We start from the raw sequence: 214,105 nt of genomic DNA, 5'->3' as shown, positions 1-214,105 counted from the left end.
GCAGCCTTCACCTCCCTGCGGGGGGGCTGCAAAGAGGATGGAGCTGGGCTGGTCTCAGTGGGGGCAGATACAGGACAAGGAGCAATGGGCGCAAGCTGCAGCAAGGGAAGTTGAGGTCGGATATTAGGAAAAACTTTTTTACAAGCACTGGACCAGGCTCCCCAGAGAGGTGGTGGGGTCCCCATCCTTGTAGGTTTTGAAGCCCCGGGTAGACAAAGCCTTGTCTGGGATGATGGATTTGGGGCTGGTCCTGCTTGGAGCAGGGCGTTGGACTAGATGTGACCTCCTGAGGTCCTTTCAGCCCTCATCGTCTATAAGTCTATAAAAGCTGCCGACAGGATGCAGTACAGAATGATCTCCGCATAAAAGGAGAACTGGAAATCAGGGGATCTTTCTAGCAGCCTGGGGCAGCCTGCGTGGTCTTGTGCCGCCCACCTTGTCACCTATACCAATGCCTTAGCCCCTGCTCTGATGTACTAGCGAGGCCAAAACGTGTCGGGACTCTGCTTGTAGACGACACACCTGGCCTCGCACAAAATTAGCGCTAGGATCTCCTGGCTGTGACCTTGTCGACGCCGTCCTGAGAGTTGGATGCCGATGACACCTCGGCGATCTGAGGACAGCAGCAACGATAGCACACGTGATGGGGGACTAACGAGGGCAGGCCTTGAAGGGGGACACAAGAAGGGTTTACAACATATTAAATGGTGAGAAAGCCACTATGGATTTATTATTGACTGTCTGCCCCAGACAAGGATGCTCCCAGATGCAATTTTCCTCCATGAATCACATGTAAAAGCAGCTTTTCCAAGCCCATCACACCCTGGCCCACCCATCTTAGCATCTTGCAAAGGGGCTACATGAGAAGACAAGGACCCTGCTTCCCCTGGCCGAGCCCCCTTCCTTGTCCACGGCACAACCCTCTCCCCCAGCCCTGCAAGCTGGAGAAAATAACCCGTTGTCCCAGAGAGCAAGCAAAAACTGTATGCCTCTTTCCCACCTCTCTGCAACCTTTGCTAGGGAAGGAAAATAAATTGTTTTCTTTATTTAGCCTCCTTTCACCCTGGGCATGCGGAAAACCTAGGAAACCTGCTGTTTTGGGGCTGGGGTTCCCAAATCAGATGTCTAATAGGTCTCAGGGCAGCCAGAAGGAACATGCATGTGCAGCCCCAGATGGGGAAATGCAACCTGGCTGGTGTCGGTGTCACAGAACAACCCCCCCAGCCCCTCCTCTAATTACAAACCGCTGTGACCACCGCCCCGTCACAAGCCACAGGCTTGTTAAAACTGAGCAAAGCAGCCGCAAGTTTTGTGCAAGTAGAAACTCTGTCAAGGGGAAAAGATGTTGAGAAAGCGTGCTCGGAAAAGTCTGCCAGCCTGCCTGTGCCTGGACACAGAGGGTTGAGAAAAATACCCAGTCGTGGACACCGAATTGTGCAAATACAGCAACAATGGTAGTATTTGCACTACCATTATGTTTATATATGATAAAAATATTTTTACCATATTTTTAATGGTAAAAAAATAATGAATGTGCCAGTAATGTGAGGACAAAGGGTCATTGGATTGCGAGACTGTTGGGCTACTGGACTGTGCCCTTCCCGTCCCAGCGAGACCCCGGACTGTCTGATCTACAGGCTAGGGAGCAAGATGTGCGTGCAAAGTACCTAGTGCAAACCACTAATGACAGGGGTTTGAAATGAGGAACATTTGCTTTCTGCTGAACGAAATTACAGCAGTGGAAGGGGAACTCCTGCCTCTGGAGCGTCTTTTCTCTCAACCACCCACTGCTTCCTGATCCAAGGGTCTAGGGTTGGCACGATGGCATTGTTGGAGCCCTACGCTAGGTGCTGCACGGATGCAGCGGGTGATGCAGTGCCCTGCAAGCTGGCTCAGCCCCCCAGGAGCTGCCTAGCACCCTTCCTGGGCACATCGGCCTGGGGACACTGGCACAGCTCGGGCATTGCTGCAAGCCCCGTGCCTATGGGAGAGGGCAGGGATGCTCTGCGGGCATCATGCTAGATCTGTGCCAGAACCAGGGAACAATCGCAACCCCGACCGCGAGGCCCTGATTCCCATCGACACGTAGCACGTCCGGTCTTTTGCTGGAGCCGTTTCAGTGGCCAGCACATTATTTCCCACTCGCAAACCTTGGCTGGCTCCGGCTGCCTGGGGCTGGCTGCTGCCGGGATCTCCCACGTCTCTCATGTTCTCTCCTTCCTGGCTGCGCTGCAGCCGGTGTCTCAGTTGTTCCTTGCATTGGAGGAGGAATGGACGAGCCTGGCCGACAGCCTGGCAGGGGGGTCAGCACCCTGGGGGTCCCCTGGGTCTCATGCAAGAAGTGCCTTCCACCGTTACTAGGTTTTGGAGGGGAAAGGGGCTTGCACGGAGGCACCGGGATGTTGGCTGCAACTGAGGCTGGGGGGGGGTTGAGGGTATTTGGGGAGATCAGTGCATTCACTCTCTGCTGCTCCATAGGATAACTAATAATGCTTTGGTACCCGCTCCCCTGCAGCCATCCACGGAAAGTCCTTCAGGGCTGGAAGGCACCACGAGGAGGAGGAATATAGTCGGTATTAGGCTGCAAAAAGCTTGAATGGGGTGGAGAGACAGGGGCATGGAGTAGCAGGGGGGGTTTCGAGCTTTCCCCATCGGCAGCACCTGACTCGAGCACCTGTGCCTGGAGACCGCAGCTGTTCCTGGCGGGGTGGATGCAGCCCTGCCATCTTGCAGACACGTGTCCTTCTTCCTGGCCTTGAGTTTCCCCATCATCTCATCCCCCACTCCCCGTCCCAGTCAGCCCGAGGACACAGGCACCTCGATTCAGAAAGAGCCGTAACTTGCTTTATACCCATTACCAAAGTCGTTCCAGGTAGGATGCCCTGAAGCAGCTAGGATGGGATATGAAAGCCAGGATGGGAGGGACCGGAGAGATTTGGTGCACCCACGGGCACTGACTGCCTCCCGAGCCCTGCTGGGATACTGGTTTCGGGTCTGGACGTGTTAACACCAAGGTAACCTGGGTTAGTTTTGGACTCCATGTGAGTTACACAGGTAACGGGGGTGGACGAGATCTGGGATAGAAGCAGACACAGGATCCCTACACTGGGATAACTTACACCAGCGGGGTTTTGCCCCTGATCTTTCCAGGGTAGCTTAGTTTTGGATTGCAGGAAGCGCCCCCAGCATGAGCCCGCTTGCTGTGTGTCTGCTCCTAGCTCACATCAAAGCAAAGGTCAGCCACGGTAAGTGTGTTGGGTGTTCATGTCAAGGGATGGGACATCAAGAAGACATCACCCATCTCCTCCATGCACTGAGGCAGACCGAATCTGCCTAGGCAATGAAGTCTGACACAACCACAGCCCAGGGGGGGCCGTGCGTCACAGGCAGCGCTTGCAGAACTGTCCAGGGGCTTGGGGTGGTGACTGCATTTGTCATCTTCTTCCCAGAAACACGGTGATGTTGGGTAATATCCTTTTTGGCCCCACCAAGTAGCTGGGAGAGCATCCTCTCAGGTCAGCATCTTCCCACAACAGCAATCCCGCCCCCGGGACAGCCACAATGTTGATTTAACGAAGTGACAAAGCACATGAAACCCAAGTAGCAGCTGTTCAGCAATGGGACGGCTTGGTAAATCCTCCCACTCAGGCAGGCTGAGGGCTGCCAGCTCTCTCAGGCAGGGAAGAGCCCAACTGTGCCACAAACCATGCATGCAAGGTCAGGCTCCCTGAGAGAAGCAGGTCAGACCCCAGCACCCCAAGCCTGGTGTCGAGGGAGCCTGTTCCATCCCACAGCTCAGGGCCAAATAACCCCCATCCCCTGCCCTCTTGGTGACAAGCACGCCTGATCCAAACCATCCAGGTCCCATCGGTCAAACCTCCCTCCCCACACACCCCCCTCCCGGTGAAAAGGATGCACTCCCTCAACCCCCAGTGCAAGGTCAAAGTCAACACCTCCACAGCCATCCCTCCCCCTTTCCCCCCGCTGTCAGCAGGTGAATACGCAGACAGCAAACCAAGGAGCTGAGCACTGTCAGCAACCACGTACAGCCCCTCTCCAGGTCCGCAGGGGACACTTGGGCCCAAGAAATGCTTCTTTGATGAAAATGGTTCATAGGTAAAGCAAGGATCTCTGCTGGACTTGAAGAGAGGCTTCTTAAAAGGGTCCGTAAACCCCCCTCCTCACTCCCCCAGAGCTCAAAGATGCCATAGTGTTGACAATAATTGCAGTTTATTAGAAGGGAGGGTTAGGGTTAGGGTCAGAGAGTTAAGGTTAGGGATAGCGATAGCGATAGAGTTAGAGTTAGGATTAGAGATAGGGATAGAGTAGAGTTAGAGTTAGGGTTAGGGTTAGGGATAGAGTAGAGTTAGAGTTAGAGTTAGGGTTAGGGATAGGGATAGAGATAGCGATAGAGTTAGGGTAGAGTTAGAGTTAGGGTTGGGGATAGGTATAGTGTTAGAGTTAGGGTTAGGTATAGCGATAGAGTTAGGTATAGAGTTACAGTAGAGTTAGAGTTAGGGTTGTGGATAGGGATAGTGTTAGAGTTAGGGTTAGGTATAGGGAGAGAGTTAGGGATAGAGACAGGGTAGAGTTAGCGTTAGGGCTGGGGATAGGGATAGTGTTGGAGTTAGGGTTAGGGATATGGATCGAGTTAGTGTAGAGTTAGTGTTTGGGTTGGGATAGGGATAGTGTTAGAGTTAGGGTTAGGGATAGGGATAGAGATAGGGTCAGGGTCAGGGTCAGGGTTAGGCATCAGAAGACGAACTGCTTTCGAGCTGCAGGAGCTTTCATCGGAGACAGTCTTCTTGGTGAGATGCTGCAAAGCAGGTTGTTGCCTATGGAAGTGCCTACTTCTTTCAGCCTATTTCTAACACTAAAACACCAGACCCCTTTGATTGACTTCCATCAAAATAGCAGCTGACACATCTCACTTGATTGTCAATTACCTTGAATTAGATGAAGGAGGAAGAGTCCTCTCCAGACACTGTCATACAGGTGAGGTGGAGCTGCCCCTCCATGCTCCTGGGAGAACCGTTGCACAGTAGCTGGCTTGTGGTTTCACCTGAAATTTTCCTTCTCGGGCTATTTCCCAAGCGTCCAGCTCTGGATTACCATTCTATTCATGAGAGCTGAGCTGAGATTTCTATTCATCCATCTCAGCTCAGCATCTGTCAGTGTAACTGCCAGAGCCTGGAAGTGGGCAACGCTGCCTAAAGAGGGAGAGTGGATGGGGAGCATACCTACCCTGCAAAAGCTATCTGCTGTGCTAGAGGGCATCTATGAGGATTTTTGTACCTCTGTCCTGGTTGCCTTGCTGCCACTATCTAAGAGGAGAACAACCCCCCCCCACGGTTACACTGCAATGTGGAGCTAAGGCCATCCAAAACTGAGAAGCCAGCACGAAACACAGTCCTGTCTTTCTTCCGAGCGAAACCTACTGGATGGGAGCCAAGGAAAGTCACGGACCATCACAGTTTGTGCCCCTAAAAGTGGTTTTTATTACATTGATCTTCACATACATGTTTTTATTCTGGTTATGTGGGTGTGTTAATAATAGATCTATTAGATTATTTCCCCCCTTAAATAAATGCTCTATTTCTTTTTTTTACCTTCTGCTTTCTGAGTTTATAGGCCACATTTTTAAGCTTTTTTTTTTTTTTTCCTCCTGCAACCACAAGAGCTGGAAACTAGACTTTAGGAGTGGGGAGCGGGAATCCCCCTTTTTTTCCCTCACATCATCACAGGAGTCCAGGAGCTGAAGCTTTGCAGAAAACCCTACTAGGAGGCTCACCATGACATTGCACGGAGGCGGTTTGCTGTAGTCTGGCAGAAGGCAGGACAGGGCAACACCTTTTTAGGCTAAAATCGGGATTTCCCCCCAAACAAAGCCTGCTATTCTGGGATCCTGCCGACCTAGGAGCCTGTTGTCCCATCTTAAGAAGCATCTTTCTCTACTTTCCCTGCTACTCCCAACCATACTTAATCCCAGTCATTACATTTTTTGTAAGAGCTCAGGAGAAGGACTGTACTCCATTTATTAGCCCATTTTACTTTAAAGCTGGTAGTATCTTTTGCTAAAGGAGGTGTTCCTTGCAACAGGAGCATGTCTATATCTTGATCTCTTAGCCAATTTAGCATACTTTATCCTTCTCAAAGGAGCAGTCATACCTTTAAAGCAGCTATTCTCAACCAGGGTGCCTTCAAGGGGCTGCATTGCTAGCCCTGTGAGATGTGCAATCACGAGTGATTCTTCCCCTCTACTTGTTACCGGTGGTGAGGCCACATCTGGAGTCCTGTGTCCAGCTGTGGGCCCTCACTGCAGAAAGGATGTGGACACGTTGGAGAGAGTCCAGTGGAGGGCAACGAAAATGGTTGTGGGCTGGGGGACAGGACTGGTGAGGAGAGGCTGAGGGACCTGGGCTGATTGAATTTGAAGGGGATTGAATAGCAGCCTTCACCTCCCTGCTGGGGGGCTGCAAAGAGGATGGAGCTGGGCTGTTCTCAGTGGGGGCAGATGACAGGATAAGGAGCAATGGGCTCATGTTGCAGCAAGGGAAGTTGAGGTTGGATATTAGGAAAATCTTTCTCACTAGGAGGGCAGTGAAGCAGTGGACCAGGCTCCCCAGAGAGGTGGTGCAGTCTCCATCCTTGGAGGCTTTGAAGAATCAAATAAACAAAGCCTTGGCTGGGATGATGTAGTTGGGGCTGGTATTGCTTGGAGCAGGGGTTTGGACTAGATGTGACCTCCTGATCTCCCTCCCTAACCTCATTTTCTATTATTCTGAGTCACAAAATAAACCCAAAAAATTCAAATAGGAATCTGGAGTCTTAAAAACATGTTAATTCTGCCCTGTTGTGGAGTTGCTGAGCTGAGGTCTTTGCAACAGGAGAATGGCTCAAGACTTTTTCTGTGGTCAAAAAGAAGTGAAAACTAAGAGCTGGCCTTTTGGGGAGGGGAAGTGATGGGGGGAGGGGAGGAGGGGGCTGCATATATCCAGGAGTGCCTCCAGTCTAAAAAGGATGAGAGCCACAGCATTATAGAGAAACTTTTTAGACTAGCCCTGGTTTTCCTTTTTAGACTAGCCCTGGTTTTCCTTTATTTCAGCCAGCTTTATATCACCACTGTTGCTTTTATACTTCAATATGCCACATCTGCAAGATGTTGTAATGGAGGAACCTCACCCTTTATCTGAGCATTTAAGGATGCCCATCACTGTACAGCCCATTCAAAACTGGTGATTTCATGGTCCACTAATCAAGCTAGCCTTTCTTCTGCAAGTCTGCTGTCTCCTGGTAGTGTAGCACCAAGGCAATTTCACAGCCCTGCAGACTATTTTTAACTCTAGCTAAAATCATTAACCTGGGTGTGGAGAAGTGCGAAGCTTTGGATGCGCTGTCAAGATGAACAAGAAAGCTTGACTTGATGAGTGTGAAAAAAAGATGTACATTGACTGCAGGACTAAAGAAACAGCTCTTGATGATTTTTTGCCAAATTTGTTGTGTTTCTAATATATAATGGCTGATATAATAAACGAATGCTCACATTTATGTCTGTTTTTGCTGTGATCTGGGATTTCTCCCAGTGTTAAGCCTGAATTGGTCTTCCTGGAGTGTGTGGCCATTACTTCTGGTTTTCCCCTCGGGTGTCCTGGTGAACAGTTGCTCACTGAGCCCTTGATGTACTCCTCTGATGTAGGGGTAAGCTGCTACCAGGTCCTCTCTCAGCCTTTTCTTTTTCAGGTTGAAGAGTCCCAGGTCCCTCAGCCTTTCCTCATATGGCTTGCCATGCAAGTCTGGCCTCTCTCATAGATTTCATAGATTTCATAGACATTAGGGCTGGAAGGGACCGCGGAAGATCATCGAGTCCAGCCCCCCGCCCAAAGGGCAGGACGTCAGCTGGGGTCATAGGATCCCAGCAAGATGAGCATCCAGTTTCCTCTTGAAGGTGTTCAATGAAGGCGCTTGAACCACCTCCGGTGGCAGGCTGTTCCAGACCTTGGGGGCTCGGACAGTAAAGAAATTCTTCCTTATGTCCAGCCTGAAACGAAAACGATCTTGTAGCAGTTTGTGACCATTCGACCTCGTCATCCCTTGGGGCGCTCTGGTGAACAAACGTTCCCCCAGATACTGGTGGTCACCCCTGATAAACTTGTAGGTGGCCATCAGATCACCCCTGAGCCTGCGCTTTTCCAGGCTAAAGAGCCCCAGGGCTCTCAGCCTGTCATCGTAGGGTCTGCTTCCCTGACCTCTGATCATGCGCGTGGCTCTTCTCTGGACTCTCTCAAGCTTCTCCACATCCTTTTTGAATTGTGGAGCCCAAAACTGGACGCAGTACTCCAGCTGCGGCCTCACCAAGGCCGAGTACAGGGGGAGAATGACGTCCCGGGATTTGCTTGAGAAGCATCTATGGATGCAAGCCAGCGTTTTGGTCGCTTGCCCACTCAAGCTTGCCCACGTCCTTGTTAAAATGCGGTGCCCAGAGCTGGACGCAGTCCTCCAGCTGCGGTCTCACCAGTGCGGAGCAGAGCGGGGGAATCACCTCCTTGGCTTTGCTGGAGATGCATCGACTGATGCACACCAGGGTATTACTTGCCTTACTGGCTACAGCATTGCACTGCCAGCTCATGTCCATACTGTGATCTATTATTACCTCCAGGTCCCTTTCCTTCGTGGTGCTGGTCAGTTTGGTGCTGTCAAGCCTGTAGGTGTGTTGGGGGTTGCTCGTCCCGAGGTGGAGCACTTTACCCACAATCCTCCAATTTTCTTGCAAGGACATCGTGGGATACTAGCTCAAAGGCCTTTTGGAAGACCGGGTATACAATGTCAGCCTGCTCTCTAGTGTCCACTTAATAAGAGCACCCTCAACCCTGACACGACACAAGACATCACACCCGAACCTGCCACGGGGGAAGCAGGGGGACCACAGCTGCCAGCATCCTGCTGCTGGAAAAGGGTCTTAAGATACATGGGAGAGATCCCAAAGGTACCCCCCACCCTCTCACCCTGACCATACCAAACTGACCAGGGAGAAAATCCCTTCCTGACCCTAAATGCAGCATCAGTCTGACCCTGAGCAGGGGGGAAAGACCGCCCAGCCAGGACCCTGCGGGGTTGGGGCCAGCAGGAGCATTGGCACAGCCCAGCCAACACCCCTGGGGGAGGCTTAAACCCCCCCCGACACATGGAGCAGCAACTGATGGGGAGGAATTCCCTCCTGGCCCCCCAAATCCTGGGACCAACCCATAGCAGAGCACAGACATTGCTGTGTCTACATCATCCCCACCAGTGTCTGTCCATCCTCTCCTTGGACACCTCCAGGGATGGGGAGTCCGCCGCTTCCCTGGTGTCTCTCCCACCGCCTCCCTGCTCTGCCAGTGCAGACGTGTTTCCTGAGATCCAACCTAACCCTACTTGCTGCCACTTGGTCTGCATCCTCCTCTCTGCAGCGAGAGAGAAAGGGTGCTTTCCCTCTTCACTTTAGCAGCCCTTCAGGTATTTGCAGACTGCTGTCCTGTCCCCTCTTCAGCATCTTTTCTGCCAGCTAAACATGCTCAGCTCCTTCAGCATCTCCTTGATCATCCTGGTGGTCTCCCTCTGGACCCTCGCTAGCTTCAGGATGCACCCCACCACCTGCACCCCTTTACAAAACGCAAGGTCTGCCCACGGTGGCAGGGAAGGGCCGGCCTGCCCCGGATCTGAGCCGGATGCATGCAGCCGGCCACGGCAAAAGTTTGCCAGCCGCTGTTCTGGGCTGCAGGGCCTCAGCCTTGCCCTTAACAGACACATCCACCTCCGAGACTTCATCGAGAGACTCACTCTGTGCAGCTGGAAAGCTTTTAAAGTCTCTTGTTCCTGACATCAAAGCCTCCCGTCCTCTTTCCCTTGCGGGCTCATCTCCATGTGGTGTCAGGAGCTGAGCTCCTCGGCGTTGTGCAGCTGGATGGCGACGGACATCCTCCACCATAGCGCTGGACTCGTTGGGACCGCTCTTCTGCGTCTTGCCTCCAGTAAAGACCGGGATGGGGGGAAACGTGCAGGCTTAGCACAGTTAATCAGGGTGCACGAAGCAGGATTTGGAGGACCATAGTGCAGATGTGCCCGCTACTTAAGTGTGCCCATGGGTGCCCCTCTAAACCCCCTCTGCTTTTACAAGCAATCTCATGCTTTGGGAAGCAGCGAGCTGGGGAGAAAGGGAGATGCCTCCTGGCTGTTTCCCCCTGACCCGGGCTGTCTGCACTGCACACCTGGTGTCTTTTCCCTGTAGGGATCTGCCATCACGGGCAAAGCCCAAACCTGCAGGCTTCACAGGGCTGGGAGCATCCTCTCATTGACGTTTAGCCACTGCAGACAGCTGGGACACATCTGGGGGCTGGAGAGAGACTAACTTCTGTTTAGAAAAGAGGTGCTGGAGGGTTTACAACGTACTAGATGGAGAAGAGAAAGTCAACAGGGATTTATTATTGACCGTCTCTCACCAGGCAAGAACGAGGGGTCGCAACATGAAACGAGCAGGTTGTCGGCTTCAAATGAACACCGGCAAGTTCTTTTTTTTGTCATTAAAGTGGAGGATTGCGGGCATCGGATGGGGTAGGAGCTGAGAGCTCAGCCAGATCCACCAAGGGACTGGACACGGGCTTGGAGGAAAGGGGCATCGGTCGCTATTGAGCAGAGAGCGAGGGGCATGGCCTCTGCATCCCACCTGCCGGGACCCTCGATGCTGGAGGCTGCAAGGGAGAGAGGGACAGGGGGAAATCCCTGCTCAGACCCTGTTCACTCTCCGCTCCAGCTGCCGTATGACACGAGACTGGGCACGATGGACCTGGGGCCTGACCCAGCAAATGGCTCTGCGGCTCAGACCGGTGGGTGCTGCCCTGCCCGAGAGCAAACCAGCCTCAGTTTCCGCTGTTGCTTGTGCCCTTTGCACTGCACAGCCAGCGGGACAGCCCTCGTGCCTAGCCTCCTCCAAGAAGGAGACGGGCAGGTGCGTGTGCCTGGGTTTGGAGAGGGAGCTGAAGCCCGGCGGATGGCAAGGAGCGCACCTCACAGTCTCTTGCCTTTCCTTTGCTGCGTGTCCTGCTGAGACGCGTGCCCAGCGCTGTCAGGACGAAGCAGACTGTGTAAGACCCAGCCCTGAAATGGAGACCGGGGCATCTCTTGGCCAACATAGGCTCCATCCCAATGGCTGCCCATCGAAACGAACAGGAGAGCAGAGGGAGTCTGCAGGGAAGTACCCCCAAAGGCAGCCGAGTATCTTCTCAAGCACCCACCTCTCCATCCCCTTGCGTCCGCGCAGGCAGGGAACATCCCCTGTGCTAGGAGAGGACGACGCTGGAGACATCTGCCCAGCAAAGTCCCCTTCCACCCAACGTCGCTTGCTCCAGACCACACAGAGAGACTGGCAGAGCGGGGATTAGAACTGGCCTCAGGCTAGTGCTCTAACCACTCAACACCCCCACTGCTGACATCACTCATGTAACTTAAAAAAGGCCCCCGGGGAAAGACACGCTTGCACCGATCAGAGCCAGGCCTTGTCCTGCAAAGCATCCGTGTGCCATCCCAGCCCCAAGCCCCAGGGTGGGACTGTTTCTCAGTCCTGGGCTATGAAAGTTGTTTAAAACTCAAATAAACCAGCACATGGGCGACTCCTGGGAATCAAGCAAACAGCCCTGCTTACAGAAACACTTGCTATTACTAACTTAAAACAAAAAAAATGCTAAATAAAATGTTCCTTTCAGTAAGCCAGGGGTGGGCTACTGAGGGTCGTCCCAGGCTGCTGGCGGAGCTGCTCCTAGCAGCATGCGACTACCCTTGGCTAAGGCCATGGGGATTTGGGCTAACCACTCATGCATAGTGGGGCTGGGGGGGAGCTGCAGAGGTCACAGCCCCTGCCCGAGGCAGCATCAGCCCTGTCCACACTACCCCAGACCAACCCACTGCCTGACCTCTGAGCAAACCTGCAATCACCCCTGACACAGCACCAGGCATCGCGCCTGAATCTGCCCCAGGTAAAGCAAGGGGACCGCAGTGGTCAATGCCCTACTCCTATGCAAGGTTGTTAATATTCCCTGCAGAGATCCCAAGCAGAGGCCGTGCCCCCACGACAGAGGAAGGCAAAACCCCCCAGTCTGTACCAGTCTGACCAGGGGAAGGAATCCCTTCCTGACCCCAAATGCAGCATCGGTCTGAACCTGAGCAGAGAGGCAAGACCCTGTAGCCAGGACCCTGCGGGATTTTGTCCTCCCTCGAGTACTGATCTGCCGCTGCAGAGAGGAGGACGTGGACCAGCGGTTTGAAGTTGCAGCAAAGCAGGTTTAGATCGGATCTCAGAAAACATTTCTGCGCTGGCAGAGCAGAGAGGCGGGGAGAGACGCCGGGGAAGTGGGGGACGCTGCATCACCGGAGGTGTCAAGGAGAGGGGGGACAGACACGGGTGGGGATGATCTGGGTGCAGCGATGTCTGTACTCTGCTATGGGATCTCCCTGACTTCTGGGCATTGCTAGTTACGTCCTCCCCTCCTTTCTGCTCCATGTGTCAGGGGCTTTAAACCTCCTCTGGTGCAAGGGTGGACAAAAGATTTATTTTTTTTTTTTTTAGTCTTAATCTTGACCCTCTTGGCTGTGCCTGTTGGAGAGCTTTTAAATATAAGTTTCCCCATTTAAACACATAAGCATCATGCTCTGTGTGTCAGCTGGTCGCTCACCCAGCTCCCTCATCCAAACTCAGAGTTCAGGTTTCCAGTTAGCTTATTTTACCTGGGGCGACCCTGTCTCCGCTGCATACAAAAGCAAATAGCAGACGAAGCCAAAAGCTGTGGTCTTTCTTCAGGCCTAAAGAGCCCCTCAACATGCCAGCTTCCTCTCTCTGCCCCTGGAGCAATTAACTCTCTCTGCAGCTCCGGTTTCATTTGCTGGCCATCAGGCACAGCTGGTCCCAGGCGGGCTTTCACTGTCTCAGCCCAGTGCAAGCCCAGCACCTCCTTACAGTGTGCCTCACCCTGGTGCTTAAGAGCTGATCAAATGAGCCTTGCTCTGTTTTCAATCCGGAGAAAGAGTTGCATGACTTTTTTTAACACTTGCTGAAAACTTCCCTGCATCCGATGGAGTACCTGCTAGTCTCTGGACCTGCCTTCCACCCGAGAAGTCACACAATACATCTATGTGAATGTGCATGCACGTCCCTCCGTGGCTGGGGGGAGAAGCAGTGCTGCGCTCCAGGGGTTTGCTATGCTATGGGCTGTCTGCTGTGAATTGTGCTTGAATAACAGGACAGGGCACAAGGGAGAGCTGCAGATGGGGCTGGAGAAGGGCCGTGCAGCGAGAGACGAAGGGAGCTCAGGCAGGCTCCTCTCAAGGAGCAATCACAGCCTGGAAGACCCTACCTGGGGAGCAAAGCCTGAGGACAGCCGGGCTCCCTTGGAGCAGGAGAAGGGAGATCCCCATAAGCAGAGCACAGGCATCGCTGCACCTAGGTCATCCCCACCGGTGTCTGACCCCCTTCTTGATATCTCCAGTGATGCAGAGTCCCCCCTTCCCTGCCGTCTCTCCCACCGCCTCCCTGCTCTGCTAGGGAAGAAGCTGGGACAGGGGCACCAACATCATGCCAAGGGACCCCGATATTGAGACGGGGAGGGAGAAAGTGCTACAAGGGCTCCTTTTCTGCACTGAGCTCTTTGCCATTGCAGGGTCACTGAGCTGCGAGGGGTCATGCAAGCGTTAACCCCCCCAAAGAGCCAGTGTCCTCTCTCAGTCATCCCGGGGCTCCCTTGAGCGCTGCTTGGAGCTGCGTCTCTGTCCTGTACGTCTCCAGCAGCAGGGGCACATAAGGAACTAGGGACCCCCCATCCCACAATATGGAGATTTTGCAGAAGGAAACAGGCAGCATGAGGCCTCACCAAAATCTGGGAGCTCCTAAAACTACAGGCCCCGGGTTGTGCATGGCACGATGTGATCCCAGGCCAGGGCTCTGGGAAGGAAGGCACTTGTTGGAGGTGCACTAGACTACACTACCCTCACTGATAGTACGTGGGTGTCTGAAGTGGCTTTTAGTGTCCTCACCTGGACCAACCTTAGCATTGGCAATAGCCCCAGACTGAGCTCCAGCTCAGGCATGAAGAGCCCTTGCTGGCTCTTGCCCTGGTGCCTTTATGCGGGGAGCTGTGAATCCTAAAGTCAAAGAGCAAGAACAGCTGTGGCTGGGCTGAATGAACCACAGATCTGTGCTCAGGGACACAAAATCATAGACAAGGAGGGTTGAAGGGAGCTCGGGAGGTCACATCTAGTCCAACCCCCTGCTCCAAGCAGGACCAGCCCCAACTACATCATCCCAGACAAGGCTTTGTCTACCTGGGGCTTCAAAACCTCCAAGGATGGAGACTGAACCACCTCTCTGTGTGACCTGTTCCAGTGCTTCACCACCCTCCTCGTGGGAAAGTTTTTCTCAACATCCAACCTCAACTTTGCTTGCTGCAGCTTGAGCCCATTGCTCCTTGTCCTTTCATCTGCCCCCACTGAGACCAGTTCAGCTCCATCCTCTTTGGACCCCCTGCAGGGAGGTGAAGGCTGCTATTCAATCCCCCTCGGTCTTCTCTTCTGCAGACTAAATCAGCCCATTTCCCTCAGCCTCTCCTCCCCAGTCCTGTCCCCCAGCCCACAACCATTTTCATTGCCCTCCGCTGGACTCTCTCCAATGTGTCCACATCCCTTCTGTAGTGGGGTCCCACAGCTGGACACAGGACTCCAGATGTTGTCTCCCCAGTGCTGGATAGAGGGCAAGAACCACTGCCCTAAATCTGCTGGCAACGCTTCTACCAGTGCAGCCCAGGATGCCGTTGGCCGTCTTGGCACCAAGGGCACACTGCTGGCTCCTGTTCAGCTTCTTGTCCTTTGTCCCCCCAGGTCCTTTTCTGCAGAGCTGCTGCCCAGCCCGTCACCCCCAGCCTGCACCGGTGCAGGGGATTGCTCCCTCCTACTTGCAGGACTTTGCACTTGTCCTTGTTGATGCTCGTGCGATTTATTTTGGCCCAATCCTCCCATCTGTCTAGGTCACGAATCCTAGCCCAACCCTCCAGCGCAGGTAATGGTGGAAAGGACAACGACTACCAGCCTCTCTAACAGCTCTTGGCCTGTTTTCTACAATCAGCGCCCAGCAGCTCCCAACCCTACTCGCCTGAACCACTGCCAGTTACTGCCACGCCGGTAACTACAGAGTAAAAAAGAGACATTTATTTCTCTAATAAAAAATGGTGGTGGAAGCGCAGGCTGCGGCTGGCTAAGCTGAATGGTAGGACACGTCCATTTTGGGCCAGCTGATAATTGGTCTTTGCCGGATGCAAAGTCTGTGAGAGCCGTGGCGCTGGTTTGCAAGCCAAGTCCCGTGAGCTTGGGGTGTCAGCTCCTTGCTGAGATACCCACATACGTTACAGGCCGGTAGGCAAGGGGAAGGGGGTGCATGGCGATACATGGCTGTGCATCCTTAACTTTGGTCTAGAAGCTAGTGAGAAAGGCAACGCGAGGCGGGTCCCGCGTGGTGGAAGGCAGCCCGTCCCCCTCCTCTCGCTGCAGAGCACTCGAAGGGGATTGGGAAGGAAACAGAGTCTATGGCAAGCCCTGCAAGGAAGGCTGGAGGTGCAGTCCTAGAGCAGGCGGCTGGGGAAGTGACAAATGGGTCCCCCCCGGCCACGTCCCTTCCTCTCGGCACCGTCCCCTCCCGGCTGGAAGCTCCAGTCTCGCGGCGGCCACGCGGTCCGTCCCGTCACGGCGTGAGGCACCGCACGCCGGCGTCCTCGGCGTGGCCGCAGTTCGTCTTCCCCCAGCTGGAGAAGCTGCAGTGGAAGAGGCTGTCCTCGGTGCCCTTGCAGGCGACGTCGTCCATCCAGATCCGCCCCAAGCCTGCGAACACGTGGGGACAGAGGCGTGAGCGGCGAGACCAGGCAGAAACGGAGCAAGACATTTGCACGTGGCAGCAGCATCCCGGCACGCGTGGGCAGTGCCCCGCTTCCCAGCCCCCCACGCCCTGCAGGGCTCACGGCACGACAGCCCCTCAAAGACTTCCCAGAAGAGGGGAAAGCGTGGGTTGTTGTGGGCATTGCTCTCACCCCACAGACACGGACTCCCCTGGGCCTTTCTGCTACACGCCCCTTGCTTAGTCTCCTGCCCCTGGGCCGTAGCAAGAGTCTAGTCCTCCCAGCAGGGCTAAAGACCATATTTCCTCGCCTACAACACACCCCAAAATATCATCCACACCTTGGTTTTGAAAGGCAGAATGAAGAGAAAAGGTGAGGACTTGCATTACAGCAGCCAGCGTGTTGTTCTGCTGCCTATGGATCCCTGCAGAGTTTACATTTGGTTTCACTTGGTAAGTGCCTGAGCCTGTCTTCACTGTATTTCTCACATACAACACACACTCCAGTGTTCAGGAGCTTTCAGGAGCATGCTTATATGAGAAAAGAGGGCACTTCTCCACACCTAGGCACCCCCATGCCTACTCCTTTTGGTTTGGGCAGCAGGGCCAGCTGGTAGCCCTGGCTCTAGAAATGGGGGCTGAGCTAGTGCCAAGGCACGGGCGGACGGTGCAGAGCAGAGAGTGAGCTAAGCACCTGGAGACCAGCATGGTGCCATGCAGCCTCACCCCTGCTCAGGGCAGACCAAGCCCCCTGTGCTAGGTGCTGCACATGTGCGTGGGCAGAAATAGCCCCGTCCGGGCATGCATAGCAGCTAAGCACCTGAGGCAAAGTGCCTTTTCCACCAGCTGAACATGCCCGGCTCCTTCAGTCTCTCCCCACGTGGCCTGTCTGCCGAGCCCTCCACCGTTTCGTGGGCGCGCGGCTGTGCGGGTGCCGGGCCGTGCAGGGGAGACATGGGCTGTGTTGGGGGTCGGGGCCGCTGTTAGGGGGTCGGAGCGATTGTGCACGTGCTGTTGTGTTTGTGTGTGTCAGGGATGTTTGAGTGAGCAAGGGGCTGCGTGTGAAGGGGCCATGGGGTGGAGGCTGGTCTCTGGGGAAAGAAGGGGCAGGAAAAGCTTAGAGCCAAGGCCCTGAAGGATCCGGCTTCAGGTCCCTGCTGTGGCACTGACTTCCCAGGGGCACGTGCATGTGTAAACGGGACCAGGTCTCTCATTCCTGTCCTTCCCGTCCCCCACCTGGGTGGCAGGACAGAGGCCCCCTCTCAGCATCTCCCTGGGGCGTGTCGGCTTTTGCTCCACCCCACAAAACACAGCAAAGAGCTGGCCTGGTGATGCTCATCTGCTTTGCTCCTTGTGCTGAACTGCGGGAGAAGCTGGGGCCTGGCTGGGACGTTGCAATTCTCAATGGACAAACCACCCTCCAGGTGCTACCTGTCTCGGTCTGGAGCATGGCTTGAGGTGGAGCTGCCAATGCATCTCTGTCCTGGCTTGTGCCCCGGGCACATGCATAGGTTTTATGGCCTGGAGGATGATGCTGGGCCCTCCTGGAAGGGGCAGGTGCCCATGAACAGGGGCCCTATGCAGCCAGGCAGGAGATGGCTGAGATTGCGCAGTGGCTAAGGGAATGGGGCACACGACATGCATTGGGAATCAGGCACCCAACAGCACTACGACCCCCCTTGTAAATGGCTCTCATGAGCCCTGGCATCAGAGAGGGCTGCTCGCCCCACCACCCTGCTCTGCAGAGACACCCAAGACCCAAGTGACCTGGCTCCAAATCCAGGGATCCCAAAGGAAACCGAGTCCGAGACACAGACGTCCCGGGACTACGACAGAGCCAGCAGCCGTGGACAGCTGGAGACAGACTCGCCTTTCCAGAGGGTTTGTCTGGGGGGATTAAGGGCTGAGCAGGATCCATCGCCTCGTGCTGCTGCTTTAGGTCAGTGATTTCCAACCAGGGTGCCACAGCACCCGCGGGTGCCTTGAAATCCTTTCACTGGTCCCCGTAACGTAAGCACTGTTACATGGGCTAATATGATTCGCAAGACAAGGCCCCCCAAATTGAAGGATGTTTTGAAACGCAAAGTCTTTCCCAATCGAAACCCCACCAGAGCTTCGTCTCAGAACAGCCGGCACCTTCCGGTGCCGACGAATCGTCTCCTGCCTCCAAACCAGAAAGTTTTGAGAAACTTTTTTTCCAACATGGAAGGAAAAGGCACGTTCTAGGAGCTCAATACAAGCAGGGGTGTGTTGCAGGTAGTGCGCTTTGTGCTATGGAGAGGTCTGGGGGGAGAAAGGTGAAGCAACTTCCATATAGTGATGGAGAAACACGAAGGTCATAAATATTGCCCGAGGAAATAAAGGAACCGTGGGAGATGGAAAGGAAAAGGAGACCGCAGCGACCCGGGGGAAGGCAGCACTGCCAAGGGAAGGCAGGGATCTGGTTCGACGTGCGTGAGGGGCTTGGCTGCATTTGTCAGTGTTCAACGGGGGACGCAATGAGCTGGATTTACGAATAAATTAAGTTAAAAAGAAGCAGCCCAACTTGGTCGAGCTCTTCCCGCTCCCTTTGCTGGGGCTGCGAACGCCCCCCTGAAGCACAGAGACGGGGGCCAAACAGTCCATGGGCCCCAAAGGTGCATTGGTTGGTGGAGGGAACTTGCACCCCGAAAACGCTGCTGCAAGGATCAGCGCCCGCCAGCTCTGCTCCGGCCTCCTGGAGCTCGGACCATCCCCGGTGCCGGGACCCTCGACAGCTTCTCCAGCACAGAGCCTTTCAAGGGGTGGGAGGCACACGTGTGTGTGTGTGTGTGTGTGTGCGTGAGGGTGTGTGTTTGTGTGAAGGCATGTAAGGGTCTGTGGGGGGCACGTGTGTGTGTATGCGCATGCACGTGATGATGTATGTTTGTATGTGTGTGTGTGTGTAAGTGTGCATGAGGACCGTGTGTGTCTGTGAGGGTGAGGGTGTGTGTTTGTGTGAAGGCATGTAAGGGTCTGTCTGTGTGCATTTGTGTGAGAGAGTGTGGGTGTGCAGGTGTATGAAGGTCTGCGTGTGTGTGAGGGTGTGTGTTTGTGTGAAGGCGTGTAAGGGTCTGTGTGTGTGGGAGGTGTGTGTTTGTGTGTATGTGTGTGCATGTGATCGTATGTGTTTGTATGTGTGTGTGTAAGTGTGCATGAGGACTGTGTGTGTCTGTGAGGGTGCGTACGTGTGAGGGTGTGTGTTTGTGTGAAGGCATGTAAGGGTCTGTGTGTGTGCATTTGTGTGAGAGAGTATGTGTGTGCAGGTGTATGAAGGTCTGCGTGTGTGTGAGGGTGTGTGTATATGTGTGAGGGTGTGCATGTATGTGTGTGTATGTGAATGTGTCAGAGGCTGTGTCTGTGTGCATGTGAGGGGGGGTGTTTCGGTGTGTGTGGATGCACGAGGGTGTGTGTTTCTGCATCTGTCTGTGTGTGCATGTGTGTGTGTAGGGGTCTGTGTTTGTGTATGCGTGTGAGGAGGTGTGTGTGTGTGTGTGTGTATGCACAGTGCGTGAGTCTAAGAGATGCAGCGGAGCAAAGCAAGAAGCCGGGGCAGGGCAGGGCAGGGCAGGGCTGGAGAGAGGCCAGGGATCTGCTTGCACACAATCCTTCAGGCGCGTCACAATATTTGCTGACACCCACGCTGGAGGGTGACGAGAGCCAGCCCCGAATTGCAGCCCTTTGAGCATCCTTTGCCCTCTCCCCGAGAGGCTCCGCAGCCCTGGGTGGAGATGAGGCAAATTTATTTCCCCCTCTCCCCTCCCCGGCTGGAGGTCCCGAGGGCAGGTTGCTGGTGGGGAGGCAAAGGAAACCAGCCTGGGGGGGATGAATGGCTCCCACGGGGAAGGAGTCACAGAGCATACGGCGTGCTTAAACTCAGCAAGGCGGGATCACAGAAACCCAGAGCCGCGGGGCTGGAAGGGAGCTCCTGAGGTCACATCTCTCCAAGCCCTGCCCGAGGCAGGATCAGCCCTGTGCAAACCAGCCCAGACAAACCCACTGTCCGATCTCGGAGCAAAACTACCGTCACCCCTGACCCAGCACCCAACCCTGCCCCAGGGAAAGCAGGGGGACCACAATCCCCACTGTCCTGCTGCTGCAAAGGGGGTTAATATATGCTCAAGAAATCCCCGGCAGAGGCCATGCCCCTGGTGCAGAGGGAGGCAAACCCCCCCAGTCTGTGCCAGTCTGACCACAGGGGAAAAATTCCTTCCTGACCCCAAATGCAGCATTGGGCTGAGCCTGAGCGCAGGGGCAAGACCGTCTAGCCAGGACCCTGCGGGGTTGATGCCAGCAGGAGCATTGGCACAGCCCCATCCTCATCCCTAGCCTGGGCTGCACCCAGCGCTTTTAAGGGAGGCTTAACGCCCCCCTGAGACATGGAGCAGAAAGGAGGGGAGGGGGCAACCAGCAAAGCCCAGAAGCCTGCAAAATCCCCACAGCAGCACACAAACATCGCTATGCCTAAATCATCCCCCACCAGTGTCTGTCCACCCTCTCCAGGGATGCAGAGTCCCCCCTGCCCTGGCATCTCTCCCACCACCTCCCTGCTCTGCCAGTGCAGACGTGTTTCCTGAGATCCAACCTGACCCTGCTTTGCTGAAACTTCAAGCCGTCGGTCCCCATCCTGCTGTCTGCAGCAGGAGAGAACCGGTGGGAGGGAGAGAAAGGAAGGCACCAGGACACGGAGTTTGCCCTGACAAGGCCCCAAGAGATGGGGGTGAGGGCAGTGGGACACAGCCAGGACTTGGGGGGCAGGGGGCTGTCAATGCAATCACTTACCTTGGCCAAAGCGGGCCATGCGGTGGACCTCCTCTGCGCCCCGGAAACCCAGCATCCGGCACACCACGTCACCATCCTTCTTGTCCCAGCTGTCGTCACACACGGTGCCCCAGCGCCGGTCGTAGAGCACCTCCACCCGCCCCTCGTGGGGGCCGGAGCCATTCACCAGCCGGACCGGTGGCTCCTCTGCAGCTGCTGCAAGGCAGGGAGACAGAGAAAGAGAGGGGCAGTGTGAGCACCTACTCCAGGGCACCCTCCTCCATCACCCAGTCCGTTCCCCCCAAACCTGGTTCTTCACCATCCTTCTGGCTAAAAAGGGCAGGGCTGCCGCATCTCTCTGCAGCTCAGAGGGCCGCAGGATCCAGTGGGGCCTCTGACCCACGCTCCGGTGGGGGACAAGAGCTTTCCCTGTACGAGTGAGCCCGCTTCCATTCAAGTCAATGATATGGGGCACATCTACACTCGATGCTTTAATGTGCATTAGCTTAAGTTAATGCACATTAAGGATGCACATCTACATGTGCGCATTCTTAATGCATGCTAAAATGGCAAATTTAGGCTATTTGCGCCTAAATCTGATACCTGCAAATGCAGGTATCATATTCAGGCACGAATACTTAAAGCGCATTAATGCATATGTAGACGCGTTAAAGTGCATTTAGCCCCACACAGTGTTAATGCAATTTAATGCCTGTATGTGTAGACTCCTGCCTAAACCCACTAAATGTGCATTAAATTTAGGCACACTTAAATGTACGTGCCCATAGAGTCCTAGAGGCGCTGGGCTAGAAGGGACCTGCAGAGGTCACATCTAGTCCAACCCCTGCCTGAAGCAGGATCAGCCTTGTCCAAACCTGCCCAGACAAATTCATAATCCCAGAAATCATTGAAAAGCTGAAGAAATGGGGCTGGCAGGGAGCTCCAGGGGGTCACTTCTTGTCCAACCCCTGCCTGAGGCAGGATCAGCCCTGTCCAAACCAGCCCAGACCAAAAACAGTGTCCAACCACTTCGTAAACGCAACCTTGACGCAACACAAGACATCACACCTGAACCTGCCGGGACATCAGGGAGACTGCAGCAGCCAACATCCTGCTACTGCAAGGGTTATTAATGTACACTTGACTGATCCCAGGTAGATGGCCATAACATTATGAGACCATGGGCAGATCTAGGATTTGGAAAATTGAGGTGGAGATAGTGGGGTGCATCATTCCATACAACGCAACACACATTTTTCTCCAGGAAAAAGTGAAATGAAAGCTTTACTAATATGGTAAGGGCCTGTATTATTCAGGTCACGGTCGAAGCAAAAACAAATATAACTTTATTGGAAAGTGCATTAATTCGCTGTATCATCTATCACATATAAAAAAACAATCAACTAGGCAAAAATAATCAACAGATGTTGTTTTAGGCCTGTGATCATTAGAATTAGAACGGGCATCTCTTTCTGATTCACGAAACACAGTCAAGCCTTCTCGCACATCTTGACAGCACACCCAACGCTTCACTAAAAGTTATTTCCACAACTGAGCCAACTATCACCAGAGTTAATCTTTTGGCCCCTGAATTATTGTTTTAGAGTTAAAAACAACCAGCAGGGGTGTGAAACAGGAGCTGAAGTGAGAGGGGCAGTGAACAGACAGCAGAATGGCAGGAGAAAGGGTAGCCTGAATAGAGGAATATGGAGACTATTAAAAAAGGACAGAGAGTCGTTAACACTTGCGGAGTGAAGAGTTTAGAAGGAATTAGGGAGATGATAATGAGCCATGAAGTCTAGTGACTGCCTCGCTGCTGCTTATCTATAAGTGCTGCTGCCATGGCCAGGCAGTTGATTTTAAATTTTGGGTGCAGCAGGAATCAAAGGTGGGGTGCAACTACACCACTGCACCCCCTGGATTCGCCCCGGTGTGGGACACAAAGTGCACAGCCTACTATTGAGGTTGCCCGATAGTTGCTATCCCAAGCCACTGTTTTCAGATGCCTAATATCTAACTGATGGGAAGAAATGTCCTGGATGTATGTTCCAGACAGAGGACTGGTTTTTTGGGGGGGATGGGGTGTATAATAATCAATTTAATGAAATTCTGGAGACAGTAATGAAACAGCCACCTCCAGCCAAGACAGAGAAACAAACACGACCCTTAATGTGCCGGCGGAGACGGGGGAGCACTAATGCCATGGTACAAGATGCTGGTGAGATCCCATGCATATGGCTCTGGTTACCCATGATCGAGAAAGATGAGCCCATGCTGGAAGGGGTGCCAAGAAGGCCTGGAGGGAGTTCAAGGGAAAGAACAGCTTGTTCAATGAGAGGATGCTAAATGACCAGGGCTTGCTTAGTGGAGAAAATGGGGGGAGACAAAGCACTGGGGAAGGAGAAGAGCTAGTGAAGCTAAGGACAATGTTGGCACCAGGATAAAATGGGTAAAACTGGCTGGGAATGAATTCAAGCTGGAAATGAGTACAAAGCTCCCCCTAAATCCCCTGTGCCTCGTGGAGGGTCTGGGGAGTTAACACCCCATTGAGAGGCATGTTGCAGTTCCTCCCTCTGGGATCACGCATCCTTATGACTTTACTGGGGTCTGGGTTTCACCCCCGCAGGCCTTTCCCCTTCTCTGTCCTCCCTGTTCCTCCCCTCTCCTCTCTTCCCCTCTCCCTCCCTGGGGTGGTACACAATCTTCCTTCTTTTTCCGGCATGGAGCAATTGTGATTTATGTGGCAGGGGAAGGAGTGAAGAAGGCACGCAGAAAAATCCGACCATGGAGGAGATTCTTCTTCCACTGCACCAGCCAAGGCCTCCGTCTGTGCCAAGGAAACAAGTTGCAATGAATGTCCCACAAAACCCATTATCTGGGATTATAAATGCATTGGCTTCCAGGGCAGATGGCAGTTTCTATCCAGCTGGGCTCACTCCGTGACTCACCCGCTGCTGAAGTCAACTCTAAGGATACATGCTGGGCTCCCCCAGAAGAAGAAAAAGGAGATTTTTATCAGAGCTAGCTGGAGTTTTTCATTCAACACTGTGTGTGTGTGTGTGGGGGGGGGGAATGATGAAAAACCAGCTTTTTTCATAGATCTTTTCATGAGGAACATGTAGACATGGCAGCATGGGGGGGAATCGGTGACATGACACAAACATCGCTGTTTTTTGGAATTCACAAAGGGATTTCTGATGCTCAGATGAAAAGGGTTAGTCCCATCAAAGAGTTTGGCCTGGGGGGCTGATGCACGTTGGGTGGCAAAAAGAAAAGAAAAATAAATTGAACCATGCCAGTTCTCTTGGGGGGAAAAACAACCCTTCAGGGTTGGAAATTTGATGACTGCCCCCGCCAAAAGCATTGTAGAAGACATGAGATGAAATTCGGGGGGGCTCTTGTTGACAACAGTCAAGCACTGGTGGCATTTCCACACTCACGCACTCTACAACCGCTCAACGTCTTGTCGGATGCCCGCCGGACCACAGAGAAGTTAATGATTTTGTTATCGGCTTTGTACCAACACAGGCTCTTCTAGCTCAGGTGTAAGCAGCTTGCCCTTTATATCCAGGTTTGATCCCCAGAACAGCTGCACTTATTCAGGGTCTTGCATTAAAACTGCATTAGGTGAAATATGCCCATTAAACATGAAAGGGAATAGCCAACCAGCTGGTGCCCCGCATCGTAAGTGACTGTTTTAAAGGTAGCCCCGATGTTTCCAGTGCAAATCGCTCATCATCATCAGTAATGATTTGGACGATGGGATTGAGCGCGCAGTTAGCAAATTTGGGGACGACACCAAGTTGGGTGGAGGTGCAGAAGCTCTGGAGCGTGGGGCTATGATGCAGAACGACCGGGATTGACTGGAGAAATGCTCTGCAATCAGACGAGATTCACCAAGGACAAGTGCAAAGCCCTGCACTTGGGATGGAATAATTGCATGCACAGATACAGCCTGGGGAATGACGGGCTGGGCTGCAGTACTGCAGGGAAGGACCTGGGGTGATGGTGGACCAGGAGCTGAACAGGATCCAGTAATGTGCTCTTGTTGCAAAAAAGCCAACAGCCTCCTGGGCTGTATGAGCAGGAGGGTCACCTGCAAATTATGGGCAGTGATTTGCATGCTCTGTTCAGGACAGGGGAGACCTCCCCTCAAGTCCTGTGTCCAGTTTTGGGCCCTGCACTTCAAGAAGGGCGTGGACAGATTTGGAAAGAGTCCAGAGCAGAGCCACAAAAATGATGAGAGGCTTGGGAGACACGAGTGAGGAGGAAAGGCTGAAAGAGCGAGGGGCGGTGAGTCTGGAGAAGAGAAGGCTGAGCGGGGAATTTGATAACAGTCTGCAAATACCTGCAGGGCAATTACAGAGAGGATGGAGACGGGCTTTTCTCTGTGGCTGCGGGAGACAGGGCTAGGAGTAAGGACCTCGAGCTACAGCAGGGGAAATGTAGGGTGGAGATGAAGAGGGACTTTGTGACTCTGAGGATGGTCAAGCAAGGGAACAGGCTGCCCAGGGAAGTTGAGGGATCTCCACCCTTGGAAACTTCCAAGAGCCGGTTGAACAGACACTAGGCTGGGATGGTTCAGCCAGAGACAATCCTGCCTTGAGCAGGGAGCTGGGCTCGATGAACCGTGAGGTCTCTTCCAGACTGACTTTCCTCTGATCCTATGAAATTTGCTTGTCATGCAGCTAAAGACCCATTTGGCTGAATGAAGTCTCCAACTTCCTGCTGGTCCTTGGAGCGGTTGCTGCGCTGTTAGCACCCTTGCAAGGGGCTCAAATGGAGGAACCTGGTGAGGACGTAGCATGAAGGCAAGGTCTCTGAACCCAGGACGTAGGAGGCCAGCTGGGGCACGTATGGACATCTGCAGTCATTCTGATGTCCGGGCTTTGCACCCCCATGAACTCATTGAACCCCCAAGATGGGCTTTGCTTCGATGCAAGCACCCCGATCGCCTCCAAAGCCTGCTCAAAGCCCGAATCAGAGCAGCTTCGAAACACGGAGAACTCGTGGAAAGATCTGGGCTGAGCTCCAGGTTGGCAATGAGCCTCGGGCCTGGACATGCCTCAGCTCAAGCCTGGCTCCATCTCAAGCCTGGACATGCCGGAGGACCCCGGCTTCGACCGCTTGCCGTTGGGGCAGGTCCCTGAGCAGCCCAGCTTGCAATGCAAAGGCCGTGCCACGCGCCGCAAAGGTTTCGTTGGCCGGCGCTCATCAAGGCTCGGGAACGGAGATGCCACGAGGGAATAACAGATCCTGGTCGCATCCACCGCAGGCGGGTCGCACCCTTTTGCAAGTCTGGGTGTGCTTCTCCCTCCCTTCCTGTTGTACAGCTGTGCTGAGAGCGACAAACAGCTGGTGCCTCTCCTCCCCGAGACAGCGGCCCGTCGGTGCTGGGTGAAGCGGCTTCTCAGCGCTCGCCCTGTTGTTGTGGCCGCGGCGCCACGCTATTGCAAGGGCTCCACCTCGGGCCAATGCAAACGTGTTCCCAATCCCACGCTGCTGTCCCCTGCTAGCAACGCGTGCCAGCTCCTCCGCTCCCTGGTCCAAGCGGCCTCGCCTTCTCAGCTCACACCCGCGGTCCCTGCCAGAGAAACTGGAGAGCTGCATGTTTTCTTAACACTTCTCTTTGGCCAAAACCTCCGCGGTTCAGGTTGAACTCCAAAAAGCCGCATGCCAAGAACTCCCTGATGCCGGGGGAAGAGTCTCTTTTGGGGTCTGCAACCCCCGGCCCCGGCAGGTTGGGCTTGGTGAAGGCCGGGCATATTGCAGAACAGCACCGTGGGCTCGTGACATCTTGACGCTGGTCTCATTTCTGCACTGCTCTGGGAGGTACCGGCTCCCTTCCATCCAGGGCTGGGAGATAACCTCACGTCCTGGTCCTAGAGAAGCAGCTTGTGGCCAGGAAACAGCATCTTTCATCTGGAGCTGCTGTTGCTATTGAAGACCAATAGCAAAGCAGGCCCATGCTTTACCTGCTTCTCCCAGCGACCCAGCCACCGACATTTCCAGCCTTCAGGGTTGCAAAGAGCTTCAAATGCGATACCTGGAACCAAAGCAATGTCTTCGGAAAGCCTGAAGGAACAGCTCTGAGAAGATGCAACTCAATGGGGCATTGACTTCCACGCTGTGCTGCAAGGGACCCACTTCTGTTATCTCTCCTCATAGGACAGGCTCTCCCTCCCCCTTGATCCCCTTTGCAACCCTCTGCCCCCATCTGAGTGCACCATTGTGGGACACGGTGGGCCAGACACACGTGCAGAGCTGCAGACAAAGCCTCACCAATGCCACGGACAACGGCATTGACACTTCCCCGCTCCAGGGCTCCTGGCAGCCCCAGTCACTGGAAGGTTTTGCATCTGGAAGGAGAAGAGGACCATGCCCCACTGCCCCTAGCAGATCCACTCCAGATGCCAGGCGGACCCATTGGGGAGAAGATGTCGTGCCACCTTGGCTCTTTGAAAGGTGCAGGGAGGGGGTTTTGCTGCTGCTGAAGGGGGGAAGCCAGCTCCTAATCCAGGATCTCATGCCACAGCCTTTCTGACAGCTCTGTCCCTCCCGGGGTCCAGAAGTTACCCCGGTGTCTGGTGTAGACGGAGAAGCCACTCTTCCCGAGTGGCCGTGGTGACATAGCCATAGTTATGCCTGTGCTCTACTATGGGGAACCCTCTGCCACTTGCACGCAGGGGCACACGTGTCAGGGGCACACATTTTTAAGCCTCCTCCAGAGACACTGGGTATGGGCTGCAGCCCGGGATGGGGATGGGACTGGGCTGTGCCAATGCTCCTGCTGGCACCAACCCCGCAGGGTCCTGGCCGGAGGGTCTTGCCCCTGCGCTCAGGGTCTGACTGATGCTGCATTTGGGATAAGGAAGGGATTTTCCTCCCTTGTCAAATCAGTATGGACTGGGGGGTTTTGCCTTCCTCTGTAGCAGAGGCATGAGCTCTACCTGGGATCTCTTGAGTGTATATTAACACCCTTTGCAGCAGCAGGATGTTTGTTGTTGTGATCCCCCTGCTTTCCCTGGGGCAGAGTTGGGTGTGATGCTTGGTGCTGTGTCGGGGCTGATGGTGTTTTGCTCAGAGGTTGGACTTTGAGTTTGTCCGGGCTGGTTTGCACAGGGCTGATCCTGCCTCAGGCAGGGGTTGGACTAACGGGACCTCTGCAGCTCCCTCCCAGCCCACGGCTCTGGGATTTCTATGATGCTACGAGGTGGCTATTGCAACCCCTCATCGCCAGATGGCAGGGAGTAGGCACAAGCCTTAAGCAAATGGACGTGCACAGATGATATGTGCACTTACCCCGGTGTAGTCCTACCCCTGGTCCTCCCTGGGATAATTTTACACCAGCAGGTGTGCAGCTACAACAATACCAGGGGCTATGTCCTCAGCCCACTCCTCCTTTACTCTAGCCTTCTGCCTGTCCAGCCCCGGTGTGAGATGCCAAGCTGGGCGGCCGGCTTTTGTTTCCCAAGGGGGGTTCAATCCTGCTCCGTGCTGTGCACAGGTGAGTGGCAAGGACCCTGCGTCTGCCCCGGGGCCAGAGACCATCATGGCTGGGGACAGCACTCTTGCTAAGCAGACCCCCAACCCTCATCCTCCTGGTAGCAAGATCAGCCACAGCCTTATAGGGCCAGTAAAACCCAGCCCAAAGTCCCCTGTGTGTCCTTCACCAAACTGGTGCCAGCGACCAAGACCTGCCACACTATCCTATCACCTCCAAGCAGTATGTGCAACCCAGCCCACGTGAGCTACCCTATAAAACCAGCCCGCACATGCCCCAGACCTCCTGTCTGCCTGTGCCTTCCCTGCCAGGCTGTCTCCACGACTGCATGCAAAGTGCTAGGGGCTGTACAAACAGCTGGGGAAGCACGGACCCCATGCAGAAGAGGTGGTAAACGTGCCAGCTGCTCTAAAACCTCTGCCCTTGTCTCCTTGGGGCTCCCTGGGCATAGGCTGCCCGGGAAGGGGAAGCGTGGAGATAGCTGCCATCCAACGGGCAGCTGTTGGCAGGCGCTGGAGAATCAGCTCCTAGCACGGCCGGTCATTTCAGTCCTCTGCCCCTCATTTCCCCAGCTCAAAGGGCCTCCCTTTATCTTCCCCAGAGACTCAGGACAGGAACGGACTCTCCTCCTGAGTCTGTGCAGCGCCTGGCACGCTGATCTCAGCTGGGGCCTCTGCGGGCTACTGTAAGCCACGGGCGATGTGACCCGTAGCTCTGCTCACCGCTCCCCCGCATGGCTTGGCGCAATGCCTGAGCGCAGGGGGTGCGCCCTCCTCCCCTTTGCATCATCCCAATAAAACCCTGAGAGCTCCGGTTCTTTGCCGTGTTTGTTTTTACAGTGCCAGCACCCCCCCGCCCCCCAACCCCGGCTCCCCTCCAGCCCCCGGACGAAGAGCAAAACAAGAGAGGAACGGCTCCAGCGCGCAAAGACACCCGAGTGGCTGGGAAAACAAGGGCCTGATTCTCTGCAGCTGCGGCTTGCTAGCATCGCCGCCCTGCTAATGGAGACCATCTGCCTGCGAGGAAGTGGAGTCCTCCCTCCCTCCTTCCCTCCCTGCTCCGGCTATCTTCATGGAGGAAGGCTTTGCAGGACCATGCTTAAGTCTCCCCTGGTTCTTGCTCCAAGGGCACTGGGTGCTCTTTGGGCTGCAGCTCTTAAGATGCGCGTTAACAGTGCCGGCTGGCGGCGTCGGGACAGGATTCCCGTGCTCGCAGTTACTCCAGTGGCCTTTGCTGTATTGGGCTGCCGAATACCTGGATGAGAGACTCAGGTGGCAGCCAAGAGTCAGTGGTTAGTGCTCTTGCTATGCCAGCCTTTGCAGCAGATGCATGGCTGGCTTCTTCCCCGGGAGAAGCAATATTATAGCCTGGATGTTTTCTGTTCCCCTACCCAGGACGGAGGGATTCAGCCCCATTTGCACAAAATCCTGGGCTTGGAAAATCTGAGAAAAGCCTGTGGGAGCTGAGAGTGTCTGGAAGTCTCTTGGCCCTTGGCGTAAGGGGACGTGGCCTGCATGCCCTTGCTTCGTCCCTCTCCCAGCCATGCATATGACCAGCCCTGAGCCCGGACTCCCCCAGGAACGAATTCTCCACGGGGTCTGACGGCAACAGCAAAGACAACCCGCACGGTTCAGACAGAGCCGGCAGCACAGGAGGAGGGTTCGTTCACTCCAGGCACTGCTGGCGCTGCAAAGTGCCGGCAAGATAAAGCCCTTAGTACATGACCTCCCTCTAAGCAGATCAAAGGCCTCTGTGGTTTAATTTATGGGAGGCTTTTCTCCTCCTTGCAGTAGCTGCTCAGCTCCTCTGCTCTAACCAGGCCAAAGGAGAATAGGACAAAAGAGAGAAATCAATGAATGGACGCTGACCCCCAACACCAGGGATTCATTTCTGACATAAGCAGAGGCAGTTGCTCATGAAGTCATTTGTGGGGGGGTTGAAGCTGCTAACCTCAAGGGATAGATTTATTCCCCATGTCTCCTGCCCGCAGGCATCTCCTTCCAGCTGCATCAGATCCAGATGCAAGCTGCCATGAATCTATGCCGACGCGTGGCTGGTATCATGCTATGGTTTGCTACCGTGTCTGGACAGGGGCTGCAATGCAAGGACTTCAGCTCCAAACACCCACGTGAGATGAAGGAACATCTCTCCCAGGTGCCAGGAGGAAAAGGTCTCTCAGTCCCGGTACAGGGCAGGCCCTAGAAGGCGGCATACACAGGGGCACGGGTTCAGGGGTCTTTCACTTAGGCACAGGGAGTCTGTGAAGGGGACCAGAGGCAACGCCCCTTCTCTCCCTAACCCAGCCATCAGCCGTCCACCCCCTTGCTGCCCACTTTCATCACAGGGGCAAGACCCTGGCACAGGTAACAGGCACCGACGCAGCTGCTCAGCAAAGGGCTATAGCTTGTTCCACCCACAAGCCCCGCACACTGCGTCCAGACAGAAAGGATGTGGACAAGTTGGAGAGAGTGCATCGGAGGGCAATGGAAACAGTTTGGGGGGACATGACTGGTGAGGAGACGACGTGGGAACTGGGCTGATTTAATCTGCAGAAGGGAAGACCGAGGGGGATTGAATAGCAGCCTTCACCTCCCTGCAGGGGGGCTGCAAAGAGGATGGAGCTGGGCTGCTCTCAATGGGGGCAGATGACAGGACAAGGAGCAATGGGCTCAAGCTGCAGCAAGGCAAGTTGAGGTTGCATATTAGGAAAATTATTGTACATGCTGATGCTATCCTAATTTTCAAGAGTAGGTTGAATCTCCATCCTTACTTCTCAGTGACCTACCATTCACAGACCTCAGCCTGAATCACTAGATGCTGCCTCGGCCTTTTGCAGAAGCCCCCTGGCTGCACTGTTCGGACCCCATCTGAGCCCACACACCAGCCAGATCCATGTGGAAACCACGTGTCCCTGGGACTCAACACAAATCACACCAGCCAGGCCTCCGAGCTGACAGGCCGGAGCATTTGAGGACCAAGCCCCTTCGACACATGGGTGACACACGGCCTTGGTGGTCTGTCACGAGGATCTGGGGACAGGAAAGCCCCAAGAGTCAACTCCCCCTCTCCTGGGGTGGAGACTGGTGTTGCCGAAAGAGGGCGTGTGCCAGGCAGATTTCAGACCCAGCTCCTCTTGCTGCATCCCGTCATGCCGAATAACCAACTTCCAAACTATCCCCTCTGTTCAAGTAACACCTACCGGCGCCGCTACGTCGGGCACTGCCTGTACACATTACAAGAGACAGTGACTGCATCCAAGGGGCAGACGTGAGGCAGTGCAATTATCCCCATTGTACAGACGAGAAACTGAGGCCCCCAGGCACAGAACTAGAGAAGGGCAGCAAGGATGACGAGTGATATGGAGGGGTTTCCATAGGGGGAAAACCCTGCTCAGACCCCGTGCACTCTCCCTTCCAGCCTCCGTGTGACACAGGAGACCGGGCACGACGGACCTAGGGTCTGATCCAGTTTGTGGCAGTGCTTATGAGTGGCACAGGCCACTGCTCCCCCATCACATTTCCGACCCAGAAACACACAGCTCCACGGGCTGGATCGGGCCTCGGGCACCACTGCCTTAGGATCAATGTCCGAAAGCCCCAGGCGTGTGGGACCCGTCCCAGAGGCGCCGGGTAAGCCTGCCGTCCTAGTGAAAGAAAGCCCCGACGGGGCTGTCTGGAGATCATTACCAGCAAACACAAGCTGTTTTGCAGGAAGGAACAAGGTCATCACGCTGGAACCGTCCAGCCCATTTGGAGGCGACCGGCTTCATTTGCCAATAGAAAAAGGAAAGAGCTTGTAAGGCCGAGTGAATTCTGTTTTGAACTGGATCCCGTTCGTTTCCAGGCAGAGAGGAAGAGGCAGAGAGAGACGGTGTCAGCTGCAGGTACTGGCATTGTGATGCTGATTAGCGCTGACGGAGCCCGCAGCCTCCTGCCAAAAGGCCTTGCAGCTGCTCGCGCTCGGCCCTGGTCTCGGCGCCGGCTGTCAGAGTCAAGGTGATGCTATGCAGGGGTGCAAGGCTGACCCGGGACCGCAGGACGCTGGTAGCTCCTGATTCGAGTCCAGACCGCTGCTCAGCAGCTGGGAGATGCAGCCATCGCATTATCCCCTGGGAGGTTTCCCAGCACTGGACGCCCATGGTGTTGCCGCTACATGTGGCTTCACAATGCCCTTCTCCGCTGACCTGATCCCGATGGGCCCAGGTCATCGTGTCCCCCACAAAATGCCTCTGTCTTTATCCTGATCATTATCAAGCACCTGCCCTACTGCAAAGCTGGTGGACTTTCCATCTTTGGAGGTGTTGCAGACCCCAGTAGACAAAGGCTTGGCTGGGATGATGTGGTTGGGGCTGGTCCTGCTTGGAGCAGGGGGTTGGACTAGATGTGACCCTCATTTTCTATGACTTAGTCTCATGGGGCCTTATGTTGGAACATTTCCCTGTGCACGAACTGAGGCACAGCACAGTAAAGGGACTTGACAAACATCATCCAGTATGTCGGTGGCAGAGCTTAGAAGAGACCTCGGTCTTTTGAGTGCCCAGCCCCGGGGCTGCCCAGAGCAGGATGGTGGAGGGACTGCAAGAGCACAGCCTTTGACCACGAATGTGACCGTTCGCTCTGCTCAATTTGCAGCCCAGAGAGGGGCTGTGCTACAGCGACGCGCGTGTCCATGACGGCTGCAGGCCCGGCCCAGCGAAGAAAAGGAAGGGACAATCCCATCTGAGGCTTCGGTCTGGGTGAGAGTCAAGCACCAAGCCACGGACCAGCCAGCAAGCCACCCCACTGATGATGGGCAAGCCCCAGGGAAATCCCCCACGCTGGAGGGGAGAGCCTTGAGCACAACAAAGAGCAGCACTTACCCGTCTCACCGCCTCTGTCTCCCTTCTCTCCTTTCTGGCCTCGCTCGCCTGGCAAGAGAACGAAAGGGAAGGTTAGAGGCTGACGGGCTAAGCTCACCAGCGTGCGGCAGGGCCGATAACCTTGCAGGTCTCTGATGCAGAGACTTGCTGGCTATAACGCCAGAAAGCTCCAGGGGGGGAAATGTCCGGGACCTCATAACTCCACCAGCTATTTCCTGTGCATCAATCTAGGCCAAGGGGATCAAATCAGGGGCCTTATTTATAGCATTTCACACACACACACACACACAAACATGCACGCACACACACACGCCCAAATGCACATACATTCACAAAAAATGTGCGGAGCTCGCTCCCGCAGGATATAATGGAAGCCGATGCATCCCAGAGTCAAAGGGAACTGGCATTTGATGTAAAGGACAGCAAAGAAGAAAGAGGACAGCAGAAAATATCACCCAGGCCAAACCCAGCGGGGAGGGAGAAGCTTTTTCTCCCCAGTACAGTGCAAATGGGGGCCCAAATAAGAGCAGGCATGCCAAAAATTAGCCTGTTCTTCCCTGAGTGCCGCTCCGATCCCTTTCCCGCCTGATCGGTTGCACTGGTTTCTGCTCCCTCCCCGATCAGCTGCTCTGCTTTCTGCTCCCTGCCCAATCTGCTGCTCTGCTTTCTGCTCTCTGCCTGATCAACCCCCGTGGTCCCATTCGCCATGGGTGACCCTGCCTGGAGCGTGAGATTGCAGGAGACGTAGCTCTGAGGATCTCTGGGAAGCAAAAGCCTCTGCACCACTACAAGGTCTTGATCCATGGAGAGGCCGCGCACCAGTGGCACTTGAACCCGTGCCCGATGGAGCATTTTGCAGCAGCTTCTGCCACCCAAGACAGAGGTGAATCCTTCAGCCTTGGCAGCGCTTGCATTCCCACTGCCTTACACTGATCTTCCAGCAGCCTGACCCGACATCAAGATACGTGCTCCCCCCCTCAACACAACCCTCCATAGAGAGCTCATGTGCAGGACAGTCTGCCACGCAACTTTATGGCTGCAAACATTTCAACGGGACCGAGGTCTTTCATCACAGCATCTGCCTGGGGGTAGCCCAGCCAAGCAGCCTGGCCCACAGCAGAGCAGGGGTACCAAAGACACCCAGCCCACACCTCCCCGGAGACACAGCAACACCCTGCTGAATCCAGAGAGATTTGTCCCGGGGTCGTCTGCTTTTTTGAAGCCACTTTGCACGGGAGAAGACATTCACCCAACCAGGGTGGCTCAAGACATGTTGGCACCATCATCTGTAGCCAAGGGTGGCTCTAACCATGGCTGTGAGTCCACATCCACCGTGGAAACTACAAGGTTTGTAGCCCTGGTCGCCAGGAGGGTGCTGTCGCTGCCAGCGGGTGTAGAGACCCAGCTCGGACACACGTGGGGTGAGCGGGTGGATGCATCAGCACAGCTAAGACCCGGCCACGTGGGGAGGACGGGAGGCTACGTGCCACATGCACATCAGGCTGTGCCACGTGCATGTGTGTGTGTGTGGGGGGGGTGTTTCCTCTGAAGTAACAGTTCTTAGCTCCTGGCAGGGGCCTGAGAGTGACCGGACAGGACTGACCTGGATGGGCAGGGGACAGTAAGTCTCAGGTGGTGCTGGGTGGCCACTGAGCCGATGCCGTGGCCCCTGGGGTGCATCTCACGGAGCCTGGGCACAGATGTCAGCTGTGCCCCTCTCTGGTGCAAGGCATGTGCACAGACTGGATTGCAGCATCCGCTACGAGAACCCAGCCTGCCTCACCCTGGCTGCTTCACCCAGGTCACCGATGGGGAGTCAGAAGAGAGAGAAGAGACCCCCACGCTCCCGCTGCAAACCCTGGGCCCATCTACCTGGTTGCAACAAGCTGGGCACTGACACCACCCCCGATTTTCTATGTGCAATAACAACTAACACCCGCCTGCATGCACACACTCACACACGCACACACACACAGAGGCATGCACGCAGTGCTAATGAAAAAACCGGGCAGGAAATTCTTGCCCTTGCACTTGGAGGCTCTGGGAAGAAGATTGCTCCCGGGGGTCACCTCAGCTGTGTCAGATGGAGCCGGCGCTGCTGATGAGAAACAGCTGAGCGCGGAGCGGGCGGGGATGCCGCAATACACGCCGGGATGCGTGTTCGCAGGACATGGGACCCTCTCTACGGGCTCCCTGCATGGCCTCCATCAGGGTGGTGGGCTGGGCTGCACCATGCAGACCACTCCCGGCTCCTCTTCCTGCCTGGCCCCGCGCTCCGGCCCGGGCCGCCTTCCTCGGCCGCCCGCTGATTCCCAAAAATGACCTCACCTTGCTGCAGCACCTTCCACCCTCCATGAGCTCATGGAGCTTCACACAATATTTACCGAGGGCAAACACTCGCTGGCTGGTCCCCCCCCCGACCCTTTTCTCTTACAAAAAAAGTGACATTTTGTTCAAACCGCGGTGGGTTCATTTGAAATTTCCATCCCCCCCCCCAAAAACATCTTCATTTTTTTCTCCCCACAATGGAGATTTTTAAAAAAGAGACAGTGCAAGGGTTTCTTTTGACTTCTCTTCCCTTCTGCTGGCCGGAGCCGGCAGGGACATCACCCCGCAAGGGTGTGAGGCCCCCCGAGGAAAGAGCCCAGCAGCTGCTAAACAGCCCATAAAAACATAATGCAACACTGATTAGCATCCGGCTGCTAATCATCGAATCCTAGAGAAATGGGGCTGGCAGGGACCTGCAGAGGTCACATCTCGTCCAACCCCCTGCCTACGGCAGGATCAGCCCTGTCCGAACTAGCCCAGATATCATCGAAACTCTATACAAGTCCACCACCGACCCTGACACAACACAGACCTAACACTCGAGGTCTCAACTGATTTTAAAAATCAGGGGAACAATTCTGCCTGCTACAATTGCCAGGCACAACAGCCTAAAACACCCAGCACACCTGCCCTGCCCCTGGCCGAGCAGGGGGATGAGGGCTGGCAGCGTCCTGCCAAGGAAGCTGTGCGTTTAAATCCCCTCGAGAGCGTCACGGCCGATGGCTCTGCACCCTGCGACAGGGGAAGGCAAATGATAATTAGGAGAAGGTTGTTAGAAAGAGGACAACAGTCGGTCATCCTCTGCACCCAGCAGACGAATGAGCAGAAGTGATGCCACTGAGATCCTGGGAAAGCCTTTTTTTTGGCTGGGATAGTTTAATTCAGGACCTGGGTGGATCTAGGATTGTGAAAAGGGGGTGCACTTGGGGTGGTGCCTTATTCCACCTGACACCTAGTTTACTCCCATTACAAAGAAACCAGCTAGGGGCCTGGGCTGTATTAGATTATGGGGGATGTGCATTCATTTACTCTATCACCAATTATGCACAAAAGGTGCATAAGGGTCCTTGCATAGAAAAACCCAACACATTAACTCTGCAGGCTTTAGAATGAAAGATAAATCTCGTTTTTTCCCCTCCAGATTTTGTGAGCCTCTTGACACTGCATCTAATGCTTCACTGAGTTAGTTATTCGCACACCTGAGTGAATTAATGTTCACCTGAATTAAAGCTTCCACGCCGGAGTGAACGTTTTTTAGCAAGGCTGCAGGGCTGTGAAACAGGAGCTTCCTTACCAGGAGGATTGCAGCTAGGTTGATTAGTGGAACATCAAGGCCATTAAAAAGGACAGGGGGTCGTTAACACCTACGGAGGGAAGAGTTAAGGAGGAATGGCTGAGCGGGATTCCTATCTAAGCTGGCACAGAGCAAGGGAGTAGACTCAGTAACCCCTGCATGGCCTGGCCTGCCCTTCTCCCCCATTGCTTTGGTTTACCAGGGTGCCTGGAAAAGGAAGCAATGGGGGGAAACCCCTGGCAGCATCCCTTCTGCAGAGGGAAGACCCGAGACAAGGAAAAGGACTGAAACCAGACCAGACATAGCTCTGGTGAAGAGACCACAGAGGTAAGGCTGCTCTGGGGGTGTGGAGGATGCAGGCAGCACCCTCTTGGCCCTTTCTAACCATGCAGCCCTTACCAATTGCTTCAACCTGTTACCATGGCCCCATAGGACCAGCCCAGAGACATCCAGCTTCAAAGGGTGGTTTGAGCACTAGCTGATTAACCTTGGCATTGCCCTGATGTGGCGCACGGAGGCTCTGGGACCTCCTTCTCCCCTGAAGATTTGATTCAGTTTGATATTTTTGATGCCTTGCCCAAAACAGCTGGGGAAGGGCTCTTGGGCACTGTTAGCAGCTGCCGCCTTCCACCCCAGAGGCAGCTGCATTTCAGCACGGAGAGAAGACTCGTGCTGTTTCGCATGGTGAAACAGCGGCTATGGCCCAGGGCAGAGCTAGTGCATTGCGGTCAAGTGATGCTTCTGCCCATCGGACTTGCAAGCATGTCGGCACCTTGGATCTCAAGGTGCTTCAGGGACTTTAGTCACGGTCTCTCAGCGTGGGGCTGTGCTGGCTACGGCAGATCAACCACAGCTGCAGTCCCTGCGCTGCCTGAGAGAGATGCAGGCTGTTTCTCTCTCCCCACCACTCCCACCCCAGCCCCCTTTTGCCCAATGCAGCATCTCGTGTCCTGCTGCCCAGAGGCCGGTGCGTCCAAGGTTAGCTCCATGCTACGGTGCAGCACGGCCGGGGTCCAGCTCCGGGAGCTCTCTGCAGGCACGGTCTGGGTGCTACCCGGATGACTCCTCTCCGTGGCCTGCTTTCCTGTCCAGGGCTTTCCAGGCAGGTATAATTCACCTTCCTGCTTCCAGTGCCGGCACCAGAGGGTCTGGGGCCCCCGGGGGAGCCCTGCCCTGTTGCGGAGAGGGGCAGGACACCACAGGGAGATGCAGGGCAGGTGTGTTTGATGCAAAATCTGCACCCGCCAGGGACCTGCCCGTGGCTTCCTCCCCCCACCAAGAAGAGGCCTCTTGTTGCTCTGGGGTGGGAACGCACCCCACGGCTTCCCACATTGGAAGAGCCCCGTCCACACTGCCCCAGCACCCCTGGCCAGAGATCACAGCGCCCCGCAGACCCTCCGCCCCCGCGCCCGGCTCGGCGAGTGCAGCCCTGTCTGGCAGCTGCAGGGGCGGTTGGCTTGGCTTATTTATTTTCGGATTTATCTTGGCCGTCCCCCGCTGCCCCTCACTGTTTGCCTTGGCATTTCCCACGCAGCCTGCGGGGCCCTTGCATTTCCTCCGCTTCCTGTCAGCTTGATCTCCCCTCCTGCAGAAGAGAGCGCGCGGATCCCCTCCATCGGATCCTACCCCCATCTAACTTCTTCCTCCGTGTCTGTTCGCTCACGGACCTGATCAAGGGCACGGGTTTCCCAGAGAAACACGAAGGCCACTCCACCTTCAAACCCAGGCAGGATGGAGAGGTGACAGGCAGCCCCAAGTCCCAGCAGGCGCATTGGCACAGCCGTCCCCAGCCCCTGCCCTGAAGGAGCTGCAACGTGTTGCAAGAAGCACGTTTATGCTGAGGACTTAGCCCACATAAAAATCTGGGGGAATACTATATCCTGGCCCCTTTGGTAGCATGGCCGCAGATGTCAAAGCCTCGTCGGTCAGCTCCCCAGTGGAAGAGAAATCACTGCATCGGGGTCAGGGTGCATTTGCAGTGCAACTTGACTGCCACGGTCTCCTTGAGCAGAGGCGGTCGCAAACAGCATGCAAGGCATGACCCTCGTCTTCCAGGAATCTCCACTCGCATCATTGCCCCTATCCCTTGGCGCAACCTTGACCCCTCAACTCCACCCTTGTTACAGAGACGAAGGCAAGGAGCAAACCTGGCCCCTGCTTGCAACAGCTCCAGCCCCACGACCTACATCGCAACCCACCGCTCTTCAGAGACGCCACACCAAGAAAACAGCTCTGAAGCTGGAGTGTTACCATGCACCAGGCGGTTTCTGCTACAACACGACTGCCTTCCTCTGTGCTGAAATTCCTAAGTTAATAAATCCACGTTAGCTCCAGTAACAGCTGCCAAACCCTGAGTTGGTTAGAGTCCTCTGTGCCTCCCTGCAGTGCTTGCCAGGTAGATAAGCTGATTTCTGGGCAATCTTTGAAGTGAGCGTGGTGTGTTTTATATGCATGAAACCTTACAGCCAAGGCTGTGTCTGTTGTGAACAATCATGAACGGTCCTGTCGTGCTGCGACTGGCAGCGGCAATGTGCCGTAGCTAAAAATCTTCCCGCCTAAAAGCAGCTATGCAGCATCTGGAGCAGAGCACTGCATGCACTGTGCTCCATGTGCAGCAGGAGTTTCAGCCCATGCGTCAGGCCAGCTCTGCACACATCGGTCTGAGACCCACGAGCCAGATGCTACAGCCCGCGGGCCGTATCTTTGACACCCCTGATCTGGAACTTGCATTGCTGGCTATGCTTCACCCCAGAAGTGGCTGCCGGCAGGCAGAGACAGTGCTCCCGTAGAGCAAAAAAGTCTGACCCAGAAGTGGGATCAGTGCTGCCCAGGCACTGCAGACGTGCCTGAGCTATTGCTCCCTGCGTCTGTTTTCTATAAGTTACAGAAATTCCTATAAATCACAGCAATGTGGCAGCTGCTGCCAGAAGAGATTGCTTTTTTGGCAATAGGCTTGAACCAAGCCCCTCACTCTGAACACTCCTTAGCTCGGGGGGTTTCAGGGTCAGAGCTAAGTTTGGAGGCTGGGGCATGCTTGATACGATGCTTCTGCCCTGGGACAATCTTGCCATGGTGATGCCCCTGGGAACCGAGCTAGAGATCCAGCAATGGATGGATGCAGTGTTTTTAACACGGCAACATTTCCTCGGAGTCTATTTCAGGGGTCAGCCCGGGGCGGCACTCGTGAGAAGCAATGGGTCCGGCTTGACCTCAGGATGCTTGTCACTAGGATAACCAGGTGCATGGGGTTTAATTCCTAGGGCCCCACTGGAAACAGGAGCAAAAGTAGGGTTTTATGGGCCCACAGCCACTCCACCATGGACACCAGCTGGCTGCTGGTGCTGCTGGGTACGTCGGCTGGACCTGGCAGGGGAAAGCAGTTTCCATCCACAGCTCGACGTCTGGGAAACCAGGTCCTCAGACACTGCCACGACGGTCCTACAAGATCCTGGATGGATGGGCGCTGATGGACAGTGGAAGCAGCACAGGACTTGTCCAAAAACAGCTACAGACGCAGCAGACAACGGGACCTTCCTGGCCCCAGACCCAGCCTGGCCATGGGTCTGCAAAGCCAACACGAGCGAGTGATCCCCCCACTTCAGTTGGGGTCCTCAGCCTTGCTTTAGAGGCCGGCTGTGCTTTGAAGGTTTCATAGTTTCATAGTAGGTAAGGTCAGAAGGGACCTGAGCAGATCATCAAGTCCGACCCCCTGCCATGGTGCTTGGGAGTTGCAGCTCAGGGCATGAACGACAACCCCGTAACCACTGGCTGCAGCTGGGTGCAAAAGGACCCGACAGCGCTGGTTTCCAGGAGGCGAATGCCACTTTTCTGGGTCGACAAGCACTGAAGGAGGCTGGAGACTAGTGGCAGGAGCCCCTCAACCATCTCCCCGAGTGCTGGGAAAGCTCTTTCAGCCCCGAGGAGAGACAAATCTGCCGGGCTTGGCGCTGTTCCCAGACCCCAGGCTGCAGTTCCCAGCCTCCTGTTTCCTGACAGGCCCTCGCTGTTGTCATTAAGTCGTACACGGGAGAGTTGGATGCATTTATTTTATAGGCGCTGGGCCTAGCGGCGACTCTCTTAGCATCCTTCATCCCGAGCTGGCTGCTGTTGCAGGATGATCTTATAGAAAAATAGAAAATGAGGGTTGGGACAGACCAAAGGGGGTTGCATTGAGTCCAAGCCCTGCTTCAAGCAGGACCAGCCCCGACTACATCATCCCAGCCAAGGCTTGGTCTACCTAGATCTTGAAAAACTCCAAGGATGGAGACTCCACCACCTCTGTGGGTAATCTGTTATGTGTTTTATTGCCCTGCTAGTGAAAAAGTTCTACCTAATATTTAACCTAAATGTCCCTTGCTGCAGCTTGAGCCCATTGCTCCTTGTACATCATCTGCCCCCACTGAGACCAGTCCAGCTCCATCCTCTTTGCAGCCATCCTGCAGGGAGGTGAAGGCTGCTATCAAATCCCCCTCGGTCTTCCCTTCTGCAGACTCAATCAGCCCATTTCCCTCCTCCTCTCCTCACCAGTCCTGTCCCCCAGCCCCACAACCATTTTTACTGCCCTCCACTGGACTCTCTCCAATTTGTCCACATCCTTTCTGCAGTGGGGGGCCCACAGCTGGACACAGGACTCCAGATGTGGCCTCCCCAGTGCTGGATAGAGAGGAATCACGTCCCTCGATCTGCTGGCAGCGCTCCTCCCAATGCAGCCCAGGATGCCGGTAGCCTAGTTGGCACCAAGGACACACTGCTGGCTTCTGTCCAGCTTCTTGTCCCCTGTCCCCCCCAGGCCCTTTCCTGCAGAGCTGCTGCCCAGCCCGTCAGTCCTCAGCCTGTTGAAGAGCAAAGCAGCTCCTTCACGTAGCCTGGCAAAGGGGACTGAACACAGGACCCGGCCACATCCACGTTTAATCAGGGTGGACAAACACTTCAAGGCTGAGCTCTCCAATACTCCCTGATACACGCCGGCAGGAAAAAAAATGTTGTGTTTAATAACATACCTCCGGGCTGGGGTTGGGGGTGCTTGGCAGGGACAGGAGTAGAGCATAATCTGACCTCTCATCTCCATGCAATTTGCTCGTCAAACTATTGTTTGGCACCAGCCCAGGAGAAAAACCGACCTTCCCTGTCCTCCGAGAAAGGAAAGGAAACCACAGACCATAGCAAAGCTGCGGCTCTGGTTGGTGAATATCAAAACACACCCGGCGTCTGATTGCCTTCCAGGAACATCAGAACCGCGGGCTATTCTCCGTGTCGCCGTCTCCTTTGCATTGTCCAGGCTCCTTCCCACCCCCAAGAGTCATTATCGCTCTTGCAAAAGATGTGGGACTGCTCTGATTATCTTGCCCCGTCAAACCAGGCCAGGGAATGTTATCCGGTGGTTGGAGTAACGTCCGAGCCCAGCCTGCAGCTGGAAAGCCCACGCAAGACTTGGCATAGCTGGTGCTCTCCAGGACGATGCTGGTCTCCAAATGATGGCTGGCTCTTAATCAAGGGGGAACAAGCAGGGCACCCTGCGAGCGTGACTGTTAGGCTGCCTTTCCCCTCCCACCTCCCCTTGTCTTTGCAAAGCGGCTTTCAGCTGCAATGCATCCACCCCAGGGCTGTGCCCGTGCTCAGCTGTCTGCATCGAGTCCCCGCTCCTCTGAGAAGGGAGCCGGATGGGGCCAATCTGTTCGAAGCCCGAAGCTGGCTCGGGGCCTGGCTCTGCGCTGATCCGCCAGGGTTTATGGAGGCTTTGTCTTCTGGGAAGAGAAGGAGCCATGCACCAAGAACTCGGCCTCAAGTGCTTTCCAAGGGCTGAGCAACTGTACAAATATTATCTAATCCCCCCAGGAGAGCCGAAAAGCCGGCGCAGCCCTAAGCAAACACATGGCCTTTGGAGGCAGGGCAGTGCTGGGAGCAGGGCAGCTGGGGGCTAATGCGATGGAGAGATCCTGCCTCGCAGGGAGCCCCAGAAATCTCTTCCGTCCTGGCTTGAAGTTGCAACCTAATAGGTTTAGGATGGATCTCAGGAAAACCTTCTTCCATCAGAGCAGGGAGGCAGTGGGAGAGGTGCCAGGGATGTGGGGGACTCCCCATCCCTGGAGGTGTCGAGGAGAGGGCGGACAGACGCAGGAGGGGGATGATCGAGGGGAGGTGGTTTTCAGCTTTTTCATTTGCAGATCCCTTTGGGGATTTCGAACGGAGATGCGGATCCCTCTGGATTGCAAGTGTGGGTATTCACATACTTCTCAGTGATCACAGTCATCTTTCTCAGACCCCTTAGGCATAGTTTGAGGGGTTCATGGACCACGGGTTAAAAACCACTGTTCTAGGTGGAGCAAGGCCTGTGCTCTGCTATGGGGATCTCCCCGGCTTCTGGGCTTTGCTGGCTGCCTCCTCCCCTCCTTCCTGCTCCATGTCTCAGGGGGTTTTAAGCCTTCCCCAGAGGTACTGGGTGCTGCAGCCCGGGCTGGGGATGGGGATTGGGCTGTGGCAATGCTCCTGCTGGCACCAATCCCGCAGGGTCCAGGCTAGAGGGTCTTGCCCCTCTGCTCAGGGTCAGACAGATGCTGCATTTGGGGCCAGGAAGGGATTTTCCTCCCTGGTCAGACTGGTACGGACTGGGGGATTTTGCCTTCCTCTGTAGCAGGGGCACGGCCTCTGCCTGGGCTCTCTGCAGTGCATATTAACAACATTTACCGAAGTAGTGCGTTGGCTGCTGTGGTCCCCCTGGCAGGGTCAGGGGTGACAGTAGTTTTACTAAGAGGTCAGACATGGGGTTACATCTGGGATGGTTTGGACAGGGTCAGGCAGGGCTTGGACTAGATGTGACCCCTGGAGCTCCCTCCCTCTAGGACTCAAAGATTATCACAGCAACAGGGATGCAGGCGTGTCCCCCATCCCATTTCTTATGGGACTGTCTGAGAGATTAATGAGTGGGACATTGATGGGACACGGGTGGGACTGTGGTAATGCCGCTGGGTTGCAACAACGCGAGGTGACGGTGCCTTCAACCGAGTGACTGGGGTTGCCCGCAAGGCTGGGGAAGTAGAAGGCCATGCTTTTGCTCCGGTATCAGCTGCTGAGGACACTACATCCTCTGGCTGGCCTTACCTGGGGGTTTCACCCGAAAGTTGCTTTAGCCTACAGCAATACCGTATCTTCTTGCATACAACATGCACCTTCCCTCCCCCAAATCAGCCCCTCCACAAATGACGGGGCATGTGTTTAAGCAGGGAATCTGTTGTTTCGGCTGGAAAAGGAGCACGCCCGGAGACACAGTGCTTGCGTCTGCTCAGCAAACTGAAGGGGCAGCATCCTGTGTTGACCATCTCGCAGCCGTAGCTATCGGCTGAGCCCTGTAACCGGGCCTGCAGCAGCAAGTGAGCTGCTGGTAGCATCTGGATGAGGCTTGTGATGTGGAAACAGGAATTTATGTCACGAACTACTTACAGTAAGGAACTAGCACTCGTGCTGCTGCCCTTGCAAGGGCCCAGGGCCTCACCTTGTGTGCCAGAGAGTAAGTCCGCCTGGAAACACAATGACCACGAAGTGTGGCATTGCAAGAGACACCAAGAAGTTCCTGATGCCATCCTCCCCAGACACTCGTGTTGCTCTCTGTCACCCAGCTGGCCATGACTCTGTAGAAATCTTTCATTTTTCTACAGTCTGCTTTCCAAAAACAAGGTGTGTGTTTTATCAGAGGGCATGTTATATGCCAGACAATACGGTACCGGTGCTTATTATATCCTCTCTGGGCCACTGGGGTGCCACCAATTTCTCACAATTAACCCTTGACTGGCTGCTGAACGTTAAAGCTGGCTTACAAAGCAGCGACACCTTTACCGAGCTGCCCCAAGCAATGGAAAATCATTGTGACGGTGCTGGTGGCTGGTCCTGACTCGCTCCAAATACCCGGGGCTGCACAGTACACCAAGGAAATGGCACACACAGCTCATCCCCTGCTTGTGTTTTCATTGCTCAGGAGCTTTTGCACCACGGGGCCGCTTCCAAGACAGCTGTGTGTTTGTAGGGATGGACCCAAAGCCGTTCCCTTCCCCGCTGTCTAGCTGTACAACAACCAGTTCTGGGACTGGCTCCTTGCTCCTCTTTGGAGAGCCATGGAGAAGCGAGTAGGGCCTGTGCCTATGTGGGGTTGTCTGCAGATTGCATTGCCCAGACCTGCATACGCAAGACCCCTGCTTGGCTTGGGTTGCTGCATCAAGACCTTTCTTTTGCTGCCTCAGTGCTTTGCCAGGTCACCAAGAAATCTCTGCTCCCCTTTAGGCCTAGATCTTGCAGGGTCTATGCCATGAGTCTAAGGGAGGGCTGGACCTGGAGGAAGAGCTCTGTTTGCAGTGGCAGCATGAGACGAAGGGCAGGAGGAGAAAGTGATCCTTTCAGTGAGGCCGGGGATATTTTCTATGATAGCAGGTTCTGGGCAGACCGATGGAGAAAACAAGGAACATAAGGATGGTAGGGTTGGACCCCAGATCCAGCCCGTCCTCCTGTCTCCAAAGGTGTCTAACAAGAAAAGCAAGGGAGTCGTATTCTCCGGGACATCTCATCCCCTGGCGTCAGGAGGGTGTTTGCATGGGTGAGTGGCGTACTGAAAGGAGACACTTTCTTCTTGCTTTCACGAGCAATTAACCTGCAGAACTCATTGCTGCAGGTTATAACCACGGTCAAGTGCTCAGGAGCACGCAGGAAAGCTTAGACCCGTGTGTGGATATCGGCTGCTGTCACGGGTGCATAAGGGAGAACACCCCTCGCGTTTCGTGGCACGGGACCTGGTGTCCTGAAGACACCTCCCCTAAGGGTGGGCTTTTCTACCCACATTTAGCAGGGCCCCCTCCTGCTCCCTGATACACGAGACTACCTGGGCCTGAATGGAAGTTATAGGGTCACAGAGCAGTGGGGTGGAAGGGACCTGTAATGGTCACATCTGAAGTAGGATCTTGCCTACCCAAACCATCCTCTATTTCTGTGGGTGTGACCCACTACATCAGTGCTCTCAAGCCTTTCAGAGAGACTAAAGGCCCCCTTGGAAAATGTCAGCTCTAAGCTTTCACTTCCTTTCCGACTCTGGAAAAATGCTAGATCAAGTCTTCCCGATGCAAAGAACTCAGCCAGCCCCCAGCAGGCTTGGACGTGGTGTACTCCTGTTGGCAATCCCTGGGTGTCTGTTGTGAATCACAGATAGTTTTGCACACTTCACTGTGCTAATAGGGTTGTAGCACCCTTGCAGGGGTCTCACAGCACCCTGGTTGAGAATCACGGCACTAACGAGGCGTGCTTTGCATGCCTGTAACCTTATGTGATCCCCTGCCCACACACAGGAACCCCTGGATCTTATGAAATCTGGAAATAGGTTTCTTATGAAACTAGGTTTCTTATGCAATCAGGAAATAAGTTTTCTGCAGTCTCCATAGCCCGAAACCACTTCCCCACCTACGTTCCTAAGCCACGTGCTGGCAGGAGACAGCACCCGTGTTGGTTTGGGGTCCCCGCAGCCTGTGGCAAAGGCATCGCGCACACGGCTCTCTCCTAAGGGAGACGTGCTCTGAACGACCGCACGGCAATGTCTCGTGGAGATGCACCACCCATTTCCCATGTTAGAATAACAGGCATTTGAGGCAGAAACAGCACATTTGGAAGATAGGACGGTTTCCAGCTGGGTTTTGCAGCTGATGGCTGGAGACTTGTTGTTTTTCAAGTCTCCATCCTTATTTTATTCTGCTAAAATAGATGCACGTGCTCTGGAGCTACCTTGTTATCCAAGCAGCGGCTTCCGCCTCGTGAGACCGCACCTGCTTCTAACCTGGGATGGAGCGAGCCCCGAAACCACAGGAAACCAAAGGGAAGTGACAGGAATAAATAAACTGCAGGCTAAACACAGAGCCGGTGGGTGTTATGACTTGCCTCTCATCCTGAGCTATGCATTTAAACTCCAGCGCCCTTACAGCCGGGGGTCCGGCTCCAACACCCTTGCAGCCGGGCATCCGGCTCCAACCAGAGAAAACAATCTGTGCGTGCCCAGCGCGGATATGAGCCAGGCCTCTGGCTGCTGTGAAAACCCTGGCTGATGTAGCAGGGAAGGGACTGCGAGCGAGCGATCAGAGTAGGGCTGGAGGAGGATTCACGGCCAGGGCTTAGGGAGGGAAAGTCTTCCAAACAGCCCAGCCCACGCCAGCTGCCGCAACCTCAGCCCCCAAAGCAAACAGCCGCCCTCTGCTTTCTTATATTCCTTCCCTGTTGGATGCTGCAATGGTCCCCGGCAGGGCCGGCTCCCTCCAGCCCCCGCGGCGAGGGCACCACTTGCAAGCAATCCCCTTTGCAGGCAATCAGATTTGATCCTCTGCCCACCTCACTCCATCTGCCCGTTCAGTTTCGGGCTCAGCCCCGCTGGGTAATTTGGGGGAGGATGACCAGTGCCACTGCTGAATGGGCACAGCCTGACACCAGGATCCTGCCCCTTTCACCGGGTGGCAATTTGCAGCAAACCTAGATGGCTGCAACCCTGAGCTTCAGACCAGCACAGAGCCTGCCCCGATGTCCACCCCGTTCTCCTGACATCAGGCAGGGTACAAACCTGCCCAGAGCCTGCTTGTGGCCAGCTGCACCCTCCGACCACCCCTGCCCACAGACACCAGGGGCAGCACGGCCCAGAGGACGGTCCTGGCATCTCCAGGGGGGCAGTGATGGGGAGGGAGCAGATGATGGAGACGGAGGGATGCAGCTGTGCTGGAGGAGAGAGGGGGGGCACATCCGTACCTTTGAGTCCCCGCATCCCGGTGAGGCCGGGTGGGCCGAGGTCACCTTGGTCGCCTTTGAGGCCACGTGGTCCTGAAGGCCCTCTCTCCCCGGGCAACCCTGGAAGGGGAAGCAATGACAGGAGCTGAGTCCATGCAGCATGAACCACATGCTGGCAGCAGGACCGGGGCTGCCCCGCTCTTTCCTCCCCAAGCTGAGCCATTTGGTGGCCGTGGACCTCAGCCAGCCGGCTCGGGGCTGGGGGGAAGCCTCCTTTGCAGGCACGGGTAGTGCCCAAGCCAGGGGGGTCTCCCCTCTGCCCAGCAAGCCGTGCTGACCCAGAAGCCCGAGGAGCTCTGCCATTGCCGCTGAGGCATACGGACCCCCCTGTGCTGCATCCCTCGAGCACGACCACCCTCACCTCCTCCACGAGACCCGGAGACAGCAGTGTGGGGTGTTGGAAAGCAGCTGCTGGGGCAAAGCCTCTGCACCCAAGCCATCTGGTTTGCAGCCAAGCTCATTTCCTACGTCAACCTGCGCCGGGGGGCATTTGGGGAAAGGCTGCCCAGTTGGCTCCAGTACAAACGCTCCCCTGGGAAAGGAAGGAGGCTTGGGAGAGGGGAAGAAGTTGAAGCCAAGGACCGGGAGAGAGGGGGCAGACACCCACCCTCCCTTTGCTGCTGAGCATGGGGCAGGAGGCAGGGGCTGCGATGGATCTCCGGGGTTGCTGGGTCCAGCCCCTGCGCTCACAAACAACCCCGCCTGATCTATCTCCCAAACAGGAGGGCGATAAGGAGGATGAGGTCTCCAACCCCACTGCTCTGGCTTGCAAGAGTCAGCACAGAGCTGGGGGTGCTCCTAAGCGTGTGCACCTCGGGTCCAAGATGCCCGAGGAGCTTGGGGTGCAGGGGAACGGTCCCCGAGCCCTGGGAGAGGAGCTGCCTGGGGTAGGATGAGCAGACGAAGCCATGGGTCCTTGTGTGTGTCGGAGCTGGGACAGATGACCCCAAGGCTCCCCTCAGCCAGGACAAAGACCCCAGCTGCTTGACCTCTGAGCCTGGGGCCTAGGCTACATGGCCTCTAAACACGACGTGGCTCCAGCCAAGCCATGCACACTTGATGTATGGGCCAGCTGAAGGGAAGGAGCAGAGGCTTTGCTGCTGGACTAACGTAACCCTAGCTTGGACATGCACTGGGGAAGCAGCAAGGGAAGGGCCCCACAGTCCCCCCCTGCCTTGCTCCTGTTCCCAAGGCTTTGCAGATGCCAGCAGCAGGCTCCTGGCCTGAGCCAAAGCCCAGGGGAGTCTTTCCCTTGGTTGCACCAGGCTCATGTACGGCTCCGCACCTCGCACACGGCCCCTTACCTCTCAGTCCAGGCAAGCCAGGAACACCGGGCTCACCCTCCATCCCTTCATTGCCTTGGTCTCCTTTTGGTCCTGGAGGCCCTGGAAGAAAAGAGGGGGTACACAGGGGTTTAGTGGCCTCCTTCCTTCAGAGCAGAGCCAACCTTCATAGTGGGAGCATCAAAAATTAGCCCCCCACCTTCCCATAGTGCCACTATGATCCCCTTCCCCTGCCCGATCTGCTGTTCTGCTTTCCGTTCCCTGCCTGTGCTCTCTTGTCGCTCTGCTGCTCTGCTTTCTGCTCCCAGCCCTGCCTGCCGTTGCACTGCTTGTCCCCTCTCTGATCAGCCGTGTGCCGCACATAGAAGCGGCCTGTGCCATTTGTAGCACGCGTGCCATGGGTTGCCACCCCGACCTATAGGAACCGGTGGGCAAACACCTGAGCATCCCAGACTAGAAAAATCTCACCAGGACCCTGGCACGGAAACCCACAAGGATCGGACAGCAGATCCTGTCCGGTGGGAAACGTCAATGTTTCAACATTTCTTGTTGGCCCACATCTGAGTGGAAAGCCAAGGTTTTGAAAGGTTGTTATGGAAACCTCCAAGTGACCTCCAAATAAAGTCCAAACCAGTCATATTCACTTGGCCCTTCAGAAGGTCCAATTTCACAAAACTGAGAGCAATTATGAGCTCAATTGGTTGGCAGACAGCATCAAACTGGATGACTAGGGATGATAAAAACGTTGTACCAGAAGTCTCAAAATCCACAGCTTCACAATTACGAACAAGGCTGCAGTGCATACACACCAGCCTGGCTTGAAGGTGAAGTGGTATCAGATGATGATAATTCTCCATCCTTGGAGATTTTAAAGCCCTGGCTAGACAAAGCCCTGGCTGGGATGATATAGTTGGGGCTGGTCCTGCTTGGAGCAGGGGGGTTGGACTAGATGTGACCTCCTGGGGTCCCTTCAACCCTCATTTTTGAAGATAAAAGTACTGGAAGAAAGGGGAAGTTACTAGTAATTCATATAAACTGGAAGCAGGGAACTGTAGAAAACTGATAAGGGAAGCAAAAGAACACAAGGAAACTCTATGGCCAGAACAGGTAACAGCACTGAGAAGTTTTAAAAACTATATCTGGGCAAAAATGCAGGTATTTGTTATTTCTAGACTAAAATAAGTATTAATCATGCAGAAAAGCAGTAAGTATTCAATAGCTATTTCTATCCTCTAGTTGGGAAAAAGCCAGATGATGTGTTCCTGGATGATGCCGATAAAACAGAATACTTTCCATTCTTGCACTGACGACGCAGGGCGTTATGCAATTGCTACTAAAGCTGGACCTTTCAAATCAGCTGCTCTGCATCATTTTCATCCAAGAGCTGATGCTAGTTTTCAATCAGTCTAGAAACGCTGGCGGAGGTCCAGAAGCTTGGAAGAAAATCAAAGTGGCGCCAACCTTTATGAACGGTAACGAGCTGCCCTGCGTCCTTGGAGGCTGTCGTCCTGACAGCCAAAATCAGGGAATGGCCAACGCAGGACCGCAGATGGAAAGGAGGGTGATCTCATGTCAATCAGCCTGGGTTTGGGGAAGACAAGCCTTTGCAAACTAACTGTGTTTTTTAAAGAGATCCCAACTTGGTTGGTAAAGGCGCAGAATCGATGATTCCTGCATTCGACTTGGGGGTCACTTGTCTGGGGATGCAGATTGGGCTGTGCCGGGTCTTGGCTCGAGGTCAGACCGATGATGCATTTGGGGTCAGGAAGGGATGTTGCCCCTGGTCAGACTTGTAGACTGGGGGGAGTGGGGGCGGGGTGTTGCCTTCCTATGTAGCAGGGGCACAGCCTCTGCCTGGGATCTCTTGCACATACATTAACAACCTTTTATAGAAGGAGGACGTTGGCTGCAGTGGCGCCAGTGCTTTCCCTGGGGAAGGGTCCGGTGGGATGCCTGCTGCTGCGTCGGGGGCAACTGTGTCGTGTTGCTCAGAAGTCGGACACTGGGTTTGTCTGGGCTGGTTTGCACAGGGCTGATCCAGCCCCAGGCAGGGGCTGGGCGAGATGTGACCCCCACAGCTCCCTGCCAGCCCCACGGCTCTGTGTTTTCCATGAAAGCCTGTCACCGTGAACGACGGTGAGGACTGAATAATGCTCCAATCAAGATGGGAGCTGCTAGCTCGGGAGAGGACAGACTGACTCCTACAGACACCAGCCCAAAGGGGGATAAAGGGGTTATACCAGGGCAGGAATAGTGGAGGGAGGTTGCAGGCTGGGGGTCCTGGGCAGGGAGGTGTATGGAGGGTCCCGGGCAGAACTGTGTTGGGTCTGGGACCAGCACAGCAGAGGGACCCTGTGCAAAGAGCAGGCTTGAGCTAACCTAGGAAACCCCTAGGCCAGCTTCGCCCCTGGACCAGTGCATCGCCTCTGAAGGATGGGACTGACCCTCCTGTCTAGAGTGGCAGCAGCCAGCATCTGGGTCCCGCTGCGGTAGGCGCCGTACAAAGAAAACCCCAGCGAGGACCTGAGTGTTGAAGCCCACAGATGTAGCCAGCTGGGATGGAGCAAGCCTGACCTCCAGCCCAGCCCCAGGATTTCCACCCCACAAGCCCTGCACCGCTGCGCGAGCCAGAGCAGATCAGCCGCCGACGCTGAGTGCTCTCATTCATCACTCCGTTATTATTTAAGGCCAGTTAATTAACCTCCTGCTCTGCTGCCGGCTGGCTGGGGGTGGACCTGCTCTGTGCAAGGTGCTTGGGATTAGCTGGAACATCCTCCCTCCACCTCCCCGTGTACAGAGGGCCATGCTGGCTTCCTTCCCCTCCTTGCTGCCCTGATGCCCTGTGGCCCTGGCTCTCTGAGCAGTGCAAAGTCCCTCTCAAAGCAGCTAGAAACCCCCTACGGATGGCTGGGAACGCACAGAGCAGGACGAAGCCCGCAGGGGCACGGGACTCATAAATCAATTGGCTCACGGCCGGCCCCGTCAACAGGGCGTGGGGAAAGGGAGAGACAGAGACGGAGCCTGCCAAGAGCACACTCACGCTGCAGCTATCCATCGGCACGAGGCCTCTCCGGGGAGGGCCAGCTGTGCTTTCCAGCTGTTCTCACCGGAGCAGTGGGGCACGCGTGGGCAGGACCTGCACCCTGCCCAAGATGGTTTTGCTGGAGAGCTCGATGGAGGGTGTCCACCCCTGGCATCTCTCGTCGGGGCGTTGTGCACAGCACATGCCTTGGGGTGGCTTGGACAGGCCTCTTGGGGCTCTGCAGCCTCAGCTTTGTTCTCATTAGTGGAGGGAAGAAAAAGCCTGAACACAGGACACGGGGGAAGTGGAGCGGGCAACTCACACTGATGGGAGCCCTAGTGTAGACAGCGCTCTGCCCCTATTCCTGCCTCTTGGCATGCCCACCTCCTTTGGCCTGGGGGTGCCGGGGGGATTCAGAGCTCCCACCCTGCCCTGCAAAGCTCTGGCTGGGAGGATTTGGCTCTGGACACACTCCTCACCAATGCTCCTGGGCTGTTTTGCATCCCCCCGCCATCCTGCCAGCAACCAAGGGTGAGGCAGAGGTGTTGAATCCTGAATGCCGCACGCCCTGCCTTACGGATAACCCAGCCCATGCCCCTCTCCTATGGGGGCAGCCCCCTCCTGAGGGTGACGATCTCGGGGACTGCAAGGCCTGGAGGCCTCAGAAGAGCCTCAGGAGCTGGCCCTGCTTTTCCCGGCAGCACACCCTTCATACGGAGGCAGATGCAGGCCACGGTGGGCAAATCTGGTGATGCATGGGCTGCAGAGGCAATGGGGCGTCCGGGCAGGTGAACAGGGCATGGCCGGAGCTTCCCACTGTGCAGCTTTGACCACTCGAGCCAGACGCTGTAGCCTATCTCCCTTGTTCGACATCTCCTGATGGCCCTCGGTCCAATCCCCACTAGGACGCAGGTAAGCTACCAGCCACCGCCACGCCCTGTGGCAGGGAGTGCCACGGGTGAATGACATGCTGGGTGATACAGAACAGCCTCTGGGGAGCTTTAAACCTGCTCCCTTGTAGTTTCATGGTACATCTCTGCATTTTGGTATTGTGAGGTGGAGAACAGCACCAATTTACTCAGAGGAGGCTGGGACGGGGGGAGGTTTGATAACAGTCAGAGTCACAGCATCCCAGAGCCGTGGGGCTGGCAGGGAGCTGCAGAGGTCCCATCTAATCCAACCCCTGCCTGGGGCAGGGTCAGCCCTGTGCAAACCAGCCCAGACAAATCCAGTGGCTGGCCTCTGAGCAAAACTATAGTCACCCTTGCAACAGCACCAGGCATCGAACCCGAACCTGCCCCGGGGAAAGCAGGGGGACCACGACACCAATGTCCTGCTGCTGCAAAGGTTGTTACTAGATGCTCAAGAGATCGCAGGCGGTGCCCCTACTACAGAGTAATGCAAAACCCCACCATGTCTGCACAGTCTGACCAGGGAGGGAAATTTCTTCCTGACCCCTAATGCAGCATCGGTCTGACCCTGAGCGCAGGAGCAAGACCCTCCAGCCAGGACCCTGTGGGGTTGGTGCCAGCAGGAGCATTGGCACAGCCCCGTCCCCATCCCCAGCCTGGGCTGCAGTCAACACCTAGGAGGGAGGCTTCAAATACTTGAGAGGTGATGACAGAGAGGATGGAGCTGGGTTTTCCTCTGCGGCTGTAGCAGGCAGGACTTGGAGCAATGGGCTCAAGCTGCAGCAGGGGAAACTGAGGCTGGAGATGAGGAGGGACTTTGTGGCTCTGACATGGGAACAGGCTGCCCAGAGACACGGTGCACATTGAATGTTTCCAAGAACACTTTTGGGCAGACACGTGGCTGGCATGGTTTAGTCAGGGCTGATCCTGCCTGAGGCAAGGGGCCAGACTAGGTGACCCTGTGAGGTCCCTTCCAGCCTGACTTTCCTGTGACCCTGCGCTATTTAATATTTTGGACACCTCCAGCACCTTCCCCCACCAAGCAGTCCTGGCTGGTCCAGTCCCTGGATGATATCCCCACACCAAGCCCAGCTTCCTGCCACCAGCTCGAGTTGCCGGCCTCAGGGATCTGCTGTATCCCCTAGCCTCCCCCTCTTAGCCCTGCTACCACACGCCCTTACCCCGAAGGATGGAGATGTTCCTGAGGGCGAGGGAGTGCTCCCAGTCCTTGAGCCGCAGGTCCTCGGTGATGTTGTTGAGGATGGCCAGCTCGTGCTTCAGCTGCCGCTCCATGGCGATGTGCACGAGGCGCATGTGCCGGGCGTCCTCGGTGGCGTTGCTGATCAGCACCTGCAGGTCCTGGATGCGGGTGTGGTGGATGCCCACGTCGTAGGAGAAGGTGCGGTTGAGGGTGCCCACCTCCTGGGTCACCTCGCTCAGCTGCCCGCTCAGGCTCTCCACCTGCGCGGCCAGGTGCGTCAGGAGCCTGCCGTGGTGCTGCAACAGCAACCGGCTGCTGTTGCCTTCCACCAACAGCTTGTACATCTCCAGCTGGGCCGCGTCGCTCTGCTGGTTCAGGCTGTCCTGGAGGCCGGACACAGCCTGGTCCGTCTGGCTGGCCTGGCTCTGCAAGCTCCACAGCAGCCCCTCCAGCTTCTGCAAGGAGCCCGTCATCAGGAAGAGGGAGTCCGAGTGGTTCTGCAGCACGTCCTGCAGCCGCCAGATGTGGTCCAGGAGGTCGCCCTTGAGCGGCATCTGCAGCAGTTTGAACTGCAGGTCCCGGAAGCTCTCGTTCAGGCGGTTCACGTTGCCCAGGAGCGCCTTCAGGTCCTCGGGGGAGCTCTGCGGCCGGGACACTGCAGGGGAGACAGAGGAGTCAGACCATACAGGGGTCCCAGGAGCACCCCCAGCTTCCCTCCCTGCTGGACCCCAGCGCTGGGGCCTGAGCATCCCGAACATCAGCAGGGTCACATTGGGTCAGAGCGATGGTCTGTGTAGCCCAGCAGCCTGTCTGGCACTGGTAGGAAGGGATGTTCTAGACTGGGACAGCATGGCACCGGATACCTCAATAGTGATCTATCCCCCATTCAACACCCTCTTTGGCACCTGCCATGCTTGGTTTAGAGATGCCAGAGGAAACGCCTCCAGATGTTTTGTTCAGCAGCCATTAATAGGAAGTATAGAAATCCCTGAGCAGCAGGGCTGGAAGGGTCCAACGGCGTCGCATGTAGTCCTGAGGCAGGATCAGCCCTGCCCAAACCAGCCCAGACAAACCCATTGTCCAACCTTTTAGTAAAATTTGTGTTATCCCTGACACCACACCAGACATCACACCCGACCGTGCCCTGGGGAAAGCAGGGGGACCACGGTGGGCAATGTCCTGCTGTTGGAAACGTGGTTAATAGATGCTCAAGGGCCATGCCCCTGCTGCAGAGGAAGATAAAACCTCCCCAACCTGTACTAATCTGAGCAGGGATGAAAATCCCCTTCTGACCCCAAATATGGTGTCGGTCTAACCCCTATCCTACCCCCCATAACCGTCTCTTTTCTAAACGGACGAGCCTTTTCTGTCTCTCCTGGTCTGACCATGGCTCCAGGCCCCTGATCTTTTTGCCGGCCCTCCTATGCAAGTGCTAGCACCGTCTGCCGGACCCATGCATGGCTCTCGCACATCTGTATATTCCAGACTCGGGACCCTTGTGTCTAGGCCAGGGGATCTCAACTTTCTCAGGTAAAAGGCACTACTTCCTCATCGTTTCCGAATTTCGTGGCTCCCCCGTTGAGAACCACTGACCTAACACCACAAGCATTTAACCAGCGAATGGTGCGTTTAGGACTTCGGCCATTTGTTGCCACTGATGCAGAGCTGATAGAAGGAGAGAGAAGCTAAAAGCTACTGGCAGGGCTGATACCACATCCCAGGAAGCCTCCCTAATCTTGAACCACGGGGGAATGGGGCATTTCAACCTAGCACCCATGCTGCATCACCCTGGTTGAGGATCACCGGTCTACAGCCATGGGTCTTTGGTACGGCCTGCTTTCTGCAGGCCCTTCAGGGGCTGGGATGAGCACAGGGCTGGGAGGGCAGCAGAGGGTCCTCACCAGCTTGGCCGGCCTTGCCAGAGGAAGGTAGCAACATGCAGCTCTGCCAGGGGGGTCCAGATCCCTCCAGGCCTTGGCTGGGAGGGTTTGGTTGCTTGCAAAGCCGTGATGCATGGCACTGTCCTTGGGCATGGATGGATGTTTCCCTCTACCACGCGGGGCTAAGAGCAAGGAGAGACAGGCCATGTCCTAGCTGGACGCCCGCTTGGGTGCTGGCTGCCAGTGGGTTTAACCGGCTGTAGGGTGCTGCTGGGGACCGGGCGTCACTGGGGGTCAGGTGAGCTGTAGGGGCTGAGCAGATGTGTGTGAACACCTGGCCAGGGACTGCCCCTCCCTATGGCTGCAACCGAGCACCCAGCTGCTGGGTGCCACCTCTGAGGGCGCCTTCCCCACCGTGGCTGAGGGCACGAGCCAGGTTGTGCTCGGCCTCCCTGAAAACCAGGCCGTGGTGTGCCCGAGGCAGCCCTGGCACGGAGACATCCGAACAAGCAGAGTAGCTGTAGTGCCAAGATCCAAGGTCCCAACATACATACACACGCATAGGTGTATACCTTTGCAGACACATGTTCACGCCCATGCACACTCATGCTATCATGTACACATACACATGTACACACAATCCTATGTATGCACACACACATCCCTGAACACACTCCCATATATGCACACGCACTCCCCATGCACACGCGCATACAAGCACCCCCCTGCACACACACCCATGTATGTGCATACACACACACCCCTGAACATGCTCCCATGTATGCACGTACAACCCCCCCCTTCCGTGTATGCACACACATGCAGGTGCACCCCTGAAGACACTCCCATGTACACACACACCCCTTTGCACACACTCTCCCATGTACACATATGCCCACATATGTGCAGACCTACATGCACACCCCTGAACATGCTCCTATGTATGTGCACACACACACACGACTGTACAGAGTCCCATGTACACACACTCCCTGCACATATACTCCCATATATGTGCACACACATGCACACCCCTGCACGCACTCCCATGTATGCATGCACCCCTCCTTGCACACAGATGGCTATGTACACACACTCACACACCCATGCACACACACACAAACGCCCCCACACACCATTGCATGCGCGCGCGCGCAGACACACACACATACACACACATTTTTGTCTCTCCCTGCCCCGAATGCTCAGACACATGGGGGGCACTTTCACGAGGACGGGGGCAGCAAAGCTTTGCTCTGCATCCGGGCTCCGAGCTCTCTTCTCTGCCTGGGGCTGCATCTCCAGCCCCTTTCCCAAGCAGCCTGGGGCCAGGACAGGGCAGAGCCAAACCCAGCCATGGAGCAGCTCAGCCTCACACGTCCTGGCTGTGTCAGGCCTGCCCTGGCCCGAAGCGCCTGTTCAGATGGCTCCGAAGTGCAGCGAGGCCGCTTGGCTCCAGCGAGGAGTGGGGACCATGCAGAAGGACCCGGCCGGCTTCTGGCTTCCATCCCCGGCAGGATGACCTGCCATGGAGCGGAGGGAGGCCGCGGGGATGCTAGTACCCCCGTGTTTACAGCTCGGCGCAGGGAGCTTGTTGCCACAACAGACAGGAGTCACGTATCTTGCTGGGCTGCAAAGACGGCCTCTCGCTGGGCTGCGACAGGACCGATTCGATCATCCTCCCCGCGCTGCCTGGGGTGGCCGCACTCCTCTTTGGGGGCTGCCAGGATGTTGCTCAGCCCTGCTGACTTCTCCTCCCTCTCCGTGGGGTGCCAGACCGCAGCCTGTTCCCCCTGCACTTTCCTTGCAGGGAAGCAAGGCACAAACCTTGCCGAGATCAGGCCGTGCTGTGCACAGCCTCTCCCCCTCCTCCTTGCTGCATGCCCCCGGAGCCAGCGGGCAGAGAGCACCCTGCCCCGGGACCTGGTGTAGACAGACCCAGCGACGCGCCAAAGGCTCCCCAGGGAACGTAGGATGGGTCAATAGCTGCACCGTGCACCTGAGCCAACTCAGCTCCTCCAAGAGCCCCAGGATCCAGCCTCGTGGTGGGTTTATTACCCCCAGCTCAGTCCAGGGATCAACACGACATGAGCCTTGCGGTGGAAGGAGAAGCCAGGAAAGGCCGGCTCCTTCCCCACGGGACGGTGGTTTGGGCTGGGGCGGAGCGGCCAGCTGCTGTGCCCCAAGGGCCGTCTCTGCCTCCATCCATCAGCGTTCCCAGCTCTGTGCCGGCTCATCCATCATCCCTCCAGCTCCATCGCAGCATCGCCTCAGCCCCGAAGCCAGGGCCGCGACGGACCAGGGGGCTCCGAGCCAGGCGCTCCTGGAGCCAGGCTGGGCTGAGAGACAGGAGGGAGCTGCCGAGAAACCAGAACACGGTGGGGTTTGGGTTTGTTTTTTTCCCCTCCCTCACAACAACGCTGCTATCTCCAGAACGCCTCGTCCCATCTGCCTCAGACTTTCTGCAAATCGCAGCCCCTGGCAGGGGACCATGCCGGAGAAACCGCAGATGGCTTGATTTAGGGCTGGCTGGGGGGGAAGCTGGGCAAACGGAGTGAGATAACTTGCTGGGCTGGCCCGTGAAAGGATAACAGCTTACGACTGCCAGATGGCGGGGCGACTCCTTTAGCGGTCGCCCGGGAGGTCTGTGCTGCGAGGCTGGAGAGCTTTGCTGATGGGATAGCGTGGAGGATTATCACGTGGGGCTAAACACGCGGCACGTTGACACCGGAGTCACTGATCCTGGGACACAGGATGGACAGGTGACCAGCTCCCCTGGGATAGCCGCTGCCATCAGTGCCTGTTCCCACCAGACAGCAGGCACCTGCTGCCCTTGCTCCCCATGTAGCTTCACTCCCGATTCGATCTGGTAGCTCACGTGGGCCGCTGGAGACCGGCTGCACAGGGAACCCCTGCTCACAGGGGCGTGCAGGTGGGAGCTGCTGTTTGTTCCCAAGCTCATGTGCCATCAGCACTACACTGGCCCATAAATTGATTGAGCCGTCGGTGCCCGGGAATCACTGAAGCCCGGGGGAGCAGTTTGATGCAATGGGATCCATGCACCCTAGGGATACAGCTGTCCCGGAGGGTGGGAAACACCTTGTGCATCACTCAGGCTGAGACCTTCAGCCAAGAGGGGGACAAGCCCCCAGGGCTGCAGCTCTGATAACGAGCCTTGGTCCACACCCTTCATGATTTCATGAAGGGGCTGCTCTGTTCGCTCCCTCCTGCATGAAATACAGCAGCACAGGAAGGGCAGGGCTTACCCAGGGGCTTTGCTGCAGTCCCAGGAAGCCCCTGAACCATTCGCACTCCTCCGTATGGACACACGCGTGCGTGCTTGTACTGATGGCTGCATGAACAATCACGCACAGCCATGCTCTCAGGCATGTTTTCCTGCCCCTATGTGTACATGCAACTGCACATACAGCCCTGCAAACCCACAGAGCCACATGCATGTACAAGCAGGGGCAGAGGTGTTCGCGTGCACACACATGCACTCATGCATGCCCCCCCCCCCCACATGCACACCGTTGGGCACAAATGCATGCCCAAACATCCCTCCCGTGTGTGTGCATGAGGCATGGACACACTGCGAAGTGAGCGCATCTGCAAACACACGCCAGGTGTGCAGCCCGGGGCTCCAGCTTTGCAGGCAGTTCTGAGAGCCCGATGCTCCCCACTGCCACAAGCCACCCTCCTCCTCTGGGTGTAAAGGGCCTGAGGAGACTGAGGGAGCCCCAGGGGCATAGGAAGCTTTTTGGGAAGCAATCAGGGGCCGTATGAAACAACAGCATCACAAGGCATCACACACGGCCTCCTACTCCAGTCAGGGTTGCTACAGCATGTGCCAGTGGGATAGCGTCCAGAGGAGCCAGCCGCCTCCATCGCTTGTCCTGGAGAGGTCCCAAGTGGAGCTGGCGACTGCCAGCAGAAGACATGGGGCAGCCGCTCTTCATTAAAGGCTCTACAGGACAGCTTCCCTTGGGACATCATGATGCCAAATTTTGTTGGACCCGAGCAGGCACACCACTTAATTGGCCACCCTGTTAATCAGGCGCGTGCCAATTTTTTCCATCGTGAGCCTGTTATGTTAACCAATGGGAAAACATTTAACACGACATGCCCGTTTCTGATCTGCATCATCACCTGTGGACTCAAGGCAAAATGTTGCTAAACTCACCAAAAACCCCTTCCTGTCTCCTTTGTATTAGCAGCAATGTGCATGAAACAACACCTGGCCACACAGCCGAAGGGCACATGGAAATGCTCAGTGCCAAGTCTTACATAAAGGTTGTTTTTAAGGCTTTCGTCATGGGTCACGGTTGGTTGGGGAAGGGTTTTTCCTCCGTTGGGCACAGATGAGTGGTGTGTCCTGGTGGCAGATTTCTGTTTGGCACAGCTGGCAGCGGGGGTGATTCGTGACTCTGGTGTTTTTATGCTTCTGCTTGGAAGAGGAGGGTCAGCCGAAGGCTGCAGCACTAGAAGCTGCAAACAAATGAGGTAGAAACACAGCGGCGAGACTACATGCTGAGCTTGCTACCTATCGAGGGCTGCAGTGTGCTGAGGACTATGAACGCAGCCTGTATGTCAGGGTGGACACAGCCCGTGGGCCGCATATGGCCCACTGAGGTCCATTATCCAGCCTCTGGCACTACCGTTGGGTCCATAGTTGGCCTGCACAACACCTGCCCCAGCCAGTCTGGGACCCACACTGCTCCACACCGCTCGTCCAGCCTGTGGGACCAGATAAGTTTGACACCCTTGCTTTATGTCGCTGATGGCTGTGGTCCTAATCAATAAATGTATTGGGCCTAATTGGTTCTTCCAGGGGTTTTTTCATATTAGAAACAGCCAACAGGCAACCGCGTGGCACGAGCTCCCTGGGGCTTGGCTTCTCTGTGCCACGTGGAGGTACCTCTAGTGTCACAGGTGTGAGCCCAGATGTGCTCTTGCACTTCTATGTGTTCTTGTGCAACTGACTGTCTCCGTCTTGGGGCAGAAGCAGTTCCTGGTTCTGTATTGATTCTTTCCTCTCCTTAGTCTGTGATTTTGTAGGTGTTAATCCTTGTTAATTAATTCATTATCCTTGCTAGCTACTGTGTATTGAGCTGGTCCCTCAGTGAATCATGACTGATTGGTAATACGGTAGCTAGCTAACACAAGCACCCATGGCACGAGTTTTGCCTGTCAGCAGCTAGAGGTGCAGTTTTCCCCAAACCCCTGCACTGATCTTCTTGAAACTTGGCAGGCTTTGTGGCCTTTGTAGCATGAATGCAGTTTTCACCCCACTGTGGCTTAACACATACACGTGACATGAGTTTTGCTTTCAAAACTTTGGGGTGCAGTTTCCTCGAACTCCCTGCACCTATCTCTTTGAAACTTGGCACACATCATGCCCTTAGAAGGGGCTACCATTTCTGCAAAGTGCATCCAAATCAAGCCAGAAGTGACAAACTTACAGGCTGTTTTGTCCTTCCCCACTATATCCTACGGGCAAAATGTCAAAACAGAGATCTCTATATGCATCTCTATAATGGACATATATACAGGTCTAGATATACATATATAGAGACCTGCTGAGAATAACTATATATATACACATACATACACATACACATATATATATATACATACACATACATACACACACACACACACACACACACTCTATATATATATGTGTGTGTGTGTATATTTATATATAGTTTTTCTTGACAGGTTTCTCTTCTGACAGGTGGGGGCCCGAAAGAGCTTGTCAGAGCTCATAAACCACAACTCCCTTTAAATAGGGATTGTTTGACTTGACAGGAGGCTTCGGTGTTTTGGTGCTGCCTATTTTGAGACCGCACGTTTTCCTGAGCTTGGTCTTAAATCAAGAAGAATGACCCAGGCTTAGCTAGAGCTGCTCTGCGGAGGAGAAAACCGAGTCTCATGTTCAATCCAAAGTACATTCAAGGGAGCGGTGGCAACAGGTTTGAAAGGAGCGGCGAGACCCCTGAGCTCTGATGCCACCCTTTGAAGACAAGCTCCGTGATGCACAATTCCCATCAGTCCCCGACTCTGCTTTGAGGTTAGCCGAGGCCAAAAGGCACATGGTAACCCAAGAGCCACGGCTGGCACCCACGTCTGCACAGACGCTGGGGCGGTTTGCTTTTCCACATCTAAACACAATCCTGGGGGTGCGACTCGCCGGGGCAGGCCTGCGGACAGGGAAGAGGGACTAAAGGCATGCCCGGGCCTCGTGCTCTGTCTGTGCCCGCAGCTTTGGGGCTGCAATTAGTGGTGAAACTCAAATACAGTCACTGGCCGCAGAATCCTCTAGCTGCCATCCCTGGAGGGAGGGGGGCAGGGACTCCAGTTTGGGGTTGAGGATGGTAACAAAAAAAACCTTACAGCCAAAGCGGAGGATAAAACAGCTAGTGAAACTTTTGCAAACTAAGCACCGGTGTCAGGGCTTTTTTTCAGGAGGTTAAGCCTCCCCCAGAGGTGCTGCTGCAGCCCAGGCTGGGGATGGGACTGGGCTGTGTTACGCCTCAGCTCTGTATTCTTGGGCAACCCTGGCACAGGATGCAGTCTGTCTGACTCACAAGGACTCACCCCCCCCCCCCTCCTCTACATAAATGAAACTGATTAAGATGCAGTGAGAGACACACCTAAAACTCTCCAGATAAGGGTGATAAGAGTGAACAACTGCCCTAGGTCTCATTTGCATCCGAGATGGAACCAGATGACCATTCATTGACATGAGAGATGGGAAACAGAAAGCCTGAAGCAGAGACTGCAGTGAATTCTGGGACCAGAGAAGCAGGAGAGCGCTGCATGATGGGGAATCTGTGCTTCCAATGTTAATCAACCCATGTTCACACACACCCAGCTCAGCATTTATCAGACCAGTTCTAATCTGGATTTGCTAAGGACTTTTCCCCCCCCTCCAGACACACACACACCCCTCTAAGTTTAATAGGCATCTCGGGCCGTACATTCCCCGGTCCCACTATGGGAGGCCTATTTAAACTTGATTGACTAAAACTCTGTTGCCGGGTTAGGGAATGCTGAGGCAAGAGACCGAGTCCGAGGGGGTACGGGCAACATTTGAACAATGGTTAAGGGTTTATCACAGCATCCAGCCTGCTGGAGCCCTAATCCCAGGTGTTGTCGTATCTTTCCCGAGACGACTGGTGGAAGTCCTCTCCACAAAAGGTTATGAGCTCCCCAATAATTGCTTTAAGTCTGTTAAAAGACTATAGTAAAATCTGGAAAAGTCATGCTAAGCTGAGGCTTGTGCACAACAAGTAAAAATCCAAAATCCTGATGCTGCAAGCTATCTATTGTTCCTGAAGAAACCATGAGATATCCCATCAGGATATCTGCCATCCATAGGAATCTCAAGCTGGCTCCCAAGTATTTGGGTTACTCCCTAATCTTAAGTGTTTCCTGATTATCAATCAGTTTCCTGAGATGGTCCAAACCAGATAACCCCTTGTCAATAGAAAAGACAATGATTTACACTACTGAGGGTGCTTCAAAGCAGCTGAACTGAGGGTATAAAAATCTGTAAGTGTGTGTGCTTAAAAAAAGAAGAAAGAGAAAGAAAAAGAAGAAGCAGGAGGAAAGAGGGAGAAAAGGAAAGAAGAAGAAAACTCCTGTGCTGACACCATCCCCTGTCATTCTTGGGACGCTGGAAGAACAGATTATCTCTCTCTCCAAGGATTGTGCTACGGACTGTGCCTGTCAGCTTTGCAGCCTGGGTACCGTGGACTCGGTGAGATTCCCAGCGTTCTCTCTTCTTTCTAGGCATAAACTTCTGAACCTGCACTGTATTAGTTAAGCTTGAGCTAAGTTTCCCCAAATACTTAGTGAAACCAGGGTAGTATTGTCATTGTCATTGTTTGTGTTTGTTTTTCTTTTGCATGGCTATTACTACTAGTACTATTATATATTTCATATGCTTAGCAATAAATAACTTTTATAGTCAGACTGGTAGTAATTGGGTATATTTTTCCTTCTCTGCTTCTTTTTCCTCCCATGCTCTGCAGCAACGCTTCTTTTACCTATGCTAAAGATCCCTGTGAAACCTAAATTATTGTGGGGTCTGCTCATCAAGAAGCCAAAGATTGGGACGTGCTGAGTTTGAAACACATAAGGGGATCAGCTTGTACAGGCTGATTGACCCAGTTTGACTCAGACGTGCCCTTATGAACTGAATGCTGGCCCATGAGGGTGTCAGCTGGACACCCAGCCGGATTCAGAGGGATTCTGTTCACCTGTGTGCTTGTGTCTGACTGCAGCTTATTGTTGCTCTTATGAACTGATTCTTGGCATATGAGGGTGTCAGCCTGTCCATGCTGATCAGCCCGGCCAGGTCAGGCGTGTCACGTTAATTTGTGTGTGTTTGTGTGTATGACTGATTTGGTGACTGGAGGAACCCAGTCCCATTGAGATTGAGTCCTGCAAGATAGCTCCACTGGGGGTGAGGGCTTGCAGAAGGGAGAGATACAGCTCCGTATAGTAACACAAGCAGCACATTGACAGAATCACCAAGACCCTAGAAACTATCCCTAATAAATGAGCACACCCCAAAGTAATGGGCAAATTTGGTAACAGCTGTGCCAATGCTCCTGCTGGCACCAACCCCGCAGGGTCCTGGCTGGAGGGTCTTGCCCCTGCGCTCAGGCTCAGACTGATGCTGCATTTGGCGTTAGGAAGGGATTTTGCCCCCTGGTCATATTGGTATGGACTGGAGGGGTTTGCCTTCCTCTGCAGCAGGGCACGGCCTCTGCCTGGGGTCTCTCAAGTGTCTATTAACCCCCTTTGCAGCAGCAGGACATTGGTGCTGTGGTCCCCCAGCTGGGGCAGGGTCGGGTGTGATGCCTGGGGCCATCAGGGGCGGCTGTGTCATGTTGCTCAGAGGTTGCACACCGGGTTTGTCTGGGCTGGTTTGCACAGGGCTGCTCCTGCCTCAGGCAGGGGTTGGACTAGATGTGACTCCTGGAGCTCCCTGCCAGCCAGACTCTTCTATAATTCTACAAAATCCTTTAAAAACACCGGATCCACACATGCTCTGTGATCCGAAACACTCCTTTTCTTCAATTCCTGGTTCGTCAGCAATTTCACTTAGCAAAATTATTTGAGGAGAGCTGGAAACAAATATGTCCGCCCCCCCCCCCCCCCCCCAATGTCTCAAAACTGCCAGTGGGCTGGGGAAAAAATCCTCCACTTCTTTGCATAAAGTCTAGAGCCTTTACCAGGACAGCTCCTGCCCTGCAGGAAACAGGAACAAGCTACATCAGGACAAGGCTCCTTCCCCCGCAAGATCGTTCCACCCAGGGCTCGGGCACACAAGCCTGTTAGCCCAAAGCAAAGAAAGACGAGGTCTGAATTGAGCAGCAGCTGCTCCTCGGTAAGTGCTTGTGTGTCTGCACTTACACCCGTGGTAAATGCAAATTACCCCTCAGTAACTGAGCCCTCAAGGGAAGGACTAATCTACCACAGGGTGAGAGTGTGCACACAGATGAACACCCAGCTATGCTGCCAACGGGGAGCAGCGCGCACACCCATTCATGCTGACATCCACGCCGTTACGCTGACGCAGGCAGGCGGACCTCCAGTCTCATGTAGGCAGGTTGGTGCCCATGCATGTACAAATGCACGCACACATGCACATGCGGGCAGCTTGTGTCCACAAGTGATGAACACCAATCACAGAGCGGCGGACACCAGCGACCCTGGGTCCGGAGGAGGAGAACGGGGCCCAGCTGCTTCCAGTCCAGCTGTGCTTGCTGTATCCCCAAAGCCCAGGGCCTCAAGGCCCTCTGCTCTGTAACAGCAGAGTGAAGGCCAAATGGGTCCCAGGTCCCCTTCCTGAAGCTCCTTCACCCATGCCAGGGTCAGCCTGGACCAGGACTGGGGGAAGACCGACCTGGGAGGGGCTCAGACTCCTTCCCACTACTCCCCATGGCTGTGGGAGCCCATCACCCAGGACTAGTCCAACCCCTGCCTGAGGCAGGATCAGCCCTGTCCAAACCAGCCCAGACACAGCCATAATCGTAGAAATAATTGACATCACACCTGACCCTGCCACAGGGAAAGCAGGGGCACCGCAGCAGCCGGCGTCCTGCTGCTGCTGCAAAGGATGTTCATATACGCCATGCAGAGTCCATGGAACAAAAAACCCCCAGTCTGTATCAATGTGACCGGGTGTGGAAATCCTTCCTGACCCCAAATGCAGCGTCAGCCTGACCCTGAGTGGAGGGGGCAGACCCTCCAGCCAGGACCCTCCAGGGTTGAGTCCCAGCAGGAGCATTGGCACAGCCCAATCCCCTTCCCCAGCCTGGGCTGCAGCAACACCCAGCACCTCTGCGGGAGGCTAAAAAATCCCAAACCCCTGACCCATCACATCCCACAAGCCATGAGGAGGGGCAGACAGGATGCCAGAGGGCTCTTCCATCAGGCAGGTACAGGGAAAACAAGCCCCAGCAGCTGGAAATGGGAAACTGGAAGGAGTGGGAGTGGGAAGGGGGTGTCAGTGCTAGCAGAGAGCACGTTAGCACCACAGCCACTCAGGCCGAGAGGCTCTCATGCAACCACAGGTTGTGGCAGGGCTGGTGTAGGCACCACCGTGGGACACACTCTGGCCCGTGTCCTGCAGGATATCAGAGATGAGACCTTAGGCATCGCTTCTGGCCCTAAAACAGTGACTCTTACTCTACTGCTTCAGCCATCTCCTTCTCCGCTTGACAGGACGACGCTTCCCTTCCCTTCCCAATCAATCCAGGTTGCATCAGACAGAAGGCTGCTGTCCTCCGGAGGGTGTCGACATGCATTGGCCAAAGGCACCGGACCCACCTCCCGGGTCTTGCAAAAGAGCAGATTAAAAGCAGGCGAGATTTCAACCACCATCCATCTCCGGCCTGAAACATCCTGTTTGTGCAGAGCTCCAAGGTAATTCAAGATATTTTTAGCGGTTTGCTTATTTCTCCGCCGCTGGCCACAGAGCGTCACGAGACGCCCGCTGAAGCCAAGCGAGGAAGACAACCTGTCCATGGGAGACCTGCAGTCTCCTTGGGAAAGCCAGATCTGACACCCAGCCACCCAGTACGCTCCCCTGCTCCCTGTTCTGGGCACAGCCGGGCACCAATGCTTCTGTTATGGACAGCTCTTGCTGGGGAAATCGTTCCTGGCCGGCAACTCGGCAGGACTGAGGCTTTATGTCCGCACTGGCCTTGAGGCCTTGGCTGGGATTTTCCAAGGGAGGAGACCTGGGCCAAGGCTCAGCACCAACTTTTGCCTTGGACGTCAACACGGCCCTGGAGGGAGATGACTCCTGGTCTGGGCTAAACCGGTGCCAGGAGGCCAGAGAGTAAGCCAGGGAGTCTGGGAGCTGGTCTGAGACCCCTCTCCACCCTCTGTGCCAGGGTGTGTTGGGGACTGTGGTGGAAAGGAGGGTGCCAGCAGCCTCCTGGGGGCAAGTGAGACCCCCTGGGGTAATTTGGAGCAGCCCCAAGGAAGTATCGGGGTGTGGAGTCACAGCCACGTCCCCTGCACAGCAGAGAGCTGAGCCCCTCTCGTAGATGGGACAGCCCCTCGTCTTTGGGAGCTCCCGGCCTCGTGGAGCTCAGCCCTGCCTTCCTCCAGTACAAGCCGGGTGCATTCCCCGATGCAGGGACCTGGAGCAATCTCCGCTTAGAGGTAGGCAAGCTTTTCCCACAGAGATGCGGGCAATGCAGTGTCCCATGGTGGTCCCAGTGGAGCGCACTGCATGGGGGTGGCACTTCCCGCAGGTGTCCTGAGTGACCGGCCGGGGAAGGATGGACCTGTCTGGTCCTGCCATGATGAGCTCCGCATATCAAACACTGCGTAAAGGAATCCTTCGGGTGCACAAAGACCTGCAGGCTCGTGGATAAAGACCACAGTGCCTCATCCCGGGATGTCTGCTTTGATCTGGACACGCTCCGGCCTCTCCAGAATTGCCACAGCCGTCATGGGATCGCTGCGTTATCCAGCCACGTTTCAGCTTCGCTGGTAAACGAGCGAGACGAAGCAGGAGCTGAAGCCGCGTGGGAGCCTGCATGCCTCTGTAGCTTACAGGTGCTGAATAAATGCTTCTTGCTGAAGATGGTGTATAATTACATGCAGCATAACCACGACTTAGATGATTTTCTTAAACTGGTATTTTAAAATCTATTTAAAACAAATCATTCTGGGTGTTTTAGCCTCTCCTTCCTCTGCTTCCGTTCTCTCCTTCTGCCGGTCACACCCTCTCCTCAGCTTTCCTCTGTATCCTTTAAATACCTGAATATGCTGCCTTTGACTTTGGCTGCTTTTTATGCTCATTCCAGGTGCAATCCACCTCTAGGCAGATGGGAGCACAGGGCTCAAGCGCTGGACTAGCCCCCGCATGGCTTTAGCATCCAATTCAATTCTCTGTGTCGGGGGCCCTGTACCCATGAACTCAGCACCTTTCTGACACAGTCCAGAGCTACAACCGTGGCCACAGGAAACCAGGACTCCCACCTCCAGTTTCTGTCTCTGCTGGTCAGCTGCTGTTTCATGGAGGGCTGGAGACCGTCTTCCAAACAACGCGCTCTTAGGAAAGGTTGAATGTATCACAGCTTGCCAAGACTCGCACACGCCAGGTCCTGATCGAGGGCTTTGCCCTGGAGAGCACGGACACAGCATAGCCACCTCCGAGCCCACTGGCTCCTAACACCCACATGCTCAGCTCAAAAACAGTGGGATGCTTGATGCTAAACCATCCATGTGAGGTTTTGTGCCGGTCGCCGTGCAAGGCAGGTCACACACTCATGTGCTCTGCAAGCAGAGGGGCTGGACATTCAACCAGCAGTTGCAATTCAGACAGGATCCCTTGACTCCAGGAGATGAGGCCTTAAAGAGAAACAAGAGCTGGCCCAACGCAGGGGATGTAACCGTGAGAGCCGTGTCCGACCGGCTCTCTGCTGTTGTAATGGGGCTGTTGGGTGGAGCAGCTCCTCGTCGGCCAAGAGCACCCCGCCAGCTCAGTGTCCTCGGGACACCCAGACCTCTCTCTCACAATGCAAGACAAAGCAATACTTTCTCTCAATGCAAGAACTTGGGGGCACGACATGAAACGAGCAGGTCGCTGGTTTAAAATGCACACAAAGAAGTCTTTTTCCACCTAGCGTGGCACTAAAATTTGTGGCTTGTGACCATCAGATCTGATAGGAGCTGAGAGCTCAGCCAGATCCATCCAGAGACTGGACGTGGGCTTGGAGGAAAGGGGGCATCGGTCACTATTGAGCAGGGAGTGAGGGGCACGGCCTCTGCATTAGACCCGCCTGGACCTTCAGTGCTGGAGGCTGCAAGTGGGAGAGGAAAAGGGTGGGGAAAAAAACACCTGGTGAGACCCAGGTCACTCCCCCTCCAGCCTCTGCTCTCTGCTTTTGCACGAGACTGGACAAGACAGACCCAGTCTGACCCAGTACACGGCCATTCTTACGTTCCCAAGGCCGACGTGAACGCTGAAAACAACCCGACAGCCTGAAGGACTCCAGCTGCCGTCTCAAGGCACACGAGACCTGCCGATGGCACGGCGCCTGGGTGCCCTCATGAGCCTTGGGGTCCACGGAGGAGGTGGCCAAAAGTGCTGTGCGCTCCCCGTTGGCTGGCAGTACCACAAGCCTCCAAGACAGAGCCGGTTCCTGCTCCACGAGCCTCCCCCAGCATCCTCCGGGCTCAGCCGATAACACGGCTGGACCCCACGAGACGATTCCTGGCAGCTTGGGGGTACGGCAGGGAAGATGGGTCCCTGATGATGGCAGAGGCCTGGGCTCGGGCCTTGGGGGGCAAGCCGTTTGGAGCCACAACCCAGAGAAGGATGATCTGATGCTCGATCCCTGCCCTGCCTGGGTGGGGTGAGGGTTCGGTGTTTTCCTAGCCAGCTCTGAGCCCCGGAGGCAGGTCTGTGCGTGCGTTGCACGGGCTGGGGCTCTCGACCCGCCCATCACACAGAGGCTTAAAACGAGATAAAGTCAACAAGCAGCTGGCACCAGACAGCCCCGGAGCCCCAGACATCCCCCCTGGCGAGAGAAGTCAGGCGAGGGACCAAGCACGATCTAAGCCCTGCTGCTCTCCGGACCAGGCAAGCCAGAGGGAAGCAATGCCAATGCGGAGAGGTCTTTGCAAACCAGATGGGGAGCACTCACAGGTTTCCACCGGCGGTTTCCAGCCCAGGCAAGGGGAAGACTGTGCCCTGCCTGACCCCGGAAACCATGAAAGGGCATTGCTTTCCCTGCTTTCTCTTCTGCGGGGCTTGGGGGCTGGTGCATGGTGAGAGGCCTCTCAAAACGAAGCCCAACAGGCGAGCTGTGTCTTCCCATCCGGCCGTACCCCCAGCCTAGCAGCGTTCGGCCGCCTGGCATGGGGGTGCGGTGGGGGCCGGGACGGGGCTTGCAAACAAACAGGCTGCGGTCGCAGGCGCCCGGCTCCGTCCCAGAGCCAGCGCAGGAGGCTGGGGTGGTGCCAGGGGCCTCGTTAATCCTCCACTTGTTTTTTGCCTTGGATGGCTTTGCAGGGATGCTCCCAGGCCAAGCATGACTCACGCCGCGCCTGCTTTATCCTGGCGAGGTTACACCCAAGATCCTAAGAGGCGTTGTAAACACTGTCTCGGGGAAGGGGGGCGGCAGCGAGGCAGGCTGAGGGCGAGACCCTGCAGCGCTGGGTTCCCAGGACCGTTGCTGCACGGGTCTCAGCAGAGAGGGTTTTTAGATGGGTCCCTCTGTTGCACTGGGCCTTTCCCTGCTGCTGACCACCTTGAAACCCCTTTAGTACACCAACAGCAACCCCGGGGGGCCAATACAGCCATCCCCTCCCTGTGCAAAGGCATGGGGAGATCTGCTGTGTAAAGGACTTGCTCGAGGTGATACAGGAAGTCAGTGGCAGGGGCAGGAACAGTCGCAGACCCCAAAAGGACACAAGATAGATAAGGACCCCTGATCCACTGAGTCCAGCCCCCTGTGCTCACTGGGACCCCCCTAAATCCTATCTGACCCTCCCATGCAGATACGAGGCACAGATTTGGTGATCCCCAAGCCACCCTGTGACGTGCCGGAGGTAAGAGCTGGGGGCCAGGGGCACTGCCAATGCCCTGCTGCAGCAAAGCTGGGGAAGGAGCTGGTTCACAGATGTTCAGAGGATTCAAGGAAGAGGACCCTGTCCCAGGCAACACAGGAAGGCAACTTCCCCCCATTCCCACACAGCCCAGGCTGGTCTGACCCGAAGAGTTCAGATGATGGATGTGTCCGGGCTGGTTTGCACAGGGCTGATCCTGCCTCAGGCAGGGGTTGAAATAGATGTGACCTCTGCAGCTCCCTGCCAGCCCTGTGGCTCTGGGATTGTCTATAATTTTGCAGAAACTTTCCTTCCTGACCCCAAATGCAGCCTCGGTCTGACCCTGAGCACAGGGGTAAGACCCTCAAGGCAGGTACCTCCGGAGTTGGTGCCAGCAGGAGCATTTACACAGCCCTGTCCCCTTCCCCAGCCTGGGCTGCAACCAACATCCCGGAGGAAAGTAACACACCAGAAGCCAAACCATGAGGGCATAAAATCCCTTCCTCAGCTTAGCAGGTGACCAGCCAAAGTCCCGAGGTATCCGATCGCTGGACACTTTCCACAATGCACAAGCCGGAGGTACAGATCCACCATCCCACACGTTGCACCCCCCCCAAATCATCGAGCCACCCACCCCTGCTCTCCCACCCTCCCTCCCATAAACCAAACCATCTTCACACCATGCTGGGTCTGAGCACAGCTCAGCCTGGCAAGCTGTCTCAAACCTTCACTCCTCCCAGACTTACAAGTCTTCCTCTAATTGCTCCAAGCCCCGTTGTCACCGCGGGACCTTGCAAAAGTATTTATTTTCTATATATAAATAAGAAAAAAAATACACACACACGCATATATATATATGTGCCGGGAGAGGACAGGCGGTGCTGCGGGGGGAGCGTGGAGAGGGAGGGTGGACGCGCCGTTACCTGCCAGGATGAAGACTCCGACGAGGATCAGGAACACCAGCAGGTACAGCCCGACCACGGCGTACTTCAGTGCTGCCAGGGAGCCCAGCCGCCCGCAGCGCTGGGCCGCCTTCATCCTGCCACCGGCACCTGCTGGGCACAAAGGGAGCGTTAGGCTGGCACCGGACAGGCACTCTCCTCTGCTTGGCGCCCACTGCGGTGCCAGGTCAGCCCCCCCACTCCTCCTCCCCTTGCCTTGGTCACCGATACAGAGCTGCATCTTCAAGCCAGACCCTCTTCTGTCTGCCACGGGTCGACGGTGACACGGCCCCCAGCCCTGCAGTCACCCTGCTCCCAGCTCCCACACCCTAAGGAGGGATATACCGGGTTGCAGCAACTGGTGGGGCACCCGAGGGGAGTGTACCCCATCGCACAGCCTGGACCCTTGCACGGGGCAGACCATCAGCCTCACCTCCCAGCCACCCTGATCAGCTGCAGGGGACAGCAGCATGAGGCAGTGCAAGGGGCAGAGGTCTGCCTGTCTCTTCCCCTCTCCCAGGGCAGCCCCAGCCCCATGCACTGATCCAGCTCAGGTTACTGTGACTTCATTCCCGGTGCCCTGCCAGCCCCCATAGGGCTCCAGCACAGAGGAGCTTTGTGCCAGGGCTGGTTGGGAGGCTTGGGAGCACAGCAGCGGGCACAGGCTGGTGCAGAGACCAGCACCCCGTGGGCTGGGCGTTGCAGTGCCTGGAGCTTAGCGCTTCCCCCAGCCTGGCCCTGACCTTGGGGCTGCGACTAGCGTCTCCCTTCCCAAGCAGAGGGCAGCTCTTCTGGGCAGGAGGCCATGCTAGGAAAGTAGCGGGCTGGGATCCAGGGTTCCCTGTTCAGCTGCTTTGCCTGGGTCAGTCTCCCTGCCTCATTTTCCCTGATGTCCTCTGAGCGAGGCTTTGCAATCTCCCAGCACCAGATGCCGAGGGCCCTGCCGACCAAACCCACCAGTGCTACCCAACTGTCTGCCCAAATCAGGGCAGAGGCTCAGTCAGCTTCTCCCCCAGCGCTCAGGGGGAAACTGAGGCAGCGATGACCAAGATGCGTGTTGTCCGCAGGCAGCCTCTGGCCTCAGACACTTCACTGAGAAGCTCTGGTCCATTCAGGGGAGCAGCAGAGCACCGGCCCCCAGGGCAAGGCAGGCCAGAAGCCCAGCCCAAGTCAAAGGCTGTGGGTGGGAAGCTGATCTGTGCCTCAGTTTCCCCATCTCTTCTATAAGCTGAGGGGCTGGTGCAGTGTTGGGCAGCCGGTGTGCAACCTTGAACTTGGGGATAGCAAACTCGTGCGCAAAAGCCTCCTGCCTTCCGAGGGCTAAGCTGGGGGCTGACCTAAGAGCAGAGATTTGGGACAAGAGGGGGGATGCTGAGGGGCCAGGGTCACCAGCATGAACTCTCCCAGCTGCCCCCGGCCTCCCCAGGAAGCCCCTGGGGTGGCGGTGCTGGAGGCGTGAGATGGCCACTATGTCCCCGACCCCATGCAACTCGTTACCAGCCCACGGGTCCGACAGGGCTGGCAGGTGCGTCCCAAGAAGGGCTGCCACGTTTCTGCAACGCTCGAACTTGGGTCAGTCCCATGGGGACCTGGAGGGGCAGGTTCTGGGAGCAAAAGGTGTGTCCCCAGCGCCACTGAGGCTTGGGCTGGTGGAGTCAGTGGAATCTGCCGATTTGCACCAGGGCTCTGTCTACACTAGTACCAGGGCTGCAATGGCTTTCATGGTCCCGCAGCTGCCTGCTACCCACATGATGACCCCGATGCTCAGCCCCCCGTGGCGGGTCCGGCCTGACCCCAGCAGCTTGGCTTTGCATGCCTCACACTGACACACCCCAAGGTCAGCCAGCAGGAGCCCCACAATTCCCTCTTTTGAGCTTCCAGCCCTTCCACCCCCCATTTCCCATCTCTACTGCCCTAAGTAGGGTCCAGGCCAGCAGGAGACACAAGTAGGGGTCAGACCAGTTCTTACAAGGGCTCTGCAGTGCGGGGGGAACATGCAGCATGTCGCAGGCTCTGGCATAGCTAGAGGCAGGGTGGGTGGGTTGAGATGGACTCTGCCCTGGGTGATTTATGCCTGCCCAGCACGGTGCCATGCAGCCAGGGGTACCCTGCCCCCAGGAAAACCCTGCATGCTAGCTCATTGTAACACTTTTACAATAAATCTGTTCTCACATCTGGGGAAGGAGCAGCAAGAAGCAGAGGAGCCCAGTGGTTAGAGCAAGAGGCTGGGAGCCAGGACTTCTCTTCCTAGCTGTGTCATTGACTCACGATGTGACTTCAGGCTGGGCATAGCCACCAAGCAGCTTGGTTTAGCAGAGCTGCTGGCATAGCCATGTAGGGCTGGGTACCCTGAATGCCAGCAAGAGCTGATCTCCAACAGGGCACGAGCCCCACAGCCCTATTCATCAGGCAGCCACCCCTCTCGCCGCCTTTCAACCCACACGTGTGCTGGGCTATAAGGTACTTGGAGCAGGGACTTTCCTTCGTGCCCACCTAGCACCCTGCACACATGCCAGCGTCCCTGTGAGAAGATGGATGGAGCTGCCCAACCTTCCCCAGAGCGTGGGCCTGGAGCTGGGACCCCCTTACCACGCCACTACGGGTATCACCAGCCTGTCTCCTCCACCTGGGGCCAGGCTCCACTGGGAACCGTGCATCCCTGAGCCATTGCAAGGACTGCAGCTGGAAGGGGCAGAGCCAGGACCCCCCACCCCGGTTATGATCCCACCTGTGCTGCCTGCTCTGGGCATGTCCCTTTGGAAGCTGCACCTCTGTTCCCCCCACGGGGGACGGGAGGACGTGGCCCCTCCAGGCTGACCACACCTGCCCCCATCTAATTTTGGCAGCTTAGCAGGCTAGGCCTGGCTTGTCCCAGGATGGTACAAGGAGGTGGGACTAAGAGCAGTGACCTCAAGCTGCAGCAGGGGAAACTGAGGCTGGAAATGAGGAGTGACTTTCTGGCTCTGAGGAGGACCAGGGGTCTCCATCCCTGGAAATTTCCAAAAGTAGGTGGGACAGACATGTGGCTGGGCTGATTTGGTCAGGGCTGATCCTGCCTTGAGCAGGGGGCTGGGTTGGATGACCTGCGAGGTCCCTTCCAGCCTGACTTTCCTATGATCCCATGGGAGTGATTCTTGACCTATTTAGGGTCAGACCGCGCAGGTGGGGGAAGGCTTCAATGTCCCCCCATGTGCGTGTCGCTTGGAGAAAGCGAGGTTAAAAAGCATGGGGTCATCTTCTGGTACTCTTCCTCAAACTGTGAGAAGTGAAGGAAACTGAGGCTGGTCCATGCCTGCCTCAGCTGAGAGGAGAGTCAGGGTTTGAGGTCGAGGAGCTGGCTGCAGTTCAGCTCCCCCCATCCCCTCCACTGCATCGCCCAGGGGTCTCTGCTCCCAGCCCAGCAGCAGGGAGCAGAAGGGGGAAGTACTTCTTGTGTCCAGGGAATTATTCCTGGGGGATACCCGGAGAACCCGTTATCACGCAAAGAAGGGCCAGCATTAGGCACTGCACACATGGAGAGACAGCCTTTGCCCCAATGGGCTCATAAACCTACACAGCAAATGAGACAGAGGTAGGGGGGAGAAGAAATGGGGAAGTGACCGACCGGGGGTCATGCAGCTGAGGTGGGAGGAGAACCCAGGTGTCCTGGCCGGCGGAGGAGCACTTCCACCCTTTAGACGACAGCTGCCTGCTGTAGGCAGCAGAGACGGGGACGCGTGAAATGCTCCAGCCACGGTCATTCCCCTGACACAGCAGTGTTGGTGGCAGTGGGGACGGTGGGTGCAGAGGTGGGAGCACATCTGTCCGTGTCACGCATGCCCAAGCTCTACCGAGGGCAGTGCCAGGGCCCTGCTAGCTGGTGCTGCAGGTGGGACTCCAAGGGCTGCAGCAAACAGCTCAAAGCTGGCTCTGACCTCGGGACCTGGCTGGAGCCACCAGCAGCTGCACCCCCGGGCGAGGTGGGCGGACAGGGCCTCCCACGCAGTCCAGCCTGGCCACACGCACCAGCTGCAGGACATGTGCTTCAGCTGGAGGGGCCAGGGGACCCTCCCCCCGCCCTGCTGGCAACGCTCCCCTCCAGCCTCTCCTGCTCCACCCTCTCCCAGCAGCGGGCCCTTGCTCCAGCTGGGCTGGCTCATATGACCCCAGCTGAACCTGGGGATGGAGGGTGTTCGAGAGCTGCTCCCCCAGGTGCCTGCACCCCTGACCCAGCTGGGGGCATCCAGCCTGACTCCGAGCTCCTTTGGGCTGCATTGAAGCACCCGGCCGGGCACCAGCTCAGCATGGGGTGATTGCAAAGCAGGTGGGAGAGGAGGGCAGAGACCCAGCCCCATTTCCCACAGGGCAGGAAGACCCCGAGGGCCGGGATGGGGGGTCCTGGACTCACCGTCCTCACAGAGGTTGAGCTTGGACAGGTTCTGGCCCTCGAAGGGCTCCTCGAAGACGGAGCCGTTCTCCCGCTCGCCGAAGGTGTGCAGGTACATGGCCTTGTTCTCCATCCTCGCGGCTGCTGGGGATAGAGTGGGCAGGTCAGGGAAGCTGAGAGAAGCTAATTCGGGAGCTGAGACATGGCCCCTGGCTGGGGACAACCACAGCTGGATGGTGAAAGCCTGCTCGTCAGGTGGGAAGTACATGCCCTCCTCTGCCCCGCTCTCCCTCAGTGCCTTGCCTCTGACCTGCTTCAAGCCCAGGTGCCAGTTCACCTGGACCCGGTGCCTGGGCAGATGTCACGAGCTGTACCCATCACTCAGGGTATCCTGGTTAAGGCTTCATGGATAACTAGGTGCTTGCCCTCCCAGCCCCGTCTGGGACCCGATCCTGCCGTCCAGCAGGAATCAGGGTGATTCACGCCCCCAGGCAGATCCATCTCTGGGTCACCGCTGCACACAGCAGGTGTAAACAGAGATGGCCCAGAAGGGAGTGCAGTGGGGTGGAGGGGGTTAAAACTCATGCTCAGCCCCTCCTGCCCCATACAGCTCCATTGCATTGCATGACCTGCCCAAGCCCCCCGGTCCCTGCCTGCCGTGGGAGAGGGCTCTGCTTCGTTCTTGTTCAGAGGCTCCCGGCTGCGTGGGCTTGGAGCAAGCAGCAGGCTCTTTATCCAGTCCCTGCAACCCTGCAGCCTAGCACTGGTGCAGATGCACAGGACACGTTGGGGCAGGGCAGGGCAGGGCAGGGCAGGGCAGGGAGGCACCCCAGACCCTGAGAACAGGGTGCTGCTAGCCCAGCCACAGCTCGGGACAGGAGCAGCCCGGGGTGCCCCAGCCCAGCCACGGCTCTGTCCGACCTGCTCTTTGCAGCTGGGGATGGACGCTCCACTGCCTCTGGGTGCCAGCTACAGGTCCTGCCCCCCGAGGACACCACGAGGACCCTCGCAAACACCTCCAGGGGCTTGCTGCCGCAAGACCCCGGGAGCTGTCAGCAAGTGGCTCCGTGTCTCTGGCAGGGTCTCCGGCTAGTTTCCCCCCCTTACTGGTCCCACGTACTCAGTCCTACTGGTCCCAGTTCCTTTCCTTACTGGTCCTATTTACCCAGTCATACTGGTCCCAGTTCCTCTCTGCTTACTGGTCCAAGTTCCTCCCTGCCTGAGTGGCCCCAGTTACCTGGTCATACTGGTCCAAGTGCACCCCCACTGCACTTACTGGACCCAGTTTTACCCCGCTTCACTGGTCCCAGTTACCTGGTCATACTGGTCCCCATTCCCCCCTGCCTTACTGGTGCCAGTTTACTCAGTCATACTGTTCCCAGTCCCTCCTCTTTACTAATCCCAGTTCCCCCCCTCCCCCTTACTGAACCCATTTACATGGTCATACTGGTCCCAGTCCTCCACAATACTGTTCCCATTCACCAAGTCATACTGTCCCTAGTTCCCCCTATACTGGTCCCATTTACCTGATCATACTGGTGCCAGTTGCCTCCCCATACTGGTCCCATTTACCCAATCATACTACTCCCTAGTCGCCTCCCCATACTGGTCCCATTTACCCAATCATACTGGTCCCTACCCCCCCCCGCCCATATTGGTCCCATTTACCCACCTTCATACTTGTCCCAGTAAGTCCCATACTCGTCCCAGTCACCTCCCCATACTGGTCATACTTATCCCACTACCCTGCATACTGATCCCAGATCCGCGGTCACACTGGCCCCGTCCCTCTCCCATCCTGGTCCCATTACCCCCATCATACTGGTCCCAGTTCCTCCCATACGGGTCCCAGTCGCCTGCTCATACTCATCCCACTACCCCGCATACTGGTCCTAGTTCCCCGGTCTCACTCGTCCCCGCTGCCATCCCCCTACTGGTCCCAGTTCCCCGCGATACTGGCCCGGCGCGCGCCCCACTCACGGCGGCTCCGCTGCGCTGCGCTGCGCTCCCCGGGCCGGCCGGCCGGCGCTACATGCCCGCGGGCGGCGGTCGGGCGCGGGGCGCGGGGCGCGGGGCGCGGGACGGGCTGGGCTGCGCTGCGCTCCGCGCTCCGCCCGCGGCTTTTGTGCGGCCGCGGAGGGCTCCGGGCGCCCCCGCGTGGCCACGGAGCGGGGCCGGGCCAGCCCCCCGCCTGGGGCCGGGCGGGGAAACTGAGGCAGGGCAGGGCACCGGCCCTCCCGCCTCGTCAGAGGCTGCCAGGTCCGAGGAGGGGTTTCCCTGGTACGTCTGCCTGCACCCAGAGATGGACCTCGCCTGCCTGTGCTTCTTGCAGGGGTGAATCACCCCGATTCCCGATGCACAGGCAGCACCCTCTCACTACTCTGCTCAATAGCGACCGATGCCCCTTCCCTCCAAGGACGTGTCCAGTCCGGTTGTGAATCTGGCCAAACTCTCAGCTCCCACCGCATCTATGAATCTGGTAACCACGGGCCCCCACTTTAATGCCACACTGAGTGGAAAAGAAGTGGTTTTAGACCGACGACCTGCTCGGTTCATGCCGCGCCCCCCGTTCTTGCATGGTGAGAGACAGGCAATAATCTATCCCTAGTGACTTGCTCTTCACCGCTTAATATTTACACACATCCCCCCCCTCCTTAAAACTCCCCTGTACCCTGATGCCTACAGGGCTCAAGCTGCAGGGGTGCTGGGATCCCTGCCTGCTAGTAATACAAGACCTCCCTGCACCCACCCCTTGGCTCTCTTCCTAGGTGAGGAACATCAGGACTGCCGAGCTGCTCCATGTTTGCACAGTGCCTTGCACACTGCAGTCCTGCTTTGGGATGAGGCCTCTGGGGGTACCACAACACTCAGGAACAGCCACACCAGTAACCCTAAGGCTGCTGCCCCACCATAGGATCCCCCCCTCCCCACAGCTGGCAATGGCCAAGGAGGTACAGAGAACTGCCTCTCACTCTGCACATGAAATGCTGCCCATGTAACCAAGCTGGGGAAAGGGCAACGTCAGCATTTGAACCCAAGACCTTGGCTTATTGCTTCAGTGCAAGGAGCATAAGGAGGTTGCGATCTCCTAGTGAACCGCATGCTCTGTGCCAGTGCCTTGGCCCCTTTCTTTGCAGATGGTAGCTGCTCAGAGGCCCACGGTCCGTGCCCCATGGGCAGGAAGGGTCCCTCTGCAGCTGCCCTGGCTACGAGGTGCTCCTGGGGGATCTCAGATCCTAGCTCTGCTGGGCAGTGTGTGGCAGTGGGGTTACTCCAGCAACACCACCCACATTTCCACCAGCATGGCTGGCTGTTTCCAAGCTCGAGGGCAAATCCCTGCACCCTGCCCTGGCGTGGGGGCAGGGGGTCTGCTGTCCCCACGGAGCAGGGCATGAGCTGGGTTTCCCCTTCCTGCATCTGGGGCCTCAAGAGAGCGGGGCATCACGGAGAACTGGCATTGCAGTGTGGAGTGCTACGCTGTGCCCCGGATGGGGGCTGGGTAGGTGAACCCCTCTCCTCCATCCTCAGTGCTGGCACTTTGGCCCTGTCCCTCTGCATAGTGGCTGAGCTTCACTTTTCCAGGCTGGACCCAGTGCTGTCCCCCTACGTGAGGGTCTCTTCCAGTGCCAGGGCATTTGGAACATGAGCAGATGGTAAAGCCTTCCTGAGGGTCCAGCCCATGGCCAACAGACTAAGGATGTGCACTCCCAGACCCTTGTCCTGTGGTCCAGGGTGTCCCCAGGCTCCTGCAGAGCATGGAGCAGGCGCATGGGCTGCCCTCCCCAAACAGCCCTGATTCCCGGAGTCTGGACTGTCTGCTCCTCACAGACCTGCTTGCTCAAAGCACTGGAAATGCTCTTGCTAGAGACTCTGCAGCTGCAGCGAGGACAGCTGTGTTTAGCTCAGCTGGTGGTGCAGCAGGCTGGGCCCTGCGCCCTTCCCAGGGGATGGGAGAGAGAGGCCTGCCTGTTTATTTTAGTTCCCTCCTTGTCCCAAGAGCCCATGAGGATAATTGCAATAATATGAAGGATAACAGCAGGGCAATGTGGGAAAGTGCAAGACACCCCGGGATCTCTAGGGATCTGTCCCTGTCCCCCGAGTGAGATCGGAACAGGAGGCTTGGATGGCAGACTGCTGCCTGCCTGCGTCCTAGCCCTGTGCAGCTAGTGGCAGCTCAAGCTACAGTTCCCTGCCACAGTTAGAGCAGTCTCAGGGCTGCTCCGATTTACATGCTGTTGTCCCTGGCTTGCTCTAACTTCCATGCAACTTAGAGCAAGACAAGGCATGGGATTGAGAGCAATGAGCCCACCTGAGAACACTCCCAGCTCCTCCCCATCCCCAATCCTTGGCCTTCCCAAATGCATCCTGCTCCGTCATGTACAAGGGACACCACAAACACAGCACCCCGGGAACCTAGCTGTCCTGGGTGACCCGGCAAAGCTGTGATGCCTGCCTAGTGCAGCCCAGGCTGGGGTGCAGATCCCATTGCAACCACAGCCAGCTGGGCCAACGTGGGGAAAGAGAGGGGGCAGTGAAAATGTGGCCAGAAGCCAGCCTATCCATACCCCAAATCAGCTGCACAAGGCATCACCCGCCAACCTGCAGGCAGCAGGTTTAAGTGGGGCCCAGAGGATTCCCAGATGTGGCGCTCAGTCACTGGGGTTGCCTGGCATTGGGGGCTGCAGAAAGCAGTGCACAGCTGTATGCATTGGACTGGGGAACACCAGGCCTCAGGAGCTGCCTCATCGCTCAGGACTATGGGAAAAGTTTCCAAGGGACTCCACAAGCAGGTAGCAGCAGGAGGTTGTTATCCACCATAGGTGGGCACAGGAGGGCACAACATGCTAACACTCGTGTGTTAGACTAGTGGAATTTTTCTTAGGCGGGTTTTGGGAAAGTCTCCAAATCTCCATACTCCAAACCTCCTTAGGGTCACAGACACCAGGGTCCTGAAGGGCTATGCCCCAGGGACTCCAATCCCTGCTATTTGCCCTTCACCTGCCCCCCACTTTGAGTCCCAAAGGTGCTGCTATTTGGCCTGGAGGGGCAGCTTGGGGCTGTCGAGCCTGGTCCCTGCTCTCACATCCATCCGCATCCAACATCCCCTTCTATAGCCAAGCCCTGTTGTAAACCCAGTCCAGGTTTCTTGACACTGTAACTGCTCTCAAGGGGCTGCTCCAGAAAAAAAACTCCCGGCTGTTGGAAACCCCCTCCTTTTTTCCAGCCCAGTGTGGCTGTGCAGGCTGGAACGAGCCCCTGGAGACACTGGAAGGGCATGCTCACGGCCCAGTCCCAGCCACAGAAGGAAGCTCAGGGACTAGGACTGGAGGCCAGCTTCCCACCACCTGCCCCCAGGAGAAGGGAAAGTCTGCAAGACATTTCTCACCTGGTCTCCAGCTGAACCCGCTCCGAGCAGCCACCACTGGGGCTCTCGCCTCCTCCCTCTCTGAACCAGAGACGTCTCATAGCAGCTGGAGGCAGCAGGACAGAGCAACATTTCCATTGGGAGGATGCTGATGAGGGCCAGCTGGCCCCCACCTCTGATCATATTTACCATCAGACATAATTAACATGGGGGGCTGCCCCAGAGCCTTTTCTTTGCATCTATCCAGGGGGTATTTATACAGCTATTTCTGTGCCTGAAGTTAAGATGGGCATCAAATACCCAATCCCACAGCCCCTGCCCTGAAGCATTTTGGTAACAAAGGGGCAGGCTGGCTAGGGGTACCCCAGAGACGGGGTGCAGTGTTCACAGTATCCCCCAAGGAAGGGGGGTGAATGTACTGCATTGGCTGATCTGGCTGGGTGTGTAGAGCTGGCTCCCTCATGTCCCCAGAGCAGCTCTGGGCCCCCTGGTGATTTGCAGACAGTTGGGAAAAGGCTGGGAGCTGCAGGTAAGCTCACGGCAGGTTCAATAAGGCTCCAGCAAGCACCTCTCCTGAGCAGAGCCGGGGCTCAGCACTGACATCGCTGAAAATAATAAGCCCTTCCTCAGCTCGGATCCAGCTACCTCCAGCTGCCAAGGGAACCGGCCCAAGGAGAGCTGTCTCCCCTGCCTGCTGCAGGGCTGGCAGTGCTCTCCAGGCTGGTCACCATCACTCCCCTCAGGCCATGAACAAGCTCACAGCCCCCAAGACAAGGGAGGGCTACTATGCCCAATTTCACAGAGTGGGAGAGTGAGGTGGCAAGACTGGGTACATCTTCAGTGCCCAGGTAATCCAGGTGTCTGACACAGACCAGTTATGCATCCCCCTAGCAAACCCCATCCACGTTATTATATCTGTACTACTGCTGTGCGATGCTCTGACTGCACTAGTCTTTGCTGCCCCCACATGGCACTAGACAGGGCTGTACTGAGACTGAAACTTAACTAGTAGATTATTATGTGGCTTCCGAGAGTGCCTGTAAGCTTTTCCAAGAGGTCCTCCAGGCACGAATCCCCTCCAAACCCAGCTGAGATTCTTGTCTGTGTGTAACACCCACACGTGCTTGGGGCTGTGCATGGTAAAGTGTGTTCTGGTTTCATGTTTCCATGTATCTTGTTTGTGCTGTACTTTGTGCCTTTTCTGGGACTGGAAGAGGATCACCTTCCCTCCCCCTCATTGTGTCCAGACCATTGTCTTAGGCTAGGGACAGATATTCAAAAAGCTAGAGCTGGAATTGATTCAACCTATGCAGGTTAATTTACCTTGCCTAGGTTGAACCAGTTTGCAAAAGTAAAGACATTCCCTCTGGACTGAGGCAATGTGGGCACATGCTTCTGCCCTATGCTGGATCTCTGGCTCCAGCTCCTGGACACCTTGGAAGGTGAAGGCGGCCAGGTGGAAGGTGTCTAGGGGCTGCAGCCAGGGCCGCACGCACAAGGCAGAAGCCACTGGGCTGAAGCTCCCCCCAGTCCCCCAGCCACCTCCCAGAGGGGCTCAGGAGTGGCAGGAATGAGAGGAGGAGTAATTGCTGGAAGCAAGGAGAAGCTGGCTTGGCCCAGCAGGGCTGTTTTTCTCCCCTTGAGTCCAGCTGCAGCTCCTGCCACACTGCACAGCCCTGCTTGGGCTGGGGAAACTTCCTTCAGCCCGGGGAATTGGTTGAGATTGGTTGTCCAGAGCTGTCTGGAGATTAGATCCTATCACCCCATAGGGAGGACAGTTACTAATAGAAAATGAGCTTTGGGCCTTAAAGGAACAGGGCTCTAATTACAGGAACCCCATTAGGGAGCATCTCCACCCCATAGAAGGTGTGGGTCTAATGATGGGTCAGCTTAGGAAGTTTTTCATGGCAGGAACCCATATAAAGAGCAGCTCCAGCTTGCAAACCTTTGGGAGAGCTGGTCTGAGGGACCTGGTGAGATACCTGCAGGCACCAAAACCCGGTTTCAAACACCTTTGAATCAAAACTATGGCTTCAAACACCAGTGGCTGAGTCACCCTTCAGGAGATGGGGCAGGCTCAAAGGGCATCCCCAGTGATAACCACAGGCTCTCTGAACTCCTCCCAGCTGTGCTTGCCATCCCTGTGGGACCCTGTTCATCCCCAGCTATGCCTGCCCCTCTGCATCCATTGCTGTGGTGCTTGCTCAACCTTCAGGGAGGCGTCACCAGTGTTTTCCCAGGCACTTTCCCATTCAGCCTGGGACAAAGCCCATGTCCAGGCCTGTCTGTGTTGTGGTGAGGAGGCACTGGAGGATTTTTCCAGCTATTTCACCACGTAAGCAAAACTACCCTCAGACTGATGGAGGGTGGAGACATCGCTGTTGTTAACCTCTGTCCCTGGCAGACAGGCTGGGTCTGTTTGGAGTGTGGCATGGTGCTGGTGCCTAATGAGGAGGTGATGAGGAGGTTTGTAAGGAGCAAAAACCTCTTCTAGGGATAAGATTTGCTCATGGGTCTTCCAACTTGGGGGGGCTACCGGTATATTTGTGTGTTGAGCACAAGGCTCAAGCTCAGTTCTTAATGAAGAAGAAGGACCTGTTGTGAAGACTGTGGAGAACAACCTCCCTGCGAAACAGCAGTGCTCCTGTCATGGGCATTGTGAAGGACTGAACCAGGACCTCCAGCGTGAAGAAAATGCATCTCTGAGCTTGGTTGGAAGCGCTGAGACTTAATGATGTCAGACCCAGACATCACACACACAACACTGGGTTACAGCTATGTCCAGGGCTTTGGTTGGGTCTGACTCTAGCCCCTAGTCCATTTAGGAGCAAGCACATTTAGAGCAGGGGTGTCCATCTTTTTTGAATGTGGGTCCAGATCATGAACATTTTATCAACCAGTGGGCCAGCGAGCCATATTCAAAGACCTCACAGGAAGTGACATGACATCAGGAAGTGATGCCACGTGACCTTTGACACCAATGAAGTTGCAAGAAGTGAAAATGAAACTTACCCCGGGAACTTACCTCGTGCCTCCGTCTGCCCCTGCCAAGCCCCAAGGCACCCCCAGCTCTGCACGGGAACTTACCCCATGCCTCCGTTTGCCCCGACCCGGCCCCGAGGCTCCCCCAGCTCCGCACGGGAACTTACCCTGTGCCTCCGTCTGCCCCGACCCGGCCCCGAGGCACCCCCAGCTCCGCACAGGAACTTACCCAGTGCCTCCATCTGCCCCGACCCGGCCCCGAGGCACCCCCAGCTCCGCATGGGAACTTACCCCGTGCCTCCGTCTGCCCCGACCCGGCCCCGAGGCACCTCCAGCTCCGCACAGGAACTTACCCTGTGCCTCCATCTGCCCCGACTGGCCCTGAGGCTCCCCCAGCTCCATGCAGGAACTTACCTCATGCCTCCGTCCACCATGCATGCGGGCAGGGTGCAGGCCATGCTGCAGCTCCCCCAGCCATGCGCCGGGGGCAAGGGGCAGAGCCCGTCCCCAGCTCCTCCAATCAGGGGCTGCTGGGGCAGCCCCGCTCCACTCAGCCCTCGGGGCAGCTGTGGCAGGACCCGGCTCACTGATCATTGAATCATAGCAGTTGGGTGGGAAGGGACCTTGTAGATCTTCAAGTCCGACCCCCTGCCTGGGCAGGAAGAAAACTGGGCTCAAGTGACCCCAGCCAGTAGGCATCGAGCTGCTTCTTAAAGACCCCCAGGGTAGGAGCCAGCACCACTTCCCTTGGAAGTCGGTTCCAGATCCTAGCCGCCCTAACTGTGAAGTAGTTCCTACGGATGTCTAATCTGAACCCACTCTCCAACAACTTGTGGCCGTTATTCCTTGTTATCCCGGGGAGTGCTAGGGGAAACAAGGTCTCCCCCAAACCCTTCTGGGCCCCACTAGTGAGTTTATAGATGGTCACCAGGTCCCCCCTCAGCCTTCTCTTGTGAGGGCTGAACAGGTTCAGGTCCCATAGCCTCTCCTCGTAGGGCCTGCCCTTCTGTCCCCGGATCATGTGGGTGGCCTCCTCTGGACCCTCTCCATGTTGTCCACATCCCCCTTGAAGTGTGGTGTCCAGAACTGGACACAGTACTCCAGCTGTGGCCTGACCAGTGTCGCATAGAGGGGGAGGATCACCTCCTTGGCCCTACTTAAGATGCACCTGTGGATGCACAATAAGGTCCGGTTAGCCCTGCCGACCGTGACCTCGCATTGTCGGCCCATGTTCATCTTGGAGTCAATGATGACTCCAAGATCCCTTTCTGCCTCCATGCTCTCAAGAAGGGAGTTTCCCATCTTATAAGTGTGCTACTGGTCACTACTGCCCAAGTGCAGCACCCTGCACTTGTCCATATTGAAACGCATCCTGTCTTTGTTAGCCCACCCCTGCAACCTATCCAGGTCTTGCTGCAGTCTTTCCCTCCCTTCTAGCATGCCCACCTCACCCCAAATTTTGGTATCATCAGCAAATTTGAACAGGTTGCTTTTCACCCCATCGTCCAAATCGCTGATAAAGAAATTGAACAGTGCGGGCCCAAGGACCAAGCCCTGGGGAACTCCTCTGCCCACTTCCCCCCAGGTCGAATATGACCCGTCCAGCACCACCCTCTGAGTATGACCCTTCAGCCACTTTGCAATCTGTCTGACTGTGTAGGCATCGATGCCACAGTCGCCTAGTTTTTTAACAAGGATGGGGTGGGAGACAGTGTCAAAGGCCTTGCTGAAGTCCAGAAAGACTACGTCCACGGTGACACCTGCATTCAATACTTTTGTGACCTGATCGTAAAAGGCAATCAGGTTGGTCTGACAGGACCTCCCCTAATGAAACCATGCTGGTTGCCCCTGAGCATCATCCCCGATGCCGGCCCATCACAGATGTGCTCCTTGATGATCTTCTCAAAGAGTTTCCCCAGGATTGAGGTAAGACTGATGGGCCTATAGTTGCCTGGGTCCTCCCTCCTCCCTTTTTTAAAGATGGGGCTGATGAGCCAGGCCCCACGGGGGTAAGCAGCTCCCCTTCCCTCACTGCCGGCTGGGGCCTGCGGGCCAGCCCTGCCCGCCTTGCTGCTGCCCCACTGCCACGGATCCGCACTCTGCCGCCACGGCTCCACTGGTGCTGCTGCTGCCACCGTGGCTCCACACACCACCACCACAGCTCTGCTGGCGTTGTCACCGCCGTGGTGGCTCTGTGCTCCGCCGCTGCCGTGGATCTGCGCTCCACTGTCATGGCTTTGCGCTCCGCTGCCATGGCTCAGCGCTCTGCCACTGCCGCAGATCCGTGCTCCGTCGCCGTGGCTCTGCCAGCGCTGCCACCGTGGCTCTGCGCTGTGCCGCTGCCGGCTCCACGCTCCGCACCACTGCGGCTCTGCACTCCGCTAGCACTGCTGCCACGGGCAAGATAAAATGTCTTGGCAGGCCGCATGGCGGCTCGCTGGCCGTATGTTGGACAAGCCTGATTTAGAGTATTTAGGCGCTCTGTCTTATGGGTCAAATCCAGCACCAGTGCCTAACCAATTAAGCAATAGTTGCTTTTGCCAACTCTTGTGATTTTACCACAGGCCTCATGATCTTTGCTCCTGAAATCCAAGCCTCTACAGTTATGTGTGGTATGAACATATTGTTAATGAAATATGAGAGCAGCCTGCAATCTAACAGCTCCAGAATGAGTAAGCAAATAGCCAAATCTTGTTTTAAAACCTAGCCCCATGATCTTTCGGACGCTTGACTTGCCAGGGCTTGTAGGAAGTGAGGAGGAGGAGCCTGGCATGGCATCAATTATTGATGTAGGTTAAGTTTCATTTCTGCTGCTTCAGAAAAAGGAGGAAGCAGCCGTTGTCCAGAGGCTGCTCGTGTCAGAGAGTGGAATAATTTAGGTATGAGTTTATTGTTATTTTGGAGGAAGAGGCTGTAAGTTACCCTCTTCTTGCTTGGTATAAGAGGATCGGGGCTAAGCAAGGCATTCTTTGCTCACTAGGAGGGTGGTAAATCACTGGAACAGGATTTTTAAGGCCTGGCTCAGCAAAGCCCTGGCTGGAACGATCTATTTAGTCCTGCTTTGAGCCAGGATTTGGACTAGATGTAACCTCCAGAGATCTCCTCCAACCATCATTTCCTATGATTTGTCTATGATTTCTAAGAAATAGAGGGGATTTCTTGCTGGAATATGTGTAGAGTCCGGAATGATTCGAGGAGGATGTTGCTGAGAGAAACTGCTTATTATCTAACCTGGTTGTTCTCAACCCTTAGGCTCAGGACAGACATTACTCATAAACTGGTTTAAGTGATCAGAAACTGGTTTAAACCTGTAACAGAGCAGACATTCCATGTGCATAAACCAGTTTCAAAATGCCGAAACCAGTTTGAGATAAACCTGGTTGAATGTAGTATCCGACTTAACTGATTTAGGATGCTGGGGGACTCTGGTTTAAGTTAAACCAGGAAGGGGTCTGGGACCAGACATGGCATAAATTGGTTTGAGCCAAATCAGTTTTGGCCATTTTGAAACTGGTTATGTGCTCTGAATATCTGTTTTGGTATGGGTTTAAAACAATTTCTAATCACTTAAACCGGTTTATGTGTAATGTCTGTCCCAAGCCTAAAGGTTCCCTTCAAGGGACCTGTGGAACCAGTTTGGTGACTCTGGCCACTTGACCAGGAGTGGTGACCACCTTTAAATTTGCTGGTCTGCATTAGGAGTGTTCAGATACTGCTGCTTCTGGTTGGGACCAGGTGATGATGTCAGAGAAGTGATTTAAGGTGTAGGCCCCCTGGGCAGGGTCTTTTTTCTGCTCCTGGGGCTGCTGAAAGCTGAATTGGGAGCCAGAAAGCCTGCTCCCTGAAGGGGTGGGGCGGGGCAGGGCAGTCCTCCCCACTAGGAAAGCAAACTGAAGCTATGTAAAGGGAAAGCCTCAGGTACAGGGTGAGAAAGTCTGTCTCAGAGCTTGAGACCCCAGTTCTCTCTTCTTTCCCCTTTTGTTTTTTTCTGGGTTTTGAGTGGCATGATGCTGTGGGGGGCATCAATCCATGCAGCAAACCAGCCAAGGTTGGAGCCTGGCATGTTTTTGCTGCTGTTGCAACTTATTTTGGGTTTGGCATAGCTGTGTTGCTGAGCCCCAGCTATGTGTCCAGCTGGCAGTTTTGGCCACGCAGGCCTCAAATGGGGTGATGCCATGAGGATACTAATCCCTAGTGCAGGCTGCCCAGGAATGGGGTCCTGGATTGTAGTGTCTCAGCGGGGTGGTATAGCTGAGACTGGATGTCCAAGCTGCCGCCCTAAGCCTGGGCCCTTCTTGCTGTTTCACAGCTGCTGCATTTCAGCCCACTAGTGCGGAGCTGAACCCCAGCCATATGTTGGCTGGCAGATTTGGGCCATGGTGAAGCCCTAACACTTCTTGTTGTTTGTCCAGACCTTGGTGCTGTATAGGTCTGGCCAGCGTTTTGCCACCCTGTCCAGCCCCAGCCAAAACAGGCCTGCCCTCTCCCCCCGCTGCCTTTGTTCCTTCATACCTGTTAGGTCTCTGCCTAGCAGTGTAGCTGAGACTAAGCATCCAGTCTGCAGGCAAACAGGCCTGGTGCTCTTTTGTTGTATGTTCAGTTCTGGGTGCAGAACAGGCCTGGGTTCCCCTTTTATTGTTTTACAGCTGCTGTTATTGCTGATCTCTGCTGTATGTTTGCTGCATGTTTGGGCCTGGCACCTTTTGGGCCTGGCACATGTTGCTTTTGTAGCTCTGTGTCCTGGCCAAGCAAGGGTGGCCAGGTTGGTGCTGGTTGCTGGTCAGGCTCTTTTGCTGTCTGAGGTCTCTTGCAGTTTCTTGCCCCAGCAGAGCTGGGATTAGGACTAGAAATTTTGGGGTGCTGACAATATGCTGACAAAAACTGCAGTTAACCCCTCAAATCTGCCATGTGGATGTGGAGACTAGTGCTACAGCTCTACAGGGAGCAACGATGCAGAAGGACCTGTACTCCCTAGCAGCACCCTGTGGCACTGTGGACCCATGGAGCTGCTTATAGGACTCTCCGGTGTGGCCCCCCCTCTTCAGCCCATTGTCAAAGGGCAGGAATAGGGGTGCAGGACCCCAGATCTACCCATTAGGGATCCCCAAGTCGCAGACTGCCTGGGTATGGGTAAAGCCTCCCCAAGGGGGTGCCACCCATAGACCTTGTTTTGTAGTTGATAGTATTTCAAAATTACAGTTAGTATTTAGTTTTGTTTTTTCTTTATTCTTTGTAATAGCTTTGGATTTTGTGTTTGCATTGCTTGTGAGGGAAGGATTGTTGGTTTTATTGGACACCTTAGTGATTCATTTGGTGTTTCCCAGGTGGGGACTGAGCCAAGGTGAAATATATTTAGTGTCCCCAAACCTGAACCCTGCTCTTGTTGCTGTGGACAGGTGCTCAGCAGGAGGTTTATATAAAAATATATCTTTCCAAAAAAAAAGGCCTTGGCTGCTCACAATTGTTCTATCATCTCATGCCTGTGCACACGCGTGTGCATGTATATACCAATTCAGCCTCACTGGGCTTCTGCAGCTCACCATCAGGATGCTGGTGGGTGTGAGCAGTGCTGAGGCTCTCCAGTCTGGCTCAAACTTGCTGGCTCGGCTGGGCTGTGACTTCCTGGATCTGGAAGTCAATCACAGACAAGGCATAAGTGCCGCCGGGGTGGGGCTGGCACAACTCTGCGTCGCTGCCCCCGCCCCTGCTGCAGACAATAGACCGTAACTAAGGCATCGGCTGTGAAAGGCTTCTGCTTCTCCCCCTTCATCTCCTGTCTGTTTTGTCCCAGGTCAACCTCCTCCTGGCCCTGGCCATCTCTAAGACCAGGAAGGAGGCTCTGCCTGGATGAATGTGGGGCTGCTTCCTTGGTTCCCCCGCTCATGTACCTGGACAGTTTCACTGGTCAGCGTCCCAGCACCGCGAACCCCGCCATGTCAAAAATCATGAGATTTGGAATGTAAATCATGAGATGCTATTTTTGAACTCTGTGTGTGTGGGGGGGTGTTATTTGTGAAGGTGTGGGGGGCTGTCGGTACGTGTATAGTGTTTGGAGCTGAGGGGGGGTCGGTCCCCACACACCCTGGCAGGATGCGGGGTCCTGTGGGTCAGGAGTGAGGGGCCTGCCCTACTCCTGTCCTCCCTGGGTGGGGAGGTGTCTTGATTGCCCCTCCCCTGCACCCCTGCCATCTCCCTCTGCCCCTTCCCCTCCACAGACTTACCTGCTTGGCGCTTTCTACACGTGCCAGAAGAAAAAAAATCCCAAGATTTGATCTCTCTATCAGGAGACCAAGAGTCAGAGTTAATTTGACTCAGAAATCAGAAGTCTTGTGATTTTTTTTTCATGAGTGTTGGCATTACTGGCATCTGCAGGCTCTCTTGACTCCTTCGGGAGGCAGTGGGTGCTGGCCAGTGCGCACTGTTCAGTGTCCCCTTCTGATGTCCTAGTTATTAACCTGTGACCCCCACTCCCATTCCTGTTTTCTTTTTTGTTGTCCCAAGCAATTAGTTGGTACATCTCCAGTGGCCTCCCTTCATAAGGAATGGACTGAGCCCATGACACCAGGGTGCATCAAATCGGCCTGTCTGTTTTGTCAGCAATGCTAGGCAAGACGTGGGCTGCTTCCTTCCAGTTGCAGGGAAGCAGACTAACTTGCAGCTGTCAGGCTGCAGCCATATGCCCTGTGCCACACTGTTGGCACAGAAACCTGAGGGAGGGTGGGGTGCCTTCGCCTTCCTGCCGCATTGCCTGTGATGGTTTATTGATGTAGACTAACTTTCACTTCTGATACTTCAGAAAAAGGAAGAGAGACCAGCAGTCGTTCAGCAGCTGATCATTTCCAAGACAGTGGAATAATTTGGGTTTGATTTTACTGTCATTTTGGTGGGGAGGAGGCTCTACATAGGGCCTGGTTTAAATCACGATTTCACATTTTTTTTGTGAAAATCATGAAATTAAGCGATTTTCACGAAAAAGGCATGCTGCAATGAAATGTGACAATATGGCTGCTTGCAGCTAGTCCCAGAACAGGGGAGGGAGGATGGGGACCTGCAGATATAGTGGCCACTCTGGCTAAGTACAGACATTTGGGAGTGTTAGGGGAGGTTAAATCAATTCAAAAAGGCTGCCTGATATCAGGTAAGTCAGGGTTGGGGACTAGTGCAGGGGGCAAGGCTAGGGGGGGGTCTGTTGGAAGATGGGGGGAGACGCGACCTATGGGTGGGTTGGGGAGGGAGGCGCGACCCAGGGGTGGGGGGTGTACCCCTCAGGCAGGGTAGATTTGATTTAAATCATGGTTTAAAACACAATTTAAATCACTGGTCAGGAAGCCTCAATTTAACCATTGCTTTCTACAAAAAGTGAATTCTTGTTGGATATCCTTTATTAGTTGAACTTCTTGAAACTTTGCACTTTTAGAGAGAGGTTAAAAAAAATTGTGTGAATGATTAGCATGAACAACGATTAATTGCATTAATTGTGCATGTTAACCGTGATTAATTGACAGTCTTATCTTTATATACGTTTATTTTTTTTAAAAGCCTCTTATAAAAACAAAACCAAAAACGATTAAATAGAAAAAAGCTGTTTTAAATTAAGAAAAAATCCAATTAAAAAGAAAATAATCTGATTTTTATCTACCCTTCCCCAGGGAGCCTGCACTCCTATCCCTTCTCCCCCCCTGTTTTTTTTTCTTAAACTGGGTTCTGCAGTTTTAGACCAGTTTGTGTGCATGGAACTTCTGTACAGTCACAGGTTTAGACTGGTTGCCAGTCACTGGGACTGGGTTTCATAGAGTTCATAGACATTAGGGCTGGAAGGGACCTCAGAAGATCATCAGGTCCAGTCCCCTGCCCCAGGGGCAGAAAGTCAGCTAGGGTCAAAGGATCCAAGCACGATATGCATCCAAACATTTCTTAAAAGAGTCCAGAGTAGGTGCCTGCACCACTTCTGGCGGCAGTCTGTTCCGGGCCTTGGGGGCTCGGACAATAAAGGCGTTTCCCCTTATGTCCAGCCTAAAATGGTCTTGGAGGAGTTTGTGACCATTGGACCTTGTCATCCCTTGGGGCAGTCTGGTGAACAGGAGTTCCCCCAGATCCTGATGCACACCCCTGATGTAAGTGTAAGCTCAGCGCTGGGATGAGCTAAGTTTAAATCGGGCAGCCATGAACCCTTTTTAACCTCCCCAAATGTCTGTACTTACTACTTGGCCTCTGGCTCCACATCATTTTCAAACCAGAGCTAGGAGAAGCATAGATCAGCATGCGCCAAGTCTTTAAAGGCATTACTGCTGATTAACTCAAGTGCAAAGGGAAAGGTTTAGGACTTGAGGGCTTGAACTAAATACATTTTGCTTTCTGAGCATTAGGCTGGCTTGTTTCTGGAGAGAGCCTCTTAGACCTATACTACAAGCTTTTTCCCCATACCTGTGCTGGCAGGGGCCTAAGGATGCCAGCTCTGTCCATGAGAGACACCAGAGCAGACCCAGTTAGGCCTGCATTGAATGGCATTGCTCATTGCTCTCACAGGGGCTGCAATGTGCTGCGTTGGGGAAGAGCATGGTTTTGCCTGGATAGGCTGCCTCTGTGCTAGCTTTGTAGTTTCCTTCCCAGGATAGTGATCCTGGCAAAGTGCTCCTTGTCCAGACCTGACTTCTCTTTTCAGCCTCTGCTTGGTTAGTTCATTGGTTGCTGCAGCAAAGAAGATTGTACTTGGCTTCCTTCCCCTTTCTTTTCCACCCCTGTGCAAGCCTCCCTGCTTCCTGGGAGATGCTACCTCTCAAAGACATCAGGATTCTGCCATGGGGCATGGAGGGAGAACCTCCTGGCAGGTCTGTGAAGGCTTGTACTCAGGGATTCAGCGTGGCTTTCTCCTTGTTGCACAAGCTGTCGAAGCAGCTGGGGACCTCCATGGTCTCCTTGGGACTGACCTCCTGTGTTATCCAGGCTGTAGAACTGCATGCAGTGATCCCTGCTATGGCAGTCCCTGATACTGCAGGTGTTTCTACACATGCTTGCCATTAACTCGCGCAAACAGTCCTGGTGGCTGGGCAGTTCAGGCCTCTATTCCACTGCTTCTTGGTGTGAAGCTACAGGGCACTACAGGTCTGCATTCTCGGTCAGCCATCTGGCCAGCTTTTGCTAGCTAGGGGCTTACATGAATTCCCTAAGGCCAGGGGTCCCTTGACAGCTTCTCCTTAGCTGAGAGATCTCTTAAGTACCGTATCTTTCTATTCAAATCTCAGGGAGCATGTGTAGTGTGCAGATGACTTCCTTCCTCCTCAATGCTGTAGCAAGTGGGGGAAAGTGGGGTGACCGCCCCGGGTGCTGAAGAGAAGGGAACGCCAACAGGTGCTGCCCAGTTGGGTTGGGGTGCAGGACAGAGCCGTGAGTGGCTCATGGGGGGGGGGGGGAGGGGTAGGAAGGGTGGCTTCTTCTCCTGTGTACACTCCTAGCAAGCATCAGGGTGGGGGGGCATGTGCCCCCTGGGCGAGGGCAGGCTGCTGCTGCTGCAGGCTTTGGTGCCAAACTTTGGTGCTTTGACACTGTTCCTCCTGATAGGGAGCTGTTTGTCAGATCAGGTCTCCTTCCTGATTCAATGGGGGGGACCCTTCCTTGTTTGGATTTGGGGACCACGATCTTCCACAAGGTATTGACCGTGTCATAGCCTTCAGAGTTTGCGTGGTGCTGGGCTTGTCCTGATTCAGCTGCCAGGGGAGCCACCACAAGAGACATCTCTGGTGTGAACAGGATAAATTGTCCTGAGCTGTGGCTTTTGCCAGTGCAGGTCACCTGGGGTCCAAACAGGGGGGCAGCTCCACAGGTACAAGGAAGAGCTTTCCTTGCATGCACAAAAGGGTTTGCACTGATGCAGCCATGCTGTAGCCTGGAGTGGTGAAGCCCCCCATGCAGATAGGACCATAGCGTGGCCAGGCTCCAAGCATCCCACGTAACAAGGGAAGTGCTGGGCAGGGTGAGAACAGCACCAGCCAGGGCCTGGTGGGTTAAACACAAAGCAGAGGGGCTGAAGAAGGCAATGGCAACCTGTTCTTTCCCTCAGAAACTCTGATATCCTGTTGGGTCACTCTCACCACGTTCCAGTCTGAATACTTCCTGGCCTCAAAGGGCAGGAACAGCCCAGTGTGAACCAGCACCCCCTGCCCATTTTGGAGATCATTTGGTAGGATGGCAAGCAACGCACTTGAATCCCCAGGTAAGAACGTGCCCTGTATGGTGGTCACAGTAGCACACAGAGGGAGAGAGCTGCCCAGCTGCCCGCACTGATTTATGTGAACTAGTTTGCATCCAGTTCCATTGCTAACCCTTCCCTCTCCCTTGCTCATCATAACATTCAGTAATGGGAAACTGTGCACACTTGGTCTGAGACCAGAGGGAAGGGCTCGAGGTACAAGAACAAGCCATTTTGCCCAGGGGTGGCCAACCTGCAGCATGATGCCACAAGTCACAGGAGCACCCTCTGTGCATGGCATGTAGTAGCTCAGTTGGGTGCAGGCAGCACAGCAGTAGACAGGGCAGAAAGTCAAGATGCAGAATGGAGAGAGAGCACAGGGGAAGAAGCAGAACAGATGGGGAGCACAGCTGGGAGCAGAAAGCAGAGCAGCAGATCAGACAGCGGTGGGCACTTCAGAAGGGTATGGGACTAATTAGGCCCCACTGGTTTATTCCCTCTCAGCCATCTTGGCCTGAATCCCTTGGTGCTTTGGCCCTCACTGTACAAAGGAGCGGAGGACATGTTCTGTGCCCTGCTCTTTGCCTGTCTCATCCTTGCAGGGTGCAAGTTCTTAGCACCTGTGAGTATAGCATGTAGTACAGGGCCTCGATCTTGGCCTACAAGTGCTGGTGTGTGTAAGAAACCACTATGGGCTTGGGCGCAGAAACAGACTGGTGTCCCCTGATGCCTTCTGTGATGAGCAGGCATCCTGGTTTTTACTGATAAAAAAAAAAAAGAATTCCATATTCTCTGATTAAAAAACAAACAAACGCCAAATCCACACTTTTCCATGATTAGTGGTGCCTCATTTTAATCACACAAAAATGTGGATTTGGGGTTATTTTTTAAATCAGAATATGGGATTTTGTTTTTTTAAATCAGAGAAAACTAGGATCCCTGGTAACAAGCTGCCTAGTATCTTACTCAGCCTTGTTCCCCAAGCCATCTGTAGACAAGTCACGCTCACACAGGGATGGGCAAAATACCACCTGCCAAGCACTTTCATCCAGGCTGCAGGGCCCCCCAACAAATTGTGCCCTGCTCAGCCCTTGTGCCCACGTGTACACACAGCCCCAAAAACATACCCTATCACCTGGCTCCTACTCTCATGGGTGGAAAGGCCTGGCCGGCCAGCGTGCAACTTCTGTGCTGGGCTGCTGCTGCCACTGCTGTAGCCCCCGGGGACCTGCTCCACTTCCCTGGTCTCCTGCTTGCTCCAGGCAGCAGGTAGGGAAGCAGCAGAGGTGGGGCTGCAGCGGGGTGGGAGTGAGAAGCCCATGCCCAAGTGGACAGGGGAAGGTGGCAGCATGGAGCTGGGGTGGGCAGCGTGTGGGTGTGAGGACCCCTCTGCGCATCCCCAGCAGGCGGTGGCAGCAGCAGCAGAAGATGCAGGTGGGGTGCTCAGGGCACAGGCACTTGGTGGGGTGTGGCTGTGACCAGGGCTGCACATTGCGGCGAGAGGCACAGCCTCTGTGTGAGCTGCCTGTATCACTGGCACTCCCTGCCACGCACTTGCACAGCACAGGAGGGAGGCCCCACATGCTGGAGCTAGCTGCCTTCCATGCCAGGGCTGTGCTGCAGGGGAGGGAAGCCCCCTGCCTTCCCCTGTGGGGCAGGAAAAGCAGTCAGCTCCAGTGCCTGGGGCTTCTCTCTTGTGCCGTGCAGCCCCGGCAGGGAAGGCAGCCAGCTCTAACACGTGGGCTTCCCTCCCTGCTGTACAAGTGCAGGGGCTGTGCATGAGTGACAGGGAGCGCCAGCGATATCGGTGGCCTGGAGGAGGCTGCGCCCCTCGCTGTGATGCACAGCACTGGCTGGAGCCATGTCCTGCCAGGCATTAGTGCCCTGAACACCCTGAGTGCCCTGCCTGCTGCTGCTGTGCCAGGGGGAGCGTGTGTAGGGGGGTCCTCACAGCCCCCCATCCTCCCACACATCCACACCCTGCCCCCACAACCCTCCACTATCTTGCCACATGCACATACCTCCCACACTCCACCATACACACCCTCACATACCATGCACATACATACCACGTACACACATGCCCACACCCTACTATACACCCCCCCACAATATACAAAACTAAGAATTTGTTTTTTGAATTATCATGCAATCATCTCTATATACACTGTGCGAGCACAAATGACAAAAATATTTTCTGTAATAAAATTAAACTTCGTTATAGTCAGTGTTTGACTTTTAGTGTATAATTTGGATTTTTTCTGGTTCTAAAATGGCAACCCCCCCATGGAGTACTCCCGGGGGCAAGGGGAGGGACTTCTGGTGGCAAAGTTTGGGAATTAGGGGGTAGGACTTCCAATCCCAAGATGATGACAAGGGGGTGGGCAACTGTCAAAGGGCGGAGCTACCCATGTGGCCCTTGATAGCTCACCAAAATTTGTTAAGCAGTCCTCCGCTCAAAATAATGGCCCGCCCCTGCACTAACAGGGCACTCTTGCTCTTTCACCTGCCAAGGTGCCCACTGGGGAGACGCAGTAGAAATACCTGCAAAGAAAAAGAGAAGGACTTTCAAGTACAAAAGCTTTTTGGTGGAGGAGAAAGAGCTCCTGATGCAGTGTGAGTATGGAAACCTGCCAGGCCCTGCTGACCTTAGGGGACCTTAGGGGTGCCAGGGTCACACCTGAAAGATGCAGGGGTGGCAGAGGACAAATCTGGACCCCCCCCCCCTCCATGTGTTGGGAAGGACAGAAGCCACTCTCCATCCTCGGGTTGGGGTGTAGGACTGCACTTGCTCATCTCCATGTGGCTGCACTGCTCTGTGCCACAGACAGGGTCATCTCAGAGCCCCAGAACAGACTAGCTCTGCCCATGCATAGGTGCCCCATCCAAAGGAGCCTCCATGATGAGTGTTGGCTGGGGAAGGCAGCATCTCTCCTTTGGGCTTGTCCCACTGCTTGGCATCCAGCAGAAGCACCAGTTGGAGTTTGGCCACAACTAATACAGTACCTTACTTTTAAATGTCCTCTGAATGAGGCTGCATCAGCACAGCCAACCCTGGGAGCACATTGGGGCTCGAAGGGCAGTCAAGAGCTTCTGTTGATTGGCACCAAGTATTTGCTTAAACTTCACTTAAAAGCTTGACAGATTCTGCAGCCTCTCTCCGGACTCTGTTCCAATGGCGATGCACAGTGAGCTCAGCCTAAATCGCCCTGTTTTACTTTAGTCCATGTTGAACTGGGAAGTCTCCCATCCTCACACTGAGCTGTTGAACTGGTGTGATCCAGCCACATCCCAGATGGACGGGGGCAGCTGTAGGTCTGACAACGGGATGATATTCTCTTTTGCAGATGAAAAGCTGGAATCCAGGACGAGGAAAATCCTGAAAGACTCAACTATGGACAAATTCTTTTCAAACTTGCGTTGCATGCCAGAGGCCTCTTATATCCTGTGAGTCTGCAGCCCAGTGTCTTCCCCATCACTTGAGGGATTTGGACACTAGTCAGTAGTCACACAGGTTTCACTGCCCTGCCCTGGGGGAAGATCCATGTCATAGCAGGCAGATCTACCGCTGAACTCCTGCTGTGGACTTGAACTCTCACTCCATGTCTGGCACCTGACACCTGCCGTATCAGCTGCCCTTTTAGAGGACGTGCAAGACCCTGTGGTTACAGGCCATCCCTGCTGCAGAGAGGCTCCATTCCTCTGCCTGCTGGCCCTGTGCATCTGCTAGAAGAGGGGATGCAGTCCTGCAATGTGTCCCCTTCTCACCATCATGCTCCCCCAGGGTCCAGGAGGTGACTGAAGCCTGCAGCCAGGGGTGAGCAAAGGGTAGGCAATGGTACAGGGCATGACTGCCTGCAGCTGTGGCCTTACTTAACTCCCTGGTGAGACTCCCAGACAGGAATCAGGCTGCACAGCCTTTTCCAAATTCAGTGAACAGTTTTGTCTTCCCCACTGTATCCCATTACAGGGCCAAACCTTGCCCTGAACTTCAGGGGCAGCAGGTCTGATCCAGTGTCAGTGGGAAAGGGTCAATCATTGACTCCAGGGGGAGGGGTTTGCATTAGGCACAGAGCAGACTAGGCCTCTGACAGTCTCCACTTAATGGATCTTTTTGAATATATTATCAATGGGAGCATTTCTATTGGTGAAGGGGAAATCTGCCTGGCTCTTCCCATGTATGTGGAGCTTCTTCAGTCATCCAACCCCTTTTCTGTTTCCTCTGTGCCCCCAGGGACCGCTTCTTCAAGCTGATGGAAAAGACCTCCTTGGACCCCATTTACATTGGGCTCTTTGGCAGCACTGGGGCTGGGAAGACTTCGCTGCTCAACACCATCTTGGAGAAGCGGTTCTTCTTGCCGGTGTCAGGGAGTACTGTGTGCACCTCATGCGTGGTGGAAATCCACACCAGCCGGGCTGAGTCCTATGAGGCAAAAATTCACCTCTTCTCAGACGAGGTAAGCCATGGGTTGATTTTTAGCCACCCCCCACTTAAAGGAAGGTCTGCCTTCTGCAAGGGAATCAGGGGATTGGGGTTGCCTGGCAAGGCAGGTTTCTGCACGGTGACTTCCTTTCCCTAAACATAGAGATAAGAATGCTACCTGAGCCCCTTGTCTCCTTCTCCCTTGTGCCCAGAGCCTGGCTGTCATTTTTGATCTGCTCAGGTTTGCTCCTGACATGATTATTGCCCACATGGATGAGTAGAGGTTGTAGCCAGAGGAACAAATGATCTTGGGCAGTATTTCCATAACATCTTGAATTCAGGTTTCTGGCAGAGAGTAGAGCTTCTGAGAATAGAGCTCTGGTTGGCAGACAGGAATCACCCACCATTGCCACCACCCCACTTTGCTTTCTCTCGGTGGCTGTAGCCTTGTTACCAGATTTGCCGATTACTTTGGGGTGTGCTCATTTATTAGGGATAGTTTCTAGGGTCTTGGTGATTCTGTCAATGTGCTGCTTGTGTTACTATACGGAGCTGTATCTTTCCCTTCTGCAAGCCCTCACCCGCAATGGAGCTATCTTGCAGGACTCAATCTCAATGGGGCTGGGTTCCTCCAGTCACCAAATCAGTCATACACACAAACACACACAAATTAACATGACACGCCTGACCCGGCCAGGTTGATCAGCATGGACAGGTTGACACCCTCATATGCCAAGAATCAGTTCATCAGAGCAACAATAAAATGCAGTCAGACACAAGCACACAGGTAACCAGAATCCCTCTGAATCCGGCTGGGTGTCCAGCTGACACCCTCGTGGGCCAGCATTCAGTTCATAAGGGCACGTCTGAGTCAAACTGAGTCAATCAGCCTGTACAAGCTGATCCCCTTATGTGTTTCAAACTCAGCACGTCCCAATCTTTGGCCTCTTGATAAGCAGACCCCACAATATTTTTGGGCTTCACAGGGATCTTTAGCTTAGGTAAAAGAAGCATTGCTGCAGAGCATGAGAGGAAAGGGAAGCAGAGAAGGAAAAATATACCCAGTTACTACCAGTTTGACTATAAAAGTTATTTATTGCTAGGCATATGAAATATATAATGGTACTAGTAGTAATAGACATGCAAAAGAAAAACAACCTCAAACAATTGCAGTACTACCCTGGTTACACTAAGTATTTGGGGAAACTTAGCTCAAGCTTAACTAATATAGTTCAGGTTCAGAAGTTTATGCCTAGAGAGAAGAGAGAGATAGAGAGCGAGCGTTGGGATCTCACCAGTCCAAGGTACTCAGGCTACAGAGCTGACAGGCAAAGTCCATAGCACAGTTCTTGAAGAGAGACAATCTGTTCTTCCAGCGTCCCAAAAACGACAGGGGATGGTGTCAGCACAGGAGTTTTCTTCTTCTTTCTTCTTCTTTCTTCTTCTTTTTCTTGAAGCACACACTTTTTACAGATTTTTATACCCTCTGTTCAGCTGCTTCAAAGCATCCTTAATTGTGTAAATCATTGTCTTTTTTATTGACAAGGGGTTATCTGGTTTGGAACATCTCAAAAAACTGATTGATAATCAGGAAACGCGTAAGATTAGGGAGTAACCAAATACTTGGGAGCCAGCTTGAAATTCCCATGGATGGCAGATATACTGATGGGATATCTTATGGTTTCTTTTGGATTTTTACTTGTTGTGCACAAGCCTCAGCTTAGCATGACTTTTCCAGATCTTACTATAGTCTTTTAACAGACTTAAAGCAATTATTGGGGTATTCATAACCTTTTGTGGAGAGGACTCCCACCAGTCGTCTCGGGAAAGATACGACAACACCTGTGATTAGGGCTCCAACGGGCTGGACACTATGATGAACCCTTAACCATTGTTCAAATGTTGCCCATACCCCCTCGGACTCGGTCTCTTGCCTCAGCATTCCCTAACCCGGCAACCGAGTTTTAGTCAATTAAGTTTAAATAGGCCTCCCATAGTGGGACCGGGGAATGTATGGCCCGAGATGCCTATTAAACTTAGAGCTGTGTGTGTGGGTCTGGGGGGCGGAAAGTCCTTAGTAAATCCAGATTAGAACTGGTCTGATAAATGCTGAGCTGGGTGTGTGTGAACATGAGTTGATTAACATTTGGAGCACAGATTCCCCATCATGCAGTCCTCCCCTGCTTATCTGGTCCCAGAATTCATTGCAATCTCTGCTTCAGGCTTTCTGTTCTCTATCTCTCATATAAATGAATGGTCATCTGGTTCCATCTCAGATGAAAATGAGAACTAGTGCAGTTGTTTCACTCTTGTCACCATTATCTGGACGGTCTTAGGTGTGTCTCTCACTGCATCTTAATCAGTTTCATTTATGTAGAGGAAGGGAGGGAGGGGGGTGAGTCCATGTGAGTCAGACAGACTGCATCCTGTGCCAGGGTTGCCCAAGAGCACACAGCTGAGACGTAACAGCCTTGATACTGGCCCACTAGGGGGAATGCCATACTGGATCTGGTACTGGCAATGGGGGATGACATGGTAGGGGACCTACAGATCGGTGGCCATCTGGGGGACAGTGATCACCTAATAATAGAATTCACCATAAGACGTCGAGTGGGTAAGGTAACTAGTAGGGTGAAAGTGCTAGACTTTAGGAAAGCAGATTTCAATGAACTCAGGCGATTAGTCAAGGATGCACTGCAGAGTAGGAGTTTTGAAGAGATGGGAGCCCAAGAAGGGTGGCTGTGCCTTAAGGAAACGATCCTTCGGGCACAAAGCGAGACGATCCCGATGCAAGGAAAAAGAGGGAAATGGGCCAGGAGACTTCCTTGGCTGACCAGAGAAATCCAGGGCAGCCTAAGGGCCAAAAGGGGAGCACATAAAAAGTAGAAACAGGGAGAAATCACCAAAGACAAATATACCTCCTCTGCTCGCGCTTGTAGGGAGGCAGTTAGGCGGGCCAAAGCTACCATGGAGCTGAGGATGGCAACCCAAGTAAAAGACAACAAGAAATTGTTTTTTAGATATATAGGGAGTAAAAGGAAGGCCCAGGGAGGAATAGGACCCCTGCTAAATGGGCAGAAACAATTGGTGACGGACGGGGGGACAAGGCTGAACTCCTCAACGAGTTCTTTGCCTCAGTGTTCCTAAGCGAGGGGCACGACAAGTCTCTCACTGGGGTTGTAGAGAGGCAGCAGCAAGGCGCCAGACTGCCATGCGTAGACCCTGAGATGGTGCAGAGTCACTTGGAAGAACTGGATGCCTTTAAGTCAGCAGGCCCGGATGGGCTGCACCCGAGGGTGCTGAAGGCACTGGCCAACATCATTGCAGAGCCACTGGCGGGAATATTTGAACACTGGTGGTGCACAGGCTAAATCCCAGAGGAGTGGAAAAGGGCCAATGTGGTCCCCATTTTCAAGAAGGGGAGGAAGGAGGACCCGGGCAACTATAGGCCAGTCAGTCTCACCTCCATCCTTGGCAAAATCTTTGAAAAAATTATCAAGGCTCACATTTGTGAGAGCCCGGCAGGACAAATCATGCTGAGGGGAAACCAGCACAGGTTCGTAGCAGGCAGATCGAGCCTGACCAATCTAGTCTCTTTTTATGACCGCGTTACGAAACGCCTAGACACTGGAGGAGGGGTGGATGTCGTATACTTAGACTTCAGGAAGGCCTTCGATACGGTATCCCACCCCATACTGGTGAACATGTTAAGAGGCTGTGATGTGGATGACTGCACAGTCCGGTAGGTGGCGAATTGGCTGGAGGGTCGCACCCAGAGAGTCGTGGTGGATGGGTCGGTCTCGACCTGGAAGGGTGTGGGCAGTGGGGTCCTGCAGGGCTCGGTCCTGGGACCGATACTCTTTAATGTCTTCATCAGCGACTTGGACGTGGGAGTGAAATGTACTCTGTCCAAGTTTGCAGATGACACAAAGCTATGGGGAGAAGTGGACATGCCGGAGGGCAGGGAACAGCTGCAGGCAGACCTGGACAGGTTGGACAAGTGGGCAGAAAACAACAGGATGCAGTTCAACAAGGAGAAACGCAAAGTGCTGCACCTAGGGAGGAAAAATGTCCAGCACACCTACAGCCTAGGGAATGACCTGCTGGGTGGCACGGAAGTGGAAAGGGATGTTGGAGTCCTAGTGGACTCCAAGATGAACATGAGCCGGCAGTGTGACGAAGCCATCAGAAAAGCCAATGGCACTTTATTGTGCATCAGCAGATGCATGACGAATAGGTCCAAGGAGGTGATACTTCCCCTCTATCGGGCGCTGGTCAGACCGCAGTTGGAGTACTGCGTCCAGTTCTGGGCGCCCCACTTCAAGAATGATGCGGATAACCTGGAGAGGGTCCAGAGAAGGACAACTCGTATGGTCAAGGGCCTGCAGACCAAGCCCTACGAGGAGAGACTAGAGAAACTGGACCTTTTCAGCCTCTGCAAGAGAAGGTTGAGAGGCGACCTTGTGGCTGCCTATAAGCTCATCACGGGGGCACAGAAGGGAATTGGTGAGGTTTTATTCACCAAGGCGCCCCCGGGGGTTACAAGAAATAATGGCCACAAGCTAGCAGAGAGCAGATTTAGATTGGACATTAGGAAGAACTTCTTCCCAGTTCGAGTGGCCAAGGTCTGGAACGGGCTCCCAAGGAAGGTGGTGCTCTCCCCTGCCCTGGGGGTCTTCAAGAGGAGGTTAGACGAGTATCTAGCTGGGGTCATCTAGACCCAGCACTCTTTCCTGCCTATGCAGGGGGTTGGACTTGATGATCTATTGACGTCCCTTCTGACCCTAACATCTATGAATCTATATATCTATGAATCCTCCCAGTCTTTGGAGTGCATGGCTTCATCTAGTCTCCTAGTGGATGCTGCTCCTTCTCCTCTGATGCCCAGGGTTTGTACCTGTTTTTCACTTAAAATATTGGGGCCTCAGAAGTGCATCACTGGCGGGCTCATTCCAGAGGTGACCAGCTGCCAGCTTCCATTCTTCTGAGCATCCAGTTTCTGTTCATCCCCTGATGCTTCCCCTTACTGATATCACCCCTCTGCTCAGCATGACAGTAATTCTTTAACTATTTTGACTTGAACCTCATTAAAGTATTAGATACCAATCCCTCCCACTCAAATGCTAGACACCCCTAAACTAAACTTGCTGCCACCATACTTATAACCCTAATCAAACCCAGTTGTAATGGCTGAATGATTGTGTGACAATTGTATCTAGGTCCAGACACTCAAGGGGAATAACAGTCTGTTCACCCTGATCTGCTCTGGCAGGAATGGAGGGTGGAAATGGAGAAGCTGGTGAAGCTTGCACAGAAATGTGGGGATGATGCTGATAATGGTGATGATGATGATGATGATGATGATGACGACGAGGGAAAGGAAGCCATTCGAAAGCTCCGGGCCATATATGGTAATAATGCCGAAACCAAAAGTTATGAAGAGTTGCTAAAGGCAAAGCCAGTGACAGATAAAAGATACATTCTTCACCAAGGAAATGAGGTGAGCGTGTTCCCAGACTTGAAGGCCAGGAGGGAGGTTTTTTTTTTACAGTTAGCCTGACGTATGAAACCCAGACTGGAGAACCTCACGCAGAGATCCCTGCTTTGAGTCTGATAACTTGCAGACATCTTTGGAGCTTACATGTCTCTGTTAGAAAGATGACTGGCCTCAGACATCTGTTAGAAAGACATCTACTCCAACCCTTGGAAACTGGTAAAGTCCCCTTTCTGCATATCCATCTATTTGTTTGCTCTTTTTTACAAGGATCAAAGTTCAATAGGTGCTGGTTTCAGCTTTCACTGAAATAGTCTGGCTTCTCTCAGTGTGGATGTGTGATGGGTTTTTCCAGAGAACCTGGGATAGGCCAAACTCAGGGCAAAGTGTTTCCTTTCTTTGTGAATCCATTGTGGAATCCCTGTGGTGATTAGTTCAATCTGTCCCATTGAGGGAAAGAGACTCTCTTGTCCCCTTCATCCCTAGCAGAAGAGCAGCCTCAGCTACACCATCCAACCCAAGTATTTTCCCTCTAGAAAATATGATTTAATTGAAATGAAAAGATCTTGCAGGCAAAAATCAGTTTGGGAAAATTGCTTTGATTTTTGGGGGGTTGGAAAATGCAACCAAATGCACTTCATTTTGTGCCCTCTTTTTGAAATGACTGTTTTCATTTATTTTTAGTTTTTAAATGTGTTCTCATTCTTAGATTTTGCAGGGGTTCATTCCCTCCCTTCTGTCCCCAAACTGCAAAGTGAGCTGTCTTGTGAAACTGATGGCTGAAGTGTTTCTTTTCTGATAAGGGGTACTGGTCTGTGCAGAGACTCGTGTAAACCTCTGTCCCGGAAAAGCCTAGGAGGCTGTTCCTCAACAAAGAGCTTGTGGCAGGCTAGCAAGGGGTGCTGTGTCACCGAGCCACTCACCTCACTGTGCCCGACCAAAGCAAGCTTTGGATGGTTCCCCACATGTGCCAACTTCTGGCCAATCCCCTTCCTGGAGCATACCCACCAGCCTGGCATAACCACTGCCGCCACCTGGGGTCTGGTCTTTGTTCAAGCTCTGTGGTCTCTGGAGTACACAGGCCTTGTAGACCTTAAGAGTGCTTAACCCACCATGAGATTTTGGTGTGCCTCCTTTAGTCTGAAGCATAAAGGGTAGCCTCCCTTAGTCAGCTGCAGAAAGGGAGCAAAAAGTCTTGCACAATCCCTCTCAAACATGTACAATAAGGCTTGCTATAAGGCTTTAATGCTTGGAGAGGGATGGCTTAGACAAGGAATACAAACCAAAAGGAGCATGGGAAACAAGCAGGATGAACTAGCGCTCCTGCTTGCACAAAACACCTATGACTTAGTGGGGCTAACGGAAACCTGGTGGAATTCTTCCCACGACTGGGCGGTACATATTGAGGGTTATAGATTGTACAGAAAGGACAGGGTGGGGAAAAAGGGGGCAGGGGTTGCGCTCTATGTCAATGAGCAATATATATCAACCCTCATCAAGATGGAATCGAAGGATGAGGAAGTAGAAGGATTGTGGGTTAGGTTACATGGGGGCAAGGAGAAAAGGATTTGGTGGTAGGGGTCTGCTACAGACCCCCACATCAAGGGGAAGAAAGGGATTCGGGGCTCCTGAGGCAGCTCTTGGAGACCATAAAAGCTAAAGAGGCGGTAGTCATGGGGGACCTAAACTACCCAGACATCTGCTGGGAGATGCAGATGGCAAAGTCCCACCGTTCACACAGGTTTCTAACCTGTGTCCAGGACCTCCACCTGACACAGGAGGTACACGGTCCCACTAGGGGGAATGCCATACTGGATCTGGTATTGGCAACGGGAGATGACATGGTAGGGGACCTACAGATCGGCAGGCATCTGGGGGACAGTGATCACCTAATAATAGAATTCACCATAAGACATCGAGTGGGTAAGGTAACTAGTAGGGTGAAAGTGCTAGACTTTAGGAAAGCTGATCTCAATGCACTCAGGCGATTAGTCAAGGACGCACTGCAGAGTAGGAGTTTTGAAGGGATGGGAGCCCAAGAAGGGTGGCTGTGCCTTAAGGAAACGATCCTTCAGGCACAAAGGAGACGATCCCGATGCAAGGAAAAAGAGAGAAAGGGGCCAGGAGGCTTCCCTGGCTGACCAGAGAAATCCAGGGCAGCCTAAGGGCCAAAAGGGGAGCACATAAAAAGTGGAAACGGAGAGATCACCAAAGACGAATATACCTCCTCTGCTCGCGCTTGCAGGGAGGCAGTTAGATGGGCCAAAGCGACCATGGAGCTGAGGATGGCATCCCAAGTAAAGGACAACAAGAAATTGTTTTTTAGATATATAGGGAGTAAAAGGAAGGCCCAGGGAGGAATAGGACCCCTACTAAATGGGCAGAAACAATTGGTGACAGACAGGGGGGACAAGGCTGAACTCCTCAACGAGTTCTTTGCCTCAGTGTCCCTAAGTGAGGGACATGACAAGTCTCTCACCGGGTTTGTGGAGAGGCAGCAGCAAGGCGCCAGACTGCCATGCGTAGACCCTGAGATGGTGCAGAGTCACTTGGAAGAACTGGATGCCTTTAAGTCGGCAGGCCCGGATGGGCTCCATCCGAGGGTGCTGAAGGCACTGGCCGACATCATTGCAGAGCCACTGGCGGGAATATTCGAACGCTCGTGGCGCACGGGCCAAGTCCCGGAGGACTGGAAAAGGGCCAATGTGGTCCCCATTTTCAAGAAGGGGAGGAAGGAGGACCCGGGCAACTATAGGCCAGTCAGTCTCACCTCCATCCTTGGCAAAATCTTTGAAAAAATTATCAAGGCTCACATTTGTGGGAGCCAAGCAGGACAAATCATGCTGAGGGGAAACCAGCACGGGTTCGTGGCAGGCAGATCATGCCTGACCAATCTAGTCTCTTTTTATGACCAGGTTACGAAACGCCTGGACACAGGAGGAGGGGTGGATGTCGTATACTTAGACTTCAGGAAGGCCTTCGATACGGTATCCCACCCCATACTGGTGAACAAATTAAGAGGCTGTGATGTGGATGACTGCACAGTCCAGTGGGTGGCGAATTGGCTGGAGGGTCGCACCCAGAGAGTCGTGGTGGATGGGTCAGTCTCGACCTGGAAGGGTGTGGGCAGTGGGGTCCTGCAGGGCTCGGTCCTTGGACCGATACTCTTTAATGTCTTCATCAGCGACTTGGACGAGGGAGTCAAATGTACTCTGTCCAAGTTTACAGATGACACAAAGCTATGGGGAGAAGTGGACACGCCGGAGGGCAGGGAACAGCTGCAGGCAGACCTGGACAGGTTGGACAAGTGGGCAGAAAACAACAGGATGCAGTTCAACAAGGAGAAATGCAAAGTGCTGCACCTAGGGAGGAAAATGTCCAGCAAACCTACAGCCTAGGAAATGACCTGCTGGGTGGCACAGAGGTGGAAAGGGATCTTGGAGTCCTAGTGGACTCCAAGATGAACATGAGCCGGCAGTGTGACGAAGCCATCAGAAAAGCCAATGGCACTTTATCGTGCATCAGCAGATGCATGACGAATAGGTCCAAGGAGGTGATACATCCCCTCTATCGGGCGCTGGTCAGACCGCAGTTGGAGTACTGCGTCCAGTTTTGGGCGCCGCACTTCAAGAGGGATGCAGATAACCAGGAGAGGGTCCAGAGAAGGGCTGCTCGTATGGTTAAGGGCTTGCAGACCAAGCCCTACGAGGAGAGACGGGGCACCTGGACCTCTTCAGCCTCCGCAAGAGAAGGTTGAGAGGCGACCTTGTGGCTGCCTATAAGTTCATCACGGGGGCACAGAAGGGAATTGGTGAGGTTTTATTCACCAAGGCGCCCCCGGGGTTACAAGAAATAATGGCCACAAGCTAGCAGAGAGTAGATTTAGACTGGACATTAGGAAGAACTTCTTCACAGTTCGAGTGGCCAAGGTCTGAACGGGCTCCCAAGGGAGGTGGTGCTCTCCCCTGCCCTGGGGGTCTTCAAGAGGAGGTTAGATGAGTATCTAGCTGGGGTCATCTAGACCCAGCACTCTTTCCTGCTTTATGCAGCGGGTCGGACTCGATGATCTGTTGAGGTCCCTTCCGACCCTAACATCTTTGAATCTATGAGTCTATGAATTAAAAGATACTTTGAAAGAAAACTGCCCGGAGGAAAACAGTATACCAGGCTCGTGGGCCCTTTGAGTACGAGTTGGAAGACTTAGGTCTAAGCTACTGGCTGCAGGTCAGATAAATTACTCACACTTCCATCCAGAGGCTGACTGAGCCTGCTGTAGAGGCAGCATGGCTTCCTTGCTCTGTCCCCAAAACAAGTCGCCTGCTATTTTCTCATTGAGGGGCTGTTTTATACCACAGTTGTGACCTCATCACTAAGTTCCCACCAGAAGCAGCCCCATTGGCTGCTGACTGGGACTTCCAAATTACATCACCTTCCCAGGTGAGGGGACTAGTCATATGACCTATAATTTAGCAGCCAGTATTTGTACCCAGAGGGGGAGGGTTCTGGCTGCTGCATTACAGCAGAGAGGCAGACTGAGGGGGTGATGTCTCCACAGAGCTTCTAAGGGGGATCCTTACAAATTGAATCCACTTGGGGCTACATGAGCTTTCTGTCACACTCTTCAGTACTAGAAGGATGGGTCACATGCTATTCTGCCCTGTTTGCTCCAGCTGATGTAGCTGCATAGAGAAGGAGCACAGGTTTACTGTGTTCTAGTCGTAGTTCTGGTGATAACTCAGTGTGACCTTGGGCAAGTGCTTCTCCCTGAGAGAATGATGCTTCCACTTTCTCAGTCTCTCTGGGAGGAAGAACATACACCTGATTACTGTTTGCAGGGTCTTGTCACCACAGATGGCAGAGACTGATTGTATGATTGTCTCCCAGGCACACATTTCTAAAATACTGGATCCATACATCCGGTGTCAGAGGAACAAGGATAAGGGGGAACCAAGCCAGGATGGAGATGCACATCTCTGGCCCCTGATCAAGAAAGTGGAAGTGACAATCCCAAGACCTGATGTGATACCAGAAGGCGTCGTGTTTGTAGATATTCCAGGGACTGGAGATTTCAATGATAAACGGGACCAGATGTGGAAAGAGGTGACTTGTCAGCTGGGCTGTGTGGAGAAACCACTGAGCAGATGTTTGGCTGGGGAATGTTTATTATTCATATTTTGTTAAAGATTTCTTATTCATATTCAAATCCCAGTGGGAGAACTAGAGGGAAGATACAGAGGGCAGCACCACATTGTAGCTTAGGGAAAGAGCTAGCACAGTGGCTGGGAGCTGTGTCCATAACGGATGCTGGGGGTGTTCCCTAGACGTCCACTCCTGTGCTGCTCCATCTGGATCCATTGCTGCTCCTGTGCTCCCAGACAGGTGCAAAGGCCCATGGTGCCCTTCTCTGCCTGCAGAGAGACTGAGGCCTGGCCTCTCAAGTACAGACCCTGCAGTGATCACATGTGCCTCCATTCCCTCCGGGTGCTAGGCTGCTCCAGTGCACTTTCCTGAAGCTCTCCCACACATCTGGTCCAGACCTCCAGCCCAGCCTTGGAGGGCTTACATGCCTAAAAGTTCTGCTCCATTTACTAGAACTGGACATGTCTGGCTCACTGCTTTAAGGACAGGGAGCTCTTCACTTCTGCTGATGTGACTGGGATGGAAGAGGCTCAGCATCTCTCACAGGGTTCGGTCTTGTCTCTTTCTTTGTTTCTCAATGTGATTCACTTACTCCTTGTTTAAAGAGCATCAACGCATGTTCCGTCATTTGGATTATCAGTGGTATGGTCCGAGCCCAGGGGGAGAAAGTCCAGGAGACGCTGCTGGCAGAGAGCATCAAGGCTTACCAAGCTGGGAAGTGCAATGACATTACCCTGGTGGTCACAAAGTCCGATGACGTGAAATTCGAGGAGTACATGAGGTAACAGAATGACCCACCCTGTCTGGGTTGGGGTGCAGAGGGAAAAAATTCCTTTCCTTTAAGATTTATAATCTCCCTGCTTGCTTTTTGCCTGCCACCCCTTTTTGTAGTTCATGTTTGCTCATTGGATTCAAAAGCATCTGGAGATTGTTCTAGCAAATATTCAATGACCGGCACATGTAAGAAAAGTCCCCATGTAAGCAGGTTGGAAATGTGGGTGGACATTGGTGGCAGGTATCTTAGCCAGGGAATGTTGTTTTCCACAGAAAGTTTTGTCTTCAAGTCAACATGGAGAGCAGAGAACGGTGCTGCTCACAGCATGTTACTTGCTCAGTACTATTGCCCATAGGCCAGTGAAGGTTGAGGACCACTGCTCTGCAGCTTATGCTGAAAGACCCTGCTGTGTTAGACAAGGCGGTAGGAGGTTAAGTCAACCTGCCCATATGGCGCAGACACCACAGAACAGGGCTGAAAAGACTAATGAAGTGTGTCTGCCTTCATAGGAAATCTTGGTCTGTGCAGCATGGAAATGGCCAAAATGATCACTGGCTATTTGTGTAAGAACAAAAACAAATAAATAAATCCACCTTGTGAATCTCTTTTATTAGAACACTCATTTAAAAAAAAAATCTCTCTTCCATGATAGCATATTTCTAAGGCTAATACATCAGTGCAGTTGGCCTTCAGGTCCTCACGGGTTCATTTGGCCATGCACATTCATAGAAAGAGTGGGTCTGCAAGGCTTGTTCCAACATGCGAGCTGGAGGGACAATCGCCATGAATCCTTGGCAGGACAGGGTCAGTGTCACACATTCTTGAGCTGTCCTGGAACTATTCCTTAGCAAGCAGTAGGAGCTTTTATTTTCTCCATTGCTACAATGAGCAGCTAGTGACAGTCCCAGGTTCAGATCATGTTCTCCATCGGTCATACATCATGGAGGAAGGTGAGCCTCAGAAGAGGACTGCTCAAAAGAGGACTTGGGACTGGAACATGCAGGGAAAGGATAATCGGAGGATTTGATTGTACATCTGCCACCTTCCCTTCTGCCCCATCTGTATGCCTGAGAGAGAGAGAGAGTGAAAAAGGCAGTATGAGGAAGAGGCAGCAAAGACAATGTTGAAAGGCAGAATTGAATCAGAAGGACAGTTTTCAGAGCCCCTGGGAACTGAGAATGATCCCATGATATAGAATCATAGAAAATGAGAGTTGATGAGATCTCAGGAGGTCACATCTAGTCCAACCCCCTGTTCAAAGCAGGACTAGCCTCAACTACATCATCCCAGCCAAGGCTTTGTTTACCCAGGTCTTCAGCACCTCCAGTGATGGAGACTGCACCACCTCTCTAGGTAACCTGTTCCGGTGCTTCACCACCCTCCTACCAAGAAAGTTTTTCCTAATATCCAACCTCAACTTACCTTGCTGCAACTGGAGTCCATTGCTCCTTGTTCTGTCATCTGCCCCCACTGAGAACAGTCCAGCTCCATCCGCTTTTGAACCCCCACTTCATGTAGTTGAAGACTGCAACTAAATCCCCTCCTTTCTGAGGCCCAGTTCCCTCAGCCTCTCCTCACAAGTCATGTGCCCGAGTCCCCCAACCATTGTTGTTGCACTCCGCTGGACTGTAGTAGGGGGCCCCAAAACTGGACACAGGGCTCCAGATGCAGCCTCATCAGTGCCAAATAAAGGGGAAGAATCACGTCCCTGGATCTGCTGGCAAAGCTCCTACCAATGCAGCCCAGGATGCCATTAGCCTTCTTGGTAACACGGGCACACTGCTGGCTCCTGTTCAGCTTCTTGCCCACTGTCACCTGCAGGTGCTTTTCTGCAGAGCTGCTGCCCAGCCCGTCACCCCCAGCCTGCCCTGTTGCATGGGACTGTTCCCTCCTAAGTGCAGGATTTTGCACTTGTCCTTGTTGAACCTCATGAGATTTCTTTTGGGCCAAGGCTTCAATTTGTCAAGGTCACTCTGAATCCTAGCCTGACCCTCTAGCATATCTATTACTCCTTCCAGCTTGGTGTCATTTGCAAACTTGCTGAGGGTGCAGTCTGCCAACTTCCAGGTCATTGGTGAAGACATTCAACAAAACTGGCCCCGGGACTGACCCCTGGGGTACTCCACTTGATACCAGCTGCCAAGTAGACATCGAGCCTTTGATTACTACCCTCTGAGCCCAATGGTCAAGCCAGTTTTTGATCCACCTTACTGTCTGTCACTGCCGTGCACTGCAGTGAAGGGTACGAGATCTTTGAAGGCCGTCAGGCGGGTACTTATGACGCTTGGAGTGGAATTAGGCACAGATGCTTATCAGTTGTAAAGCAAGATTATTTACTCACGCCGTCAAGGTGGTGAAAGACGGAGGTCAGAGATATTTGGTTAGTTACAGCTTAAGGTTCGGAGGTCGGTCTGCATAAAAGTTCGGTGGTAGGGCAGAAAGGTCGGGCCGGCGGGTTGCTGATTTACGTCTTAAGATTGGGTCGAGACGCAAGGGGGGCACTGGCGAGTGATCAAGTTGTCAGTTACTCTGATACGTGTGATCAGATGTCTCCAAGGTTCGTACGGAGGTCCCCCTTTTTCACGGAAGTGAAGATGGGTTTTATTTGTATATTAGCCAATTGTTTTTCGCCACGTCATAAATTTAATTAGAATTGCCAATTGTATAGTGGTTTTTATTAGGGTGTTTGTCATAGGGACACTTCCCTGTCATTCCGACCAATTATAATGATTTATATAAAGCAAAGAAAGCAAAAGTTTTTATCTCTGTTAGTGGCGCAGTAATAAATTTCTTTTTGACATGCGCAGCAAAAAAACTGTTATTATCATCTTGTTAGTTAACCCTTAGTTACCTTGTATAGACTAAAACTATTTTGATTAATATTTCTTGTTTGTGGCATGGGCACTATTTAATTTGGTTGTGACACTGTCCATTCATCCAGCCCGGACTTCCTTAGCTTGCCTGGGAGGATGTTGTGGGAGACCGTATCAAAAGCCTTGCTGAAATCAAGGTATACCACATCCACCAGTGTCTCTGCATCCACAGACCCCGTCACCTCATCATAGAAGGCAGTCAGATGGGACTGGTGACTTGCCCCGGTGAATCCATGCTGACTGTTCCTAATCACCTTCTTCTCCTCCAAGTACTTAGATATGGTTTCTTTGAGGATCTGCTCTCTGATTTTTCCAGGGACTGAGGTGAGGTTGACTGGTCTGGAGTTCCCTGGATCCTCTTTCTTCCCTTTCTTAAATTTGGGCACTATGTTTGCCCTTCTCCAGTCATCCAGGACCTCTCCTGATTGCCATGAGTTTTCAAAGATAATGGCCAATGGCTCAGCAATCACATCAGCCAACTCCCTCAGCACCCTCGGGCGCATCTCATCTGGCCCCATGAACTTGTACACATCCAGCTTTTCTAAGTTGCCCCTAACCTGGTCTTTTACCACTGAGGCCTGCAGACATCCTCCCCAATCTCTGCTGCCCAGTGCACTGGTTTTTGAGCTGACCTTGCTTGTGAAGACTGAGGTGAAAAAGGCATTGAGCACTTCAGCCTTTTCCTCATCCTCTGTTGCCTCCCCCATTCAGGAAGGGACCCACACTTTCCCAGATCCTCCTCTTGCTACCAATGTACTTGTAGAAACCCTTCTTGTTACCTTTCACATCCCTTTCTAGCTGCAACTCCAATTGCACATTGGCCTTCCTGATTTCATCCCTGCATGACTAAGCAATGCTCTTATACGGCTCTCTAGTTATTTGTCCAAGTTTCCACTTCTTATAAGCTTCATTTTTAAATTTAATTTACTGAAGAGTTCCCTGCTAAGCCAAGCTGGTCTTCTGCCATACTTATTAGTTTTCCTGCACATCAGGATGGTTTGTTCCTGCACTCTCAGTAAGGCACCTTTCAAGTACAGGCAGTCCTCGACTTACAATGTTTTGAGTGACAACTGCACCCCTCTGATTTGGTCTAGGTGCTTTCTGGCGGCTTTAGAGCACATGCTCAGTTCAGACCATGGGGCGTGTCCCTGGGACTTGGGTGCTGGGCTGTGTTCACCCCCGAGGGAGGTCCTGACACTCACTTGCCATGACTTGGTCTTCCTTTCAGTAGTGGGACTCTCCCTTGTGGGATCCAGAGGAGCGGGGACCGGGTGCTGCCCTTTGCAGACGTTCTTGGGGCTCCACCTCCCCTACACCCCAGCTGTACGCTGGCCCTCAAGATGACAAGGTGGTGGATCGTCGGCCCATCTCTTCGATGTTCACTCCTGTTCTTGTCCCCTCTTGTCCATCCCTCGGTGTCTCTCTTTGTCCCAGGTGGGGACTGGTTCTTTCTCAACATTTGCTCTTGATCTTAACTTCAGAACATCACATTCCATGGAGCGAACAAGTTTGCTGTGTTGCTCATCTCCCTGAGGAACATCTGTCCAAACTTCCTTGGACACTTTCTTTAAGAAACCAGATGAGACTCCAGAAAAACCTGCAGCCAGGACTCCTGAGAAGACTCCAGCCAAGAGCCCTTCAAAAAGTCCAGCAAAGTCATCTCAGAGAAGTCCTTTCAAATCATTATTATTGCTATTTACAATAAAATACATTAATATAGCTATATTACTCCTCTATAATTGATCAAGTACAAAATTCTGGGGTATTTTTGGTGAAAATAGGGTATCAGGCCCTGGTTCAGGAACCTATCCCCCATTTATAACGTTGTTTCTTATGAGAAAATTGGTTCTGAGTTACAACGTTTCAACTTAAGATGCGTTTTCAGGAACCAGTTGTGTCATAAGTCTGAGGACTGCCTGTACAGCCAGCTCTCCTGGACTCATCTCCCCCTCAGACTAGGCTCCCAGGGGATCCTGCCCTTCAGTTCCCTGAGTGAGTTGAAGTCTGCTTTTCTGAAGTCCAGGGTCCTTACCCTGCTGCTCTCCATCCTTCCTTTCCTCACGATCCTGAACTCAATCATCTCGTGGTTACTGCTGCCCAAGTTGCCATCCACTACTACATTCCCCAGCAATTCATCCCTGTTTGTGAGCAGCAGGTCAAGAAGAGCATGGCCCCTAGTTGGCTGCTCCGGCACTTGCACTGGGAAATTGTCCCCAACACTCTCCAAAAACATCCAGGATTGCCTGCACACTGCTGTATTGCCCTCCCAGCAGATGCCAGGGGGTTGAAGTCCCACATGAGAACCAGGGCCTGTGTTCAGGAAACTCCCACTACCTGTTTGAAGAAAGCCTCATCCACCACTTCCTCCTGGTCTAGTGGTCTATAGCAGACCCCCACCACGACATCACCCTTGTTGCTCTCCCCTCGGATCCGAACCCAGAGACTCTCAACAGGCCTATCTCCAGCTTCATACTGGAGCTTTGAGAAATCATATGGCTCTTTTACATAAAGTGTAACTCCTCCTCCTCTTCTCCCCTGCCTGTCCTTCCTGAACAGTTTGTACCCATCCATGGCCGTGTTCCAGTCATGCGAGCTCCCACCAAGTCTCTGCTATTCCAATCACACCATAGCTCCAGGACTGTGTGAGGACTTCCAGTTCCTCCTGCTTCTTTCCCAGGCTCCTTGCATTGATGTACAGGCACCTGAGGTAACTAATTGGTTTCCCTGATTTGTCAGGAAGTACGAAAACACCTCCCCTCTTGCCCACTCCTGCTTACTCTTCCTCCAGGTCTCCTGCTTCCCCACTTACCTCAGGGCTTTGGTCTCCATCCCCCAGCGAACCTAGTTTAAAGCCCTCCTCACCAGGTTAGCGAGCCTGTCTCTGAAGATGCTTTTCCTTCTCTTCATTAGGTAGATCCCATCTCTTCCCAACAATTCATCTCATGGTGGAAGAAGCCAAATCCTTGCTGGCGACACCAACTATGCAGCCAGGTGTTGATCTGCAGGATACATCTGCTCCTGCCTGGCCCTTTCCTTTGACCAGAAGGATTGACGAGAACACAACCTGAGGCCCAGACCCCCTCACCCTTGCACCCATCACCCTGTAGTAATTTTTTATATACTCAGGGTCTGCCCAGGAAGTATCATTGGTGTCCATGTGGATGAGCAGCATGGGGTAGTAGTCAGAGGGTCGGATGAGTGTCAGTAGTCCCTCCATGACATCTCAGATTCAGGCTCCGGGCAAGCAGTAGACTTCCTGAGACAAGAGGTCAGGTCAGCAGGTGGTTCCCTCCATCCTCCACAGAAGGGAGTCTCCAACCACCACCACCTGTCGCTTCTTCTTGGTGGCAGTCATCTCGATCTTTCCCACCTTGGTGAGGCCTGGCTGTCTTCCTGCACCAGTGCTCTCTGCTACTAGGGCTGCATAGGGCTGCATATCTGTACTCCAAATGAACTACTGCAGGAGGAGGTGAAGATTTCTGCTTGCTGCCTGAAGTCACAAGCCTCCAGCTTCCATGCTCTTGGGTGTCCATGTCCTGTCCCTTCTCTAGAGCTGTGTCTGGCATTTCTTCCTCCACCGTCTTGGAGGTCTCCTTCAGCATCAAATCGATGAACACCTCATAGATTCATAGATGTTAGAGTTGGAAGGGACCTCAATAGATCATCGAGTCCGACCCTCAGCACAGGCAGGAAAGAGTGCTGGGTCTAGATGACCCCAGCTAGATGCATATCCAACCTCCTCTTGAAGACCCCCAGGGTAGGGGAGAGCACCACCTCCCTTGGGAGCCCGTTCCGGGCCTTGGTCACTCAAACTGTGAAGAAGTTCTTCCTAATGTCCAGTCCCCTCCCTATGTCAACAACTGCTGTTGTCTGTAGGGCATGAGCTACCTTTGCCTGCAAGGAAGAAGCAGGCTATTCTGTGTCTGTTCTCTCTGGGTCCCCCTCTCCCTTCCTCATGGCAGAGGATGCTTCAGAGCCTCGCCACCTCCTCCTATAGTTCTCTTGCCTGTTCCCTGAGAGACACACCCACAGAGCACTGTTCCCACGGCAGGCATTCCCCAACCTGGTCATCACTGGAAGGAACCTGCAAGCCACAGTCCCCACAGCAGCAAACCTGGACCTGGAAGGTAGCACGCATGGTGAGTGGCGCTGCCTGGACAGAAGCCTCACAGGTGCAAGCAGAGGCAGTGGCAGTGGCTCTAGCATTGCAACATCCTCCAGCCATTTCCCTGGGTCTCTTAATCTGCCTTCTCTCTCTTACTGCTCTTCTTCCAAGCACATCTTCCCTAGTGAACTTGCCTGGAAGCTGGCCTGTTTATTGCTCATTGGCCCCTTTTTTCATGTTTCCTCATGCCAAGCTGAAAGACTTGTCCCTCAGAAAGTGTGGGGAGGACCCACAAACAGCCTGCGAACTGCCTGCAAACTGCATACCCTGTTTGCAGCCCCTGGTCACTGGCTTCCTGGTTGCCTGGTGAATCTCCTTTTTATAACCTGCAAGGCCTGGACTGGCTCTGCCCTCTTGTTAGGGCTTCTGCCAGGCCCAGGCAGCCATCACTCAGCAGTCAGCAATCCCTCCCAGCTTCTCAGAGCACATGCGCCAAACACTCACAGCCCACCAGAAAAACACTTAGCAATCCAAAGCATAAATATATCAGCAGAGGGCTTGTCATTTAAAGACCTCATCTGCATCTGGTCATCTGGTCGGTTGTCTGGGCTGTGTACTGCCACCCATGGGGGTATTTGCACTTTTGGTCTCTGTTCTATGGCTTGGGGAAAACTGTATCTCCCCTCCCTATGTCAGCAATGGCTGTTGTCTGTAGGGCATGAGCAACCTTTGCCTGCAAGGAAGAAGCAGGCTATTCTGTGTCTGTTCTCTCTGGGTCCCCCTCTCCCTTCCTCTAAAGCAGGAAGAACTCAGACCTAGGCAGGATATGACTCTCACCAATTGCCCCATCTCTTTGGACAGGTGAGCCATTTGCCACCTCCAAACTGAGCGTTGTCATTCTTCCCATAACTCCCTGCTCTCAATTAAGTTGAAGGACATGATCCTAGTGGACTCCAAGATGAACATAAGTCGGCAGTGTGACAAAGCCGTCAGAAAAGCTAATGGCACTTTATCGTGCATCATCAGATGCATGACGAACAGATCCAAGGAGGTGATACTTCCCCTCTATCGGACTCTGGTCAGACCGCAGTTGGAGTACTGCGTGCAATTCTGGGTGCCGCACTTCAAGAGGGATGCGGATAACCTGGAGAGGGTCCAGAGAAGGGCCACTTGTATGGTTAAGGGTCTGCAGACCAAGCCCTACGAGGAGAGACTAGAGAAACTGGACCTTTTCAGCTTCTGCAAGAGAAGGTTGAGAGGTGACCTTGTGGCTGCCTATAAGTTCATCACGGGGGCACAGAAGGGAATTGGTGAGGATTTATTCACCAAGGCGCCCCCGGGGGTTACAAGAAACAATGGCCACAAGCTAGCAGAGAGCAGATTTAGATTGGACATTAGGAAGAACTTCTTCACAGTTCGAGTGGCCAAGGTCTGGAACGGGCTCCCAAGGGAGGTGGTGCTCTCCCCTGCCCTGGGGGTCTTCAAGAGGAGGTTAGATGAGTATCTAGCTGGGGTCATCTAGACCCAGCACTCTTTCCTGCCTATGCAGGGGGTCGGACTCGATGATCTATTGAGGTCCCTTCCGACCCTAACTTCTATGAATCTATGAAACTATGACTTTTGATATATGCCGAACCTACCTAACTGTCATTTTTATTGTATCTCTTTAGGGAAAGAAAAGTGAAAAATGTGAGTATGTGCAGACTTCTTTTTTAGAATATGCAAGAGCATTAAAAATGAAAAATTTCTGGCAACCAAACTGGGAGGTGATGGCTGGTGGTTCAAGATGGGCAAGTTACAGCATAAATGAAAGGTCCATTGGGACATGGTTTTATATTTCATAGAGCAATGTCTTTTCACCAAAGAGCAGTGTTTTAGAGGCTGAGTAACTCAGAGGACTGTTTTGATTCTAGCAGTTGCCTGTTGAAATATGTGTATAATGAGAATTGATTATGCAGCTGAATCTACTGTTTTATACAAGAGTTGTTTAAGAACCAAATAGCAGACAAGGAAGATCCATCTGAAATTCAAGTTGTGTGGTTTCAGCCCAATATCATCAGATAGGACCCAAGGGGCAGATGTATGGCGCCAAGGAGTTAGGAAATCAGGTGCTGGTTAGGAGGGGTTATGTTTTGGGTAGATTTTAGACTGGGAAAAGACTCCTGGAGTGTGGGTAGTTCTTGCTCACACATTTTAATCTAAACTTAAATCTTTGGTCTGTGGTAAGCAGGAAGCTAGACCAGATGATCCTCTCCAGCCTTAGAATCAATGAATTTGTAAACACGGCTTGGCAGTTTTGTGGAATGTGTATAATAACTTTTTTTACTTCTCTAACATAGAAATCTTTAGCCAGTGAACATGATGCCATCTTGGAGAATAATGAAAGTGTGAAACTGAAGAGGAGAAGTAAAATCATGAGGCAGCTGAAGGTAAGCACATGGTGATGCCCTGGGGAGTAGGAGAAACTCATCCCCTTTGGATCTCTTCGTGAATATGAATGTCATTAGTGCTATGACATTTAGTACTGCTGTGGTCCCCCTGCTTTGCCTGTGGCACTTTCAAGTGAGATGTCTTGCGTTTTGTCAAGTTGATGGCCATGTTACAAAGAGTTTAGATGATGGATTTGTCTGGACTGGTTTGTACAGGGCTGATCCTGCCTCAGGCTGGGCTTGGACTAGATGTGACCTGGAGGACCCTTCCAGCCCTGCTTCTCTAGGATTTCTATGATTATTGCTCTAAAGCAGGACTGTCCAAATGGTGACCCTCAGATGGCTTCACCTAGGATAATCCAACTTTGGGTGCCCTCTTCTTCCCCCAGCTTTTTCTTCCTGTTTCCACTGCAGAGCGCAGGGCAATGCAGCCCATAGCCCCAAGAGAGCCTGGGACTTAATTCAATGAGGAAGCTGAAGTGCGGGCTGCCTGCATGACACATCCCACCACAGCTGATCTGCTTCTGTTTGGCAACCTCTATTTTTACCTTTCAAACAACAAAGCTGACAACAGTGATGGAACGGGGGCAGCTAGATGAGCAGCAAAAGGGGGGAGCACACAAAAACTAGCAGCACGGTTTGGCACTGGGCCAGTAGCAGGGATGGCTGAGGATGCACGACTGAGTCCACTAATGCCTGTTGCAGTGCACAGTACATGAACTGCTGTGGGAATATGCAATGACAATAGGATTTTTCTGAAACTGGTTCAAATAGTCCACTTCATCAGTGCTCACTGTGTGTGTGTTTGTCCTTTAGAAACAGCTGCCAAGTGACTCAGAGATTCTGGATAAGGCAGATCTAGTTTACACAGTCAGCGCCCAAGAATACTGGGAAGAGGAGAAGCTCACTAAGGAAGAGACAGGTAATGTCCAGTCTTTCCCCATGAACAGAGCGGTGAAACTGAGTGTTTCTTTGGCCAGGACACCGCACTACTTGCTGTGCTGATTATAATACTGGCAGAAAAACTTTAAAGGGATAGAAGTTTGGTTCAGACAAGCATCTCAAATGCATGAATGTCAAAGGTTTATATTTGGTGTCAATGCTTGTATTAGCAATGTACTGACCGGGAGGCCAAAATCAGAGCTGTGTTGTGCTGGGCTATGTACATGGCAGACATTATACACTGAAGACATGATTAACCACTTAATCACATCTTTAGTAACTGGGCAACATATTCCTGCAGTTAATGGTGTGATAAAATAGGGGCTAAGCCGGGGTGGGCAAAATACAACTTGTGGGCCAGATCCAGCCCACCAATCACTTTCATCTGGCCCATGGGGCCCCTCAACATGTTGTGCCTCACCCAGCCCTTCCATCCATGAGGGTGGGAGTGAGGTGGCCACATGTATACGCAGCCCCAAAAACATACCCTATTGTCTGGCTTTCACCCTTCTGGGCAGAAGGGCCCAGCCAGCCAGCATACAGGTTACATGCAGGGTGTCGCTGCCACTGCTGTAGCCCCAGGGGACCTGCTCCTGGGACTTCCCTGTGTCCTTCTGGCTCTGGGCAACAGATAGGGAGGCAGTGGGGGTAGGGCTGCAGCTGGGAGGGAGCGCGGAGCATGGGGCTGGTGGGGGTTCAGAGCCCACGCTCAGGGTGACAGGGTGGCAGCAGCATGGAGCTGGGGTGGGCAGTGTGTGGGTGTAAGGGGGAGTGGGTCATGTGTGGACTCCTCCATACCTCCGCACACCCTGGCACGCAGCCCCAGGATGCGGTGGCAGCAACAGCAGGTGGGGCACTCAGGGCGCTGGTGTCTGGAGGGGTGCAGCTCCGGGCAGCACTGCACATCACAGCAAGGGGCACAGCCTCCGTGCAGCTGCCTGTATCGCTGGGGCTCACCGCCACTCACACACAGCCCCTGCACTCGCACAGCACAGGAGGGAAGCCCCAGGTGCTGGAGCTGGAGCTGGCTGCCTTTCTTGCTGGGGCTGTGCTGCAGGGGAAGGAAGCCCCAGGTGCCTTCACCTCTGGGATGGGTAAGGCAGCCAGCTCCAGTGCTTGGGGCTTCTCTCTGGTGCTGTGCAGCCCTGGCAGAGAAGGCAGACAGCTCCTGCATGTGGGGCTTCCCTCCCTATTGTGGATATTATGTGGACAGTTAGGATATTAGAGCAGATCTCGTCAGACTGTGGCAGGACACTTGGTGTCCCTGCCACTTGAAGAGGGCAGGCAGCCTGCAGAGCCACCGGCAGGCAGGGTCTGGCCTAATCAGAAAGTCAGCTGACCTGGGGGCTGGCAGGTGAGGCTAGGCCTGATCAAGGGAGTCACCTGACTGACAGACAGACACCTGATTGGGGGAGGGCTGGGTATAAGATCCGGGCTGGCAGTAACATCTGGGGATCTGGTACAGGAATATCACCCAGCAGGAAGGCTGCAGCTCCTGAATGCCATAATAGAGAATAACATGTGTAGGTTTAAGTAGGAACTAAGGGGATGGAGGAGGTTTCTGGGGACCCAGTGTGGGGTCCAGGGCCCTGAGAAAGGGGCTGAGTGCCTGGGGCCTACTGAGAGGCTGGATGAGACATAGGGAAGGGGCTGTGTGCACAAGGGCCTAGAGAGAGGTCAGGCCAGACCTGGAAGAGGGGCTGAGAACTGTGGGCTTGTTGAGGATCTAGGCATGCCCTGAGAAGGGACAGGTGTTTGAGAGATCTAGGGAAGGGTCTGGGTGAACCCGAGAGTGTGGCAGAGCATGGGGGCCAATTGAGAGGTCCTGAGCATGAAAGGGGGTTGAGGTAAGAAAGATCTATTGGGAGCTCTGGGTGAGCCCAGGGAGAGAGGAAATAATCTATGGAGGGGCCTGGGAGGATGGACCTATAAAGAAGAGAGGGCCAGCTGCTTGAGGATTGACCCAGGGGACCTCATCTGGTCCAAGCTGGGGCCAGGGCCCAGGAAGGGCTGACAGATGAGAGCTCACCATGAGAGAGTGCCAGAACCAGGAGCCTGGAGTCTCAACTGGCCTAAGAGAGGCCAAAGGTCCCTGTCAGGGGGCACAGCTAGGGGGGCAAGCAGTGGGTAACCCAGGATGACGATGACTGGTGCTAGGTCATCTGAGGAGGAAGAATCAAGGGTAGGGGTCTGAGAGTCAGATGGGGACCAGAGGTGGAGGATTCAGAGTGGAGATGGAACCAGGGCCAGGGGGCCTGGTGGTTAGTAGCCCAGGAGGGGTGTAGGACATCTAGAGGGAGTCCGGAGAGGGACATGTAAGATCAGGTAGGCCTGAAGACCAGTCCTGGGTAAGACCTGAAACTGCACCCTACTGGAGTTGGTTGGTATGGTGGGGCTGCCTGTGCATGGTAGCCTCCATGAGAGGCCATGCATGGGCCACTCCAGGTAAAGGCAAGGATGGGGTGCCAGAAAGCCTCAGCTCCCACTGCCTTGTAGAGGGGGAAGGCTAGGAGAGCACACCCCAACAAAAAAGCACTTACCAGGCAAAACCAGGACCTTGTGCATCCAGAGGCCCAGTGAGAGGGGCCTGAGCTGTATAGTAAGGCCCACTGAGTATAGTGGGAGCAGAGGGGTCCAGTGGTCCAGCAAAGGACTGGGAATGGAGTGCCGAACCAGAGGGGTCCAAGGGCTTGGATAGTGTGGAAGAAATTAAACTTTGCGTTGTGGTTGTATTAGAATTGGCAGAGCCATCTAGGTTTATTTAAAGCTATACAAGTGATCACAGGGAGAGTTCTCAAAGGAACTCTGACCTCTACAAGTTTACAAGCATATTTATACTTTAGACAGCGAAAAAAAAGATGCAGGGTTCAGACAAAGCAACCTTGAGAGAAACAGAAAGATGTTGATCATTTGTTTGTCACACAGAAGCAGTTTACTTATTAAAAAAGACACTATGTTTTGGGAACAGTTATCAGCTTCTAGTTCGGCGGAAAGGAGAAGGTTAACATCTGCACGCAGGCAAAACAAGGCGTGAAGGTTTTTCCTTATCTTAGAACATTCTGAAACACATAGCATCAGCATCTTCTTCTCTTCTCTTTCTCTCTCTTTGTATCTCCTCCTAGTCAAGTAAGAGGCCTGGTTAAACTTACTTCTACAATAGTGAGGCCCAACAAGAAGTGGCCTGAGGGTCTGGAGAATGTTCAGAAAAGTAGAGAACAAGATGGGTCTAGGATGAGGGACCAGAAGGGGCTGACAGCACAGAGAGAGACTGAGGTGCCTAGTAGCCTAGGGAGTGGCTGCATAAGACTGAAGGGTCTGAGGGCCCAAAGTGGGGCCAGAGGAGAGACTGAGGAGTCTGGCAACCTGTGTGGGGCTGAAGGCCTAGAGTGGGACTGAGAGAGGCCAAGAGGTTGGAAGACCTAGTGAGGATCTATATTAGCAATAGCTGAACATTGGTATGGATGCCGTCTGTGAGGCATGGGAAATGGTGTCCATATCCCAGGTACGGAGCCATGTGATTGGCCCATTAGGTCAAGACCACAAGTCAGGTGGTCATTATAATAAGATCAGGGCACCCTCCTGCAATACATACATCTGTTAACATCAAGGCATGGCAGACGAGGGCGAGGCAGATTGCCCTTAGAGCAGGGTAATTAAAAAAGAATTGGGGTACCCCATGACACACAGCTTTCACTGAACATGTCAGAAGCCTAGGAGACAGTCACGGCCCTGAACATTTTGTGATCTAAATAGATAAGACAGAAAAAGGAACAGGGTTAATACACTTTCTGGAACTTAAGGCCAGAAGAAACCTCAAATTCAGCTAGTCCAACTCATTTGTATCTCAAGCCTTTGGGGATCATCCAGAGTCTCTACAGCAAAATCAAGGAGTCTAATTGCACAAAATTACCTCAATTCTCAAACTAAATGCCTTGGCTAAAGAATGAGACAAACCAAGACTACACCTTCAATGGCAGGGCATTTGTTGGGTGAATTATGATCTGATGCTGCAGAGCAAGGCAAAACCTCTTGTCCATCAGACCAGAAACAAAACTCTTCCCCAAACCTGGAGACCAGACTGAACTTGAGCATGTGAGCAGCACACACCAGTCTGTGTACCAACTCAGAAAATTGTCCTGCCCCATCTGCTATCCCATATACAGCCATTAGTCTCTGATACTTCAGAGGAAAGAGGAAGAAGATGAAAGAACTGAAATTGTGCATCATCAAAATAATTCTTTCTTGCCCCATATAGGTGATTGGTTAGAGCCCTAAGGTCTAGGATTTGATTCTAATTTATATTTCCATGTGGAGCTGTGAGTAGTAGGAGTCTGTTCAGGACCCAGAAAAGATCAGGGGGACTCAATCAAGTGATTCTAAAGTGAGAGAGGACTTCCCACAAACAGGACCCTGTACTGCACACCCAGACTGACTAATTTCTTCATGATCTAGAACAAAGCATGTCTTGTAGATGTATATCCAATCTTACCTCTAAGACTTGAAACAGTGGTGAGTTCACCAGATGTTTTACAACTGACAGTAGTTATTTTGTGGCATTTTGTAAGTGGAAGCTGAGATGCTGATGTGACCAGCTCCAAAAGTGTCTATACAAGTTGTACCATAATCCAGTCCTGTGTTCATTTACAGCACATTCTTCAGGAGGAATGTCTCCATCATGTTTCTAAGTTCACCTGTCTTTGCTATTTCAGAGATCCCCAAGCTGAGAGACAGCATCAGGCAGCTCTACCTGAAGGAGAGGAAGAAGCTGCTAATGAATTATGTGATAGAGGTGTATGTAATTTTCGCACTGGCCCAAAACCTAAGCTCCACAGAAGACCTGAAGGTACAACCCAACCTACTTTAGATACTGTGACTGCTCTCCCATCTAGGATCATGAATAATCCTGCACCTTCTTACTATAGCAGCCTGTCAGCAAACTACTTTCTTACCCTTTCTTCCTTGCTTCTTGGATACAGCAGCCAGCTCCATGGTCTTGAAGCAAACAAATACAAATCTGCTTAAAGATTTAGGGTCGTAAGAAAGTCAGAATGGAAGGGACCTCACAAGATCACATCCAGTCCAACCACCTGCTCAAGGCAGGATCGTCCCTGACTAAACCATCCCAGCCAAGTGTCTGTGCAGCCTGCTCTTGAAAACTGCCAGGGATGGAGATTCCACAAGTTTTCTAGGTAGCCTGTTACAATGCTTGACAACCTCAGAGTTGTAAAGTTCCTCCTAATCTTTAAACTAAATTTTCCTGCTGAAGCTTGAGGCCATTTCCGCTAGTCCTGCCTTCTGTGACCTAACTCCATCCTCTCCATAATTGCCCTTTGGGGATTTGGAGCATGTTATGAAATTACCCCATCAGTCTTCTCTTCTCCAGACTAAATAACGCTAGCTCTTTCAGCCTTTCCTCATAAATCTTGCCTCCAAGGCCCCTAATCATTTTTTTGCTCTGTCCTGGACTCTTTCCAAACTGTCCACAGGCTTTGTAATGAACGGGGCCCAAAACTGGACATAGGACTCCAGGTGAGGCCTCATCACTGTTGTATAGAGGAGAAGAATCACTTCCCTTGATTTGTAAGCAACATCCTGTTAATGCAACTCAGGGTGCTGCTGACCTTTTTTGCAACAGGAGTTCATTGTGGGCTCTTATTCAGCTTCTGGTCCACCGTAACCCCCAGGTCCTTCTCTGCAGTACTGCAGCCTAGCTGGTCATTCCGCAGGCTGTATTTGTGCAAGCAGTTATTCCATCCCAAGTGCAGTACTTTTCAATTGTCCTTGTTGACTCATCTCATAGATTTCATAGACATTAGAGGCTGAAAGGGACCTCATGAGATTATCAGGTCCAGCCCCCCTGCCATAGATGGGAAGTCAGCTGGGATCACGTGACCCCAGCAAGAACTATATCCACCTGTTTTTTGAAAGAGTCCAGAGTAGGTGCTTGCACCACCTCTGGGGGAGTTTGTTCCAGACCCTGAACACACACACTGTAAAGCACTTTTTTCTTATGTCTAGTCTAAATCGGCCTTCCTGGAGTTTCTGGCCATTCGGCCATATGGCCGTTGGGCCCTAAACTCCTTCCTGGAGTTTATGGTCCACAATCTCATTGATTGTGGAGCATTTCTCCAAATTGTCCAGGTCATTCTGGATTCTAGACCTGCCTTCAGGGGTCTGTGCATTCCATCAAACTTGGTTCTGTCTGCAATTTTGCTAAGTATACACTTGATCCCATCATCCAAATCATTAATTAAGATGTTGAACAGTACTGGACCCAGGAGGAGACCCCTATGGAACCCCCTTTGATACCTCCTCCTAGCTTGACATTGAGCCATTGAGGACTACTTGTCGAGTATGATCATCCATCCAGTTACATACCCACCTTACAGTGCTTTAATCTGGTCTGTATTTCCTTAGCTTGTTAATGAGAATATTGTGGGAGAGTGTCAAAAACCTTGCACAAGTCAAGACTTATCACTTCAATTGCTCTTCCCCATCCAGATAGCCTGTCACCTTATCATAGAAGGAAATCAGTTTGGTCAGACACGTGTGGGTTGTCTAAATTCCCCAGGTTGACTGTTCCTGATCACCTCGTTCTCCTCTAGGGCAGTCATTTTCAGCCTTTGATGCACAGACCCCTGGGGGTCCACCTATTATGTATAGGGGGGTCCACAAAAGATGACTATGATCAATCAGAAGTATGTGAATACCCATGCTTACAATTCAAAGGGATCCACACCTGCTTTTGCAATTTTTTAGGGGTCCACAAATGAAAGGTTGAAAATCACTGGTCTAGGGGCTTCATTATGGATTCCTTGAGGACCTGCTCCATGATCTTTTTGGGTATAGTGGTTAGGCTGACTGGTTTGAAGTTTCCTGGATCCTCCTTCTTCCCTTTCTTAAAGATGGGCACTATATTTGCCCTTTTCCAGTCACCTGAGGCCTCACCTGACCTCCAGGAATTTTCAAAGAGGATAGCCAATGGCTCCAAAATTACCTCAGTCAGTTCCTTCAGTACCATGGGGTGCATTCCATCCAGCCCTGATGATTTTGAAAATATTTATCTTCACTAAGTAATCCCTAACCTGTTCTTCTACTACTGTAGGCCAGCGTTCCCTCTAAGCTGTATGGCATGCGCGGCTGTGCAGGTGTGCTCATGCCACTCTGCCAGGTGCATCTGCACAGCCACGCATGCTGCACAGCTTAGAGGGAAGGCTGCTGTAGGCTGGTTGTCATCTTCCATATATCTGCTACTAATTGCACTCATCTTGTGGTAGCTTCCCCTATTTGTGAAGACAGAAGTAGAAAAGTTCAATATAGAAATGAAATATTTCAGCCTTCTCAGCATTGTTTGTGGCTAGATTGCCTTCCTCATTTCTTAATGGAGCTATGGTGTCTCTATTCTTCCTCTTATTCTTGATATACCTGTAGACTCCTTTTTTTTAATTGCCTTTTATGTTCCTTTCCAGCTGTATCTCAAATGGTGCCTTGGTCTTCCTCTTTTTCTCCCTGTACGACCATGTGATACTATGAATTCAAAACTCATGGTAGAGGTGATATCTTTTATTAGACCAACTAGATTTTTGCAAAAAAATTCTTTCATTGAAAGCTTTTGGGCACAGGCACCCTTCTTTAGGCATAGGAGACAGGATTGTAAAAGTTCTTCTGGGTAGAAATGAAAGTTCATATTTCACAGGAGAGTTGAAGGTGTGGGAAAATCTGTTTGAAACAGTTCATCTTCTATGCAGATTAAGCTGAGAGAAAAGTTGGAACAGGTTGTTTACTTCAAAGTTGTTTGGTGGTAAGCAGGATGTAGTCATATTTTCTTCTGGTTATGGTATTTCATATTTCACAGGGGAGTAAAGATGGATGCTCTTCTGGGCTGGCATTTCTTATTTGGTAAGATGTCTCTGCACTCTGTGATTATGCAAATTACCTTGAACAAAGGCAGGAGCAGGGTCTCAGGCTTCAGGTGGTCAAACTTGCTTATTCCTTGTCAAATTATGAACATTTCATGTAAAAAAATGGGTAAAATTCAATATCTTCCATGTGATACAATTGTACTCTTCCCTAGTACTATGATCAAGTTTCCACTTTTTGTAGGATTCCCTTTTGAGTTTCAGCCTCTTGCAGAGATCACTGTCTAGCCAGGCTGGTCTCCTGTTGCACTTCTCACTCCTTCATTGCATCTGATAGCTTGCCCCTGTGCTCTTAAGAGAGTCTCCTTAAAATACAATCAGCTCTCTTGGACTGCTTTTCCCACGGTTTGATTTTCTGAACTCCAACATCCTTATTCTGCAGGTCTCCTTCCTCACTCCCCTCTCCACCCCAGGATCTTGAATTTTGTCATTTTGTGCCATTCATTGGAAAGAGAAACAACTGCTCACTTGTGTATCATAGACCCCATGCTGCTGAGAGCTAATGGGATTGTTCTTTAGCTTGAATTGATGCAAAGGATTGAGCCTGTGTTTTTGATACTGAAAGACCAGAGTTGAATTCTGCCCCCAGAACAAGCCTGGTGACTGGTAGAAATCCCTGCAACCTTTCTACACTGTTGCTTGCTCTGTGGGCAGCCCCTGTGAAATGGCATTGGTGTGAAGAATGCATCATTTCCTCTACAGCAGATGCACCTACATTTTTCCAAGACCATGATTTGATTGGTCATTTCCACCCTGTCTGGTGACATCACACTCAGGCACTAACTCCCAGTGGAGCACTGTTGGAAGTTCATCACTGGGGGAGAAAAGGAGGATGGGTACCACCTAACAAGTGGGTTTAAACCCCTCTTTCAGCAACCTGGTGTTTTTAAGAGGCTTCCATGAGGGAGCTGAACCAACCTGTGCCTGGATCACGCTCCTAGAGGAAAGAAATCCTGGAATCTGCTTGCTGCCACCAGCACCGGCACCAGCTGCTGAGTGATGTCTTGTGCTTCTCTGCCATTCCAGAGCTGGAAACTTCAGCAGGACAGCTTGGAAACCTTTGTGATGAAGGGGATTAATGAATTGGAGAAGGAGGTTGAGAAATGTTTTGCTCAGATAGAGCAACCTCTTAAGGATGGCATAGAGATGGCAAAAAAATCACACCAGAACATTATCGACGGGATCCTAAATGTGAGTAGCATACTCTTGACTTTCCTTGGCATCCTCTGCCCAGCAGTTCCCACCAGCTTCTATACCCTATACATCATTAAAATTGATAATTAAAAAAAAAAGCTTGAAAATTCATGGGGAAACTTTAGATAAAAACCTAGGATATAGACATGCAAACTCATAGACTGATATAGAGTAGAAGCAATTTGTGCAATGTTATAAAGTTTTACTGCTTTTACATGCTTTCAGTGGGTAGAACCAGACTTCCCGAGCAAGCGGGACAAAGATTCGTAGAGCCCAGGACAAAGAGGTGGGATGATGGTCTCCCCAGTCAGGCTTTTTTCACAGTACAAGTAAAGAAGCAGACTCTGCAATATGCATTGGGAGCTGCTGATTTCCTTCCAGAACACAGAAGCAGGGGAAGGAGCCACTGCCTGCCTTCCCTTTGCACATTGCTCAGGGGTGGATGGGAGACTTGGGTCTAGTTTCCTCTTCTGCCTGAAGGTCTTCAAACTCACATCTCCCACCTCCCAGAAGAGTGTGGTAGACTCTTGAGGAGCAGGATGGGTTGAGGGAGCGTATCCTCCCTGTGCTTTTAAAGCTGTTCCACATTGCATAAAAGAATGAAAGATTTATTGGGACAGAGAGTTGGGGGTGGAGGGGGATGGAGAAGGAACAAGAGTGATCATGACTCTGCAGATAAAATGGTTTCCATTCAAAGCACTGTTTATGCATTTTGTATGAAGCAGTTATTGGAGAAAGTCTCTGGGGCAATGGTCAGAAACTCAGGCACAGTGGAGCTTTGACCCTTGATGGGAGTTTTGGGGTGCTACATAGTGCAGTCATTCTCTCTTCCTCCTCCTCCCCACCCCATTGTCTTTCTAATCCCTATCACACCCACTTCATCACGGCTGTGTTTCCAATGATGTAGCGAACCAGTGGAAAACGAGGTTATCACAGGACCCTGAAAGCTTTGTGCCAGAAAAATGGCATGTACGTGTCCCGCACCTTTGCTCGTTTAGACATCAACAATGACCTGGCTCGACCCATCTATGAAAAAATCAACCCAGTATTTGGAACCATCTTCAGGTGAGAGAGACCCTGTTCTGCCCTGACGGCAGAGAGCCTGACTTGCCATCGAGGCTGTGCTCATTAGCCCTCAGTTCCCTGACTTACAGGGGTAGGTCAGTCCTGTGGGATCCCTGTCATCTCCCCAAGACCATTACAATGGTACAAGCATTATGACTGTAGAGAATAGTCTCTACCCTGATTCACCTGTTAATGTTGGTTCTCCAGCATTTGTCAGGATTACAAATGCAGGGGAGAAAGGGGCCAAAATCTTTCTTGGCTAAACAGGGAAATTCAGAGGAGTCTAAGGGCAAAAAAGGAGGCATATAGGCAGTAGAAGCAGGGGGAAGCTACCAAGGAGGAGTATACCTACTTGGCCCACACTTGCAGGGAGGCAGTTAGAAAGGCTAAAGCAACTACAGAGCTAAGGCTGGCAACACAAATTAAAGACAACAAAAATACTTTTTTAGGTATGCAGGGAGTAACAAGAAGGTGCAAGGTGGCATAGGACCCCTACTGAACAAGCAGGAGCAATTAGTGACAGAGCGGGAGGACATGGCTGAGCTATTCAATGAGTTTTTAGCCTCAGTGTTCCTGAACAGGGCTCCAGATAAGTCTCCTAATGGGTTCTTAGATGGGCATCAGAGGGACACCAGCCCACTAACTGTCGATGTTGACTTGGCGCAGAGTCACTTGGATGGACTGGATGTGTTCAAGTCAGCAGGCCCGGATGAGCTTCATCCAAGGGCACTGAAGGAATTGGCCAGTGTCATAGCAGAACTACTGGCACGGCTGTTTGAGTGCTCGTGGCACTCAGGTCAGGTTTCAGAGGACTGGAAAAGGGCCAATGTGGTCCCTATTTTCAAGAAGGGGAGGAAGGAGGATCTAAGTAATTATAGGCCAGTCAGTCTCACCTCCATCCTTGGAAAGGTCTTTGAAAAGATTATTCAGGATCATATTTCATAGACATTAGGGCTGGAAGAGACTCTGGAGGATCATCAAGTCCAGTCCCCTGCCCAATGGCAGGAAGTCAGCAGGGATCATAGGATCCCAGCAAGATAAACACCCAAAAGTGTCTTGAAGGTGTTCAAAGTAGGTGCTTGAACCACCTCCGGTGGAACAAACGTTCCTCCAGATCCTGGTGAGCACCCCTAATAAACGTATACGTGGCCACCAGATCACCCCTGAGCCTGCACTTTTCCAGGCTGAAGAGCCTCCCCATCAGCTGTGCAAAGTGTGGTAGTGGGGGGAAGTCAATTGTCCTTTTCATGATTGGTCTTTTATTATCCCAATAGGGACCAAGCAGGCACCCGAGCCACACTGAAAGGTTGCCTTGAGACATTCAGGTCCACCGTGCAGGAGAAATTCAAGGAGGGTGGAAAGAAGAAATCAATGGCTGATAGCAGTCGGCTTGACTTCCTTGTGCAAGAAGTAAGTGCATGTTCAGAGGGAGGAGACGAGGCCAGTGGCCCAGTGGGGAGCACTTTGTACTGCCAGCTGCAGCCCAGGCCACGAGATGCCTGCTGTCCTGCTCCCCTGCTGGGTGGGGGCTGAGGAGACTGCAGGGCAAGTCTAAGTAGGGAACAACAAGGGGAGGGGAATTTCAAGGAGAATGTGGTTAAAGTTATGAAGACTCTACCATGAAGGCTCCTGCTGTCTGTGATGAACACCTGGGATGACCTCAGACAGGAGAGGGGAGGTGAAGAATTCTACCTTGTTCCCAGTACACACAGTATGTAGCAGTTATTACCGAGGAGAGGGAAACAGAATCACAGACAATGAGGGTGTGAAGGGACCTAAGGAAGTCACATCTAGTCCAACCCCCTGCTCAAAGCAGGACCAGCCCCAACTGCATCATCCCAGCTTAGTATTTGTCTACCTGGGGCTTCAACACCTCCAAGGATGGAGAGTCCACAACTTCCCTGGATAATCTGTTCCAGTGCTTCACCACTCTCCTACTAGTGAGAAAGTTTTTCCTAATATCCAACCTCAGCTTCCCCTGTTGCAGCTTGAGCCCATTGCTCCTTGTCCTGTCATCTGCCCCCACTGAGACCAGTCCAGCTCCATCCTCTTTGCAGCCCGCCTGCAGGGAGTTGAAGGCTGCTGTTAAAATCCCCTTCAGTTTTCTCTTCTCCAGACCAAATCAGCCCAGTTCCCTCAGCCTCTCCTCACCAGTCCTGTCCCCCAGCCCCACAACCATTTTCATTGCCCTTCACTAGACTCCCTCCAGTTTGTCCACATCCTTTCTGTAGTGGGGGCCCCACAACTGGACACAGGACTGCAGATGTGGCCTCCCCAGTGGCAAATAGAGGGGAAGAATCACTGCCCTCCATCTGCTGGAATCCATCCTGCTAATGCAGCTCAGTATGCTCTTGACCTTCTTGGCAATTAGGGCACACTGTTGACTTCTATCCCATTTATTGTCCACTGTAACCCCCAGGTCCTTTTTTGCAACCTGGGGACTTAGACAGTTGGTCCCCAGCCTGTAGTACCAGTGCATGGGCTTGTAAGTACAGGGCTTTGCATTTGTCCTTATTGAACCTCATGAGATTTCTTTTGGTTCAATCATCCAATTTGTTGAGATCTCTCTGAATCCTAGCCCTACCCTTCAGCTTATCCACTACTCCTCCTAGCTTGGTGTCATCTGCAAACTTGCTGGGGGTGCAGTCCATCTCAATTTGCAGGTTGTTGATGAACATTGATGACATCCCCATTTTCAGGGCATAATTTACAACATCTTAATATCTGCTTTAAATTATGCTGGCAGTAATCACTCCAGTGGGGTCATCCAGCCAGCCACAGACTGCCAAGCACAAGACAAAGGGCTGGGGACTTGGGGTGTTTGCATTCAATGAAACTGCCTTTTTGCTGCTGAGAGGTTCTCATATAGCAGGAGTGTTGCCAGCTGCCTTGCACTGCTTGAGCTTGAAGATAATCCAGCATCAAGTCTCTAGCTATGGCAAAGAAACTAAGTCTGGCTGAAATAAAAGCAAGGATTAAATGTGACCCAGGCCCAAGCTTTAGGCTAGTGCACACTTTTTCCACTGAATCCATGCCACTATATTGCTGGAGCAGTGTCCTCAGGGCTGATCCCAAGTGAACTATCAGGGGTACAATTCAAAGGCCTGATACAAGTGAAAAGTAACTGGGACCTCAGGCTGGCTGAGGACATCATGCACTTGAGTCCAACAACCTCTTGCTTACCTAACAATGGTAAATACCCTTTAACAGATCTGGGGATCATAGTTCTGGACACCCGGGTCAGGTCCTGGACAGCCTGGATTGGACAAGAAGGGAAACTGGGGGGCAGAAGCGATAAATCCATCAGCAATTCAAGGTCTTCTACCCCAGTTAGAGATATCACACAGGAACTCAGGGCCATGGAGCTGAAGAGCTGGGAACTCAGAAGTTGGTTAGGAGGTCTTATGTATCGTGCAAACTTTAGACTGGGGAAAGGCTTGTGGAATGCATGGGTGGTTGCCGCTCACATGTTTTTATCTCATCTGTGATCTTAAAAAAACCTTTTCCACCTTAATGCAGGGAGGAGCCAAGAAGCTCCTTGCCCTGCCTGCATCCCTCCCTGGCTTTCCTCCTCCAGAGTCTTTACTGAAACCTGTTTGCCTTGACAGTAAGGTGGTAATGACAAATACTGATAATTGATGTGAGAAATGGCACATATTTTACATTGATTCTTGCAGACAAATGTCATCCTGAATTCTCTTGATGGAGAAATCCTCAAGAGCAAGGCAGAAGTCTACCAGTCCCTTCCACTCTCCATCCAGAATGATCTCCAGCCATATTATGAAGGTAGGAGTGAGCCACTCAGTTGTTCTGCAGTTTGCATTGTTAGGTTTGTCCTCTGACCCCTTGAGATGATTCTCCAGACTGATAGAACAACTCATTTGAGTGTTGTGTTGCCTTCTCCTGGGATCAGTAACATGAAGCATCTGGGCTGCCTCTTGTATCTGTAGCACCAGTAAAGCAAAGGGGGAAATATGTAAAAGCATCTTTGGTGTCCTAGGTGTGGTCAGGTTGGTCCAGGTTGCAGGCGAGAGATGGCAGCATCCCACAGGCCCCAGGCAAAACCAGTCCCATTACTGACTCCTTTTTCCATCTGCTTTGAGCCAGTTCTGACCCCACTGGTATTTTAACTGGAGATTCACTGGAAACTGGGAAATAGATGCATGCTAGCCATTCTGGGGATGGGGGTGGTCTGTGGGTGTAATTTAGGAATCATACAGATGTCAGGCTAGAAGGGAAGTTGAGATGTCATTGGGGGCCTATAGACACGGGCATTCATGTTCTAATTAGAACACTTCTCAGCACTCTGTGTTTTAGATAGAATGCTCCAGCATTGCCTCACGATCATGTGTGTTAAGTCCCTGCACATTTCAGACTGGCCGTGGGGGTGCTTTATCTAAACCTCATCGAATGAGCTTTAGATAAAGCATCCTGCAGCCACTTTGAAATGCTGTGGGGCTTAATACACATGACAGTGAGCTGTTTTAATTAAAGTAGCTGTCCAAGAACTGCTCGAATTCAAGTGGACCCTCCCCTTTCTGAGCACATGTATAGGCAGCCATTTAGTCCAACCCCCTGCCTGTTGCCTGTCCAAACCATCCCAGAAAAATCCATTGTCCAACTTCTTAGCAAAACTACTTAGTCACCCTTGACACAACACATGATGACACACCCTGACCCAGCAAGGGGACAATGGCTGCTAATGTTCTGCTGATGCAACAGTTATTAAAATGTGCTTGAGTAATCCCAGAAAGAGGGCCATGTCCCCATTACAGAGGAAGGCAAAACCCTTCCAGTCTGACTAGGGAGTAAAATTCCTTCCTGATCCCAAATATAACATTGATCTGACCCTGAGCACAGGGCCAAGACCCTCTCGCCAGAACCCTTCAGGGTGGGTCCCGGCAGGAGGATTGGCACCGCTCAGTCCCCATCTCCAGCTTGGGCTTCAGCCAGTGCTCAGTGCTTTTGAGGGAAGCTTTTTTTTTAAAAAAAAGCAGAGGTGTATATGATGACTTGATGAGGGTCAGCATGGGCCTGGCTAGAAGGTAGGTAGCTGGATGTCAGTTTATGTTCCTTGTTGATGTGTAGAGGCATTTGGGAGGTTCTGTTGGAATACAACAGGTAACTAGGAATTTATGCAAATAAGCCCACCAGCTGATAAGTAATTCGGTGAGCAAGGGCTAATGAGCATAGTCCAACCTTCAGCATCTATCATGTGGATGCTCAGACTACTTTGCAAGGAAATCAGATATAATTAGATAACAAACTTCTCAAACACGAATTTAAACTGAAATGAAAATGAACAACGATGGTTTATTAAATGTAACAACAACTGGAAAACTATAAAATCTATTACTATGAAATCTATCTAATAGGAAAATTATAAATCTATTATAAAATTCTATTATAATAATTATAATAGAATTATTATCTATTATAATTTGAACAACTTACTATATTAAACACAGTACTTTAATTCCTATTACTTACACTAGTATCTACTAAAGGTCCGTACAAGACTCACAAACAGACAACAGTAAAGGGAAGGATGGGCTATATTTACCTTAGGAGACTGTGAACTAGTGCTACTGGGGACAAGATAGGACAATTCCAGGAGTAAGCTCAGGCAGTGTCCTGGTACAGTGTGTCAAAGATGTGGTCTTCTAGGATGCAGTAAGGTCAAATGAATTCCTAAAAGCATTGGATAACTTCAGGCATACAACAAGCTACCTCTCATTAGCCCTTGCTCACTGAATTACCTGGGTATGTGTATGGAGTTTGGAGCCCAGGGAGAGTACTGTTCCCTTCCCACACACCCTGGCAGGAGGTGGGGTACTGTGGGTCATGAGTGAGGGGCAGCAGCAGGGCTGGGGGGGTTGTTGCTTGGCAGTGAGGGGCAGACAGATACATGCACACAGACAGACAGCTGCCTATGGCTCTGTCAGCGTTGCATGACTCACCCCAGGCCTGGGTCCCCATTCACCCCGGCCCCTGCCCACTCCCCCTGTCCTTTCCCCTTTACAGACTTACCAGCTTGGCGCGCTTTACATGTGCCAGAAGAAAAAATCCAGAGATTTGATTTCTCTATCAGCAGATCCTGAGTCAGAGGTAATTTGACTTGAAAATCAGGAGTCTTGTGATTTTGTTTTTTTAGGAGAGTCAGCATTACTGTAATTTTCCATTGTCGCCAGGCTGCAGAGTCACCAAAAGTTCAACACAGTCATAGGTCTACAGTTTGGGCGTGCTAGGAGGAGGGCCAGAGTCACTGAGCTTTGGCAGGCTGGAAATAGGACAAGCCTTGTAATGAGGAGACTTCAGGTCAACTTCTGCTCAGCCCTACATTGTCAGTGGGGAGCGGGTGCACTGCCCTGAGGCAGAGCAGACCCCTCATGGTGAGGGCTATGGCAAGGGTAGACACAGCGAAATCACTGGTCTTGAGGAACTGAAGATACCCAGTTCTCCAGGGCAGCAGCACAGCTTCTTTCTCTGGGAGGCAGTACAGGGTTCCTGGAAGATGCAGCCAGCTCTCTCAGAATGGGTCCGCCTCTGCAGTTGACTGCAGTTATTTTCCACCCTTGATCCCCAGTCCCACTCCAAATCCATCTCAGTCTCATGTAGTGTTGTGACTGTTCCTACCTTTGCAACAGCGGCTGGAAATGTAAGAGGGATAAATGCCTGTCAGACGATGCAGAATATCATCAAGAAGAACATTGAGAAGGAAGTGAGCAGTGGGATGTTTGAAGAGGCAGCGAAGAGGATGAAGGATGAGTTTCAGAAGCTGAAGGTGAGCAGTATTTCTTCCTCCTCCTCTGGGCCCCCATGTATGGGGTAGGTGGCACGTCCAGGAACAGTACAGTATTCAGACAGAGCAGCTCCAAGTGCAACCCGCGTTGCAGACTCTGTGGTTTTCTGCACCCTTATGTGGCCGGGACAGAATCGCAAACAGTGCAAGTTCCACAGTCTTCAGTCATGTGGCTGTATCCACTTCATTTCATTGTGCAAGGTGAAGTAGGATTTAGCCCTTCATGCTTTGCCCTATTTTCCTTCCAAAAAATAGACAAGAGGTGAAATCCCCCTTATTACTATCTTCAGTGTGTCGGGTGTTTTTGCTACTTGTGTAAAGAACGTCTCATCTACCTCCTCTCCCTGATGCGGTGGTCTGTCATATCCCCTCCCCCAGTCCCCTACTGTAAGATCCACTCTTATTTCTGTCTGCCTTCTCTACCTCTTGGTTTGCTTCTCTTCTCTTTCCTGAGTCCCCTCAGGGCTGTCTAAGTTCCCCTGGAAACAGTGGACTAAGGTTGTTTTATGCTGGTCAAGGATCTGACATGCCAAGTCCATCAGTGACTTGGATGAGGGTGTGGAAAGCACTCTGTCCAAATTCGCACATGATAACAAATTATGGGGTAAAGTTAACACACCATAGGGTACAGAATGAATACAGGCAGATCTGGACAGGTTGGAAAAGTGGATAGAACAGAATAGGATGCAGTTAAAACAAATGCAAGGTGCTGCACCTAGGAAGAAGGAATCACCAACACACTTACAGGCTGGGGGATGACCTTCTCAGCAGCACAGCAGCAGAAAGGGATTTTGGAGTCACTGCTGACACCAAGAGGAACATGAGTCATCACTGTGATGAAGTGATCAGTAAATCTAACCACACTTTATCATGCATTAGCAGGTGCATGACAAACCTGTCCAGGGAGGTGATACTTCCCCTTTATGTGGCATTGGTCAGACCACAGCTGGAGTACTGTGTCCAGTTTTGGGTGCTGCACTTCAAGAGGGATGTAGACAACCTCAAGAGGGTCCAGAGGAGGCCACTCATATGGTTAGAGGCCTGCAGGCAAAACCCTACAAGGAGAGGTTGAGGTCCCTGGATCTCTTCAGCCTCCGCAAGATAAGGCTGAGAGGTGATCTTGTGGCTGCCTACAAATTCATCAGGGGGGAACAGCAAGGAATGGGAGATGCTCTGTTTAGCAGGGCACCCCTTGGAGTAACTAGGAGCAATGGCCACAAACTAACAGAGAGGAGATTCGGGTTAGACATTAGAAGGAACTTCTTTATGATAAGGGTTACCAGAATCTGGAATGGACTTTTGAGGGAGGTGGTGCTCTCCCCTACCTCGGGGGTCTTCAAGAGGAGACTGGACAGGCACCTGGCTGGTGTCTTCTGACCCCAGCACTCTTTCCAGCCCAGGGCAGGGGGTCAGACTCGATGACCTACTGAGGCCCCTTCCGACGCTAACATCTATGAATCTATGAAACTTAGGATAAATTCGACAAAATAAAATGCATTCAGGATAATTGAGATCAGTAACTAAAGCTCTCATCCCTCTCTCCGAAGGTCCAAGACAAGGGATTTTTGGCTTTCCGTTAAGCTTCTTTCTTAAATAAGTAAAATGCTAAATGCTGCTTTTGTTGCTGCCAAGACACTCTGCCCCTTGGTGAATAGCAGGCTTAAAAATAATTCTTTGGACAGAAAGGTGTATGGGCTCTCGTACATGTTACGCATTGTCTAGGTACACGTCATGAAATGGTGGCAAAAATTGCCATTTTGCTAGCTTAGTTGCATCTGAAAATGCATGTTGACCTGTTTTTATCAGGGTAGATTTTGAATTATCACGGTAAATTAAACCACCTCCAGCATGGGGAATAAACAGGAGGAACTTGTCCTCCTGCTTAACGCAAATAATTACAATGTCATAGGGATGACAGAGACCTGGTGGAACTCCACCAATGACTGGACCACGGGTATAGATGGCTATACCTTGTACAGGAGAGATTGAGTGGACAAAAGGGGCGGGGGTGTAGCTCTCTATGTCAAGGAAAGCTATGTATCCCTGCAAGCCAATATTGGTGCCCAGGGTGGATGACTGGAGACCCTTTGGATTAAAATCCATGGGGAACATGGCACAGGAGACATGATGGTGGGAGTCTACTACAGACCTCCCACCCAAAGTCAAGAGCTTGACCAGGAGTTCGCCAGGGGATTGGCTGATGCCGCATGCTCCTGGTCCATGGTTGTCATGGGAGTCTTCAACTACCCAGACATCTCTTGGGAAGAGTGCTCAGCCAAATCTGAGCAGTCGCAAAGCTTCCTCTTGTGCACGGATGACCTCTATCTGACACAAGAAGTCTACGGGCCAATGAGAGGCAAAGTGCCGCTCAACCTGGTAATGGCAACCAGGGACGACCTAATCAGCAACCTAATGATTGAAGGGAAGCTGTGTGACAGTGACCATGAGCTGATCACCTTCACCATCTGCCATAAAGCTGGCAAGTCAGTTAGCAATGCAGAAGTCCTCGACTTCAGGAGCGCTGAATTTGACAAGCTCAGGAGGCTTGCTGGTGAGGCCCTAAGGGACCATGACCCCAAGGGGAGGGGAGTTCAGGACAAGTGGTTGCTCCTCAAGGGAGTGATCCTCGATGCACAAGCAATGTCTATTCCATCTTGGAGTAAAGACAGCAAAAGGGAACAGCAGTGCCCTTGGCTCAGCAAGGAACTAGCGGATCTCCTGCATCTAAAAAGAAAGACATACAAAGGATGGAGGATGGAATCCACCTCCAAGGAGGAATATTCCACACTGGTCCAGACCTGCAGGGACTGAACCAGGAATCATAGAATCATAGATCAATGTCTTCATCAGCGACTTGGACAAGGGAATGAAGTGTACTCTGTCCAAGTTTGTGGATGATACAGAACTGTGGGGAGAAGTGGGCACACTGGAGGGCAGGGGACAACTACAGGCAGACCTGGACAGGTTGGACAAATGGGCAGAAAAAAATAGAATGCAGTTTAACAAGGAGAAATGCAAAGTGCTGCACCTAGGGAGGAAAAATGTCCAGCACACCTACTGCCTAGGAAATGACCTGTTTGGTGGCACAGAAGTGGAAAGGGATCTTGGAGTCCTAGTGGACTCCAAGATGAACATGAGTCATCAGTGTGATGAAGTTATCAGAAAAGCTAACTGCACTCTATCATGCATCAACAGATGCATGGCAAACAGATCCAAGGAGGTGATACTTCCCCTCTATCGGGCACTGGTCAGACCGCAGTTGGAGTACTGCATGTAGTTTTGGGCACCACACTTTAAGAGGGGTGGGGATAACCTGGAGAGGGTCCAGAGAAGGGCCACTCGTATGGTTAAGGGATTATGGCCAAGCCCTATGAGGAGAGACTGGGGCACCTGGACCTCTTCAGCCTCTGCAAGAGAAGGTTGAGAGGCGACCTTGTGGCTGCCTATAAATTCATCATGGGGGCGCAGAGGGGAATTGGTGAGGCTTTACTCACCAAGGTGCCCCTGAGGGTCACAAGAAATAATGACCACTCCAACAAGCCTGTGCCATGTGATGAATCAACTTGGCATGTCTCCCTGCACTGCTAGGAGGGGGATCATCAGAGAGGTCTGCAGCTGCTGCTGGAGCTGGCAGCAAATAGATCCATCTACCTGAGTAACCACACGGGGGTGGTGGAAGGATTCAGGGCAATCGGCTTCCCAAACTGCATGGGAGCACTGGACAGCACACACATTCTCATCCTGCCACCATCCCAGAACAACCGGTCATTCATCAACAGGAAGAGATTTCCTTCAGTCATTCTCCAAGCTGTAGTTGATCACCAAGGAAGATTTACAAACATTTTCACAGGATGGGCAGGAAGCACCCAGGATGCACGTGTCTTTTGAAACTCACTGGTGCCTGGGATCATGGAGAAGGCCAATATGCCCCAGGGCTGGAGAAGGTTGTCATCCGAAGTATTTCAGTGCCACCTCTCATACTTGCTGACATGACTTATGAGCTCTAGCCCTGGCTTTTGAAGCTCTATGGAGGGCAAGTGACTGACCCACAAAAACAGACCGTCAACTAGCACCTAAGCAAATGCTGCATGAGTGTAGTGTGTGTTTGGGTGCTTGAAAGTCCATTGGAGGTCACCCAACTACAGGTAGGAGGTAGAGCTGGAGAACATCACCGCTTTATAGTGGCAGGCTGCATGCTGCATAATATCTGTGAAACAAGGGGTAGGTTTTCGATGAGTCTTGGGCCCAAGACTTAAGGGAAGTGAAAGAAACTGCAAGTTGTTTATAGAGACAAGCAGGGAAAGGGGAGAGCGGTGTTAGACATTCAGGCAAACAGCAGAAGGGGAGCTGTGGTCAGAAATTGCCTGGTGGCACACATCATGGCTGCTCAGGCAGGGGAATGTGCTCTGTAAATGTGCTCTATAACTGTCCAACTGGATTTTTAAAATTTTTACTTCGTATTTTATATTAGATTGTAATTGAATAAAGTATTTCTGAGAAAACATTTTGGATATTTTTGTTGATAATGGTCTCTGGGGGTTGACGTGAAGCTGGTTTCATGGGAGAGGTGGGTAGATATGGGAAGGGAAGAGGACATCCTTCCTGCAGGAGGGAGGGGGTGCTGTGGATGTGGGACATGGGGTATGAGTGTTGGTTTAGTTTGTTTGGGGTGGTGTGTCAGGTAGGTGCCTGAAGAAGAAAGGACAGAAAACCATGGGTGGGAAATGACTGTAGTCTGTCTGTCTAGGCAGTCAAAGTGTGAAGGCAAAGGTTCTTAAGGAAGAGGGTAAAATATACAGAAAGAAAGATAAAAAAGGGAGTTAACGCTGTAATATGAGGTGCCACTACAAACTATAGGCACACCTCAATATTAGTAACCAATAAGGTTACGTGAAATTTTGCTGTCCATTTCATTTTGACACTGTTTTGAGCAATTTCAAGGTTGAACCAGCACAATTGGAATGAAACAAAGACTGTTGAAATAGCCTTGAAACAAGACAAGCCTGGTCGAGACATTTCGAAAGTCAAAATGTACCGACCACAGGCTGGGGATGGGAAATCAGTTCAGCTGGCCTGACTCCCCACCCCTAGTGCAAGATCCATCAGGGGGCTGTGAGGCAGCCCAGCTGAGCTGCTTTCCCATCCCCTGCGCTAGATTGTATAGCGGGTGGAAGTCAGCCCAGCTGGGTTGCTTCCCTATCCCCTACGCTAGATCACGCCAGGACGGCGAGGCAGCCCACCTGGGCTGCTTTCCTGTCCCCTGTGCTAGTTTGCGCTGGGGGCGGCAGGCAGCCCAGCTGGGCTGATTTCCTGTCCCCCACACTAGATTGTGCTGAGGATGGTGAGGCAGCCCAGCTGGGCTGCCTGCTGCCCCTGGTGCAATCTAGCATGGGGGACTGGGCAGCAGCCCAGGTGGGCTGCTTGCCATCCCCATGCAATTTAGCATGGGGATCTGGGAAGCCCAGATGGGCTGCCTGTAGCCCTTGGCACAATCTAGTGCATGGGACCAGAAAGCAGCCCAGCTGGGCTGCCTACCACCCCCGGCGCAGTCTAGCTTGGGGGACCAGGAAGCAGCCCTGCTGGGCTGCCTTCCATCCCCAGCATGATCTAGCATGGGGGACCAGAAAGCAGCCCAGGTGGGCTGCCTACCATGCCCTGCCCTGCATTATCTAGCATGGGAGATGGGAAAGCAGCCCAGCTGAACTGACTCCTGCCCCTGGCATGATCTAGTGTGGGGGATGGAATAACAGCCCAGCTGGGCTGCCTGCTGCCCTGGAATGATCTAGCACAGGGAACCGGAAAGCAGCCCAACTGAGCTGCCTGTCACCCCTGACGCAATCTACTGTGGGGAACTGGAAAGCAGCCCAGCTGGGCTCCCTTTCTGCCCTGGTGTAATTTAGCATGGGGAACAGAGAAGCATCCCAGCTGGGCTGCCTTCTTCCCCCAGTGCGATCTAGCATGGGGAACCGGGAATCTTGTCACCCCCACCATCATGTAGCATGGGGGACAGGGAAGTAGCCTACCTGGGCTGCCTCCCACCCACTGTGTGATCTAGTGTGGGGGATGGGAAAGCAGCCCAGCTGGGCTGCCTTCTGCCTCTGGCACAATCTAGTGTGGGCTGCCTAGGCTGCCTTGTTACCCCCGATGTGATCTAGTGCAGGGGATGGGGAAACAGCCCAGGTGCGCTGCCTAGTATCCCCGGCATGATCCAGCTGGGCTGACTCCACAACCCCAGTGAAACTCAAAACAGCATCAAAACAGCCTTTCTGTTTCAACAGAACAGAATGACTGTTTTGACTCCAAATAAAATTTGATACAAAACACTGTTCTGTTGAAACATCAAACTCAAGGTGAAATGTAATGGTGGCATTTCACACAGCCCTAGTAACCACTGGTCCTGTGACCAGTGGGGTCCCCCAGGGCTCTGTCCTTGGACCCATACTGTTCAACATCTTCATTAATGATGTGGACACTGGAGTCAGAAGTGGACTGGCCAAGTTCGCCGACGACACCAAACTTTGGGGCAAAGCATCCACACTAGAAGACAGGCGGGTGATCCAGGCTGACCTGGACAGGCTCAGCAAGTGGGCGGATGAGAATCTGATGGTGTTCAACACCGATAAATGCAAGGTTCTCCACCTTGGAAAAAAAACCCCGCAGCATCCTTATAGGCTCGGCAGTGCTATGTTGGCTAGCACTATGGAAGAAAGAGACTTGGGGGTCATCATTGACCACAAGATGAACATGAGCCGGCAATGCGATGCTGTGGCTAGTAAAGCGACCAAAATGCTGGCTTGCATCCATAGAGGCTTCTCAAGCAAATCCTGGGACGTCATTCTCCCCCTGTACTCGGCCTTAGTGAGGCCGCAGCTGGAGTACTGCGTCCAGTTTTGGGCTCCACAATTCAAAAAGGATGTGGAGAAGCTTGAGAGAGTCCAGAGAAGAGCCACGCGCATGATCAGAGGTCAGGGAAGCAGACCCTACGATGACAGGCTGAGAGCCCTGGGGCTCTTTAGCCTGGAAAAGCGCAGGCTCAGGGGTGATCTGGTGGCCACCTACAAGTTTATCAGGGGTGACCACCAGGATCTGGGGGAACGTTTGTTCACCAGAGCGCCCCAAGGGATGACGAGGACGAATGGTCACAAACTACTACAAGATCGTTTCAGGCTGGACATAAGGAAGAATTTCTTTACTGTCCGAGCCTCCAAGGTCTGGAACAGCCTGCCACCGGAGGTTGTTCAAGCACCTTCATTGAACACCTTCAAGATGAAACTGGATGCTTATCTTGCTGGGATCCTATGACCCCAGCTGACGTCCTGCCCTTTGGGCGGGGGGCTGGACTCAATGATCTTCCGAGGTCCCTTCCAGCCCTAATGCCTATGAAACCTATGAAACCAGAGATGCAGGAAAGCAGACTTGACAAGCAAATAGGGTAACTGATAAAACAATGCCTCTGACTAAGCCACAAAGCTTATGCAAGGTTCTGATTAGTGGCGAGTGCAGGGAAGGTGTTTCCAAAAAACAGCACCCCCACCTTTGTGCCCTAAGGTCCCCCTAGGATGCATCCCAGCTTTCTCTGTCCAGGGTGATGGCTGCAAGCATCCAAGCAGGCTTCACCCAGCAGGGAACAATTACTTTTGTTCCCAGCAGGGAACAAATACTCTGTGAATTTGGGGCTCCACTGGAAACCCCAAAGGTCTCTCCAGGGATGGCCGGGGGGGGGGGGGGGGAGGGGAAAGCAGGTATGCTGGGGGAAGGGGCGGAGGGTTTGGGTAGTCTGGCCATCAACGGCCGCTAAAGAAGAGATAAGCTGTGTTTACATGGTTTTCAACTGTGTAGCCTGAAGCAGAATTGCAAAGATGTTTGAAGTTGTTTTTTAAAATGAGGAATGATGCCGCATGGAAAAACAGGTTTAGAAAAAGCAAAAGCTGCTTACTGATGCTCCCCAAAATTAACCATGCTAGTACATTTTTCAGGTAGAGCACACAAAAATGCTTTGCTGACCGGCAGAAAAGTTGTCTTTACATGGGGTTCTGATTAATGGTCTGTGCAGGGAGACTGTTTATGGAAGTACAAACCAAAAAAAAAGGGGTATCACCCCAAGTCCACACCCCCATCACTTGGTTTATGCTGGCCACCTGGGCACCAATCAAAGCTGGAGGTGAGGGCTGGCCAGGCAGTCTTTCAGGTTTCCCAAAAACAGCACCCCACATCTGTGCCCTTAGTCACTGAGATCCGTCTAACAGTATACAAAGATGGTTCACCCAGCAGGCAACAATTCCTTTCGGTCTTCAGATTAGGAGCTCCAGTGCTCACCCCCCCAACTGTTCTGGTTAGTGGCCAGTGCAGGGAGAGTGTTTCCAAAAACCAGCACCCCCCATCTTTGTGCCCCAAGGTCCGCCTAGGATGCACCCCAGCTTTCTCTAGCCAGGGTGATGGCTGAAATCAGCCAAACAGGCTTTGCCCAACAGACAACAATTTCTCATGGTCTTCAAATTAGGGGTTCCACTGGAAATTGCAAGAGTACCCCCAATGATGGGAGGGGAAAAAGTGGATACTAAGTAGATTTGTCAGGGACAGCACCAGGAGAGAGCACCCAACAATGAATAGCTGGGTGAACGGAAGAAACTTGGGGATGGGGAGGGAGGAGTGCAATAGAAAGCCACCTGAAAAAAGAAACCAATCACCTAAACTACCCCCTACTGTAATTTCGTACTAGGAGGTCAGGAGGGTAAAATTGGTATGAGGTGCCCCCTGGTGTCTTTTACTAGTAATAGCACATTAACCCATTATGAGTGTTTGTTGCAGTACTTGTGAGATTGAAATAAACCTAGGGAATATCTTTAGCTAGTAAAACCAGATATGTGTACAAATGCCTTATTATGGTAGATGCTTCCACACAGCCTAGAGGTAGGGACTTGGATCCTAGTACGGTCAACACCTACATAACTCATTAGTAGGACAGTATAGGTGTAACTGAGTGACCCTTTGATCACAGCGTCATGATTTAGTGGAAGATACACTAGAAGGAGGAGCCCATGGCTCCACTTTCCTTAGCTGGGTTGGCTCTGTGTAGCTTACAAAAGGGAAAGCCTCTGAGATCCATTCCATGCTCATGTGCTGTGCTCTGTGCTTGCTGCAGGACAAGATTACAAGAACACTGAACAAGAACTTTTCCAACATGCTGAACCTTGCCTTGTCTCAGAGGGAAGAGCTTGCTGAGAAACTTCCAGGTAAAAATCTGAGATCTTGCAGGATGAAATCTTGAAGTCTTCCTCTCTGTTCACCACTGGTGAGGCCACATCTGGAATCCAGTTTTGGCCCCACACTACAGAAAGGAAGTGGATGCATTGGAACAGTCCAGCAGAGGGCAATGAAAATGGTTCAGGGGCTGGGGCACATGACTTGTGAGGAGAGGCTGAGGGAATTGGATTGATTTAGTGTGGAGAAGAGAAGACCGAGGGGGATTGAATAGCAGCCTTCACCTCCCTGCAGGGGGGTTGCAAAGAGGATGGAGCTGGACTGTTCTCTGTGGTGGCAGATGGCAGAGAAAGGAGCAATGGGCTCAAGTTCCAGCATGGAAAGTTACAGTTAAATATTAGTGTGGGATGGATGCTGTAGTGCTGAGCGGCACTGATTGGATTGGGACCTGAAGTGGCGTTTGGGTGTAAATTGGCTTTTAAGTGTAAGGAATTGAGCCCTGGTCTTGGGTAATACACTTATTGTGCTTAGTTAGTGTGGGGGACAAACATGGTTCCCCTTCCACCCACAGCACAGGACTGGGTGGCTCAAGGGGCCTGATGGGGGAAGAGCTTTAGATCGTGGCTGTTCCTATGCACATGCCCTCCCAAGGAGGGCTCTTGCAGAACAGCAGACTGGAGAACACCTGTAGAGATTGGGTGGCCCCAGTGCCTTTCCCTTGCTCTGCTCATGGAGCAGCTGCAGACAGAAGTGCAGGAAGGGTGTCTGGCAACACTGCAGCCTGAGCTGTGTAAGGCTCCTTCTTAAATCCTCCCCAGGGAGAAACTCAGCCTGGACCTCGGTGCATGACGGATTGGGCTTCTGAAGGATGTAGATTTGCCAAAGGTCAGACAAGATATCAGTGTCAGAGCTGGGGACTGAACCAAGATCTCAGTCTGAGCCTAGGGCTTGAACCACAGAGCTGTCTGGGGATATTGCTCACTTTGGCACAGACCTTTGGCATGTCCCCTTGCCTCCTCTGTGCCTCAGCTTCCTCAACCATAAAATGGGAATGACTAGTGATGCTTTACCCACATTAAGACCTGACCTGGCAAAGCACTTAAAAACCTGCTTAACATTTAAACACAATTAAGTGTTAGACTGGGGTCCAAAGGTGCATTTGTAGCTTAATCACATTCTCAGTTTTTAAGTTTGCCTACTGTTTCGAATAGCTTCATTGGTTCCCATTCATTTAGTGGTACATGGAGAATAACATAATGTTTCTTGCTGCATAATGAAAATTAATGTCAATTTTTCTTTAAAAAAGACAGCTGATTATGCGTTAATTTGCTGTTCTTTTTTTCCAGACTTACAGAATCAATACAAGGAAATCAAGGACATATACAACAAACTACATGGAAAAGCTTAAAAATAGCTGCAGAAGTAATCCTTTTCCTTTTCTAAGATTAAACCGTTGAAGGCTTTCTTTTAATTGGCTAGGATGATAACCATCTTATATTCATTTCTAAGGAATTTGTAAGGAAAAAATTCCGAACACATGCTATAGTACCTGTATCTGCTGCTCTGCTTAATCAATACTACAATCTTTCCTATCACACCTCTGCTCTAAAGTGAGGAAAAGTAAAGATGCCAATGCATGAAGTGGATTTATATTACCATTTAGTTGTGGTTTGGAGAGTAATAACTAGAGGTGCACCAATATATCAGTCCATATCGGATCGGCACCAATAAAAGGAAAATTGACATTATCCGCAATTGGCTTTTTTTAGCCAGTGTAGCTGATAAGGTCACTGATAAATGCTGCATGTATATGTACAGTTGCAACATGCACATGGCCAAAAGACACCGTGTGGTAGCACGGAGAGCAGTGTCCAGCTGGTAAGTCTGTAAGCGGGAAGGGGCATGGGGGAGGGGAGGGGTATAGCGGGGTCATATCGAGGCCCCCACAGTGAGGGAGGGAGTAGGGCTGGGGCAGGGGCAGGGGCAGGTGTTACCCAGCTGGGGCAGGTTGCAGGATAGAGTCACGGGTGGCTTGTCAGGGAGGCTTAGATGGTGGCATGGGGGGGCACGTGCCCCCCCATATTTGTATGCAGGGCAAGGGTGGGCTGCCCTCTGTGGCCTCTGGGCCAGGGGCTGTGCCTGCCTCCTTCCGGGGGGAAAGGGGGTTGGGTTGGGGCTGTGCTCAGGACAGGTGGTGGCAGTGCTGGCAGGGGTGGCTATGGGGAATTTTGGGATACTATAGCCCATCCTGTAGCCCCATCCAGTGCTGGCAATGTCCATCCCACCCTCCTTGAGTACAGCCCCATCCCATTCCCTCCGCTGGACAGAGGCTGGTATAGCCTCAGCCCTGAGCACACAGTGGGCAGCCCTCCCTCACCCCAGGCAGAAATCCAGGGGGTACAGGACCCCCATGTCTTCCCTGGGAGTGCATGCAGCAGTGGGGAGCCATCCGCCACCCAGCACAACCCTGATGAACCACCTGTGGCTCCATCCCTTGCCCCACCCTGGCTGGGCAGCACCTTCCCCTACCCCTGCCTCAGCCCCACTCCCTCCCTCACCATGGGGCCCTCGATTGCCCCACCACGCCCCTTCTCTCCCCTACTTCCCTTCCTCACCACAGACTTCATGGCTGGATGCTGATCTCCACACTGCCAGGCTACATATAGGCTATCAGATCAGTATCCGTTGATATGGATGGCTAATAGGATCAATAGGTATTGGCCAAAAAATATCTTTATCGGTGCACCTCTGGTAATAACAATAGTCTTGTACTCAATTCATTAAGAAAAGTTTTTGTTTCTGGACTATATATCAATAAAAGAGCACTGAGTATTGTTATGGAGTCAGTGCTTTTCTTAAATGCAAACTTTAATACAGATAAAATAACAGAAGTAACTTCTTGGGAAATCTCTAAAAAAGAATACTTAAAAAAAAAAAGCAGGTTTTCATAAAAAAAATTGCCAAAAGACCAAAATATTTTCAGTCTGGAGGTTCCTGGTAGGGCTGTGTGAAACCATTTTGCCATTCCAAAGGGCCAGTGTTTTGTTTTGTCATTTCATTTCATTTCATTTCGAAACACTGTTCTGTTTCGTTTCATCGAAGCTGTTTTGTTTTTTGTTTTGTTTTGACGTGTTTCAATGTTTTGCCCATAGGCTATAATGGGGAATCATGCAAATGCTTATAACGTTGTCATTTCTTGCCTGATTAGGATGCAAATTGCAGAAATGGTATCCCCTCCTAGGGGATTAAGTCTGCCAAATTTCGAGGAGATAGGTGCAGGGGGTTGTGGGAAAATGTACCTGAAACTGTGCAAAGCAAAACTCATATCGTTTGCTGGCAGCAGCAGCCTGCTGTCGTCCCGCATGCAGATCTTGGGGTCTGCTCCCCCCAGGAGGAGTCTGGCACAGCCCATGAACATTCCTCCAACTCCCAGTTTGATTCCACAGTTCCAGGTTCGATTCTCCAGCTCTCTGATCACTTCCCCCAGGTCTCTGATCATTTCCCCAGCTCTTCCTGGGGGGTGCAGGTCCCAGGATCTGCAGGCTGAGTTTCAGCAGGCTGCCAGTGCAGTTTCAGCAGCAGCCTGCTGAAACCCCATGTACAGATCAGGGGCCTGCACCCCCCAGGAAGAGATGGGGAAATGATCAGAGGGCTGGGGAATCGAACAGGGAGCTACATGCCAATATCAGAGCAGTCTTTTCCCCCTCTCCCCCCTTCCTCTCCTTAGTGTCTGTTTAGCTGCAGCAAGCCCGGCTTCAAAACCCAAAATATTTTGATGCTTTCCAAACATTTTGAGAGCCCTCATTTTGTATCAAAGATGTTTTGAAGCCTCTTGTTTCATTTTGATTATTGGTGTTTTGAGCTCGAAACGCATTGAAACAGCTTCAAAACAAAACACCCGTCGAATTTTCGCACAGCCCTAATTCCTGGATCTATACGAAAGCCTGAAAGCATTCTGTAAAAAAAAGGAGAGCACTTGCTTAAATTTCTATGTTATCAGGATGACTTTTGAGAGACAATGGGACTTTGTATGAGGTAGGGCAACCCCTGTGATGAAGTCAATAACCAAGAGGATACCCAGGTTCGCATTCCCTGCTTTGCTACAGATTGTGGGCAAGTCACTCCCAGTATGTGTTCATTGTCCAGTCATCCCAGGTCATTACCTGGGTGTTTGCTTCCCTGCTGTCCTCTGAATGTGGTTCATTAAAAAGTCCCTCTGACCTGGGCTTGGTGCTGTTTTAAAGCTAGGCTAGTTTACCTGCCGTGGGTTATTGTTTCAAGCCAAGGCTGTGGTTTATCTCTGCCTGGAACCTGCCCATTTTGTGCAGAGGCTGCAGGCAATACCACCGGTGTGCTGACAGCTCCCCAGTGATGGCCAGGTGCTCAAACAGAGTCATGGGATCAGGTGAGTACTTGAGATGGCTAAATGAGCTTGAGGTCTGTCAGACATGAAGATGGGCTCTCTCTTTACTTCCTCTTCTCAAAGCACAGGAGCACACTACAATTTTTGAAGATGTTCCCTTCTGCTCACCAGATTGACCTTGTAGCAGTGGCTGCTACCCCTTCAGCACAGCCCCCATGGTTGTCTACTGGATCTCACCTTTGGCACAAGTGCAAATGTCCTGGTGGCCTAGTGCTATGCTGGATCAGGCCTCTGAGCTATTTCTAGTGTGCTGGTCAGTGGGACCTGGATGATGTGAGCCTTTCAGCTGCTCAGTCCTAGGGGTGCTAGGGTGAGGGCATCCCACAGGCACCATATTGACAAGAAAGAGTGCTTTCTTGGGCTGGAAGGGAAAGCTTGCAAATCCCTTGAGGGCACTTGAATAACTTATAACTGGGGATCCAGGGTTTCTGTTTTCCATGGAAAATGGAAAAAAAAAAATGCAGATTTCCCCTTTTACCTGAGGAAAAATACAGGTTTTTATTTAATTTTATTTTAATGGTGAAACACGTGGATTTTGCTGTTTTGGAAAGAGGTCTGTCCAGGCTGGCAGAGTTCCAGCCTGCAAGGGACTGGAGGGAGTAGAAAGAGGGTGGTCAGGGAAGGGTGCCATGTTTAAGGCTGTGTGAAACAGCACCATTTTGTTCCGACTTCCTTTTTGCCGTTTCAATGGGACAGTGTTTCATTTTGGTTTTTGTTTCATTTTCAAGTGCTGTTCCATTTTGCTTTGTCAAGACTTTCACTGTTTCGATGCTGTTTTGACATTTTGCCCATAGGCTATAACGGGGAATCACAAAACTGCCTATAATTTTGTCATTTCCTGCTTGATTCAAATGAAAAGACCAGGGATGGTAGCTCCTTCTGAGGCCACAAGGACTGTCAAGTTTCAAGGAGATAGATTCATAGATGCTAGGGTTGGAAGGGACCTCAACAGATCATTGAATCTGACCCCCTGCATAGGCAGGAAAGAGTGCTGGGGTCAGATGACCACAGCCAGATGCCTATCCAGCCTTCGCTTAAAGACCCCCAAGGTACAGGAGACCACCACCTCTCTTGGAAGCCCATTCCAAATTTTGGCCACCCTTACAATTTCTCCTGATATCCAGCCTAAATCTGCTGTCTGTTAGTTTGTGACCATTGTTCCTTGTTACCCCAAGAGGCACTTGGTGAACAGAGCATCTCCAATCCCTTGCTGTGTTCCCCTAATGAATTTGTAGGTGGCCACAAGATCCCCTCTCAGCCTTCTCTTGCAGAGGCTAAAGAGGTCCAGGTCCCTCAGTCTCTCCTCATAGGGCTTGGCCTGTAAGCCCTGAACCATATGAGTGGCCTTCTCTGGACCCTCTCGAATCTATTCACCTCCTTGAAGTACAGTGCCCAAAACTGGACACAATACTCCAACTGCGGTCTGACCAATGCCACATAGAGGGGAATATCACCTCCTTGGATCTATTCATCATGCATCTGCTGATGCACGATAAAGTATGGTCAGCTTTGCTGATCATTTCATCACACTGATGACTCCTGTTCATCTTGGAGTCCACATTGACTCCGAGGTCCCTTTCCTCTTCGGTGCTGCTGAGAGGGTCACTCCCTAGCGAGTAGGTGTGCTGGATATTTTTGCACCCTAGGTGCAGCACTCTGCACTTGTCCTTGTTGTACTGCATCCTATTGTGTACTGCCCACTTTTCTAACCTGGCCAGGTCTGCCTGCAACCTTTCCCTACCCTCCGGGGTATGCACTTCACCCCACAATTTAGTATTGTCCGCAAACTTGGACAGAGTACACTTCACACCCACATCCAAGTCACTGATGAAGACATTGAAGAGTACACATCCAAGGACCAAGCCCTGTGGGACCTCACTACTCACATCCTTCCAGGTCAATACCAACCAATCTACTACCACTCTCTGGTTGCAACTGCTAAGCCAATTTGCCACACATGGGACCATGTAAACATTTGTCATGACCTCTTAATTTATTTAGGAGAATAGGATGAGATATGGTATCAAAGGGCTTGCTAAAATCAAAGAAAACTACATCCACCCCTACTCCTGCATCTAAGAATGTTGTGACCCTGTCATAAAACAAAACCAGATTGGTCAGGCATGATCTACCTGTGAAAAATCCATGCCGGTTTCCCTGCTGCATTATTTTTCCCACTGGACTCCCACAAATATGATCCTTCATAATCTTTTCAAAGACCTTTCCAAGGATAGAGGTGAGACTGACTGGCCTATAATTACTCAGATCCTCCTACCTCCCCTTGTTGAAAACAGGGATCACGTTGGCCCTTTTCCAATCCTCTGGGACCTGACCTGAGAGCCACGAGTGCTCAAACAGCCATGCCAGTGGCTCTGCTATGACACTGGCCAATTCCTTCAGTACTCTCGGATGCAGCTCATCCAGGCCTGCTGACTTGAACACATTCAGTCCATCCAAGTGATTGGACCAAGTCAGCATCGACAGTTGTTGGGCTGGTGTCCCTCTGATGCCCATCTATGAACCCATTAGGAGACTTACCTTGAACCCTGTTCAGGAACACTGAGTCAAAAAACTAATTGAATAGTTCAGCCTTGTCCCCCCTGTATGTCACTAATTGCTCCTTCTTGTTCAATAGGAGTCCTATGCTGCCCTGTGCCTTGCTTTTACTCCCTACATACCTAAAAAAGCCCCTTTTTGTTGTCTTTAATTTGTGTTGCCAACCTCAGTTCTGTAGTTGCTTTGGCTTTTCTAACTGCCTCCCTGCAAGTGCAGACCAAGAAGGTAGCTTCCCCCTGCTTTTACTTCCTATATGCTTTATTTTTTGCCCGTAAGCTCCCCTGAATTCCCCTGTTTAGCCAAGGAAGATTTTGGCTCCTTTCCCCACTTTCTCTTGCACTGAGATCATCTCCATCTGTGGCCAAAGGATTGCTTCCTTTAGGAACGACCACCATTTCTTGACTCCCATCTCACCAATACCCTTATCCTGCAGTGCATCATTGACTAAACTCCTAAGCACATTGAAGTTAGTCTTCCTAAATTCCAGCACTTCCACCCTACTGGTTATCTTAGCCACCCTATGCTGTATGGTGAATTTGATTGACTGGTGGTCACTGTCCCCCCGGTGACCATGAATCTGCAGCTCCCCTACTGGGTCCTCCCCTGTAGCCAACACCAAATCCAGTAAGGCATTCTCTCTGGTGGGACTGTATACCTCCTGCATTAGGTTAAGGTCCTGCATGGAGGTTAAGAACCTACATGAACAGTTGGATTGGGCTGACTGCTCCTCCCAGCAGATGTCAGGGTAGATTAGGTCCTCCATGACAACCATTTCCCTAGACTGTATGGCCTCTGAGAGCTGCCTCAAGAATTCCAAGCCTAGCTTTTCCTTTTGGTGTGGTGGCCTGTAGCAGATCCCCCCCGCCCAGTCTCTTTCCCCTTGACCTCCATGTATCCTAACCCACAATACCTCAACTTTCTCCTCCTCTGATCCCATTTTGACTAGGATAGATGTATAATGCTCCTTTACATAGAGAGCAACCCCACTCCCCCTTTCCTCCCTACTCTGTCCCTTCTGTGCAACATAAATAGGTGCAGGGGTTTCTAGGAAATTGCATCTCAAGCAGGCCTTCCCCAAGCTACCTCACAACATGGATGCCTCCTTCCCCACTGACCAGCCCTGAACTGCCTCACAGGAAGGCCAGTGAACCATTTTCCCTGCAAAACAGCCTCCCCATGGTGGCCTCACTGCCCCCCACCCCACCCGCCACTTCAGGCACAAGCTGTCCCTCAATCTACAGGTGACCATGTCACTGCCAGCCTCCGTCACAACATGGTGGACACTGACCACCACTGCCACCTGCCACAAGTTGCCTCTGATCAATTTAATTGTCATTTCATTAATTGCATTTATTTTTTACGCCTATTTCTACACATATTTTAAATATTTTTTGATTTTTTTACACCAACATTTTTAATTTTTAATTCTTATTTTTTTCATTCCTGTCTTTATTTTTTATTTTCCTATTTCTGTCATCAAGTAAACTTCATTTCATGTGTGTCACGGCGGGGTCCTTCAGGGGGGCCATGATCTCCTCAAGGCCCTCTCTCCGCGCTAATTCGGCCCAAGGGCACCCTCCATACTCGCCCGCCATGTCTTTGCTCTTAAGGAAAATGTAATAGGGAGGCTGCCTTGCGTCTCCTCGGGCACGTAAACTCCTGGACCCCTCGTAGGTCTCCCCGTACGATGGGTGCTGCTCAAGCACCCTAGCCTTGTGGGCTACGCGTGGCTCCTACCACCCGTAATACCACGCCCCAAGCCTCGCTGATGTACCTGACATTGGTGTGTCCTTCTCTATATAGTCTGCCCCCTCTCTGGGGTCTTCTCTCACAAGGCACTCCCCTCTTCGGGGCTTGCCGTGCCCTCCTTGGGCTTCCTAAAATGCTGCCCCCTTTCTCTGGGGCCTTCTCTAACACTGCCCCTCTTCTCTGGGGCCTCTTCTAAAAGTGTTGTCCCACTCAGGGACCCTTGTCCACTTTGGGACTCTTACCTCGAGCCTCCGGTCTTTCAGGCCCACTGCGCTGCTTCCCTTCTTGCAGGACACTGTGCTGCTATCCCCTTTCCTTAGGGACCACCGCAGCACCCTGTCCTTCTCTTGGGGCGCTGTGCTGCTAACCCTTTCTGTCTGGGTCCACCGCAGCACCCTGCCCCTGTCCTGGGTTTTTCCCTGCAGCGCTAGCCAGGCTCGCTACGCCCGTCCTGGGCTTCTCAATCTGGCCCCTCTTGGGCCCCTCATATATTGCCCTGTTGGGCCTCTCACATATTGCCCCTCTCGGGCTCCTTGTGCCCGCCTTGGGCTTCCTAGTAGTGCCGCCCCCTCTTTGGGGCTCACTGTGCCCACTCTGAGCTCCCTAATAAAATCGTCCCTCTCTCTGGGACCTGTTGTGCCCACACTGGGCTTCTCCACAATGCGCTCCCCCCTTCCTGGGGCTTGCCACGCCTACACTCAGGCTTCCTAGCAGTGCCCCCTCCTGGGGCTCGTTGTGCTCACGCTGGACCTTCTCAAAATGCCCCTCTCTGGGGCTGGGGTCTATGCACCCCGCACACAACCCGGGGTCTCAGTTCCCCGCCTGCAACCCACTGGTTGCACTCAATTGTGCCTCCACTGGCACGCAATCTGCGCCTTCACTGGCGCTAGGGCACCCCACCCCTATGGGGTCCCTATGAGGCCTCCTCCAACCCCTACAGCCTCACCCAAGCCTCTGGTGTAAAATACACAAACGCAAACTCAAGCCGCCTGGCTATAACTAAACTCAAAGCCCTATGGCTCCAGCAACATTGCTCCATATCAGCGGTACTTGCTGCTAGGCTCCTTTCCGCATCCTCGCCCCCGGAGCTCCTGCCTCCCTGGCTGCTGGCAGGCAACTGCCAGCCTGGCCTTGACTCTTAGCTTTATAGGAGCCAGGCCCTGCCCCCTACAGGCAGCTGATTCTTATTAGTCGCCCTGGCAACCTGCAGCTGTACTCATTATGGCTGCTGGGGCTTTTCCCCAGCAGCTTTCCCCTCTCTAGGAGCGGGGCAGCGAGGTGAGCCGCAACAATGTGTAAATCCACTTTTTTTTTATTTTTTAATTTCACTAAAGTAACCACCTCTATGAACAGGGCACTTCTAATATGTGCACAAATCTGAACCCTGTATATTCTAATACAATAAAAGGTGTAGTATGCCTGTCTATCCATAATGCTTTATGTGTACTCTGATTGGTTGTCTTGGCATCCAATCACAATGCTGACTGAAACAACCAATCAGAGGGTTCTGCACAGACAGACACACACGTCCTCTGGCATGGCATAATGCTGCCATGATGGTGGGGACTGAGGGGCTGGAGCTAGGAGTCAAGGCTAGTGATGCTGGCTTCTCTCCCCCTCTCTCCAGGCCTGGTTAGCAGAGGGGGACAGCAGGGATGGACTGGCATGGAGGAGCACCACTACGATGGCAGGCATGGAGGGGACCCAGCAGAAGGGCCAGGTCAGCAGCACTGGCCTTAGTCCCCCCTCTGGTCCTGCTCCTGGGACGTGGTGGCGGAGTGGGGTGGAGCAGGAGGGGATGGGGGACCACATGGGGCCACACTGGAAGTAGCAGGGGGTGAGTGGGGGCCCAGGGAGTTGGACGCGGACAGGGCCAGAGGCAGAGCGGAGGATGCTGGATGGTGCCACTCTGCCCCACCCCCCCCGTCATTCATAAAGGGCAATTTGCTAGTATATATCTATATTTATTTCTATCTATATGTATATCTCTCTCTCTCTTTCTCTCTCTATACACACACTAGCAAATTGCTATCTATCTATCTATCTATCTATCTATCTATCTATCTATCTATAGTCAATATATATATATATATATATATATATATATATTCATAGATTGTCAGGGGCTGGAAGGGACCTCAGAAGATCATCAGGTCCATCCCCCTGCACTAGGCAGAAAAGATAACTGGGGGTCAGGTGACCCCAACAAGGTGACTCTCTAGTCTCCTCTTGAAAATTTCCAGGGTAGGTGATTGCACCACCTCTGGAGGGATATTAAGGACACCTTGCTGTGAAGAAATATTTGATAATGTTGAGCCTTCCAGGAGTCTGTATTAGTTCTGGTTTTCCCCAAGGGTGCCCTGTTGAACAGGTGTTCACTGAGCTCCTGATGTACTCCATGGATGTAGCAGTGAGCTGCTACCAAGTCCCCTCTCAGTCTTCTCTATTTCCGGCTGAAGAGTCCCAGATCTGTCAGCCTTTCCTTGTATGGCTTGCCATGCAAGCCTCTGATCTTATGGGTGGCTCTTCTCTGGCCTCTCAAGTTTTACCACATCCTTGTTAAAGTGTGGTGCTTGCACCACCTCTGGAGGGAGTCTATTCCAGGCCTTGGGGACTCAGACAGTAAAGAAGTTTTTCCTTATGTCCAGCCTAAAATGGTCTTGGAGGAGTTTGTAACCATTGGACCTTGTCACCCCTTGGGGTGCTCTGCTGAACAGGTGTTCATTTCCCTGATCCTGATGAACACTCCTGATATACTTATAGGCTGCCACCAGGTCACCCCTGAGCCTGCACTCTTCCAGACTGAAGAGTCCCATGGCTCTCAGCTTCTCTTCATCAGGCCTATTCTCTTGCCCTCTGATCATGTGTGTGGCTCTCCTCTGGACTCTCTCAAGCATCTCCATGTCCTTTTTGAATCATGGAGCCTAGAATTGGATGCAGTATTCCAGCTGTGGCCTCACCAAGGCTGAGTACAGTGGGAGGATGACATCCTGAAATTTGCTTGAGAAGCATTGGTGGATGCAAGTCAGAGTTTTGTTTGCTTTACTAGTTGTGACATCATGTTGGTGGCTCACGTTCATCTTGTGGTCAATCATGACCCCCAAGTCCCTTTCAGCCATGGTGCTAGTGAGTGTAGCACTGTCAAGCCTATAAATGTGCTGTGGATTTTTTCATGCGAGGTGGAGCACCTTGCATTTGTCCGTATTGAATGTCATTGGGTTTATATCTGCCCACTTCCTAAGCCTATCCAGGTCAGCCTGGATCACCAACCTATCCTTGGGTGTAGGCACTCTCCCCTAAAGTTTAGAGTCATCGGTGAACTTGGCCAGTCCACTTCTGATACCAGTGCCCACATTGTTAATAAAGATGTTAAAGAGTATAGGTCCAAGGACAGAGCCTTGGGGGACACCAGTGGTCACGGAGCACAATGATGATTCACTCCCATCAACTACCACTCTCTGAGTCTGATCTTGGAGCCAATTCTCCAGCCATTGGACTGTGATGTATCCAAGTCCACGGTTGGCCAATTTTGCCATGAGGAGATCATGGGGCACCAGCTCAAAGTCGTTTTTAAAGTCCAGATATATGATATCAATCTCTTCTCCCTTGTCCAGGTGATATGTCTACTGGTCATAGAAGGTGATGATATTAGTCAGGCAAGACCTACTCACAGCAAACCCATGCTGGCTGTCCCTCAGGATGTTGCCATCAGCCAGCTTGTAAAGAACAGTCTCCAATATTTTTTTCCAGAATGTTTCCAGAGATTGAGATCAATATGATTGTCTTGTAGTTCCCAGGATTTACTTTCCTTCCTTTCTTGAAGATAGGCACCACATTAGCCCTCTTCCAATCTTCAGGTACTTCACCTGAGCAACATGAATTTTTGAATATCCTTGCTAGTAGCTGGGCTCTGACACCTGCCAGCTGCTTAAGTAGTCTGCAGTGCAATCTGTCAGGACCAGCTGACTTGAAGGTGTCCAGCTTCTCAAGGTGTTCCTTTCAACGTCTACACCTATGCTGGGTATAACTTCACCTTCACCCTAGCCATCCTGCATCATGCTAGGCAGGACAGTCTCTTTGGGATGATGAAAAACCAGTGCAAAGTACCCATTAAGCAGGTTGGCTTTTTCCTGGGCGTCAGTTGCCAGTTGTCCCATTTGGTTTAGCAGGGGCCCAATGTTACCCTTGCTTTTCTTCTGACTCTCCACATATCTGACACTATTTTTATTGTCCTTGATATGTGTAGCCAGTTGGAGTTCAGTTGCAGCCTTGGCTATCCTGGTTCACTCCCTACAGGTATGGACCAGTGCAGAATAGTCCTCCTTAGTGGTGATTCCTGTCTTCCATCCTTTATAAGCCCCTTTTTAGACATGGGAGATCAACAAGTTCCCTGCTGAGGCAAGGGGGTTCCTGTGCCCCTTTGCTATCTTTCGTCTGAAATAGGATGGAGATCCCTTGTGCTTTCAGGATTGCTCCCTTAAGGATCAACCACTGATCTTCGACTTCCCTCCCTGTCAAGTCATGGCCCCTTAGAACCTTGACAGCAAGCCTTCTGAGTTTATCAAAGTCAGCTTTCCTAAAGTCAAGGACTTCTGCATTGCTGATTGACTTGCCAGGTTTGCATTGGATAGTAAAAGTGATCAGCTTGTGGTCACTGTCTCCTGGCTTTCATCCAATTCTTAGGTTGCTGACTAGATCATCCTCTTTGTCCAGTACCAGGTCCAGCAGAGCTTTACCTCTTGTCAGTCTATAGACTTTCTGAGTCAGGTAGAGCTCATCCACGCACAAGAGGAAGCTTTGCAATGGTTCAGATTTGGCCGAGTGCTCTTCCCATGAGGTGTCCGGGTAGTTGAAGTCTCCCAGGACAACCATGCACTGAGAGCATGCAGCCTCAGTCAGTTCCCTGGTGAATTCCTGGTTGAGCTCTTGTTCCTGATTAGGAGGTCTGTAGTAGACTTCTACCATTGTGTCCCCATGCCACGTTCCCCACATATTTTAACCTAGAGGGTCTCTGGTCATCCTCTCCTGAAGGCCCTATGAAGATTAGACAAAGTGTTTTTCTGTATGTGTTTAGATATTAAGCTATATATTTGTGCTAAAAGCCTAACTAAAGATTAAGATGTAGTGAGGGCTTGTATAAAGTAAGGCTTAGTAAATTTAGCAAAGCCTTGAAGTAGTAAGGCCTTGTGGCATAGTTAAAATTACATTATCAAAGGAATGCAAGGCTTGTACTGCTAATTGGTCAGTCTAAGGACAGTTGAAGTAAAAGGAATCTGAGTGGTTGTATGTTATCAGAACCATTCAGAAGCTTTAAATTGGCTGGAATATCTGGAAACCATTCAGAAGGAAGATACAGCTCTGTGAAAAGGATTAGTTAGCTGTTGCCTGGATCAGTGGGCCCATGGACCTTGAGGCTGGCTTTGTTAGGCTTTATGAAGTGGTTCAGAGCTTCTGAACCACTTCAGAAAAGCTTCAGAGCCACTTCAGAGATCTCGCCATAGGGTATAATGGGGAAATCAATGAAATATCTATAACTTTGTTGTCTTTTGTCTGGTTTGGATGAAACTTGCAGGGTTGGTAGCCTCTGCTGAGAGCATGAAACCTGCCAAGCTTCAAGAATATCAGTGGAGAGGTTCGGGGGAAACTGCATCCCAAATTGTTGAAAGCAAAACTCATGTCACATGTATGTGTTACAGCTCAGGGGGGTGAAAAATGCAGGGGTGGTGACCCCTAGTAAGGCCACAAAGCCTGACAAGTTTCAAGGAGATAGGTCCAGGGGTTTGGGGAGAACTGCACCTCGAGTTGCGGACAAACAAAACTCGTGACATGGGTGACACTGTGCGTGTTAAGGCTCAGCAGTGTGAAAGCTGCAGGCCTGCTAGCCCCTGTTGTGGCCATGAAGCCTGCCAGCTGTCAAGGAGATAGGTGCAGGGGGTTCTGGGCCCTGCACCTCTACCTGCTGCCAGGCAAAGCTTGTGACATGGGTGCTTGTGCAACTGACCGTGTCTGGCTAGGGGCAGTTGATTGTCTGTATTGATTATTTCCTCTCCTTAGTCTGTGGCTTTGTAGGTGTTAATCCTTGCTAATTAACTCATTATCTAGTAGCTACTAGATGGCAAGGAGATGGCATGACAGGCTTCATGCTCTCAGCAGAGGCTACCACCCCTGCAAGTTTTATCTCAATCGGCCTGAAGACAACAAAGTTATAGATATTCCACCGGTTCCCCATTATACCCTATGGCTGGCTCTCTGAGATGGCTCTGAAGCTTTGGAGCCACTTGGGCTGAATCAAAGCAGAAAACCAATTCAGAGCTCCAGATTGGATTGCTGACATCTGAAGTGGCTGATTCCGAAGCCGGATTGAAGAGCTACCTACTTGCGCAGGCCTACTGAGGAACTATAGTCCAATCAGTCTGACATCCATTCCTGGAGAAATCCTGGAGAAAATTGTCAAGGGATTCATCAGCACCAGACTAACAGAAGGCAAGCTTACGAATGCCAGCCAACATGGCTTTGTGAGTGGCAGATCTTGCCTGAGGAACCTCATCTCCTTCTATGACTAGGTAACATGTGCCCTGGACAAGGCAGATGACATGGACGTTGTTTATCTGGACTTCAGGAAGGCCTTTGACCTAGTTCCCCATGATGTCCTCATGGTTAAGCTGGGGAACTGTGGCCTTGATCATTATACGGTCCGATGGCTAGGCAACTGGCTGCATGGTTGGGCCCAAAGAGTACTAGTTGAAGGGAACAAATCAACATGGCGCAGGGTTACCAGTGGAGTCCCTCAGGGATCGGTACTTGAGCCGGTTGTGGTGAAGTGAGAGCTACCAGACTAGCCACAGTGCTAGCTCCCCCACCTGTGTCTGGGCAGGCCACCCACCTGTCTCATCTGCCATGTCTTGATGAAACATAATTGAGGTGTTAATTAAGCAGGAGGCTGCCCTTTGAACACCTTGTTCTCCTGGGCCTATGTTGAAGCTCCAACCACCCCTATACTGCATCCCAAGCCTCACAGACATTCCCAACAGCTGAGCTCTGCTCCAGCCTGAGGCCCAACTCCACTCCACAGTGTTAGGCCTCTTACTTTCTGCCCTGTTGTAAGCCACCCTCATACCACCTCCCTCTTACTGAAGTCTCTTCCACTCCACCGCCTCTCACACAGTCTCTCTCATTCTGCCCCTTTGTGGGGTCACTCTCAGACTTCCTCTCTTTTTTCTGGAGCCACACTCATCCTGCCCTCACCCGAAAGGTCCTGGGGCTTGTTTTTCTGCACTTCCCAGCCAGCAAGCGCATGGCCTCTTGGGCCTCTCCCCTGACCCTCATCCGAGTGAGCACCAGGTAGTTAGCAGAACATTGAAGTGACTATGCCTCTCATCCCACACCAGCTCACTCACCCAGCTGCTCTAAATTAGGGGATTTCCCCCATTGTTTCCCCACGGCACATCCTCAGCCACCTCACCAATTTAGCCTCTGGCCCACTTGTGGCCTCAGGTGTCCGAAGGCTTACCTGGACCTAAACTGGCCTTTGTGTTAGCAGGGCCTACCTTCAAACCCCCTTGCTCACTGGGGCCCACTTCATGCTCTTTCCTCACAGGGCCTCATAACTCACCCCTCTCCTTGGGCTCTGAGCCCTCCACTCTCACTGAGCACCTTGACCTCCACACATGCACAGTCAAGGCTCCTAGCTCTGGGTCCCTTGCCTCTTCACTAGGCTGCATGCCCCTTGCTAGGCTCTCCAAGTCTTCCCAACTGCCACTCTGGTGCAGGCTATCAGGTGCCCCACTGCACCACGTTCTACACCTCCACTGAGGCCCATCCTTTGCCCCCTATGCTGGGGCCTGGAGTCACCTACCCACTCTACAGGCTCAGATGGCTACAGCCATGCCTGGCTCCCAACTCTCATTCCTTGGGGTCTTGCACCACACATGGACTCCGGTAGCCACAGCTGTGCCTGGCCCCAAAACTACCTTTGATATTAAATGACCCACCCAAAGGTGGGAGCTGGGGTTTAGGTGCCCCTACTCAACTTTCACTGGGGTGGTCACTGGCCTGACACTTCTGGGAGGCTGTTCTGCTACAAACAAACAGCCCCACCAAGCCACCCATCCCCAGCAGCGTAAAGTTTTAGGTCTTGCCAAGGACCAAGAGCCTCCTAACCATCCCCATCAGCTCTTGCTCTTACCTTCTGATGTTCGTGGAGCAGCAGTTCCACCAGGAGATGTTGTTTTCTTGGTATCAGGCAGCAGAGTGCTTCCTCTAGCTCTGTTGGCATGAGTCTTAAAATGGCCACTCATCAGAGATGGGCCACACCTGCTGGTTGCCTCTTCAGACTCTTAAAGTGGAAGAAACCAGAGGTTTTCAAATATATAGGGAGGATGAAGAAGGCATCGGGAAACGTGGGGCCCCTGCAAGATACACAGGGCAATCTGGTAGTTGCGCCAGAGGAGAAAGCAGACCTCTTTAACAAATTCTTTACCTCCATTTTCTTGTGCAGAGACTGGGACTCCCCCACCATGATTCAAGATGGACTCGAGGGGAATGCCTCCAGACCCAAGGTTGAGAAGGACTGGGTTAGAGAGCTTCTGGAGGGGTTGGATGTGTTCAAACCAGAAGGTCCAGATGCTCTCCACCCCAGGGTGTTGAGGGAGCTAGCAGGGGTTATTGCAGGGCCCTTGGCATGGCTTTACGAGCACTCATGGTGCTCGGGCCAGGTGCCAGATGATTGGAAGATGGCCAATGTGCTCCCCATCTTTAAAAAAGGGAGGAGGGAGGACCCGGGCAACTATAGGCCCGTCAGTCTTACCTCAATCCTGGGTAAACTCTTTGAGAAGATCATCAAGGAGCACATCTGTGATGGGCCGGTATCGGGGATGATGCTCAAGGGCAACCAGCACGATTTCATTAGGGGCAGGTCATGTCAGACCAACCTGATTGCCTTCTACGATCAGGTCACAAAAGCATTGGATGCAGGTGTTGCCATGGATGTAGTCTTTCTGGACTTCAGCAAGGCCTTTGACACTGTCTCCCACCCCATCCTCATTAAAAAAACTAGGTAACTGTGGTATCAATGCCGACACAGTCAGATGGATTGCAAATTGGCTGAAGGGTCGTACTCAGAGGGTGGTGGTGGAAGGGTCATATTCGACCTGGAGGGAAGTGAGCAGCAGAGTCCCCCAGGGCTCAGTCCTTGGGCCTACACTGTTCAATTTCTTTATCAGTGATTTGGACGATGGGGTGAAAAGCAACCTGTTCAAATTTGCTGATGATATCAAAATTTGGGGTGAGCTGGGCAAAGACTGCAGCAAGACCTGGATAGGTTGCAGGGGTGGGCTAAGGAAAACAGGATGCATTTCAATACGGACAAGTGCAGGGTGCTGCACGTGGGCAGTATTAACCAGCAACACACTTATAAGATGGGAAACTCCCTTCTTGAGAACACGGAAGCAGAAAGGGATCTGGGAGTCATAACTGACTCCAAGATGAACATGGACTGAAAATGCGAGGTCATGGTAGGCAGGGCTAACCGGACCTTATCGTGCATCCACGAGTGCATCTCAAGTAGGGCAAAGGAGGTGATCCTCCCCCTCTATGTGACACTGGTCAGGCCACAGCTGGAGTACTGTGTCCAGTTCTGGGCACCTCACTTCAAGAGGGATGTGGACAACATAGAGAGGGTCCAGAGGAGGCCACTCGCATGATCCGGGGACAGCAGGGCAGACCCTACAATGAGAGGCTATAGGACCTGAACCTGTTCAGCCTCCACAAGAGAAGGCTGAGGGGGGACCTTATGACCATCTATACACTCACTAAGGGGGACCAGAAGTGTTTGGGGGAGACCAACTCCAGGAAGGCTGATTTAGATTAGACTTAAGAAAAAAGTTCTTTACGGTTTGAGTATCCAGGGTCTAGAACAAACTCCCCATAGAGGTGGTGCAAGCACCTACTCTGGACTCCTTCAAAAAACAGCTGGATTTATTTCTTGCTGGGGTTACTTGATCCCAGCTGACTTCCCACCTATGGTGGGAGGTGGCTCGACTCAATGATCTCATGAAGTCCCTTCCAGCCCCTAATATCTATGAACCTATGAATTTGTCAGTATCCCATTGGAAGCCCTAGGCTTCCTTGCATTGCCAGCAGGACACCCATTTCAGGGCTGAGGTAGGAGTGGATTCCCTTGGGTGCCCTAACCTGTTGGTTTTGTAGTAGTTGCCTAGTGAGCTTGCTTTGGTGGTTGTCCACCCATCCCCCAGTGGGCTTAGTTTAAAGCCTGGTCAAGCAGGTCAGTCATTCTGGCTGAGAAGAGCTTCCTCCCTGTGAAAGTGAGGTGGAGGCCATCTTTTCCCAGCAGGCCACTGCCTCTCTCACCAAAGAGCTGACTGTGATTGTGGAAACTGAAGCCTTCATGATGATACCAGTGCCACAGTCTTCGGTTGACTACCTTGATCCATCTCTCCCTCCTCATCCCATGACCCATAACTGGGAGGATAGAGGAAAAAAAATCACCGGTGCCCCCAACCCCCTAAGCCCTGCTCTCAGAGCCCTGTAACCACTCATGATCCAGGTGGGATTGCTCCAAGTCATGCCATTTGTGTCCACATGGATAAGGAGCATAGGGTAGTGGTTGGAGAGCCAGATAAGCTTGAGGATCCTCTCCACTATGTCCCAGTTATGGGCCCCAGGAGTCAGCAGGCCTCCTGGGCTAAATGGTCATGTGGTAGATTACTAGTTTTTAGTTAGTTGCTAGTGCTGTTTTAGTTGTTAGTGCTGTTGCTTCTGTAGGAAATTGGGAAGTAAGCATTGTGCTCCTGCATTATTTTGGTTCTGCTTCAGTTGCTGACAATAAAATAAATGCTTTGGTGAAATAAAAATGAACTTTCATCTGTCTGTCTGTTCTCATGGCAAGGGTTGTAGAGGCATGGGTTGTGGTGGGGAGGATAAGCCAAACCAAAGAAAACTAGGCTTGTTTTAGACACATTGCACTAAGGAAAGGGGACATGCCCACCTCTGGACTCGGGGGGAGAGGGAGAATGAGTTCCCCAGAATGCAGAGACTGCAGGGTGTGGTGGTGAGCAGTAACCAGGGGTGCTGCACAGCACACACAATATTTCCTCTTAACACATGCAGCTTCTCAGTGGTCTCTGGCCACCCCATTCGGGGTGGGGGGGAACCTGTGGAGTGGGGGCTTTCAAGGTCAGGGCTTTTTTATTATGACCAGAGAAAGAGACAGTGCCCAACCAAGGCTGGGTGGTGGTGGGCTGGCCCAGAATTTTGTTAATGCAGGGATCAGTGATTAGGTGGGCTGCTGCACAGTGCACATATTTCCTCTGAGCATATGGAGCGTCTCAGGGATCAGGAGTTAGTTCAGTTGGTGGTTGGCAGTGGAGGAGAACAAAGCAAATTCAAAATCAGGGAGGCAGGCTTGAGTAACCGCTAAATGCCACTATTGAAAGACAGGTGTGCCCATCAGCAGCTCATGCAAGACCCTCACCCTACAAGCCAGCAACCCCCCTCCCCCAACTCTTCTACACTTCCCTTCTTACACATAGGGAACATGAAATGAAGTCTCAAACAAAGCAACAGAAACCTTTATTTACAAACCGAATATTAACCAGAATTAAACAAACCACATAATGTATAATTACTGCAACAGAGGAATTTCTTTTAAGAATCATAGACAATGAGGGTTGGAAGGGACCTCAGGAGGACACATCTAGTCCAACCCCCTGCTCAAAGCCCTCCGCTGGACTCTCTCCAACTTGTCCACATCCTTTCTGCAGTAGAGGGGCCCAAAACTGACCACAGGACTCCAGATGTGGCTTCCCTGGTGCTGAATAGAAAAGAACAATCACTGTAACAGGCAAACTGAGTTAGGCTCAGGCTCTTAGCATAACTTTAGGCCTTCCCAGAAGTAAGCAATTAAATTGTACAGAGCACTGGGAAAAGTGAGTGCTATGATTGGTACAGTGGGCTAACCAGGTACATTAGTTTCCCTAGAAGGAAAGACAACCAAAACCAGAATAGCATTGGAGTACCTTATCAAAAAAGATGAGGTAAGAAACTTGAGGACTGAACACTTCGAGATCAGAAAGTTACATAAATAGCTGACAAAAAAAGAGACAGTGTATGTTTGTGTTGCAACCCTGGGGAGACAGGAGCAACCTTATAGATTCATAGATTCATAGAAGTTAGGGTCGGAAGGGACCTCAATAGATCATCAAGTCCGACCCCCTGCATAAGCAGGAAAGAGTGCTGGGTCTAGATGACCCCAGCTAGATACTCATCTAACCTCCTCTTGAAGACCCCCAGGGTAGGGGACAGCACCACCTCCCTTGGGAGCCCGTTCCACACCTTGGCCACTCGAACTGTGAAGAAGTTTTCCTAATGTCCAGTCTAAATCTGCTCTCTGCTAGCTTGTGGCCAGTATTTCTTGTAACCCCCGGGGGTGCCTTGGTGAATAAATACTCACCAATTCCCTTCTGTGCCCCCGTGATGAACTTATAGGCAGCCACAAGGTCGCCTCTCAACCTTCTCTTGCGGAGGCTGAAAAGGTCCAGGTTCTCTAGTCTCTCCTCGTAGGGCTTGGTCTGCAGGCCCTTAACCATACGAGTGGCCCTTCTCTGGACCCTCTCCAGGTTATCCGCATCCCTCTTGAAGTGCGGTGCCCAGAATTGCATGCAGTACTCCAACTGCGGTCTGACCAGCGCCCGATAGAGGGGAAGTGTCACCTCCTTGGACCTATTCGTCATGCATCTGCTGATGCACGATAAAGTGCCATTGGCTTTTCTGATGGCTTCGTCACACTGCCGGCTCATGTTCATCTTGGAGTCCACTAGGACTCCAAGATCCTTTTCCACCTCTGTGCCACCCAGCAGGTCATTCCCTAGGCTGTAGGTGTGCTGGACATTTTTCCTCCCTAGGTGCAGCACTTTGCATTTCTCCTTGTTGAACTGCATCCTGTTGTTTTCCGTCCACTTGTGCAACCTATCCAGGTCTGCCTGCAGCTGTTCCCTGCCCTCCGGCATGTCCACATCTCCCCATAGCTTTGTGTCATCTGCAAACTTGGACAGAGTACATTTCACTCCCTCGTCCAAGTCACTGATGAAGACATTAAAGAGTATCGGTCCAAGGACCGAGCCCTGCGGGACCCCACTGCCCACACCCTTCCAGGTCGAAGCCGACCCATCCACCACGACTCTCTGGGTGCGACCCTCCAGCCAGTTCGCCACCCACTGGACTGTGTAGTCATCCACATCACAGCCTCTTAACTTGTTCACCAGTATGGGGTGGGATACCGTATCGAAGGCCTTCCTGAAGTCTAAGTATACGACATCCACCCCTCCTCCTGTGTCCAGGCGTTTTGTAACCTGGTCATAGAAGGAGACTAGATTGGTCAGGCACGATCTGCCCGCCACAAACCCGTGCTGGTTTCCCCTCAGCATAATTTGTCCTGCCGGGCTCTCACAAATGTGAGCCTTGATAATTTTTTCAAAGACTTTGCCAAGGATGGAGGTGAGACTGACTGGCCTATAGTTGCCCGGGTCCTCCTTCCTCCCCTTTTTGAAAATGGGGACCACATTAGCCCTTTTCCAGTCCTCTTGGACTGGACCCGTGCGCCACGAGCTTTTGAATATTCCCGCCAGTGGCTCTGCAATGATGTCGGCCAGTGCCTTCAGCACCCTCGGGTGCAGCCCATCCGGGCCTGCCGACTTAAAGGCATCCAGTTCTTCCAAGTGACTCTGCACCATCTCAGGATCTACGCATGGCAGTCTGGCGCCTTGCTGCTGCCTCTCCACAACCCCAGTGAGAGACTTGTCGTGCCCCTCGCTTAGGAACAGTGAGGCAAAGAACTCGTTGAGGAGTTCAGCCTTGTCCCCCCTGTCTGTCACCAATTGTTTCTGCCCATTTAGCAGGGGTCCTATTCCTCCCTGGGCCTTCCTTTTACTCCCTATATATCTAAAAAACAATTTCTTGTTGTCTTTTACTTGGGTTGCCATCCTCAGCTCCATGGTAGCTTTGGCCTGCCTAACTGCCTCCCTACAAGCACGAGCAGAGGAGGTATATTCATCTTTAGTGATCTCACCCTGTTTCCACTTTTTATGTGCTGCCCTTTTGGCCCTTAGGCTGCCCTGGATTTCTGTGGTCAGCCATGGAAGCCTCCTGGCCCCTTTCCCTCTTTTGCCTCGCTCGGGGATCGTCTTGCTTTGTGCCCGAAGGATCGTTTCCTTAAGGCACAGCCACCCTTCTTGGGCTCCCATCTCTTCAAAACTCCTACTCTGCAGTGCTTCCTTGACTAATCGCCTGAGTGCATTGAGATCAGCTTTCCTAAAGTCTAGCACTTTCACCCTACTAGTTACCTTACCCACTCGACGTCTTATGTTGAATTCTATTATTAGGTGATCACTGTCTCCCAAATGGCTACCGATCTGTAGGTCCCCTATCATGTCATCTCCTGTTGCCAATACCAGATCCAGGATGGCATTCCCCCTAGTGGGACCGTGTACCTCCTGTGTCAGGTGGAGGTCCTGTACACAGGTTAGAAACCTGCGTGAGCGATGGGACCTTGCTGTCTGCGTCTCCCAGCAGATGTCCGGGTAGTTTAGGTCCCCCATGACTACCGCCTCTTTAGCTTTTATGGTCTCCGAGAGTTGCCTCAGGAGCCCTGCATCTATTTCTTCCCCTTGGTGTGGGGGTCTGTAACAGACCCCTACCACCAAATCCCTTTCTCCTTGCCCCCCATGTAACCTAACCCACAATCCTTCTACTTCCTCAACCTTGGATTCTGTCTTGATGAGGGTTGATGTGTATTGCTCACTGACATAAAGTGCAACCCCCCCTCCCCCCCCTTTCTTCCCCGACCTGTCCTTTCTATACAATCTATAGCCCTCAATATGTACCGCCCAGTCATGGGATGAATCCCACCAGGTCTCTGTTAGCCCCACTAAGTCATAGGTGTTTAGTGCAAGCAGGAGCGCTAGTTCATCCTGCTTGTTCCCCATGCTCCTAGCATTAGTATATAGGCACTTGAGCCCTGCGACTGGTGCCTTTGCTGCCCCCCGCTCCGAGTCCCAAGGGGCCCATTGTTTCTTACCTTCTTGTTTCTTACCTGTTCTGTAGTGCTGGTCTCCCCATGGCTGGATCTAGAGGCTGTTTACATACTAGTCAGGGGGGACCAGCAGGCATTGGGGGAGTCCCTGTTCCCCTGAGCACTGCCAGCAGTGACTAGAAATAATGGTCACAAGCTGGCAGAGGGTAGATTCAGACTAGACATCAGGAGGCGCTACTTCACTCTCAGGGTGGCTAGGACCTGGAACCAACTTCCAAGGGAAGTGGTGCTGGCTCCTACCCTGGGGGTCTTTGAGAGGAGGTTAGATGAATAACTTGCTGGGGTCGTTTGACTCCAGTACTCTTTCTTGCCATGGCAGGGGGTCAGACTTGATGATCTGCTCAGGTCCCTTCTGACCCGACCTACTATGAAACTATGAAACTATAACAGGTTCCAAATCCCCAAAGGGCAATTATGGAGAGGAAAGAGATGGGTCATAGGAGGCAGGACTAGGAGCAGTGGACTCAAGCTTCAGTGGGGAAATTTAGTTTGAAGTTTAGGAGGAATCTCTGTGTGGGCAGTACAGGGTCCTCTTTGTGGGAATCACTAGATTGAATCCCCCTGCTCCTTTTGGGGGTCCTGAAAGACTCCTAATACTTGCAGCGCCACATGAAAATATCAGTTAGAATCAAGTCCTAGACTTTAGGGCTCTAACTAGTCACATGTATAGGGCAGGTAAGAAGTATTTTGATGATGCATAATTTCAGTTCTTTCATCTTCTTCCTCTTTCCTCTGGAGTATCACAGATCGATGGCTGGCGATGGGATAGGGGATGGGGTGGGATAGTTTTATGTGTCAGTACACAGGAAGGTGTGTGCTGCTCACATGCTCAAGTTCACTCTAGTCTCCAGGTTAGGGGAAGTGTTTTCTATCTGGTCTGACGAACAACGGGTTTTGAGGGATTTGCCTTCCTCTGCAGCATGAGATCACAATTCACCTAACTAATTTCCTGCCATTTCACGTGTGGTCTTGGTTTGTCTGGTTCTTTAGGTGAGACATTTAGTTTGAGGATTGAGGTAATTTTGTGCAACTAGAAGATGTGGTTTTGCTGTAGCGGTTCTGGATGATCCCCACAGTCTTGAGATACAGATGAGTTGGACCAGATGAACTCATGGTTCCTTTTGGCCTTAGGTTCTAGAAGATGCATTAAACCTGTTACCTTTTTCAGTCTCTTAGGCCTCTGACCAAAGGCAGATTAAGATTAATTGGTGCCCTAAGCAAACAGAAAACTGGAGTCCCCCCACGCCTCATCATAAACATGAATGCATCAAACAGCATTAATAAACAGACCTCTTAAATGTTCACACAGCCCATTAATAAATAAAGCACAACACACAATGTTGAAATTAGCTACTCAGTTTTGCCACGCACAAAAATGAATTAAACACGAGGGCTGTGCAAAATGTCATTGAGTATTTCATTTTGAAGCTGTTTCAATGTTTTTTGAGCTCAAAACAGTGAAATTGAAAGAAAACAAAAGCATCATAACAGCTTTGAAACAAAGTGAGGGCACACAAAATGTTTTGCAAGTTTCGAAATGTTTCGAAGCAGCCCAGTAGTGGGAGGCAGGAGAGAGCCGGGGCTGTGCTCCAAGCGGCTCCGCAGCCCCACGTAGCTCAGCCAGGTGGGGAGCTCAGCCCTGGCTCTCCCACCTCCTGCCATCCGGATGCACTTCATGGGGCTGGAGGAGCTCACCGAAGCACAGCGCCAGTTCTGTCCACCTCTCACCGCCGGGCTGTGCTCCACATGGCTCCACCAGCCACATGGAGCTCAGCCCCCAGATCTGAATGCCAGCTGTCAGGAGGCTGCTGCTGCCAGCAAATTTTGCTTTCAAGACTTTGAGGTGCAGTTTCTGAGAAACCTCTAAATCCTATCTCCTTGAAACTTGTCAGGCTTCGTGCCCTCAAAAGGGGCTACTATCCCTACCACTTCCGTCGTAATCAGACATGAAATGACAATGTTTTTGGCATTTTCATGAGTCCCCGTTATAGCCTGTGGGCAAAATGTCAAAATGAGTTGAAACAGCAAAACCGTTTTGATGAAACAAAATGGGACAGTGCTTCAAAATGAAATGAAATGAAATGATGACATGAAACACTGTTCCTTTGAAATGGCAAACTGGATGTTCAAATGAAACAAAGGTGTTTTGCACAGCCCTATAAAACCCCTGCCTTAGGAAAACAAATCACAGCACACAATATCATAATTAACGACTCAGTTTTGCCACACACAAAAATGAATAAAACAGCTGCCTTAGGAAAATTACTCAGATGCCTGGGATCACCAAAAAAGAACAATATGGGCCATACCAATAGCCTCTATTATGAGTCCAAGAATAGTGCTACGTACCTCTACAATACTGCTACGAGGAGTCCAGCTACATGTCAACATTTCCCTCTCTCTACCCCTACCTGTTTCTCACCCGTTGTCTTGTGGCACTTTCACTGACTGGCATACTTGCATATTGGCTTCTGGGATAAGGCATCCTGAAAGAAGAATCAAACTGGCCAGGGAGCATGCTCCATTGTCCTTGCAGCTCAGTGCATTACAAATGCATTCAGACTGGTAAAGCCATCGCTATAAGCTATCTTTTATTAGACTAACTAAAACAGTTGGGAAAATTCTTTCTTGCAAGCTTTTGGATATAAACAGCCTTGTTCAAGCAAAGGGAACATCTGCAGGTGCGTTGTGCTCTTCCTGAGTGATCCAGGAAGGTGGAGGGAGGAAAATGATAATCTGTAGCTGGAGTCTTTGGGTAGAGTCGATATCTTTTATTGGACCAAGTAGTTGCAAAAAAGTTGTTATTTGCAAGCTTTCAGACACACACATCCTTTCCCAGACAAAAAAAAAAAAAAGAAATTAAAAATGGTGAGAGATATGAAAGATGTTCAGAAATCCCTCAGGTATGAAAAAGCCAGTCTTTAGAAACCTGTTCTGCAGGAATGCAAATTCAGGAGGGCTGCATAAAATCAATGCAGGATTGCCCACCCCACCCTGTCAAATATCATAAGAGAAACTCTTAAATATCAAGAGATTTGGTATGTAAATCATGAGAGGATATTTTTGAAGTGTTTGGGGGAGTGTTATTTGAGAAGGTGTGGGGCACTGTGGGTGATTGTGTGGGGCAGGGGCAATGCATAGGGGGTGCACATGGGTGCATGTGCAACCGTGGGCATGGCAGTGCACCCCCTGCAAAAAGGTGTCTGCAACAGTGTCAGCAGGACCTGCAGGCGATTGCTGCTCACCACCCCGCTGCCCACACCACAGGTGGCATCTGTGGGCAGTCCATGATCGCCCCTGGCCACCATCGCCACTGCCGGCAGTGCCTGCAGGTGGTCATTGACCTCTGGTCAGCACTCGCACGCCTCCCCCCCACCAAGAGCGCCGGCGGTGTCTGTGAGAGCTCCCCATTCGCTGCCGTACTTCCGCTGCTCCCGCTGCCACCGCCAGTGCGGTCGTGCCCGCCCCCCTAGCCACCGGGGACGTGTACCATTCATTGTGTGGGGGGTTTGCAGTGCTGTTTGCTTGATTTCTGTCTGCCTGCTGGCTTTGCCAGGGCCCTGCGTAACCTCCCTGCCCCACCAGGCAGGACACAGGGCCCCCGGGGCAAAGGAAAAGCACAAAGAGACCCAAGCAAAATGCTAGTCCAAGCTGTTGAGCAAATTCTTTTAAAAGCTCTATATCTGAAGCTAGGCTCCTAAGTGAATGCGGTGCTTATCATACTTGAAAAGTCTTCAGGCCACTTACCTAGATACCCAAAGCCTTTAAAGCCTAACTTTAGGATTCCATGTTTGAAAAAAAATGCAGATGTACACTTTTGAAAAACACAGATCCCTAAATTTAGGCTTTAAAGGCTTTGGGTATCTAGATAAGTGGCCTCAAGATTTTTCAAGTATGCTAAGCACCTCATTCACTTAGTAGCCTAGCTTCAGACATGGAGCTTTAAAATGATTTGCCCAACTGCCTGCACTAGTATTTTGCTTGGGTCTCTCTGTTGCTTTTTCCCAGGGGGCCTTGCACCCTTCCCAGTGGGGCAGGGAGGGGACTCAGGGCCCTGGCAAAGAAAGCAGGCAGACAGACCCAAGCAAACATTGCATAGCCTGCCTCTGCCCCATGCACAAATGTTGGGGGCACATGCCCCCCCATGCCACCCCTGGCTTGGGGTGCATGCAGCAACAGGGAGCTGCTCCTCCTCCTGCTCCCAGACCCCTTGGACAAGCATCCCACCCATGCCTCAGTCCTGCTCCCTGCCCCAGGAATGCACTGCCCTGGCTGGAGCTGGGCACCACCATGGCTCGAGTGCCTGCCCCTACCCCAGCCCCCTCCCTCACCGTGGGGGCTTCAATTTCCCCTTCACCCCTCTCCCACCCCCAACTTATCACCGTGCATGGAGATTTCCTCTCTGCTGCACTGTGCAGCTGCTCCCTGCTCTCTGCTGGGCTCCTGGCCACCAGTATGCCTGCGGCTGGTCTGCATATACACATATGCATGCCAGATTGCCTGCTTCTTGCTCCTGGGGGACCCCATTTTCTGAAGGACCCTGGGCCAATGCCCAGCAGGCCTGGGCATTAATCTGCCTATGCCTCTGGCAAATGTTAAGTGAAAGGATTGATGGGATCTGATCTGATATCCTAACAGTCGCACCTCATATTGTAACAGTCACACCTCATATGTGATCATGATCCCAGGCTCTTCCTGCACTGGCAAGTAGCAAGCTGGGTGCCCATAGCTCACAGCACCAGTCAGCTGATCAATGAGACCTGTCTTGGGAACTCACCAGAGCCCGCCAAGGCTCCCTTGATCTTGCTGCTGGAAGCACCAATTGGCTGACTGGCACTAGCCTCACAATCAATTGAAGTTACTCAAGTTTTGCATAAAAGATTTGTGGCTTAGCCCCTATTTTATCACACCATTAATTGCAGGAACATGATTCTGGGATTACTAAAGATGTGATTAATTGATTAATCATGTCTTAAGCGTGTAATGTTTGCCAGAGGCCTTGCTATTAACATGTACATTGCCCAGCACAACAGAGCTCTGATTTTGGTTGTGGCCTCCCAATCAGTACATTGCCAATACAAGCATTGACAACAAATATAAACCTTTGACATCCCTGCATTTGGAGATGCTTCTCTGAACCAAGCTTCTACCCCTTTAAAGTTTCTCTGTCACTATTGAAATGAGTCCAGCAAATGGTGCAGTGTCCTGGCCAAAGAAACACTCACAGTATCACTGCTCTGCTCATGGGGAAAGAGTGGACGTTACCTGTCTCTTCCTTAGTGAGCTTCTCCTCTTGCCGGTATTCTCGGGCACTGACTGTGTAAACTAGATCTTCCTTATCCAGAATCTCCGAGTCACTTGGCAGCTCTTTCTAGAGGACAAACACACACACAGTGAGCACTGATGAAGTGGACTATTTGAACCAGTTTCAGAAAAATCCTATTGTCATTGCATAGTCCCACAGCAGTTCCTGTACTGTGCACTGCAACAGGAATTAGTGGACTCAGTCGTGCATCCTCAGCCATCCCCGCTAATGGCCCAGTGCCAAACCGTGCTGCTAGTTTTTGTGTGCTCCTCCCTTCCGCTGCTCATCTAGCTGCCCCCGTTGCATCCTGTTCTCAGCTTTGTTGTTTGGAGGGTAAAAACAGAGGTTGCGAAACAGAAGCAGATCAGCAGTGGTGGGATGAGTCATGCAGGCAGCCTGCACTTCAGCTTCCTCATTGAACTAAGTTGCCGGCTCCCATGGGTCCCAGGGCTTCGTTGCCCTGCCCTCTGGGGTGGGAGCAGGAAGAAAAAGCTGAGGGAAGAAAAGGCATCTAAAGTCAGAGCAGCCCAGGTGAACAGTTCTGCTTTAGAGCAATAATTGTATAAAACATAGAGAAGTGGGGCTGGAAGGGTCCTCCAGGTCATATCAATTCCAAGCCCTGCCTGAGGCAAGATCAGCCCTGTGCAAACCAGCCCAGACATATCCATCATCTAAACTTTGTAAAATGACCGTTAACCTGACGCAACACAAGACATCACACGTGAAGGTGCCACAGGTATAGCAGGAGGAGCGCAGCAGCACTAAGTGTCATAGCACTAATGAAATTCATATTCCCTAAAGAGATACAAAGGGGATGAATTTCCTGCGATTCCAACATATCACCATGTGCTTACCTTCAGCTTCCTCATGATTTTTTTTCTCCGTTCCAGTTTCACATTTTCATTCCTCTCCAAGACAGCATCATGTTCACTGTCTAAAGAGTTCTATGTTGGAGAAGCAATGAACGTTATTATATGCATTCCCCAAGACTGCCAAACTATCTTCACAAATTCATCAATTTTAAAGCCAGAGAGGTTCATCTAGTCTAGCTTCCTGCTTTACACGGGTCAAAGATTTGAGTTTAGATTAAAATGCCTGAGCAAGAACTAGGCAGACAAGGGTCTTTGGGTAGATGTGATATCTTTTATTAGACCAACTAAATAGTTGGAAAAATTGTTCTTTGCAAGCTTTTGGGCACAAACATCCTTTTACAGGCATAGGGAGAGTCTGCTGGTGAATTCTGAAGTCTCCTGAGTAAAACGGCAAGAACTACCCACACTCCAGGAGGTTTTCCCCAGTCTAAAGTCTACATGATGCACAACCCTTCCTAACCAATCAGCTTCTGATTTCCTAACTCCTTGGCCCCATACACCTGGCCCTTTGGTCTTAGCTGATGTCTCTGGTTGAAAGAGCACAACTTGAATTTTGGATGGACTTTCCATGTGTGCCATTCACTTCTTAAACATCACTTGCCTTAAAGAGCAGATTCATCTACACGATCAGTATATGCATAATTTAACAGGCAACTGCTAGGACCACAGCAGTGCTCTGAGTTAGTCTCTAAAATAGTGCTCTTTGGAGAAAAGACATTGCTCTGTGAAATATAAAACCATGTTCCAAGGGACCCTTCATTTATGCTATAACTCGCCCATCTTGAACCACCAGCCATCACCTCCCAGTTTGGTTGCCAGAAGTTTTTCATTTTTAATGCTCTTGCATATTCTGAAAATGAAGTCTGCACATACTCACATCATTCACCCATCTTTCCCTGAAGGGATGAAATAAAAACAAAACAGTTAAGTGGGTTCCGCAAACATCAGAAGTCATGCCCTTCCATTTAAATGGTAGCAGGGGATTATGGGAAGGATGACAACACACAGTTTAGAGGTGGAAAATGGTTCACCTGTCCTAAGAGACAGGGAAAACAGTGAGTCATATCCTGCCTAGGCCTGAGTTCTACCTCAGAGCACTCCCAGCCAGGTCATGAGGCGCTACAGGGATTTGGGAGCAGGGCTTAAGGGTCTGGGGGCACAGGTGGTGTTCTCGTCGATCCTCCCAGTCTCAGGCTATGGGCTGAGAAGGGACAGGAGGATCTACGTGGTCAACCAAAGACTGCGGCGCTGGTGTCGTCAGGAAGGCTTTGGCTTTCATGACCACAGCCCGCTCTTTGGCGAGAGAGGCAGCGAGCTGCTGGGAAGAGATGGTCTCCACCTCTCTCCCCTGGGGAGGAGGCTCTTCTCAGCCAGACTGGCTGACCTGCTCCACCGGGCTTTAAACTAAGCCCATTGGGGGACGGGGGGACTACCGCCACTGCTGGCCTGCTGAGCAATCCTTGCAAAGCCAGCGGATCACGGCACTCAAGGGAGCCCACCCCAGCCCCAGCCCTGGTAAAATCTGTGGGCAAGGAAGGAGCCCCCCAGGGGGCACTTGCCTGCCTGTACACAAATGCCAGGAGCTTGGGGAATAAGCAGGAGGAGCTCATCCTCCTGCTCAGTGCAAACAATTACTATGTCATAGGGATAACGGAGACCTGGTGGGACTCCACCCATGACTGGACCAAGGGGATAGATGGCTATACCCTGTACAGGAGGGATCGTGTAGAGAAAAGGGGCGGGGGTGTAGCTCTCTATGTTAAGGAAAGCTACGCGTCCCTGCAAGCCGATATTGGTGACCAGGGTGGACGGCTGGAGACCCTCTGGGTTAAAATCCGTGGGGAACACGGCACGGGGGACACAATGGTGGGAGTCTATTACAGACCTCCCACCCAAAGTCCTGAGCTTGACCAGGAGTTTGCCCAGGAACTGGCTGAGGCAGCTTGCTCCAGGACCATGGTTGTCATGGGTGACTTCAATTACCCAGACATCTCATGGGAGGATCGCTCAGCAAAATCTGAGAGGTCGCAAAGCTTCCTCTCGTGCGTGGATGACCTCTACCTGACTCAAGAAGTCTATGGGCCAACGAGAGGCAAAGCGCTGCTCGACCTGGTACTGGCTACTGGGGAGGACCTAGTCGGCGATCTAGTGATCAATGGGAAGCTGGGTGACAGCGACCACGAGCTGATCACCTTCACCATCCGCCGAAAAGCTGGCAAGTCAGTCAGCAACACAGAAGTCCTTGACTTCAGGAAAGCCGACTTTGACAAGCTCAGGAGGCTTGTCAGTGAGGCCCTAAGGGACTGTGACCACAGGGAGAGGGGAGTTCAAGAAGAGTGGTTGCTCCTCAAGGGAGCGATCCTCAATGCACAAACTAAGTCTATTCCATCTCGGAGGAAAGGCAGCAAGAGGGCACAGCAGCCCCCCTGGCTCTCCAGGGACCTAGCAGACCTCCTGAGGCTAAAAAGAGAGGCCTACAAAGGATGGAGGATGGGAGTCACCTCCAAGGAGGATTATTCTGCACTGGTCCGGTCCTGCAGGGAGCAGACCAGGAAAGCCAAGGCTGCAACTGAACTCCAGCTAGCTTTGAGCATCAAAGACAATAAAAAGTCCTTTTTCAGATATGTGGGGAGCCGGAGGAAAAGCAGGGGCAACGTTGGACCCCTGCTGAACCAGATGGGGCAACTGACAACTGACGCCCAGGAAAAAGCCAACCTATTAAATAGGTACTTTGCGTCAGTCTTTCATCAGCCCCTTGGGACGCCCATGCCCGCTACAGGGCCAGGAAGTCCGGGTGAGGGTGATCCCCTGCCCTCCATTAATGCTGACTTTGTGAAGGAACATCTTGAGAAGCTGGATAGCTTCAAGTCAGCCGGCCCTGACAATCTTCACCCCAGGGTACTCAAGGAGCTGGCGAGCATCATAGCCCAGCCTCTAGCGCGGATCTTTGAAAACTCTTGGCGCTCTGGTGTAGTGCCCGAAGACTGGAAGAAGGCCAACGTGGTGCCTATCTTCAAGAAAGGGAGGAAAGTGGATCCGGCTAACTATAGGCCCATCAGCCTGACTTCTATCCCGGGGAAGATCTTAGAAAAGTTTATTAAAGAGGCCATCCTTAATGGACTGGCCGACGCCAACATCTTAAGGGATAGCCAGCACGGGTTTGTTGCGGGTAGGTCTTGCTTGACCAATCTCATTTCCTTCTACGACCAGGTGACCTATCACCTGGACAAGGGAGATGAGATTGATGTCACATATCTTGACTTCAAAAAAGCCTTCGATCTGGTGTCCCATGATCGTCTCTTGGAGAAACTGGCCAATTGTCGCCTTGGGTCCACCACGATCCGCTGGCTGGAAAATTGGCTCCGGGGTCGGACCCAGAGGGTAGTAATTGATGGAAGTCACTCATCGTGGTGTCCTGTGACCAGTGGGGTCCCCCAGGGCTCTGTCCTTGGACCCATACTGTTCAACATCTTCATTAATGATGTGGACACTGGAGTCAGAAGCGGGCTGGCCGAGTTTGCCGACGACACCAAACTTTGGGGCAAAGCATCCACGCCAGAAGACAGGCGGATGATCCAGGCTGACCTGAACAGGCTCAGCAAGTGGGCGGACGAGAATCTGATGGTGTTTAACACCGATAAATGCAAGGTTCTCCACCTTGGGAAGAAAAACCCGCAGCATCCTTATAGGCTCGGCAGTGCTATGTTGGCTAGCACTATGGAAGAAAGAGACTTGGGGGTCATCATTGACCACAAGATGAACATGAGCCTGCAATGCGATGCTGCGGCTAGTAAGGCGACCAAAACGCTGGCTTGCATCCATAGATGCTTCTCAAGCAAATCCCGGGACGTCATTCTCCCCCTGTACTCGGCCCTAGTGAGGCCGCAGCTGGAGTACTGCATCAAGTTTTGGGCTCCACAATTCAAAAAGGATGTGGAGAAGCTTGAGAGAGTGCAGAGAAGAGCCACGCGCATGATCAGAGGTCAGGGAAGCAGACCCTACGATGACAGGCTGAGAGCCCTGGGGCTCTTTAGCCTGGAAAAGCGCAGGCTCAGGGGTGATCTGATGGCCACCTATAAGTTTATCAGGGGTGACCACCAGTATCTGGGGGAACGTTTGTTCACCAGAGCGCCCCAAGGGATGATGAGGTTGAATGGTCACAAACTACTACAAGATCGTTTCAGGCTGGAGATAAGGAAGAATTTCTTTACTGTCTGAGCCCCCAAGGTCTGGAACAGCCTGCCACCGGAGGTGGTTCAAGTGCCTTCATTGAACACCTTCAAGATGAAACTGGATGCTTATCTTGCTGAGATCCTATGACCCCAGCTGACTTCCTGCCCTTTGGTCGGGGGGCTGGACTCGATGATCTTCCGAGGTCCCTTCCAGCCCTAATGTCTATGAAATTTATGAAATCTATGCTTCAGAGGAAGGGAGAGGGGAATCCAGAGAGAACAGATACAGAATATCTTGCTTCTTCCTTGCAGGCAGAGGTAGCTCATGCCCTACAGACAACAGCAGTTGTTCACAGAGGGAGAGGAGATACAGTTTCTCCCAAACCACAGAACAGAGACCAAAAGTGCAAATGCTACCCTTGGGTGATAGTACACAACCCGAACAACTGACCAGATCACAAAGGGACCTGCCAATGAAGTCTTTGAATGGCAAGCCTTCTGCTATTATACCATGGGATACATCTAGGTTCCCAAGAGCTCTGAAAACATGTCCCTCTGATTCAGTTCTGTGTCCTGCCAGTTATGGACAAACATTTCAACACTTCCTTTGCTGCCTTTTCCTTGTCCTGCCTTTTTCACTCCCTCTCTCTCTCTCAGGCATGTGGACGGGGCAGAAGGGAAGATGGTAGATGTACAGTCAAATCCTCTGATAGTCATTCACTGAATGTTCTAGTCCCAAGTCCTCTTCTGACCAGTAAGGTCCACCTTCCTCCATGATGTGTAACCAATGAAGAACACAACCTGGACCTGGGAATGTCATTAGCTGCTCACTGTAGTGATGGAGCAAACAAGTGTCCCTACCACGTGCTACGGAACAGGCCAAGCCTGTACGGTACAGACTCTGTCCTGTCAAGGATTAATGGAAATTGTCCCTCCAGCTCACATGCTGGTTTTGGAACAAAAGTCTTCCATCCCCACTCTTGCTATGAATGTGCATGGCCAAATGAACCTGTGAAGGCCTGGGGGGCAACTGCTTTTATACATTAGCCTTAGAAATATGCTATGGTGGAGGACAGATTTTTCTTTTTTTAATAAGTGCTCTAATTAAATAAACTAATGAGATGGATTTTTTGTTGTTGTTGTTCTTAAACAAATAGTTAGCGATCACCTTGGCCATTTCTATGTTGCACAGATAAAGATTTATTTATAAAGGGTACTGATACCCACTTCGCTCTTCAGACCTGTTTTGTGATGTTGGGCCACATGGGCAAGTTGACTTAACCTCCTACAGCCTTGTTTAACACAGCAGGGTCTTTCAGGATAAGCTGCAGAGCAGTGGTCCTCAACCTTCACTGGCCTATGGGCAATTGTACTGAGCAAGTAACATGCAGTGAGCAGCATCGTTCTCTGCTCTCCATGTTGACTTGAAGACAAAACATTCTGTGGAAAACAACACAACCTGGCTAAGATACCTGCTACCAATGTCCACCCACATTTCCAACCTGCTTATATGGAGACTTTTCTTATGTGTGGTGGTCACTGAACAGTTCCTTGACTAATCAAAAGATGCTTTTGAATCTGATGAATGAACATGAACTACAAAAAGGGGTGGCAAGCAAAAAGCAAGCAGGGAGATTATAAATCGTAAAGGAAAGGAATTTTCTCCCCCTGCACCCCAGACAAGACAGAATGGTCCATTCTGTTACCTCCTGTACTCCTCAAAATTCAGGTCATCGGACTTTGTGACCACCAGGGCAATGTCACTGCACTTCCCAGTCTGGTAAACCTTGATGCTGTCTGCCAGCAGCGTCTCCTGGACTTCCCCCCCGGATTCGGACCATACCGCTGATAATCCAAATGATGAAACACGCGTTGATGCTCTTTAAACAAGGAGTAGATGTATTATATTTAGAATAAAAAAAAGAAACAAGACCCAACTCTGTGAGAAATGCTGAGCCTCTTTAGGCTTTAAAGGCTTTGGGTATCTAGATAAGTGGCCTCAAGATTTTTCAAGTATGCTAAGCACCTCATTCACTTAGTAGCCTAGCTTCAGACATGGAGCTTTAAAATGATTTGCCCAACTGCCTGCACTAGTATTTTGCTTGGGTCTCTCTGTTGCTTTTTCCCAGGGGGCCTTGCACCCTTCCCAGTGGGGCAGGGAGGGGACTCAGGGCCCTGGCAAAGAAAGCAGGCAGACAGACCCAAGCAAACATTGCATAGCCTGCCTCTGCCCCATGCACAAATGTTGGGGGCACATGCCCCCCCATGCCACCCCTGGCTTGGGGTGCATGCAGCAACAGGGAGCTGCTCCTCCTCCTGCTCCCAGACCCCTTGGACAAGCATCCCACCCATGCCTCAGTCCTGCTCCCTGCCCCAGGAATGCACTGCCCTGGCTGGAGCTGGGCACCACCATGGCTCGAGTGCCTGCCCCTACCCCAGCCCCCTCCCTCACCGTGGGGGCTTCAATTTCCCCTTCACCCCTCTCCCACCCCCAACTTATCACCGTGCATGGAGATTTCCTCTCTGCTGCGCTGTGCAGCTGCTCCCTGCTCTCTGCTGGGCTCCTGGCCACCAGTATGCCTGCGGCTGGTCTGCATATACACATATGCATGCCAGATTGCCTGCTTCTTGCTCCTGGGGGACCCCATTTTCTGAAGGACCCTGGGCCAATGCCCAGCAGGCCTGGGCATTAATCTGCCTATGCCTCTGGCAAATGTTAAGTGAAAGGATTGATGGGATCTGATCTGATATCCTAACAGTCGCACCTCATATTGTAACAGTCACACCTCATATGTGATCATGATCCCAGGCTCTTCCTGCACTGGCAAGTAGCAAGCTGGGTGCCCATAGCTCACAGCACCAGTCAGCTGATCAATGAGACCTGTCTTGGGAACTCACCAGAGCCCGCCAAGGCTCCCTTGATCTTGCTGCTGGAAGCACCAATTGGCTGACTGGCACTAGCCTCACAATCAATTGAAGTTACTCAAGTTTTGCATAAAAGATTTGTGGCTTAGCCCCTATTTTATCACACCATTAATTGCAGGAACATGATTCTGGGATTACTAAAGATGTGATTAATTGATTAATCATGTCTTAAGCGTGTAATGTTTGCCAGAGGCCTTCCTATTAACATGTACATTGCCCAGCACAACAGAGCTCTGATTTTGGTTGTGGCCTCCCAATCAGTACATTGCCAATACAAGCATTGACAACAAATATAAACCTTTGACATCCCTGCATTTGGAGATGCTTCTCTGAACCAAGCTTCTACCCCTTTAAAGTTTCTCTGTCACTATTGAAATGAGTCCAGCAAATGGTGCAGTGTCCTGGCCAAAGAAACACTCACAGTATCACTGCTCTGCTCATGGGGAAAGAGTGGACGTTACCTGTCTCTTCCTTAGTGAGCTTCTCCTCTTGCCGGTATTCTCGGGCACTGACTGTGTAAACTAGATCTTCCTTATCCAGAATCTCCGAGTCACTTGGCAGCTCTTTCTAAAGGACAAACACACACACAGTGAGCACTGATGAAGTGGACTATTTGAACCAGTTTCAGAAAAATCCTATTGTCATTGCATAGTCCCACAGCAGTTCCTGTACTGTGCACTGCAACAGGAATTAGTGGACTCAGTCGTGCATCCTCAGCCATCCCCGCTAATGGCCCAGTGCCAAACCGTGCTGCTAGTTTTTGTGTGCTCCTCCCTTCTGCTGCTCATCTAGCTGCCCCCGTTGCATCCTGTTCTCAGCTTTGTTGTTTGGAGGGTAAAAACAGAGGTTGCGAAACAGAAGCAGATCAGCAGTGGTGGGATGAGTCATGCAGGCAGCCTGCACTTCAGCTTCCTCATTGAACTAAGTTGCCGGCTCCCATGGGTCCCAGGGCTTCGTTGCCCTGCCCTCTGGGGTGGGAGCAGGAAGAAAAAGCTGAGGGAAGAAAAGGCATCTAAAGTCAGAGCAGCCCAGGTGAACAGTTCTGCTTTAGAGCAATAATTGTATAAAACATAGAGAAGTGGGGCTGGAAGGGTCCTCCAGGTCATATCAATTCCAAGCCCTGCCTGAGGCAGGATCAGCCCTGTGCAAACCAGCCCAGACATATCCATCATCTAAACTTTGTAAAATGACCGTTAACCTGACACAACACAAGACATCACACGTGAAGGTGCCACAGGTATAGCAGGAGGAGCGCAGCAGCACTAAGTGTCATAGCACTAATGAAATTCATATTCCCTAAAGAGATACAAAGGGGATGAATTTCCTGCGATTCCAACATATCACCACGTGCTTACCTTCAGCTTCCTCATGATTTTTTTTCTCCGTTCCAGTTTCACATTTTCATTCCTCTCCAAGACAGCATCATGTTCACTGTCTAAAGAGTTCTATGTTGGAGAAGCAATGAACGTTATTATATGCATTCCCCAAGACTGCCAAACTATCTTCACAAATTCATCAATTTTAAAGCCAGAGAGGTTCATCTAGTCTAGCTTCCTGCTTTACACGGGTCAAAGATTTGAGTTCAGATTAAAATGCCTGAGCAAGAACTAGGCAGACAAGGGTCTTTGGGTAGATGTGATATCTTTTATTAGACCAACTAAATAGTTGGAAAAATTGTTCTTTGCAAGCTTTTGGGCACAAACATCCTTCTACAGGCATAGGGAGAGTCTGCTGGTGAATTCTGAAGTCTCCTGAGTAAAACGGCAAGAACTACCCACACTCCAGGAGGTTTTCCCCAGTCTAAAGTCTACATGATGCACAACCCTTCCTAACCAATCAGCTTCTGATTTCCTAACTCCTTGGCCCCATACACCTGGCCCTTTGGTCTTAGCTGATGTCTCTGGTTGAAAGAGCACAACTTGAATTTTGGATGGACTTTCCATGTGTGCCATTCACTTCTTAAACATCACTTGCCTTAAAGAGCAGATTCATCTACACGATCAGTATATGCATAATTTAACAGGCAACTGCTAGGACCACAGCAGTGCTCTGAGTTAGTCTCTAAAATAGTGCTCTTTGGAGAAAAGACATTGCTCTGTGAAATATAAAACCATGTTCCAAGGGACCCTTCATTTATGCTATAACTCGCCCATCTTGAACCACCAGCCATCACCTCCCAGTTTGGTTGCCAGAAGTTTTTCATTTTTAATGCTCTTGCATATTCTGAAAATGAAGTCTGCACATACTCACATCATTCACCCATCTTTCCCTGAAGGGATGAAATAAAAACAAAACAGTTAAGTGGGTTCCGCAAACATCAGAAGTCATGCCCTTCCATTTAAATGGCAGCAGGGGATTATGGGAAGGATGACAACACACAGTTTAGAGGTGGAAAATGGTTCACCTGTCCTAAGAGACAGGGAAAACAGTGAGTCATATCCTGCCTAGGCCTGAGTTCTACCTCGGAGCACTCCCAGCCAGGTCATGAGGCGCTACAGGGATTTGGGAGCAGGGCTTAAGGGTCTGGGGGCACAGGTGGTGTTCTCGTCGATCCTCCCAGTCTCAGGCTATGGGCTGAGAAGGGACAGGAGGATCTACGTGGTCAACCAAAGACTGCGGTGCTGGTGTCGTCAGGAAGGCTTTGGCTTTCATGACCACAGCCCGCTCTTTGGCGAGAGAGGCAGCGAGCTGCTGGGAAGAGATGGTCTCCACATCTCTCCCCTGGGGAGGAGGCTCTTCTCAGCCAGACTGGCTGACCTGCTCCACCGGGCTTTAAACTAAGCCCGCTGGGGGACGGGGGGACGACCGCCACTGCTGGCCTGCTGAGCAATCCTTGCAAAGCCAGCGGATCACGGCACTCAAGGGAGCCCACCCCAGCCCCAGCCCTGGTAAAATCTGTGGGCAAGGAAGGAGCCCCCCAGGGGGCACTTGCCTGCCTGTACACTAATGCCAGGAGCTTGGGGAATAAGCAGGAGGAGCTCATCCTCCTGCTCAGTGCAAACAATTACTATGTCATAGGGATAACGGAGACCTGGTGGGACTCCACCCATGACTGGACCACGGGGATAGATGGCTATACCCTGTACAGGAGGGATTGTGTAGAGAAAAGGGGCGGGGGTGTAGCTCTCTCTGTTAAGGAAAGCTACGCGTCCCTGCAAGCCGATATTGGCGACCAGGGTGGACGGCTGGAGACCCTCTGGGTTAAAATCCGTGGGGAACACGGCACAGGGGGACACAATGGTGGGAGTCTATTACAGACCTCCCACCCAAAGTCCTGAGCTTGACCAGGAGTTTGCCCAGGAACTGGCTGAGGCAGCTTGCTCCAGGACCATGGTTGTCATGGGTGACTTCAATTACCCAGACATCTCATGGTAGGATCGCTCAGCAAAATCTGAGCGGTCGCAGAGCTTCCTCTCATGCGTGGATGACCTCTACCTGACTCAAGAAGTCTATGGGCCAACGAGAGGCAAAGCGCTGCTCGACCTGGTACTGGCTACTGGGGAGGACCTAGTCGGCGACCTAGTGATCGATGGGAAGCTGGGTGACAGCGACCACGAGCTGATCACCTTCACCATCCGCCGAAAAGCTGGCAAGTCAGTCAGCAACACGCAAGTCCTTGACTTCAGGAAAGCCGACTTTGACAAGCTCAGGAGGCTTGTCAGTGAGGCCCTAAGGGACTGTGACCGCAGGGAGAGGGGAGTTCAAGAAGAGTGGTTGCTCCTCAAGGGAGCGATCCTCAATGCACAAACTAAGTCTATTCCATCTCGGAGGAAAGGCAGCAAGAGGGCACAGCAGCCCCCCTGGCTCTCCAGGGACCTAGCAGACCTCCTGAGGCTAAAAAGGAAGGCCTACAAAGGATGGAGGATGGGAGTCACCTCCAAGGAGGATTATTCTGCACTGGTCCGGTCCTGCAGGGAGCAGACCAGGAAAGCCAAGGCTGCAACTGAACTCCAGCTAGCTTTGAGCATCAAAGACAATAAAAAGTCCTTTTTCAGATATGTGGGGAGCCGGAGGAAAAGCAGGGGCAACGTTGGACCCCTGCTGAACCAGATGGGGCAACTGACAACTGACGCCCAGGAAAAAGCCAACCTATTAAATAGGTACTTTGCGTCGGTCTTTCATCAGCCCCTTGGGACGCCCATGCCCGCTACTGGGCCGGGAAGTCCGGGTGAGGGTGATCCCCTGCCCTCCATTAATGCTGACTTTGTGAAGGAACATCTTGAGAAGCTGGATACCTTCAAGTCAGCCGGCCCTGACAATCTTCACCCCAGGGTACTCAAGGAGCTGGCGAGCATCATAGCCCAGCCTCTAGCACGGATCTTTGAAAACTCTTGGCGCTCTGGTGTAGTGCCCGAAGACTGGAAGAAGGCCAACATGGTGCCTATCTTCAAGAAAGGGAGGAAAGTGGATCCGGCTAACTATAGGCCCATCAGCCTGACTTCTATCCCGGGGAAGATCTTAGAAAAGTTTATTAAGGAGGCCATCCTTAAGGGACTGGCCGACGCCAACATCTTAAGGGATAGCCAGCACGGGTTTGTTGCGGGTAGGTCTTGCTTGACCAATCTCATTTCCTTCTACGACCAGGTGACCTATCACCTGGACAAGGGAGATGAGATTGATGTCATATATCTTGACTTCAAAAAAGCCTTCGATCTGGTGTCCCATGATCGTCTCTTGGAGAAACTGGCCAATTGTCGCCTTGGGTCCACCACGATCCGCTAGCTGGAAAATTGGCTCCGGGGTCGGACCCAGAGGGTAGTAATTGATGGAAGTCACTCATCGTGGTGTCCTGTGACCAGTGGGGTCCCCCAGGGCTCTGTCCTTGGACCCATACTGTTCAACATCTTCATTAATGATGTGGACACTGGAGTCAGAAGCGGGCTGGCCGAGTTTGCCGACGACACCAAACTTTGGGGCAAAGCATCCACGCCAGAAGACAGGCGGATGATCCAGGCTGACCTGAACAGGCTCAGCAAGTGGGCGGACGAGAATCTGATGGTGTTTAACACCGATAAATGCAAGGTTCTCCACCTTGGGAAGAAAAACCCGCAGCATCCTTATAGGCTCGGCAGTGCTATGTTGGCTAGCACTGTGGAAGAAAGAGACTTGGGGGTCATCATTGACCACAAGATGAACATGAGCCTGCAATGCGATGCTGCGGCTAGTAAAGCGACCAAAACGCTGGCTTGCATCCATAGATGCTTCTCAAGCAAATCCCGGGACGTCATTCTCCCCCTGTACTCGGCCTTAGTGAGGCCACAGATGTAGTACTGCATCCAGTTTTGGGCTCCACAATTCAAAAAGGATGTGGAGAAGCTTGAGAGAGTGCAGAGAAGAGCCACGCGCATGATCAGAGGTCAGGGAAGCAGACCCTACGATGACAGGCTGAGAGCCCTGGGGCTCTTTAGCCTGGAAAAGCGCAGGCTCAGGGGTGATCTGATGGCCACCTACAAGTTTATCAGGGGTGACCACCAGTATCTGGGGGAACGTTTGTTCACCAGAGCGCCCCAAGGGATGATGAGGCTGAATGGTCACAAACTATTACAAGATCATTTCAGGCTGGACATAAGGAAGAATTTCTTTACTGTCTGAGCCCCCAAGGTCTGGAACAGCCTGCCACCGGAGGTGGTTCAAGCGCCTTCATTGAACACCTTCAAGATGAAACTGGATGCTTATCTTGCTGAGATCCTATGACCCCAGCTGACTTCCTGCCCTTTGGGCGGGGGGCTGGACTCGATGATCTTCCGAGGTCCCTTCCAGCCCTAATGTCTATGAAATTTATGAAATCTATGCTTCAGAGGAAGGGAGAGGGGAATCCAGAGAGAACAGATACAGAATATCTTGCTTCTTCCTTGCAGGCAAAGGTAGCTCATGCCCTACAGACAACAGCAGTTGTTCACAGAGGGAGAGGAGATACAGTTTCTCCCAAACCACAGAACAGAGACCAAAAGTGCAAATGCTACCCTTGGGTGATAGTACACAACCCGAACAACTGACCAGATCACAAAGGGACCTGCCAATGAAGTCTTTGAATGGCAAGCCTTCTGCTATTATACCATGGGATACATCTAGGTTCCCAAGAGCTCTGAAAACATGTCCCTCTGATTCAGTTCTGTGTCCTGCCAGTTATGGACAAACATTTCAACACTTCCTTTGCTGCCTCTTCCTTGTTCTGCCTTTTTCACTCCCTCTCTCTCTCTCAGGCATGTGGACGGGGTAGAAGGGAAGATGGTAGATGTACAGTCAAATCCTCTGATAGTCCTTTCACTGAATGTTCTAGTCCCAAGTCCTCTTCTGACCAGTAAGGTCCACCTTCCTCCATGATGTGTAACCAATGAAGAACACAACCTGGACCTGGGAATGTCATTAGCTGCTCACTGTAGTGATGGAGCAAACAAGTGTTCCTACCACGTGCTACGGAACAGGCCAAGCCTGTACGGCACAGACTCTGTCCTGTCAAGGATTAATGGAAATTGTCCCTCCAGCTCACATGCTGGTTTTGGAACAAAAGTCTTCCATCCCCACTCTTGCTATGAATGTGCATGGCCAAATGAACCTGTGAAGGCCTGGGGGGCAACTGCTTTTATACATTAGCCTTAGAAATATGCTATGGTGGAGGACAGATTTTTCTTTTTTTAATAAGTGCTCTAATTAAATAAACTAATGAGATGGATTTTTTGTTGTTGTTGTTCTTAAACAAATAGTTAGCGATCACCTTGGCCATTTCTATGTTGCACAGATAAAGATTTATTTATAAAGGGTACTGATACCCACTTCGCTCTTCAGACCTGTTTTGTGATGTTGGGCCACATGGGCAAGTTGACTTAACCTCCTACAGCCTTGTTTAACACAGCAGGGTCTTTCAGGATAAGCTGCAGAGCAGTGGTCCTCAACCTTCACTGGCCTATGGGCAATTGTACTGAGCAAGTAACATGCTGCGAGCAGCATCGTTCTCTGCTCTCCATGTTGACTTGAAGACAAAACATTCTGTGGAAAACAACACAACCTGGCTAAGATACCTGCTACCAATGTCCACCCACATTTCCAACCTGCTTACATGGAGACTTTTCTTATGTGTGGTGGTCACTGAACAGTTCCTTGACTAATCAAAAGATGCTTTTGAATCTGATGAATGAACATGAACTACAAAAAGGGGTGGCAAGCAAAAAGCAAGCAGGGAGATTATAAATCGTAAAGGAAAGGAATTTTCTCCCCCTGCACCCCAGACAAGACAGAATGGTCCATTCTGTTACCTCCTGTACTCCTCAAAATTCAGGTCATCGGACTTTGTGACCACCAGGGCAATGTCACTGCACTTCCCAGTCTGGTAAACCTTGATGCTCTCTGCCAGCAGCGTCTCCTGGACTTCCCCCCCGGATTCAGACCATACCGCTGATAATCCAAATGATGAAACACGCGTTGATGCTCTTTAAACAAGGAGTAGATGTATTATATTTAGAATAAAAAAAAGAAACAAGACCCAACTCTGTGAGAAATGCTGAGCCTCTTTAGGCTTTAAAGGCTTTGGGTATCTAGATAAGTGGCCTCAAGATTTTTCAAGTATGCTAAGCACCTCATTCACTTAGTAGCCTAGCTTCAGACATGGAGCTTTAAAATGATTTGCCCAACTGCCTGCACTAGTATTTTGCTTGGGTCTCTCTGTTGCTTTTTCCCAGGGGGCCTTGCACCCTTCCCAGTGGGGCAGGGAGGGGACTCAGGGCCCTGGCAAAGAAAGCAGGCAGACAGACCCAAGCAAACATTGCATAGCCTGCCTCTGCCCCATGCACAAATGTTGGGGGCACATGCCCCCCCATGGCGCCCCTGGCTTGGGGTGCATGCAGCAACAGGGAGCTGCTCCTCCTCCTGCTCCCAGACCCCTTGGACAAGCATCCCACCCATGCCTCAGTCCTGCTCCCTGCCCCAGGAATGCACTGCCCTGGCTGGAGCTGGGCACTACCATGGCTCGAGTGCCTGCCCCTACCCCAGCCCCCTCCCTCACTGTGCGGCTTCAATTTCCCCTTCACCCCTCTCCCACCCCCAACTTATCACCGTGCATGGAGATTTCCTCTCTGCTGCACTGTGCAGCTGCTCCCTGCTCTCTGCTGGGCTCCTGGCCACCAGTATGCCTGCGGCTGGTCTGCATATACACATATGCATGCCAGATTGCCTGCTTCTTGCTCCTGGGGGACCCCATTTTCTGAAGGACCCTGGGCCAATGCCCAGCAGGCCTGGGCATTAATCTGCCTATGCCTCTGGCAAATGTTAAGTGAAAGGATTGATGGGATCTGATCTGATATCCTAACAGTCGCACCTCATATTGTAACAGTCACACCTCATATGTGATCATGATCCCAGGCTCTTCCTGCACTGGCAAGTAGCAAGCTGGGTGCCCATAGCTCACAGCACCAGTCAGCTGATCAATGAGACCTGTCTTGGGAACTCACCAGAGCCCGCCAAGGCTCCCTTGATCTTGCTGCTGGAAGCACCAATTGGCTGACTGGCACTAGCCTCACAATCAATTGAAGTTACTCAAGTTTTGCATAAAAGATTTGTGGCTTAGCCCCTATTTTATCACACCATTAATTGCAGGAACATGATTCTGGGATTACTAAAGATGTGATTAATTGATTAATCATGTCTTAAGCGTGTAATGTTTGCCAGAGGCCTTGCTATTAACATGTACATTGCCCAGCACAACAGAGCTCTGATTTTGGTTGTGGCCTCCCAATCAGTACATTGCCAATACAAGCATTGACAACAAATATAAACCTTTGACATCCATGCATTTGGAGATGCTTCTCTGAACCAAGCTTCTACCCCTTTAAAGTTTCTCTGTCACTATTGAAATGAGTCCAGCAAATGGTGCAGTGTCCTGGCCAAAGAAACACTCACAGTATCACTGCTCTGCTCATGGGGAAAGAGTGGACGTTACCTGTCTCTTCCTTAGTGAGCTTCTCCTCTTGCCGGTATTCTCGGGCACTGACTGTGTAAACTAGATCTTCCTTATCCAGAATCTCCGAGTCACTTGGCAGCTCTTTCTAGAGGACAAACACACACACAGTGAGCACTGATGAAGTGGACTATTTGAACCAGTTTCAGAAAAATCCTATTGTCATTGCATAGTCCCACAGCAGTTCCTGTACTGTGCACTGCAACAGGAATTAGCGGACTCAGTCGTGCATCCTCAGCCATCCCCGCTAATGGCCCAGTGCCAAACCGTGCTGCTAGTTTTTGTGTGCTCCTCCCTTCTGCTGCTCATCTAGCTGCCCCCGTTGCATCCTGTTCTCAGCTTTGTTGTTTGGAGGGTAAAAAGAGAGGTTGCGAAACAGAAGCAGATCAGCAGTGGTGCGATGAGTCATGCAGGCAGCCTGCACTTCAGCTTCCTCATTGAACTAAGTTGCCGGCTCCCATGGGTCCCAGGGCTTCGTTGCCCTGCCCTCTGGGGTGGGAGCAGGAAGAAAAAGCTGAGGGAAGAAAAGGCATCTAAAGTCAGAGCAGCCCAGGTGAACAGTTCTGCTTTAGAGCAATAATTGTATAAAACATAGAGAAGTGGGGCTGGAAGGGTCCTCCAGGTCATATCAATTCCAAGCCCTGCCTGAGGCAGGATCAGCCCTGTGCAAACCAGCCCAGACATATCCATCATCTAAACTTTGTAAAATGACCGTTAACCTGACGCAACACAAGACATCACACGTGAAGGTGCCACAGGTATAGCAGGAGGAGCGCAGCAGCACTAAGTGTCATAGCACTAATGAAATTCATATTCCCTAAAGAGATACAAAGGGGATGAATTTCCTGCGATTCCAACATATCACCATGTGCTTACCTTCAGCTTCCTCATGAGTTTTTTTCTCCGTTCCAGCTTCACATTTTCATTCCTCTCCAAGACAGCATCATGTTCACTGTCTAAAGAGTTCTATGTTGGAGAAGCAATGAACGTTATTATATGCATTCCCCAAGACTGCCAAACTATCTTCACAAATTCATCAATTTTAAAGCCAGAGAGGTTCATCTAGTCTAGCTTCCTGCTTTACACGGGTCAAAGATTTGAGTTTAGATTAAAATGCCTGAGCAAGAACTAGGCAGACAAGGGTCTTTGGGTAGATGTGATATCTTTTATTAGACCAACTAAATAGTTGGAAAAATTGTTCTTTGCAAGCTTTTGGGCACAAACATCCTTCTACAGGCATAGGGAGAGTCTGCTGGTGAATTCTGAAGTCTCCTGAGTAAAACGGCAAGAACTACCCACACTCCAGGAGGTTTTCCCCAGTCTAAAGTCTACATGATGCACAACCCTTCCTAACCAACCAGCTTCTGATTTCCTAACTCCTTGGCCCCATACACCTGGCCCTTTGGTCTTAGCTGATGTCTCTGGTTGAAAGAGCACAACTTGAATTTTGGATGGACTTTCCATGTGTGCCATTCACTTCTTAAACATCACTTGCCTTAAAGAGCAGATTCATCTACACGATCAGTATATGCATAATTTAACAGGCAACTGCTAGGACCACAGCAGTGCTCTGAGTTAGTCTCTAAAATAGTGCTCTTTGGAGAAAAGACATTGCTCTGTGAAATATAAAACCATGTTCCAAGGGACCCTTCATTTATGCTATAACTCGCCCATCTTGAACCACCAGCCATCACCTCCCAGTTTGGTTGCCAGAAGTTTTTCATTTTTAATGCTCTTGCATATTCTGAAAATGAAGTCTGCACATACTCACATCATTCACCCATCTTTCCCTGAAGGGATGAAATAAAAACAAAACAGTTAAGTGGGTTCCGCAAACATCAGAAGTCATGCCCTTCCATTTAAATGGCAGCAGGGGATTATGGGAAGGATGACAACACACAGTTTAGAGGTGGAAAATGGTTCACCTGTCCTAAGAGACAGGGAAAACAGTGAGTCATATCCTGCCTAGGCCTGAGTTCTACCTCGGAGCACTCCCAGCCAGGTCATGAGGCGCTACAGGGATTTGGGAGCAGGGCTTAAGGGTCTGGGGGCACAGGTGGTGTTCTCGTCGATCCTCCCAGTCTCAGGCTATGGGCTGAGAAGGGACAGGAGGATCTACGTGGTCAACCAAAGACTGCGGCGCTGGTGTCGTCAGGAAGGCTTTGGCTTTCATGACCACAGCCCGCTCTTTGGCGAGAGAGGCAGCGAGCTGCTGGGAAGAGATGGTCTCCACATCTCTCCCCTGGGGAGGAGGCTCTTCTCAGCCAGACTGGCTGACCTGCTCCACCGGGCTTTAAACTAAGCCCATTGGGGGACGGGGGGACTACCGCCACTGCTGGCCTGCTGAGCAATCCTTGCAAAGCCAGCGGATCACGGCACTCAAGGGAGCCCACCCCAGCCCCAGCCCTGGTAAAATCTGTGGGCAAGGAAGGAGCCCCCCAGGGGGCACTTGCCTGCCTGTACACTAATGCCAGGAGCTTGGGGAATAAGCAGGAGGAGCTCATCCTCCTGCTCAGTGCAAACAATTACTATGTCATAGGGATAACGGAGACCTGGAGGGACTCCACCCATGACTGGACCAAGGGGATAGATGGCTATACCCTGTACAGGAGGGATCGTGTAGAGAAAAGGGGCGGGGGTGTAGCTCTCTATGTTAAGGAAAGCTACGCGTCCCTGCAAGCCGATATTGGCGACCAGGGTGGATGGCTGGAGACCCTCTGGGTTAAAATCCGTGGGGAACACGGCACGGGGGACACAATGGTGGGAGTCTATTACAGACCTCCCACCCAAAGTCCTGAGCTTGACCAGGAGTTTGCCCAGGAACTGGCTGAGGTAGCTTGCTCCAGGACCATGGTTGTCATGGGTGACTTCAATTACCCAGACATCTCGTGGGAGGATCGCTCAGCAAAATCTGAGTGGTCGCAGAGCTTCCTCTCATGCATGGATGACCTCTACCTGACTCAAGAAGTCTATGGGCCAACGAGAGGCAAAGCGCTGCTCGACCTGGTACTGGCTACTGGGGATGACCTAGTCGGCGACCTAGTGATCGATGGGAAGCTGGGTGACAGCGACCACGAGCTGATCACCTTCACCATCTGCCGAAAAGCTGGCAAGTCAGTCAGCAACACGCAAGTCCTTGACTTCAGGAAAGCCGACTTTGACAAGCTCAGGAGGCTTGTCAGTGAGGCCCTAAGGGACTGTGACCTCAGGGAGAGGGGAGTTCAAGAAGAGTGGTTGCTCCTCAAGGGAGCGATCCTCAATGCACAAACTAAGTCTATTCCATCTCGGAGGAAAGGCAGCAAGAGGGCACAGCAGCCCCCCTGGCTCTCCAGGGACCTCCTGAGGCTAAAAAGAGAGGCCTACAAAGGATGGAGGATGGGAGTCACCTCCAAGGAGGATTATTCTGCACTGGTCCAGTCCTGCAGGGAGCAGACCAGGAAAGCCAAGGCTGCAACTGAACTCCAGCTAGCTTTGAGCATCAAGGACAATAAAAAGTCCTTTTTCAGATATGTGGGGAGCCGGAGGAAAAGCAGGGGCAACGTTGGACCCCTGCTGAACCAGATGGGGCAACTGACAACTGACGCCCAGGAAAAAGCCAACCTATTAAATAGGTACTTTGCGTCAGTCTTTCATCAGCCCCTTGGGACGCCCGTGCCCACTACAGGGCCGGGAAGTCCGGGTGAGGGTGATCCCCTGCCCTCCATTAATGCTGACTTTGTGAAGGAACATCTTGAGAAGCTGGATACCTTCAAGTCAGCCGGCCCTGACAATCTTCACCCCAGGGTACTCGAGGAGCTGGCGAGCATCATAGCCCAGCCTCTAGCGCGGATCTTTGAAAACTCTTGGCGCTCTGGTGTAGTGCCCGAAGACTGGAAGAAGGCCAATGTGGTGCCTATCTTCAAGAAAGGGAGGAAAGTGGATCCGGCTAACTATAGGCCCATTAGCCTGACTTCTATCCCGGGGAAGATCTTAGAAAAGTTTATTAAAAAGGCCATCCTTAATGGACTGGCTGACGCCAACATCTTAAGGGATAGCCAGCACGGGTTTGTTGCGGGTAGGTCTTGCTTGACCAATCTCATATCCTTCTACGACCAGGTGACCTATCACCTGGACAAGGGAGAAGAGATTGATGTCATATATCTTGACTTCAAAAAAGCCTTCGATCTGGTGTCCCATGATCGTCTCTTGGAGAAACTGGCCAATTGTCGCCTTGGGTCCCCCACGATCCACTGGCTGGAAAATTGGCTCCGGGGTCGGACCCAGAGGGTAGTAATTGATGGAAGTCACTCATCGTGGTGTCCTGTGACCAGTGGGGTCCCCCAGGGCTCTGTCCTTGGACCCATACTGTTCAACATCTTCATTAATGATGTGGACACTGGAGTCAGAAGTGGACTGGCCAAGTTCGCAGATGACACCAAACTTTGGGGCAAAGCATCCACACCAGAAGACAGGCGGATGATCCAGGCTGACCTGGACAGGCTCAGCAAGTGGGCGGACGAGAATCTGATGGTGTTCAACGCCGATAAATGCAAGGTTCTCCACCTTGGGAAAAAAACCCCGCAGCATCCTTATAGGCTCGGCAGTGCTATGTTGGCTAGCACTATGGAAGAAAGAGACTTGGGGGTCATCATTGACCACAAGATGAACATGAGCCTGCAGTGCGATGCTGCGGCTAGTAAAGCGACCAAAACGCTGGCTTGCATCCATAGATGCTTCTCAAGCAAATCCCGGGACGTCATTTTCCCCCTGTACTCGGCCTTAGTGAGGCCACAGCTGGAGTACTGCGTCCAGTTTTGGGCTCCACAATTCAAAAAGGATGTGGAGAAGCTTGAGAGAGTGCAGAGAAGAGCCACGCGCATGATCAGAGGTCAGGGAAGCAGAACCTACGATGACAGGCTGAGAGCCCTGGGGCTCTTTAGCCTGGAAAAGCGCAGGCTCAGGGGTGATCTGGTGGCCACCTACAAGTTTATCAGGGGTGACCACCAGTATCTGGGGGAACGTTTGTTCACCAGAGTGCCCCAAGGGATGATGAGGCTGAATGGTCACAAACTACTACAAGATCGTTTCAGGCTGGACATAAGGAAGAATTTCTTTACTGTCTGAGCCCCCAAGGTCTGGAACAGCCTGCCACCGGAGGTGGTTCAAGTGCCTTCATTGAACACCTTCAAGATGAAACTGGATGCTTATCTTGCTGAGATCCTATGACCCCAGCTGACTTCCTGCCCTTTGGTCGGGGGGCTGGACTCGATGATCTTCCGAGGTCCCTTCCAGCCCTAATGTCTATGAAATTTATGAAATCTATGCTTCAGAGGAAGTGAGAGGGGAATCCAGAGAGAACAGATACAGAATATCTTGCTTCTTCCTTGCAGGCAAAGGTAGCTCATGCCCTACAGACAACAGCAGTTGTTCACAGAGGGAGAGGAGATACAGTTTCTCCCAAACCACAGAACAGAGACCAAAAGTGCAAATGCTACCCTTGGGTGATAGTACACAACCCGAACAACTGACCAGATCACATAGGGACCTGCCAATGAAGTCTTTGAATGGCAAGCCTTCTGCTATTATACCATGGGATACATCTAGGTTCCCAAGAGCTCTGAAAACATGTCCCTCTGATTCAGTTCTGTGTCCTGCCAGTTATGGACAAACATTTCAACACTTCCTTTGCTGCCTCTTCCTTGTTCTGCCTTTTTCACTCCCTCTCTCTCTCTCAGGCATGTGGACGGGGTAGAAGGGAAGATGGTAGATGTACAGTCAAATCCTCTGATAGTCCTTTCACTGAATGTTCTAGTCCCAAGTCCTCTTCTGAGCAGTAAGGTCCACCTTCCTCCATGATGTGTAACCAATGAAGAACACAACCTGGACCTGGGAATGTCATTAGCTGCTCACTGTAGTGATGGAGCAAACAAGTGTTCCTACCACGTGCTACGGAACAGGCCAAGCCTGTACGGCACAGACTCTGTCCTGTCAAGGATTAATGGAAATTGTCCCTCCAGCTCACATGCTGGTTTTGGAACAAAAGTCTTCCATCCCCACTCTTGCTATGAATGTGCGTGGCCAAATGAACCTGTGAAGGCCTGGGGGGCAACTGCTTTTATACATTAGCCTTGGAAATATGCTATGGTGGAGGACAGATTTTTCTTTTTTTAATAAGTGCTCTAATTAAATAAACTAATGAGATGGATTTTTTGTTGTTGTTGTTCTTAAACAAATAGTTAGCGATCACCTTGGCCATTTCTATGTTGCACAGATAAAGATTTATTTATAAAGGGTACTGATACCCACTTCGCTCTTCAGACCTGTTTTGTGATGTTGGGCCACATGGGCAAGTTGACTTAACCTCCTACAGCCTTGTTTAACACAGCAGGGTCTTTCAGAATAAGCTGCAGAGCAGTGGTCCTCAACCTTCACTGGCCTATGGGCAATTGTACTGAGCAAGTAACATGCAGTGAGCAGCACCGTTCTCTGCTCTCCATGTTGACTTGAAGACAAAACATTCTGTGGAAAACAACACAACCTGGCTAAGATACCTGCTACCAATGTCCACCCACATTTCCAACCTGCTTATATGGAGACTTTTCTTATGTGTGGTGGTCACTGAACAGTTCCTTGACTAATCAAAAGATGCTTTTGAATCTGATGAATGAACATGAACTACAAAAAGGGGTGGCAAGCAAAAAGCAAGCAGGGAGATTATAAATCGTAAAGGAAAGGAATTTTCTCCCCCTGCACCCCAGACAAGACAGAATGGTCCATTCTGTTACCTCCTGTACTCCTCAAAATTCAGGTCATCGGACTTTGTGACCACCAGGGCAATGTCACTGCACTTCCCAGTCTGGTAAACCTTGATGCTCTCTGCCAGCAGCGTCTCCTGGACTTCCCCCCCCCCCCCCCCCGGATTCGGACCATACCGCTGATAATCCAAATGATGAAACATGCGTTGATGCTCTTTAAACAAGGAGTAGATGTATTATATTTAGAATAAAAAAAAGAAACAAGACCCAACTCTGTGAGAAATGCTGAGCCTCTTTCATCCCAGTCCCATCAGCAGGAGTGAAGAGCTCCCTGTCTTTGAAGCCATGAACCAGACATGTCCAGTTCCAGTAAGTGGAGCAGAACTCTTAGGCATTTAAGACCTCCAAGGCTGGGCTGGAGGTCTGGAACAGATGTGTGGAAGAGCTCCAGGAAAGTGCACTGCAGTAGCCTAGTACCCAAGGGAATGGACGTGCATGTGATCACTGCAGGGTCTGCACTTCAGAGGCTAGGCCTCAGTCTCTCTTCTGGCAGGGAAGGGCACCATAGGCCTTTGCACCTGTCTGAGAGCACAGGAGCAGCAATGGATCCAAATGAAGCAGCACAGGAGTGGATGTCTGGGGAACATCCTCAGCACCCGCTTTAGACACTAGGGCTGTGTGAAGTTTCAGTTTGCAATTCTATTTGGAGAGCATTCAGCCTGATTCAGAGGCCAAATCTTTTAATCTGAATCAAATCGCTTGAAGCTTAGAACTTTCCAAATTGATTCAGAGCCTCTGAATTGATTCAGAAAAGATTTGGAAGAGATTTGGCGATTTGGAGATATAGAAGGCAGTCTCTGAGGGGAAACAGAAACTTAGAAGAGAGAGGGAAAGCAGTGGGGGAAGGACTGACATCTCTAGCTGGCCGGTGAGTGTGATTTCTCCCTCAGTCCCCTTCCAATCACAGTGTCTGGGGAAGGGACATAGAAACAACATGAAAGCCTTTGTCTGCAGGCTTTCTGTGCCTTTTGTGAGCTGGTCCTAGTTCTGAGCAACAGAGTCAGAAAGGTGCTGGACTGGTTTGGCTTCCTAGTCAGTCGCTGGCTCCTTTTTGTTCTTAGAAAGGATTGATAGGATATAGCTTAGCTTAGCTCCGACATCTGATGCAGCTGGGGTGGTGATCATGCCTTCCTCTCAATCACAGGGCACTGGTGTGACCAGTCAGGCTGTCGGTGGTCTCTCCTTCAAGCCAAGGTGCTGGATGTGTCCCACACAGCAAGGGAGATCATGGTGGCCATGAACCGCATGGTACAGGGGTGGCTTGTTGGGCAGGCCGACCTCACCCACAGGTTCATGGTCACCAGCAATGAGGCCAATATGGTCAAGGCCATCCATGATGCCAACTTTGTTGGCATCCACTGTGTGGCACACAGGCTGCATCTCATAGTCACAGGTGCCTTGGAGGGGGACAGATCTGCTTGTGATGGTGCCGCCACAACCACCCAGCTCATTTCCAAATTCAGGGAAGTGGTGGGCTACTTCTACTGCAGCATCAAGGGGGGCAAGATGCTGCGGCAGAAACAGGCAGAGCTGAGCATCCCACAGCACAAAATCATGTAGGATGTGGAGACTCAATGGAACTCCACACACCTGATGCTCAAGAGGCTGGTGGAGCAACAGAAGGCCATCCATGACATGGTCTTGCTTGGGGAGATCGGGATCAGTGGTCCTCTTGACAGAGCCGAGTGGGGTGCCATCTCCTAGATCAGGTGTTCCTCAAGCCCTTCCTCAAGGCCATCAAGACCCTCAGCACTGGTAATGCCCTCCTTAGCCAGGTGTTCCCCATAGTGAGGGAACTGGAGAACCAAATGGAGAAGTTCCAGGGGATCAATGTTCCTGGCTGGGGCAAGCTGCTGTCATCAGACAAGCAGGCACTGGTGAGGTGGTTAAAGGAGAGCATCAGGAGATGGCTGGATCCCTTGCAGTCCAGTACGGTCCACATAATGGCGGGCATGTGTGACCTGAGGGTGAAGGGGAGCATGTGCACTGGCAGCACCAAAACCCTTGATCACTGGACGCAGTTGCCTGTCAACAGCATCAGGCAGGCAGAAGGGCAGAGGCGAGGGGATATGGAAGAGGGGGATCCACTTTCCCCTGACAGTGCCAATGTGGGCCATGGGCGTGGCTTCAGTGCTGGGGTCCAAACACACCAGACCCCAGCCTCGGGCACATAGTGTTGAGGCTTCGGTCGCTACTATCTGATGGAGGATGTGGAGCTGCTGGACTGTAACTGTTTGGCTGACTGGGCAGGCCGCAGTCAGATGTGGCAGGATCTGGCCATGGTTGCCTGGCAACACCTGTCCTGTCCACCAACCAGTGTTCCATGTGAGAGGGGGTTCAACAATCCTGGGGAAGTTGTGATACCCCACTGCATATGCTTGAATCCTGGTTTGGTGGAGCAGTTGGTGTTCTTGAAAGTGAACCTCCTGTTTCTGATGTTCCCCAAGCTCCAGCTGCACATGGACTAAGTGCCACCCTCCTCACGCTGTCTGCATCTATTTCCTTTTTTCATTTTTTAAACACCAGTTAATGCCCCACTCTCAGCTGGAGGGGGCAGTCACTGCATCACGAGCCAGCAAGGGAAGAACATGTCCCTGCTGAGCTCATTCCCCTGCCAGGATGAACTTGGAAGTATGGGATTGGGGCTATTGGGAAGGAGGAGGCTCCAGGTCCTGAGCATGACCACTAAAACTGCATCCCGCCAGGGTAGGGAGGCCTGGTGGGGCTGCTGGTGGTGCAGCAGCCCTGTAAATGCCAGGACCAATGAGCCCTTGGTGAAAGGCGGGTAGGAGGTGCCATAACCTCTAGCTAACATGCACACACACAGTCCTGGATGGGGAAAGCCCAGACCTGTCACGTCTTTGACAGACCTGAGGCTTGCTGGTTGCAGTGGAGTTGTGAGGCTCCAGGTGAGCTCAGCTTAGCTGCCCAGGCTGCCAGTTTTGGGGTTGAAAAACCAGACTGAGGAAACACCTGAAGTTGGTGTGTCTGGTGGTCCTGGATCAAAGGAATAGTAAAAAAGCCAGTGGCTGGCCTGGCCAGCAATGCAGGCAAGAAAGCCAGTCAGTGAAAATGGAAATGGAGGCATCAGGGGGTGAGGGACAGGCTGGGGCTGGGCAGGGGGGAAGGGGGAGGTAGCAGTGCAGGTAAAGATGCAGAGGTACCTGGGGAATCAGATGTCCGGCAGGTTGTAGTGTGTCATAAATCCAATGTCTATATTGAGTCCATGACTTTCCGTACCTAGGAGGCTGATGACGTGAAGTTCATAGGCCTGGCTGTGAAAAGTGGTTTGTAAATTGTTCCCTCTCAGGATCAGGCCTGAGAGACTGGAGGCAGAGTGGGTTTTTTGTTGAGGAATGTGCCCCCACAGAGAGTTGGGTTTCGTTGTCTTTGATAGATTCTGGTGTGCAGTCTGTGGGATACAGGAGATAGGTGGCAGGTTTTGCGTTTTGAGCTGTAGGAAGTTGGCTTCAGTTCTGGCGATGAGGTTAGATGCTTGTTTGAATTTTCAAGCCACTTTTTAGAGCTGAGCCTATGGACTGCACTTCATCAGCATCCTAGGTAGTAGGTACAGAAACTCATGGACTCAATATAGACAGTGGAGCTCTGACACACTGCGACCTGCCGGACATCTGACTCCCCAGGTACCTGTACACTTTTACCTGTGCTGCTATGTCCTCCTTTCCCCCGCCCCCTGTCCCTCACCCCTGATGCCCCCATTTCCATTTTCACCGACTAGGCCTGCATTGCTTGCCAAGCCAGCCTCTGGCTTCTTTGCTATTCCTTCCATCCAGGACCAGAAGACACACCAACTGCAGGTGCTTCCTCAGTCCACTGAAGGGCTTTTCAACCCAAAAGCTTGCTAAGATACATTTCTCTAACTATACAGTTGCCCTACTAAAAAAGACATCAGATTGTCTCACCTGTTCTCATTTAAAGTGGTGGACCAGACTGAGGCTGTAGGGGAGGAGGAAGTCTCATTACTACTGTGTTGTATACAGGCCCCAGTGCCAGTGAGGGCACACCTTAACACAAATATAAACACACACACACACTGAGTCGCACAGTGAGGACACACCTTAACAGACATGCTAGAGAAGAAACAGCTCCTACTTGATAGAAAAGAGGGCTCTGTGTGTGTGTGTCATGTCACCCAGCCATGTCACAAGTTTTGCCTGTCTGCAGCCAGAGGTGCAGGGCCCCAGAACCCACACTCCCCCTGCACATATCTGCTTGATAACTAGCAGGCTTCATGGCCGCAGCAAGGGCAAGCAGGGCTGCAGTTTCCACCCCCCGTGCCTTAACGCAGACAGTCACACAACCACCTATGCCATGAGTTTTGCCTGTCAGCAGCCTGAGGTGCAGAGTTCCAGAAGCCAGAATCCTTTACACCAATCTCCTTGAAACTTGGCAGGCTTCATGCCCTCAGCAGGGGCCACCAGGCTTGCAGCTGTCACCCCACTGTGACTTAACACACACACGTGACATGAGTTTTGCTTCGTGACCGAGTTTCCCCTCGGTCTGATCTACTCCAGCAATTCCTCTATCCTATCCAAACCAACCCCCCTAAGTGCAGCAGGAGTTCAGAGGTAGATATGCCTACTATGAAGTCAATCTGCCCATGTCACAGAAGTGAGGTCCTGTGTGACTACCAACTAGTGCCCAAATCCCACAGGCTATGGAGAAGACACTGGGTTGCAGACTCACTTGAGATACTTGATCTCATCCGGCATGTTTTGCTGACTCACAAAGGAGGACAGCTTCTCATGTGAGGCCTTCAGGATTTTCTTCGTCCTGGATTCCAGGTGTTCACCTGAAAAACAGAATACCATTACGTGGTCAGACCTACAACTACCCCTATCCATCCGGTACATGCCTGAATCACACCAGTTAAACACCTCACTGCAAGGATGGTAGACTTCCCCATTCAACATGGCTTAAAGTAAAACAAAGGGTAATTTAGGCTGGGTTAGGAAGAGTTCCCTAAATACTGGGATGCATCACCATTGGAACAGAGTCTGGAGAGAGGCTGCTGAATCTGTCAAGCTTTTAGGTGAAGCTTAAGCAAATATTTGGTGCCACAGCAGAGGCTTTTGACTGCCTCTCTGGGCCCCAGTGTGTTCCAAAGGGTGGCTGTACCAACGCAGCCTCATTCAGAAGACATTTAAAAGAAAGTTCCTATGTTAGCTGTGGCCAAACTCCAACTGGTGCTTCTGCTGGATGACAAGCAGTGGGACAAGCCCAAGGGAGAGGTGCCACCTTCTCCAGCTGACAGTCACCATGGAGGCTCCCTTGGATGGGGCACCTATTCATGGGCAGCACCAGTCTGTTCTGGGGCTCTGAGATGACCCTGTCTGTGGCACAGAGCAGCACAGCCACATGGAGATGAGCGAGTGCAGTCCTACACCCCAACCCCCTGGAAGAAGAGTGGCCTCTGTGCTTTCCACCACATGGAAAGGAGGTCCAGATTTGTCCTCCGCCACCCCGGTGTCTTTCAGGACTATCCCTGTCACAGCCTCCTAAGGTCAGCAGCCCCTGGTGTATTTCCATACTTACACTTCATCAGGAACTCTTTCTCCTCCAGCAAAAAGCCTTGGTACTTGTTGATCCTTCTCCTTTTCCTTGCGGGTATTTCTACTGTGTCTCCCCACTGGGGACCTTGGCAAGTGAAAGAGCATCCTCTTAATGTGACTTCTCTAGAGATGGTTTGGGTAAGAAGGCTGAGTAATAGACACTTTGCAGCTCATTACAGAGGGCATCAGGGGACATGGATCCATTTCTGTGGCCAAGCCCATGGAGGTTTATGAGACACACCAGCACTTAGTTTATAAGATTGAAGCCATGTACTACATGCTGCTAAGTACTTGTGCCCTGCAAGGATGAGACAGACAAAGAGCAGGACACAGAACATGTCCTCTGCTCCTTTGTACAGTGGGGGCCAAAGCACTGAGAGATTCAGGCTGAGATATCTAGGAGGCAACTTAGCAAATCTCAACAGATATCTCAGGAAGGTAAGCACCAGGGAGCTGGGTAAGGTACTGACGTTGAAAACTGAGTTGTGTCCATGAGGTTGCTAACTCCGGGACCCATCATTGGGATATCCAGAGAAAATGCATTGGGAAAGACAGGCCTCCAATGGATTTTTTTCAATCTCTGAAGAGTTAAACCAGTACGGGCCAAACTAGTCCCTGCACCCTCCCCAAGTGCCACTTTGAGTGCCCTGATCTGCTGCTCTGCTTTCTGCTTCTTCCCCTGTGCTCTCTCCCTGTTCTGCACCTTGGCTCCTGCTCTGTGTGTTGGTTTGCAGCCACCATCCACCTGAGCTGCCGCATGCCACTCACAGAGTCTGCTCTTGTCACAAGCTAAGCAGCTTTGCCTTGTACCCCCAGTCCTCCCCTCTGATCTCACACCAATAATGGACAGTTTCCAATTACTGAATGTTATGAGCAAGGGAGAGGGAAAGGTTAACAGTACAATCTGACTGTGATATTCAGCCAACATAAGTCAGTGCAGGCAGCTGGGCAGCTCTGTCCCCCCATGTGCTACTGTGACCACCATACAGGGTACATTCTTACCTGGGAATTCAGGTGTGTTGCTTGCCATCCTAACAAAAGATCTCCAAAGTGAGCAAGTAATGCTGGTTTATGCTGGGCTGTTCTTGCTCTTTAAGGCCAGGAAGTATTTGAACTGGAATGCAATGATGGGGACTCAACAGGATGTCATGGTTTTGGAGGTTTTCTGGAGGAAGAAGACGTTGGCATTACCTTCTTCAGCACATCTGCTTTGTGTTTAACCCACCAGGCCCTGTCTGGTGCCAGTCTCACTTTGCTCAGCACTTTCACCACCATTTCCTTCTTACATGGGATGCTTGGAGCCTGGCCACACTATGGTCCTGTCTGCATGCGGATCTGCCCTGCTCCAGACTGCAGGGTGGTTGTATCAGTACAAGCCACTTCATGCATGTGGGGAAAAAATTGCTCCTTTGGAGCTTTCCCTTGTTTGAACCCCTGCACTAAGCACAGACAGTTAAAAAACCTGAAGCTGAATTGATTCAGTCTTTGCAAGTTAGTCTGAGCTGCAAAGATTGAACCAATAAGCAAATGAGCAGACATTCACTTGTGATTCAAGAAAAAGCTGGCCACATGGCTGGCTGAGGACAATAACATTTTGAATGAAACTGCTACATTCAAGAACTACCTCCACAGAGATCTCCAGATAGAGAATAAAATTAACTCTGTTTCTCTACTTCCTTCACCCTGTCTTCCACCCTCTAGCTATGCATGCATCTATTATTGCTTTTCCTTGCACTTTATGTCAGTGAGCAATATACATCAACCCTCATCAAGACAGAATCCGAGGTTGAGGAAGTAGAAGGATTGTGGGTTAGGCTACGTGGGGGGCAAGGAGAAAGGGATTTGGTGGTAGGGGTCTGCTACAGACCCCCACATCAAGGGGAAGAAATAGATGCGGGGCTCCTGAGGCAACTCTCAGAGACCATAAAAGCTAAAGAGGCGGTAGTCATGGGGGACCTAAACTACCCGGACATCTGCTGGGAGACGCAGACAGCAAGGTCCCACCGCTCATGCAGGTTTCTAACCTGTGTACAGGACCTCCACCTGACACAGGAGGTACACGGTCCCACTAGGGGGAATGCCATACTGGATCTGGTATTGGCAACGGGGGATGACATGATAGGGGACCTCCAGATCGTTAGCCATTTGGGAGACAGTGATCACCTAATAATAGAATTCACCATAAGACGTCGAGTGGGTAAGGTAACTAGTAGGATGAAAGTGCTAGACTTTAGGAAAGCTGATCTCAATGAAATCAGGCGATTAGTCAAGGACGCACTGCAGAGTAGGAGTTTTGATGGGATGGGAGCCCAAGAAGGGTGGCTGTGCCTTAAGGAAACGATCCTTTGGGCACAAAGCAAGACGATCCCCGAGCAAGGCAAAAGAGGGAAAGGGGCCAGGAGGCTTCCATGGCTGACCAGAGAAATCCAGGGCAGCCTAAGGGCCAAAAGGGGTGCACATAAAAAGTGGAAACAGGGTGAGATCACTAAAGATGAATATACCTCCTCTGCTCGTGCTTGTAGGGAGGCAGTTAGACGGGCCAAAGCTACCATGGGGCTGAGGATGGCAACCCAAGTAAAGGACAACAAGAAATTGTTTTTTAGATATATAGGGAGTAAAAGGAAGGCCCAGGGAGGAATAGGACCCCTGCTAAATGGGCAGAAACAATTGGTGACAGATAGGGGGGACAAGGCTGAACTCCTCAATGAGTTCTTTGCCTCAGTGTTCCTAAGTGAGGGACACGACAAGTTTCTCACTGGGGTTGTAGAGAGGCAAGGCGCCAGACTGCCATGCGTAGATCCTGAGGTGGTGCAGAGTCACTTGGAAGAACTGGATGCCTTTAAGTCGGCAGGCCCGGATGAGCTCCATCCGAGGGTGCTGAAGGCACTGGCCTTCGATGCGGTATCCCACCCCATACTGGTGAACAAGTTAAGAGGCTGTGACGTGGATGACTACACAGTCCAGTGGGTGGCGAATTGGCTAGAGGGCCGCACCCAGAGAGTCGTGGTGGATGGGTCAGTCTCGACCTGGAAGGGTGTGGGCAGTGGGGTCCCGCAGGGCTCGGTCCTTGGACCAATACTCTTTAATGTCTTCATCAGCGACTTGGACGAGGGAGTGAAGTGTACTCTGTCCAAGTTTGTGGATGACACAAAACTGTGGGGAGAAGTGGACACGCCGGAGGGCAGGGAACAACTTCAGGCAGTCCTGGACAGGTTGGACAAGTGGGCAGAAAACAACAGGATGCAGTTCAACAAGGAGAAATGCAAAGTGCTGCACCTAGGGAGGAAAAATGTCCAGCACACCTACAGCCTAGGGAATGACCTGCTGGGTGGCACGGAAGTGGAAAGGGATCTTGGAGTCCTAGTGGACTCCAAGATGAACATGAGTCGGCAGTGTGACCAAGCCATCAAAAAAGCCAATGGCACTTTATCGTGCATCAGCAGATGCATGACGAATAGGTCCAAGGAGGTGATACTTCCCCTCTATCGGGCGCTGGTCAGACCGCAGTTGGAGTACTGCGTGCAATTCTGGGCACCACACTTCAAGAAGGATGCGGATAACCTGGAGAGGGTCCAGAGAAGGGCAACTCGTATGGTCAAGGGCCCGCAGACCAAGCCCTATGAGGAGAGACTAGAGAAACTGGACCTTTTCAGCCTCCGCAAGAGAAGGTTGAGAGGTGACCTTGTGGCTGCCTTTAAGTTCATCACGGGGGCACAGAAGGGAAATGGTGAGTGTTTATTCACCAAGATGCCCCCGGGGGTTACAAGAAACAATGGCCACAAGCTAGCAGAGAGCAGATTTAGATTGGACATTAGGAAGAACTTCTTCACAGTTCGAGTGGCCAAGGTCTGGAACGGGATCCCAAGGGAGGTGGTGCTCTCCCCTACCCTGGGGGTCTTCAAGAGGAGGTTAGATGAGTATCTAGCTGGGGTCATCTAGACCCAGCACTCTTTCCTGCTTATGCAGGGGGTCGGACTCGATGATCTATTGAGGTCCCTTCCGACCCTAACATCTATGAATCTATGAATAACTTCTCTTCTTCTTTTATGCAACTTCCTTACTGCCTGTGAGGACAGTGCGTGCCATTCACTCCTAGGGAGACAAAAATCTATAACATTTTGCAGACTTAAGGGGAACAACCCACAAGCTGACAGGCTGCCTTTACTGGAGATCAGGAGTTACCCCAAGGGCAAAATCTAATCTGTTCCCTGTAGACATGCAGCAGAATAGGGGAAAGTACACTGGATGAACAAAGAGCCCTCAGATCAATCCTGCATTGCCCCAGGTGCTGAAGGCAGGTGTGGTGGGCCAGTAGGGGGTGCTCCTGCATTAAGCCACCCACCTCACTGCACCCGACTACCTTCCAAGCTCCAAGGGCATCTCTGGGGGTGCCTCACATCTGACCCCCACCCCCTTCCTGGAGTACACCCACATGCATGGTCCATTAACAAGCCTGGGGATAACACTGCCACCACACAGAGTCTGGACTAATCTTGGACTCACACCCTCTGGGAAACACAGGCCTAGTAGTCCTTCAGGGTACTTGACCCACTGCAGGAACTTGGGGTGCTTTCCTCAGTCTGAAGTACAAATAGTGGTCTCCTTTTGTCAGCCAAACCAAGGGGACCCCAAAGCAGAATCTAGACCCTCTCCCAATAAGTTTCCCATGCCAGGCACAAAGGAGAATTTTATCGGTTACATGGAGTAGGTTTGGAATAGGGTACATGGTAGAGAAATATCAGAAAAATACCTTGGGGCAAACAGTGGCATGGTAACCTTTGATTATGAATCTGTGTTACTGCAAGCTATATATCTAGTTAGACCTGAAGTAGCGTATTCACAAGTATCATCCAGAGGCCGGTGGAGATTCCCTCTGGAGGTAAGCAATTAATTGACATGAGTTTCAAAAGAAAGAGTGAGTTTCAGATGGTCCAGCTTCTCAGAGAGTTCTCATGATGACTGCTGCTCTACCTCCTGGGCAGTCCTTAACTTATGTAGACCTTATGACCTCATTTAGCTGATTCAATGAAGGCCAGCAACTGTTGGCTGCCAGCCAATCCATTTGAAATGCATCACTGGTTGCAGCGTAGACTGGCAGGGTCTCTAGCCCCCTCCCAGTCATGATGGCATTACTTAGAACAATAGGGAGTTTAAGCCCCCACCCAGGTGTGTGAGGCCTGTCATGTAGGCAGAGGGAGCAGGTTTCCCCCTCCCTCGCGAATGTATCCAGCTCAGGTTACAACTCAGGGTTACCTGAAGCCAATGGGGCCAGGGGTGTCTGCCCCCTGCAGTGACCATGGTAACCAAATGGTCAGATAGCAGAGTTTGGGGAGAGACAGAGATGGTATTCTGCCACAGCAGGTCCTCAATGCCTGTAGCTTTATACCAAGAACCTATGGACTAGGGATCTGAACTGCCCAGCCAGCAGGACTGTTTACATGAGTTAATGGCATGCATGTGTAGAAACACCCGCAGTATCAGAGACTGCCATAGCAGGGATCACTGTATGCAGTTCTACAGCCCAAGAAACACAGGAGGCCAGTCCCAAGAGGACCATGGGTATCCCCAGCTGCTTCTACAGTTTGTGCAAGAAGGAGAAAGCAATGCTAAATCTGTGAGTACAACCCTGCACAGACCTGCCGGGAGGTTCTCCCTTCAAGCCCCATGGCAGAATCCTGATGCCTTTGAGGAGTAGCATCTCCTCAGGAAGTGGGGAGGCATGCACTGGGGTGAAAGCGAAAGGGGAACGAAGCTGGGTACAACCGTCTTTGCTCCAGCAACCAATGACCCAACCAAGCAGACACAGAAAGGGGAAGTGCACATCTTCCACACAAGAAAACAAGCTCGGGGACACCTGCCCATCACTCAGTATCATATCAGCATGGATGCAGTCAAGCAAGACCTAGAGCCAGGTCTGGACAAGGAGCCCTTTGCCAGGATCACTATCCTGGGAAGGTAGCAAAAAACCTAGCACAGACGCATCCTGTCCCAGCAAAACCACGCTGTTCCCCAATGTGGCACACTGCAGCCCCTGTGAGAGCAACGAGCAATGCCATCCAAAATGCAGGCCTAACTGGGTCTGCTCTGGTGTCTCTTCTGGACACAGTGGCCTCCTCAGACCGCTGCCAGCACAAGCATGGGGGGAAAGCTTGTAGTATAGGCCTAAGAGCCTCTCTTCTGAAGCAAGCCAGCCTAATGCCAGCTGAGTTAAAGCTGGCATTAAAGCTGAATTAAAGCTAATTAAAGCTGAATTTCTTTGGTTAAGCTCTCAAGTGCTAAACCTTTCCTGTCTCACTTAGGGACACTCATTCACTGCCTCAGTCCAACTGATGCTTACACATGGACATCAACTTAAGTACATCTGCAGCTGCACGTATCAGGGCCTTTGATAATTAGAGAGGAAAGAGGCTGGGACTTTTTGCTTCAGATGTGAGAAACAAGAAGGGGCACAATAACAGGATATGTTAAACAAGGGCTGGTCTAAGAAAGGCAAGTCAGACACTTTCCCACAAGCTTTGTCATAACATGAGAATGTGATGTGCAAACTGGCTGGGGATTGGAAACTGGCTAATGTGGTCCCAATTTTCAAGAAAGGGAGGAAGGAGGACCCAAGTAACCATAGGCCTGTAAGCCTCACCTTGGTGCTTGGGAAGATCTTGGACAGAATCATCCAGGAGCACATCTGTGGGGGGCTGCAGGGGAGATCCTGCTCAGGGGCAAACAGCATGGGTTCATCAAAGGCAGGTTCTGCCAGACCAACCTGGTTGCCTTCTATGACCAAGTAACTAAATCCCTGTATGATGGTATCGCTATGAGAAATAGTCTTTCTAGACTTTAAGAAGGGCTTTGACACCGTCTTTCACCCCATCCTCATCAATAAATTAAGTGACTGTGGCATTGATGCCTGCACAGTTGGATGGGTAAAAAACTGGCTGATGGGACATACCCAGAGTGGTGGTGGACGGGTTGTACTCAGCCTGGCGAGATGTGAGCAGTGGGGTCCCCCAGGGCTCGGTCCTTGGGCCCGCACTGTTTAACATCTTCATCAGCGACTTGGATGAGGGGGTGGAAAGCACGCTGTCCAAGTTTGCTGATGACACTAAGATGTGGGGCGAGATGGGCACACGTGAGGGGAGAGAGAGGCTGCAACTAGATTTAGACAGACTACAAAAGTGGGCAGACGAGAATAGGATGGGGTTCAAGGTAGACAAAAGCAGGGTGCTGCACCTGGGGAGAAGGAACCCACAGCACACACACAGGCTGGGGAGTTCCCTTCTTGAAAGCACTGAGGCAGAAAGGGATCTTGGAGTCATTACTGACTCCAAGATGAACACGAGCCACCAATGCCAGACCACAGCCAGCAAGGCCAGCCACACCTTGTCATGCATCCAAAGGTGCATCTCGAGCCGGTCCAGAGAGGTGAACCTCCCCTCTACGCGACTTTGGTCAGGCCACAGTTGGAGTACGGCATCCAGTACTGGGCGCTGCACTTTAAAAGGGATGTGGCCATCCTGGAGAGGGTTCAGAGGAGGCCACCCGCTTGGTGAAAGGGCAGCAGGACAGGCCCTACGAGGAGAGACTGAAGGACCCAAACCTGTTCAGCCTCAGCAAAAGGAGGCTGAGGATGGACCTGGTGGCTGCCTACAAGCTCATCAGGGGAGATCAACTGCAAATAGGCAGACTCCTTTTCTCCCCAGCACCACCTGGGGTAACAAGGAACAATGGTCATAAGCTGATGGAGAATAGGTTTAAGTTACAGATCAGGAGGCAATATTTTACAGTTCGGGTGGCCAAAACCTGCAACCAACTTCCCAGGGAAGTGGTCCTCGCCCCTACTTTGGGCAAATTCAAGAGGAGGTTGGACGATCACCTGTCTGGGGTCTTGTGAACCCAGCATTCATTCCTGCCTGTGGCAGGGGTCAGGCTAGATGATCTGATCAGGTCCCTCCTGACCCTAGCTACTATGAAACTATGAAAATATGGAAGGGAAGCAGATCTGAACAATAGAAGGACTTTTTTTTTCCTTCCCACACACTGCACAATGGGCCAGGCAGCTCATTACCACAAGTTACAACAGGTTTGACCCCATGCGTTGATAGGCATTACAGCCAGCTCTACACAAATACTACTCTCAGTTGGGAAATGGCCATCAGCTTCCTATAAAGGGGTGAGAAGCTGCAGTGGAACTGCAGGTGGGAGACACTGTCTTGGGCTAGACTCTGAAACTGGCTTGAAGGAAGGGAAGGGGTGAAGGAGGAAGAGCCCATGGTGGTTGGAGGGGCTGCTTCATTGGAAAGCATCATGCTGAAGGAGACAGGGGAAAAGACCAGAAGCCTTATACTCAGGTTAGAAGCTCAACACAGCAGGTTATCCCATGAGTGTCCACTCCCATAGCAGATGCACCTTCCTCTGAAACATTAGAGCAACGCGAGGTCACTGTCGGCAGGGCTAACCAGACCTTATCGTGCATCCACAGGTGCATCTCAAGTAGGGCCAAGGAGGTGATCCTTCCCCTCTACATGACACTGGTCAGGCCGCAGCTGGAGTACTGTGTCCAGTTCTGGGCACCCCACTTCAAGAGGGATGTGGCCAGCATGGAGAGGGTCCAGAGGAGGGCCACCTGCATGATCC

At 52.2% G+C, this 214,105-nt stretch overlaps 3 protein-coding genes across 17 annotated transcripts; 1 reads left to right on the top strand and 2 right to left on the bottom strand.

Moving 5' to 3' along the window:
• Positions 1-15,200: 15,200 nt before the first annotated feature.
• SCARA5 (scavenger receptor class A member 5) lies at positions 15,201-78,278 on the bottom strand. 3 transcript variants are annotated; one of them, XM_059727948.1, is made up of 9 exons: positions 78,136-78,278; positions 76,177-76,299; positions 71,772-71,903; positions 53,859-54,533; positions 48,766-48,846; positions 47,423-47,521; positions 33,043-33,090; positions 20,702-20,896; positions 15,201-15,888 (listed from the first exon to the last, which is right to left on the bottom strand). In XM_059727948.1, the coding sequence occupies exons 2-9, from the start codon at positions 76,286-76,288 to the stop codon at positions 15,752-15,754; spliced, it is 1,479 nt and encodes a 492-aa protein (XP_059583931.1). In that variant the 5' UTR covers positions 76,289-76,299; positions 78,136-78,278; the 3' UTR covers positions 15,201-15,751. The 3 variants fall into 3 exon arrangements, with proteins under 3 accessions (XP_059583931.1, XP_059583934.1, XP_014462499.1); XM_059727951.1 differs by having other exon boundaries at positions 76,177-76,296; XM_014607013.3 differs by having other exon boundaries at positions 71,772-71,900; positions 78,136-78,275.
• Positions 78,279-87,290: 9,012 nt separating this feature from the next.
• On the top strand, positions 87,291-148,774 carry LOC106737201 (nuclear GTPase SLIP-GC). 2 transcript variants are annotated; one of them, XM_059727941.1, is made up of 19 exons: positions 87,291-87,381; positions 94,560-94,712; positions 97,203-97,304; positions 98,036-98,135; positions 98,923-99,145; positions 104,384-104,611; positions 109,490-109,705; positions 110,350-110,525; positions 119,168-119,186; positions 119,837-119,926; positions 120,743-120,848; positions 125,578-125,711; positions 129,814-129,978; positions 130,889-131,046; positions 132,321-132,456; positions 134,724-134,832; positions 137,694-137,830; positions 146,991-147,081; positions 148,396-148,774. In XM_059727941.1, exons 2-19 carry the CDS (start codon positions 94,685-94,687, stop codon positions 148,455-148,457), a joined length of 2,280 nt encoding a protein of 759 aa, XP_059583924.1. In that variant the 5' UTR covers positions 87,291-87,381; positions 94,560-94,684; the 3' UTR covers positions 148,458-148,774. The 2 variants fall into 2 exon arrangements, with proteins under 2 accessions (XP_059583924.1, XP_059583927.1); XM_059727944.1 differs by lacking the exons at positions 146,991-147,081; positions 148,396-148,774 and adding an exon at positions 137,071-137,154 and having other exon boundaries at positions 137,694-137,778.
• An 18,568-nt stretch (positions 148,775-167,342) lies between these two features.
• On the bottom strand, positions 167,343-196,273 carry LOC132250746 (nuclear GTPase SLIP-GC-like). Of its 12 annotated transcripts, none has more exons than XR_009462344.1 (9): positions 193,984-196,273; positions 193,090-193,621; positions 191,411-191,584; positions 185,513-186,426; positions 184,619-184,724; positions 182,939-183,112; positions 177,043-177,956; positions 176,149-176,680; positions 167,343-167,607 (listed from the first exon to the last, which is right to left on the bottom strand). XR_009462344.1 is itself a non-coding variant. In XM_059727914.1 (4 exons), exons 1-4 carry the CDS (start codon positions 178,013-178,015, stop codon positions 167,477-167,479), a joined length of 405 nt encoding a protein of 134 aa, XP_059583897.1. In that variant the 5' UTR covers positions 178,016-182,932; the 3' UTR covers positions 167,343-167,476. The 12 variants fall into 12 exon arrangements, 1 of the variants encoding a protein (XP_059583897.1); XR_009462345.1 differs by having other exon boundaries at positions 176,149-177,132; positions 177,938-177,956; XR_009462340.1 differs by having other exon boundaries at positions 176,149-177,956; positions 185,513-185,602; positions 186,408-186,426.
• Positions 196,274-214,105: the final 17,832 nt, after the last annotated feature.

Source organism: Alligator mississippiensis, chromosome 1, assembly GCF_030867095.1.
Source record: "Alligator mississippiensis isolate rAllMis1 chromosome 1, rAllMis1, whole genome shotgun sequence".
In the NCBI taxonomy this organism is placed as follows: domain Eukaryota; kingdom Metazoa; phylum Chordata; order Crocodylia; family Alligatoridae; genus Alligator; species Alligator mississippiensis.
This window is presented reverse-complemented; position numbering and strand designations above follow the sequence as displayed.

Coding starts and splice junctions, on each gene's coding strand:
- SCARA5 (XM_059727948.1), bottom strand. CDS start 76,288: ATGGAGAACAAGGCCATGTACCTGCACACCTTCGGCGAGCGGGAGAAC. Junction 54,534..71,771: donor CGGAGTCTTCATCCTGGCAG/GTAACGGCGCGT, acceptor TCTCCCCTGCAG/TGTCCCGGCCGCAGAGCTCC. Junction 47,522..48,765: donor TGGCTTGCCTGGACTGAGAG/GTAAGGGGCCGT, acceptor TTCCCCTTCCAG/GGTTGCCCGGGGAGAGAGGG.
- LOC106737201 (XM_059727941.1), top strand. CDS start 94,685: ATGGCAAGCAACGCACTTGAATCCCCAG. Junction 132,457..134,723: donor TTGACTTCCTTGTGCAAGAA/GTAAGTGCATGT, acceptor TGATTCTTGCAG/ACAAATGTCATCCTGAATTC. Junction 134,833..137,693: donor TCTCCAGCCATATTATGAAG/GTAGGAGTGAGC, acceptor CCTTTGCAACAG/CGGCTGGAAATGTAAGAGGG.
- LOC132250746 (XM_059727914.1), bottom strand. CDS start 178,015: ATGACTTCTGATGTTTGCGGAACCCACTTAACTGTTTTGTTTTTATTT. Junction 176,255..177,042: donor AAATCATGAGGAAGCTGAAG/GTAAGCACATGG, acceptor TTTGTCCTCTAG/AAAGAGCTGCCAAGTGACTC. Junction 167,608..176,148: donor GCTCACTAAGGAAGAGACAG/GTAACGTCCACT, acceptor TTTTCTATTCAG/CACCAGGGAAGCCACATCTG.